General features: G+C 43.7%; 1 protein-coding gene across 1 annotated transcript; it reads left to right on the top strand.

The window, feature by feature from the left end:
- The first annotated feature begins 146,472 nt into the window (after positions 1–146,472).
- LOC122926287 (beta,beta-carotene 9',10'-oxygenase-like) lies at positions 146,473–281,991 on the top strand. The gene is made up of 12 exons (XM_044277660.1): positions 146,473–146,668; positions 159,609–159,810; positions 160,765–160,976; positions 195,911–196,026; positions 197,971–198,073; positions 244,766–244,888; positions 246,605–246,765; positions 258,088–258,255; positions 260,050–260,187; positions 261,500–261,682; positions 263,605–263,715; positions 281,872–281,991. The coding sequence occupies exons 1-12, from the start codon at positions 146,473–146,475 to the stop codon at positions 281,989–281,991; spliced, it is 1,833 nt and encodes a 610-aa protein (XP_044133595.1).
- The last annotated feature ends 6,367 nt before the right edge of the window (positions 281,992–288,358 follow it).

Genomic DNA, 288,358 nt, shown 5'->3' with positions numbered 1-288,358 from the left:
TCTATTTGCGGGCTTTGCATTTACACAATGGTGGGATTACGGAGTAAAGACACCCCTATGCTTTCTTTGGTATTGGTGGACAATACCCCCAAAAGTCAGTCAGTGATGCATGCTTTGTGCAGTATTAGGTTACCTGGTTATACCAAGATAAGGAAACTGTGTGTTGGACACCTTATTCTAGCGGGCAGGAACCTCGAGGAAACTGTTATATGTCTTGTCTTTGTTTGTCATTATATGTAATTTATGCAGCACTTTGTATTATATTGGGTACCCAGAGCTTATTCCTCACCAGCCTATCTTGCGCCGAGGACGTCTTATCTTAAAGTAACAGGGTATGTAACATCCCAGAGTATGTCACTAAAACTCTGTTCACCCTGCTACATGATGTAAATGTGTTATCATCTGGTGTAATCTGACATTACCTTTGTATTATCTGGATTTCTTATGACTGTTTTATGTAAATTGCTGTAATTATTCATGTACACCAGTAGGTGGCGGCAATATGCAGACAGTCTATAGAACAGTTTAGTATATCTAGACCGGAATAGTCCATTCCAGTCTAGGCTCCCCTGTATGAGCAGAAGTGGGATGTTCCCATGTCCTGTATCATGAGGAGGAGCAGGAAGTCTAGTGAGTGTACCAGCCACCCCTGTTGGGGTAGGTTGTGTGGATAGGAGCTCCCAGAACAAGGGATCCCAACCCTGGATCCAACCTCGGCTGAGGTTCAGGATCCATCTTCCCAGCCTGAGTCATCTGCCTCAGCTGGACGACCAGAGAAGCAGCAACCACAGAACAATAGATCTCCAGGAAGAAGACGCCATACCCTGCGAGCTGTCCTGTGAGTACATATCCCAAGTCCAGGAGAAGCCAAGTTCCTCCTCAGCTAGTCAGGCCCATACTAAGCAGAATACAGACAGAGCAGAAGACTAATACCTGCCAGATCTATAGGTGTATGTACCAGATGCAGAATAGATATAAATTCCTGCCACATATTGCCGAAACCTGCTGGGACCCAAGACTAAAGCTGTAACTTGTACGGATTTAAAGCTGCATTAAGTAAAGACGAGTTGGACGATATTTCCGGTCTGGATCTTAATTATTCCATCAGAACTCCTATTAACAACACTCAATTTGTTGCATGTGAGCCAGGATACAGGAGTCCAGCCATACCAAGGTAGGATACACCGTTGACACTGCATAGAGACATTATTCCCCCTCTGGCATTCCTCACCTGGTATCTGAGCTACACCATCTTAAAGGGCCCTGCTATAGTACCTGTGCAAGCTGCAACTGGCGTCACAAACTTATACACCTATAAACTGACCCACTGCATAGCAACCCAACTGACCCAGTATCCTGCTCATTGCATGTGCTGCCTCCTGCATGTGCTGGGGGCCATCTTGGATCAGTGCTACTGTGAAGAAAGAGGTACATTTTGTGGGGGAACGGGGGTTTTATTCATCCTCGTCATCTTCAGTGCCTCTGGGGCGCTTTATAATGCTCTCGGCTGTGGCTGCTGGAGCTAAGCTATGCTGCTTCTGCTTCTGCCCCTGCACCACCAAATTTATGATATGTGCCATGCAGGGAGCTTGTGTTATATTCCTCAAATGCAGTGCAGCCACAATGTTCCTGCCATTGTTGCTGGATACATTGCTCAGTTTTTGGCAGAAAGACATCAACCTTGAAAGTTGCTGCTTGATGCATAACAACAATTGAGTGGCTTCTCTTACTGAGGCTCATCAGGTGTAAAACTGCGTTGTGGTGCCTTAGTTTACATATTTGAAAGGAGGGAGAGGGAGTGGAAGCAACACTGTGCTCTATTGCTGTTTGGGTGAGAAGATGTCCATTGAGAAGTACATGAAGGAGGTGGATAAGTGCGTTGTGTCGGAACCATGCCGGACAGAGCCACTTGCAACATTTCTGCCACTACCACCATCGAGCTTGCCCTAGGTCTGACAGCTTTTAAGTCTTCTCTAGCGATAAGTGAAACGAGCTTCGGATCCTGGATCCGTAGTCACTTCATTTAAAGCTTCGGATTAATGCTGCACAGAGATCCGTTTCCATACAGCATTAAAATGTACAGCCTCCGATGAGGTGAAGTCAGTTATTTGCGAAGTCTAACAAGACTTTGTTGAATAACTTTGGTATTTGATTTTTTAACTGAAAAAAAAAAACAGTTTAAAACTTGGATCGAAACTTGTGTTCGGTTCAGAGTTACCAGTCGGAACCGAGGCTGCGTTCGGATCAAAGTTTTAAATATATATTTTTTCAGTTTAAAAATCAAATACCGAAGTTACTCAATGAAGTCTCGTGAGACTTTGCGAATAACTGACTTCACTTCATCAGAGGCCGTACATTTTAATTCTGTATGGAGACGAATCTACGTGCAGCCTTAATCCGAAGTTTTGAGTGAAGTGACTTTGTATCTAGGATCCAAAGCTCGCTTCATTCATCACTAGTCTACACCAAAAGCAATAGTTGTGTCAATTGCTCTCAAATTGACCACAGTGGAAGCAGATCTGCCCCTGGTATTTTTATGTTTTGGCCATACATAACCTCACTGTTTATTGCTGTCACCACCCTACTTTTCTGATGTCATCATCGCTTCCTTTTTACCCTGAACCAGTTTCCAGGTTCTGCCCAAAACACACTATCATAATCATCCCAGACACTTTTCTCCCAATGTGATACAGTACATTCAGAAAATCTTCAAACCCACTACTTTTTTCACCTTTTCTTATGTTGCGGTCCTGTGCTAAAATGCAAGTTTTTCATTCTGCACTTGATACCCCATAATGACAAAGTGAAAACAGAAAGTTCAATGCCTTTGTTAATTTATTGAAAAGAAAAACTAAAATCTTGCACTGTCATGTAAATATTCAGACCCTTTACTCAGTATTTAGTTGAAGTACCTTTAGCAGCAATTACAGCCTCCGGTCTTCTTGGGTGACATAGTCCACTGTGACACCCCTTTCCCCCAGATCGCAGATTTCTGTATGACCCCCGAGAGTCCAGAGGCATCTACAATTGATTAGTCTGTGGCAGCTTGTGGCGATAGTCCCTCTTCATTGCTGTGGACGGCTGCTGTGGTGGCAGCAGTGATTGAATGCTGGATGGCAATGGTATAGCTATAACCCATATAGTCAGTGACAGACAAGGCTGCATAGGGATATTGTCCATAGGCAGATGTGGTGTAATGGGCGTAGGCCTGGGTAGCTGCATTATAATCAATATATGGAGATAATTGGGTCTGTATTGGTGTTGGAATGATTGCATTTGGCTGGCCGAGGGAGGGTGGGTAGATATATTGTGGTATCAGCACGCTAGGTCTCTGGATGAAGGCTGGGTGTAACTGCGGGGCTCCCATTGTTAAACCACCTTGGAGGTTCCTGGGCTTGGCTCCAATATAAGCGAGGTTCACATTTGGTTTGCGGCTACCATTCAACAGCTTCTCTGTCTCCCAGAGTCACCTGGGCAACTGGAACTTCAGGTTTCTTTCCTCTAGGAAACACAATCTTTGCTGTCTGTCCTGGGATTATTTTATCCAAGGTGACCGACTGGGGTTCTACAAGAGTGATGAAGGCTTCAGCTGGTTGTCCATTTACCTGTACCGGAACTATCTGATTTTTTATTTTTTTCACCGTCCAGTGCATTCATATCACCACATGAGTCCCCCATGCTCTGTAGTCTATTTTCTGCTACTGAATTTTCTGCTACTGAACATATCCTCAACCGGCTGTCCATCCCTTCCTGACAATGGGGTGGGGTGAGCCACTGTAGCTCTTGTGATAGGTGTTTCCAGGGCTGGTCTCTGGGCAAGCTGCTTGCAGATGCCCTAGGGAAGCCACATTTATAGCAGTTTCTTGAGCCAGCAGGGCCATTGAAGATGATTTACAAGAAGAGTAGATCTAATTTGGATTTAAGACGGCTCACTCACTGTAAACACAGCTAGGTGCCTCTGTCTACACTGGGGGTCACGTGAGAGTATTAAGTACAAAGCAATTTTAATAACTCGATGAAGATGAAATATAAAATTCAACAGTGCATATAAAAATGTAAAAAAAAAACGAAAATGCTAATAAATTTAAAATTAAAATCAATAGTCAATAAAAAAAATCCAAGGAAGTTATAGCTATATATAAGGCATATCAGGCATGAGTATATGTCTTGGACATAAAAGCAGTTATTGGTGCAATTGCTATTCCTGTTAAACAGTAATTCCTATTTCCTGATAAAGTCTTCCACAAATATTAGTATGATGATTGGTCCGTAGCGGTTAGTATTTGCAGCATACGGTTTATTCCCAATATAATGTAGCTGGTTAATGTGTAGTAAGGGAATCAGCTAAGATGCAATTCATTTGGTTAGTACTGCAATAGTCAGCCCGCAGTTGTCAACAGATAACATGATTTACAAAAAGCCTGTAGAAGTTGGGTGGGAGATTTCTGGGTGGAGCGGTCATTTATCTTGGCTGGTGTTATAGTGGTTTGTACAGGGCTTCTCTGAGTTGTAAATTGACTTTCCACATACCTATCTGCAAAACAAGCTGTCTCCTCTAATGTATTCCTATCCATCACCCACTCCCTAGTTTTTACTGGACACCTTTCCAAGAACTTCTCTTTCAGAATTAGCTGGTGGGGATCCTTAAAAGTCTCTGCCCCACAGGTCCACTGGTCCAGGGCATGGGACAACGTGTTGCTAAATTCCAAATAGATGTCATGGGTCACTTTTAGTAGGTTACGGAAACTCAGTCTATCATTTTCCGGGGTGATGGCATAATGTGCTAACAATGCCTCCTTGAACTCAGCATAGTCCAACTGCTGTTCCACCGAAAGGGCATCAAAGGTAGAATTTGCTCTACCTGTAAGTTACCAAGCCAATAAATGTGTCCAGTTCTCTTCTGCAATATGGTGAGACTTGCACATGATCTCAACGGTTTCCAGATATGCATCAGTGTCCTCCCTGAAAAGTGGGAAATGCAGCTGATATTTTGAGAATGTCCCAGAGAATTCCCTGGTGCTGGGCTCTGTCGGCTGTGTCCCATCATGCCACCTCTTCATAGATGAGTTGTATTAGCTCCATCCTCTGACTGGTGCTTAAAGGGGTTGTCTCACTTCAGCAAATAGCATTTATTATTTAGAAAAAGTTAATACAAGGCACTTACTAATGTATTTTGATTGTCCATATTGTTTCCATTGTTTCCATGGTTACGACCACCCTGCAATCCATCAGCGGTGCTGTGCTTGCACACTATAGGAAAAAGCACCAGCCTATGTGCTCTCCCATGTTCCCGGCCATCAGATATGCAGGAGCATGTTGTAAGAGCCCAATTTCCAGTATCGCTGGCAAATCTAGTGGACGAGAAGCTGATTCACACAACCTCAAATAACTAACTACTTCCCCAAGTCACAGAGATATACAGAAACCCACACACACCTACCCCTCCCCTGTCTGTACTATCACTAGCAGAGAGTGGGGATGTAGGAAGAGATCTATGGAGACCACACCTGGAGTACTGGATTCCATTCTGGAGACCAGACCTACCTTACAGTTACATAGTTAATACGGTTGAAAAAAGACATAATTCCATCAAGTTCAACCAAAACTGTTGAAATAGAAAACTGGCGTAGTTGCCCATAGCAACCAATCAGATTCCACCTTTTCCAGCCCTCCTTTGGAAAAAGAAAGGTGGAATCTGATTGTCTGCTATGGGCAGCGAAACGATCAGTTTTGATAAATCTCCCCATTGACAAACTAGAATTGGTTCAGACAGGCTACAAAAATGGTGGAGAGTGTTAAGCATAAGGGTTCATGCACACAAATGTATTTTTTGCATATGTTCCCTTTTCTTTTTTTAAGGGATCGCAAAAAAACTGAAATTACCTTGTGTGCATTCCGTATCCCGATGTCCACATGGCCGTTCTGCAAAAAAAAAAAATAGAACATGTCCTATTACTTATGCGAAGATGTCGGGCGGCACTGGGTTACGATGTGGGTGCTCGGTCAGCGGGTGTCATCCCAGACAAGTCGGTGAAGAGAAAACCGGCACTCCAATGAATTGCTGAATGATTCTTTTTATTGGTCACTCATGAATACAGTGACGCGCGTTTCGGCATGTACATGTGCCTTTGTCAAACAGTGAGTGTACCGCTGATTGCAAAGAAACAAATGACCAAGGATTTAAATAGCCCGCCCCGAGTCACATGACCTAAGCGTCACATCACCAGGGAAACAGTGGGCGGTAACAAAACAAGTGAAAAAAATACATAGTAACTATGCGAATTCTTTAGTTCCTCTCCGAAGTCGGGTTATGGAAATTTCTTAGTTGCACTGCGAAAAGTTATAAATATGCATAATAAGCCAAGAGAAGATAAGCCAAGAAAATGATCCTGAAAAATGATATGCGCAAAAAGAAAAATAATCAGAAAAAGCTTTTCACAGCATAATTTCGATTTAACCCCTTGGGTTTTAATGTCTGCAAACGGTGAATCCAATATGCCTCTCGTTTGAGTAGCATTTTGGCTCTATTTCCCCCACGTCTGGGTAATATAACCTCTTCAATTATTTGGAAACGGAGTTGCGAGACATTATGTCCCAGCTGGTTGTAAAGGGTATGGGATGGGTAACAATACATTTTTGTTGCTTATAGTGGACTAGTGCTTGCCAAAGCGGTCTTTCATGCGCATAGTAGTTTCCCCTACGTAGCAAAGACCGCAAGGGCATTTCAATAAATACACAACAAATGTACTATTACAAATAAAGTGTCCTTTTGCTGGGATCTGCTGACCGGTATGTGGGTGTGAGATATGTGGTCCTTTAATAACACTGGAACAGTGAATACAATTGAGACAGGGAAAGGTGCCTTTTTTTACTGAAGAAAAAGTCATTTGCTTCAGGCTCCTTTTATTCGTGCCAATGTCTGCTCTTATGACCCTGTCTCTTATATTACCTGCCCCTTTATGATTAACATTAGAAGATTTTGGAATTCTACTACCTGCGGGTAGGATTTTGTGACTATGCTCCAGTGTTTATTAATAATGGACCTCACACAATTAATCCACGGGTGGTATCTCACAATGAGGGGAAGTCTATTCTGTCGGGATTTCATATTGCCTGTAGAAGATGTTTCACTTTTTATTCTTTGCTGCTGTAACAATTCTTCTCTGTCTGAACTTATCAGTCATCTCATCTAAACGATCACTGCGAATGGATGGATCACTCACAATTCTATTGACCCTTTGAAATTGGGAAAAGGGTAGGAATTTTTTTTATGGCAGGTGGATGGTTGCTTTCATATCTAAGCAGACTACTACGGTCCGTGCTCTTGGTGTAAAGATCCGTCATACATTTGCCACCCGCACCCTTGATGACCCAGGTATCTAAAAAGGATATTTTATCATGATCCCAATGTAGGGTAAACGTCAGTTCAGATCGTACTCCATTGATGTGGGCAGTAAAATCTAATAGGGTCTCAATGCCGCCCCGCCATACGCAAAACACATAATCGATGAAACGCTTCCAAAAGATGCAATTTTGCTGATAAACCAAACTAGGACTATATGGTCCTGTTCAAACTGCACCACATAGCAATTTGTGTATGGCGGTGCGGCATTGGACCCCATTGCGGTCCCGCACCGCTGTTGGTAATACGTGTCCTGAAAAATAAAATAATTACGTTCCAGGACAATGGTCAGGAGGGCAAGAAAAAAATCCTTTTGACCTTGTGAGTATTCACTGTTATCTAACAGGGCTTTAACAGTAGATAAGCCCCTGGTGTGCGTGATTGAGGTGTACAAACTGCACACATCAAAGGTCACTTTGATACAGCCCTTATCAATGTGTACTTGACTGAGTTCTTCTAAGAAGTGCTGTGTATCCCTGAGGTAAGATGGAGCTTTCTGTGTGAGTCGGGTCAGAACTTTTTTCCAGTAATATAGCGGGTGGAGAGAGTATGGAGTCGGATGCAGCAACTATGGGCCGCCCAGGTGGGCGTTCCATAGATTTGTGTACCTTAGGCAAGGTATAAAGCACAGGAGTAATAGGATATTGTTTTATTAAAAACTCACCAAGTTTCTTATCTATAATGGCTTTCTCCTGGCTTTCCTGTACAGGTCCTTCTAAAAAAATTAGCATATTGTGATAAAGTTCATTATTTTCTGTAATGTACTGATAAACATTAGACTTTCATATATTTTAGATTCATTACACACAACTGAAGTAGTTCAAGCCTTTTATTGTTTTAATATTGATGATTTTGGCATACAGCTCATGAAAACCCAAAATTCCTATCTAAAAAAATTAGCATACTTCATCCGACCAATAAAAGAAAAGTGTTTTTAATACAAAAAAAGTCAACCTTCAAATAATTATGTTCAGTTATGCACTCAATACTTGGTCGGGAATCCTTTTGCAGAAATGACTGCTTCAATGCGGCGTGGCATGGAGGCAATCAGCCTGTGGCACTGCTGAGGTGTTATGGAGGCCCAGGATGCTTCGATAGCGGCCTTAAGCTCATCCAGAGTGTTGGGTCTTGCATCTCTCAACTTTCTTTTCCCAATATCCCACATATTCTCTATGGGGTTCAGGTCATTAGAGTTGGCAGGCCAATTGAGCACAGTAATACCATGGTCAGTAAACCATTTACCAGTGGTTTTGGCACTGTGAGCAGGTGCCAGGTCGTGCTGAAAAATGAAATCTTCATCTCCATGAAGCTTTTCAGCAGATGGATGCATGAAGTGCTCCAAAATCTCCTGATAGCTAGCTGCATTGACCCTGTCCTTGATAAAACACAGTGGACCAACACCAGCAGCTGACATGGAACCCCAGACCATCACTGACAGTGGGTACTTGACACTGGACTTCAGGCATTTTGGCATTTCCCTCTCCCCAGTCTTCCTCCAGACTCTGGCACCTTGATTTCCTAATGACATGCAAAATTTGCTTTCATCCGAAAAAAGTACTTTGGACCACTGAGCAACAGTCCAGTGCTGCTTCTCTGTAGCCCAGGTCAGGCGCTTCTGCCGCTGTTTCTGGTTCAAAAGTGGCTTGACCTGGGGAATGCGGCACCTGTAGCCCATTTCCTGCACACGCCTGTACACGGTGGCTCTGGATGTTTCTACTCCAGACTCAGTCCACTGCTTCCGCAGGTCCCCCAAGGTCTGGAATCGGTCCTTCTCCACAATCTTCCTCAGGGTCCGGTCACCTCTTCTCGTTGTGCAGTGTTTTCTGCCACACTTTTTCCTTCCCACAGACTTCCCACTGAGGGGCCTTAATACAGCACTCTGGGAACAGCCTATTCGTTCAGAAATTTCTTTCTGTGTCTTACCCTCTTGCTTGAGGGTGTCAATGATGGCCTTCTGGACAGCAGTCAGGTCGGCAGTCTTACCCATGATTGCGGTTTTGAGTAATGAACCAGGCTGGGAGTTTTTAAAAGCCTCAGGAATCTTTTGCAGGTGTTTAGAGTTAATCAGTTGATTCAGATGATTAGGTTAATAGCTCGTTTAGAGAACTTTTTCATGATATGCTAATTTTTTTAGATAGGAATTTTGGGTTTTCATGAGCTGTATGCCAAAATCATCAATATTAAAACAATAAAAGGCTTGAACTACTTCAGTTGTGTGTAATGAATCTAAAATATATGAAAATCTAATGTTTATCAGTACATTACAGAAAATAATGAACTTTATCACAATATGCTAATTTTTTTAGAAGGACTTGTATAAGAATCTGCAATTCATGTTTTATGTCAAAAACTGGATCCCGCGATAAAACCTCATATGTGTTACCATCTGATGACTGACCTAGGATTTCACTCACATAGTACTCCTTATCTAAAACCACCAGGGCTCCCCCCTTGTCAGCAGGTTTAAAGATAAGGGTATGGTCATCCAATAAACAATTAATTGTTTGTCTTTCTAATGCAGAGAGGTTATGATGTAGATGAAAATGGCCTCCTTTAAATTGCAACAATAATCTCTCTATAACCCTTTTGACTAAGCTAATGTAAGTTTCGACAGGATGTTCAGTTTTAGGGGGCATATAATGACTTTTTAATGGCAGACCAAATTGTTGTAACGCTAACAAATCATCAGTCCCCTCAGAGAGATTAATGTCCTGTGATGAGGACTCTGCACTCTTCAGCAATTTTTTGGAGTGCCGGTTTTCTCTTCATGTCCTATTATTGTTTGCATTATGAACAAGGATATACCTGTTCTATTATGGGGGCGGACGTTCCATTCCACAAAATGGCTGGTATTCGTGTTTTCCAAATACACAATTCATGGTGCAGATTTGTGTGCAGAAAATCCACACCAAAACCACACAAAAAATACATAAATCCACACTTTTCTTGCAGTTTTGGTATTTATTTATTTTTCTTGCAGATTTTCTGTTTATATTAACAACCCCATTGAAGTCTAGGGGGAATCCACTGTATAGAAGGTGCACAATCGCACAAACAATTGACATGTTGTAAATTTCAAAATTTGCACAGCAGGTCAATTTCCGTACCTGAGATTTTTCTCATACACTGATGGTACTGTAATACGCTGACGTGGGGGAAAAATCTTGCATATTGTGCAATGTGTGCAGGTGGACTTAAGGTTCTTCTACACATACCGATGTGTCAGCAATTTTTGGGAACTAACCAGACATATAATTACTTTATAATCAGAAGAGATAAGAGCTGCGTTTACATGCAGCAATCAGCTTCGCTGTATGCGGACAATCGATCACTACAGTGATCACTTGTCCACATTGAAAATCATTGTTCCTGGGAAGTTGTTTATATATCCGGATCTGCTGCACAGAAACATTGGGGGACATTTATTAAGATGGCTTTTTACGCCGATAGTTGTCCCCCCTGCACTGCCTTAGTATACGGCTAATTAATGTTAAAGCATGCACCTCGTCATAAATTAGGTGCATGTATGGTAGTCCATGTACCTGTCTGAAAAAAGTATGCAAGCCCCAGGCTACCTGTCTACTTTTTCGCCAGTTTCCAGGTTAAAAAAAGGCAAATTTGCCTGGGCCGGAATTCCAGCCCCGGCAAGGCCACCAAAATGCATGGGTGTTAAAATTGTTGCATAAATGCCCTTTGCGACTATTTTTATACAAGATTACTTTAAAGGGGTTCTCCGGAAGTTAAGAAAATGAAAATACTTCAATATTATTTTATTATAAATACATTCCTAAATACCTTTTATTAGTTATAATGGCTCGTTTTGTCTGGGGAGCAATCATTAGGAGAAAGAAAATGGCCGCTGTCCTATTAGTTCACACAAAACCTGTCCTAAGCAGGACAAGTTACTCCAGAGCACTGAGCTAAAGAGCTGCCTCATCCTCCTCTCCTACATGTCAGGGATTATGATGATCAATACAATTTAATATGATCTTTAACTGAATCTATGTAGGAATGTAGATCATGAGTAGACGTGAAGTACAGAGAGGAGCGTGGGCATGTGAATAATGAGCATCATTAAGACCCTTTGGTTTCACTGTATTCAGCGTGAAAATCCACTGCGCTTCCTTTCTGAGGAGGAGTGTATCTACATCTCCCCCCCGAGTGGTTGTCGCACATGTTCTATCCCCTGAAATTTGAAACAGTCTGTTGTCATGGGGTGATTGACTGCCAAAGTGTTTTTAACGTACTTTAGTTAGGCAGTAAACAGTATTCACTTAGTATGTCCATCTACTATCATACTATAGTTAATCAGTCTTATTCGTTTCTATATGTGATGGCGGGTTTCCTCTCAGGGGACATTACCTCTGATACGTGGTTGGGGAATCCCAAAGGAGTCTTTTCGGAACAGGAACTTCCAACCCAGACCTATACAGTCGTGGCCAAAAGTTTTGAGAATGACATAAACATTGGAAATTGGAAAAGTTGCTGCTTAAGTTTTTATAATAGCAATTTGCATATACTCCAGAATGTTATGAAGAGTGATCAGATGAATTGCATAGTCCTTCTTTGCCATGAAAATTAACTTAATCCCCCCAAAAAAAACTTCCACTGCATTTCATTGCTGTCATTAAAGGACCTGCTGAGATCATTTCAGTAATCGTCTTGTTAACTCAGGTGAGAATCTTGACGAGCACAAGGCTGGAGATCATTATGTCAGGCTGATTGGGTTAAAATGGCAGACTTGACCTGTTAAAAGGAGGGTGATGCTTGAAATCATTGTTCTTCCATTTTTAACAATGGTGACCTGCAAAGAAACGTGTGCATACATCATTGCGTTGCATAAAATGGCTTCACAGGCAAGGATATTGTGGCTACTAAGATTGCACCTCAATCAACAATTTATAGGATCATCAAGAACGTCAAGGAAAGAGGTTCAATTCTTTTTAAGAAGGCTTTAGGGGGTCCAAGAAAGTCCAGCAAGCGACAGGATCATCTCCTAAAGAGGATTCAGCTGCGGGATCAGAGTGCCACCAGTGCAGAGCTTGCTCAGGAATGGCAGCAGGCAGGTGTGAGTGCATCTGCACGCACAGTGAGATGAAGACTTTTGGAAGATGGCCTGATGTCAAGAAGGGCAGCAAAGAAGCCACTTCTCTCCAAAAAAAATCAGGGACAGATTGATCTTCTGCAGAAATGATGGTGAATGGACTGCTGAGGACTGGGGCAAAGTCATATTCTCCGATGAAGCCTCTTTCCGATTGTTTGGGGCATCAGGAAAAAGGCTTGTCTGGAGAAGAAAAGGTGGGCGCTACCATCAGTCCTGTGTCATGCCAACAGTAAAGCATCCTGAGACCATTCATGTGTGGGGTTGCTTCTCATCCAAGGGAGTGGGCTCACTCACAATTTTGCCCAAAAACACAGCCATGAATAAAGAATGGTACCAAAACACCCTCCAACAGCAACTTCTTCCAACAATCCAACAACAGTTTGGTGAAGAACAATGCATTTTCCAGCACGATGGAACACCATGCCATGAGGCAAAAGTGATAACTAAGTGGCTCGGGGACCAAAACGTTGAAATTTTGGGTCCATGGTCTAGAAACTCCCCAGATCTTAATCCCATTGAGAACTTGTGGTCAATCCTCAAGAGGCGGGTGGACAAACAAAAACCCACTAATTCTGACAAACTCCAAGAAGTGATTATGAAAAAATAGGTTGCTATCAGTCAGGAATTGGCCCAGAAGTTGATTGAGAGCATGCCCAGTCGAATTGCAAAGGTCCTGAAAAAGAAGGGCCAACACTGCAAATACTGACTCTTTGCATAAATGTCATGTAATTGTCGATAAAAGCCTTTGAAACGTATGAAGTGCGTGTAATTATATTTCACTACATCACAGAAACAACTGAAACAAAGATCTAAAAGCAGTTTAGCAGCAAACTTTGTGAAAACTAATATTTGTGTCATTCTCAAAACTTTTGGCCACGACTGTACGTATCATAGGGACCTATGACACGGCACACAAGGAGATACGTGCGTTTTTGACTGAACACTGGGAGATTTTAAAAACTGACCCGGATGTTGGGCATCTAGTAGGAGGATATCCTATGATAACATACCGTCGTGGTGGGAATATAAAGGATAAGGTAGTCCATAGTGCTTTCAACTCCCCTACAAATGAAACCTGGTTAGCGGCGAATATACCAAATGGCACATATAAATGTGGGAATTGCATAGCCTGCAAAGTTATTTTGAATGGTGCACACTTTACTAGCTCAACCACAGGACATAGATTCAACATCAAATCCTTTATTAATTGTAAGACAGTAGGGGTGGTGTACCTCGCGACCTGCATTTGTGGATTACAATATGTAGGGAAAACGAAGCGCGAGTTTAGGAGACGCATAGGGGAGCACTTACTGAAGATCAGAAGTTATGGTGATACCCCTATTGCGCAACATGTGGCAGCCAATCACCCCATGACAACAGACTATTTCAAATTTTAGGGGATAGAACACGTGCGACCACCACTCAGGGGGGGAGATGTAGATACACTCCTTCTCAGAAAGGAAGCGCAGTGGATTTTCACGCTGAATACAGTGAAACCCCCTTTGGGGTTAATGATGCTATTTCATTTGCATGTTTTATTCAATGAATAGCATTGCCCTTCACTATACAGTATAGTTTATATATTCTCTGCCTTCCTGTCCATTTGATATGGTCGTTCCCTCTGTTTGTCTTCCCTACCTGTGATCTCCCTCTACCTGTCAGACATAGAGACCTCCCACGAGACAGGATCCAATCGCATCCATTATGTTTCTAGCAGGAGTGGCAGTGACTAACATTTCTGTTTAATATTGGTCACTATCTATGGCAGGTATGGTATCACCTGTTCCGATTCATAGACATAAGGTTTATCCGAATTTGGAGATATCTTATGGGCCTCATGTCCCCGTTTAGATTATAACCCTAGCATTCATCACTAATATACTTACTCCCCACTGCCATAGCGAAGGATGACGACAGGAGGAGGCATGGCCGACAAGAGCGGTTGTGCATGGATTGGCTGCCTGTCAGAAGTTAGTGATGACGGCAGTAGGAGGCGTGGCCGGTGGGAGCGGTCGGACGCCTATTGGATGCCTGTCAGAGGCTTGGCAGTGAGAGGGGAGGAGACATCTCCATTTAATCAGCGCATACCTCGCGCGCGGTACGGCCACTACAGTGCAGGGAGGCTCGTTGTTTTCTGCACGCAGGCCATCAGAGGCGCACAGCGTTATAGTCAGCAATTAGATCCAAGTGTGTTGGCGTGATTATTGCGCACCCACCATCAGGGTCGCAGTGCATAGTGTTGGTCATGCACTTAGATCAATGCCCCTGATGAATTACCGACAGTAGTCGTAAGGGAAACGCGTCGAGGATTAGACTGCAGTATAGATTTGGTACATGCAGGCTGACTCTCTTCCCCTTACTGAGCCCCAATAGGGAATACTCCTTCTATATTTTGGTCCTATATAACAATAAGGTACGTACTGTCTATAGGGTCTGCAGCCCTGAGGGACTAGTGCAGATACACTTCTAGGACTGCAATAGGAGTTTTCCTTTGCTTTTCATACTCCTACACACATAAGGAGTTCTTGTGGTAGGGTCTACTTAGGAACCAGCATATTTATTGGTCTGAATTAGTTCCAGTTCACCCTATCAGCCTATAATTGTGGAGATAACTTTTTAATAAAATGAAATAAAGTGTTTTTAACGTACTTTAGTTAGGCAGTAAACATTAAAACCATGTCTGATAGAATAGCCGTAAGTAGTGTGTAGTAGTGAAAGTATGAATGAGTCAGACCAGGAGGCTTCATTGGTCAACACACACACAATGTGACAGTACCACGTGTTATTTTCTATCAATGGAGTGAGGTTAGGTGAGAGTAGATGTATGCTCTGCCCGATTGGTTGATCGATACCAGCAGAGAAATACTGGTGTTTAGTGTTTGTAAGTAGGGTTGAGCGAACTGTAAAGTTCGGGTTCGTACTGAACTTTGTTTTTTTTGACCCCGGACCCGAACCCGAACTTTTCAGTAAAGGTTCGGGTTCAGTGTTCAGCAATTTAATGGCGCTTTTTGAAAGACTGCAGAGCAGCCAATCAACAAGCTTTTAACTTGTGTGCCCTTAGAAGCCACACTGCACGTCACTCTGCTCTGATTAGTGTAGGGATAGGATGCTGCTGCTGTGAGGGAGAGAATAGGAAAGAATCTTTAATCTGAAGTGCTTGTTTACTCTTTAATTATATTCTCGGTTTACAAAAAAACACCCATTTTCGGCAAGACCCTACATCTGTGGCCTTTGCAGCATTTGCCATTGTTAAATACAAGCTTGAAATACTGCAATCATTTTCTGGGTTTAAAAAAAGCACCCATTTTTGACAGTACCCTCCATCTGGGGCCTATGCAGCATTTGTCATCTGTCAGTGTGAAATACAAGCGTTAGATACTGCTGTCATATTCTGTTATTATAAAAACACCCATTTTGGGCAAAATCCTAATTTTGCAGCGTTTGCTGAATCTGTCATTGTTAAATACAAGCTTGAAAGACTGCAATAATTTTCTGGGTTTAAAAAAGCACCCCTTTATGGCAATACTCTACATCTGGGTCCTATGCAGCATTTGTCAGTGTGAAATGTAAGCTTGAAATAATGCAATCATTTTCTAGGTTTTAAAAAACACCCTTTTTGGTCAAAATACTAAATTTTACAGCCCTTGCTGCATCAGCACATGTGAAATACAAGCATTAGATACTGCTGTCATATTCTGTTATAAAAAAAAAAACACCAACTGCGGACAAAATCCAAATTTTGTGGCGTTTGCTGCATCTGTCATTGTTAAATACAAGCTTGAAAGACTGCAATAATTTTTTGGGTTTAAAAAAGCACCCCTTTTTGGCAATACTCTTCATCTGGGGCCTATGCAGCATTTGTCAGTGTGAAATTTAAGCTTCAAATACTGCAATAACTTTCTAGGTTTTAAAAATCACCCTTTTTGAGCAAAATACTAAATTTTACAGCCCTTGCTGCATCTGTCAGTGTGAAATACAAGCGTTAGATACTGCTGTTATCTTCTGTTAAAAACACCCATTTTGGCAAAAATACTAAATTTGTGGCCTTTGCTGCATCTGTCAGTGTGAAATACACACGTTAGATACTGCTGTTATATTCTGTTAAAAAAAAACACCCATTTTGGGAAAAATACAAAATTTGCGGCCTTTGCTGCATCTGTCATTCTGAAATACACGAGTTAGATACTGCTGTTATATTGTGTTATTAAAAAAAAACACCCATTTTGGTAAAAATACTAAATTTGCGGCCTTTGCTGCATCTGTCAGTGTGAAATCCACTTGTTAGATACTGCTGTTATATTCTGTTAGTAAAAAAACACCCATTTTGGGCACGATCCTAAATTTGCATAGAATGAGGAGAGCGTCAAATAAGGGACGTGGCCCCAGTTGTGGTGCTGCTGGTGGAGCTCCTGTTGCAGGGAGAGGACGTGGTCGATCTGTGCCAGCTACATGCACAAGTGAAACGCCTTTCTCAGGTGCGAGTAGGCGACAGAACCTTCAGCAGTATTTGGTCGGGCCTAATGCTGCTCTATGAATGGTGAGGCCAGAACAAGTACAGGCGATAGTAGATTGGGTTGCTGACAGTGCCTCCAGTTCCTTCACATTGTCTCCCACCCAGTCTCCTGCTGAAAGATCAGAGTTGGCACTTGCAGCCGATGTCCATCAGTCTTTCACCTCACCCCCTTGCAAATCAGCCAAGCAGTCTGAGCCCCAAGTCATGCAGCAGTCACTTCTGCTTTTTGATGACTCTGCTAGCAGGGTTTCCCAGGGCCATCCACATAGCCCTACCCGAGAAGTGGAAGAGATTGAGTGCACCGATGCCCAATCACTTATGTTTCAAGATGAGTACATAGGAGGACCACCGCAGCACGTCTCTGATAATGGCCATCACTGGTGCGTGGCTGGGGGGATGCAGAGGACACAGACGATTCACCTCCCACAGAGGACAGCTTGTCGTTGCCTCTGGGCAGCCTGGCTCACATAAGTGATTACATGCTGCAGTGTCTCTGCAACGACCGCTGAGTTGTCCACATTCTAACTTGTGCTGATTACTGGGTGGCCATGCTGCTGGATCCCCATTACAAGGACAACGTACTGTCCTTAATTCCGTCACTGGAGTGTGATCGTAAGATGCGCGAGTACAAGCGCACGCTGGTAGATGCACTGCTGGTGGCATTCCTACCTGACAGCGGGGGCACAGTGGAAGCACAAGGCGAACACAGAGGAGGAGGAAGAGGTTGCCAACGCAGCTGGGGCACCACCAGCACCTCAGAAGGCAGGGTTAGTATGGCCAAAATGTGGAAAAGCTTTGTCAGTACACCACAACAACCAGCACCACCTGCTGATATGGAACGTCTTAGCAGGAGGCAGCATTTCACCAACATGGTGGAGCAGTATGTGTGCACACCCCTACACGTACTGAATGATGGGTCTGCCCCCTTCAACTTCTGGATCTCCAAATTGGGCACATGGCCTGAGCTTGCCCTTTATGCCTTGGAAGTGCTGGCCTGCCCTGCAGCCAGTGTATTATCTGAACGTGTGTTTAGCACGGCAGGGGCGTTATCACAGACAAGCGGAGCCATCTGTCCATAGCCAATGTGAACAAATTCACGTTCATTAAAATGAACCAAGCATGGATCCCACAGGACTTGTCCGTATCTTGTGCAGAATATACATGTATACCGGCCTTACCCAGCCATTGTTATACTACAGCGCAATTGCTCATTGTTATATTTTTGATATTTCCCACTCTTTTGGGGTGTACCCCAGTTTAAAAAAATAAAAATAAAATTAAAACCAAAAACCAGTGTTGGCTACCTGGTCCTCCTCCACCGCCACTTCCACTTCCACCGCTACGTCAACCGCCTCCTCAACCTCCTACTCCATATGGACCTCTACCTCATACATCAAGATTTTTTTTTTTTATTTGTACGTATTTTATTTTATGTAATTTCACTAATTTGTCTGTTACATTTTTGGGTGAAATTCACTAATTTTTGGCTGTGATATACCCCTGCTCTACCTAGTATACAGGTTAATAAGTTTCACTAATTTTTCTGTTACATAGTTGGGTGACAGTCACCAATTTTTGGCTGTGATATACCCCTGCTCTACCTAGTAGACAGGTTAATAAATTTCACAAATTTTTCTGTTACATTCTTGAGTGACATTTTACCATTTTTGCTGTGAATAAACCCCTGCTCTCCATAGGTGACAGGGATTAAATTTCTAAAATTTGTCTTTAATTGGCCCTTTTATTTGATCCTTCTGCTTTAATAACTTGTCCCACATTTCCGCTCGATCACATTGCAGCCATTGACCTCCCTTGGATGTGGTCTCCCTTTCTGACGCTCTCTCTCCGGCGTGGAACCCTGATTCGCTGCTAACCGTAATCAACATGGTAGGCGCAGAAAAGAACATCGAAAGTTGGAGGGGGTTATAACAGGTTATATTTCCCAATGTTTTGGGGTGTACCCTAATTTAAACAAAAAATAAAAAAATAAAACCAAAAAGCAGTGTAGACTACCTCCTCATCCTCCACTGCCGCTTCCACCTACACCGCCACATCCACAGCCTCCTCAACCCCCTACTCCATATGGACCTCGTCCTCCAAGATCAAGATTCTTATTTTTATTTTTACGTATTTTATTTTATTTTAAGTCCTTTCCCTATCCACATTTGTTTGCAGAGCACTTGCCTTGCTCTTAACCACATTTTGCTGCTATTTGCAGCCCTCTAGCCCATTCCATGACTTTTTAAGAGCTATTTTAGTGCTCCAAAGTTCGGGTCCCCATTGACTTCAATGGGGTTCAGGTTCGGGGTCTAGTTCAGGTCCCAAACGTTAACTTTTTTGTGAAGTTCGGCCGAACCGTTGAACCCGAACATCCAGGTGTCCGCTGAACTCTATTTGTAAGTTTTTAAGTTACGAAGCGATGTGTATGCTCCTCCTTATTAGAATAGTTGCCTTATTGTGAAGAAATACCTTAGGTAAAAAAACTTGATTGCGGTGATTTATTATATGTGATAGAATATGGTTATAATACAGGCAAAGTTTTATTAGTATTTATTGCGGACATTCATTATATGCAACAGAATGTTTTTAGAATGAAAAATGTTTCTTAAACGCTTTTAAAATGTTTATAAAGTATTATGATATGGGTGTTTTGTACTGAAGGGGGTGGGAGGAGTATGTCTTTTATCATCCCTGACCCATATAAAAAGAACGCCCAAGTGTGGGTGTAACATTCGCTCTTGATGAAGCTATCCTAACGAAACCTGGGTCGGGCGGTTCTGTGAACACAGACGATTTTATGTTTGCTCACTCAAATGCCTGTTGATCTTATACTTTTGTGAGTATAATCAAACCTGTTGATATATGGAAAATTGGTGGACTTTTACTATGTGCTCCAACCTCTAATATCCACAGAAGGGTGGTTCCTGGGGCAAGAACTATCTTCTGTTGAAACTCAGGTGTTTGGCTGCATTGAAAAGAACTGCCATAGCCCCACCATCTCTTCCCACACAGCCTATGTGAGGCAGCGTGACCCCTTGGTTGAAATAACTGTTGTCTGATGTGAATAGAACCCACTTCACACGGAGGCCACTAGAAGATGTAAAACGCAGTGGTGAACTATTTATATACAGTACAGACCAAAAGTTTGGACACACCTTCTCATTCAAAGAGTTTTCTTAAATTTTCAAGACTATGAAAATTGTAGATTCACACTGAAGGCATCAAAACTATGAATTAACACATGTGGAATTATATACATAACAAAAAAGTGTGAAACAACTGAAAATATGTCATATTCTAGGTTCTTCAAAGTAGCCACCTTTTGCTTTGATTACTGCTTTGCACACTCTTGGCATTCTCTTGATGAGCTTCAAAGGGTAGTCACCTGAAATGGTTTTCACTTCACAGGTGTGCCCTGTCAGGTTTAATAAGTGGGATTTCTTACCTTATAAATGAGGTTGGGACCATCAGTGGCGTTGTGGAGAAGTCAGGTGGATACACAGCTGATAGTCCTACTGAATAGACTGTTAGAATTTGTATTATGGCAATAAAAAAGCATCTAAGTATAGAAAAACGAGTGGCCATCATTACTTTAAGAAATGAAGGTCAGTCAGTCCGAAAAATTGGGAAAACTTTGAAAGTGTCCCCAAGTGCAGTCACAAAAACCATCAAGTGCTACAAAGAAACTGGCTCACATGCGGACCGCCCCAGGAAAGGAAGACCAAGAGTCACCTCTGCTGCGGAGGATAAGCTAATCCGAGTCACCAGCCTCAGAAATCGCAGGTTAACAGCAGCTCAGATTAGAGACCAGGTCAATGCCACACAGAGTTCTAGCAGCAGACACATCTCTAGAACAACTGTTAAGAGGAAACTGTGTGAATCAGGCCTTCATGGTAGAATATCTGCTAGGAAACCACTGCTAAGGACAGGCAGCAAGCAGAAGAGACTTGTTTGGGCTAAAGAACACAAGGAATGGACATTAGACCAGTGGAAATCTGTGCTTTGGTCTGATGAGTCCAAATTTGAGATCTTTGGTTCCAACCACCGTGTCTTTGTGCGACGCAGAAAAGGTGAACAGATGGACTCTACATGCTTGGTTCCCACCGTGAAGCATGGAGGAGGAGGTGTGATGGTGTGGGGGTGCTTTGTTGGTGACACTGTTGGGGATTTATTCAAAATTGAAGGCATACTGAACCAGCATGTCTACCACAGCATCTTGCAGCGGCATGCTATTCCACCCGGTTTGCGTTTAGTTGGACCATCATTTATTTTTCAACAGGACAATGACCCCAAACACACCTCCAGGCTGTGTAAGGGCTATTTGACCATTAAGGAGAGTGATGGGATGCTGCGCCAGATGACCTGGCCTCAACAGTCACCGGACCTGAACCCAATCGAGATGGTTTGGGGTGAGCTGGACCGCAGAGTGAAGGCAAAAGGGCCAACAAGTGCTAAGCATCTCTGGGAACTCCTTCAAGACTGTTGGAAGACCATTTCAGGTGACTGCCTCTTGAAGCTCATCAAGAGAATGCCAAGAGTGTGCAAAGCAGTAATCAAAGCAAAAGGTGGCTACTCTGAAGAACCTAGAATATGACATATTTTCAGTTGTTTCACACTTTTTTGTTATGAATATAATTCCACATGTGTTAATTCATAGTTTTGATGCCTTCAGTGTGAATCTACAATTTTCATAGTCATGAAAATAAAGAAAACTCTTTGAATGAGAAGGTGTGTCCAAACTTTTGGTCTGTACTGTACATCTATATATATATATATATATATATATATATATATATATACTGTATACACATATACCCAGACATACAGTACCTGTGGCAATGCATGGCCACAACCTGGGAGAATACACACCTATCCCCACATATACTGGCCACACAGGGCCAACATACAGTATGTATGCCCCAGTTATTGCATACATCGGTATATATATTTATATAATATGCCCCAGGTTTATATATATATATATATATATATACAGACGTGGACAAAATTGTTGGTACCCTTTGGTCAATGAAAGAAAAAGTCACAATGGTCACAGAAATAACTTTAATCTGACAAAAGTAATAATAAATTAAAATTCTATAAATGTTAACCAATGAAAGTCAGACATTGTTTTTCAACCATGCTTCAACAGAATTATGTAAAAAAATAAACTCATGAAACAGGCATGGACAAAAATGATGGTACCCCTAACTTAATATTTTGTTGCGCAACCTTTTGAGGCAATCACTGCAATCAAACGCTTCCTGTAACTGTCAATGAGACATCTGCACCTCTCAGCAGGTATTTTGGCCCACTCCTCATGAGCAAACTGCTCCAGTTGTGTCCGGTTTGAAGGGTGCCTTTTCCAGACTGCATGTTTCAGCTCCTTCCAAAGATGCTCAATAGGATTGAGGTCAGGGCTCATAGAAGGCCACTTTAGAATAGTCCAATTTTTTCCTCTTAGCCATTCTTGGGTGTTTTTAGCGGTGTGTTTTGGGTCATTGTCCTGTTGCAAGACCCATGACCTGCGACTGAGACCAAGCTTTCTGACACTGGCTAGTACATTTCTCTCTAGAATTCCTTGATAGTCTTGAGATTTCATTGTACCCTGCACAGATTCAAGACACCCTGTGCCAGACGCAGCAAAGCAGCCCCAGAACATAACAGAGCCTCCTCCATGTTTCACAGTAGGGACAGTGTTCTTTTCTTGATATGCTTCATTTTTTCGTCTGTGAACATACAGCTGATGTGCCTTGGCAAAAACTTCGATTTTTGTCTCATCTGTCCACAGGACATTCTCCCAGAAGCTTTGTGGCTTGTCAACATGTAGTTTGGCATATTCCAGTCTTGCTTTTTTATGATTCGTTTTCAACAATGGTGTCCTCCTTGGTCGTCTCCCATGTAGTCCACTTTGGCTCAAACAACGACGGATGGTGCGATCTGACACTGATGTTCCTTGAGCATGAAGTTCACCTTGAATCTCTTTAGAAGTCTTTCTAGGCTCTTTTGTTACCATTCGGATTATCCGTCTCTTAGATTTGTCATCAATTTTCCTCCTGCGGCCACGTCCAGGGAGGTTGGCTACAGTCCCATGGATCTTAAACTTATGAATAATATGTGCAACTGTACTCACAGGAACATCTAGTTGCTTGGAGATGGTCTTATAGCCTTTACCTTTAACATGCTTGTCTATAATTTTCTTTCTGATCTCTTGAGACAGCTCTTTCCTTTGCTTCCTCTGGTCCATGTCGAGTGTGGTACACACCATATCACCAAACAACACAGTGATTACCTGGAGCCATATATATAGGCCCAATGGCTGATTACAAGGTTGTAGACACCTGTGATGCTAATTAGTGGACACACCTTGAATTAACATGTCCCTTTGGTCACATTATGTTCTGTGTTTTCTAGGGGTACCATCATTTTTGTCCATGCCTGTTTCATGAGTTTATTTTTTTACATAATTCTGTTGAAGCATGGTTGAAAAACAATGTCTGACTTTCATTGGTTAACATTTATAGAATTTTAATTTATTATTACTTTTGTCAGATTAAAGTTATTTCTGTGACCATTGTGACTTTTTCTTTCATTGACCAAAGGGTACCAACAATTTTGTCCACGTCTGTATATATGGATGTGACCCAAGCAGCCATATAGATATATATTTATAATGCGGCCAGCATATTCCCCCTAGTCACGGGTGCCCCCCCTCTAGTATGTGCATGCAGGAGGGAGAGCCCGACAACTGGACAATTATGTCCAGTTTTGGCCACTTCAAAGGACAAAGGATCAATAAAGATCCTCTGCCCTTTGATAACATCTCCGGTAGCGCCGGAGATATTATGCATAACAAGGACAGGGGAACAAAGAGCTCCCCCGCCCCTGTGTGTCGGTTACCTACGGCGCTGTAATTAGAGGTGTGTGCGATATCTTCACAGGCGGGAGGTTCAAAGAATGCCCTGCCTGGAATCGCGCTCCAGGATGTGCGGGCTGCTGCGGTAACGTCATATCACCGCGCCAGCCCACATGGACTGGGCTGAACGCGGGAAGACGGGAGCGAGCGCGGCCGGGTGTAAATACCCCGGCCGTGCGGCGCTCAAGAACAGAACCCCTACCCGCCTCCCAAAAGCAGAGCGCTGTGCTGTGCTCAGGAGGCTACCCCCAGCACCCCCTACAAGAGTAGAGCACAGGCAGCCATGCGCTGGGCTGCGCTAAAAGAGACAGAACCCCTACACCCCCTGATCATAAGCCGAAGAAGAGAGCGCAGGCAGTGATTGTGCTGCTCTCAGTATAGTTGAGCGGGAATCAACCCCTGGCCAACAAGCATTCTTGGCTGAGTATCATTACCCCTATACCACCAACGATTAACTGCATTATCCCCTGTAACCGCTGCATTAACCTCTGCTTTATCCCTATACCACCATCTTAACCCCATCCCTGCATTAACCCCTGCTTTCCTTACCTTGCTCCCCTCCCTGCTGCCCCAGCCAACAGTCCCCTGTACCCCTGCAGCCCCAGCCTTAACCCCTGATGCTGCATTACCACCCTTGGGTTAACCCTCGCCCTGCAGTTATGCAGCATCCCACTACGTGTGTGTGGGCACTGCTTAAAAGTACTTTTTGATCTTAACAATTGCATTGTACAGTATGGTATAACTTTGCATTTATGTATCTGCAAAATCCCTGTTAACAGGCCTATTAGGTGTAATTTATACATCCCACCACTAGATGGGGGTCCTATATACAGGGAGTGCAGAATTATTAGGCAAATGAGTATTTTGACCACATCATCCTCTTTATGCATGTTGTCTTACTCCAAGCTGTATAGGCTCGAAAGCCTACTACCAATTAAGCATATTAGGTGATGTGCATCTCTGTAATGAGAAGGGGTGTGGTCTAATGACATCAACACCCTATATCAGGTGTGCATAATTATTAGGCAACTTCCTTTCCTTTGGCAAAATGGGTCAAAAGAAGGACTTGACAGGCTCAGAAAAGTCAAAAATAGTGAGATATCTTGCAGAGGGATGCAGCACTCTTAAAATTGCAAAGCTTCTGAAGCATGATCATCGAACAATCAAGTGTTTCATTCAAAATAGTCAACAGGGTCGCAAGAAGCGTGTGGAAAACCAAGGCGCAAAATTACTGCCCATGAACTGAGAAAAGTCAAGCGTGCAGCTGCCAAGATGACACTTGCCACCAGTTTGGCCATATTTCAGAGCTGCAACATCACTGGAGTGCCCAAAAGCACAAGGTGTGCAATACTCAGAGACATGGCCAAGGTAAGAAAGGCTGAAAGACGACCACCACTGAACAAGACACACAAGCTGAAACGTCAAGACTGGGCCAAGAAATATGTCAAGACTGATTTTTCTAAGGTTTTATGGACTGATGAAATGAGAGTGAGTCTTGATGGGCCAGATGGATGGGCTCGTGGCTGGATTGGTAAAGGGCAGAGAGCTCCAGTCCGACTCAGACGCCAGCAAGGTGGAGGTGGAGTACTGGTTTGGGCTGGTATCATCAAAGATGAGCTTGTGGGGCCTTTTCGGGTTGAGGATGGAGTCAAGTTCAACTCCCAGTCCTACTGCCAGTTTCTGGAAGACACCTTCTTCAAGCAGTGGTACAGGAAGAAGTCTGCATCCTTCAAGAAAAACATGATTTTCATGCAGGACAATGCTCCATCACACGCGTCCAAGTACTCCACAGCGTGGCTGGCAAGAAAGGGTATAAAAGAAGAAAATCTAATGACATGGCCTCCTTGTTCACCTGATCTGAACCCCATTGAGAACCTGTGGTCCATCATCAAATGTGAGATTTACAAGGAGGGAAAACAGTACACCTCTCTGAACAGTGTCTGGGAGGCTGTGGTTGCTGCTGCACGCAATGTTGATGGTGAACAGATCAAAACACTGACAGAATCCATGGATGGCAGGCTTTTGAGTGTCCTTGCAAAGAAAGGTGGCTATATTGGTCACTGATTTGTTTTGTTTTTGAATGTCAGAAATGTATATTTGTGAATGTTGAGATGTTATATTGGTTTCACTGGTAAAAATAAGTAATTGAAATGGGTATATATTAGTTTTTTGTTAAGTTGCCTAATAATTATGCACAGTAATAGTCACCTGCACACACAGATATCCCCCTAAAATAGCTAAAACTAAAAACAAACTAAAAACTACTTCCAAAAATATTCAGCTTTGATATTAATGAGTTTTTTGGGTTCATTGAGAACATGGTTGTTGTTCAATAATAAAATTAATCCTCAAAAATACAACTTGCCTAATAATTCTGCACTCCCTGTATACCCAGGTCAGGCCTAGTGAGACAGATTAGGCAGATTAAGAGTGGAGTTCAGTTGAGACCAGAGGTCAGTGTTGAGATCAGTGAGTAGATTGACACTGAGAGAGTGAAAAGGTGCAGATCCAGCACTTCAGCTCTAAAGAGAATTTTTAGTCCAGAAAGGGACAAGAGAAAAGGACAAATTCTAATTCATCCAAAGGATAAAAGCTGTAAACCAGGCAGAAAGGACCTTTGGGATTTTCAGGTGAAGGATACCCTAGCCTCCGGCAACCTCACCAAAAATTCCACTGACATTGAAGTAACCCACTGCTCTAAAAGCACGAAACCTAAACAGCCTAAAACAGTGGATTTGCAGAATTAACTCTGTACCATCTAGAGACTGCATATTTGTACTGCTGCAACCAAAAGACATCCAAAGTAAAAGTTGTGAGTTGCATCTTGCCACTGTCTACCTCATTATTACTAACTATGGTTGTACCACCATTAACGGTACTGGCGTTACGACAAAAACCATCAAGGGACTCAGCCGCAACAAGCACCCTAAGCACCCCTAACATCAAGGGCACCTCAACCACCATCTTGGCTGATGCTTCCTACCACAGAGCGTGCCCCGGAGGATTTCGTGCCGTCCACCTCAACACTGTGCTGCCAGCCCTGGGAGGCTTTCTGCTAACCATGAGTAAACTGATGAACTGTGTGTTATATTATTCGGCCCCTCATCGGTCCACCGTGCATTTCACGTGTTGCCCCTGCTACTGTCTGGCTGCAGTTATCCCTAGCTGCTGCAGTTACCCTGTTAACCCCTTGCTGGACTCATCCTGCCCAGCAGAGCCCTGTCCAGCAGAGTCCCTGGATCCCAGTACTCTGCCTTCATTACCCCCACTGATTTACTCCAGGAATTTACCTCTTCACTGCTCCCTGCACCCCTGCAGCAGTAACCCGTAGGGACAGTGTGTAGATAGGTTGTACTGAAATATACTTGTGTGAGTGTAATGTATAGATAGTGTGTGGGGTGTAATTGGGAATTGAATTGTGTAGTGTAGTTAGGTTTGTATTGGTTTATTATAGTGATATTACTGTACTGTGGTGTGTGTGTCTATAAGTATATATACTTATAACCATTGATCTATAAATATATATAGATATAGTGTATAATTATACTGTATACTTGTATTGTGTAATAAATATTTCTTTATTCATAACATACAGTGTATAGTGTTTTAGTGACCACCATAGTATAGTAGTAGTAAGTTGTAGTTTAGTACAGTGTAGTGTAAAGACAACAGACGAAGTTCATCAGAACAAGCCTGTCCAGACTAACAGAGATTTTCCCCTGACTTTGGAAAAAAGAACTGTTGTGAAGAGTGCGTCCCTGAGGATAGAACAATTCAGGAGATGGGAGCACAATGGCAGTGTAGACAGACCTGGGCCATGCAGGGCAAACATTAGATGTTTTGCATGTGGTGGCTTAGGTCATATAGCGAGACACTGCAACGCAAATAGGAACATAACACACAGGACAGGAAACCAAGTCACGTTTTTCAGGTGTGGGAACAAAGGACACATTGCAAGGAATTGCCCTTGTGCAAGTAATTGAAATGTGTCCAACAGTAGTATCCAGCTAACAAATTGTGCAGTGGGTTCTAGTCAGATTGGCCATAAAGGGGTTACCTCTCAGCGGCATTCACCTCACCAGGTGCTGAGGGGTCAGAATGGCCAAGCTAGGCTAGGCAACATTTGACACCCCTGTACTATTTGTTACACTATTTGTTCCCCGTGTATGTCCATGTAATGTGTTTTTGTTATCTGTTTTTTCTTGATGTTGATGGTGGTAGTCCTCGTCTATGAATGTGTTCCACCCTGCTGATTTTTGTAGTTTACATTCCTTGCTATGAGTCCAGATGCTGCTGTTTTTGATTTATTCTTCTGTCCCCTTTTGAGTAAAATTGTGTTATACTGTGGATCGAGAAAGTTGTTGGTTAGCGGACGGGTGACATTGGAACATGGTTATGTGGGATGTCACGATGTGCAACCAAGGTCTCTGATCGATACAGGTAACACTGTTTTGCTCGAGGTTTTCGGTAGGGCTGTGCTATACTGGGGACTGGGGCAGACAGACAACATTGGTGTAATGTTGTGCTGCGCACTTAACTCTAGTCCGATCAGGTAACACAGCTCTGATTGGGATTGGACACAGAGTTATTGGCAGCAGAGTGTGGACTGTGTTTTTGTATTATAGAGTCCTGAAGAGCCAGGGCATGACTCATGCCATGGATTCTGCTGGCTTCCACAAGACAGGATGACAGGGGGCAATCAGCCTGAGTACACATGAGTAAGACAGGGATACCGTGCCATCAATTACAAGATGGTGCTTCAGCCACAGCTCCCCTCGGATATCCTAAGTTTTTAGGGTAGCCATCCTTATCTGTTGGTACAGATGGATGTGAAGCAGAGGACGTGAGTCTCTGAAGGTAGGGTGTTCAGACACCAGTGTTAGGATAACGAGGGGCGAGGGGTCCTGTTAGATGAAGGCCAAACCAATACCTTTCTCTACTCATGGGTCAAAGGTATTGGTGCTGGTGTAGGACAATTAACTGCACCGTGAAGGGAGAAATCCCCCAGAAGTGCCGGGTATTTTCTTCTGTCATAGGTATGTTAACTATGGAGCAGTGGAAAAACCCATATGGTGCAACAGAAGAGACTAGCTATCCGCCCTGACACTCTTGTGAGGCTCCAGAGGATCCTACTGGATTTTGGCAGTCAAGCGACCCTTGTTCAGAGGTCTTCAAGAGATGGAGAACTGTGCCACAATCCAGAGGGAGCATTATCTCAGGCTCTGGAGAAAGACTTGGAGATGTTCGGGTGGAAGAGCTTATTCAGCTACAATCTCTTGACTCACCCAGTGAAAGTTCTTCTGGTTCTGGTCATCATCATCTACATGGGACTGCTTATCGGAAGGTCAAGGGACTTATTGACCAAGCACACCAGAACCAGACAGAACTTTACAGAACTAAACAGAGAAGGAGGCTCGGGACATAACTCCAACATAGTCCTGTAGCCAGATATCATATGGACACACTTTGTTTCCCATTAGGGTTCAGGACGTATAACCTATACCATCCTGAAACCCCATAGTACTGTGTAGTCATACAGATTATTTGTATGTTTGTCAATTGTGTACCCATAGACACTCTAGATACAAATGTGTGACAGCCTATTCTCAGGGAAACTCGCCAAACGCACTGCAGTGAATTACAATTTGGCTGTACACATTTGAATCCTATAGTCGGTTTCCCATTGACACATGGGTCTGTGACCTACCTGTGTCTTTGGAGGTGTAGAGAGATATGCCAGGTTGCATGAGTCTCTATGGGTATACACACTAAATCTAGTTTGGCAGTGTTGGGAGGGATGTGACCTGTTTTTGTGTGAATGGGGAAGAGTAGATTCCCTAGGGGCAGGCCCCTCCTTTACCAAGTTATTTGCAACCTTAACCTCAAGAATGGTGAAGTTTGTAAGGGTTGCACTGAATGTCAGATAGGGCGGTGCTCTTTCCCGCAGTTAGAATTTAGGTACTATGACATCGCCTCTTACTCAGAAATTCTGACCTGCCTTGTAAAGACCTACGTATCTGTCCATGGGAGAACCTCTTCAATGACAGATTCTTCAATCAAGATGAGAGGAGAAGTGTCGGATGGAAGTTGTGCCTATGATCGGCACTGACGGAAAGTCAGTTTGAGGGTGAGGCCATTCCAGAGTATAAGGAGTGGCTGACACTGGAAGATCGTTACTAACAGAAAGAAAGAAGGCCAGCCCACGGTTGCTACATGGATCGACCTAGACACTGTGAGGGTGAAGACATTCCAGAGTCAGGAAAATACTACATTGGGAGTGGCTGATCCCTGAAGATCGACACTGAAAGACCGCAGACCAAGAAAGTAACAGAGAAGAAGACGGTGTATTCTGTGGATGGAGACGTCTGGTTATGTTGAAGGGCAGGTCGGAGGTGTTGGTCACGATGGGTGATGTCTAGGTACCTAAGGGTCAGTTTATACTTCAGTCCTTCCTGAACTGTCACCAACAGTGAGTGGGGTTGAGGGGGCAAATATATCCCAACCATTCCTCAAGCTTAAGCTTTATTGTCGTGTACTCGACAACAGGGGGATTGTAGAGGGAAGTGGTATATTGCAAATATACAGACGTGGACAAAATTGTTGGTACCCTTTGGTCAATGAAAGAAAAAGTCACAATGGTCACAGAAATAACTTTAATCTGACAAAAGTAATAATAAATTAAAATTCTATAAATGTTAACCAATGAAAGTCAGACATTGTTTTTCAACCATGCTTCAACAGAATTATGTAAAAAAATAAACTCATGAAACAGGCATGGACAAAAATGATGGTACCCCTAACTTAATATTTTGTTGCGCAACCTTTTGAGGCAATCACTGCAATCAAACGCTTCCTGTAACTGTCAATGAGACATCTGCACCTCTCAGCAGGTATTTTGGCCCACTCCTCATGAGCAAACTGCTCCAGTTGTGTCCGGTTTGAAGGGTGCCTTTTCCAGACTGCATGTTTCAGCTCCTTCCAAAGATGCTCAATAGGATTGAGGTCAGGGCTCATAGAAGGCCACTTTAGAATAGTCCAATTTTTTCCTCTTAGCCATTCTTGGGTGTTTTTAGCGGTGTGTTTTGGGTCATTGTCCTGTTGCAAGACCCATGACCTGCGACTGAGACCAAGCTTTCTGACACTGGCTAGTACATTTCTCTCTAGAATTCCTTGATAGTCTTGAGATTTCATTGTACCCTGCACAGATTCAAGACACCCTGTGCCAGACGCAGCAAAGCAGCCCCAGAACATAACAGAGCCTCCTCCATGTTTCACAGTAGGGACAGTGTTCTTTTCTTGATATGCTTCATTTTTTCGTCTGTGAACATACAGCTGATGTGCCTTGGCAAAAACTTCGATTTTTGTCTCATCTGTCCACAGGACATTCTCCCAGAAGCTTTGTGGCTTGTCAACATGTAGTTTGGCATATTCCAGTCTTGCTTTTTTATGATTCGTTTTCAACAATGGTGTCCTCCTTGGTCGTCTCCCATGTAGTCCACTTTGGCTCAAACAACGACGGATGGTGCGATCTGACACTGATGTTCCTTGAGCATGAAGTTCACCTTGAATCTCTTTAGAAGTCTTTCTAGGCTCTTTTGTTACCATTCGGATTATCCGTCTCTTAGATTTGTCATCAATTTTCCTCCTGCGGCCACGTCCAGGGAGGTTGGCTACAGTCCCATGGATCTTAAACTTATGAATAATATGTGCAACTGTACTCACAGGAACATCTAGTTGCTTGGAGATGGTCTTATAGCCTTTACCTTTAACATGCTTGTCTATAATTTTCTTTCTGATCTCTTGAGACAGCTCTTTCCTTTGCTTCCTCTGGTCCATGTCGAGTGTGGTACACACCATATCACCAAACAACACAGTGATTACCTGGAGCCATATATATAGGCCCAATGGCTGATTACAAGGTTGTAGACACCTGTGATGCTAATTAGTGGACACACCTTGAATTAACATGTCCCTTTGGTCACATTATGTTCTGTGTTTTCTAGGGGTACCATCATTTTTGTCCATGCCTGTTTCATGAGTTTATTTTTTTACATAATTCTGTTGAAGCATGGTTGAAAAACAATGTCTGACTTTCATTGGTTAACATTTATAGAATTTTAATTTATTATTACTTTTGTCAGATTAAAGTTATTTCTGTGACCATTGTGACTTTTTCTTTCATTGACCAAAGGGTACCAACAATTTTGTCCACGTCTGTATGTATATATCTTTTAATATATACATATATATTGGCCCTGCATGGCCAGTATGGGCCCAGGTATATGTGTGTGTATATATGGAGATGTGTGTATGCCCCTTATATTGCACACATCTGTATGTGTGTGTATGGGCTTATATTAGGGGATGTCTATATGTGGATGTATGTATGCCCCTTATATTACATTTACATATATATATATATATATATATATATATCTATATATATATATATATATATATATATACTTATTTAGACCTAAATGCGGCCAGAGAAGATGACCCCAATCGCGGTGCCCCCCAAGCCTAATCCTCCTACATTCCTGCGAGGGGAGTGACACTAGATGGCTGGACAATTATGTCCAGCTCTGGGTCGCTTCAAAAGGCAAGGGATCATTTAGGATCTTCTTGCCTTTTGGCAAAACATCTCCAGCAGGGCTGGACATGCCCCCACCTTCCTCCATACTACCCCTGTGGCCCCAGCCTTCCCCATTAACCCCTGCCCTGACTGAACTGCCCCTGCCTTGGACCCCTACAGCAGTGTGTTAACCCCTGCTCAATACCTGTACCAGCCCTGACCCTGTGTTAACCCACCAATCTTGAGTTAACCCTTGCTTTATTACACTAACCTGTAACCCACGGCTACATCCCTGTCTATATCCATGGCCTGCAAGTATTAACCCTTGCAGTGCCACCATTTGTGTTTTACCCCTTGTACCCCATAGGGACAGTGAGTAGCCAGGCGGGTTGGTTTCTGGTATTAATATGTGTGTGAGTGTAATATATAGATAGTGTGTGGGGTGGAATTGGGGATTGAATTGTGTAGTGTAGTTAGGTTTGTGTTTTGCTTATTGTAGTGCTATTACTGTACTGTGGTGTGTGCGTCAATATGTATATATTTGTAACCATTGATCTATAAATATATATAGATATAGCATAATAGACTGTATTTGTATTGTGTGATAAATATTTCTTTATTCATAACATACAGTGTATTGTGTTTTTAGTGACCGCCGTAGTATAGTAGTAGTAATTTGCATGTAGTTTAGTTCAGTGTAGTGTATCGGCAACAGAGGTAGCTAGTTAATAAGTCAATTAATTAGTTAGCGAATTAATTTATATTTAAGGTATAAATAGGAGGAATCATCAATAGACGACTCACGCCTATTTATGAATATTAATTATTGGTCTTACCCAAAATATCAATAATTAATATTTCCCTTAACACCTTCAAAAATTTTATGTACAGGAAATATTGTCAACGACTTATTTGGAGAAAGAATTTTAGTTGCTGATGTCTCAAAGATAACAAAAAAATGTATTCTTTGCCCAAAGAACTCTGATGTTGATAGCATAAATGAAGAGGTGCTAAACATTTTGGAAGGAGATTCTGTGACATTCCCTAGCTCAAACTCAATTGATGACTCAACTGAGGAAGATATGCAGGACTATCCTATAGAGTTTCTTAATGAGCTAACTCCAACAGGAATGCTGAGGCATAACCTGAACCTTAAAAAGGGAGCAATAATTATGCTCCTTAGAAATATAAACACTAAAAGAGGATTGTGCAATGGAACCTGCCTCTTTGTTAAAGACTTGAAAAGAAACCTCATTATTGCTCAAGTAATAACAGGTTCAGCTGAAGGGGACATGGTCTTTATTCCACGTATTGATTTAGCTCCATCCTCTACTAATTTGCCATTTACCTTAAGAAGGCGACAATTTCCAGTTGCATCAGCCTTTGCCATGACAATTAATAAAGCTCAAGGGCAAACCTTAGAAAAAGTTTGCATTTACTTGCCAGAACCAGTATTCTGCCACGGTCAGTTATATGTTGCATTATCTAGAGTTAGAACTTTTTCAGATGTGGTTGTAAAGGTCGTAGATGGTCCTGAACAAGGAAAACTGTTGCCAAATTCAGATAGAATATTTACAAGAAATGTTGTGTATAAAGAAATTTTATATAATTTTTTTTTCAAAATGTAAAAAAATACAAAATGTTTCCTGAATATCTGCTTCAGGTATTGTATATTGCAGATTGTTATATACGTTTCCATTTTATTTTTATCATTAATTTACTTTTGACTTCTTTCCAAAATATTTTTGAAAAAATAAAAAATAAAACAAGAAATACAATGTGGTTAAATTATCTTTTATTTTAAAAAATTTTTATTGTATATTTTTATTTCATTTTTTATGACAATTTAACAATATAAAAATCCGGATTCCTTAATACCAAGACAGTCAGCATAATAAAATACATTATTCAAAAGCAATTATAGCGATAATACATAATCTACTTTGTTCCCAATTCAGTGTTACATCACATTTAATCCGGATTATTTATCGCCTACATTAAATACATCCCCCCAACCCCCCTCCTCTTGGTGGTCGTCTCGGTACACATCGCTGATGACGATTACTCGCATCTCTCTCCCACTCCCGCCCCATCTCCCCCTAGGCAATGACGTCACTCATCCACTGCCATCTACATCTCAAACCTCTCAATCCAAATCAATACATTTTTCCACTCCATGATGTAAGGCGCTCTTTTTGAGCCCCACTCTCTCGCTATGATCACTCTTGCCACCATAAGTCCTCTTATCCATACCTTTTTTTTTCTTTTTCTCCCTAATTAATAATGGCATGCTACCTAAGACAGCCACTTCCTAATTGCTTGGGAGAGATATTGAGGACTCTACACTTAACAAACAGAAAACCTCTCTCCAATAGGATTGCACACTTGGGTAGCTCCATATCATGTGCATATAGTCAGCGGACTCTTCTCTGCATCTCCGACAGTTTGATTCTCTCTCTTTATAAATCTTGCTTAGCAATATGGGAGTCATATATATTCTATGGATAATATTAAAATGAATTAACCTAAAGTTGCTTGAAATCGTTGTCTTGTTTATATTTTTATATATATATTCCCCCAATCTATTGAGTTTAATCCTATATCCTTTGCCCATTTTCCCTCACTCCTAAATTTTACTATTTTCCCCCAAACCCTTCCTTATCATCTTATAGACTTGAGAAATAGTCACCCTGATTATCATGTGTTGTGGCAGAAATCTGTGAATTCGTGCTTTGTCATTATAAAATATTCCCTATTTTGTGTAGCTTCAAATCCGTGTTTCACTTGATGGTATTGATATTGACTCATCAAGTCTAAGTTCATGCCAGCACATAAGTCTGTTAGTGATCCTATTTCCCCATTCTTAACTAACTGTGATATGTAAATTATACCGTGTTTTTCCCAGTATTTGTGTTCAGTGATTGATTGAAATTCTCTGATATTGCTGTTACACCTCAAAGGTGAAAAATGTGAAGCGTTCAGAATTCCTAGTATTCCTTTTGTTTTACCCCAAACCAAGTCAACCATTCAGCATATTGGGCTTTTCTTCCCTTTATTTTTAATAAATCTAGTCTCCAATATGCTAAATATGTTGTATTTTGGGCCATTAAAGCCCCTTACTAGATATTCATCTATTTTATTCCCCCCTGACTTTATCCATTGAATTTGGGAGGCTAAATAGTATCCCTGAAAAAAGGGGACCGATAGCCCTCCATCCTCTTCCGCTAACCAGCCATTCCAGATGGTTGAAGAAACAATCCTCTATCCAAACTGGACAGGCTGCCAAAATGTACAAAATCTGGGGAAGTAACACCATCTTTATTAGTGCAATTCTATCTGCCTGTCGTATCGATAACTTCTGCCAAACACCAATTTTGTTCTTACATCTAGTCAACAAGGGAGAAACATTCAGTCTTGTAAAGACTTGCACTCAACTTTAGCCCCAAATATTCCAAAGATTCTGTAGATTTTAATACCCTGATCCCTAGGGAGTTCAGTGGGATTACCTGATCGAGCGGTAGCAGTACTGATTTAGCCCAGTTAATTTTATATCCCGAAATGTCACTAAATTTATTTATTAGTTCCATAAGATAGGACAGCTGGGATGTTGGATTCTCCAAAAAGATTAGGATGTCATCTTCATACATACTTACCTTATCTAAGGTCCCCTTTATGCCGAAGCCGCTGATCCTTTCATCCGATCTAATTCTAGCGGCCAACGGTCCTATAAATATAGCAAACAATAAAGGAGAAAGGGGGCATCCCTGTCTAGTTCCTCTGCACAGCTCTATTTGTTAAGACCATACTCCATTAATATTAATTCTCGCTTTGGGATGATTGTATAGAATCTGGACCCACTTAATAAAGTATTTGCCCAGGTTCATTTTATACATTACTTGCCATAAGTATTCCCACTCCACCCTGCCAAACGCCTTCTCAGTGTCTAAAGACAGGATGGAGCGGGAGCCTATCCCCTCCTCAACCTGCGTGTTCAGAAAAGCTCTACGAATACTAGACTGTACAAGTCTCCTGGGTATAAACCCCGTCTGATCTGGATGGATTAACCTACTGATCTGGTTAAATTATCAAACCATTTAATATAGACTGTTCCTACTAATGTTTATGGACTACTGTTCTAGTGCCTGTTATTGTAACGGGCTTAATGTCTAGTTTTAGAAATAAATCTGATTCGTTTCCATGAAGCCCGAGGAAATTCGGATTCACAGCAAATCTAGTTTTCCCTAAACTTCGGATCGAATTCCACTTCGGTTGCTTCGATTCGCTCAACACTAGTCACAGGCGCTAATATAAAGTGCCATCATTACCTGTCTCCACAGTTAGCTACAATGTTCTATAGATGGCTAAATAGACCCAGTATCATTCAACAACCAATTGCATTCTACCTTATGTCTGCTGAGGGAGCGCCATCCAGTCCGGCCTGTTCTGCGCTAAGAAACCCATGATGCATCTCATCACATTACTCACCACAACCATGTCAGATGTACTGTCCCGTGAACCAGTTGCTAAGGATACCACGCTATTACATCTACTCTCTATCTCTCTCTATGTACTCTGAGTTGTCCTTTTTCAGGAGGAAATCGGACAGCACACGCCAGCCGCCTGCAGTAAAGAATAGGTCCTTACTTGCTTAATAAATCCTGCGCCACCGATCCGGTTCTCCTGGCAGAGAGTTTATCTGGTTTACGCAGCTGCAGCAGTAATATCAGATAGACATGTGATCACTGCAGCCAATCACTAGCCTCTTTGGTGCACTACTGAGACTAGTGATTGGCTGCAGCGGTCACATTTTGTCGACAAGATGTCACCGCTGCAGCTGGGTAAACAGAGCCCCGCCAGGAGAACCAGGGCAGCAGTGTGGGAGCTGTTAAGGCGCACACGCCGCAGAATGTTTAGCAGAAATTTTTCGCAACTGAAAATCAGTTCCAGTCATCTGAATAGAATTTGCAGAAATCCATGTGCTTGCTGACCCATTCAGATGAATGGGACTGATTTTTAGTCTGCAGAAAAATCATCAGTCCACATAGGCACCCTTAGGTAAGTAACTTTTATTGCAATTGGATATGTGTAGTTCAGTTTCCACCTGAATCCGGACAACCCCTTTAAACTTTAGGGCCCCTTGCAGGTCCTTACATGTATGTTACATTGGATATATTTCTACTATGTTGATTCATTTGTGCCTTTTTTTATGCTTCATAATGCTATTTATTTTATGTGTATAGGCAGCTTTAGTCTACAGAAAACTGCCAATTTACAATCACAATGTGGTCCCCACTACAATATATTAATATAAAAAATAATTATAGCAAATTTGATACAATCAAAAGATTTATGTGACCGGTGCATTAAGTTGAAAGACAGATATAGACATAGAGCTAAACTTGCAGCTTTCTCCATTCTGCATGTGATATCTCAGATGTAACATTATACAGTTAGTCTACCTACACTTACGCCTATAACTTCAGGTATACGATAAATTCTTCTCTGCTTCAGATGGTATAGCATTGCTCATGTGTAGAAATGCCTGGCTTACAGGGTAATGAGGTCACGTGACGTACATTGCTGCCTCCCCAGGCATTTATAATGAAGTGCTCTGCAACCTCAGAGCTGTTCACAGAGCCAAGCCTGCCAGCCTCAGCAACTCATCAACCGAGAGGATTCTGCTGATGTCCAAGAATCAAATCAGTTTTCAGTACGTTGCATCCTCTGAATAACAACCAGAAGGCCTCGGGATCTCAGTCTAAAGTCAACACAGCTCCTCCTCATCAATGGATTCCATCCTCTCTGCCCTGTACAATATACCAGGTATGTTCAGATATCACTGGAGGAGGCAGCAGTTTCTCTGTGGAGGCACCCTGACAGATGGAAGCACAGTTATAATTCTGTTCTGCCGGACAAATTGCTGCTATCTCATCAGTCTTGGTAATTCCCATAGCAGAGTTATATTTTAAACTTACTGGCTACTATACTTGTAGGTTTACCTGCAGTATCTTTGCAAAACCACAAGAAGAAAATATTAATATGCCAGTGTGTTTTGGTACCGAATAACCAACTCAGCTCTCCTACATCTTACAAATTCTAGACAAGTGCTTCCCCTGTTCCTATTTCTGCATAATATCCTTACTATATTTTATACATTGTATGTTTTCGTTTAAAATTTAATGTAACGGTAGCTTCAGATTCTTAGTGATATGTCAGCTGATATCTTATTTCTATGTACATACAGGTGAAACTCGAAAAATTAGAATATCGTGCAAAAGTCCATTTATTTCAGTAATGCAACTTAAAAGGAATTGCATTAATGCAGCTTAAAATTAGAATTTTGTGAAAAGGTTCAATATTCTAGGCTCAAAGTGTCGCACTCTAGTCAGCTAATTAATCCATACCCCCTGAGCAAATGGTACCTCAAAATTGAGACTTTGGGGTTTCATAAGCTGTAAGCCATAATCATCCAAATTATAACAAATAAAGGCTTGAAATATCTCGCTTTGCCTGTAATGAGTCTCATATGTTAGTTTCACCTTTTAAGTTGCATTACTGAAATAAATGAACTTTGCGCAATATTCTAATTTTTCGAGTTTCACCTGTATGTGTATCAGATAGTCATGTAAATATATATATATATAAAATCACTCATTAGTGTAAATTATAAGATTAGAAGTCACTGAGAAGACAGGGTTCTCAGTGAGTCAGGGTTGAGAAGCTTAAATTGACGCACACTTCTCGGGGTGTCGTCAAGTCAGGAGCGCTCATACAGAGCACAGGTATCACATAGATATATACTAATGCACTTGTGAGAAAATATCATGAAAAAAAAATCAAAAGAAAATAAGCTATTTAATCATATTACACTAGCTCCATTTATCTGGTTCAATGTGAGTGCTTTTAACTCAAATACTGATAAGATGAATATTGATGATTTCTTGCATATATTTGTAAATAAATAGAATAAACAGAAGTCACTGAGAAGATCCGTTACTGTATAAAAGCCCACAGTTGCAGGTTGAGTGCATTTAGGGCTCAGCTACACGGCGACATTTGTTGCGGAACATTTTTGGTATTGATAGTCAATGTTGTCACTGTGACATTTGACAGTAGCATCGCAGCATGTCTCGGTGCGACACCATTGACTATCAATATAAAAAATGTTGCACAACACTGCTGCAACAGAAATGTGCGACAAATGTTGTTGTGTATCCATGCCCTAATACAAGTCAAGAATCTCTGAGCGGAGCCCGATCTATTATAATTTATAGTAGTACTTGGAGTGGAGCGAAGTTTTCAAAAATTTGATTCGGATGCTTCGCCTTATTCTTCCCAAGAAATTTGCTTCATTACGAATTAGTTTGTCATGAAGCGTGTTAAATCAGCTATATCCTGGACAGCAGGGAGAGTGTATCTCGGTGTACATCACTGTGCAGTGCAGCAACATGCATAGCTAGTCCTTTCTGGTAGTGAAACAGTTACTGTGCATCAGTATAACAGGCATCACTATTAGACTCAGTTCACACTTCATTTATTTGGTCAGTTATGGTACAGATCTTTTCATGATACCTTATCTGATTATGGCTCACCATACAGTAACTGCTGGAATTAACTGACCAAACTAAAGTGTGAACTCAGCCTTACAGGTCAATGTTAGCGTCAGGTGTAATGTACTTAATCGTGCAGTGGCCCAAGATTCTACTATAAAGTGAAAAAATGGTCTCATTTTACACCATCTGGTGATTCCACATAGATTGCTAGATAACCTGCTCTCTTAGCCAATGAACCAAGTAGTGGCGTCATGACAGAGTGGAGAGGGTGTCACCTGTAAGTTTTTTTATTTTTCCCTTCTTCTGATCTGTCACAAGAACAACCCCCAAAAAACAGATTGTTTCTTTAGAGCATCCGCCTTCACACGGTCAGTATTTGGTCAGAAATGTATCAGTATTGGTAAAGCAAAAACAGGAGTGGGTCCAAAACAGAGATGACACGTGATGGGAATATTTGCATGTCTTCTGTGTTTTGGACCCACTCCTGCTTTTGGCTTCCAAATCATGAGGAAATCCTGATGCAAAATACTGAACGTGTGATAGAAGCCTCATCCCTAAAGGGGTTGGTCACCATATGTATAAAAAACAATAAAGTGCCCCAGACAATAACTGAAGCCAAGAGGTATTTGTATCATGAGAGATATACTGTGTATATATAATTTTTCTACTGCATTCGGCATAGCATGCTCACATTGATGAGAGGCTGTGTGGGCGGAGCAGCTGCAAAGTGAAAGTAAAAATCCCAGCATGCATCACAGCAAATCATCTCCAGGGGAGCAGTCACATGACATCTCTGCCTACTTGTGATGCCATAGTGACAACAGCATCTCAGGTGTCATCTCATCAGTCCACCAGTCAAATAACTACATAGAGAAATCAACATAATGATAGCAATCCTACATTCCCAGCATTGAATAAAGGTTACTGCTTATATCTCTCTATATCTACTGTGCTAAGAGGTGTTTATATCTCACCCAGATACCTCAGCTGGGTGAGAGCTGAAATCCAGAAAGCTGCAGTGGTTTCAGCAAAGTGTAGTTTTCTGAGACAGGTTTGTTTAGATTCTGTTCTGGGTTTCTGCTGTTTTAAAAAGACCCAGGGCTAATGTCTGTGATTGACCATAATGTCGATCACAGACAGATGCCATGGTCTTTTGTAACCACAGCATCTGAGGTGGCTTTCCCCAAGAGTGCTGCACCACATATAGTGGTCCGCAATGCACAGGTACCAGCCGAATGCAGGCAGTTTGCTGATGTGGACCCATTCACTTCAATGGGTCTGCAATCCGCAAGATACGTTCCGCACCACAAAAAGATAGAACACGTTGCAGAAGCAAGGAGAGAAATCATTTGGAAGCACTTCGTACTGCTTCCGTGGGCTTCTGATCCGTACGTCCGCTCCATACCACTCTGTTCCTTGCAGATTGCAGACCCATTCAATGGGATGTTTGCTGTCTGCAATACAGGAACAGTGCACACACGCTTGTGTGTATGAGCCCTTAGGACCTTTTTACATGGGCGAGTTTTCCGCGCGGGTGCAATGCGGGAGGTGAACGCATTGCACCTGCACTGAATCCGGACCCATTCACTTCAATGGGGCTGTGCAGATGAGCGGTGATTTTGACGCATTACTTGTGCATTGCATAAAAATCGCAGCATGTTCTATATTCTGCGTTTTTCACGCAACGCAGGACCCATAGAAATGAATGGGGCTGTGTGAAAATCGCAAGCATCCGTAAGCAAGTGTGGATTCGGTGTGATTTTCACGCATGGTTGGTAGGAGATGATAGGAATAAGCAACCCCAGACCCCATTAAAGTAAATTCACTGTATTATTTTCCCTTATAACATGGGTATAAAGGAAAAGAATAGCATTCTTAATACAGAATGCTTAGTAAAATGTCAATTGAGGGGCTAAAAAATAAAAAAGAATTAACTCACCTTATCCACTTCATCGTCTTCTTTCTTCTTCTTTCAGGACCTGCAAAAGGACCTTTGATGACGTAATCGCGCTCTCCACATGGTGAGCGTGGTGAAGTCAGTGCAGGTCCTGCTGAATGAAGATAGAAGGATCTGGGTACCACATTCAGTTTTTTCATCACGCGCGTGCAAAACGCATTGCACCCGCACGATAAAAACTGAACAAGGCAATCGCAGTCAAAACTGACTGCAATTGCATGCGCACTCGCACGCGTTTCCCACAATGCACACGCAATGCACCCGGAGCAAATCTCGGACGCCCGTTTGAAAGAGGCCTTAGACTGCAAATGCTAATTCACAGCAGTCTATAGGAGAAGCATTCTAAAGATCGCATGTTCAGATCCCTTAGGAGGGTTTTTAAATAAGAAGGGCTTTTTAAAATATTAAAATTAAAATCATCTCTCTTTCTCCAAAATAAAGCTAAAAATAAATCTAAAGTAAAAATATAAATTATTTTTTACACCGCCACGTTAAAAAAAGCTATCATTATTAAAATATGTATCCCATAAGGTAGACGGTATAACTGAAAAAAAAAATCTAAATGGCCAATTTAAAATAAAAATAAAAAAAAGTGATCAAAAACCCACTCACCCACACACTCCAAAGTGGTATAAATAATAAAACTACAGCTCACAACGAAAAAAAATTAGCCCTCAGTCATCACCGTAGACAGAACTCTAAAACAGAAATAGGGATCAGAATATGGAGATGCAAAGAAAAGAATATTTTTTTTTGAAATTATCTTTTTTTAGTAATTAAAGAAAAAAATTGCAAATGTGGTATCACTGTAATTACACTGTGGCAGGTTTATTTATTTTTTACATTACACCCCATCTGGATTTTACAGCTTTACACCACAGCAAATTCAAAAGTAGATGGTGCCAATAAAAAATACTATTTGTCACGCAAAAAAACAAGCCCTCATACAGCTATTTGAATGGAAAATTATAAAAGTTATGGCTCCGGGAAGGCCAAAAGTAAAAATTGGAAAATGGCCTAGTCCTAAAGGGGTAAAGGGGCTGTCCTTCCATATATATTCATGATCATCAAGATAGGTCATCATATCTGATCGGCAGGGGTCCGGCACGCGGCACCCCGCCAATCAGCTGTATAAAGAGGTGGTGTTGCTTCCTGGTCATTACGCTATGCGTTGTCTCCTCTGCTAATTACAAGCACTGGCTCCATTCACCTGAAAAGAGTGAGTACTTTTATTACACTGCACTTGCGAGACGACAAGCAGCGTAATGAAGAGGAAGCAGCGCTCGCATAGAGCACTGCCTCCTCTTCATCCAGCTGATTGGCGGGGATACCAGTTGTCAGGCCCCCACCAATCAGATACTGACGACCTATCCAGAGAATATGTCATCAATAGATCTGGATGGTCCCTTTAACCCTTTCAGGACCAAGCCATTTTTCACCTTTCTGCCAGGCCATTTCTAGCAAATCTGACATGTGTCACTTTCTGTGGTAATAACTTTAAAATGCTTTTACTTATCCAGGCCATTATGAGACTGTTTTCTCATCACATAGTGTACATCATGATAGTGGTAAAATGGAGTCAAAATATTTCATTTTTATTTGTAAAAAAAATAATACCAAAGTTACCAAAAATTTGGAAAAATGTTCAAATTTACATGTCTCTACTTTTATAATAGATAACAAGGGAAAAGAAAAAGAGCCAAAGAAGAGTACCAAAGAAGTAATAATGAATAAATATTTTTATTGTATCAAAAACATGATTAAAAACACACATACAAATGATACCATGGACAGGGTAGAGGGAGCGGGGGAAAGGAAAAAGCGCCTACCCTGGATGAACACACAGGTCACACTATATATAGTACAAAATTAGTAAGAAAGTGAGAAAGATATACGGGGTACAATGACCAACTCATGGACCAGATGTAGCAAAAGATATATGAAAATAGATGTAAGGCAAGTGAAAGGTCAGTAAGACAACCGGCTACAGCTGTAGTGCATAGTATGCTGACCAAAAAAGTAGTACAAGAGTTGTATAGGATCAGCAAAGCAGTAAGATGAGCCCAGTGAGAAATCTCAGCATCGGCAGCACATAGCCGCAGGAGGGAGACTATGACCTAAAAATTACCTAAGGTGGAACAAGTGTGGACAAAGTAGCCAGGATGGCGCCATCCTGGTTTCTTTGTCCACAGTTGGTCCACCTTATGTAAGTTTTACTATATATACAGGGAGTGCAGAATTATTAGGCAAGTTGTATTTTTGAGGATTAATTTTATTATTGAACAACAACCATGTTCTCAATGAACCCAAAAAACTCATTAATATCAAAGCTGAATATTTTTGGAAGTAGTTTTTAGTTTGTTTTTAGTTTTAGCTATTTTAGGGGGATATCTGTGTGTGCAGGTGACTATTACTGTGCATAATTATTAGGCAACTTAACAAAAAACAAATATATACCCATTTCAATTATTTCTTTTTACTACTGAAACCAATATAACATCTCAACATTTACAAATATACATTTCTGACATTCAAAAACAAAACAAAAACAAATCAGTGACCAATATAGCCACCTTTCTTTGCAAGGACACTCAAAAGCCTGTCATCCATGGATTCTGTCAGTGTTTTGATCTGTTCACCATCAACATTGCGTGCAGCAGCAACCACAGCCTCCCAGACACTGTTCAGAGAGGTGTACTGTTTTCCCTCCTTGTAAATCTCACATTTGATGATGGACCACAGGTTCTCAATGGGGTTCAGATCAGGTGAACAAGGAGGCCATGTCATTAGATTTTCTTCTTTTACACCCTTTCTTGCCAGCCACGCTGTGGAGTACTTGGACGCGTGTGATGGAGCATTGTCCTGCATGAAAATCATGTTTTTCTTGAAGGATGCAGACTTCTTCCTGTACCACTGCTTGAAGAAGGTGTCTTCCAGAAACTGGCAGTAGGACTGGGAGTTGAGCTTGACTCCATCCTCAACCCGAAAAGGCCCCACAAGCTCATCTTTGATGATACTAGCCCAAACCAGTACTCCACTTCCACCTTGCTGGCGTCTGAGTCGGACTGGAGCTCTCTGCCCTTTACCAATCCAGCCACGGGCCCATCCATCTGGCCCATCAAGACTCACTCTCATTTCATCAGTCCATAAAACCTTAGAAAAATCAGTCTTGAGATATTTCTTGGGCCAGTCTTGACGTTTCAGCTTGTGTGTCTTGTTCAGTGGTGGTCGTCTTTCAGCCTTTCTTACCTTGGCCATGTCTCTGAGTATTGCACACCTTGTGCTTTTGGGCACTCCAGTGATGTTGCAGCTCTGAAATATGGCCAAACTGGTGGCAAGTGGCATCTTGGCAGCTGCACGCTTGACTTTTCTCAGTTCATGGGCAGTTATTTTGCGCCTTGGTTTTTCCACACGCTTCTTGCGACCCTGTTGACTATTTTGAATGAAACGCTTGATTGTTCGATGATCACGCTTCAGAAGCTTGAGAGTGCTGCATCCCTCTGCAAGATATCTCACTATTTTTGACTTTTCTGAGCCTGTCAAGTCCTTCTTTTGACCCATTTTGCCAAAGGAAAGGAAGTTGCCTAATAACTATGCACACCTGATATAGGGTGTTGATGTCATTAGACCACACCCCTTCTCATTACAGAGATGCACATCACCTAATATGCTTAATTGGTAGTAGGCTTTCGAGCCTATACAGCTTGGAGTAAGACAACATGCATAAAGAGGATGATGTGGTCAAAATACTCATTTGCCTAATAATTCTGCACTCCCTGTAGTGTGACCTGTGTGTTCATCCAGGGTGGCGCTTTTTCCTTTCCCCCGCTCCCTCTACCCTGTCCATGGTATCATTTGTATGTGTGTTTTTAATCATGTTTTTGATACAATAAAAATATTTATTCATTATTACTTCTTTGGTACTCTGAGCTCTTTTTCTTTTCCCTTGTTATTATACTCGGAGCTTGTACCGAGTCACTTCCTTTCGGGTACCCCATTACAGTTATATTGTGTAGGCACTGTCCTCTATTTGCCTGTGAGATACCCGGGGTCCTCTCTTTTTTCTTCTGACTAATTTTATAATAGATAGTAATAACTCCAAAAATAGTTATATAGCTATATAATATATAATTTTTCTTAAAATTTCCCAAAAACATTTTTTAAGGTCCAGTTCAGTTTTGAAGTCCCTTTGTGAGGCTTACATAGTAACATAGTACATAAGGCCGAAAAAAGACATTTGTCCATCCAATTCGGCATGTCATCCTGCAAGTTGATCCAGAGGAAGGCAAAAAAGCAAACAAAAAAACCCCACTGTGGTAGAAGCCAATTTCCCCCACTTTAGGGGAATAAAAAATTCCTTCCTGCCAATCAGGCAATCAGAATAACTCCCTGGATCAACGACCCCCTCTCTAGTAGCTATAGCCTGTAATACAGTCCTAATCAAAAGTTTAAGACCACTTGGAAAATTGCAAAAATTCATATTTAGCATGGCTGGATCTTAGCAAGGTTCCAAGTAGAGCTTCAACATGCAACAAGAAGAAATGTGAGTGAGAAAACAAATTTTGAGCATTCAATTTAATGAAAGCGAATAAACTGAAACAGGCTGTTTTTCAGCTGATCAAAAGTTTAGGACCACACCTCCAAAAAAAAACTAAACCCCCCCTCCCCCAAAACAGAAATCCAACTTCCAAACATGAACTCAGTAATGAGTAGCTCCGCCGTTATTGTTTATTACTTCAAAAATTTGTTTCGGCATGCTTGATGCAAGTGTTTTCATGAGGTGAGTGGGAACATTTCTCCAAGTGGTTAAGACGGCCGAACGAAGGCCATCTTACTGTCTGGAACTGTTGTCCATTTTTGTAAACTTCCCTTGCCATCCATCCCCAAAGGTTCTCTGGATTTAGATCAGGGGAACACGCAGGATGGGCCAAAAGAGTTATGTTATTCTCCTGGAAGAAGTCCCTTGTCCTGCGGGCATTGTGTACTGTAGCGTTGTCCTGTTGAAAAACCCAGTTGTTACCATACAGACGAGGGCCCTCAGTCATGAGGAATGCTCTCTGCAACATCTGGACATAGCCAGTGGCCGTTTGACGCCCCTGCACTTCCTGGACCTCCATTGTTCCACTAAAGGAAAAAGCACCCTAGACCATTATGGCGCCCCTCCACTGTGGCGCGTAGAAAACATCTCAGGTGGGATCTGTTTGTCATGCCAGTAACGTTGGAAACCATCAGGACCATCAAGGTTAAAAAAAATTCTCATCAGAGAATAAAACTTTCTTCCACCTTTGAATGTCCCATGTTTGGTGCTCTCTTGCAAAGTCCAAACGAGCAGTTCTGTGGTGTTCAAGGAGATGAGGTCTTTGAAGACGTTTTTTGTTTTTGAAGCCCTTCAGTCTCGAATGGTTATTGGGCTGCAGTCAGCACCAGTAAGGGCCTTAATTTGTGTCGAGGATCGTCCAGTGTCTTGACGGACAGCCATTGGATCCTCCGGCTCAGTGCTGATGAAATTTTTTGGGGTCTTCCACTTGACTTTTTTGTTCCATAACCCTCAGGATCATTTAAGAAATTCAAAATGACTGTCTTACTGCGTCCCACCTCAGCAGTGATGGCGCGCTGTGAGAGACCCTGCTTATGCAGTTCAACAACCCGACCACGTTCAAAAGGGAGTTTTGTTGCATTTGCCTTCACAACGTGTGACTACCTGACAGAAAATGACAATGAATCCACATCATTGCACAGATTTGGCCTTTTAAAGGCATGTGGTCCTAAAATTTTGATCAGCTGAAAAACAGCCTGTTTCAGTTTATTTGTTATTTTCAATTAATTGAATGCTCAAAAAATGTTTTGCCTCACTCATTTCTTCTTGTCGCATGTTGAAGCTCTACTTGGAACCTTGTTAAGATCCAACAATGTAAAATACGATTTTTTGCCATTTTTCAAGTGGTCTTTAACGTTTGATCAGGACTGTATTATTACACTCCAGAAACACATCCAGGCCCCTCTTGAATTCCTTTATTGTACTCACCATCACCACCTCCTCAGGCAGAGAGTTCCATAGTCTCACTGCTCTTACTGTAAAGAATCCTCTTCTATGTTTGTGTACAAACCTTCTTTCCTCCAGACGCAGAGGATGTCCCCTCGTCACAGTCACAGTCCTGGGGATAAATAGATGATGGGATAGATCTCTGTACTGACCCCTGATATATTTATACATAGTAATTAGATCTCCCCTCAGTCGTCTTTTTTCTAAAGTGAATAACCCTAATTTTGATAATCTTTCAGGGTACTGTAGGTGCCCCATTCCAGTTATTACTTTAGTTGCCCTCCTCTGGACCTTCTCCAGCTCTGCTATGTCTGCCTTGTTTACAGGAGCCCAGAACTGTACACAGTACTCCATGTGTGGTGTGACTAGCGATTTGTAAAGTGGTAGGACTATGTTATTACGGGCATCTATGCCCCTTTTGATGCAACCCATTATCTTATTGGCCTTGGCAGCAGCTGCCTGACACTGGATTTGGCAGCTTAGTTTGCTGTTTATTAAAATTGCTAGATCCTTTTCCATGTCAGTGTTACCGATTGTTTTACCATTTAGTATGTACGGGTGACTTGCATTATTCCTTCCCATGTGCATAACCTTACATTTGTCAGTGTTAAACCTCGTCTGTCACTTATCTCCCCAAGCCTCCAATCTATCCAGTTCCCTCTGTAGTAGTATATTGTCCTCTTCAGTGTTAATTACTTTACACAGTTTAGTGTCATCTGTGAAATTGATACTTTACTATGCAAGCCTTCTACAAGATCATTAATAAATATATTGAAGAGAATAGGGCCCAATACCGACCCCTGAGGTACCCCACTAGTGACAGTGACCCAGTCTGAGTGTGTACCGTTAATAACCACCCTCTGTTTTCTATCATTGAGCCAGTTACACACCCACATACAGACGTTTTCTCCCAGTCCGAGCATTCTCATTTTATATACTAACCTTTTATGTGGTACAGTGTCAAATGCTTTGGAGAAGTCCAGATATATGACATTCATTGATTTGCCACTGTCAAGTCTAGAACTTACCTCCTCATAGAAGCTGATTAAATTTGTTTGGCATGACCGATCCCTCATGAAGCCATTCTGATATGGCGTTTTTTGCTTATTTCCGTTGAGATGTTCAAACAGTTTACCCACAACAAATGTTAAACTTACCGGCCTATAGTTTCCAGGCTCTGTTTTTGGACCCTTTTTGAATATTGGCACCACATTTGCCATGCGCCAATCCTGTGGGACATTCCCTTACATAATAGAAACCACGCAAAAATGACCCCATTTTAGAAACTACAACCCTCAAGGTATTCAAAACTGAGTTTACAAACTTTGTTAACCCTTTAGATGCTCCACAAGAATTAAAGGAAAATGGAGATGAAATTTCAGAATTTCACTTTTTTGGCAGATTTTCCATTTGAATCCATTTTTTCCCAGTAACAAAGCAAGAGTTAACAGCCAAACAAAACTCAATATTTATTGCCCTGATTCTGTAGTTTACAGAAACACCCCATATGTGGTTGTAAACTGCTGTACGGGCACACGGCAGGGCGCAGTAGGAAAGGAACGCCATATGTTTTTTGGAAGGCAGATTTCACTGGGATAATTTTAGGCTGCCGTGTCACATTTGAAGACCCCCTGATGCACCCCTAGAGTAGAAACTCCAGAAAAGTGACCCCATTTTGGAAACTACGGGATAAGGTGGCAGTTTTGTTGGTACTATTTTAGGGTAGATATGATTTTTGGTTGCTCTATATTACACTTTTTGTGATGCAAGGTAACAAAAAATAGCTGTTTTGGCACCTTTTTTGAGTGTGGGGGCTGAAGGCGGGGAGTGATGTGTTTTACAAGACTGTATGCTGGAGGGGCTGAAGGCAGATGGCAAAGAGAGGGAGTGTGATATTATTTACATAGGACTGGATTTTGGAGGGGCTGAAGGCGGGGAGTGATGTATTTTACATAAAACTGTATGCTGGAGGGGCTGAAGGCAGGGAAGTGATGTGTCTTTCATGGGGCTGTATGCTGGAGGGGCTGAAGGCAGGGAAGTGATGGGTCTTACATGGGACTGTATGCTGGAGGGGCTGAAGGCAGGAGAGTGATGTATCTTACATGGGACTGTATGCTGGAGGAGATGAAGGCAGGGGAAAGGTTGTATCTTACATGGGACTTTATGCTGGAGGGGCTGAAGGGGGGCATAATTATTACTATAATACTACAGAGGGGGCCATTATAATATTGATAATAATAATACAGAGGAGGAAATAATATTATTATTATTATTATTATTATTATTATTATTATTAATACAGAGGGGCCAGTATATATTATAATTATACAGAGGGCATTGTAGTTATGGGCACTACAGGGGAGGGGAGGTTGTTATCTGGGGATGATAGTAAAGTGAGAAATCCCCCAAAATTTCTGTGAAGCTCTACAGAGACAAGACGTGGCTGAAAGAAGTGATCATGACGGTCCTATCTCCGAATGAAGGCGCTAAGGAAAGAGTCTACATCACAGTAGATGTCACTGGATGTAACAGGTATGGTGCTGTATTCTCCTGTATATTTCATAGGAATGTATGTTATGTGGATATAGAATTCGGCCAACACTGCCAAACCCTGGCCCCTACTTCAGGTCACACTGTGTGTGTTCTGAATTCTGGGGCCTCATACCCATCTACTACATTATCTGTACTCGGAGAGTTATCACCGTGTTATCTATGGTGTTATGTAGGACTGCAGGTGACATCTACTGTATTATTTGTTTAAAAAATGGGGCGTGGTCACAGGTTGAGGGGCACAATACTTGGCTTGGCCCGGGTGCTGGCAAACCACGGTTTTACATAATAAAGCTTTTTTAAATTTTTTATTTTTTTTTTAGTGTCTCCATATTCTGAAAGCAATAGCATATATTTTTTTTCTTGAACAAGTGTCTTATGTAGGGGCTCATTTTTTTCGGTATGAGATGACGGTTTGATAGGTACTACATTAGGGTGTGTGTATAACTTTTTGATCGCTTGGTATTACACTTTTTGTTATGTAAGGTGACCAAAAAATGGCTTTTTTCACACTTATATATTTTTTTATGATGTTCACCTGAGGGATTAGGTCATGTGATAGTTTTATACAGCAGGTTCTTATGGTCACGGTGATTCCTAATATGTATACTTTTTTTATTTATTTAAGTTTTACACAATAACAGCATTTTTTTAATAAAAAAAAATCATGTTTTAGTGTCTCCATATTCTGAGAGACATATTTATATTTTTTGAGTGATTGTCTTAGGTAGGATCAAATTTTTTGCGGTTTGATTGGTATGCTTTTGGGGTGCATATGACTTTTTGATCGCTTGCTATTACACCTATTGTGATGTAAGGTGACAAAAAATTGCTTTTTTTGGCGGTGTTCACCTGAGGGGTTAGATCATGTGATATTTTTATAGAGCCGGTCCATACGGATGCGGTGATACCTGATATATATACTTTTCATTTTTTTCCCCTTTTTTTTTTTTACTTTAAATTTGGGAAAAGGATGCTTTTTTTTAACTTGATACTTTTAATTTTTTTGTAAAACTTTACTTTTTTAACTTTTTTTTTCACTTTACTTTTTTGTCCCACTCTGGGACTTCAACTTTTGGGGGGTCTGATCCCCTTTACAATGCATGACAATACTTCTGTATTATAATGCATTGGCTGTAAGTGTATTACCAGTGTAATACAGGGGGCTGGATCTCACAGGCTGTAACGAAAGGCAGCCACGATGCATAAGGAAGGCATCAGGCTGCCTTTACTGCCATCGGGTCACAGTCACAGCAGCGCGGGGACCCGATGGTGAGACCGCACATGTCTGAAGCCCGCATGTGCCGCTGTCAGATCCATGCAGGGATTAATGCGGGGGTCGTTAAGGGGTTAAACACACACACAATATATAAACACACACACACAACATATATATATTGTAAGGGGTTACCCTATCAGGCAGGGCTGCGATGACAGATTCTCATGCAGACCGCAGGGTTAAAGCCCAAATGTTGCTTTACTTATAACACTCCGGCAATACAGGCCCCCCAGTTATAATTTAACTGGGTAAGGTGAAGGTCCAGCACCACAAAACATAAACCAAACCAAAATAAACACCTGCCCGTCTGGGCTCTGGCTAATACAGTGAAGTTCCTAACTCACCTATTAAACACAGGTCACACAGAGAATTCGGCTTCTCTAGCCAGCAGCGCAGCCATCTTCCCAGACTTTCTCCAGGCATTCCTCTCCCCTTACTGACAGCCTGGGCTGTGCTTTATTTCCCCTTGACGATCCCAGCTGGCTTCAGCTGGGGATCCCTCAAGCTAGGGGAAAACCTGTCCCGGAATGGGGTGGACTGGGGAGGTCCCTCTACCAATCCTACCTTCTCCCAGTCCAATAAAATCCAGCCCATAAACTTAACAAAACTGTCTCAGCAACCTACACATTGCTGAGACCATTTTAACCTTCTGGATTTTATTTACCTGACCCAGTTGAGGAAGCTGGGTGGGATATACACCCCTTTCAGGACTTTAACCATACACATTTCTGTTCACCTTACCACATATCCCCCCTCTCTTCTCCAGACCGGAAGTCTGGATATTTTTAGCCAACAAGCAGTGTATCCTGGACAAAGCATCTGCGTTCCCCTGTAATTTCCCCGGCCTATGTTCAACCTTGAAATTAAAATTTTGCAGGGAGAGAAACCACCTGGTCACTCTTGTGTTTTTCTCCCTGTTTTGTTTCATCCAAGTTAAAGGAGCGTGATCTGTTACCAACAGAAATTTCCTACCCAGCAGGTAGTATTTAAGTGACTCCAGAGCCCATTTAATGGCTAGACACTCTCGTTCCACTATGGCATAATTTTTTTCTGCCGGGGTCAACTTCCAACTTAGGTACATCACTGGGTGCTCCTCCACATTTATCACATGTGACAGGACCGCTCCCAAGCCTGTCTCAGATACATCAGTCTGGACCAGAAACTATTTTCTGAAATCCGGGGAAATGAGCACTGGCTGTTGACAGAGAGCGGACTTTAGCATTTGAAAGACCTTTTCTGCCTCTGGCATCCACTTCACCATTACTGACTTAGGGCCTTTTGTTAAGTCAGTGACTGGTGCTGCCATCGAGGCAAAATTCGGTATAAATCGGTGGTAGTACCCTGCAATGCCAAGGAAGGCCCTGACTTGTTAAGGACCTAGGCCAGTCTTGTATCGCATATACTTTACTGATCTGGGGTTTAACCATTCCTTTACCAATAATGTAGCCCAGATATTTTGCTTCCTCCAGACCCACTGCACATTTCTCAGGGTTTATGGTTAGGCCAGCATCACTAATGGAGTCTTTAACGGCCTGTACCTTCCAGTGGTGACTTCTCCAATCAGATGAAAAAAATGACCACATCATCAAGGTAAGCGGCCGCATAGTCACGATGTGGCTTCAAGATTAGGTCCATTAACCTCTGAAATGTAGCAGGGGCTCCATGTAACCCGAACGGCATCACTGTGTACTGGAACAGCCCCTCTGGAGTGGAGAATGCCGTCTTTTCTTTTGCATCATCTGATAATGGTATCTGCCAATACCCTTTTGTAAGGTTGAGGGTCGTGATGTACCTTGCTTTCCCAAGCCTCTCAATTAGTTCATCTACTCTGGGCATGGGGTACACATCGAATTTTGACACCTCATTTAGCTTCCGGAAATCATTACAAAAGTCCCATTAGGCTTCGGGATTAAGACAAATAGGGCTTGACCACTCACTGGTAGATTCCTCAATGACCCCTAACTCAAGAATGCGCCTGACCTCAGAGGATACCGCTTTTCTGCATGCTTCTGGTATCCTGGAGGGCTTTAGATTCACCTTACTGTGGGGCTCAGTTCTCACAGAATGTTTTATTAGGTGGGTACGGCCCGGTAGGTCAGAAAACCTTACTCTATTTTTCTGTAGAAACTCTTTTACTTCTTGTTTCTGGGGTACTGACAATGCCTCACTAATTGGTGGTGACAACTCCTTACTCATGGTCTGTGCGGCCACCAATGACTCCCGATCTTTCCATGGCTTGATCAGATTTACGTGGTAAATCTGGTATGGTCTTCTCCTTCCTGGTTGGTGCACTTATAGTTCACCTTGCCCACTTTTTCCACAACCTCGTAGGGACCCTGCCACTTTGCCAGAAACTTACTTTCTACTGTGGAAACTAGCAGGATTAAAGTCCCTTACCTTGGCAGACCTGTTATAGATTCTGCTTTTGAGCCTCCTTAGCTCTTTGCAGATGTTCTTTAACAATGGGCATCACTATCCTGTCTTGCATGTCAGCCACATGTTCGATGACGCTCTTATAGGGATTAGCCTCAGCCTCCCAGGTTTCTTTAGCTACATCGAGTAAACCCCTCGGGTGACGGCCATATAGTAACTCAAATGGTGAGAACCCTGTAGAATCCTGAGGCACCTCCCTAACAGAGAATATAAGGTATGGTAGGAGGCAGTCCCAGTCCCGACCATCCTTTTCTACCAATTTTTTTTTAACATCTGTTTCAGCGTCTTGTTAAACCTCTCAACCAACCCATCTGTCTGTGGGTGGTACACCGAGGTACGTATCTGGGTGATTTTGAACAACTCTTTCATGACCTTCGACATAAAGGGGGTACCCTGGTCAGTGAGAATTTCTTTAGGGATCCCCGTGTGGGAGAACATGAAAAATAATTCTCGGGCAATATTTTTGGACGCCATGTTTCGCAAGAGTATCGCTTCCGGTTATCGTGTGGCAAAGTCCAACACAACCAAGATATACTGGTGCCCCCTAGCTGACTTAACAATGGGACCCACCAAGTCCATGGCAATTCTTTCAAAAGGTACCTCAAAGATGGGAAGAGGCACCAAGGGACTCCGGAAATGTGAGGTCAGGGCACTTATCTGGCAGGTTGGGCAGGACTCGCAGTATATTTCCACTTCCTTGTATACTCCAGGCCAGAAAAATATTTTTTAGTACCCTCTCCTGTGTTTTGCTAACACCCAAATGACCCCCAAGTACGTGGTTATGTGCGAGATCTAGTACCATACGTCTATAGGCTTTTGGCACCAGAAGCTGCTCCACAATTTCATTGTTGCATTTATTAACTCAATGCAGAAAGTTTCCATTCATGGCAAAATGCAGACATTTTTGGTCAGCTTCTGGTACTTGTGGTACACCATCTATCACAGTAACATTTCCATGAGCACTCATGAGTGGGGTCTCTCAATTGCTCTGTACCAAAGTTACCCCGAGACACCCCTAAGTCCAACACATTTCCCCAGTTGGGGAAGCTTCATCTTCTCCAGCTAACACCTGCAATGGAAAAGTGTCATTATCAGGTATGTCACATAACCCCACATTTTCATCAGACATTTCAGTTAACATGACATCTTAATTTTGCACCTTATCGGCACCATTGTTTTCAATAGTCTCTTCCTTTAAACCATTGGATTCAATGGACCCCTTATAGCAATGATTATTTAAAGGAGAAGGCACAGATTCTGCAGGGATGTTTCTCTTATCCCACAACTTCCTAAACAAGGGGAAGTCCCAGCCCAATATCATATCATGCATAAGTCTTTTTACGACCCCGACTTCATAGGATACAGTCGCAGATGGAGTCTCCAGCTTAACGCAAGCCACCGGGTATGATTTTGCATCCCCATGGATGCACAGCACATTTACTCTTTTGTCCAGCACATAATTCCCAGCCACGAAGCTGGCATGCACTAAGGTGACCAGACTACCGGAGTCCAACAGAGCCCTGACAGAGCAGTCATTTATCACCAGGGTACACATCTGCGGCTCAGTCTCTAGTCCTGGGGAGGCCGCACACTGTCATAGAAACATAGAAACATAGAAACATAGAATGTGTCGGCAGATAAGAACCATTTGGCCCATCTAGTCTGCCCAATATATCTGAATCCTATGAATAGTCCCTGGCCCTATCTTATATGAAGGATAGCCTTATGCCTATCCCATGCATGCTTAAACTCCTTCACTGTATTTGCAGCTACCACTTCTGCAGGAAGGCTATTCCATGCATCCACTACTCTCTCAGTAAAGTAATACTTCCTGATATTACTTTTAAACCTTTGCCCCTCTAATTTAAAACTGTGTCCTCTTGTGGTAGTTTTTCTTCTTTTAAATATGCTCTCCTCCTTTACCGAGTTGATTCCCTTTATGTATTTAAAAGTTTCTATCATATCCCCTATGTCTCTTCTTTCTTCCAAGCTATACATATTAAGGTCCTTTAACCTTTCCTGGTAAGTTTTATCCTGCAATCCATGTACTAGTTTAGTAGCTCTTCTCTGAACTCTCTCTAGAGTATCTATATCCTTCTGGAGATATGGCCTCCAGTACTGCGCACAATACTCCAAGTGAGGTCTCACCAGTGTTCTGTACAGCGGCATAAGCACTTCACTCTTTCTACTGCTTATACCTCTCCCTATATATCCAAGCATTCTGCTGGCATTTCGTGCTGCTCTATTACATTGTCTTCCCACCTTTAAGTCTTCTGAAATAATTACTCCTAAATCCCTTTCCTCAGATACTGAGGTCAGGACTGTGTCAAATATTCTATATTCTGCCCTTGGGTTTTTACGCCCCAGGTGCATTATCTTGCACTTATCCACATTAAATTTCAGTTGCCAGAGTTCTGACCATTCGTCTAGTTTTCCTAAATCCTTTTCCATTTGGCGTTTCCCTCCAGGAACATCAACCCTGTTACATATCTTTGTGTCATCAGCAAAAAGACAAACCTTACCATCGAGGCCTTTTGCAATATTAAACAAAATTGGTCCCAGTACAGATCCCTGTGGAACCCCACTGGTAACATGACCTTGTTTTGAATGTTCTCCATTGACTACAACCCTCTGTTGTCTGTCACTCAGCCACTGCCTAATCCACTCAACAATATGGGAGTCCATGCTCAATGACTGCAGTTTATTGATAAGTCTTCTGTGTGGGACAGTGTCAAAAGCCTTACTAAAATCTAGATATGCGATGTCTACTGCACCTCCACCGTCTATTATTTTAGTTACCCAGTCAAAAAAAACTATAAGATTTGTTTGACATGATCTCCCTGAAGTAAACCCATGTTGTTTTTCATCTTGCAATCCATGGGATTTTAGATGTTCCACAATCCTATCCTTTAATAGGGTTTCCATTAATTTGCCTACTATTGATGTCAGACTCACTGGTCTATAGTTGCTCGATTCCTCCCTACTACCCTTCTTGTAAATGGGCACGACATTTGACAATTTCCAATCTTCCGGGACGACTCCTGTTACTAATGATTGGTTAAATAAATCTGTTAACGGTTTTGCCAGCTCACCACTAAGCTCTTTTAATAATTTTGGGTGTATCTCATCAGGCCCCTGTGACTTATTTGTCTTCACTTTAGACAGCAAACTTAGAACATCTTCCTCTGTAAAGACACATGCATCAAACGATTTATTAGTCATCCTTTCTAGTGGAGGTCCTTCTCCTTCTTTTTCTTTTGTAAAAACTGAACAGAAGTATTCATTAAGGCAGTCGGCTAGCCCTTTATTCTCTTCTACATACCTTCCGTCCTTTGTTTTTAATTTAGTTATTCCTTGTTTTAATTTCCTTTTTTCATTTATATATCTGAAGAATGTCTTATCCCCTTTTTTCATAGACTGAGCTAGTTTTTCTTCTGCCTGCGCTTTAGAAGTTCTTATAACTTGCTTGGCCTCTTTCTGCCTAATCTTGTAGATTTCCTTATCTTCATTGCTCTGTTTTTTTTTATAATTACAAAATGCTATCTTTTTATTTTTAATGATTTGGGCCACTTTTGATGAGTACCACAGTGGTCTCTTCCTTTTTTTGCTTTTACTGACAAGTCTAATGCAATTTTCTGTTGCCTTCAATAATGCACCTTTTTAGTAGTCCCATTTCTCCTGGACTCCATGTAATCCGTTCCAGTCTGATAAGGACTCATTTATGACTAATTTCATTTTTGAAAAGTCAGTTTTTCTAAAATCTAAAACTTTTGTTTTTGTGTGGTGGCAATAGGCATCAATGTGTCCCCACTCACGACACCTCCAGCACTGGGGGTCCCGGGTCTTCTAGGTGGAATACCACCCCTCAGGCCCACTTTACGTCAACTACGTCGAGCTCACGAGATGCGGTATGGTCCCTGTTTACCAAGATGTGACGTTACGCCCTCCTGGAGGAGCATGTAAGGTCAGCTTGGTACAGTTTACACAGACACCTCCTGTCCACGCAGGCACAGAGAGACAACAAGCTTGTTTGATATAGGCCCAATCCGCTAACGAGATTATAGCTTATAACTAGGCCGAAACACGGACGTGGGGATTTGTGATCGAGATACAAGACAGCACAATATTAAATGATATATTTAATCGCCTTAAGGGCACACTAGATATAACACTATTCACAAGAAATATATACAGTTGTCTGAGGTTACAAATATGGTAATATGGTACACACAGGATTACACAGAGTACAAGTCAGTTACCGGGTAGATGAATGTTCCTTTGGGTTAGGATGTTGTAATAGTCCTTGGCTGCGGTCACGTGGGGGCAGTGATGTCAGCAGTTTCCAGGTTTCTCCAAACACATGGCACGATGTGACCCCCTTTCAGAAAAAGACACGCCCGCTTGCTGGCACAAGCCTTTTAACCTGTAGCTGGTCCTTCCCCTCCCAGCCTTTGGGAGGGGTCCTCCCCTCCTCTGCTGGACTGGCAGCAAATGACCCACAAAACCCTTTAGGGTTCATAGCTCCAGGCCAGGAGGTCACAGGGAGATGGTTCTGGGACCAACGGATCCGCCTGGGTTCCGGCTACCAGTAGAGTCCAAGTATGGTACCGTTATTGGGTTTCTGTATTGGAGATGTATATCTCCCTTCCCCGGCATCCTACCACCAAACTAAGACCATGGGCATGTTCATCGTGGCCATCGGGACACAAATATGTATCCGGTTTGCGCCCGGTAATTTATAATTACTTATAAATCGCCAGTTCTATGCTGTCTGATAGATTTGATTGAACTGGGGAATGGCTTAGACCCCCCTGCAGGGAGGTTTTCCTGCAGGATCCATGCTGTCTGAATGGGGTGTGAAATAGTAAACAAAGGTGGCCTGCAAGAAGTTCCCTGCCATATGATTGGGGCTTTGAAGCAGGGCCCTCCTGTGGAGTTCACTACCTCTGCGATCTGACAGCTGGTATGGGAACATGGCTGACCTGAAATAATAATTCATATCCCTCACATATATACACACACACACAATATATACATACAATTCTTAAAAAATATACATACTTTTTTCATTTTTATATATATAATATATATATATATATATAGTTTATATAAACATATATGTATATACTGTAAATATATAACACACATGTGCTGTATGTTTATCTATATATATATATATATATATATATATACTGTATATATATATATATATATATATACTGTATATATTGTAAGGGATCGTCTCTTATATAGGGTTATTCTCACAAGAATAGTCTTCAGGACACCAGGTTTCATGTCCAAACAGTGCATTTATTGTGCCTCAGCAAACCAAACATAAATAATACAAAATAAACACCTGCTCGGCTGAACTCTAACTAAACATGAAGTTCCTGACTCACCTAAGTCACAGTTCACACCCTGTGAACCCATGCGGCTTTGTCAGCCAATGTCCCACGGCCTTCTGGCTGTACAGAGTCCAGTACGCCCACTGTCTCCAGTTCAGTGTTTATTGTGGGGAATTGGGACTTAGTAGTCCGCCTGACTATAGCCCTGCGACCCTCCCAGGCGTCGCGTCGTCACCCAACTCCAGTCTATCTCCCAGCCTTGGGGTCCCTCAGCCTTGCCCAGCTGAGACCACACAGACAGAGCCTCCAGGCCTCTGTCCACATGTAACACAGTTCCCCCTTGCTGACACTCTGGGAGGTGCTTTCTGTCAGGCTGACTACATCCAGCTGGTCTCACCTGTGGTGGAATAGGGGCGTGGACCGCACTATCCACCCCTTCCTTGCCTCTAACCTGCGTGAGACCTGTCACTATCTCACAATATATATATATAACAGGTGAAACTCGAAAAATGTAAATATCGTGCAAAGTTGATTTATTTCAGTAATGCAACTGATATATGAGATAGACTCATCACATGCAAAGCGAGATATTTCAAGCCTTTATTTGTTATAATTTGGATGATTATGGCTTACAGCTTATGAAACCCCAAAGTCTCAATTTTGAGGTACCCTTTGCTCAGGGGGTATGGATTAATTAGCTGACTGGGATATTGAACCTTTTCACAAAATTCTAATTTTAAGCTGCATTAATGCAATTCCTTTTAATTTGCATTACTGAAATAAATGGACTTTTGCACGATATTCATATTTTTCAAGTTTCACCTGTATATTTAGAGTGGGATGCTAAAGTTTGGGCAACCTTGTTAATCGTCATTATTTTCCTGTATAAATCGTTGGTTGTTACGATAAAAAATGTCAGTTAAATATATCATATAGGAGACACACACAGTGATATTTGACAAGTGAAATGAAGTTTATTGGATTTACAGAAAGTTTGCTATAATTGTTTAAACAAAATTAGGCAGGTGCATACATTTGGGCACTGTTGTCATTTTATTGATTCCAAAACCTTTAGAACTAATTATTGGAACTCAAATTGGCTTGGTAAGCTCAGTGACCCCTGACCTACATACACAGGCGAATCTAATTATGAGAAAGAGTATTTAAGGGGGTCAATTGTAAGTTCCCCTCCTCTTTTAATTTTCTCTGAAGAGTAGCAACATGGGGGTCTCAAAACAACTCTCAAATGACCTGAAGACAAAGATTGTTACCCATCATGGTTTAGGGGAAGGATACAGAAAGCTGTCTCAGAGATTTCAGCTGTCTGTTTCCACAGTTAGGAACATATTGAGGAAATGGAAGACCACAGGCTCAGTTCAAGTTAAGGCTCGAAGTGGCAGACCAAGAAAAATCTCGAATAGACAGAAGCGACGAATGGTGAGAACAGTCAGAGTCAACCCACAGACTGGCACCAAAGACCTACAACATCATCTTGCTGCAGATGGAGTCACTGTGCATCGTTCAACCATTTGGCGCACTTTACACAAGGAGATGCTGTATGCGAGAGTAATGCAGAGGAAGCCTTTTCTCCGCCCACAGCACAAAAAGTGCCGCTTGAGGTGGGCTAAAGCACATTTGGACAAGCCAGATTCATTTTGGAATAAGGTGCTGTGGACGGATGAAACTAAAATGGAGTTATTTGGCCATAACAAGGGGCATTATGCATGGAGGAAAAAGAACACAACTTTCCAAGAAAAACACCTGCTACCTACAGTAAAATATGGTGGTGGTTCCATTATGCTGTGGGGCTGTGTGACCAGTACAGGGACTGGGAATCTTGTCAAAGTTGAGGGACGCATGGATTCCACTCAATATCAGCAGATTCTGGAGACCAATGTCCAGGAATCAGTGACAAAGCTGAAGCTGCGCCGGGGCTGGATCTTTCAACAAGACAACGACCCTAAACACTGCTCAAAATCCACTAAGGCATTTATGCAGAGGAACAAGTACAACGTTCTGGAATGGCCATCTCAGTCCTCAGACCTAAATATAATTGAAAATCTGTGGTGTGACTTAGAGAGCTGTCCATGCTCGGAAGCCATCAAACCTGAATGAACTAAAGATCTTTTGTAAAGAAAAATGGTCCAAAATACCTTCAGCCAGAATCCAGACTCTCATTGGAACCTACAGGAAGCATTTAGAGGCTGTAATTTCTGCAAAAGGAGGATCTAATAAATATTGATTTCATTTCTTTTTTGTGGTGCCCAAATTTATGCACCTGCCTAATTTTGTTTAAACAATTATAGCACACTTTCTGTAAATCCAATAAACTTCATTTCACTTCTCAAATATCACTGTGTGTGTCTCATATATGATATATTTAACTGACATTTTTTATCGTAACAACCAACGATTTATACAGAACAATCATGACGATTAACAAGGTTGCCCAAACTTTTGCATCCCACTATATATATGTATATATATATATATATATAGATAGCAAAACAAAAAAAGTAAAGAGCAGCACACAAACCGCAAATAGAGGTGCAAATTCAAAAGACCGGCGACCAAGGTCTTGCTAGTTATCTTGAGAAAAGAGAAGGCAGCACTCCAAAAATTCATGAAAAAAACGGGTGGTTTATTATCCCATGTGACAGCAGCGTTTCAGCTCTCTCTATGGAGCCTTTGTCAAGCCATAGTGACATGTGCAAACAACTGTGCTCTTATAGCATACATGATTAAATTAGGTGAATACATAATTATCTCTCAATATAATACAAATAAGTGCCAAAATACAATATATAAAAAAATTATCCAATTAAATCTCCATGATCTTACATAAAAAGTGAAAAGTGTACAATAATTAATAAAAAATACATTCTATGCAATAAATTTAGTATATCCAACATAATTGAAATAAATCAAGCACCAGGTGCACATAATCCAGTGATTAAAAAGATAAAAACAAATAACATGATCTCACATAGAGCCAGACACTGCAGAACCTGGTCGGCGTTATGAAAATCACACTGCGCAGGCGCCAATTACTCATACTACCGCGAGAGGTGTAATTCACCTTGCTAACATAGGAGACCACAAGAAAACATGGCCGAATAAGCAGAAAAGTTAACTCATGCCCATACATGATGCGGACGCCTCTACACATCACCTGACCGCAGTACATGATCGCCGCAAACATTATCCATAGCATCCTCATATAGAGCGATGGGCTAAATACAGAGAGTGGGTAAACACTCTCCCATTCTCAAACACACTTACCTATAGCGCCCTCATGAGGCACTAGCAGCTAAGCTTCCATAAATATCCAGCTCAGTATAAACGGGGGTCAGTATAAAGAGCCAGGGGGCCCAGTGTCCTCCCAGGGTCCTCCCAGGGACCAACCTAACAGAGGGCACAGCGCCCTATTAGGATAAGGTTATACAGGTATCACCTTTGTGCAACCCCGATCCCCCATCCAATTCCTGGACAGTACGACCCTAATATTAATGAGAGGCATCCAACATCAGGGGGCATGAATTATAACCATAGAGTGGTCAGATTCAATATCAATCACCCCATGTCGAAAAGATGGCATGCGGGGGATCAAAACAATTGCGGGGGATTAAACAATTAAATAATAAATCCATTATAAAATGTAGTATCTCATGTTATTACATGTACACTTTAACTAAACAGTAGCCTGTCTAGTCCTGCGGTCTTGTAGCTTCCACGGAGACCATTCATCAGAATCAATTCTTGAACAATAACCTGTGTAAAAACACAAAAGGATGACATATTAAAATTAGCACATGTGCATCTCCTCACAAGAGAATAGAGAAAGAAACTGAGAACTTCAGGGAAGCACAGACATCCTCCTTCTCCACTAGCTGCTGATTTCTTTCAGACTTTGAGTGCACCATTGATGGGAGCAGACTGTACATGCTCTGCTCTTACAGGTGAGGGAGAAGTGCACAGGCGCAGATAGACTGCACAGATCATCTGGCATGGAAAAGCTTGTTGTGAAGCTCCTCCATATCGCGTGCAGCTATGGACGGATTCGGCTGCAGGGCAGAGTGGGCTCAGGGGGCGTGGCTTCATATAATAGAAAGAACAGGCAGATCTGCTTAATGACATATATTAGGAAATTAACTTTTACTCTGCCTCCCACACAGTAGTAGCAAATACTTGCAGAGTGGCCAACCCCTTTAATGGCCATTTGTGTCTGACATCGGTTTTATTCAGATGGAAAAGAATCTTGGAATTCTATTGTCTACCCCAAAAAAAAGATCTAGGGAAAGTGGCACAATAAAAATACAATTGTAATTCCTCCAGGCCCCAAATGAGAAAGGGTCTAATATCTCCTGAAAAGGCATCTGCAAAGGAGAGAGGAGAAAATTGATTCAAGCCTGACATTTTTACCCCTGTGCCACTATAAAAAAAACAGAATCCTGTAAAAAAACACATGCGTGAAAGATTCACCACTGAAGGAAACCAAATTATGTTTCCTTCCAAGTCGGAAACATAGAAAATAGTATACCATGTCAACTGAGAAAAAAATTGTAGGTGAGGGCCTGCAGGTGAGAAGACCGTATCAAACATTGGAGGTGAGGGCATGAAGGTGCGCAAACCCCATCCAAAATTGCATTGAGGGCCTACAGCTGAGCAGACGTATGAAACATTGGAGGTGAGGGCCTACAGCTGAGCAGACCGTATGAAACATTGTAGGTGAGGGCCTACAGGTGAGCGAACCCCATAAAACATTGTAGGTGAGGGCCTACAGCTGAGCAGACCGTATGAAACATTGGAGGTGAGGGCCTGAAGGTAAGAAAACCCCATAAAACATTGTAGTGAGGGCCTACAGCTGAGCAGACATATGAAACATTGGAGGTGAGGGCCTACAGCTGAGCAGACCGTATGAAACATTGTAGTGAGGGCCTACAGGTGAGCGAACCCCATAAAACATTGTAGGTAAGGACCTACAGCTGAGCAGACCGTATGAAACATTGTAGTGAGGGCCTACAGCTGAGCAGACCATATGAAACATTGGAGGTGAGGGCCTACAGGTGAGCGAACCCCATAAAACATTATAGGTGAGGGCCTACAGCTGAGCAGACCGTATGAAACATTGTAGTGAGGGCCTACAGCTGAGCAGACCATATGAAACATTGGAGGTGAGGGCCTGAAGGTAAGCAAACCCCATAAAACATTGTAGTGAGGGCCTACAGCTGAGCAGACGTATGAAACATTGGAGATGAGGCCCTACAGCTGAGCAGACCGTATGAAATATTGGAGGTGAGGGCCTACAGATGAGCAGACCGTATGAAACATTGTAGTGAGGGCCTACAGCTGAGCAGACCATATGAAACATTGGAGGTGAGGGCATGAAGGTAAGCAAACCCCATAAACATTGTAGTGAGGGCCTACAGCTTAGCAGACCGTATGGAACATTGGAGGTGAGGGCCTGAAGGTAAGCAAACCCCATAAAACATTGTAGTGAGGGCCTACAGCTGAGCAGACGTATGAAACATTGGAGGTGAGGGCCTACAGTTGAGCAGACCATATGAAACATTGGAGGTGAGGGCCTGAAGGTGAGCAAACCCAATATAACATTGTGGGTGAGGGCCTACAGCTGAGCAGACCATATGAAACATTGGAGGTGAGGGCCTACAGGTTAGCAAACCCCATAAAACATTGTAGTGAGGGCCTACAGCTGAGCAGACATATAAAACATTGGAGGTAAGGGCCTACAGCTGAGCAGACTGTATGAAACATTGGAAGTGAGGGCCTACAGGTGAGCGAACCCCATAAAACATTGTAGGTGAGGGCCTATAGCTGAGCAGACCGTATGAAACATTGCAGTGAGGGCCTACAGCTGAGCAGACCGTATGAAACATTGGAGGTGAGGGCCTACAGGTGAGCGAACCCCATAAAACATTGTAGGTGAGGGCCTACAGCTGAGCAGACTGTATGAAACATTGGAGGTGAGGGTCTACAGTTGAGCAGACCGTATGAAACATTGGAGGTGAGGGCCGGAAGGTGAGCAAACCCAATAAAACGTAGGTGAGGGCCTATAGCTGAGCAGACCGTATGAAACAGTGGAAGTGAGTGTCTACAGGTTAGCGAACCCCATAAAACATTGTAGTGAGGGCCTACAGCTTAGCAGACATATGAAACATTAGAGGTAATGGCCTACAGCTGAGCAGACCGTATGAAACATTGGAGATGAGGGCCTGAAGGTAAGCAAACCCCATAAAACATTGTAGTGAGGGCCTACAGCTGAACAGACCATATGAAACATTGTAGTGAGGGCCTACAGCTGAGCAGACCGTATGAAACATTGGAGGTGAGGGCCTGAAGGTAAGCAAACCCCATAAAACACTGAAGTGAGGGCCTACAGGTGAGCAGACCATATGAAACATTGTAGTGAGGGCCTGAGGGTGAGTGAACCACATAAAACATTGTAGTGAGGGCCTACAGGTGAGCGAACCCCATAAAACATTGTAGTGAGGGCCTACAGCTGAGCAGACATATGTAATGTTGGAGGTGAGGGCCTACAGCTGAGCAAACCCTATAAAACACTGAAGTGAAGGCCTACAGCTGAGAAGACATATGTAATGTTGGAGGTGAGGGCCTACAGCTGAGCAAACCCTATAAAACACTGAAGTGAAGGCCTACAGCTGAGCAGACCATATGAAACATTGGAGGTGAGGGCCTGAAGGTAAGCAAACCCCATAAAACATTGTAGTGAGGGCCTACAGCTGAGCAGACCGTATGAAACATTGTAGTGAGGGCATGAAGGTGTGCAAACCCAATAAAAGATTGTATTGAGGGCCTACAGCTGAGCAAACGTATAAAACATTGGAAGTGAGGGCCTACAGGTTAGCGAACCCCATAAAACATTGTAGGTGAGGGTCTATAGCTGAGCAGACTGTATGAAACATTGCAGTGGGGGCCTACAGCTGAGCAGACCATATGAAACATTGGAGGTGAGGGCCTGAAGGTAAGCAAACCCCATAAAACATTGTAGTGAGGGCCTACAGCTGAGCAGAACGTATGAAACATTGGAGGTGAGGGCCTGAAGGTAAGCAAACCCCATAAAACATTGTAGTGAGGGCCTACAGATGAGCAGACCATATGAAACATTGTAGTGAGGGCCGGAGGGTGAGCGAACCTCATAAAACATTGTAGTGAGGGCCTACACGTGAGCGAACCTCATAAAACATTGTAGGTGAGGGCCTACAGCTGAGCAGACCATAGGAAACATTGTAGTGAGGGCCAACAGGTGAGCAGACCGTATGAAATATTGGAGTGAGGACTTATAGGTGAGCAGACCATATGAAACATTGGAGTGAGGGCCTACAGGTGAGCAGACCGTATGAAACATTGGAGTGAGGGCCTACAGGTGAAAAGGGTGCATCTTAATCTTGAGGATTGAGTACATTGTAAAGCATACATTTCAATTGCGTGTTTGTTTCTCATTAGCTCAGCATTCCTCTGGTGGAGTGGAGAAGTCAGGGGCAATCCAGGCCTTGTTCATTTTTATCTGAGTCAACCTGTCAGCATTGCCAGTGGACAAGCGGATACGCTTATCTGTTATGATGCCACCAGCAGCACTAAATACACGTTCAGACAAAACACGGGCGGCAGGGCAGGCCAACACCTCCAAGGCGTAGAGCGCAAGTTCGTGCCACGTGTCCAGCTTGGACACCCAGTAGTTGTAAGGCACTGAGGGATCATTTAGGATGCTGACACGGTCTGCTAAGTATTCTTTCACTATTTTCCAAAACTTTGCCCTCCTTGTACCACTAGGCCGTGCTTCAGGGTGAGGTTGCTGGAGGGGTGTCATGAAAGTGTCCCATGCCTTGGAGAGTGTTGTCCTGTCTTTGTTGGAACTGCTGTGTGTTTCCATTTTCTCCCTTCCCCGGTTGCCTAAGGAAGTATGGACTCTGCCTTCAGCGTTTTCAGATGGAAAATTCCGGAGCAATCTCTCAACAAGTACCTTCTGGCATTGTAGCATTTTACTCGTTCTCTCCACCACAGGAATGAGAGATGAGAAGTTTTCTTTGTAGCGGGGGTCGAGAAGGGTGAACACCCAGTAATCCGTGTTATCTAAAATGCGTATAACGCGAGGGTCACAGGTAAGGCAGCCTAACATGAATTCAGCCATGTGTGCCAGAGTACCAACAGTTAACATGTCAACATCAGGATGACTGTCCATCTCCTCTTCCTCCTCCTCCTCCTCTTCGGCCCAGCCACGCTGAACAGATGGAATTAAAGTTCCATGGGTACTAGCCTCAGTAGCAGAGGCAACAGTCTCCATCTCTTCCTCCTCCTCCTCCTCCTCTTCACGGTCCAATTTGTGCTGAGAAGACGAACTGTGGGTGGTCTGGTTATCACCCTGTGAGATGTCCTCCCCCAGTTCCTTGTCTGACACATTCAGAGTGCCTGTGGATTTTTTCCAATGAGCTTTTTTTCCTATACGGATGAACGGGCATGAGAGATCGTGTCCAATGTGACCGCTAATGTGAATTTTCTAAAGATACCTCCTACTGAATTTCGAGGGAGAGAGCTGGAGAAGGAACTAAGGAGATTAACCTCCTGGGAACTGCATTTTTCTACCTTGGCTGAATATTGCCGCTTACAACGTATTCCACGTGGACTGAGGGTTCACCTACGACCCACCTTCTTCTGCGATAATATTGAATATTGCACTCATTTTGCCAATATCCTTAATAAATGCTCTACGGACCTTATGGTGTTATCCATTGAATACCTCACGGAGGCTATAGCTACTAGCAAACAAAAAATAGCGTCCATTGAATCACAACTAAAGGACGCATTACCCGTAGATGAATTAACCAATTTGAAATCTAAAGTTGAAAAGATTTGTACCAACCTGAGGAAGGACATCGAAGGCACTAAACGCCAGAAGTTCATCAGGGATTCGGAGGATTACCAGAATAAACGCATCTACAAATGTCAGGATTTGTCAGGTACTGCAACTCCACTGTTTACCCGCCCACAAGGCTGTACAGGTTCCATGTCTTCTGGGTCTGGCAGCGACTCCACAACCGGAACATCTCGGTCAACTTTTTTAGGAGGACGACGAAAAAGACCCCCACCAAGAAGAATACCAGACGAGCAGGACGTCATTATCGGCGGCAGTGATGCTCCGAGGACAACGCGCTCTCAGGTACAGGCACAAGTCAAACTTTAGTCTTTAATATTTCTTCCAAAAGCCTGAGTCCATTACAACTTTGAGTGCTTGAAAAGGGCTTGTCCTTCTGTCCGACCGCTCCACTAGATAGCTTTGAACTTGACATGTACTGTCAGCATTTTTTTTCGCAATATCAGGCTTAAAGCACACTTTTCAAATCCTGATAAAAGTGGTCATGTGAATGTTAACGTAAATGATTATTCCCTTACTCTGAAGGACTTTGGTTTAAGGTTGAAAAGTAACTTTCAACAGCCAAAATCTTACCACCCTGTCGAAACATTTGTTGCTTTAGTTCAACGCGATATTTCGCAAACATTGCAGGACTTGAGACAAGGTGGGTGTCATCTAATTGACGTTACAGGATGATGTCACCTTCGATGTGTGTTCCCTATACACCTCTATTATCCACTCTAAAGGTATACGGGCTGTAGAGTGGCTATTATCTTCCTCCTCCTATACTGTACGTGAAAAAACTTTCTTCTTGAGTCTATTAGAAATTATTTTGCATGAAAATTATTTTCTTTTTCAGGACACATATTATAAACAGCGCTGTGGGACCGCGATGGGTTAGAATGCCGCACCGCCGTACGCAAACACATACATGTCATGGTTTGAAGATAAATACATTTATCATAATGAATTGTTTAAGTCTTATTGTATCTTTTGGTGAAGATTCGTCGATGATGTGTTTGTTTATGGCGAGGCGGCATTCTGACCCTTCTTGCTTTTGCGGATTATTTGAATTCTGTGTGGAGTGAACTCCAGTTCACCCTGCATTATGACTATAAGGGGATTAGTTTCTTGGACACTGTTGTCAATAAAGGGAGAGATGGAGCGTTAGCAACTGATTTATACATCAAAAGCACTGATAGAAACTCTCTTCTCCATTATTCGAGTAACCACCCTCCTACGGTTAAAAAAGCATTGCCCCATTCCCAGTTTCAGAGGATCCGCAGAATTGTTTCTGATGCCGGGGTCGAGGAAACCCGCCTTAATGAGATGAGCGACAGGTTAAAATATCGCGGTTATCCCACTTCACTTCTTAATCAGGAGAGGAATAAGGCTACTGTTGTATGTGATAAAACTATAAAAAAAAACACGTATTCTGTTTGTATCCAAATTTCACCCTTGGGTGCATAAATGTAGATTAATTTTTAATCGACATTGGAATATTCTATCTAGGGCATACCCCTCTGTGGAGGAATTTCAAAGTCGCCCTCTTATTTGTTACAAGCGCAATAAGAATATATGCGACATGGTGGTACGGGCTGATATAGGCAGCATTCATACTGAAAAACGACAAAGCACCTTATCCACACCAAAAAAGGGCACTTTCCCTTGTTTGGGATGTATACACTGCTCAAGTGTAATTAAAGGTGAATATTTCTCACATCCGCACACAGGAAAGCAATTTCCTATTAAAGGATTTTATACATGTAACAGTAATTTCATTGTGTATCTATTGAAGTGTCCGTGTGGTCTCCTATATATAGGAGAGACCTCTATGCGGATGAAGGATCGCTTCTCTAAGCATAAATCGACTACACGAAAAAAGAATCTGCTTCTACCAATCCCGTACCACTTTGATCGCTGCAATAATAACATTTCCCAGCTGCGCTTTCAGATCATCGAGCATGTGTCGCAACCTTGCAGAGGTCGTGACAGGGTTAAGATGTTAAAGAAGCGCAAATCCTATTGGATTCATACTCTACAAACACTGGAGCCCAAGGGTTTGAACCGGGAGTACGATCTTAATAGTTTCCTGTAATCTCCAGGCTCGAATACATATTGTATACATATAATCTGTTATAATTGCTTCTCTGTATATAGCATGTACCATTTGCTGAAATTTAATAACTTTTTTCTTTGTTTATTTTCAGAAAACTTTAAGAAATCCCAGCGGCACCACTACATCTTGAATTCTCTTCTAGTTCTGCTACATTGTTACAAAGAAATACTTAGCATTTGATTACTATTATTATTATTATTATGGTGATTGTTGCGGCTGGGATTTTCTCTTCAGTTGTTTTCTGGTTCTCCATTTTTTCTGTCTTGTTTATTCTATCACCATGGTTACGTGATGTCACTTCCGCCTTGGCGGTCTATTTAAATTCCGTGTGTTCACTATGTTTGTATGCCACATCCATACGTTTGAGAAAGGCTCCTGATGTGAGCCGAAACGCGTCACAGATTATTGTATGTGACAAATAAAGACATAATCTTTTGTGTTGAAGACTACAGTGTGTGCCGGTCTTTCTTCATTATTCATGTGAGATTGTTATCTCGGACGCGTGCACCACGCCATTTCATCAGAGTGCCGACTGATCATTACTTTATTAACATTCAGGGCGTCGTCCTTAATTGTGAGCAGCGATCGTTTGAGTAAACACAGCAGTGGGATGGTTACGCTGATAATAGCGTTATCGCCACAAACCATCTGTGTGGATTCTTCAAAGTTTTTTAAAATCTCACATAGGTCTGACATCAATGCCCACTCTTTGCTTGTGAATAGTGGCAGTTGACTTGAAAGGCAACGACCATGTTGCAGCTGGTATTCCACAACTGCCCTCTGCTGCTCACAAAGCCTGGACGACATATAGAACGTAGAGTTCCAGCGCTTGCTCACGTGGCACAACAGTTGGTGAGCTGAAAGCCGCAAGCGCTGCTGCAGCGTTGACAGGCCGGCTGAAGCTGTGGACAACTTGCGGAAATGGGCACGCGGCACGCCTTCACTAGTAGCTCTGGCAAATTGGGGTATGTTTTGATAAACCGCTGAACCACTAAGTTTAAGACGTGGGCTAGGCATGGGATGTGTGTCAGGTTGCCAAGCTCCAAAGCCAAGTTACGGCCATTGTCAAACACAACCATGCTTGGTTGTAGGTTGAGTGGAGAGAGCCACAGCTCGGTGTGTTCCCTTATACCCTTCCAAAGCTCTGCACCAGTATGCTGTTTGTCCCCTAAGCAGATCAACTTCAGCACGGCCTGTTGACGCTTACCCACAGCAGTGCTACCCTGTTCCAGCTAGCGACTGATGGCTGCTGGAGGTGGAAGTGGAGGAGGATGAGGCAGAATAGGAGGAGAAGTGGGGGTTGGAGCCAGTAACATAGCTGCTTGTGGAGACCCTGGTGGACGTAGGGCCCGCAATCCTGGACGTGGGTAGCACCTGTGCCATCCCAGGGTACGACTCGCTCCCAGCCTCCACCACATTCACCTAGTGTGTGGTCAGGAAAATGTAGCGTCCCTGGCCACCAGCACTTGTCCATGTGGTTAAGTGGACCTTCCCAGTAACTGCGTTGTTCAGGGCACAGGTGATGTTCTGGGACACATGCTGGTGTAAGGCGGGCATGGCACACCGTGAAAAATAGTGGAGGCTGGGGACTGCATACTGAGGGGCCGCAGCTGACATCAGGCTGCGGAAGGCCTCAGTGTCCACAAGCCTATATGCCAACATTTCAAGGGCCAGTCATTTTGAAAGTTGGCAATTAAGTTCTATGGCCTGTGGGTGGGTGGGTGGGTATTTCCGCTTGCGTTCATATGACTGTGGTATGGACATTTGGACGCTGTACTGGGACAGGGAAGTGGATGTTGTTGCTGCTGGTTCATTCAAAGGTCCAGGTGCAGGGTGAGAGGCCTCCGGGCCTGCGTCTTGGACAGGGGATTGGACAGCACGTAACACAGGGGAAGAGGAGGCAGTGGTGTGACCCGCAGACCCAGATTGTGGACCCAGGCGTTCTGCCCACTTAGTAGGGTGCTTGGATGCCATGTGGCGGATCATGCCGGTGGTGGTGAGGTTGCTAATGTTCATGCCTCGGCTCATTTTGGTACGGCACAGGTTGCAAACTACCACTCTTTTGTCCTCTGCACTTTCCTAAAAAAAAGCGCCATTCTGCGGAACACCTACCCCTTGCTAAGGTTGATTTATGCATGGGGTGATCGGTGCAACGGTTGCGGGCCTGTTTGGTGTGGGCTGACTTCTCCCTTTTGCAACCCCACTGCCTCTTCCAGCCTGCGGATCCCTCCCCCTCTGTACTGATGTCATCGCTCGGCTTTTCACCATCCCATGTTGGGTCAATGACCTCATCATCCAACACCTCCTCTTCCACTTCCTCACTCTGATCATCCTCCTGTCTTGACCTAACCACAACCTCAGTGATTGACAACTGTGTCTCATCATCATGCACCTCGTGAACTAATGATTGACTTTCACCACCGTCATCTTCTTGAGTCTGTGAAGGCTCAAGAGGTTGGGAATCAGGGCACAATATCTCAGGTCCCTCTTAAAGCATGCTGGCCACGAGGGCCAAATCTAATAGTGGAGCTGAAAAGAGCTCCTGGGAATATCCGAGTATGGGATCACTCATTTAGCAGGCCTCTCCATGGTGGGAGGAAGGATGATCTGAGCGAGGAGTTGGCTGAGCAGACTCTTGGCTACAGAGACTGGACTTGGTGGAAGAGAGGGTGGTGCTTATCCGACTGGAAGCATTGTCAGCAAGCCAACCGACCAACTGTTCACACTGGTCTGACTTGGACAGTGTTGTTGTGCGCCGCCTAGCTAAGTTGGACATGAAGCTGGTACGGTTTTATGAAAAAAAAAATTTGGGGTGCACTGGCAGCAGGCACAGTTTCATTGCGCCCAGTGCCACAACCTCTCCCTGAACCATCAGCCTAACGCCCACTTCCCCGTCCCTTAGTGCTGGCCTTCTTCATATTTATGGATTTTTTAATGGTTGTGACGCAGTTTTTTTTTTACTGTCCACAAAAGACAGTTTTAAGATACAGGGCAGTATATGACACAGAACAGCACAGATTTTGGACAGTATTTTAGTCACAAATTATTGTAATCTGCAGTACAGACACTGTTTTATAATGTTTATATTTATGACTATATTATTCCCAATATATGTGCCTGAAGCGCACAGACGGTACAGAAATGCAATGCACTGCGATTAGCGTTTTAAACCGCAGACAAGAAAACTGGGTGCTGATTTAGTGAAATGTGTATATATACGGATTTTCAATTTCTCCAAATATATTGGATTGAAGCACTCAGACGGTATAGAAATGCAATGCGCTGTGATAAACGGTTTCTGCCGCAGATAAGAAAACTGTGTGCAGATTCCTTGAAATTTGTATATACAGTGCTGCCCATAATTATTCATACCCCTGGCAAATTTTGACTTAAAGTTACTTTTATTCAACCAGCAAGTAATTTTTTGATGGGAAATGACATAGGTGTCTCCCAAAAGATAATAAGACAATGTACAAGAGGCATTATTGTGGGGAAAAAAAAACATTTCTCAGCTTTTATTTACATTTGAGCAAAAAGTGTCCAGTCCAAAATTATTCATACCCTTCTCAATAATCAATAGAAAAGCATTTATTGGCTATTACAGCAATCAAACGCTTCCTATGATTGCAGACCAGCTTTTTGCATGTCTCCACAGGTATTTTTGCCCATTCATCTTTAGCAATAAGCTCCAAATCTTTCAGGTTGGAGGGTCTTCTTGCCATCACCCTGATCTTTAGCTCCCTCCACAGATTCTCAATTGGATTCAAGTCTGGACTCTGGCTGGGCCACTCCAAAACGTTAATGTTGTTGTCTGCTAACCATTTCTTCACCACTTTTGCTGTGTGTTTTAGGTCATTGTCATGCTGAAATGTCCACTGGTGAAAAGGGCAAGTTTCTCTGCAGACTGCCTGATGTTGTTGAGAATCCTCATCTGTTGCTCTTTTTTCATGGTGCCGTTTACTGTGATTAGGTTCCCTGGTTCATTGGCTGAAAAAGACCCCCAAAGCATTAGGTTCCCACCACCATGTTTGACAGTGGGGATGGTGTTCTTTGGGTTGAAAGCTTCTCCTTTTTTACGCCAAATGAAGGAAACATCATTGTGACCAAACAATTCAATTTTTGTTTCATCTGACCATAACACAGAAGACCAGAAGTCTTCTTCTTTGTCCAGATGAGCTTTTGCAAAGGCCAAGCGAGCTTTTGTGTGCCTTATCTGGAGAAGTGGCGTCCTCCTTGGCCTGCATTGTGCAGTGTCCGTTGGATTGTCTGCCTTGAGACATTGCCACCAGCAGAGCCCAGATTCACCAGGATGGCCTTGGTGGTGATCCTTGGATTCTTTTTTTACCTCTCTAACTATCCTCCTGGCCAGCACAGGTGTCACTTTTGGCTTCTGACCACGTCCTCTGAGATTTTCCACAGTGCGGAACATCTTGTATTTTTTGCTCAAATGTAAATAAAAGCGGAGAATTTTTTTTTTTTCCACAATAATACCTCTTGTACATCTTAAAGGGGTTATCCGAGTTAATAAAAAAAAAAAAAAACACTTAAAATCCATCAGGATATACATATAATTTGGTTAGGCTAGATTTCATCAAGTTAAAACCCATACTTACACCTTTTCATGGTTGTGTCATTGCTGTGTTTTCATGCTGAAGTACATGCTGAGGGGGCGTGTAACAACAAAGCCTGAGCTCTGCCTCATGAATATTTCTGGGCGTGAACAACCTGACCTTTCCTTCACCCTGCTCTGCACTTTACAAAAAAAAATAAAAAATACACACTTGTCATGCGGATGGACGGATCCCTCTGTCAGTCTTTTTCACAGTATTTCCGGTTTGTGCATGTGCAGACCGGAAGGACGGATCCGCAAGGCAGCTCCAACGTCGGAGCTGCGTGCCTGCTGGATCCGCCGATCAGTGTGACAACTGACAGCATTTGTAGACGGATCCAGTTGCGGATCCGTCTAGAAATGCATTGCAATAACGGATCCGTCTATCCGCTTGCCATGCAGATGGATGGATCCCTCTGTCAGTCTTTTTCACAGTATTCCCGGTTTGTGCATGTGCAGACCGGAAGGACGGATCCGTCCTTCAGTTGTTTTGCAATGCCGGATCCGCAAGGCAGCTCCGTTGTCGGAGCTGCGTGCCTGCTGGATCCGCCGATCAGGCTACTTCCACACTTGCGTTCGGGGTTCCACTTGTGGGTTCCGTTTGAAGGATATCACAAGCGGCCCCGAACGGATCCGTAGAGCCCCAATGCATGATCCGCTCAGAATGCATCAGGATGGCTGGTCTCCGTTCCACTCAGCAGGTGGACATCCAAACGCAGCTTGCAGCGTTCGGGTGTCCGCCTGGCCGTGCGGAGCCAAACGGATCCGTCCAGGCTTACAATGTAAGTCAATGGGGACGGATCCGTTTGAAGTTGACACAATGGTGCAATTTCAAACGGATCCGTCCCCCATTGACTTTCAATGTAAAGTCTGGACGGATCCGTCTGACTAACTTTTACACTTTCTTTCTGAACTATAATGCAAACGGATCCGTTCTGAACGGATCCCAATGTTTGCATTATAGGAGCGGATCCGTCTGTGCAGACATCAGACGGATCCGCTCCGAATGCAAGTGTGAATGTAGCCTCAGTGTGACAACTGACAGCATTTGTAGACGGATCCGTCTAGAAATGCATTGCAATAACGGATCCGCCTATCCGCTTGTCATGCGGATGGACGGATCCCTCTGTCAGTCTTTTTCACAGTATTCCCGGTTTGTGCATGCGCAGACCGGAAGGATGGATCCGTCTATCTGCTTGTCATGCGGATGGATCCCTCTGTCAGTCTTTTTCACAGTATTCCCGGTTTGTGCATGCGCAGACCGGAAGGACAGATCCGTCTATCTGCTTGTCATGCGGATGGACGGATCCCTCTGTCAGTCTTTTTCACAGTATTCCCGGTTTGTGCATGCGCAGACCGGAAGGATGGATCCGTCTATCTGCTTGTCATGCGGATGGACGGATCCCTCTGTCAGTCTTTTTCACAGTTTTCATGGTCTGCTCATGCGCAGACCGGAAGGACGGATCCGTCCTTTAGTTGTTTTGCAATGCTGGATCCGCAAGGCAGCTCCGTCGTCAGAGCTGCGTGCCTGCTGGATCCGCCGATCAGTGTGACAACGGACAGCATTTGTAGACGGATCCAGGTGCGGATCCGTCTAAAAATGAATTGCAATAACGGATCCGTCCAGCGGCACTTGCAAATAGCGGCAGGGCGGATCCGACAGGGTGAACAGCCTGTCGGATACGTCCTGCCGCTAGTGTGAAAATACCATTAGCATTATCTGTATCTAAGCAATATCTATATTATTCAAATATATATTCAATATGGATATTGCTTAGATAAATACATATATTGGTGGCAGATAAGGATTTTATATAGATGAATACAGATGATGATGATAATAATGATGGCCAATAATTTATTTATATTTCACAGGGGGTGTTCAATGTGTACTAGTGGGGGAGTGGGGGACCAGGGCTGTAATAACGATCCCCAGATGCAGAGGGGAACGTTTACAAAATGCCACCTCTAGCCCCAGTAAATGCAGGAGGGACAAACAGTCAAACATACCCTTCTGCCTGAGAAGAGATCGCCTCGGCTCTGGTATGTACTGCACATGAGCGATCGCATAGCAGAGCCGAGGCAGTGAGGAGAGCTGGAGGGGGGAGGGCACCGGAGCTCTGACGTCTCGTTTACACAGCCTGGACACTCCCTCAAGCATGGAGATCTGTAAACGAGACGTCATCAGCAGAGCAGAGCCGAGGCAGTGAGGAGAGCTGGAGGGGGGAGGGCACCAGAGCTCTGACGTCTCGTTTACACAGCCTGGACACTCCCTCAAGCATGGAGATCTGTAAACGAGACGTCATCAGCAGAGCAGAGCCGAGGCAGTGAGGAGAGCTGGAGGGGGGAGGGCACCAGAGCTCTGACGTCTCGTTTACACAGCCTGGACACTCCCCCAAGCATGGAGATCTGTAAACGAGACGTCATCAGCAGAGCAGAGCCGAGGCAGTGAGGAGAGCTGGAGGGGGGAGGGCACCGGAGCTCTGACGTCTCGTTTACACAGCCTGGACACTCCCTCAAGCATGGAGATCTGTAAACGAGACGTCATCAGCAGAGCAGAGCCGAGGCAGTGAGGAGAGCTGGAGGGGGGAGGGCACCGGAGCTCTGACGTCTCGTTTACACAGCCTGGACACTCCCTCAAGCAGGGAGATCTGTAAACGAGACGTCATCAGCAGAGCAGAGCCGAGGCAGTGAGGAGAGCTGGAGGGGGGAGGGCACCGGAGCTCTGACGTCTCGTTTACACAGCCTGGACACTCCCCCAAGCAGGGAGAGCTGTAAACGAGACGTCATCAGCAGAGCAGAGCCGAGGCAGTGAGGAGAGCTGGAGGGGGGAGGGCACCGGAGCTCTGACGTCTCGTTTACACAGCCTGGACACTCCCTCAAGCATGGAGATCTGTAAACGAGACGTCAGAGCCAGAGCAGGCTTGCTGACGTCGGGGGTCACATGACCCAGAACTGAACTGGACAAATGGTGATAGCTTATGAAAGTGACTTTAATAAACTTTCAATTGACAACAATAAAAGCAATTAGAATAGATTTATTTAAGTCGGATAACCCCTTTAATATCTTTTGGGAGACACCTATGTCATTTCCTGTCAAAAAATTACTTGCTGGTTGATTAAAAGTTACTTTAAGTCAAAATTTGCCAGGGGTATGAATAATTATGGGCAGCACTGTATAGTGATTTTCACTTTTTCCCAATATATGGGATTGAACACTCAGATGGTATAGAAAGGCAATGTGCTGCGATAAACGGTTTCTGCCGCAGACAAGAAAACTGTGTGCAGATTCAGTGAAATTTGTATATATATTGATTTTCACTTTTTCCCAATATATGGGACACCTTCTATTATGATAGCCAATGAAGCGATTTTTTTTGTAAATTGGAAAAGAAAAAAAAAAAAGGTGCAAATCTGCACTTTAAATTTCTGCCAACACACACAGTAGTCCTTAAAGGACTTTTGGGTCTTTGAAATGTCTTTAAAATTAGTAATTTGCAATCAAATTCTCTCTACACTCTCTGTCCCTTCCTAACAGCAGCTCTCCCTGACTCGCAATGAACCGAACCTGCATGACCGGGTGCTATATAGCACCCGATGAAGTGTTCCGGCCAGCCAATCACTGTATTGCCAGTAGAAAACATGGCTAATGGCATTACAGTGATGGCAATACTTACCAGCATGTTTATTAGCTGCTTAGAAGGCGCCAAACGTGCGGGAGGAGACTTGAGCATGGCGCACTATTACAGACGTGATGAAAGACATGCACAGCCCTCATTGATGCAACGCCGACAGAATGTTCTTCCTGTTATTGTTGACCATGGTTTCAATCTTCAGTTGGCGAGGAGACAGCCAGGATTCGATTTCTTGGTTGGTGACATGGACCAGTTCCTCCTTGGTGTGACTCTGTTTGCCCAGGCTGGCCAGGTGCAGAACAGTGTGACACTGCCAGGCTCTGCCTAGGTGGTCTGCTGGAGGACCACTCCGAACTGAGCCTATAGTGGAGGCTAAAGACAAGGTGGAGGACAAGAAGGCAGAGAAGCACATTGGTGCTAGAATCACAGCATGAGAACACGGAGGTGGCATTGCCATCATCTGGTCAAGCTGCTGGTGTGCCTGGGCAGGAACCACATTTACCCAGTGGGCTGTAGAGGAAATATATTGGCCTTGACAATAGTTACAGCTCCATACATCGGCTCTGCCATTAACTGTACCAGACACCGACAGTCTCAAGGACTGGCCCACCATTTAATTTTTTTAAGTTAGAAATCGCTTGATCTAGAGAAAGGGGGGACCTTTTTTTACTGTAAACTTAAAACACTCTTTTTTTTTATGTCAATATTCATGTACCGTATACCACCACGACAGGAGATACAGTACATCACAACTTGAGTCGTTGAAGATTGGTACACCATTGAAAGCGACTTGAGCATCATAATTGGCCATGGCACAATGGAAGAAGGTGTCTTTTACATCATGTGAATGGTTTGGTCTGTGTGGGTTGCTGATTTGGGGAAGAGATGGCACCAGGTCTTAAGATGGTAACCTGGCAGAGGCAGTGTCAGTGGCGTACACACAATCTATGGGGCCCCGGTGCGAAACTGATCCATGGGGCCCCTCCCCTCTCCCCCCCAACCTGCCTCCACCCCATCCACCCCCACTACCTCCCCTACCACTGGTGTAACTATAGTATTATGAGCCACAGTGCAAACATTTTTACAAAGAATCAGCAGATTTTCTTACTAAGGCTCTTTCCATGCGGCTAATCTGCTGCGTGAATGAGTGCCAAGCCCCATTCTGGACAGCAAAGACACAGAGCAGTAACATGATTGACTGTGATCTTTTTACTACATGGCTAATTAAGGCCCTAGACACACTCCAACTTTTTGCAGAAGGCATGGTCATCCTAGGTACAGACCTAAATGTCACACTTGACCCAACTGTTGACTCCTCCACATCCAAATCTCGCATACCCTCCAAAGAGATTGGGAGACTCCAAACTACATGAGCTGCGATTGGCGACATAGAAGTGTTTTGCGGCGGGTGACGGAGCGCATCGAGTCCCCGCGTGTCAGAAAGCAGCCCGATGCCGTGCAGAGGCTGTCCAATGCCTTGCACAGCATTGGGACCTGCGTTCTACGGGTGCCCAGTAGATCCATCCTCAGGCCGGGTCTCCTAGGCAACCTGTTTGTGTACTACTCACTGTAGTACACGAACAGGCAATGCATTACAATACAGATGTATTGTATTGCATTAGAGAGGGGATCAGATCCCCAAAAGATTAAGTCCCAGAGTGGGACAGAAATAAAGTTAAAAAAAAAAGCAAGTTAGAAAAAATAAAAAAAACGCCCCTTTCCCCTGATTTTATAATAAAAAAAACTGAAAAAACACACATATTGGGTATCGCCGTGTCCGTAACGACTGGCTCTATAAATATATCACATGATCCATCCCATCTGATAGACACCATACTAAATTAAAACTGTGTCAAAAAAGCCATTTTTGTCACCTTACATCACTAAAAGTGTAAAAGGCGTATGCCCCCAAAAATTGTACCAATCTAACCATCACCTCATCCCGCAAAAAATTTGCCCCTACATAGGACAATCACCCCAAAAAACAAAAAAAACTATGATCTAACTTGCCAGATGAACATTGTAAATAAAAATAAAATAAAAACAGTGCCAAAACAGCTATTTTTTTGTTACCTTGCCTCACAAAAAGTGTAATATAGAGCAACCAAAAATCATCTGTACCCTAAAATAGTACCAACAAAACTGCCACCTTACCCCTCAGTTTCCAAAATGGGGTAACTTTTTTGTAGTTTCTACTCTTCAAATGTGATATGGCAAGTTAAAATTATCCCAGTGAAGTCTGCCCTCCAAAAACCATATGGTGTTCCTTTCCTTCTGCACCCTGCCGTGTGCCCGTACAGCAGTTTATTACCACATATGGGGTGTTTCTGTATACTAAATAATCAGGGCAATAAATATTGAGTTTAGTTTGGCTATTAATCCTGGTTTTGTTAGTGGAAAAAAATGATTAAAATGGAATATCTGCCAAAAAAAGGTGAAATTCTGAAATGTCCTATCCATTTTCAATTAATTATTGTGGAACACCTAAAAGGTTAACAAAGTTTGTAAATTCAGTTTTGAATACCTTAAGGGGTGTAGTTTCTAAAATGGGGTCACTTTTCTGGAGTTTCTACTCTAGGGGTGCATCAGGGTGGCTTCAAATGGGACATGGTGTCAAAAAAACAGTCCATCAAAATCTGCCTTCTAAAAACCATATAGCGTTCCTTTCCTTCTGCGCCCTGCCATGTGGCCATACAGCAGTTTTTGACCACATATGGGGTGTTTCTGTAAACTAAAGAATCAGGGCAATAAATATTGAGCTAACCTTTGCTTTATTAGCTGAAAAAAATTATTCAAATGGAATATCTGCAAAAAAAGTGAAATTCAGAAATTTCATCTCCATTTTCCATTAATTCTTGTGGAACACCTAAAGGGTTAACAACGTTTGTAAAATCAGTTTTTAATACCTTGAGGGGTGTAGTTTCTAAAATGGGGTCATTGTTTGGTGGTTTCTATTATGTAAGTCTCACAAAGTGACTTCAGACCTGAACTGGTACTTAAAAAGTGGGTTTTGGAAATGTTCTGAAAAATTTCAAGATTTGCTTTTAAACTTATAAGCCTTCTAACGTCCCCAAAAAATAAAATTGCATTTACAAAATGATCCAAACATGAAGTAGACATATAGGAAATGTAAAGTAATAACTATTATATGATGTATCACTATCTGTTTTAAAAGCAGAGAAATAGAAATTTGGAAAGTCACAATTTTTCAATTTTTATTTTACATTTGGTATTTTTATAAATAAAAATTATATATTTTGATTCAAATTTACCCCTGTCATGAAGTACAATATGTGACGAGAAAACAATCTCATAATGGCCTGGATAAGTAAAAGCGTTTTAAAGTTATCACCACATAAAGTGACACGTCAGATTTGCAAAAAACAGTCTAGTCCTTAAGGTGTGAAAAATGACCCGGTCCTTAACCTCCCTGGCGGTATGATTATGTCAGGAATTTTGTTCCAAAAGCGGTACCATTTTTTTGCATGGAAATTTGGTGTTATGTATTGTAGGCCTGCAATTCTTAGTAATTACTTACTTAAACCTGACCAAAGAAGACTCTAGTAGACCTCTCAGATGTGATAAAGTTCAAAAAAATAAAATCATGAGTTATAATCTAATAAATAATATAATTTTATTCAGTAATGTAATTAATAATGAAATTTGTCAAACAAAAGAAAATTCAGTAAACATCCTGGGTGTGGTAAATTTTGAAGCATGGGACTGCACATAGACCAACGTCACAATCAGGGCAATGGAACCTGGTTTCCTTTCGGATTTTTTTTCCATTTCCATCTCGCTTTGAGCAGCAAACTACACACATCCTTGTAGGTGCTGCCTTTTTTGCGCTTGGCGGGATGTAATCCATAAAGTGACGACCAGTCAGCCTCTCTGGGTTTACAACGTCAACAGCGCGACGTCCAGATCTGTTCACGGCCACTGATGGCGTTTGGTAGTTCACAAAAATCTGCTCCGCCACCTTCCAGATGAAGTCAGAGTGAACAAGAGGCTTGTCACTCTTTCCTTTGTACAGTATATAGGCATTCCACAGACATTGTTCCAGGAGATGCCTGAATTTTTTTTTGTAGTATTTTTTTTGTTGCTTCCGCATAGCTGGATAGAATGTCATCGCCTGATCGGCTCTATCGACTCCTCCCATGGTGTTATTATAGTCGATCACAAGTTGTGGCTTTATGACATCTTTCCCACCTCTTGTGTGGACCGTGGTAGTGGAGGTGTTATGTACTGTACTCATTAGGCACACGTCTTTTTTGTCACGCCAACGCATTGCCATCATCTTTCCTTTCTGCCAGGCCACCATTTCTCCTGTTTTCAGTTTTTTCTTGGAAAACATACATGGCAGGCCACGTCGGTTGGCCCTAACGGTTCCATATCCGTCAGTCTTGTTTTTTAGTAGAAACTCGTACAGCTCAGGCGACGTGTAAAAGTTGTCTGTTGTAACACAATACCCCTGATTGAGCAATGGTTCAAGCAGTGAAAGGACTGATGACGTTGCCATCCCATAGCCGCTGTACCTGGGGTTGAATTGTGTTCCTTTGCCGGTGTATATGATGGAATTCCATATATAGCCAGTTGTAGACTCGCAGAGCATATAGGATTTTATTCCAAACCGCGCTCTCTTGGATGCGATGTATTGAATCCAGCTGAGGCGTCCTTTGTAAGCCATCAGACTTTCATCAATGCTGATGTCTCTGTCTGGCACATAGGCCTGCTGGAAATTGGTTATGATCATTTGGAATACTTCCCAGATCTTCTTCAGTTTTGGCGCTGGATGTGTGGCTTCGTCAAATTCCTCATTGTTGGTGAAGTGTAAATTCTTCATTATGAGGGAAAATCGGTACTCGGACATGATGGTGCCAAAAAATGGGGTTGCCAGCAATTTATTGGTAGTCCAGTACCATTTCTGCAGGGGTTTCCCCACCACCCCCTGAAGAAGTATTAGCCCCAGAAATTTCCATATGTCCTCCTTACTCACTGGTTCCCATTTTCTGGTTCTGGAAAACTTGCTGTGCAGAGTAGTGGATTGCTGCTCTTTGTAGCGGTTTGTCTCCGTGACAATCTTTTCAATGACGTCATCAGTCAGAAATAATTTTAGGTACGCCAAAGGATCATTGTGATCAACGTCTACCTTCATCCCAGGCGATCCTGTAAACGGGAATCTTGGCGGTGGTACTGCATGCATACCGCAATCAATAGGGCACTAAGAGCGCACCTCACTGAGCTCAAGTGCAGATTCGTCGCTGTCGCCACTTCTCTGGTCAGGTTCAGAGTCGGATGATGAATCTTTCCACGAATCGCTATCGCTGTCGCTCAATTCTGCGAGGGGCTCTGTGTCGCTGTCGCTGTCACTTATCTGATCCAAACCCGCTTTGGTGATGCTAAAGTGACGCTTTGATGCCATGGTAAAAAATATATTTTTTTTATATATTTTTTTTTTGCTTAGAAAAAACAGCCAGGGCAGTCAGGGCAGTGTAGAATGATCAGATCAAATCTGTCAAACTGAGGTGATATTGTAATCTGTACATGCAATATTGTCAACTAGCGCTACACCACATCAATTCGCAGCGGTATATTAGCAGTCCCGTAGCCTGCTAAATAAAGGAGTGTACAGACCAGCTGTACAAAACACAAATATATCTATATAAAGTAATGCAACACCGCGCGCTATATTACAATTGATACCACAAAGCTACACAAAACGCCTTCCTACTTATCACGTAATAGCCGACCGCTACAAACATATGTCTATGTCTCGGTCCTACCTTCACCTAGACGTGTCTGCTGCGGTACAGTGTTCTGTGCTGGTCCACGTTTCTATTCTGGATCTGGTGCAGAACAGGAGGAATGGATCCAGGGGAGGATGGCTGTAGCATTGGTTTTTAATATTTAGGTATTAGGAAATTCGCCCCGGCCGGTGGCAGAATATACCCGTTACCTGTTGAATTGAACGCTCACGTCTGAGCTGGTGACGTCACCCCGGGTGAGCTACGGGTAGCAGTGGAAGTCAATCCTACGCGTTTCAAGTGCAGCGGCACTCTTCCTCAGGGAATATTACATCCACTGCCTTAGTTCTACTCATTTATAGTCCATGCTGTCCATCCTTCTCTCCTGTCTCCATAATTACTATTCAAAACCAAATAGTTCAATCTCTGAGTTCAAGCCCTTTGGCAACATTGTATCTAGGTTAAATATCCATTCTGTTTCTTTTTTTGATTGCTTCTTTATATAGTCTCCACCCCGGGCATCCAGTTCTACCTTTTCTATGCCCAGGAAAGACATACCTTCTAATTGTCCTCCATGTTGTTCCGTAAAGTGTCTAGATAAGGGATGTCCTATAGATTTTTTCTTGATATTATTCATATGCTCACTGATACGTTTTTTTAATTTTCTTTTAGTACGTCCAATGTATAACTTATTACAGGGGCATTTGATGGCATAAATTACCCCTTCTGTATTGCAGGAAATATGGCCACTTATCTTCTGTTCAAAACTGCCCTCATGGTTTTTTATATGTTGTATTTTAACTGTATTCTTTGCTGTATTTCTGCAAGGGGCACATCTTTTACAGGGAAAAAATCCTTGTGGGAGGTTTCCTTTTGCATACGTCTTTTTTCCCAATATTCCTGCACCTTTACTAGTAGAAGCGATCTTACTACCTATATTGGTTGCCTTTTTATATATGAAGACTGGTCTTGCTGGTATAAGATTACCTATAATTTTGTCTTCTTTCAATATATCCCAATATTTGTTTACGATTTTTTTGAGAATATGGGTTTGTGCATTGTATGGGATTATGATTGGAGGTATTTTTTCCTTCATTTCTATTTCCTTCTGTTTTTCTTCTTCATTTTTCTTTGTTATTAATTTTTCTCTTTCTATCATTTTTATTTCTTTTATCTGAGCTTCTACTATATCCACATTATATCCCTTTGCTGTAAACTTTTTTCCTAGAACTTCTGCCTCTTTCTCGTATTCTTTAGTTTCAGTGCAGTTTCTTCTTAGGCGAAGGAATTGACTCCTGGGGATATTATCTAACCATCTGGGCAGATGACAACTTTCTCTGTTAATATAACTGTTTGAGTCTGTAGGTTTTGAATAGGTCTTTGTGCTAATATGGTCCCCCGTAACATAAATAGTGAGGTCTAAAAAATTTATTTCATAATTACTGTGCGTCAAAGTAAAATCCAAATAAAATTCATTTTTATTAATATCCTCTAAAAATAATTTAAGTGCATTTTCCCCTTTATCCCAAATAAAAATCACGTCATCAATGAAACGCCGCCAGAGGACGAGGCCCGCCCGGAGCTCGCCGTTGGGGTGTATGTAATCCGCCTCCCACCGTCCAACATATAAATTAGCGAACCCCGGTGCGAACCTCGTCCCCATTGCGGCCCCCCATATCTGTAAATAAAATTCCTCCTTATATTTAAAATAATTCTTTTCCAATATAAATAAAATGCATTCCCCTATGTATTCTATTTGGGCGCTGTTTAATTCCCCTTTTTGGTATAAAAAATGTTTCGCCGCTGCGCATCCTTTTTGATTCTCAATAATAGAGTATAAAGATTTTACATCTAACGTACCCATTATATATCCTTCTTTCCATTCTATATCTTTTAGGATCTGCAATACATGATTAGTGTCTTTTAAAAATGATGGTAGTGCTTGTGCGCACGGTTGTAAAAACTGATCTATATATTTAGACAGTGTACTGGTCAGACATTCAATCCCGGACACAATGGGTCTGCCTGGGGGTCTCTGTATGTCTTTATGGATTTTGGGGTTTTGATAAAAAATAGCTGTTTTTGGATTTTTTATATCTATATAAATACTTTCATTTTTGTTTAGGATACCTTTCATCTTACCTTCTTGTACTAATTGTTTTAGATCTTTTTTGTAATCTTCTGTGGGGTCCTTTTTAAGGCATTTATATGTTTTCTGGTCACCCAAGATGTTTAAAACTTCTTTGTCATAGTCATCATTATTTAGTATTACGATGCTGCCCCCTTTATCTGCGGGGCGGATAGTTATTTCATTATTTTGTTGCATATTCCGTATTGCATCTCTTTCTGCCTTAGTTGTATTACCCATATAAGTTTTTTTATATTTATTGACATCTTTAGCCTTTCTTATTTCTCTAGTAACTAGATTTGAAAAGGTATTTATTGGTATGGAGTATTCATTCAATGGATCAAATCTAGATTTTACTTTCAAGTTTGTATGTATATAGGTGTTTTCATTGACATCTTCATTGTATCTATTTATTATATTCTTTTTCTCTTTTTTCTTGTAGTATCTTTTCAAGGCTAATTTCCTCATGAATTTCCTTATTCCCAGAAAGGCTTCAAATTTATTGAAATAGGTAGTAGGAGCAAATTTTAGCCCTTTTCTTAAAATGTCATTCTCTGCTTTTGTCAAGATATGCTTACTCAGATTATATATTTTCTGTCCTAAATTTTCACTACTGTTATCTTCCTTTATTTTTCCCACTACTATTTGTTTACTTTTTTTCTTTTTGTTACGTTTTCCCCCTCTACATCCTCTTTTTGTATATCTTTTTTGTATATCCTGAAAAAATCCTGTTGTGTTGGCTTTTTTGCCATTTTTTTACTACTACTATTATTTTTCCTCATACTTCTTGTTTTATTATTATAGTCTGTTACTCGTTTTTCTTTTGGTCTCACAGCCATTTCTATTTCACTATTAGTTTCCCGTTCTCCCTGGTCTATATTGCTGCTATCTTCCAAATTTGTGTTATTATGTCTTTCCTCTCTGTTTTCTCCAAGCGATCTCAGATTATTTTCAGATGACTGTTCATTATTTATTTTTATTTCTATATTTTCTCTCTGCTCATTTTCTAAAGGCTCAAATCTGTTTTCTGTTTGTATTGAAAATATTTCACTATTAGTATATTCTATTCTAGAATTATTTTCTTTATGTTCTATATTTCTCCCCTTTCTTACCTCCGGGGTGTAGTGGCTACTTTCCTCCTCCGCATGAATTGTAAAGGTAGATGGCAGCTCTTCTACTTCCTCTTCTTCTGTTTTCTCTGCTTCGATGCTGCATTCATCTACTGTCTGGAACGTGTTACTCTGGCTCTCCTTATCATCTATTTGATATGGTATGTAGTCTCTATTAAACTTCCTTCTTTTTTTCTCTCTAATTTCATCTTCTCTAGTGTGGATACGCCTCTTAATGTTATCTACTAACCCTGCAATATCGGGGTCATCTTTCCACGGGCGCAGGTCTTCAAATAGCTGTTTTATAGTATCATTTGTATTCATTAATCTTTGTTTCCTTTTCCTAATTATAAATTCTATTGTCTGCCGTGCAAAGTCATGTAGCATTTGTTTCCATTCTTCCATTATGTTATAATCTCCCATATCTCCTGATAATGTTTTTTCAATTTTTAAACCTTTTGGAATTATATCGGATTCTAGATATTTTTCCAGGGATACAATTTCCCATAGATCTCTCATTTCCAATAACAGCATGTTTTCTAGTTGTTTCAAAATATTTTTAATATACAAAAGTTTTTTGTTTTTAGTCGGTGTCATGTTGCGTTTTGAGACCTCTATTCCAAATAGCAGTTGTACTTTCTGTATGCGCTCTTTTCTGTCCCACCATAAGCTTGCCATCTCTTTATTAGTTGGTTTTATTTGATGTAATGTAATGTAGATATTTAGGTATTAGGTATAGGGTGATATTGGGTATTATTGGGAACCTGTATACTATGTTGTGTAGCAGCTAATAGTTGTATCGGGTTATTCACTAATCAGTACATGCAATATTGTCAACTAGCGCTACACCACATCAATTCGCAGCGGTATATTAGCAGTCCCGTAGCCTGCTAAATAAAGGAGTGTACAGACCAGCTGTACAAAACACAAATATATCTATATAAAGTAATGCAACACCGCGCGCTATATTACAATTGATACCACAAAGCTACACAAAACGCCTTCCTACTTATCACGTAATAGCCGACCGCTACAAACATATGTCTATGTCTCGGTCCTACCTTCACCTAGACGTGTCTGCTGCGGTACAGTGTTCTGTGCTGGTCCACGTTTCTATTCTGGATCTGGTGCAGAACAGGAGGAATGGATCCAGGGGAGGATGGCTGTAGCATTGGTTTTTAATATTTAGGTATTAGGAAATTCGCCCCGGCCGGTGGCAGAATATACCCGTTACCTGTTGAATTGAACGCTCAAGGCAGTGGATGTAATATTCCCTGAGGAAGAGTGCCGCTGCACTTGAAACGCGTAGGATTGACTTCCACTGCTACCCGTAGCTCACCCGGGGTGACGTCACCAGCTCAGACGTGAGCGTTCAATTCAACAGGTAACGGGTATATTCTGCCACCGGCCGGGGCGAATTTCCTAATACCTAAATATTAAAAACCAATGCTACAGCCATCCTCCCCTGGATCCATTCCTCCTGTTCTGCACCAGATCCAGAATAGAAACGTGGACCAGCACAGAACACTGTACCGCAGCAGACACGTCTAGGTGAAGGTAGGACCGAGACATAGACATATGTTTGTAGCGGTCGGCTATTACGTGATATTGTAATCTGACAGGATTGTATCACCTAACTTTATGTGTGTGTGTTTGACTTTTATATACAATGTATTTTTTTTGAATCTCCCGCCCAGTTCCGCCTCTGTGACGCGCTGCGGCTCACAGAGGCGGAACCAGGAAGAGAGATGAGACATCCGCCGGGGCTCTCACCGGCGATCACAGCGGGGAACATCGCCGGATCGCCGGGATTAGGTAAGGACACCCGTGGTTCCCTCTGCAATCTACCCCGAGCGTGACTCGGGGTTACCGCTTCTGGCAACGAAAATGAACCCCGAGTCACGCTCGGGAATACCGTCAGGGAGGTTAAAGGGACACTGACAGGTCCAATTAGCATATTTAGGTATATATATTTCAGTACAGGTCTTATAAAGTCTATTAAAATCATCTAAGTATCCCCCCTGTCCACCTTATAAATACCGAAATATAAAGTTATATAACCTACTTGTCCGGTCACCAATCTGCCCAAGGGGCGGCGTTTCATCTCAAAATGCGCCCAGCCAGCCGCTCCCAACTGCCGTTCTGAAGCCCCGCCCAGCTCATCAATATTCACTTCGCTGGGCGGCGGCTACAACTCTCCCGACTCAAGATCCTGCGCATGGCCCATTCAATCCTCTGGGCACGTCCTCCGTCCAATCTTCAGCGCATGCGCCCGGCCGGGGTCACATCGCGCCTGCGTACAGAGCGCTGCAGCCCCTGCTTTATGAGCATGCGCCGGGCACTTGAGCCGCCGCCCAGCGAAGTGAATATTGATGAGCTGGGCGGGGCTTCAGAACGGCAGTTGGGAGCTGCTGGCTGGGCGCATTTTGAGATGAAACGCCGCCCCTTGGGCAGATTGGTGACCGGACAAGCAGGTTATAAAACTTTATATTTCGGTATTTATAAGGTGGACAGGGGGGATACTTAGATGATTTTAATAGACTTTATAAGACCTGTACTGACATATATATAACTAAATATGCTAATTGGGCCTTTCAGTGTCCCTTTAAGGGGTGAAACACAAACTATATGCCCACGGAGATAAAGGAGGGAAGCTATTGTCCTCCTTGATCAAGAAATCAAGAGAAAATACCTACATATATAGGATAAAAGAGAGTCAGGGACAAACCCACACCCAGACAGCTGACATAGCCAAAGCTTTTCACTCATACTACTTGGAACTCTACAATCTCCAGACTAACCCAACCCCATTTCTCACAACAAATATCCAGAACTTCTTGGGTGCTTTGAACCTTTCCACTATCTCTGAAACTAAGCGGTTAGCCTCTTGGCCCCAGTCACAATAACTGAACTGAAAGCTATTCTAAGCAGCTTTCCTTCTGGGAAAAGCCCTGGACCGGATGGCCTTCCGCTTCTCTACTACAGAAAGTTTGAGGATATGTTGACACAGCACCTAGTCTCACTCTGCAACTTTCTACTTCAGGAGGGCAGGTTGTATCCTCAAACGCAAGAGGCGCACATCACACTGATACACAAAACTGGAAAAGACATGCAGTCATGTGGAAATTATCGCCCCATTTCACTACTAAATCTAGATTTGAAAGTATGGGCTAAACTGATAGCCATTCGTAATAGTCCCCTTCTCACACGACTCATCGGCAGTGAGCAAGCAGGGTTTGTCAAAGGTAAAGAAGGTAGGGATAACTCATGCAAATTGCTACATGCCATACATATAGCGCACAAGTGTAAATTACCGCTGGCATTGTTGGGAATAGATGCGGAAAAACCATTTGACCGAGTGAATTGGACTTTCATGGAAGCCACACTGCGTAAGTTTAACTTTCCCCCTGAATTTTTCACAGCTATTCTAACGCTTTATGCACAACTGTCAGCCCAAATAAAAATAAACGGTACACTATCCCCTTCATTCAAAATTACAAATCTGACGAGGCAGGGTTTCCCCCTATCCCCTGCCTCTTAATTTTGATGGTCGAAACCCTCCTTCAGAACATTAGACAAAACCCTTCCATCAATGGTTTCACTATAGGTCACCTGCAAATCAAATGTGTAGCTTTTGCAGACGACTTATTATTCTTGCTCTCAAACCCAACCTCAGATCTTCCACTCCTTACAAAAATACTGGGCAAATATGGCCTTTTGTCAAATTTTTAAGTAAACGTGTTAACTATACAACCTAAATTTCTCCCCACTTTTGTTAGAGATCAAAACGCTCCTACATGACAATGATTTCCCCTTTATCTCATGGATGGTACATCATACCGAAAATAATATATACGCTCTCAATGATACTGACTCACTTACCAGTAGGCTTCTTTAGTTCCATCAGGTCCCTCTTCTCCAAATTCATATGGAAAGGACACAGACCCAGACTGCTATATACTCTGCTTATGAAAAAATGAGAGGGCGGAGGCATGGGTCTACCAGATATAGCATTATACTATGAAGCCATACACCTCAATAGATGGCTAGAACTATTAAAACCCAGTAAGCAACTGGCTTTAGACACCATAGCACAATACTCCTTGGGCTCCTCACTAATAAAAACCCTCTGGTGGCCGGTGGAGAGAGATCTCAGACGCACTGATTTTGACCCACTCCTGAAAGACACATGTAAGGTCTGGCTATCCCTAAAAACACTTTAGCACCGCTTCCTTCTTTACTCCTTCCCTCAAACCTGCTACCCAGAGCCATCTCTAATATCGACTCGCCATATTCAGAGTTTTGGGAGAAGCTCAAAAACACCACTATCGCTGAGCTTTTCCCCTCAAACCAGATACCATCACAGAAGGAGTTACATGACATATTGCAAACCACATCAATAAACACTCTACATTCAGCGCATTTCCAGAGAGTAGCAGAGAGATTCATTCAGTCATTCTCCTTCAACAGACCACTTACTGCTTCCAAAACTATATTATCCACGGGTCATCCAACCCAAAGAAAAATAGGAAAACTATACTACCTACTTCAATCTCCTCCAACTCTTTCCAGACCCACTTTCATTACCTCCTGGGAGAGGGAGCTAAATATAACCCTCAAATACGAAGAAGTAAAGGCAATCCTGAAAGCGTCACATGGTTTCCCCACGTGTGTAAGACTTCAGGAGAACCACTATGAGTTGCTGACACGATGGTATAGAACCCCGCAGTTTCTTTTTGCACATAACCTATCCCAATACAGGAACGACTGGCGATGCGAGGCACAGGTTGGCTCCCTAGCCCACATTTGGTTTAACTACCCGCGCATTGCCACTTTCTGGAGCCAGGTCGAGCAGACCATCAAGAAAATATGTTCACCTTCCTTTACTCTCAAAATAGAACAAATTACTATAGCAAGACCAAGTGAGTTCTATTTGCCGGCACAAAATAATCTGGCCACTCATTTGATAGCAGCTGCTAAATCTCTTATCCCTCTGCATTAGATTAAGTAAAGACCCACCTACACATCAAGAATCGGTACAGAAGGTCAATAAAAATTGCCCATTTTTAAGAGATCTAACAGAACCAGAGATAGGTACCAAAAGGTCTGGTCCCCTTGGCTCCGGAATCAGGTGCAGAGTTTCCAAGATGCGAAAGTCACACATGCCTTAACTCATCTATGTTCTCACTAGCTACTTCTAAGAATTGGGAAAAATATTGCATTTCATCACATTATAACCCCCCACCCTCTCCTTCCCCTCCCAAACCCACCTCATTATATACCTATAGACCTTCTCTCTTGTTTACGTTACTAGATTAATATGTTCATGATGCTATGTTAATATGACAATAATTTGCACTGTCACACGAATATGTACTAGACCTAACTAATGTATCTATACAATGACAAATGTGCTCTCTCTTTTTTTTTTTGGGTGAAGACTGTTTGAGATATTGTTGTACACTATCCATAAAAAAAAACAAAAAAAAATATAAAAAAATAATAAGTATATTATAGTGCATTTGTATTGTGCAGCAGTTGTGTGCGGTTCTGCTGCGATACCGCAGCTATATAGGAGGGACAAACACTATTGGAATAACTAATTGCAACTGGTGTGATATACCTGTTGCCCTCCAATAAACTGATTTAGGGGTGTGATATACCTATAATATACTTTCTAACATCAAAAGTATATTATAGTGCATTTGTATTGTGCAGCAGTTGTGTGTGGTTCTGCTGTGATACCACAGGTATATAGAGGGACAAGCGTTATTGGAACATCTATTTGCAATATACCTGTTGCCCCAACAACAACAAAAAAACTGATTGAGGAGTGCGATATACCTGCTTCCACAAAATACAGATTAAGGGGTTTGATATACCTGCTTCTACAAAATACTGATTGAGGGGTGCAATATATTTTCTTCAACCAAATATTGATTATGGGGTTCTATATACCTGTTTCTACAAAATACTGATTGAGGGGCCAGATATACCTGCTTCTACAAAATACTGATTAAGGGGTTCTATATACCCGCTTCCACAAAATACTGATTGAGGGGTGCGATATAACAGCTTCCACAAAATATTGATTGAGGCCTGCGATACACCGGCTTCTAGAAAATACTGACTAAGGGGTGCGATATACCTGCTTCCACAAAATACTGATTAAGGGGTGCGATATACCTGCCTCCACAAAATACTGATTGAGGGGTGCAATATATATGCTTCCACAAAATACTGATTAAGGGGTTTGATATACCTTCTTCCACAAAATTCTGATTGAGGGGTGCGATATACATGCTTCTACAAAATACAGATTAAAGGGTTTGATATTTATTTATTTTATGCACTTATATAGCGCTATTATATTCTGCAGCGCTTTTCAGACATTATCATCCAACTGTCCCCAATGGGGCTCACAATCTAAGGTCCCTATCAGTATGTCTTTGGAGTGTGGGAGGAAACTGGATTACCCGGAAAAAACACACGCAAACACTGAGAAACATACAAATTTCATGCAGATGTTATCCTTGGTTGGATTCAAACCTAGGACCCCAGCGCTGCAAGGCACCAATGATAACCACTGAGCCACCGTGCTACCTGTTTCCACAAAATACTGATTGAGGGGTGGGATATACCTGCTTCTACAAAATACTGATTAAGGGGTTCTATATACCTGCTTCCACAAAATACTGATTGAGGAGTGTGATATACCTGCTTCCACCAAATATTGATTGAGGCCTGCAATACACTGGCTTCTACAAAATACTGATTGAGGGGTGCGATACACCTGCTTCCACAAAATACTGATTGAGGAGTGCGATATACCTGCTTCCACCAAATATTGATTTAGGGGTGTGATATACCTGCTTCTACAAAATACTGATTAAGGGGTTATACATATCTACTTTCACAAAATACTGATTGAGGGGTGTGATATACCTGCTTCCACAAATTACTGATTAAGGGGTTTGATATACCTGCTTCCACAAAATACAGATCGAGGGTTGTGATATACCTGTTTCCATCAAATATTAATTCAGGTGTTCTATATACCTGTTTTCACAAAATACTGATTGAAAAGTGCGATATACCTGCTTCTAAAAAATACTGATTAAGGGGTTCTATATACCTGCTTCCACAAAATACTGATTGAGGGGTGCGATATACCTGCTTCCACAAAATACTGATTGAGGGGTGCGATATACCTGTTTCCACCAAATATTGATTCAGGTGTTCTATATACCTGTTTTCACAAAATACTGATTGAAAAGTGCGATATACCTGCTTCTACAAAATACTGATTAAGGGGTTCTATATACCTGCTTCCACAAAATACTGATTGAGGGGTTCGATATACCAGCTTCCACAAAATATTGATTGAGACCTGCAATACACCGGCTTCTACAAAATACTGACTATGGGGTGCGATATACCTGCTTCCACAAAATACTGATTAACGGGTGCGATATACCTGCTTCCACAAAATACTGATTGAGGTGTGCGATATACATGCTTTAATGAAGTACTGATTAAGGGGTTGGATATTTATTTATTTTATTAACTTATATAGCGCTATTATATTCTGCAGCGCTTTTCAGACATTATCATCCTACTGTCCCCAATGGGGCTCACAATCTAAGGTCCCTATCAGTATGTCTTTGGAGTGTGGGGGGAAACCGAAGTACCCGGAGGAAACCCATGTGAACACGGAGAAAACATAAAAACTCCATGCAGAGGTTATCCTTGGTAGGATTGGAACCTAGGACCCCAGCGCTGCACGGCACCAATGCTAACCACTGAGCCACCGTGCTACCTGTTTCCACAAAATACTGATTGAGGGGTGGGACATACCTGCTTCTACCAAATATCGATTAAGGGGTTCTATACACCTACTTCCACAAAATACTGATTTAGGGGTGCGATATACCTGCTTCCACAAATTACTGATTAAGGGGTTTGATATACCTGCTTCCACAAAATACAGATTGAGGGGTGCAATATACCTGTTTCCACCAAATGTTGATTCAGGTGTTCTATATACCTGTTTTCACAAAATACTGATTGAAAAGTGCGATATACCTGCTTCTACAAAATACTGATTAAGGGGTTCTATATACCTGCTTCCACAAAATACTGATTGAGGGGTGCAATATATTTTCTTCCACCAAATATTCATTATGGGGTTCTATATACCTGTTTCTACAAAATACTGATTGAGGGGCTCGATATACCTGCTTCTACAAAATACTGATTAAGGGGTTCTATATACCCGCTTCCACAAAATACTGATTGAGGGGTGCGATATACCTGCTTCCACCAAATATTGATTGAGGCCTACGAAACACCGGCTTCCACAAAATACTGATTGAAGGGTGCAATAAATCTGCTCTCACCAGTCTCTAATCTTCCCTTCATCTCTAAACTCCTGGAGCGTCTGGTCTACTCTCGCCTTACCCGCTATCTCTCTGATCAATCTCTCCTCGATCTACTACAATCTGGTTTCCGCCCCCAGCATTCGACAGAAACTGCCCTCACCAAAGTGACAAATTACCTCCTGACAGCAAAATGCAACGGTAACTACTCTCTGCTCATTCTCCTTGACCTCTCTGCAGCTTTTGACACTGTAGACCACCATCTCCTGCTCGCCATGCTCCAATCCATCGACCTAAAGGACACCGCCCTCTCCTGGTGTTCTTCCTATTTCTCTAGTCACTCCTTCAATGTATCATTCACTGGCTCCACTTCCTTACCTCTCCCCCTCGCTGTTGGAGTTCCTTGGGGTTCAGTCCTAGGCCATCTCCCCTTCTCCCTGTACACAGCACCAATTGGACAGACCATCAGCAGATTTGGTTTCCAGTACCATCTCTATGCTGATGACACACAACTATACACTTCATCCCCTGATATCACACCTGCTGTATTACAGAACACCAGCCACTGTCTCTCTGCCCTCTCTAACATTATGTCCTCTCTCTATCTGAAACTTAATCTTTCAAAAACTGAACTTCTTGTGTTCTCTCCATCTACTAACCTACCTAAACCTGATGTCTGCCTCTCGGTGTGCAACACCGTCATTACTCCTAGGCAGCACACCGCTGTCTCGGGTTGACTTTTGACACTGATCTTTCTTTCACCCCCTATATTCAATCTCTTTCCCGCTCATGCCGCCTGCACCTCAAAAACATCTCTAGTATCCACCCCTTTCTCACTATGGAAACAACAAAAACTCTCATTGTTGCCCTGATCCACTCCCGCCTTGATTACTGAAACTTACAATTAATTGGCCTCCCCCTCACCAGACTCTCCCCTCTCCAATCTTTTCTTAATGCAGCAGCCAGGGTCACCTATCTGTCCAACCGCTACTCTGATGCCTCCGCCCTGTGTCAGTCATTGCACTGGCTACCCATACACTATAGAATTCAAACTGTTCGTCCTCACCCACAAAGCCCTCCACAGTGCTGCACCACCCTACATCTCTTCCCTCATCTCTGTCTACCATCCTACCCGTGCTCTCCGTTCAGCCTATGACTTAAGACTGACTTCCACAAAAATCCGAACCTCTCTCTCCTGGCTCCAAGATTTCTCACAAGCTGCACCAGTTCTCTGGAATGCCCTACCCCAAGAAATCAGGCCTAATCACAACATGCACAGTTTTAAGCTTTAGATAAAAACACATATTTTCAGGGTGGCCTATCACCTCCCTTTATCTAACCTCCCCATAGCCCATTTATCATTCCCTGAAGCTGAGCCTCCACTGCACTCAGAAATACTTTGTATATTGGCTGCTGACTGACTCATGTGGCTTTATATTTGCTCCCCTATTCTCCCTATTCTCCCAAGATTGCTCCCCTATTCTCCCTATTCTTCTCTTGTTGTAGTAATCGATTTGTCTGTTGCTATGGTATTTATGTTTGTACATGAACCCCTGAATTGTAAGGCGCTGCGGAATATGTTGGCGCTATATAAATAAAGATTATTATTATTAGTTATTATATTGATTGAGGCCTGCGATACAATATTGATTCAGGTGTTCTATATACCTGTTTACCACAAAATACTGATTAGAGGGTGCGATATACCTGCTTTTACAAAATACTGATTAAGGGGTTCTATATACCTGTTTCCACAAAATACAGATTGAGGGGTGCGATATACCTGCTTCCACCAAATATTGATTCAGGTGTTCTATATACCTGTTTCCACAAAATACTGATTGAAGGGTGCGATATACCTGCTTTTTACAAAATACAGATTGAGGGGTTCTATATACCTGCTTCCACAAAATACTGATTGAGGGGTGCGATATACTTTCTTCCACAAATACTGATTAAGGGGTTTGATATTTATTTATTTTATGCACTTATATAGCGTTATTACATTCCTCAGCGCTTTACAGACATTATCATCCAACTGTCCCCAATGGGGCTCACAATCTAATGTCCCTATCAGTATGTCTTTGGAGTGTGGAAGGAAACCGGAGTACCCGGAGGAAACCCACGCAAACACGGGGAAAACATACAAATTCCATGCAGATGTTATCCTACGTCGGATTTGAACCTAGGACCCCAGCGCTGCAAGGCACCAGTGCTAGCCACCTGTTTCCACAAAATACTAATTGAGGGGTGGGATATACCTGCTTCTAAAAAATACTTATTAAGGGGTTCTATATACCTGCTTCCACAAAATACTGATTAAGGAGTGTGATATACCTGCTTCCACCAAATATTGATTGAGGCCTGTGATACACCGGCTTCCACAAAATACTGATTGGCGGTGCGATATACCTACTTCTACAAAATACTGATTATGGGGTTCTATATACCCGCTTCCACAAAATACTGACGACGTTTCGATGGACGTCTCGTTTCAGTGCCCACAAGAGACAAAGAGGAGGAGAGTTCAGAGGGCGAGACGGAGCAGCAGATAGGGAGGAGAAGGAGGAGAAGCAGGAAGAACTTGCAGTGAACAGGAGGCAAAAAGCAGACTGCAAATGTATCTGGAGCGAGCCATCCATCATGCAACATTCACATGTTGCGCTCCCAGGATGCCGACACATGGCTCCGCAGTGTGGGCTTTTTTTAACGTGTCAGTTGCTGACAATAGTGTTGCCATCTGCAGCCTGTGCTGTCAACGCATAAGTCACGGTAAGCCCAACACTCATCTAGGGACGACTGCCTTAAGGAGGCACCTGGCCTCCCATCACAGAGCCCAGTGGGAGCAATGCCGTCAGAACCCACAAAGCCACACTCCCGGCGCTCCAAGTCCTTCCTCTTCTCCTCCTATTTGTCCTCCACCTTCCACCATGCCATCGTCGTGTTCATCTGGCAGAAGGCAGGCTTCCGTGGCCTAAATGTTCGAGCGTAAAAAGTTGATGACGCCTGATAACCCTCTCGCCCAACGACTGATCGCTGGCTTGTCGGAACTGCTAGCCCGCCAACTACTGCCTTATAAACTGGTGGACTCGGAGGCCTTTAGAAAATTTGTGGCCATTGGCACACCACAATGGAAGGTCCCGGGAAGTAAATATTTCTCCCAGAAGGGCATCCCAGAGCTATATGGCCACGTTCAGCGGCAATTGAATATATCTCTGGCACACAGTGTCGGTGCCAAGATACATCTGACCACAGACACGTGGTCTAGCAAACACGGGCAGGAAAGGTACATAACTTTTACTGGCCACTGGGTGAACCTTCTGACGGCCGTCAAGCATGTAACCCGTGGCACACGTGTGGATTTGGTGTTACCGCCACGGATTGCATAAAGCCCTGCCTCTTCTCCTCCTCCTACTCCATCTCCTCCTCAGCTAACTCCTCCCTTTTCCACTGCTACCACCTCTTCCGCTGCACCCCCCAAGCTCCCCAGAACCTATTTGACATGCCAGGTGAGATGTTGTCATGCTTTGCTGTGGCTGTTGTGCCTGGAAGCCAAGAGCCACACCGGTCCTGCACTGCTTTTAGCTCTGCGGTCACAGGCCGATCAGTGGCTAACCCCGCTCAATTTGACAGTTGGAAAAGTGGTGTGTGACAATGGTGGCAATCTGCTGAGCGCACTGAAACAGGGCAAAATGAGACACGTGCCGTGCATGGCACACGTCCTGAACTTAGTCGTGCAGCGATTTGTTACCAAATACCCCAGGGTCCAGGACGTCCTGCGGTGGCAGGCCAGGAAAATCTCTGGCCATTTTAGAAGATCTTATACGGCCATGGCTTGCTTTGCTGAAGTTCAGCGGTGACACCACCTGCCCGTCAAACGTCTGATTTGTGACAGCCCGACGCGCTGGAACCCCACCTTGTATATGCTTGATAGAGTGCTCCAGCAGCAACGTGCCGTTAACGACTACCTGTACGAACTCTGTAGCAGGACAGGTTCTGGGGAGCTTGGTTTCTTTTAACCGCACCAGTGGCTGCTCATGCGCGATGCATGCAGACTTCTGCCGCCATTTGATGAGATCACCAAACTGGTCAGTCGCAGCCAGGGCGCCATCAGTGACATCGTACCTTACGCCTTCTTTCTGGAGCGTGCATTGAGTCGTGTCATTAATCAAGTCGTCGAGGAGGAGGAGCTGGAAGATGAGGAAGTCGCAATGCTGAATGAATTCCCAGAGGGGCCTACTCCATCTGAGACAAGTCCACAGGATTCTGAAGAAAAGTCAGAGGAGGATGGTGGCTGGGGGGGAGGAGGAGCAAGAAGAGCAGGCTTTGAGGGGGACTTAAACTTTTCGGGGATCCCTGGTGTTGTCCGTGGTTCGGGGGAGGAGACCGAGCATGACATTCTCCTAGGTGATGAGCAGGAGCAAGGGCGCTCCACCGCTTCCAATTTAGTGCAAATGGGGGCCTTCATGCTCCAGTGCTTGAAGAGGGATAAAAAGCATAAAGGGTAATGATCAGTACTGGGTGGCAACATACTTAGACCCCCGATACAAGCACAAAATGGTGGACATGTTACCAGCATCACAGAGGGCTGTCAGAAAGCAGCATTTCCAAGCCGTGCTGCAAACGATGCTGCATTCTGCTGTTGCGGGCGCTGGCAGAGGAGATTCCACCCACAGAGAAACAGGTGCGGGTACCAATCCTACCAAGCCTGCAAAAAGAGGGTGGTTTAAAGATGTGTTGGTCACTTTGGATATGAAATCATTCTTGCAGCCAACCCATCGTGAGCCGCCCTCTGGATCCTGCCTCAGGGAACGCCTAGACCAGTGATGGCGAACCTATGGCATGGGTGCCAGAGGTGGCACTCAGAGCCCTCTCTGTGAGCACCCACACCCTGGAAAAAGTCTATGGTGTACCAATATGTCTAAGACTTCTCCTGTCAGTCATCGGTGCAGGGCGCACTATGAACAGCACAGGCAGCAAATGTAATGTAGGCAGGCTATTGTACATAAATGATAAAGTACATGGAAGATATTCTATATTGGACTGTAGTATTCAAGGCAAATTGCTGTGTTGGCACTTTGCGATAAATAAGTGCAGTTTGGGCACTCAGTCTGTAAAAGGTTCGCCATCACTGGCCTAGACCATCAGGTTAACGGCCGATGTGGACGCTCTGAGAAGCGAGGAACCCCTGGATTACTGGGTGTGCAGGCTTGACCTGTGGACAGAGCAGGCACAATTTGCCATGGAACTCTTGGCTTGCCCCTTGAGTGTCCTGTTCGAAAGGATGTTCAGCGCAGCAGGGGGGATCGTGACCGATAAGCGTACTCGCCTAGTTCACGACAGTGTGGACTACCTCACATTTCAAAAAATGAATGAGGCATGGATTTCAGAGAAATTCAACACCTGTGACGACCACGTGTAATTGAATTTCCTCATGCCAGCCCACACATATCCGCCACCACACAGAACAAAGAATGGTCCTTGTCTTATGTATATACAGCAGCATAAAAGGCCTTTTCTGCCAGGTGAATGCCTAATTTCTAGGGCCTGTACTCCACTGGCCTACAGTAAAATTGTTATTCAGTAACTGCCTAATGTACCTCCAGCCACATAATCACTTGTTGTTTTCTGTCAGGTGAATGCCTAATTTTTGGGGCCTGCGCTCCACTTCCCTACAGTAAAATTGTTATTCAGTGACTGCCTAATGTACCTCCAGCCACATAATCACTTGTTCTTTTCTGTCCGGTGAATGCCTAATGTTTGAGGCCTGCACTCCACTGGCCTGCAGTAAAATTGTTATCCTCTGACCGTCTAATAAACCTCCAGATACATAATCACTTGTTCTTTTCTGTCCGGTGAATGCCTAATGTTTGGTACCTGTACTCCACTGGCCTACAGTAAAATTGTTATCCACTGAAAGTCTAATATACCTCCAGCCACATAATCACTTGTTCTTTTCTGTCAGCTGAATGCCTAATTTTTGGGGCCTGTACTGCACTAGCCTACAGTAAAATTGTTATTCAGTGACCGCCTAATGTACCTCCAGCCACATAATTACTTGTTCTTTTCTGTCAGGTGAATGCCTAATTTTTGGGGCCTGTACTGGCCTACAATAAAATTGTTATCCAATGACCGTCTAATATACCTCCAGCCTCATAATCACTTGTTCTTTTCTGTCAGGTGAATGCCTAATTTTTGGGGCCTGTACTCCACTGGTCTACAGTAAAATTGTTATTCAGTGACTGCCTAATGTACCTCCAGCCATATAATCACTTGTTCTTTTCTGTCCGGTGAATGCCTAATTTTTGGGGCCTGTACTGGCCTACAATCAAATTGTTATCCAATGACCGTCTAATATTTCTATACACACAAATGCATTGGGAACACTACACATTATATTCCAAATCAAAACATGAAGACAAATATATAAAATTTGTGTTGTTCCATAAAAAAATTTGAAAAAAGTGAATATTAGACTGTAAAAAAAATTGCAGTTTGTATTCTTCTTTACAAACTCAAACATTCACTATATAAACTGAAAAATGTTTGAAGATTTTGCTTTCCTTTGAATCACTTAACTAATATTTAGTTGTATAACCACTGTTTCTGAGAACTTCTGTACATCTGTGTTGCATGGAGTCAACCAACTTCTGGCCCCTGTGAACAGGTATTTCAGCCCAGGATGATTGGACTACATTCCACAGTTCTTCTCTATTTCTTGGTTTTGCCTCAGAAACTGCATTTTTGATGTCATCCCACAAGTTTTCTATTGGATTAAGATACGGGGATTGGGCTGGCCACTCCATAACGTCAATCTTGTTGCTCTGGAACCACGATGTTGCATGTTTACTGGTGTGTTTGGGGTCGTTGTCTTGTTGGAACACCGATTTCAAGGGCATTTCCTCTTCAGCATAAGGCAGCATGACCTCTTCAAGTCTTCTGATGTATTCAAACTGAACCATGATCCCTGGTATGCAATAAATAGGCCCAACACCTTAGTATGAGAAACATCCCCATATCATGATGCTTGTGCAACCATGTTTTACTGTCTTTACAGTGTACTGTGGCTTGAATTCAGTGTTTGGGGGTCATCTGACAAACTGTCTCCGGCTACTAAACCCAAAAAGAACAATCTTACTTTCATCAGTCCACAAAATGTCTCTTTAGGCCAGTCAATGTGCTCTTTAGCAAATTGTAACCCTGCTAAAGAGCACAGTGACGTCAACACAAACTTACTGCTGACATGCTCTCCACTCTGTCGGGGGGCTCTACTTGTATAAGCGTTTAATAGAACAGGTTCTGTAGACATCTATGTGGAATCAGCTGCTGACGGTGTAAAAGGAGTGCACTTCTTGATGTTAACATTGACCTGTAAGGCTGAGTTCACACTTGAGTTATTTGGTCAGTTTTGGTCCTGTGACTGCCCAAATAAGTGAAGTGTGCAGTGATTCTAAGAGCAACGCCTGTCATCTTCATGTCAAACTGACTCACAGTATTGAAGAAAAAGGAAAGTTCAGCAGCTCTCACCTGCCCCTCCTTCAGCTGTGAGCACGGAAGACCCGTGTCAGGTAACGGGCAGCAAATGCGAAAAGAGGTTGAAAGAAATCCAGCTCCACTTGAAAAAGGAATGTCAATTTATTTTTGCTTGTGGTAAAAACTCATCCATGAATTACATAGCAGTCTTGTCTACGCGTTTCGGGCTACCAGAGACAATTCCAGCCCTTCCTCATGACACCATGACATCATGAGGAAGGGCTGGAATTGTCTCTGGTAGCCCAAAACGCGTAGACAAGACTGCTATGTAATTCATGGATGAGTTTTTACCACAAGCAAAAATAAATTTACATTCCTTTATCCAAGTGGACCTGGATTTCTTTCAACCTCTTTTCACATGACTCACAGTATTGTTTCACTACCACAGCAGACTCTCTATGCATGTTACTGCAAGGCACAGTGTTCTACACCACTATAAAGGCCCTCTGCAGCCAGGAATTAGCCGTTCTTTAACGCGATTTGCCACGAATAAATATTTATCTTAGAGCCACTAGAGATTATCGAATTTCTCAAAATTTTGATTCAGCCGATAAATATTAGTGGGATGACACTGTAGATGCTGCAGACATCTGGTGTCCTCTTCAAAGGGCCTGAGTATGATACAGGTATCTCTTATTTGCAGCCACTGCCTGCCTGACTTTGAAACAACACATGCTCCCTGCTGAGGAGGTCAAGTGCATGTCACAATCATTCATAGTTTTATGCTGCTGGTGTGTTATTTCACCCAAAAGCAGTGCTGCTATTGCTGCTGACTACTTTGCCCAGTTGGAGCTAGCGGGAAGGCAATCAGGAGGATGTTTGCCGCTTGATGCTCTTTAGCAAGTTATCAGCTATGTGACTACTCTAGACCAGGCCAATCGGCTCTACTATTGCATGGTAACACTTAATTTTACACATATAATAGGAAGGAGGGGGAGTGGGAGCAATGCTTGCCTGCAACTGTTGGGTAAAGGAGGATGTCCACAGAGGAGAATGTGGAGGAGGCAGATAAGCACCTGGTGTGGGAACCAGACTGATACAAATGTGGAGGTCAATAAGACCTGGGCTGGCCTTGTTGCTTCAGTGCTGCCTTGCCACTGCTGTAAAAAACATTCACTCAATGGGCCATGAAAGACATATACTGTCCCTGCTCGTAACAGCTGCTCCAGGTGTCTGAAAGGATTTGGACCTTTCTGGACCTCTACGACAACCTTGGTTTGACACACTGATGTGAAGTGTGTATGTGAGATATTATAACAATTCTGTACATCATAGAGAAGACAACATGGAGTCACATTTGCCTTTAATCCCCTCTTAGAACCAAATTTCTTAGATAATATGGTTCTTACCCTTGCCCTTTTCCCTGTATACCGCCAGATATTTTCTATATCCTTCATGTGAGTTGTCTTCAGGATTTGGCAGCAGAGTCTCATAAAATGACATATTTGATACTCCTTTCATTATCAGTTTCCGTACACATGGTATGATACATGTTGCAACTATTGCTATTACTATAATAATTATCAGGATAATAATTCCCAACTGTACAAGTGCCTGTTTCCAGTTAGTGAACCAGCCAAAATACTGATCCCAAGGGTTATCGATACCTGAGTTTCTTTTGAGCTCGATTGATAAATCCTTGAGTTTCTTTATTGCCAGTGTGACCTTACCATTAGGGCCGGTGTTGTTGGGTATGAACGTGCAGCATGATGAGGGGTCCGTCAATACCTTACAGACACCACCTCTTTCTGCAAGTATCATATCGAGTACCATGCGGTTTTGAAATGTCATAATGGAATCTGCCTGTAACTGTTCTTATACACCCTGTAACGCATCCCTGGTGTAGTTTACAAACCTTTGTTGATTATAGTAGATATAGTTGATCCAGATCTACATTTTTGATGATTGTTATGTGGGGAATTATGGATTCAAATCCTGCTGCCACCTGACCTTTGGCCTTGAATTCATCAGGGACCCCTCTTGGGACCCCGATTGCATCAATATACACGTGTGGGTCGAAGCTACCTTTTGGGAGGGCATGACGGTTGCGTATATGTGTGTGGGTGTCTTTTTCATTTTCAGTGAAGATGTGTATGTTCATGATGGCTTTAGCAAGGGCACATTCACCTTACCAGGAACCCTCTAGTCTAGATCTTATCTTTCTATCCCCACAGATCCAATATACATTTCCAATCAAGTATACTTGATTCTGTGTGAGGGAGGTATCTGTTTCACTGTAAGTTGCACAGTATCCTTCAGTGAAATTACCCAGGGATCTTCCTTGACCTCCCCCTCTATGTCAGGTATAGTTACCAGGATAGATATGTATACCTGCACCAGGGCAGGGAGGTTTTATGAGGAGTGGGTATTTTTGCTTCCATTCTTCACATGCAGACTGGTTACTAGATAAATTTGAGAATAATTGCAAAAAACATTCCTCAACACTAGAGGGCAATATTAACCCCTTAAGGACACAGCCTTATTACACCTTAGGACCAGGCCATTTTTTGCAAATCTGACCAGTGTCACTTTAAGTGCTGATAACTTTAAAACGCTTTGACTTATCCAGGCCGTTCTGAGATTGTTTTTTCGTCACATATTGTACTTCATGACACTGGTAAAATGAAGTAAAAAAAATTTTTTTTTTGCACCAAAAAATACCTAATTTAACAAAAATTTGGAAACTTTTACAAATTTCACAGTTTCAGTTTCTCTACTTCTGTAATACATAGTAATACCCCCAAAAATTGTGATGACTTTACATTCCCCATATGTCTACTTCATGTTTTAATTATTTTGGGAATGATATTTTATTTTTTGGGGATGTTACAAGGCTTAGAAGTTTAGAAGCAAATCTTGAAATTTTTCAGAAATTTACAAAAACCCAATTTTTAGGGACCACTACAGCTCTGAAGTCACTTTGCGAGGCTTACATAATAGAAACCACCCAAAAATGACCCCATTCTATAAACTACACCCCTCAAGGTATTCAAAACTGATTTTACAAACTTCGTTAACCCTTTAGGTGTTGCACAAGAGTTATTGGCAAATGGGGAGGAAATTTGAGAATTTCCTTTTTTTGCCTAATTTTCAATTTTAACCCATTTTTTCCACTAACAAAGCAAGGGTTAACAGCCAAACAAGACTGTATCTTTATTGCCCTGACTCTGCCGTTTACCGAAACACCCCATATGTGGCCGTAAACTACTGTACGGCCACACAGCGGGGCGTAGAGTGAAAGGTGCGCCATATGGTTTTTGGAAGGCAGGTTTTGCTGGACTGGTTTTTTGACACCATGTCCCATTTGAAGCCCCCTGATGCAACCCTAGAGTAGAAACTCCATAAAAGTGACACCATCTAAGAAACTACACCCCTCAAGGTATTCAAAACTGATTTTACAAACTTTGTTAACCCTTTAGGTGTTGCACAAGAGTTATTGGCAAATGGGGATGAAATTTACGAATTTCCTTTTTTTGCCTAATTTTCCATTTTAACCCATTTTTTCCACTAACAAAGCAAGGGTTAACAGCCAAACAAGACTGTATCTTTATTGCCCTGACTCTGCCGTTTACAGAAACACCCCATATGTGTCCGTAAACTACTGTACGGCCACACAGCGGGGCGTAGGGTAAAAGGTGCACCATATGGTTTTTGGAAGGCAGGTTTTGCTGGACTGGTTTTTTGACACCATGTCCCATTTGAAGCCCCCCTGATGCAACCCTAGAGTAGAAACTCCATAAAAGTGACCCCATCTAAGAAACTTCACCCCTCAATGTATTTAAAACTGATTTTACAAAGTTTGTTAACCCTTTAGATGTTGCACAATATTTAATGGAAAATAGAGATACAATTTCAAAATTTCACTTTTTTGGCAGATTTTTCATTTTAATATTTTTTTTCCAGTTACAAAGCAAGGGTTAACAGCCAAACAAAACTCATTATTTATGGCCCCGATTCTGTAGTTTACAGAAACACCCCATATGTGGTTGTAAACTGCTGTACGGGCACACGACAGGGCACAGAAGGAAAGGAATGCCATACGGTTTTTGGAAGGCAGATTTTGCTGGACTGTTTTTTTTTACACCATGTCCCATTTGAAGCCCCCCTGATGCGCCCCTAGAGTAGAAACTCCAAAAAAGTGACCCCATTTTAGAAACTACGGGATAGGGTGGCAGTTTTTTTGGTACTAGTTTAGGGTACATATGATTTTTGGTTGCTCTATATTACACTTTTTGTGCGGCAAGGTAACAAGAAATTGCTTTTTTGGCACCGTTTTTTTTTGTTATTTACAACATTCATCTGACAGGTTGGATCATGTGGTAATTTTATAGAGCAGGTTGTCACGGACGCGGCGATACCTAATATGTATACAATTTTTTTTATTTATGTAAGTTTTACACAATGAATTAATTTTTAAAACAAAAAAAAGTTTTTGTGTCTCCATAGTCTAAGAGACATAGTTTTTTCAGTTTTTGGGCGATTATCTTAAGTAGGGTCTCATTTTTGGCGGTATGAGATTACGGTTTTATTGGCACTATTTTAGGGTGCATATGACTTTTTGATCGCTTGCTATTACACTTTTTGTGACGTAAGATGACAAAAAATTGCTTTTTTTACACCGTTTTTTTTTTTACGGTGGTCACCTGAGGGGTTAGGTCATGTGATATTTTTATAGAGCCGGTCGATACGGACGCGGCGATACCTAATATGTATACTTTTTTTTATTTATGTAAGTTTTACGCAATGATTTCATTTTTGAAACAAAAAAATCATGTTTTAGTGTTTCCATAGTCTAAGAGCCATAGTTTTTACAGTTTTGGGGCGATTATCTTGGGTAGGGTATGATTTTTGCAGGATGAGATGATAGTTTGATTGTTACAATTTTGGCGTACATACAACTTTTTTGATCACTTTTATTACCTTTTTTGGGAAGTAAGGTGGGCAAAATTTCAATTTCATCATAGTTTTTTATTTTTTATTTTTATGGCGTTCACCGTTTGGGTAAAGTAACATGACCGTTTTATAGATCAGGTCGTTACGGACACGGCGATTCCAAACGTGTAGGGAATTTTATTTTTTTCATTTTTAATCAGTGATAAATGTGTTTTTTGATTTTTACTTTATCTTCACTTTTTTCACTTTCTTTTTGACCCAGACCCACTTGGTTCTTGAAGATCCAGTGGGTCTGATGTCTGTATAATACAGTACAGAACAATATATATTGTACTGTACTGTATTTTACACTTTGTCTGAACAGATCTATGCCTTTTAGCACAGATCTGTTCAGCACCATGGACAGCAGGACGCCTGAGAAGGCGTCCTGTTGCCATGGGAACCTTCCCCGTCTGCTCAGTAGTGGTCAGAACTGCGCAGACGGGGAAGGGTAAGGACAGGGCTTCGGGGGGCTGCCTGGGAGCTCTCTCCCTCTCCAAAGGCACAGCAGCCCCCTGATGGGAGAGGGAGGGAGCTCCCTGCGCTGTTAACCTTTTCCTGTATGGAAAGGGTTAAACAGCTGACATCGCAGCACAGATGTCAGCCGTTTCTACCAGGGTGCCAGCAATGTGACACCCTGGTATACCCACTGTCCACCAACGATTATTCAAGGGGAGGCGGGCGCCGCACCGCCCGCCTCCCGCACCACCCGCAACCCTCCCCCTGCACCTCCCACCGGGCAAAAATCACTCAGGGGTGCAGGGGGGGGGGATACAGATATATTTTCGGGGGATATGAACTGCAGAAATCGCAGCAAACTGCAGGTCTGAATTGACCTGCGGTTTGCCGCGATCGCCGACATGGGGGGGTCACGGGACCCCCCCGCGCATTTAGCCTAGGTGCCTGCTCAATGATTTGAGCAGGCATCGGGTTCCGATCACTGTCAGCCGCACGGCAGTGATCGGAAATACACAGGGCACACATGTACGCCCTGTGTCCTTAAGTACCAGGGCACAAGGGCGTACCTGTACGCCCTATGTCCTTAAGGGGTTAAGGGCACATTACCTAGGTGAGGCTTAGCGGTCCCACATATATAACAATTACTATTATTTACTGAAGCTGCACTGTACTTCATCCATTCTAACCATAGGTTGGCATCAGAGAACCCAGTTTCTGCTGCAAGAGCCTCCTCATATGTTGGGTCAGATATTGCTCTCATATTGTTAAAAGTTGCCGCATCTCGTGGAAGGACTGCACTTCATTATGCTGCATAAACAGAAGGAGTAAGTTGCAACGTGAGGTACTGGAGGAATTGTACCAAAAGGTAGTGATTCCACCTTTCTGAGTTATAGCAACTTCAGCTTTGTTATCCTCTGGCAGAGTCATTAGGATCGTCAGTAATCCCACAGTCCAAGTGGACCATCTGTGCCATCTTCCAGAATTGAGGGAGTGCATCCTGGTGGAGGTCAGAGCTGTCTGCTCCCGTTAGTACCTCACTTTGTCCTTTTTCAAGGTCAGGGCTGTCTGCTCCCGTTAGTACCTTACTTTGTCCTTTTTCAAGGTCAGGACTGTCTGTCCCCGTTATCACCTCCTTTTGGGGTGCCTCCTTTACCAGTTTCATTAATTTTTACCAGTTTCTTTAATTTCCTAATCAGCACAATATCTCCCACTTGGAATGGGTGAGTTGGTTCCTGTGGAAGACAAGGAGACTTACAAGCAACTTTTTTTCTCAATTTCACTTAGGTAGGGCTTTAATCAATCTGGTTACATTGGTGTTTGGGTTGTTCCTCAAACATGTGATACACCTTCCCACATAATCTGACACTAACTGTTTAATGCCTGTAATATAGAAATTCTGTGCTAGCAGCATGTGTGTTGTTTGAATGCTGTTGTGTCCTACTCCATGAAAATGTGCAATGAACAGAGGGGAGCTGTGCTGTGGTATGCATGTTTCCCTCTTTTTGCAGAATAATCCTGTCCTAGGATTCTTCTGCAAGATTGGATAACACCAATCGGCCATTTCATCGTCAGTAGCTGAAGAAAGGAGATCCACACGCATCTGAGTTAACTCAAGTGAAGGAGGTACTAATTTCACCATTTGCAATGTGGCCGGGGCCATCAGTGCAGCCTTCTTGGCCTCTGCGTCTGCCAGGGCATTGCCTTGGGACACATGATCTTTACCACCAGTATGCACCCTGCAGTGGACAATTGCAATCTGTCAGGGAAATATTATGGCTTCTAAAAGTTGTATGACAAGTTTGTGAATGTGAGAGGTGCTTACCATCAGCTGCAATGAATCGTCTCCTTTGCCAGATGACCCCGTGGTCCCAGACCACTTCATGTGCATACCTGCTGTCAGTGTAAATGGTGACTGGCTTGCCTTCATGTAGTATGCATGCTCTCGTGAGTGCAATTCTGCTGCTTGTGCAGATTGGTATGTGATGGGTCTGGCTTTCAGGACAACATGTGTGTCATGTTGTATGGCGTGTATACAATCATGTGCCTCTGTCAAGTGATCCTCAGGTCCTTTAAGTCCCAATAGTGCATTCAAGATAGGTGCTGGACCTGAGGTGTGTGTTGCGTATTTGATTTGGAGGGAGGAATTGCTGAGGAGTAGAATCTCACATCGAGATAGTCTCTGTGCGGACATGTGCTGTGTGTGTATGCCTTTGAGAAGGCCTAACTACATCATGTGTGGTGTACAGGATAGTCTCATGTCCCATTGTGAGTGGCGTTGCAAGGTCAACCATCAGAGCACAGGCTGCAAGAGATCTCAGACAGGCCGGCATTCCTTGGACGGATGCCAGAACCACCTTTGAGAAAAAAGCACAAGGATGTAACTTGCCTCCGTGATACTGTGTCAGCACACCCACCATGGTTTTACAATTTTGTCGAGCATATACGTGGAATGTGAGTTTGTAGTCAGGGAGGCCCAAACCCAGACTTGTCATTAAAGAACATTTCAAATAATCAAATGCATTAAACATTTCCTCAGACCACCTGATGAGATCTGGCATGTCTGCCAGAGTGGCTTGTCTCATTAAATTGTCATAGTAGAAGCAATCAGGAATCCATTGTCTGCAGTAGTTTATCATACCAAGGAAAGATAACATTTCTTTCTTGGAGTGTGCGGGGTGACCAGGCCCGCAATCAGACTGGACTCTTTCTGTGCTGATTCTCCTTTCTCCCTTTGTGAGAACAAAGCCCAAGTATTCAACTTGCTTTTTACATCATTGCATTTTCTTGCGTGACACCTTGTGTCCACATTCAGACAACCATTTCAACAAAGATAAATCATCTGTTACATTGGCCTCCACTGACATACTACACAATAACAAATAATCCATGTATTGCAAGAACACAGAACCCTGTGGCTTGGAGGACAATGCTGTACACTACAGGCGAATCAGCATATCCTTGGTGCATCCTGCACCAGGTGAGTTAACGTCCCTCAAAGGAAAAAGCAAAAAGGGAGTCTGGTCTCCTTCTCAACCGGAATAGAGAAGAAAGCATTTTTTAAGTCTATCACACTGAAACAGACAGCATCTGCAGTAAATGGCTGACAGCAACTGAGAAATGTGTCGGCTGTCTCTGTTTACTCACGGTTTTGGCTCCTGAACTTTTGTAACTATGTGTGGGGGTTTGCATCTTCCTGATCTCAAAGCATCCCGCTACTTCCTTCTCATATAACGGTTTCTCAAAGTCTTGTATTTTGTCTGAGGTCCATGAGAAAACGCGCTGCTTTACAATCAACATAAGATTAGGCTGTCACTATTTGCAGCCTTGCAGTCCCTGGTTGGGAGGGGGAAACTCGCACTTAGATTTTCCTCCACCCACAGTAAGAAAATACATCAAATGACAGAGTGATAATATTACAGTGAGATATGTTCTTACACTTACCACCAGAACAATCACTCTCACACCAACAGATTAATCTTTACACTTAACACTGCATCTTACACTCTAAATATAGGAACGCGTCAAACCAAGGTAGGCCAGTCTCCCTGAGGCTGTTAAAGTAAATAGATCTCCCGGAGAATCTATGGTGTGTCCCTGACACAAAACAACTTACGGAATGGATCCTAAAATCCTATGATGTGTCCCTGACACAAAACAAATCTCCCTGAGATTTCTTTCCGTGCGTGGCACTCCAAGTGCCGGCCTTATTCATGAAAGTACTCCAAGTACTTATTATAAACTCCCGGAGTTTATTTTTAAGGCTTAACAATGTATCCCGGATACATAATAAAAACTCACGGGTAGAGATGTGGCCAGTTCCCTCGGACCGGGCAGTGGACAAAAGGGATGTCTCTCTTACCGGACACGAGGATGGCCTTCTCTAACCCGGACGGAGCCCCCAAACTGAAAGGATTCGGACCTTTCTGGACCTCTACGACAACCTTGGTTTGAGACACTGACGTCAGGAGAGATGTTTCTCAGTTGGCAATAATAGACACACACACAGGGAGTCACTGAGAAACACTCTAATTTTATTATGCCATTGCTTGGCCTCATATAGGCAGCAGAAAAGTTTGCACAACAACAGCGTTAAACCAATCATAAAATGATAAACATTGACGCCCATACAGATATTACCGGAACATCCCTTTTATGGGTATGTAATACGTCACATATAACAATGTACGCAGTTGTGCCAAATGACCCTGAGTGAATTAGAACATTTGAGAACATTTGAGACAGATAAGTGAACCTAACTCACAGTGGGGGGGGGGGGGGGGGGGATGTGAAGTGCGTAGGTGAGATATTATAACAATTCTGTACATCATAGAGAAGACAACATGGAGTCACATTTGCCTTCAGTGTCCACGGTGGCTTGCACTCTGCCACACAGCAACAATTGCAAGGAGCGGCCCACATTCTCCGCCGTACAAATCAGGGATGGCTTATTGGGAGAAATAATGATGGCTAGGTATCTTCCAGTGAGGCTAAGCACACACCATTAGCTCCCTGAAGGCAGCAGACGCAACTATATGGTACGGCAGCAATTGCACCGCCAGCAACTTGGTCAAGTGGGAGTTAAGCTTATACACCAGCACACCAAACTTTTATTGGTACATTTTACATATGATATAATAAAATTGGGGCTTCAACCCCTGTAAATCTCTCAAGGCTATAAGGGAGTCCCTAGTGAGTGTGAATGCAATTGAAATTATGTTACATCTCCATCCACAGTCCATGCTATTCCACTGTACCTGCAATATATAAGGAACACCATCATCAAATAACAACACTGTCAGTGTCTTTTTTTCTTTCCCCACCACTGTCCGTATCCACAGTGTGTTCCTATGATCCAGTTGACCTGGCACCTCACGTCAGCTAGATGACTACTAAAAACTGCCAAAAGACAAAAACTCTCACTGAAGTATAAAAAGCTCTACTGTGTTAGTCAGACAAACTACTTATTAAATCAACAGTCCTGCTCAACGCGTTTCCTTATCAAGGTTTAGAGGTATAATGATAAATCATCAGGATTATTAGGCAATTAGGCTGCAGCTGATACTTAACCAGCAGCAGCCTAAATCTTATAGTGCTTGCCACCTGTATTCATAGGTGGTCACTTAGGTACATGAGCTGCAATGTGGCCCTTTACATTGTTGGCAGTGGACGAGAAAGAGAAAGAAAGAGATAGAAACTGATGGTGTGCGGTCAGCTATTGCATCTGGCACTGTACCAGCTGTGAACAACCACTCTGTCACTGGATAATTATGAAAGAAGGCCCATTTATTGGGGGTCATCAGCGGAGAGCAAACCAGGGACATAGACACATCCAAGCACATGCCACCTGGTGACGCCTTGGCACTAGTCTACTAGTATAACCCATAATGGGAGCGCAAAATCACACTAACGGTAAAGAGGGGGAATTACAAAGTGGCTAGAGCAATACTCTATCAAGTAAGAGCACAGTGAACAGGAGCAGGGGACCCACTTCCAAAGTATATAGTGGTTAATATTGCACACATCGTAACCATGAGCTTTATATCAATCAAAAGTACATAACATTACATTCCTCTTAGCCCATATGTCCAGGCCTAAATATAATATGAAAGAGCATTAAGATGATCGTCTCCAAGTCCATAGAGAATATGGATTAGTAGGGAATAATGATCCCAGGGTCAAATGAAGGATAATATGGCCTACATGAATGCAGTATTTATTAGGAGGAAGAACACTTAGGCCTAGTTCACACAATAGTTTTTTTTGCGAGTGTACGGGCCTTTTTTTGTGTTCCATATACGGTCCGTATACGGAACAATTCATTTCAATGGTTCTGCATTAAAAAACGGAATGTGTTCCATAAGCATTCCGTTTCCATATTTCCGTTCCGTACAAATATAGAGCTTGTCCTATATTTGGCCGTAAATCACGGGTTGTGGCTACATTAAAGTCAATGGGTCCGCAAAAAAAACGGAATGCATACGGAAATGCATCCGTATGTCTTCCGTATCCGTTCAGTTTTTTGTTGAACCATCTATTGAAAATGTTATGCCCAGCCCAATTTGTTCTATGTAATTACTGTATACTGTATATGCCATATGGAAAAATGGAACGGAAAAACTGAGCCGAAACGGAAACAAGACGGAAACAAAAAACGGAACAACGGATCCGTGAAAAACGGACCGCAAAAAGCCATACGTTCGTGTGAACTAGGCCTTAGTTGGATATACTGGGTAAGATATAATTAATTACAGATCCCTCACCTGATATATTCTCTAAATATTGAGATGGTATATGAACTATACCTATGATCATCTAGGCCTTGTAACTGATGTAAAACAAGACAGGATAGTCAGGTATCCCAGGAATATTCAAAAGTCACAAGGTAAGTGTGATAAAAAGAATAAACCATCAAACTTCAGATAATCTGTTATGCAAACCAGTCAGGAAGCAAAGGTTGTGGATATTTCTCCACAGATCAAAAATGGAGAAACGCCTAACAAGAATAATACAGACTATTTCTCTTACAGATTTGTACAGTAATTCCCCCTCTTTACCTTGAGTGTGCTTTTGCTCTCCCATTAGGGGTTATACAGTAGACTAGTGCCAATGTGTCAACAGGGGCATGTGCTTGGATGCACTTACGCCCCCGGTTTGTTCATCGATGATCATGCCCTCAGTGGACGGGCTCTTTCTTATAAATATCCTGCGACGGAGCAGTTGTTCATGGCCGTCACAGCGCCGAATGCTTACGATGTCATGCAAAACTTTGGGCAAGTTGAAGATGAAATGATCTCCAAAAGGCATAAAGTTAAAGAGAATGTGTCATCTGTAAATTACCAATTTTTTTAATCAGGTTTTTATGGTTAACATATTTTTTAAGAATTTTTGATGATATTTTTTTAATTTCCAGGTCAACATCTATTTAAACAAAAACCATAAAAATCCTGCAGTTTTCCCACTGGCCACTAAGCCTAATAATAGGTGCCACTTCTTGGTCTGTACAGATCACTTTACTGCAGTTATATATTATTCTAAACCTGCGTGTAATGTTAAGGAGATAAGACAGGATCCACCATTGACAATAGGTGATTGTCAAAGGTTATCTATTCTTTGCTTGTACAATGACCTGCACACGTCACAGAGCATGCTAAGGAAACTCTCCTATAGAAGCCAATGAATTCCCCTCCTGACCATGGTGTCTATGACCCATGTGGCTGCTGTAAAGAAATTTTTAAAATGTTGTGTAAACATACAGCTCAGACAAGTATGATGTCTGAGATGGCGGGTAACAGACGTGCGCGCAGAGTGGAGGGAAGAGGAGTACCCTTCCACTAGGGCAGGGATGGTCAACCTGAGGCTCTCCAGATGTTGCAAAACTACAACTCCTAGCATGCCCAGACTGCCTACAGCAGGGCATGGTGGGAATTGTAGTTTTACAACAGCTGGAGATCCACAGGTTGGCCATGCCTGCACTTGGGAGAGGGAGGAGTGGTGACCCCTAGCTCGCCTGGCACTAGCACCTGACTGCCCTGACGTCCCTAGACGGGCTGCTAACCCCTACGCCCATCACGTTCCTCATCCCTGGCTTACCCTGAAATAAGCCCTAGGTAGTAAGTAGGGCGGTGGAAGCACTAGTCCTCACCACTGACACCCAGGGTAACAACAGGGAAAGGACAAACAACACAAACACCACAAACAATCCCCGAAGAGAGACAACAACAGAAGTGAAACGGAGATCCAACAGCTACAGTTGTCCACCTGAGGTCAGAATAGACGATCTGGAAGGAAGATCTATATCTGGCAAACAGGGAAGCAGAAAGGGAGAATATATAGTAGCTGGGAGTGGCTAACAGGGAGTGGAAAACAGCTGAAAGGAAAAGCTACAGATTCCTAAATGGCACAAAAAGGATCGGAAACCTAAGGGTACTTTCACACTTGCGTTGTGAGGATCCGGCAGGCAGTTCCACTTCCGGAACTGCCTGCCGGATCCGGAAATCCGTATGTAAACGGATATCATTTGTAGACAGATCCGGATCTGTCTGACAAATGCATTTAAATTTCGGATCTCCGTTGTCATCCAGAAAAACGGATCCGGTATTTATTTATTTTTTGCATTTTTAAATGTCTGCGCATTAATAGATTTCAATGGAAATTAATGCCGGATCCGGCATTCCGGCAAGTGTTCCGGAATTTTGGCCAGAGAAAATACTGCAGCATGCTGCAGTATTTTCTCCGGCCAAAAACAGTAAGAGGGACTGAACTGAAGACATCCTGATGCATCCTGAACGGAATGCTTTCCATTCAGAATGCATTAGAAAAAAACTGAAGCGTTTTTTTCCGGTATTGAGCAACTGTGACGGAACTCAATACCGGAAAAAAATAAAGCTAGTGTGAAAATACCCTAAGCAGGAAAACCTGGACCGGAATCTATTCTCACCATTAGATCATGGAGCGATCTCTTGAGAAAACGAGCGCGTAGCCACCTGCTGCAACCTTCTGACACCAGGCACAACAGGGTCAGTGATAGGTCGTGATACCCTCGTGACAGCATCTGTAATCAGAAAATAAATAAATATTAGAGAAAAAGGATAACTGGCAGATAACTTTTTTGGTGTCACATTTCCTTTTCAACATTTCAAACAGTATCAGTGTATTATTTTGGTTTTGTACCATTTTAGAGTGAATAAAGGGTAGGGGTACTTTAAGTATAAGAAACTAAGGAGATTTGAGAGCTCACATAATTTTAAGGTCTCAGACCTTAACCCCTTAAGGACTCAGCCCTATTTCACCTTAAGGACTAGGCCATTTTTTGCAAGTCTGACCAGTGTCATTTTAAGTGCTGATAACTTTAAAAAGCTTTGACTTATCCAGGCCATTCTGAGACAGTTTTTTTTGTCACATATTGTACTTCATGACACTGGTAAAATGAAGTTAAAACAAAATTAATTTATTTATAAAAAAATACCAAATTTGGCAAAAAAAAAAGTTTCAATTTCTCTACTTCTATAATACATAGTAATACGTTCAAAAATAGTTATTACTTTACATTCCCCATATATCTACTTCATGTTTGGATGATTTTTGGAATGATATTTTATATTTTGGGGATGTTACAAGACTTAGAAGTTTAGAAGCAAATCTTGAAATTTTTCAGAAATTTTCAAAAACCCAATTTTTAGGGACCAGTTCAGGTCTGGAGTCACTTTGCGAGGCTTACATAATAGAAACCACCCAAAAATGACCCCATTCTATAAACTACACCCCTCAAGGTATTCAAAACTGATTTTACAAACATCGTTAACCCTTTAGGTGTTCCACAAGAATTTATGGAAAATAGAGATACAATTTAAAAATTTCACTTTTTTGGCAGATTTTCCATTTTAATAATTTTTTTCCAGTTACAAAGCAAGGGTTAACAGCCAAACCAAACTCAATATTTATGGCCCTGATTCTGTAGTTTACAGAAACACCCCATATGTGGTCGTAAACCGCTGTACGGGCACACGACACCATGTCCCATTTGAAGACCCCTGATGCACCGCTAGAGTAGAAACACCCAAAAAGTTACCCCATTTTAGAAACTACGGGATAGGTTGGCAGTTTTGTTGGTACTAGTTTAGGGTACAATTATCCAAAGAAAAACCGGCACTTCACTTCTTGTTCGAAATGATGTTGCTTAATTGAAGCATAGAGGAGACACAGCACTAGAGCAGCGACACGTGTGAAGTGCCGGTCTTTTCTTTGGATATTTGATGCGGGTTATTCTCACCCTGGACGCGAGCACCACGATTCATGAGGAGGAGTGCCGACTGTTTAAATTTCCATTGTATCTAGTTTAGGGTACATATGATTTTGGGTTGCTCTATATTACACTTTTTGTGAGGCAAGGTAACAAGAAATAGCTGTTTTGGCACTGTTTTTATTTTTTGTTATTTACAACATTCGTCTGACAGGTTAGATCATGTGATATTTTTATAGACCAGGTTGTCACGGACGCTGCGATACCTAATATGTGTACTTATTTTTTATTTATGTAAGAAGCAAAACAAATCATGTTTTAGTGTTTCCATTGTCTGAGAGCCATAATTTTTTTAGTTTTTGGGAGATTACCTTGGGTAGGGTATGATTTTTGCGGGATGAGATGACGGTTTTATTGGCACTATTTTGGGGTACGTGTGACTTTTTGATCGCTTGCTATTACATTTTTTGTGATGTAAGGTGACAAAAAATTGCTTTTTTTACACCGTTTTTATTTTTATTTTTTTACGGTATTATCCTGAGGGGTTAGGTCATGTAATATTTTTATAGAGCAAGTTATTACGGATGCTGCGATACCTAATATGTATACTTTATTTTTATTTATATAAGTTTTACACAATGATTTCATTTTTGAAGCAAAAAAAAAAATGTTTTAGTGTTTCCATAGTCTGAGAGACATTCTTTTTTTTTATTTTTGGGCGATTACCTTGGGTAGGGTATGATTTTTGCGGGATAAGATGATGGTTTTATTGGCACTATTTTGGGGTGCGTGTGACTTTTTGATCGCTTGCTAGTACACTTTTTGTGATGTAAGGTGACAAAAAATGGTTTATTTAGCACAGTGTTTATTTTAATGTTTTTACAGTGTTCATCTGAGGGGTTAGGTCATGTGATATTTTTATAGAGCCGGTCGATGGACGCGGCGATACCTAATATGTATATACTTTTTTTTTTATGTAGGTTTTACACAATAACAGCTTTTTTAAAACAATAAAAATTATGTTTTAGTGTCTCCATATTCTGAGCCATAGTTTATTTTTATTATTTGGGCGATTGTCTCTGGTAGGGGCTCATCTTTTGCAGGATGAGGTGACGGTTAGATTGGTACTATTTTGGTGGGCAAACGCCTTTTTGATCGCTTGCTGTTGTACTTTTTGACAAAAAAATTGTTTATTTAGCCCTTTTTTTTTTACAATGTTCATCTGAGGGGTTAGGTCATGTGATATGTTTATAGAGCCGGTCGATACGGACACGGCGATACCTAATATGTATACTTTTTTCCCCCCCTATTTTTTACCAATTGTTTTTAACTTTATTTGGGGAAAATTACGTTTTTGTTTATTTTTACTTAAAACTTTTAATTTTTGGGGGGAAAAACTTTATTTTTTCAACTTTTTTTCATTTTATTTTTTTGTCCCACTTTGGGACTTGAACTTTTGGGGGTCTAATCCCCTTTACAATGCATTCCAATACTTCTGTATTGGAATGCATTGGCTGTATGAGTAATACAGTGTGTATTACTCATACAGCTTCCTGCCTGTGAGATCCAGGGGATCGCGCTGCCTTTCATGCCATCAGATCCCCCCTACCCCGTGGGGACCCGGTGGCACCACCGCCGCCGCACCAGGTAAAAGCTGCAAACCGCAGGTCTAAATTGACCTGCGGTTTGCGGCGATCGCCGTTGCGGGGGGTCACATGACCCCCCCGGCGTTGTGACAGGATGCCTGCTGAATGATTTCAGTGGACACCCTGTCCCGATTACCTGCGATACCTAATATGTGTACTTATTTTTTATTTATGTAAGAAGCAAGATGACGGTTTTATTGGCACTATTTTGGGGTACGTGTGACTTTTTGCTATTACTTGCTGTCCCGATTAACTCCCGCCGCGCCGCAATGTAGTTTTAAAGTTAGGACATACCGGTACGTCCTGGGTCCTTAAGGACTCGGCAAACATGGCGTACCGGTACGTCCTAAGTCCTTAAGGGTTTAAAGGGAACCTGTCACCAGGATTTTATGTATAGAGCTGAGGACATTGGTTGCTAGATGGCCACTAGCACATCTGCACTATCCAGTCCCCATAGCTCTGTGTGCTTTTATTGTGTAAAAAAAAACTGATTTGATACATGTGCAAATTAACCTGAGATGAGTCCATGAGTCCTGTCCCTGAGATATGTCCAGCGTGAAGGATCCCAGCACAGCCCCGCATACTCAGAATCTCCTCCTTGCTCCCCGACGTCAGAAAGCTAGAGCGCCGTAATCTAGCAATGAGCGAGCTAGTTCGTTCCCTGAGGCTGATGCCAGCACAGGGAAGGAACACTATGACAACACTGCGCATGCCCTACCTTAGCTTGCATGCGAGATTACGGCGCTCTAGCTTTCTGATGTCAGGGAGCAAGGAGGAGATTCTGAAGATGCGGGGCGGTGCTGGGCTCCTTCACGCTGGACTTATCTCAGGGACAGGACTCATCTCAGGTTAATTTGCATATGTATCAAATATTTTTTTTTTACACAATAAAAGCACACAGAGCTAAGGGGATTGGGTATTGCGGATGTGCTAGCGGCCATCTAGCAACGCATGTCTTCAGCTCTATACACAAAATCCCGGTGACAGGTTCCCTTTAAATAGCCTGTTAGGGTTAAGGCTTGTTCACAATCATCATTAGGAAAGGCCAGGTGATGTGAAAATAGTGAAAAAATTTAAATAGTTGAGGCCCACAAAGCAGAAAAAGGCTATAAAAAGATATCAAATCATTTTCAGGTCGCCATTTCCTCAGTTCCAAATGTAATAAAAAAAATGGCAGTTAACAGGAATAGTGTATGAAAAGATCTGGAAGACCAGGAAAAATTTCAGAGATAGCTACAGGTAGGATTGCTATATAGGCAAATAGCGACTTTGGAGTTATGGTACTGTCACGGGGAGCCGGCGGCGCGCTCTCCCTTTGCAGCGCTGCCGGCACCCCACGCAGTTAGAGGAGCGAGGACGCGGTTGGCGTCCTCGTCTCCATGGTGAACAGGGGTGGGGAGGACCCGGCCGCCCACGCCTCCTCAGCGTGGCCGGCGTCCTCCGTCCCCTAGACAACGAGCAACAGGGTATCAATGGGAATGAATTGGCGCTCAGCTGTGTGGTGTGCAATGAGAGTCACGTGGCGCTGTCCACATCACGTGACTCACCTGTAGGGGCTATTTAACCCCTTAAGGACTTAGGGCGTATCGGCACGCCCTGTTTCCCGAGTCCTTAAGGACTCAGGGCGTACCGATACGTCCTAAGTTTAAATTTACATTGCGGCGCAGCAGGGGTTAATTGTGACAGGATGCCGGCTGAAATCATTCAGCGGGCATCCTGTCACAACGCCGGGGGGGGTCCCGTGACCCCCCGTATCGGCGATCGCCACAAACCGCAGGTCAATTCAGACCTGCGGTTTGCGGCTTTACATGCGGTTTGCATCGGCGATCGGGCGTGGCCATCGGGTCCCCATGCGGCTGTGGAGGGGACCCGATGGCATTGAAGGCAGAGCGATGTCTAAGGAAGGCATCGCGCTGCCTTCCGGTGAAGAGCCTGTGAGATCCAGCCCCCTGGATCTCACAGGCCCCAGAAGCTGTATGAGTAATACTCACTGTATTACTCATACAGCCAATGCATTCCAATACAGAAGTATTGGAATGCATTGTAAAGGAATATACCCCCCAAAGTTCAAGTCCCAAAGTGGGACAAAAAATAAAGTGAAAAAAAAGTTGAAAAAATAAAGTTTTCACCCCCAAAAAATTTAAATTTTCAAGTAAAAATAAACAAAAACATTTTCCGCAAATAAAGTTAAAATAAAATGGTAAAAAATAGGGGGGGGGGGAGAAAAGTATACATATTTGGTATCGCCGCGTCCGTATCGACCGGCTCTATAAACATATCACATGACCCAACCCCTCAGATGAACACGTAAAAAATAAAAACTGTGCTAAATAAAATAAAAAATTGTCGCCTTACATCACAAAAAAACAGCAAGCGATCAAAAAGGCATTTGCCCACCAAAATAGCACCAATCTAATAGTCACCTCATCCTGAAAAAAATGAGCCCCTACCTGAGACAATCGCCCAAAAAATAAAAAAAACTATGGCTCAGAATATGGAGACACTAAAACATCATTTTTTTTGTTTTAAAAAAGATGTTATTGTGTAAAACTTACATCAATTTAAAAAAGTATACATATTTGGTATCGCCGCATTCATATCGACCGGCTCTATAAAAATATTACATGACCTAACCCCTCAGATGAACACCGTAAAAAATAAAAACTGTGCTAAATAAACCATTTTTTTTACCTTACATCACAAAAAGTGTAATAGCAAGCGATCAAAAAGTCATATGCACCCCAAAATAGTGCCAATTAAACCGTCATCTCATCCCGCAAAAATTTAGACCCTAGCTAAGATAATCGCCCAAAAACTGAAAAAATTATGTCTCTCAGACTATGGAAACACTAAAACATGATTTTTTTTTCTTCAAAAATGAAATCATTGTGTAAAACTTACATAAATAAAAATAAGTATACATATTAGGTATCGCCGCGTCCGTATCGACCAGCTCTATAAAAATATCACATGACCTAACCCCTCAGATGAACATCGTAAAAAATGTAAAATAAAAACTGTGCTAAATAAACCATTTTTTGTCACCTTACATCACAAAAAGTGTAATAGCAAGCGACTAAAAAGTCACACGCACACCAAAATAGTGCCAATAAAACCGTCATCTCATCCCGCAAAAATCATACCCTACGCAAGGTAATCGCCAAAAAACTGAAAAAAATTATGGCTCTCAAACTATGGAAACACTAAAACATGATTTTTTTTGCTTCAAAAAAGAAATCATTGTGTAAAATTACATAAATAAAAAAAAGTATGCATATTAGGTATCGCCGCATCCGTGACAACCTGGTCTATAAAAATACCACATGATCTAACCAGTCAGATGAATGTTGTAAATAACAAAAAAGAAAAACGATGCCAAAACAGCTATTTCTTGTTACCTTGCCTCACATAAAGTGTAATATAGAGCAACCAAAAATAATATGTACCCTAAACTAGTACCAACAGAACTGCCACCCTATCCCGTAGTTTCTAAAATGGGGCCACTTTTTTGGAGTTTCTTCTCTAGGGGTGCATCAGGGGGACTTCAACTGGGACATGGTGTCAAAAAAAAACAGTCCAGCAAAATCTGCCTTCCAAAAACCGTATGGCATTCCTTTCCTTCTGTGCCCTGCTGTGTGCCGGTACAGCTGTTTACGACCACATATGGGGTGTTTCTGTAAACTACAGAATCAGGGCCATAAATATTGAGTTTTGTTTGCTTTGTAACTGGAAAAAAATTATTAAAAAGGAAAATCTGCCAAAAAAGTTAAATTTTGAAATTGTATCTCTATTTTCCATTAATTCTTGTGGAACACCTAAAGGGTTAACGACGTTTGTAAAATCAGTTTTGAATACCTTTAGGGGTGTAGTTTCTTAGATGTCGTCACTTTTATGGAGTTTCTACTCTGGGGTGCAGCAGGGGGCTTCAAATGGGTGTAAAAAAAAAAAACAGTCCAGCAAAATCTGCCTTCCAAAAACCTTATGGCATTCCTTTCCTTCTGCTCCCTGCCGTGTGCCCGTACAGCGGTTTACGACCACATATGGGGTGTTTCTGTAAACTACAGAATCAGGGCCATAAATATTGAGTTTGGTTTGGCTGTTAACCCTTCCTTTGTAACTGTGAATTATTATTAAAATGGGAAATCTGCCAAAAAGTGAAATTTTGAAATTGTATCTCTATTTTCCATTAATTCTTGTGGGAAACCTAAAGGGTTAACAAAGTTTGTAAAATCAGTTTTGAATACCTTGAGGGTGTGGTTTATAGAATGGGGTTATTTTTGGGTTGTTTCTATTATGTAAGCCTCGCAAAGTGACTTCAGACCTGAACTGGTCCCTAAAAATTAGATTTTTGAAAATTTCTGAAAAATCTCAAGATTTGCTTCTAAACTTCTAAGCCTTGTAACATCCCCAAAAAATAAAATATCATTCCAAAATGATCCAAACATGAATTTATTTATAAATAAAAATGAATTATTTTTACTTCATTTTACCAGTGTCATGAAGTACAATATGTGACGAAAAAACTATCTCAGAACGGCCTGGATAAGTCAAAGCGTGTTAAAGTTATCAGCACTTAAAGTGACACTGGTCAGATTTGCAAAAAATGGCCAAGTCCTTAAGGTGAAATAGGGCTGAGTCCTTAAGGGGTTAAACAGGAAGCCTGTTGGCCACAGGTTGCCTGTGATTGGTCTTGCTACCCTCACCAGCATTTCGTCATATTGTGTACTCTGTGTGATTTGACCTCTGCTCTGTTTTTGACCTCGACCATGCGACCTCCCTGGATTTGACGTGACCTCTTGGCTTCTGACTTTGGATTGTATTGACCTTGTTGTTGTGTTTTTTCCTGTGTACCTGCGTGACCTCCTGGCTTTGACCTTTTTCTTCTTGACTCTGTTCACGGTTTTCCTCTTATCTACTTTAGTCCTCTGCACGTATATAAGCTAGGGACCGCCGCCAAGTTGTACGCCATAAGTTAGGACGGGTCGTGCAGGTAGGTAGAGATAGAGGTGCGGGTGGAATTCAGGGCTGCACTCTTCCCTCCCTTCCATGACAGGTACATTGTTCTTCTCTTCAGCGACACCTGTACAAATATGGCTTTCATGGAAGAGGCATCATAAGGAAGGTCTCCTGCATCCTCACCACAAAATTCTACAACAGAACTTTGAAAAAGAACATCTAAATAAGCCTGATATGTTTTGAAAACAAGTCCTGTGGACCGATGAGGAGAATACAGCACCACATACCTCTTACATCCAGTGACATCTCCTGTCATGTAGACCTTCTCTTTCCTCTTCTCCTCCATTTGACCCAGACCACCATGGCAAATTCTTTCAGCCACATCTCGTCTCTACAGTAACACAGACACGTTAGATTTCTCAATTTTTCAATCAACCTCCTCATCCTGCAGTCCCCACAGTGTCATCATGCTGCCACCCCCAATACTGTGCTTGTTTTGCTCCCCAATGTCCAAGGTACTATACTGCTGAAAAAATTGTGACCCTAATAGACATAATTAGAGTCATTTATCAAACTGGTGTAAATTTATTTATGGTGTAAAGTAGAACTGGATTTCCAAAAGAGCTGTCAAATATGAAAGGTGGAATCTGATTGGCTGCTATGGGCAACTAAGCCAGTTCTGCTTTACACCAGTTTGATAAGTTACCCCAAATGTTCCTATAGTGTCCACAGCAGCTATAATGTCCCCTGCAGTGCCCCCAGTAATAATACCACCCTCTATTGTTCTCCAGGCAATAATCCCTGTATAGTGTCCCCATAATAGAATTGCCCCTACAGTGCCTCCCCAATAGCAACACCCCCATATAGCAATTTCCACCACACTGCCCCATATAGTAATCCCCCATAGTAATTTCCCCCAAAATGCCCCCATATAGTAGTTTGCCCCACACAGTAATTTCCCCTACATAGTAATTTCCCCCACACTGCCCCTACATAGTAATTTCCCCCACACTGCCCCAACATAGTAATTTCCCCCACACTGCCCCCACATAGCAATTTCCACCACACTGCCCCCACATAGTAATTTCCCCCACACTGCCCCCACATAGTAATTTGCCCCCACATAGCAATTTCCCCACAATGCCCCCACACAATAGTTTCCCCCACATAGTAATTTGCCCCACATATCAATTTCCCCACACTGTCCCCACATAGCAATTTCCCCACACTGTCCCCACATATAAATTACCCCACTGTCCCCACATAGAAGTAATTGCACACTGTCCCCACATAGCAATTTCCCCACACTGTCCCCACATAGCAATTTCCCCACACTGTCCCCACATAGCAATTTCCCCACACTGTCCCCACATAGCAATTTCCCCACACTGTCCCCACATAGCAATTTCCCCACACTGTCCCCACATAGCAATTTCCCCACACTGTCTCCACATAGCAATTTCCCCACACTGTCCCTACATAGCAATTTCCCCACACTGTCCCCACATAGCAATTTCCCCACACTGTCCCCACATAGCAATTTCCCCACACTGTCCCCACATAGCAATTTCCCCACACTGTCCCCACATAGCAATTTCCTCACACTGTCCCCACATAGAAATTACCCCACACTGTCCCCACATAGCAATTACCCCACACTGTCCCCACATAGCAATTTTACTACACTGTCCCCATATAGCAATTACCCCACACTGTCCCCACATAGAAATTACCCAACTCTGTCCCCACATAGAAATTACCCCACACTGTCCCCACATACAAAATACACCACACTGTGCCCACATAGAAATTTCCCCACACTGTCCCCACATAGAAATTACCCCACACTGTCCCCACATAGCAATTACCCCACACTGTCCCCACATAGCAATTACCCTACTGTCCCCACATAGAAATTACCCCACACTGTCCCCACATAGCAATTACCCCATACTGTCCCAACATAGCAATTTCCCCCACACTGTCCCCATATAGTAATTTCCCCCACACTACCCCTACATAGTCATTTGCCCCCACACTGCCCCATATAGTAATTTGCCCCCAAACTGCCCCGTATAGTAATTTGCCCCCACCCTGCCCCGTATAGTAATTTGCCCCCACCCTGCCCCGTATAGTAATTTGCCCCCACCCTGCCCCGTATAGTAATTTGCCCCCACATAGTAGTCCCTCCCATAATAATTTGCCCCCACACTGCCCCTGATAGTAATTTGCCCCCTCATAGTATTCCCTCCCATAATAATTTGGCCCCACAGCCCCCACATTCTCCCCCTCCCCATGTCTCTTATGATGTCCTACTGTTTGTCCCCCACATGTCCCCTAAAGTAGGCACATGAAAAAAAAATAAAAAAAATAAAAAAAAATTAAAAGCTAAATACTCACCTAGGCTATGTCCAGGGCCAGGCGCTTGCTCGCAGAGGAAGGCGGGATGAGGCAGTGCTGCGTCCCGGCACAGGTGCGCGATGATGCCTGGCCCGGGATTTCACTACCGCATAGGCTTCAGGCCTATGCGGCCTGAAGCCTATGGCGGTGATCGGCGACGGGACAGCGAGCTATGCACTCCCGTGCCCCGCTGCAGTATGTGGGCGTTCGGGTTGGCGTTGGGCCCCCCAGCGGTGCTGGGCCCGGGGCTGTCGACCCGAACGTCCCTATTGTAATCCGCCACTGCAGATAAAGACTGATTTGTAGAAACGCAGGAGTACTTGTTCATTTCTAAATTAATTATTTTATAATAAATCTCATGCTAACTACATTTGAAAGTTATGTTTCTGTAATGGGGAGCTGGCGACGCGCTTCCCTTCTGCAGCGCCGCCGGCATCCCACTAGTGAAGAGGAGCGAGGACGCGGCAGGCGTCCTCATCTCCATAGCAACCAGAGGGCTGGGAGGACCAGGCCGCACATGCTTCCTCGGCATGACCGGCGTGCTCCATCCCCTAGACAACGAGCACGTGAGGAACTTAGCGCCGATATTGATGAGTCGGCGCTCAGCTGTTCTGAGTTGCGGGGGACGGGTCATGTGACGCTGGCCACGTCACATGACCCATCAGGTGGACCTATTTAAACAGGTAACCTGCTGGCCACAGGTTGCCTGTGATTGGTCTTGCTACCCTCACCAGCATTGTGTAAATCGTGTACTCTGTGTGTTTTGACCTTGGCACTGTGTTTGACCTTGACCTTGTGACCTCCTTGGATTTGACGTGACCTCTTGGCTTCTGACTCCAGATTGTGTTTTGTCCTTGTTTCTGTTTTGCTCCTTGTGTACCTGCGTGGCCTCCTGGCTTTGACTGACTTGCCTGACTCTGTTACTGTATACCTCTTACCTTGTTAGGCCCATGCACGTATCTAAGCGAGTGATGTATTGCCGCCAAGTTGTACGCCGTTGGTTAGGACGGGCCGTGCAAGTAGGCAGGTACAGAGGTGGGGTGGAGTTTAGGGCAGTACTTATCCCCCCTCTGTAGTGACAGTTTCTCTATTATTACTTTATTTGATCAGTTAATCTCCTGACTTGCCCAGTGGGCAATAAATAGAACCTATCAAAAATGTCTTAACTAAGAGCAGTAGATATATACTGTTCTAGCTTCTGGGTTTATGAAAGAATCAACAACCTCCAGATAAATTTTCCCATGAATTAATTTAGAAGACTTTCAGACATAGTTAGATTTTGCAATTAAACCTTCACACAACAAATGCAAATCCTCCTTTATTAAAGGGGTTGCCACATTTTGTTAGATTATTGACCTGTCTGCAGGAGAGGTCATCAATATCAGATTGTATGAGCACTATGTTCTCTTCTATGTTTACCTGCTCACCGTCTACATTGCAGCGGCGTTCTCTTCAAACAGCTAATCGGCGAGAATGCTGGCAGTCAGCCCCCCGCTGATCTGATATTGATGACCTATCCTGAGGATAGGTCATCAGTATAACAAAAGCTGAAAACCCCTTTAAGTGTGTCTCATGCAATATCACTATTTATGGTAGGTGTGTTTCAATTTAATGAAATATTGGTAGTCTCTTTAGATAACCGGTTATATACCACAAAAAAATGTGATCTCTTTCTAGTACACAGAAATAAATTGAAAAAAGATGCTAAATTATGGGATAAGGTTTAATAATCATTTCAAAAAAAACCTTCTCCCTCAGATACACCGTGTAACTAAGGATGGACAAATCTATTCGTAACTAACTAGATTAATTATGAATTTTTAAAAAATTCATCCATTAAACAAAAAACGTTTCTTATTTGCTTCGGACAAATATTGGTGGGAAAAAACACGAAGAAGGATGCTTACATGACACTGGAAAGAAGTTGGCGGATGGGCTTGCTCTGATTGGCTAACAGACTGACAGACAACCTGGATCAGCCAATCAGGGGGGCAGCAGGCAAGGAGATGCCTGTGCAGAACAAGCAGAATACCTTTCTGCATTGTACTTGCAACCTGGAAGGATGATGTGCTGTGGCTCTGTCTTCTAAAAGAATCTTCAGGCATAAGCCACTGATATACTATGATAGGGACAACATACTGTAAGAAGATTATAGGGAGAGAATAAGAGATATATTTAGGAATTTTGGGTATATTAAGGAGTTTAATCAAGGAAAGAGAGTGAGTGAAAAAGAATTGGTCACTATCAGGTGTATAGACTGGCAGGCCCCTGTCAGTTTAGCTTCTGACAAGCAGTTCTATATTCTCTAGATTCCTGCACAATCATTTTTTTTTTTTTTTTTTTTTTGGGGGTCGGGTTCTTTCTACTCTTCTTACAAATAATATTCTTGCAAGCACTCGGGAATTGCCTCCTTTTCTTTTTCTAGAAATCAGTTTCTATTTACAGTTTGCAATGGGGTATTTCAGTGCGTCATAGCTTTCCATTAATCCTTGATTCTGTAATTGGGGTAAAATTCTGGCCTGATACTACTGATTTTGTGGTGTTCACATTATTTTATACATAAGTAATTCCATTAATCCAAGATTCTCTAAATGGGGTAAAATTTCAGCCTGATACTACTGATTTTGGGGTGTTCACAGTGTTTTTCACATGAGTAATTTCATTTATCCTTGATTCTGTAATTGATGTGTTTACTTTTTTTTTAAAAGTAATTCCATTAATCCTCGATTCTGGGCTGAAATTACGGCCTGATACTACAGATTTTTGGGTGTTCACATAAGTAATTCCATTAATCCTTGATTATGTAATTGGGGTGATAAAACACAAACTTTTTAAAATGTATTTGGTCTTATACCTTGTGTTATAGATAATGAATTAATTAGGCCCTGATTCTGTAATTGGGGTGAAATTGCAGTCTGATACTACTGATTTCGGGGTGTTGTTTTTCACATAAGTAATTCCAATAATCCTCGATTCAGTAATTGGGGTGAAATTGCATTCTAATACTATTAGAATGCTATTTTACACTTATAGTTACTGTTACAGTACAGTATGTTTGACAGAAAGGTGCCAGGGCCTTCCTATGAAATGGGCAGTGGCAAAAATGTTTCTGGAGCTGGCAGAAGTAGCAGCTGAAGGTGGGGGGGGGGGGGGGGTGGTAGCAACAGTCGCAGCAACAGGCCAGAGCTGTCAGTGTCATCCAGCGGTTGTGTTTTGACCAGCAACCCAGCTGTCCTTGAATGGTTGACTCAGTCTTCAACATCATCTCAACTGACATCAGACACCCACATCCAGGAGTCAGTGGGTTCCTCTGACACCATGGTTAGTTGGCATGGTCCAGGAACAAGCTCTGTGCCCCCACCTGTCCTGAACCAGCCTATTTCTTTTTCTGAAACTTCTTCTTGAGAATTATTGTAAGCTGCCGGTTCTGTTTCACTTTTCAGCGAGGATGAGCTTATTGAGGACAGTCAGCAGCTACTGCCCAGCCCAGATTTGGAGAAGAGATCCGCTGCTTCCTCCTGTAGGTAGGCAAGTAGCAATGATGAGAGTGGCGTGGGAGCAGGTGTTGCAAGCGATGAAGGATGCAGCCATGAGACTGGTGAGGGTGTCATGCAGACAATAGTGGATGATGATGTAGACAATCGCACGTGGAAGCCAGGTATAGAGGGTTTCATCATCATCAGGGGGTAGCAGCTTGAGTCAGCAGGGTGGCAGCAGTGCGAGATCTGGAGCCAAATGTGCCCAGAGTAGACCCTCTGCTACTCAGGAGCCTACCTGTCTGGAAAAAAACTTGTGGTGCATGGGTTCATAGAGGCAGCGGCAGACAGTCAGCACACAGTGGTGGGAAAAATATTTGTTTTGGGAATTTTTCATTAGGTCGCCAGAGGACATCAGCGTGGCCATGTGTAGAATCTGTGGGCAGAAGGTGAAGCATGGCCAGGATGCTAATGTTGGCACTACGACCGTGTCTTAACACATCGAGTGTCACCATAAAGTAGCCTGGAAAAACAGTGGCGCTAATGTTGTGGTACAGCCTGAGGCATTTCCCAGTGGCCCGCAATCCTTTTCCAGCAGTCAAGGCTCCAACACCTCTGCAGAAGGGAGCTGTCTTTCCTTCCCATCATCTACTGGTCCTGATGCTCCTCCTCCTCATCATCATCATTCATTTCACCAGCAATGCAAAACGAAAACATTATGCATGCACTCATCCAACGACACAGAAGCTAAAATTGCTCCTGGCCAAATTGCTGGTACTACAGTCCCTCCCTTTTCATGCGGTGGATGCTGCACCTTTCAGAGAACTGATGGCTAGCCAAGGTGGAGAGTCCCAAGCCGTCATTACTTCTCTAAAAAGGCTGTACCAGTCCTGAACACGTATGTTGAGCAGAAGGTGGGCTATTCATTGAGCCTGTTGGTGTCTGCTAAGGTTCACAGCAGCGCCGACGTGTGGACTTGTAACCATGGTCAAGGACAACATATGTCCTTTATGGCCCCCTAGGTAAATGTGGTTCCTGCCCAGCTACACCAGCAACTTGGCCAGGTGACGACAATGCCTCCTCCGCATTCTGAAGCTGTGGGTCCTGCACCAATGTCCTCCTCTGCCTCCTCATCCTCAGTCTCCACTGCAGGCACAATTTGTGCTCCTACATAACCACACCAGCTTAAGATCAGAACCATGGTCACCGATAACAGGAAGAACATTCTGTCGGCGTTGCATCAAGGAGGGCTGACCCATGCGACCTGCATGGCGCATGTCTTTAATCTGGTTGTAAAATGGTTTCTGAAGTCTTCCACCCAACTGCAAGACATCTTGAAAATGGCCAGGAAACTATACATGCACTTCAGCCACTCTAACACTGCAAAACAGACCCTCCTTGAGCTGCAATGGCAAAATAGCATTCCCCAACATCGCCTGATATGCACCCATTGGAACTTCACCCTCCACCGACTATGAGCAGAGGAAGACCGTGAAAAATTTCTTGATGACGCAGTTGGACAGGAGTACTCCGCTGTGTTACTTCAACGTTAGTCAGTGGCAGCTCATGCATGACACCTGCTGTTTGCTCAGGCCCTTTGAGGAGACCACTTTGTTAGTCGCCAGGACTACAGAATGAATGCTGTCATTCCACTCCTTCATGTCCAGCAACTGATTAATCTGGCTGGCCAATGGACAGGAGATGTGGCGACTACATCTCACGGTCACCAGAGCCCTGTAGGGGCAGAACTGGCGGAGGAAGAAGAGGAGGACATTCAGGCACAAGCAATGTATACATAAATGGGTGGTTTCTCTGCACAAAAGGCAGGAGGAGCTGGAGGGTGATGAGGAAGACCAGGCCGATGACCCTGACAGACTGTGGAAGTATGCAGTGGAGATAGAGGCAGGGAGTCCCACCAAGTCCCTTACACAAATGACCAGATGCATGCTAAGTTGCTTGCGTAATGACAGCTGTATTATCACTATTCAGCAGAGGGATAACTACTGACTCTCCACGATGTTGGACCCTCACTACAGGTAAAAAATGGGGGGCATTTCTTCCACCTCCTGAGACCCGGGCACCCGTCTGTTGGACATACTGTACAGTAACTGTAAGTGTAAAATAGCAGTAGTTTTAAACCGCTTTTTCAATCCAATTACAGAATCAAGGCCTAATGGAATTACTTATGTATAAAACAAGTTGGGAAAACAAGGAAAAGAAAAATGTCCGACTCACAGTCAATTTCCATACACTTTACTAAATCATTTCATACACATTTATTATAAAAATATAAAACCAATATCCCCATATATAAACTCATTAAAAACACATTGTCAGTCCCTTTAGATGTTTAAATGTGGAGCTCTCGCATAAAACATTTGATTAATATAAAATATGGCCTTGTGAACCTTATAGTTCTTTGGCTCAATAGAACTAGTACACACTTGATTGTAACTTTATTTATATAGATGTCTTGATATCCACAATGTTTGATAATCTAGCACTTATGCTGGTACTTATAGTACTACTGAATTATAAATAAAATGTCCTGCTATAAATAGATGTTCAATAATCTTAGTGCTCCTGCACTTATGCTAGGACTTGTAATGCTATTAGATTATGGGTGATTACGTCCCGCTGTGGATAGATGTCCAGTAGTACAGCGCTCCTGCACCTAATCTGGGACATGTAATACTAACAGGTTATGCATGGAATGTCCCGCGATGTCTCAGTTTGTCCACTCAGTTGGTTATATTGTATATTGGTTCTACATTAGTGGTGGTTAATTTACTCACGGAACCCACAGTGTATTGCTGTGTCGTGTCGGCTGTATGCTTCTCTGTATGCCGGCTGTGGGTTCCATGAGTAACCTGCCCCTGAACTGTGACCTTCACAGCACTCCGCTGCCTTAACAGTGTCATCCACAGCGCCCTGCCCCTTTAAATCTGACCTATAGCAGTGAAGAAAAATGGCTGGGTTGTTATGAAAACCTGGTGTTAAAACTGTATGTATGTGGAGACTAAGGGCCTGCGAGCTTCTATTGGCTGATAAGGGTCATGTCACCAGGCTTCTATTGGCTGATAAGGGTCATGTCACCAGGCTTCTATTGGCTAATGCATTTTTGGGGAATATCTTAGGAACGGTACATGCTAGAGAGCTGAGACGCGGTCTAAAACCTACCCGGACACCTGATGTACCTATGTGCCAATTACACCCAAATTAAAGAATTAAAGCCTAATGGAATTACTTATGTATAAAACAATGCAAACACCCCAAAATCTGTAGTATTTGACCACTAGTTTGCCCCAATTACAGAATCAATTTGGAATTACTTATCTATAACACAAGGTGTAAAACCAAATATGTAAAAAAATAGAGCGCTATTTCACCCCAATTACAGAATCAAGGCCTAATTGAATTACTTATCTATAACACAAGGTGTAAAACCAAGTACATGAAAAAACTGTGTGCTATATCATCCCAATTACAGAATCAAGGCCTAATGGAATTACTTATTTGTGAAACAACGTGAACCCCCCAAAAACAGTAATATTAGAACGCTCTTTTACCCCAATTACAGAATCAAGGCCTAATGGAATTACTTATCTGTAAAACAAGGTCTTAAACCAAATACGTGAAAAATAGAGAACTATTTCACCCCAATTACAGAATCAAGGCCTAATGGAATTACTTATGTATAAAACAATGTGAACACCCCAAAAGCAGTAGTATTAGAACGCTATGTCACCCCAATTACAGAATCAAGGTGTTATAGGATTATGTATGCATAATCCATTGTGCATACCACAATAGTAGTATTAGCCAACTTTTTCACTCAATTTAGTGCATCAATGTGTAATAGAATTGCTTGTCTGTTAAGCAAGGGGGGACACTGTTCAATTAGCCCCTGCACTCTCCCTATAGTGTTAATAAAGTCTCCCTATGTTCTCCTTACACTGTCCCTGTGCTGCCCCTGAACTCTTACAAGCTAAAATTTTACAAATAAAGGCTTTCTTAATCACTGTCCCTAGCACCTGTCACGCCTCTCCCTGCACTAAGCTCACAGTAAAATGGTGGAGACCGGGCAGGATGAGGCTTCTTATAGGGTTGTGACATCACAGGGGCTGGCTAGTGATTCCTCATTTCCAAGCTTCTTACTTCACTTTGTAACTTGTGCAGCAGCCATTTTAGAAAAAATCTGATTAGTTATCCGGAAGCTGGAGGGAATTTGGATTCGTGACAAAACAAATTTTTCCTGAAATTCAGATCAAATTCCACATTCAATTCAATCATCACTAATTATTTCCAGAATACTTGAGGTTTTGAATATCTCAGAAGCAGTTTCAGTTCCATCATATCATCATTGCTATTCATCGTCAAGCCACATACCTATGCGTCTGCTGCCAGTTGCCTCTTCCCAAGGAAGTTAGTGTTTCCTGGTCTCTTTCCTCGGGTCTCTCCTTCCTATCTTTCTTGTTCATCCACCTTATGAGTATTGCTCTGGTCCTTTATACCCTATGAAGTGTATGGATCTCTTACCGTTTGGACAGCCCGCTCTGTGATCCAAATATATTTTGGCCTTCCCAACCCCTCATGTATGTACATGTTTTTCAGTGATTTGAAATTTTTTTGTGGATTCAGGAGATGCCAGGGATTTGCCCATCCCATATCTGCAAATACATTTGCAAATAGGGTGGATTTTCTAGAGAGTAGTGATAAACGAATTAGTTCATCCAAATCAAATTAATTTAAAAATCTTAAGTTAACAGCAGGGGGCTGGCCACACTGCCCAAGAGACTCTGAGCAGCCGTGCAGTCACAGAGACTCGGCTGCTATTGTTGGAGCAGTGCAGATGGCAAATGTGCATGCGCCGCTCATGTCTGAGTACACCCTTAAATGCAGTGGCACATGCACAGTTGGCATCTGTGATGTTCAGATAGCAGCAGCAGAGCCTATGTGCTACTTGGTGCAAAGGCACTGGCATTAAATTGACAGGGCAAGGGAAAATATCTGACCCTGTCAATGAAGGGAGCGTTAGATATCTCTTGGTGAGTGGAGCCAGCCCCTCACTGGTCAAGTAGGCAGATTTTTTTTGAGAGTTCGTAACAATCAATTTGCTCATCACTACTAGAGAGTATTACTAAAACCGGAGTACTAATTTATTTCTAAATTAATTATTTAATTAAAAAAATCTTATGCTAATTAAATTGAAGTTCTGTTTCTCTACTGTGTTTCTCAGCAGTTTGATCAGTTAATCTTATGATGTGGCCACTGGGTGATAATTAGAACCTGTCACAAATCTCTTATTGAAGTAAGAAAAGTAAATACATACTGTTCTACCTTCAGGGTCCACAAAAGAATCTATAACCTCCAGAATACTTTTCCCATGAATGAATACTGAAACTTTCAGGCAAAGTTTGAGAAGAAAGAGCTATCTGATTTCACAATCAAACCTTTACACAAAAAATGCAAATCTTAATTTATTAAGAGTGTCACCTGCACTACTACTATTACTGGTAGATCTGTTTCAGTCAGGGGCATAACTATAGGGGGTGCAGAGGTAGCAGTCGCTGGCGGGCCCTGGAGCCTGAGGGGGCCCAAAGACCCTTTTGCTGCATAGGAAGACACCAGTATTACAGAAAGTGCATGCAGGTCAAATTACACCTCTGGCTACAGCGAAGGGGTTAGGTCAAAAATTTGGCTTGGGGTGGTGCCGTTTCAATTTTTGCCTCAGCACGAAGGTTATGTGTTTCTTTGCCCCTGGCCACAAAGCACTGTGGGAAGGGCGGCCCAAGCTGGACTCTTGCATCAGGATCCATGAGCATTTAGCTACGCCCCTGGCCTAGTTCACACTTCAGTGTTTGGTGATTGATTTCAATGAGTGATTAGGAACCAGGTGCGGGTCAATCTTTCCATTATAACTTATCTCTTGGATGGCTCCACTTCTAGTTTTGGCTCACAATTACTGGTGGAAATCACTGACAGAATCACTAAAGTGTGAATTAGGCCTTAATGTTTTAACTGAATATCGAGTCAGTCCTAGACTTCCTATGCATACTGAAAATAAGGTATTTTCATGATGTTATTTGGAGCTTGGTTGGATGCAACATAGCAGAAGGGATATTTTTTTTTTTTTTTGTGCTCTTATAGAACAATACTCTTTTTTTCCCTGTATCTGGGTAAAATAATATGATATAATATAATAATAATTTTTACAATATACAAGTCCTCGCATTACATAACACTGTAATGTGAAGTAAACATTTTGCCAAAGTAGGGCTTGGTCTGATGCCCTGTGATTGTGATTTAAATGGCACCTATGGACAAATTCAAAACAAAAATTAAGAAATCCTGGAATTCAAAATTTTGCGTTAGGCTACTTTAACATCTGTGTCTTCTTTTCCGGTTTTGAGATCCGGCAGAGGATCTCAAAACCACAGGAAAACACGTCAGTTTGAATAATACAAATGGCTGTATCTGGTATGAATGGATCCGATTGTAGTATATCAAAAATGAACATGCCAGCATCAAATGCCATTGTAAGTCAATGGCGCCGGATCTGTTTCTTTTGTGTAAAAAAACAACTGGATATATATGCACATATACGTGATGACTATTCCTTCTGCCATTCAGCGGTGCAGTTATATATTCTGAAGCCCCTTTTTGGCAAGTATTAGTGGCAAAAATATATATATATTATTTTCCATTCAGCAGTGCAGTTATATGTTCTAAACGCCCTTTTTGGCCTGTATTAGTGGCAAAAAAATATATATTATTTGCCGTTCAGCAGTGCAGTGATATGTTCTAAAGCCTTTTGTGGTGTGTATAAGTGGAAAAAAATAAGGGCCAATTTGCCATTCAGTGGTGCAGTCATATGTTCTAAAGCCCTTTTTGCGTGTATTAGTGGCACAAAAAAGAATTTGCCGTTGTGTTGTGAAGTGAGAAAATTACAGCCCTTTTTGGAGTGTATTAGTGGCAAAAATATATATATATTATTTGCCGTTCAGTGGTGCAGTTATATGTTCTAACGCCCTTTTTGGCGTGTATTGGTGGCAAAAAAAATGTATTTGCTGTTCAGTGGTGCAGTTATATATTCGAAAGACTTTTGTGGCGTGTATAAATGGAAAAAAAATAAGTGCCTATTTGCCGTTCAGCGGTGCAGTTATATGTTCTAAAGCCCTTTTTGGCATGTATTAGTGGCACAAAAAAAAGTATTTGCCATTGTGTGGTAAAGTGAAAAAATTACAGCGCTTTTTGGTGTGTCAAAATAACATATATATTTGCCATTCAGGGGTGCAGTTATATGTTCTAAAGCCCTTTTTGGCGTGTGTTAGTTGCAAAATATATATGTTTTAAAGCCTTTTTTGGGGTGTATTAGTGGAAAAAAGGGGCTTATTATTTTGGGGTGTTTTAATTTCCTTTTTATTGATGTCAGACAGAAGTGCCAGGCCCTGCACAGGGGAGTGGCAGAGGCCTAAAGGTTTCTGGCGCAGGCACAGGTCACAGCAGAGTAAGGGGGCGTGGCAGCAGGAGTCGCAGCAAGAAACCTGAGCTCCCAGTGTCATCTAACGGTTGTGTCTTGACCTGCAACTCAGTGGTTCTTGAATGGTTGACTCGGTCATCCACTTCATCCCAAGTGACATCAGATACCCCCAGCCAAGAGTCAGTGAGTTCGTCAAACACAACTCTTAGTTGGCATGGCCCGGGAGCAGGCCCTGTGCCCTCACCTGTCCTCAACCTGCCTCTGTCCTTTTCTGTTCCCTCAGCCAGAGAAGTATTATATGCTGTAGGCTCAGCTCCACTATACAGCAAGGATGAGCTACTAGAGGACAGTCAGCAGCTACTGGCCAGCCAAGATGTGAAGGAGACATCCACCACTTCCTCCAGTAGGCGGGCAAGTAGTGATAAGGAGAGTGGCGTGGTAGCTGGTGCTTTAGGGGCTTCATCATCATCGGGAGAAGAGGGTGGCAGCTTGCCCATGAGGAAGCATGGCCAGGGTGCCAATGTTAGCACCACAGACTTGCGTTAACATATGCAGCGTCACCATAAAGTGGCCTGGGAGAACTCTGGCTCCGATTTGGTGGTCCAACCTGCCACAGCAACCACTATATCACCCAGTGGCACGCACCCGATTTCAGGCAATCAATGCTCCACCACTTCAGCCGAAGGGAGTTGTCTGTCCTTCCCATCATCTGCTGGTGCTGATGCTCCTGCTCCTCGTCAGTCATTCCGTCAGCAATCGATCACCAAGCGATTGCCAAGAGACAACAGTATGCGTGCTACCCTGTGGACTTCTCCTGATGCTGCCGCCACCTCCACACTCTGTCATTGTGCCACTATGATGCCTCCTGATGCTGCTGCTGCCACCTCCACACTGTCATTGTGCCACCCTGTGACCTGTGATCCTGTCTATGTAACAACCTGCATGACATGGTCCCTATTTTGCATCAGAATTGGCTTATGATTTGGTAGCTAAAAGCAGGAGTGGGTATAAAACACAGAAAACATGCAAATATTCAATTCACGTGTCATCTCTGTTTTGGATCCACTCCAGTTTTTTTTTAGCTTTAGCAATACTGATGGATTACTGACCAAATGAAGAAGGCGGATGCTCCAGAGACAGGATCCATTTTTTGGGGGTTATTGTTCTGACGGATCAGAGGAAGGGCAAAACATTCAGTCATGTCAACACAAACTTACTGCTATGTGTAATCAGTGAATTGGTGTAAAAGGAGTGCACTCTTTCACGCCATAGTAGGATCTTGGGCCTCTACACGGTTCTTTATACCTGGCGCTAACATCACTAACAAGTGTGCAGTGATTCTAAGAGTGACGCCTGTCATCTACATGTCATACTGACTCACAGTATTGTTTCACTACCACAGCAGACTCCCTATGCGTGTTACTGGAAGGCACAGTGTTCTACACCACAATAAAGGCTCTCTGCAGCCAGGAAATAGACCTTTTTTAACGTGATTCATCACAAATAAATTCTGATCAAGACGATTTTTTCAGAAAATTCGGCGAAGCGGCAGAATTACATTTTTTAGAAATTCACTCATCTCTACTGATGATATAACAACATTTTAAAAGGAATATTACAAAGAGTGAAAAAAATTGATGTCCTATCCATGGAATAAGCCATCAGTAATTGATCGACGGGGGTTGCAAGTTCAAGTCCCCTGGTGAGACTTAGTGATGTCCTATCCATGGAATAAGCCATCAGTAATTGATCGACGGGGGTTGCAAGTTCAAGTCCCCTGGTGAGACTTAGTAAAAAATAAAATAAAAAAAGTAATAAAAAATATAATGCTCGGAATTTATCATTTGAGGTGGATTTGGTATCATTTTTTTCTGTCCTTTCTTTGTGAGGTTGTACCAAATTTCTAAAAAATGGTGCACCGTAATAATATATTGGGAACAAGTGCAATGTGGTGTACAGTATGCCTATGTCTGTAAAAGTAAAACGCTGCCTGGCTTGGCGATGCAATTTTCTAAAAATTTGACATAAAAGTGTTCTGATCTGAAATCCTGACTGCTTTTCACTCCACTTCAGAAAGTAGAAAGGCTCATCAAATGTTGCAAAAATATGCACCAATTGTCATATGCGGGCATCACTTGTGCCATTTTTATGCCACAAACCTGGTGTAACGGCTATGGCGCCTGCACAGATCCTGAGCAGGCGCCATCTTTAAAGACCCTGCCATACATGTACAGTCGTGGCCAAAAGTTTTGAGAATTACACAAATATTAGTTTTCACAAAGTTTGCTGCTAAACTGCTTTTAGATCTTTGTTTTAGTTGTTCCTGTGATGTAGTGAAATATAATTACACGCACTTCATATGTTTCAAAGGCTTTTATCGACAATTACATGACATTTATGCAAAGAGTCAGTATTTGCAGTGTTGGCCCTTCTTTTTCAGGACCTCTGCAATTCGACTGGGCATGCTTTCAATCAACTTCTGGGCCAATTCCTTACTGATAGCAACCCATTCTTTCATAATCACTTCTTGGAGTTTGTCAGAATTAGTGGGTTTTTGTTTGTCCACCCGCCTCTTGAGGATTGACCACAAGTTCTCAATGGGATTAAGATCTGGGGAGTTTCCAGGCCATGGACCCAAAATGTCAACGTTTTGGTCTCCGAGCTACTTAGTTATCACTTTTGCCTTATGGCACGGTGCTCCATCGTGCTAGAAAATGCATTGTTGATCACCAAACTGTTGTTGTATTGTTGGAAGAAGTTGCTGTTGGAGGGTGTTTTGGTACCATTTTTTTTATTCATGGCTGTGTTTTTGGGCAAAATTGTGAGTGAGCCCACTCCCTTGGATGAGAAGAAACCCCACATATGAATGGTCTAAGGACGCTTAACTGTTGGCATGACACAGGACTGATGGTAGCGCTCACCTTTTCTTCTCCGGACAAGCCTTTTTCCTGATGCCCCAAACAATCGGAAAGAGACTTCATCGGAGAATATGACTTTGCCCCAGTCCTCAGCAGTCCATTCACCATATTTTCCGCAGAAGATCAATCTGTCCCTGATGTTTTTTTTGGAGAAAAGGGGCTTTTTGGCTGCCCTTCTTGACACAGGCCATCTTCCAAAAGTCTTCGCATCACTGTGCGTGCAAATGCGCTCACACCTCCCTATCACCACCAGACATCTGAGAAGCTCTGACAGACGTTCTTCAGAACCTCCTGCTTGAGGTTATTTTGTTTTGCTTTCGTTTTGTCATCTCGTTTCCCTCTCTCAGCTGTCATCTAGTTGCACTGATTGCATCCCTTTAAATCCCCTCCCATACTGCATCAATTTGCGGTTTATGCAACTTCCTGGAGTGTGTACATGCTGGATGCTACTACTGATGCTTCTACAAATAAGTTTGTTCATTTATTTGTGTTTTCCTGTTTGCTTGATCCTAGGTGACCCTGAGTCCCTCCGTATTAAGTGTAGGGAGACGGTGGTTGTGTCCCCTCACTATTATAGGGTGTTCAAGTGTCATACAGTCGAGGCACGAGGGCATGCAATTTTCTATCATAGAGATCTTTGCATGGGCTGAGAAGACAGGTAGAGTTTCAGGGCTTAAATAGGGGTCACCCTTTTGTTCCTTAGTTTCCGATCAAGCCAGTCAGATCCTTATTTGTAACTTCTTGTTTTCTGTTACACCAGCCGTGACACTGCCTGATGCCATTCCTGAGCAAGCTCTGCACTGGTGGCACTCCGATCCCGCAGCTGAATCCACTTTAGGAGACGATCCTGGCGCTTGCTGGACTTTCTTGGACACCCTAAAGCCTTCTTAACAAGAATTCAACCTCTTTCCTTGAAGTTCTTGATGATCCTATAAATTGTTGATTGAGGTGCAATCTTAGTAGCCACAATATCCTTGCCTGCGAAGCCATTTTTATGCAACGCAATGATGGCTGCACACGTTTCTTTGCAGGTCACCATGGTTAACAAAGGAAGAACAATGATTTCAAGCATCACCCTCCTTTTAACAGGTAAAGTCTGCCACTTATAACCCAATCAGCTTGACATAATGATCTCCAGCCTTGTGCTCGTCAACATTCTCACCTGAGTTAACAAGACGATTACTGAAATTATCTCAGCAGGTCCTTTAATGACAGCAATGAAATGCAGTGGAAAGTTTTTTTGGGGATTAAGTTAATTTTCATGGCAAAGAAGGACTATGCAATTCATCTGATCACTCGTCATAACAATCTGGAATATATGCAAATTGCTATTATAAAAACTTAAGCAGCAACTTTTCCAATTTCCAATATTTATGTAATTCTCAAAACTTTTGGCCACGACTGTATAGTGGATGTTAGGAAGGTGTTGGAACATCAAACTTGTGGGAATCGCAGCAGAATTGGCACCCAAGGAATGCAATCATTAATCTGTTTTGCAGAATCTAATTATTTTATTTTTTCATACTTTTATTTATCTTGTTATAAAGTGTAGCAGTTTAAATTTTTGTAGAAGAACTTGTAGATGCTGATAACAGTTTCAATTTTATAAGTACACTATTTGAAACCTACTGCCATGAACATGTCACAGGTTCAGACCTTAGACAGAATATTTGTGACCCTGACCGGTAGAATCACATGGACATAGTTGTAACAGGAAAATATCAGCTTCACTAATCTCAAGTAGAGAAACAAGCTTGGCAGTTACAATGTTCTCACAAGAGGTAACTGTCTTAATGGTTACAGTCTCGTGTTGGGTAGCTAGCATATGGTTATTACATTCTTTCAATAAGGACACAGTATTAGGCTTCATGGACACAAAGTTATTTTGTTTCCGTGTCCGTTCCATTTTTTGCGGATAGGATGGGGACCCATTCATTTCAATGGGTCTTCAAAAACCGCAGACAGCACAACATGTGCTATCCACATCCGTATGTCCATTCCATAGCCCTGCAAAAAAAAAATATATAACATGTCCTATTCTTGTCCGTTTTGCAGACAAGAATAGGTATTGTTACAATACGGACATCATACATTTTTGCGGACCGCAAAACACGTTCGGTCGTGTGCATGTAGCCTTAGTCAGAGACAGAAGGTAAAACAGGTAAACTGTCTCTTTAAGTGGCAACAAACCCTGTCTTTAACCTGTTCCGTACACATGATGTAACGGTACGTCATGTGTAGTTCTGATCACTGCAGCCAGGCAGGCGGTGATCGGAACAAGATGCCTGATTAAATCATTGAGCAGGCACCCGGGGACAATGCGCGGGGGGATCCTGTGACCCCCCCCCCCCCCCGTGTCAGCGATCGCCGCAAACCGCAGGTCAATTCAGACCTGCGGTTTGTGGCTTTTACATGTTGCGGCGGCGGTGCCATCGGTTCCCCGTGCGGCTGTAGTGGGGACCCAATGGCATGGAAGGCAGCGCAATGCCTTCCTTAGGCATTGGCGCTGCCTTCCTGTGATGAGCCTGTGAGATCCAGCCCCCTGGATCTCACAGGCCGGAAGCTGTATGAGTAATACACACTGTATTACTCATACAGCCAATGCATTCCAATACAGAAGTATTGGAATGCATTGTAAAGGGGATTAGACCCCCAAAAGTTGAAGTCCCAAAGTGGGACAAAAACTAAAGTGAAAAAAAGTTTAAAAAATTAAGTTTTCCCCCCAAAAAATTAAAAGTTTCAAGCAAAAAAAAAAACACTTCATTTTCCCAAAATAAAGTAAAAAAAAAATTGGTAAAATTTTGGGAAAAAGACATATTAGGTATCGTCGCGTCCGTATCGACCAGCTCTATAAACATATCACATGACCTAACCCCTCAGATGAACACCATAAAAAATAAAAATTGTGCTAAATAAACCATTTTTTTTGTCACCTTACATCACAAAAAGTACAACAGCAAACGATCAAAAAGGTGTATGCCCACCAAAATAGTACCAATCTGACTTCCAGTTCCGGCGCCTGTATGCGAGCAGCAGAGAGAGACAGCTCCGGAATCCCTGACCAAAATATGGGTCATATTTCCAAGATACTCTTTTATCAGGAGCAATATACTGCTCCATCCGAGTACCAAGGTCCTGAGGCGGTGAATGGACCGCTTTGTTATCGCTATGGGCAAGAAAATAAAGACCAAGACCCCAGCTGATATTCCCGCTGATCGAGCCAGAGATGATGAGATGGCGCCTGACGCTCCTTCACCTCGTGCTGAGGAAGATAAAAGCGCACCCTCCACAATGCTATCACAAGAGGTGGAATCGACTACAAACTACTGGCGATTGACGTTGCATCACAGCTGGCTAATGATTTACAAGCCACGCTAGCAGCATCAGTGAAAACTTCCACGCAGCAAATACATGAGGCGCTGCAAAAGCAAGACACGCGCGTGGCAGAGATAGAAAATAGGGTGCATACCCTGGAACTTTATTCTGAGGAATGTATCAGGCAAATTTGCGGTCTTATACAAGAAAACAGAAAACTGTGGGATCGAGTGGAGGATCTTGAAAATCGGTCCTGCAGGAACAGTCTGCGGATCGTCGGCTTGTCGGAGGAGATCCCTGTAAAAGACTTGCATAGCATATGTGAACAAGCATTACCTAAGCTATTATATCTAAATGGCCCATGCAAAGTTGAGCGTGCTCACAGACTGGGTCCGGATCTGAAAAATCTAACTTCAGGCACTGATAACAGCAGCACAAGATTTAATCGCAAACCAAGACAGGTGATAGTGAAGTACCTTGATTTCCAAGACAAGACAAATATCCTGCGTAACTTCAAGAAATGCACTGAACCTGTGGAGCTGAGAAATTCGAGGATTATAATATTTGGAGACTACTCTGCAGAAGTCACTAAAAGAAGAAGGGCCTTCTCAGTCATTTGCTCTGAACTTTACCAAAGGCATACCCGATTCGCGCTCCTGTATCTAGCTCTGCTAAAGGTCTTCAAAAGGGATGGATCATCGCAAACCTTTTCAACTCCGGAAGAGGCTGCTGACATTTTGCAGATACCATTGGATACCACAGAACGAGCTCCGGAAAAGAGAGCAAGAGAGAAAGATGGAGAATTAGATCGCCCCCTGAGCCCGAAGAGGTACAACAGAAGAACAATCTGGAAAGTCAGCATAACACAAAAGCTGCCAAGGGATCCAGATGAAGAATCAATGGACTTGAGTATACCTTTTCTTATCTAATATCAAGTCTAGCTCAGGGAGTCTGGTTTTCTCAAGGACTCAATAAGGGGAGATAATGTGATTTGCGGAAATGCTTTCTAGATAGCCATGTTTAGAAAATGTGATTTGTTGATAGCCATGTTTCTTATAATAGGTCAGGGACCGAGTTTAGGGATTGTACTTCAGGGAAGGAATTATGTGTAAGAATGCACATAGGCAGGAAAAAAGTGAAGTCAGCTTAAAGTATATTATTGGAGGGAGGAGAAGGAAGATTCTACCTTATTTACGGATAAGGAAATGTTGCTTAGTTGCTGTTAGCATTATTTTTGAAATGTTGTGGGGTTTACTGAGGACTGTGGGATTGTTCTTATCTGGAAGTGTACTGCTGTGTCCTGCATTCATCTTTTCCATGAGGAGGTCCCATGATGCGCATTGTGTCCTGGAATGTTAAGGGTTTACGTTCCCCAGCTAAACGTAACATGATACTCAAATACCTGCATCGACTCAAACCGGATATCGCTATGTTGCAGGAGACTCACTTAACTGAAGGGGACTTTTTCCGCATGGAAAAGATGTGGGTTGGGAAAGTGGTTGGGTCGCCCTCGATAGCTAGGAAGGCAGGTACGCTGATTCTGATAAGTAAACATTTGGATCAAAAAAATACTTCACCATGAGACAGATAATAAGGGAAGATTTCAAAAGCTGAAAATACAATCTCCTTTAGGGGATATATGTTTAGTAAATGTGTACGGTCCAAATGGGGAAAATGGGTCCTTTTTCAAAGAGCTCAGTGTCTCGATGGGAAAAGATCCCTCAACACAATTTATTGTGGGAGGAGATATGAATGCCGGTGTAGACAGTGGGGAAGATAGACGGGTTTCACCCGGGAAAGTTATATCACAAAGGAATAGGGACTCAGTTTTAGCTGCATTTATACATGATAATAACCTGGTAGACCTTTGGAGACTAGAAAATCCGGAGGGAAGAGAGTACACGTTCTATTCTTTACCAAACAATTCATGGTCCAGAATTGATCATATCTTTGTGTCAACTTCTATCGAGCGCATAGCCCACCATTCCAAAATCTTAGACATTGCAATTTCCGTTCATGCTCCAGTACAGATAGACATAAAAGAACAGATACAGAGAGGATCTGACTTCATCTGGCGATTCCCTTCTTTCCTTTCAGAGAATGAAAATTTTAGAGATTTGTTAAAGGGATGGATTATAGAATACTTACAGGATAACGCAGAACATAGAGACAATCCCTCCTTACTTTGGGAAACAGCAAAGGCAGTTTTAAGGGGCAAAATTATATCTTATGTGCACTCACTAAAAAACAAGACTAGGGCAAAACTAGATGAAGCAACTCTGTCATTACGGAAGGCATATGTAACATTCTTGGCCTCTCCCACAAGCGATAATAGATTAATTTGGAGGGTAGCAAAGAAAGACTTCGAACTTTGGTTCGTAAGGTGGGAAGATATGTACAGATCCCAAAAAGAGTGTAGGTTATTCAAATTCGGAAATAAGTCAGGGAGAATCCTAGCGAGATTGGCTAAAGGTGCCAGAGGACCCATTCAATTACTGTCATTGAAAGATTCTCAGGGACACCTTCAAAAAGATCCCAGAAAGGTGGTAGAGATATTCAGAGAGTTTTTTATCAGAAGTTTTACATAAAGATCCTGAGGCCCATCACCCCCTACTACTTTTCTTGACAAGACCTCTCCTCCAGGTGTGAAGGCAGAACAACTAGCTTCACTTAACCAGTCTATTACGACTGAGGAAGTGATGTCAACTATACGAACACTGAAATCAGGGAAGGCCCCGGGACCAGACGGTTTCTCGGGAGAATTCTTTAAAATTCTTAGAGAAGAAATATTACAGATACTGGTAGATAACTACAATAGAATACTGGACGGCCAAAATCTGAAAGAAACAAGCAATTTAGCACATATCAAATTAATACCCAAATCAGGAAAAGACCCCTTTCTTCCCGCCTCCTACCGTCCTATATCTCTTATAAATGTGGATGTAAAAATACTTTCCAAAATAATGGTGGATAGGTTGGCCAATATTTTGCCATCGCTGATTGGAGCATCCCAGGTGGGTTTTGTGAAGGGACGATCGTCTGTGTTTAATATTCGCAGGGTTCTAGCTGTACTGGATCATGTTAACAGGAAAGCAAATGCTTCAACATTACCAACTTTGTTAACAATTGATGCTGAGAAAGCATTCGATAATATAAATTGGAACTGGTTGGGAAATGTAATGGAGAGAATGCGGATTACAGGGGTTTTTAGGAGATATGTCAACGCTTTATATAAATCCCCTAAGGCGCAAATTGCAATACCAGGATTTTTGTCCACCTCTTTTTCACTTTTAAAAGGGACTAGACAAGGGTGCCCCTTGTCTCCTCTACTATTCAATATAGCGATTGAACCATTAGCTAGATTACTGGAGTCCACAGAAATATTCGAAGGTATCCGAATAGGTAAGCAGGAGATTAAACTCTCATTATTCGCAGATGACATCATAATGTTCTTATCAAATCCACAAAAGGATATTAAGAAGATCTTGATGTCATGAAGGAATTTGGCTCCTTCTCAGGCTTCAAAGTGAACTGAAGGTAAATGCGAGCTGATGACTATACGGACGGGAAACCACAGGAGAGATTTAGTCCTGAGAGATTGTCCGGTATCTTTAGTCCCAAGCCATATCTTGTACCTAGGGATAAAAATTGATTGCATACACCTCACTCTCTATACACCCTCAATTATCCACCATTATTTACACAAATAAAGCTGGAACTGAAGAGATGGCAAAATTTGCCGCTGTCAGTGATGGGCAAATGTCATTTAATCAAGATGATTAGTTTCCAAAACTATTATACCCTATGCAGACTATGCCAATTTTACTTCAGCATGCGGATGTTGTTTGTCTAAATAGGGCCTTTACTAATTTTATTTGGTCCGGGGAAGAAAAAAAAACACGTATAGCTTTAAAATCATTATGGGCCCATATAAATAAAGGATGGTTAAGATTTCCTGATGTGAGGAGTTACAACTTGGCATGTCTTTTCAGACATTGTAGAGATTGGCTGAATTGGACATCACATTACTCTTAATTGTAGTCTGGAGAGAGAGTTAGCGGGAGGATGGGATCTTGGATCTCTACTCCACTCCAGGTTGGGTTCTTTACATCCGAATATAAAAAACTCAATAGTGATCAGGGACACGGTGGTCACCTGGAAGGAGATCAGGAAGTTGTTCAGCCTTTCATTTTTAGCATCTAAACACATGCCTTTGTGGAATCATCCAGATTTCAATTTAGGCAAAACAAACAAGCTGTTTCATCCCTGGAAGTTGCTAGGTATCCACAAAATGTTGCATATTATTCATGAGGCAGAACCTAGATATCTATTGCTAGGGGAACTACAAAATAAATATTGGCTTCCTAGGGAGCAATTTCTACAATATTACCAAGTTAAGATTTTTTGTGGGTCTAGATTGAGGGACTTGCAGGATGAATACATTTCCAATCCCTTTGACATTTTGCTGAAACAAAGAGAAAATAAAGTATCACTTTCTGACATCTACAAAACCCTGAGAGAAAAGGGCGAAAATAGATTGTCCACTAAAAGATTACAGGGATGGAAGCCACTCTTGGGCTCTAGTGAATGGATTGATAAGATCATGGGGGCATGGGAAAGAGTGAGGAGAGCAGTCCCGTGTGAAAAATTGAGGGAATCCTACTTTAAACTGCTGCACAGGGCAATTTATGCCTTTAACATCTCATTCAAAAATAGCCTACCTGACAGGATAACAGAATGCCCTAAATGCCATTTATCCAAAGCAGGATTGGACCATTGTATCTGGGAATGTCCACAAGTAGATATATTCTGGAATGAAACTCTTGCCTGGATAAAGAGAGTATGGCAGTTAGACCTACCACTAGAACCTCTGGTAATTCTGTTTCACGATTTCCCAGACAATTTGGTAGTACCCAGGTTGGTAGATGGTGCTTTACTGGTGGCACTCAGATGTCTTGTGGTTACAACCGAAAGCTCCCTCAATCGCAGAAGTTCAAGTACAAATTAGATACTTCATATTGATGGATCAATTAGAAACAGAAAAACAAAAGTCGTGTAAAACGTCATTTTTTTTTGATAAGTGGAAGGTTTATATTAGTAAGCAGCTATCAGAAGCTGAAATCCAGAAAATTATGAAAAATTTTCAGTACACGGAATGATACCTGCTTACTGACTTAAAAGGGAAGTTGGGTAACTTGAAAGTAACTCAGTCATCCTGAAAGAGATTCTTTAGCAGTTTTCAGAAACTGAGCAGTGTTATCTTGGACGAGTACACATCCAGAAGGGAGGGGGGGGGCGGGGGAATGGGGGGCAAAGTTATTATGTATTGGACAGAAACTACTGTTATATGAAGCAGAATATGTTACTCTTCTTCTGTACAAGAATAATTCAAAAACATGTAACTATGTTGATTCTTCTTTTGTACTTAAGTGCAGTGAAAAAAAAAAGCTTTGCTTTTAAGATGCATTTCTCAGAAAATAAATAAAATGTTCTTTAAAAAAAAAAAAAATAGTACCAATCTAACCGTCACCTCATTCCGCAAAAAATTAGCTCCTACCTAAGACAATCGCCCAAAAAAATAAAAAAAAATATGGCTAAGAATATGGAGACTCTAAAACATAATTTGTTTTTGTTTTAAAAAAGCTGTTATTGTGTAAAACTTTAGTAAATTCAAAAAAAGCATACATATTAAGTATCACCATGTCCGTAATAACCTGCTCTATAAAAATATCACATGACTTAACCCCTCAGATGAACACCGTAAAAAAAAAATGGTGTAAAAAAAGCCTTTTTTTTGTCACCTTACATCACAAAAAGTGTAATTGCAAGCAATCAAAGTCATATGCACCCCAAAATAGTGCCAATCAAACCTTCATCTCATCCCGCAAAAAATTAGACCCTACGTAAGATAATCGCCCAAAAACTGAAACTACGGCTCTCAGAATATGGAGACACTAGAACATGATTTTTTTTGTTTTAAAAATAAAAAAAAGGTGTAAAACAAAAAAGAAATTATACATATTAGTCCCTAATAACCTGCTCTATAAAAATACCACATGATCTAACCTATCAGATGAATGTTGTAAATAACAAAAAATAAAAATGGTGCCAAAACAGCTATTTCTTGTTACCTTGCCTCACAAAAAGTGTAATATAGAGCAACCAAAAATCATATGTATCCTAAGCTAGTACAAACAAAACTGCCACCCTATCCCGTAGTTTCTAAAATGGGGTCACTTTTTTGGAGTTTCTACTCTAGGGGTGCATCGGGGGGCTTCAAATGGGACATGGTGTCAAAAAAACAGTCCAACAAAATCTGCCTTCCAAAAACCATATGGCATTCCTTTCCTTCTGTGCCCTGCCGTGTGCCCGTATAGCAGTTTACAACCACATATGGGATGTTTCTATAAACTACAGAATCAGGGCCATAAATATTTTTTGTTTTGTTTGGCTGTTAACCCTTGCTTTGTAACTGGAAAAAAATTATTAAAATGGAAATTTGCCCAAAAAGTTAAATTTTGAAATTGTATCTCTACTTTCCATTAATTCTTGTGGAACACCTAAAGGGTTAAAAAAAGTTTGTAAAATCAGTTTTGGACACCTTGAGGGGTGTAGTTTCTAGAATGGGTCATTTTTGGGTGGTTTCTCACAAAGTGACTTCAGACCTGAACGGTCCTTGTAACATCCCTCAAAATTAAAATGTAATTCCCAAAATGATCCTAACATGAATTAGACATATGGGGAATGTAAAGTAATAACTATTTTTGTAAGTATTACTATGTAGTATAGAAGTAGAGAAATTGAAACTCACAAATTTGCACATTTTTTTAAAATTTTGGCAAATTTGGTATTTTTTTATAAATAGAAAATTAACTTTTTTTTTACTCCATTTTACCAGTGTCATGAAGTACAATATGTGACGAAAAAACTATCTCAGAATGGCCTGGATAAGTCAAAGTGTTTTAAAGTTATCACCACATAAAGTGACACTGGTCAGATTTGCAAAAAATGGCCTAGTCCTTAAGGTGAAAATGGTTTAAGTCTCCCTCTGCTTGGTGGCAATGAAGGTGGCTTTTTTGCTTCACAGGCTGCAGTAATTCTCCATGTGGCACAATCTGCAAGGAGGTCTCTTCGGGTAGCGTTATCTCTGTTCCTTGCACCACACTGTGCATTGTCTATTAGCACTTATGATATCATTCATCAAAACTAGAGTTAAACGAAGCGATCTTCTGATGCTCAATCCGAAGTCACTTCGTTCAAAACTTTGGAATAATACTGTACGGAGATTCGTCTCTATAAAGTATTAGAATGTATGGGCTCCAATGAGCCGAAGTAAGTTATTCACGATGGAGAACATTACTTCAGCTTTGGTTCCAAGGTACTAGTTGGAACAGAAGCCGAGATGGGTTTCAAGTTTTAAAGTGGTTTTCCACTTTAAAAATCTATTACTGAAGTTATTCAACGAAGTCAAGCGCGACTGGGTCCACATCCGTTCTGCAATTTTGCAGAACAGGTGCTGATTCATTCATTTTCAATGGGGCCGGAATGTCCTGTCCACATTTGCGGATCCGCCAAAAAATAGAACATGTCATATTCTAAATCGCATTTTCTATGAGCGTGCCGGCGATGTGCGGTCCACAAAATGCAGAACGCACATTGCCAGTGTCTGTGTTTTGCGGATCCGCAAACACATATGGACGTGTGAATGGACCCTTATTCCGAAGTTTAATCAATGCGACTTTGGATTAAACATCCAAAGCTCGCTTCGCTCAACTCCAATCACAACAAACACACTGACAGCTTATACTGCGACAGGCTGGCTGATCCTTGTTGTCCAGATGGGGATTCTGCACAGTTGCTCCAGGGTGAAAAAGCTAGGAAGTACAGGTCAACTAGCCTTGCTTTAGGCTACCTGGCACAAACGTACTTGTCCGAGCTCCAGCGGCGAGATCTCCAGCTTTGACGCGACCTCGCTGGGAGAGATGCACTGCTAAGCCACGCCCCCTAGTGACATGACAGCATCCTTAGCAGTGAGCAGTTGGTGTTTGTCTGTCTCTGCACCATAGTAGCATAGGGACTGTCAACCAGTTCGGGTCTTGTTACCTAGGGCTTGAACTGCAATTAGGTAGGGAAAGCGGGTTGAGTTCCAGGTCAGGGCTCACTGTTTGTATCTGCCCCGATCTACAAGCATTACAGTACCTCTCTCTACTGTGGTGCTTAGCTGCTCTGTGACCGTGCCTATGCCCTCAGGTGGTGTGGCAATTGACAACATTCACCTAACTCTATCTAGCTAAATGCAGGGTTAAGCTATGTAATTTTTCATAATTATGGGAGCCATAAAAATACATATGTAGAAAGCCTTTGCTTTAGACTACCTTAGCCATCTCTCCTATTTCAGGAGTCTCTTAAAGGGGTTCTACGGGAATTAAGAAAATGAAAATCCTAAATATTACTTTATTATAAATATATTACCAAAAATATTTCACTAGTTATAATGGCTCGTTTTGTCTGGGGAGCAATCATTAGGGGAAATAAAATGTCCGCTGTCCTATTAGTACACACAAAACCTGTCCTAATCACATAGCAGGATACAGCCACATCCCCACCTCCTCTCTGTAATTCATGTCTCCTCATCAACTTCATTCCTACAGAGATTCAGCTGAACTTCTTATCAGCTGTATTCAGGATCATAATCCATTAGAAGCAGAGCAGAGAGGAGGATGAGGCAGCTCTTTACCTCAGTGCTCTGAAGTAACTTGTCCTCCTTTATTTACACTAAATGAATATTTACGTATTATCATTTTCATAATTCCTGGAGAACCCCTTTAAAGAATACAGAAGTTAGGTTTTCAGGATTATCTCAGGAGATCTGACAAATTTATGTCTTTACATAGGGGTTCATAAACTATGAACTGGCTTAGTTTACAATAGCAACCAATCCGATTACACCTTTCATTTTAGATAGCTTCCTTGAAAAATGAAGGAAGTCAGTTCTACTTTAGACCAGTTTGATACATGACCCCCTTGGTTTCTATGGTTGTGGGCACAATTCCTCTTGCATGACCTGATGCTAATTGTTTTTTTTCCACTTAAACAACCATAAGCTTAAATCGATCTTCTATAAATATAATCTGTTTATTTTAACCCCTTAACGCCATGTAAGGGGTTACGCTGATCGGACGGATGCAGGAGCCAGGGGTCCGGCAGTCACTGATAGCCGGACCCCTGCTGTATGCGCCAGCATCGTTGAAATCACTGATGCACTAACCCTTGCACTGCTGTGGTAAGCGATGACTGTGGCACGTGTGGGCTTCACACGTGTGCGGGTTGTCCATCGGGTCCTCGTGCTGCTGTGACGGAGACCCCGATGGCAGGGAAGGCAGCCTGATGCCTTCCTTAGGCATCGTGGCTGCCTTCCGGGAGAGCCTGTGAGATTCAGCCCCCTGGTTCTCACAGGCAAGCAGGATGAAGTGTATTACAGTGTGTAATACACTTATAGCCAATGCATTACAATAAAGAAGTATTGTAATGCATTGTAAAGGGGATCAGACCCCCAGAATTTGTGAGGGAAAAAAAGAAGTAAAAAAAAAAACGTTACAAATTAAGTTTTTCTAAAAATTTAAAGTTTCAAGTAAAATTAAAATAAAAAAATGCTTTCCTTTTCCCAAAAGAACGTTAAAAAAATTGTAAAAAATAGAAAAAAAGGAAAGTAGACATATTAAATATCGCAGCGTACGTATCGACCGTCTCTGTAAAAATATCACATGACCTAACCTTTGTTCTAATAAAAAAACAACAACAACATTTTTTTGTCATCTTACATCACTAAAGTTGCAACACAAACCTAAGTCAATTGCCCAAAAAATAAAAATAAATATGGCTTTCAGACTATGGAGACACTAAAACATGATTTTTTGGGTTTAAAAAGCGCTTTTATTGTGTTAAATGTACCCCTCAGGTGAACACCTAAAAAAAAAAAAAGGGTCAAAAAAGCCATTTATTGTCACCTTACATCACAAAAAGTGCCATAGCAAGCGATCAAAAAGCCATATGCACCCCTAAATAGTGCCAATCAAACCATCATCTCATCCCACATACCTACCTAAAACAATCGCCCCCCAAAAAATAAAAAATATGGCTCTCAGACAATGGTGACACTAAAACATGATTTTTTTTTGTTTAAAAAATATCATTGTGTAAAAATTAAATAAATGAAAAAGTATACATATTAGGCATCGCCGCGTCTATAAGAACCTGCTGTATAAACATATCACATGACCTAACCCCTCAAAAAGAAGTGTGTAAAAAAAGGCATTTTTTGTCACCTTACATCATAAAAAGTGTAATACCAAGCATTCAAAAAGTCATACAGACCCAAAAATAGTACCAAACAGTCATCTCATATCGAAAAAAATGAGCCCCTACATAAGACAGTCACCCCCCAAAAAAAAATAAAAAATTTGTCTTTCAGAATATGGAGACACTAAAAAAATAATTGTTTTCATTTTTTTTGTCATATTTGGTATTGTTAAATCCGAAACAACCTGCTCTATAAAAATACCATGTGGGTCTTCAAATGTGACATGGCAGCTTAAAATTATCCCAGTGAAATCTGCCTTCCAAAAACCATATGGCGTTCCTTTCCTTCTGCACAATGCCGTGTGCCTGTACAGCAGTTTAAGAGCACATATGATGTGTTTCTGTAAACTAAAGAATCAGGGCAATAAATATTGAGTTTTGTTTGGCTGTTAACCTTTGCTTTGTTACTGGAAAAAATTGATTCTTGTGGAACACCTAAAGGGTTAACAAAGTTTTTTAAATCGGTTTTGAATACCTTGAGGGGTGTAGTTTCTAAAATGTGGTGGTTTCTATTATGTAAGCCTCACAAAGTGACTCCAGACCTGAACTAGTCCTTAAAAAGTGGGCTTTAGGCCTCTTTCACACGGGCGTCAGTTTTGCACTCCCGCGCGAGTGCAAAACATTGTCATGCGTTGCACTCGCGTGAGAAAAATCGCGCATGTTTGGTACCCAAACCCGAACTTCTTCATAGAAGTTCGGGCTTGGGATTGATGTTCTGAAGATTGTATTATTTTCCCTTATAACATGGTTATAAGGGAAAATAATAGCATTCTGAATACAGAATGCATAGTAAACTAGCGCTAGAGGGGTTAAAAAAAAAAAAAAAAAAAATTTAACTCACCTTAGTCCACTTGATCACGAACCCCGGCATCTCCTTGTGTCTCCTCTGCGCTGAACAGGACCTGGGGTGAGCTGCTCCATTAAATACAGGTTAAGGACCTTCGATGACGTCACTCCGGTCATCACATGGTATGTCACATGATCTTTTACCATGGTGATTAACCATGGTAAAAGACCATGTGATGACCGGAGTGACGTCATCGAAGGTCCTTAACCGGTATTTAATGGAGCAGCTCACCCCAGGTCCTGTTCAGCGCAGAGGAGACACAAGGAGATGCGAGCTTCGCGATCAAGTGGACTAAGGTGAGTTAAATTTTTTTTTATTTTTTTTTAACCCCTCTAGCGCTGGTTTACTATGCATTCTGTATTCAGAATGCTATTATTTTCCCTTATAACCATGTTATAAGGGAAAATAATAATGATCGGGTCTCCATCCCGATCGTCTCCTAGCAACCGTGCGTGCAAATCGCACGGCATCCGTACTTGCTTGCGGATGCCATCCGATTTTCACACACCCCATTCACTTCTATGGGGCCTGCGTCACGTCAAATATAGAGCATGCTGCGATTTCAACTGAACGCACAAGTGATGCGTTAAAAACAACGCTCATGTGCACAGCCCCATAGAAATGAATGGGTCAGGATTTAGTGCGGGTGACATACGTTCGCCGCACGGATCGCACCCGCACGGAAAACTCGCCCGTGTGAAAGGGGCCTTAGAAATTTTCTGAACAATTTCAAGATTTACTTCTAAACTTCTAAGCTAGAATGACATTCACAAAATGATCCAAACATGAAGTAGACATATGAGGAATGTAAAGTCATAATTATTTTTGGAGTTATTACTATCTATTATAAAAGTAGAGAAATTTCAATTTGCTAAATTTTCAAATTTTGGGGTAAATTAGTTTTTTTTTTATAAATAAAAATACATTTTTTGGACTCAATTTACCCACAATCATGAAGTACAACATGTTAGTGACGAGAAAACAATCTCAGAATTGCTTGGATAAGTAAAAGCGTTTTAAAGTTATTACCATGGCTTGGTCCTGAAAGGGTTAATAGCTGGCTGATTCTTTTGTGTGTGAATTAATTTGTCTTGATATTTAATATCCAACAATGAGAAGGATTACACAGCCAACACATTGCACAATATCACAAGTGAATAAAACCTAATGAAAAATCTGAATAACTGCCAGGGTTGATCTGGACAAGGTAATGTGTAGATATTGCACACCTGTCAAATAATGAGCTGGGCTGGCGGTCTTGTGTTTTACTACTACCTATGTGATACCATGTATAGGCAGTAGAATAGGGGAGTGCAGCGAGAAAGAGGTTCAGGATAAGTGGATTATTATAATGCATTCTATCACATCCCCATTGCCATCCACAGTACACCTACTTGTGATAATAGTGATACAGTGCAAATACTGTAAATCAATAATGCCCTCATAGACAAATTATAACTAGGGATGAGCGAATGTCATATTTTGAAATTCGTTTTCGGTCCGTGTTGTGGTATTTACTGAATTGAGTTATGGATTCCGTTACCACGGACCATAATGCAATTCCATGATGAAATGCCTTTAGAGGCATTCCGTTATAATAGAAGTCTATGGCCAGCATAACGGATCCGTCCTGTCCTGCATAACGTAAACCGGAAGGATCCATTATGCAGGTCATAGACTTCTATTATGATGGAATAAGTAACGGAATGCCTCTAAAGGCATTCCGTCATAGAATTGCGTTATGGTCCGTGGTGACGGAATCCATAACGCAATTTAGTAAATACCAGAACACGAACCGAAAATTAATTTCAAAATATGAATTTTGCTCATCCCTAATTATAACCTTCCGATTTGTGTCTCAGACAATAACTGGAGTCAGTGTGCTGACATCTACAGTATAACCAGATCTGTAATGTGTCTCAAGATGCTTGGTTAATGACCAGACTCATTTTGCACTTGCTTATGTAACTTGGAATTGCCTCACAATGGGCATAATTGGTTGTCCTGGTATCATACCAATGCTACCTCCTCACATGTCTCCTTGATGTGTCAGAAGGTTTGTGGAACAACCTTTGGTACCAATTAACCTGTAAGATCTGCATTTTCATCTAAGCGGCAACAAATATATGTACAGATAGTACAGTGGGCAGTGTCTGATTAACCTATAGGTACAAATCATTAGGCCACACCAAAAAGGGTTTTCTCAAGGATTTGTAGAGGAAGGATTCCTGTTCCAGATCATGTTATTGAGTGGCTCCCACTTTGTTTGATCGGGCCTATCCATACATTACATGGCTGGCTACCATGTTATACTGAATTTCTGCTCCAGTGGCCGCTGGAGTTTAGAGAATTGGGACTAGGTTATTACCCTTTGCCTTCGGCTTCTTGCACGCGGCCGTTGTTTGCCCGTTCAGTACATTGGGTATCCCAATGCATGGGGACTATCCGTAATGGCTGCCGTGGCAGATCCAGACCCATTCAACTTGAATGGGTCTGTGATCCGTCCGCACCACAAAACAAAAAGAACATGTCCTTCAGTGGCACGGCCGAGTGCATGAGGCCTTACTGGTTCATTTGAATATGGGGTATAAAGAAACTGTTAAGGTTCCTTTACACGGGACAATTTAGCGGACGATTCTCTGCCTTCCCGGCAAGCGCTTGCTTGTCAGTGAAGGAGACTGCATTTACATGCAGTGATCTCCCCAGTATGGGAAGGAGTGATCACTAATGCCATTCCTCATCCCCATACATAATCATTGTTTGCCGGCAGCGGAGTGCTGTTTGGATGGCATGATCTGGTGCCGTCAAACTGTAATTTAGGTGATTGCATGAAAGATGCGAGGCTTGTTCAATTTGCCATGACTATTTTGTCTGGTCGTACTCTGCTCTAATATTACTAGGGATACATCAGTGAAGCCAATAAAAAGTTCATGCAACAGGATAGAAAGATTGAACTGGTTCAGATATATCGTGTTTGCACTGTGTACAAGTTGATGCAGAAACCCAATGACCTGATGAAGTTAAAATGGATCTCCGGTTTTGAGGTGCTTACAATAAAATACTTTGTTACTGCATAAATAGCATTTTCCTAATATCATGAAGAATAGCTCCTATCGAGAAGCCAGTTGCAGTGAGGAACATCTAGATATTAGATGGATATATTTTTGATAACATTTTGAAAATATTTGGGCTGAGGTTCATTCACATAATCTAAGAGCAGCCATTGGGAGAAACCTAATTCATGTTTCATTTCTTGTCTTCAGTTCTAAAGAATTTTTTTAATCAAGAGAAAAATCAGTTGTGCATGTGCCCTGAAGAAGAGAAGGAATACATAGGACCACTGTTTCAGACAGTAGAAGAGACTCCGCAGCCCATCTCCACTAGGATTACTGGGAGAGTCCCCGGATGGATCACAGGCAGTCTATACCGCAATGGACCTGGCAGATTTGATTTCGGAAACAACAAGTGAGAGTTAATAGTTTATATACTTTGTAATGATATAAGCTAATGTCTGTCTATCTATCTAGAATCATTAATTAGGAAATTATGAACGTGTGTTAGATGCAGAGCACCCAAAATTATTGTTTTGCTGTATTGAAATCCGGTAAACGGTCTCAATACTGGAAAAAAAAACTCATCAGTTTTGTCCTAATGCATTCTGAATGGAAAGCAATCAGTTCAGTATGCATCAGGGTGTCTTCCGTTCCGTCTCTTGTAGGTATTTGACCGGACAAAATACTGTAGCTTGCTGCGGTATATTTTCCGGCCAAAGTCTCGGAACACTACCACACTTGCCGGATCTGGCATAAATTTCCATAGAGATGTATTATTGACGGATCCGGTACCAAGTGTTCTTGAAATTTCCGCATTGCCAGATCCGGTTTTCCGGTCTGTGCATGCGCCGGGACAAAGGAGGTGCTAGTTTCGCCTTTGACAGACCAGGAAAAAAATTACATCCGTTTACATATGGTTTGCCAGATCCGGCAGGCTGTTCCGTTGACGAAACTGCCTGCCGGATCCTCACAAGGCTAGTGTGAAAGTACCCTTAGTCAAAATTCTGCTGGATGCCTCTTAATAAATATTGCACTTTTTTGTCCTGTCCATGCAACCCAAAATTGAAATCTATTCTAGCTATGGACTGGATGGCTAATTTATGTAAATTCCTGAAGCAAATAATGATAAACCCTTGAAAGCCCCACAACCTTTCATGAACTCCGCTCAAGTTTTTGAAATTCGCTACTTAGGAACCACACAGTTGGATTTGGTTTAAAAGTAGGCATGAGGGAGGTATATGGTGTGGCTCACAACAGTGTGGTCAAATCTGCATTAATTCTTTACTTCTGAGTGACAATGTACGTGGAGTGAGAGAAGAGCAGTAGCTGATTTGTTGCTGATTTGAGTTCACATATTTTTTGGCAGATTTAACCATTGGTTCGATGGGATGGCCCTTATGCACAAATTCACAATTGAGAATGGAAATGTAACTTACATGAGCAAGTTTCTTCAAAGTGATTCCTACAAGTCAAATGAACTTGAAAACAGGATTGTGATCTCTGAATTTGGTACGGTGGCCATGCCTGATCCCTGTAAGAGCTTGTTTCAGCGCTTTGTCTCAATGTTTGAACTACCAAGTAAGTAACTTAAATAGACACCTACCTGACATAATATTGAGCTGCCAGAGACAATTTTATATAAGACAGTGTTATTACAGTTTAGGACTATGTAGTTTTGTGCTAAAAGGGTTTTCCATGATCTTTAAACAGATCTGTGCCTAATCGTAGGGGGTCCAACACCCGGGACCCCTGCCGATTTGCTGTTTGAGAAGGCATTGGCTCTTCTGTAAGCGCCATGTGCCTACCACGCATAGCTCCACACATTTTATAGCGACTGTGCTTGGTATCGCGCTCAGCCCCATTCACTTCTATGGGGCTAAGCTGCGTCTAGGCCATGTGACCGATGAACGTGTCATCCCTGGCCTAGTTAAATGTGCGAGAAGGCCGCAACATTAACAGGAGCGCCGCTGCCTTCTCAAACAACTGATCAACAGCGGTTCCATACATCAGGCCCCTACTGAGGATTGGTCATCAGTATTAAAATCTCGGAAACCCCCTTTAAGTCAGCAGACTTCGATAAAGAGGATTTGTTGTGAGTACAACCCTTGTCCACATAATATTAGGGAATATTTATGTCATAGACATGGACCCCCCAAACAGAGCCTGATTTATAAGCCTAAACAGAGCTTGTCTGTAAGAGTGGCTCACTTTTCCCAAGTTTTACATGGTTGACCATTCAATACAATGACAAACATGTCTCTTTACACTTTCATAGGGCTGCTGAAAAGATGGTGCTGTATAAGCAAGTAAAATAAATAACTAATTAATTGTGTTCATCCTCATCAGATAGGGTGATCAAGAGAGCGGTAAAATATTCCCCGGTCATCATGGGCAAATGTGTCCTAAAAGGGAAACCTTTTGCCCATATGTCAAAAAAACGAATGAATCCTGTTGATAACAAAGAATATCAGATACGACAATTTATTAACTGTCAAACAAAAGGCATTGTGTATATAGCACAATGTCCCTGTAATAAGATCTATGTAGGAAAGACAAGACAAGAGTTTAGACGTCAGCTATACCAGCATTTAAGTAGCATTAATACCAAAGTCGACGCAACAATATCTAGACATATCAGACAATTCCATGGTGGAGATCCCAAATGTTTGTCCTTTTGGGGTGTCTGCAAGAAGACACTTGGTGTCAGGAGGGGCGATCTGGATGTCCTCCTGTTGCAGGAAGAGACTAAATGGATTTATCGCCTTGATAGTCTTAGCCTTAAGGGGCTGAATGAAGGGTTCACATTTTCATCTTTCTTATAGGCCAGTGAGGAGACAGTTTAGAATTATGTAATCAGATATGTATTCAGTTAGGTTCAAGTACAATAATAAAGTGAGCCATATGTAGTGAGTAGAGTTGAGCGAACACCTGGATGTTCGGGTTCGAGAAGTTCGGCCGAACATCCCGGAAATGTTCGGGTTCGGGATCCGAACCCGATCCGAACTTCGTCCCGAACCCGAACCCCATTGAAGTCAATGGGGACCCGAACTTTTCGGCACTAAAAAGGCTGTAAAACAGCCCAGGAAAGAGCTAGAGGGCTGCAAAAGGCAGCAACATGTAGGTAAATCCCCTGCAAACAAATGTGGATAGGGAAATGAATTAAAATAAAAATTAAATAAATAAAAATTAACCAAAATCAATTGGAGAGAGGTTCCATAGCAGAGAATCTGGCTTCCCGTCACCCACCACTGGAACAGTCCATTCTCAGATATTTAGGCCCCGGCACCCAGGCAGAGGAGAGAGGTCCCGTAACAGAGAATCTGTCTTCATGTCAGCAGAGAATTAGTCTGCATGTCATAGCAGAGAATGAGGCTTCACGTCAGCCACCACTGCAACAGTCCATTGGCATATATTTAGGCCCAGCACCCAGGCAGAGGAGGGAGGTCCCGTAACAGAGAATCTGTCTTCATGACAGCAGAGAATCAGTCTGCATGTCATAGCAGAGAATGAGGCTTCACGTCACCCACCACTGCAACAGTCCATTGGCATATATTTAGGCCTAGCACACAGGCAGAGCAGAGAGGTCCCGTAACAGACGATCTGGCTTCATGTCAGCAGAGAATCAGTCTGCATGTCATAGCAGAGAATGAGGCTTCACGTCAGCCACCACTGCAACAGTCCATTGGCATATATTTAGGCCCAGCACCCAGGCAGAGGAGGGAGGTCCCGTAACAGAGAATCTGTCTTCATGTCAGCAGAGAATTAGTCTGCATGTCATAGCAGAGAATGAGGCTTCACGTCAGCCACCACTGCAACAGTCCATTGGCATATATTTAGGCCCAGCACACACACAGGCAGAGGAGAGAGGTCCCGTAACAGAGAATCTGTCTTCATGTCAGCAGAGAATCAGTCTGCATGTCATAGCAGAGAATCAGGCTTCACGTCACCCACCACTGCAACAGTCCATTGGCATATATTTAGGCCTAGCACACAGGCAGAGCAGAGAGGTCCCGTAACAGACGATCTGGCTTCATGTCAGCAGAGAATCAGTCTGCATGTCATAGCAGAGAATGAGGCTTCACGTCAGCCACCACTGCAACAGTCCATTGGCATATATTTAGGCCCAGCACCCAGGCAGAGGAGGGAGGTCCCGTAACAGAGAATCTGTCTTCATGTCAGCAGAGAATTAGTCTGCATGTCATAGCAGAGAATCAGGCTTCACGTCACCCACCACTGCAACAGTCCATTGGCATATATTCAGGCCCAGCACCCAGGCAGAGGAGGGAGGTCCCGTAACAGAGAATCTGTCTTCATGTCAGCAGAGAATTAGTCTGCATGTCATAGCAGAGAATGAGGCTTCACGTCAGCCACCACTGCAACAGTCCATTGGCATATATTTAGGCCCAGCACACACACAGGCAGAGGAGAGAGGTCCCGTAACAGAGAATCAGTCTTCATGTCAGCAGAGAATTAGTCTGCATGTCATAGCAGAGAATGAGGCTTCACGTCAGCCACCACTGCAACAGTCCATTGGCATATATTTAGGCCCAGCACACACACAGGCAGAGGAGAGAGGTCCCGTAACAGAGAATCTGTCTTCATGTCAGCAGAGAATTAGTCTGCATGTCATAGCAGAGAATCAGGCTTCACGTCACCCACCACTGCAACAGTCCATTGGCATATATTCAGGCCCAGCACCCAGGCAGAGGAGGGAGGTCCCGTAACAGAGAATCTGTCTTCATGTCAGCAGAGAATTAGTCTGCATGTCATAGCAGAGAATGAGGCTTCACGTCAGCCACCACTGCAACAGTCCATTGGCATATATTTAGGCCCAGCACACACACAGGCAGAGGAGAGAGGTCCCGTAACAGAGAATCTGTCTTCATGTCAGCAGAGAATTAGTCTGCATGTCATAGCAGAGAATCAGGCTTCACGTCACCCACCACTGCAACAGTCCATTGGCATATATTTAGGCCCAGCACCCAGGCAGAGGAGGGAGGTCCCGTAACAGAGAATCTGTCTTCATGTCAGCAGAGAATTAGTCTGCATGTCATAGCAGAGAATGAGGCTTCACGTCAGCCACCACTGCAACAGTCCATTGGCATATATTTAGGCCCAGCACACACACAGGCAGAGGAGAGAGGTCCCGTAACAGAGAATCTGGCTTCATGTCAGCAGAGAATCAGTCTGCATGTCATAGCAGAGAATCAGGCTTCACGTCAGCCACCACTGCAACAGTCCATTGTCATAAATTTAGGCCCAGCACCCAGGCAGAGGAGAGAGGTCCCGTAACAGAGAATCTGGCTTCATGTCAGCAGAGAATCAGTCTTCATATCATAGCAGAGAATCAGGCTTCACGTCACCCACCACTGTAAGAGTCAATTTTCATAAATTTAGGCCCAGAACCCAGGCAGAGGAGAAAGGTCCCGTAACAGACAATCTGGCTTCATGTCAGCAGAGAATCAGTCTTCATATCATAGCAGAGAATCAGGCTTCACGTCACCCACCACTGCAACAGTCCATTGGCATATATTTAGGCCTAGCACACAGGCAGAGCAGAGAGGTCCCGTAACAGACAATCTGGCTTCATGACAGCAGAGAATCAGTCTGCATGTCATAGCAGAGAATCAGGCTTCACGTCAGCCACCACTGCAACAGTCCATTGGCATAAATTTAGGCCCAGCACCCAGGCAGAGGAGAGAGGTCCCGTAACAGACAATCTGGCTTCATGTCAGCAGAGAATTAGTCTGCATGTCATAGCAGAGAATCAGGCTTCATGTCAGCCACCACTGCAACAGTCCATTGGCATATATTTAGGCCTAGCACACAGGCAGAGGAGAGGTTCATTCGACTTTGGGTAGCATCGCAATATAATGGTAAAATGAAAATAAAAATAGGATTGAATGAGGAAGTGCCCTGGAGTCCAATAATATATGGTTATGGGGAGGTAGTTAATGTCTAATCTGGACAAGGGACGGACAGGTCCTGTGGGATCCATGCCTGGTTCATTTTTATGAACGTCAGCTTGTCCACATTGGCTGTAGACAGGCGGCTGCGTTTGTCTGTAATGACGCCCCCTGCCGTGCTGAATACACGTTCAGACAAAACGCTGGCTGCCGGGCAGGCCAGCACCTCCAAGGCATAAAAGGCTAGCTCTGGCCACGTGGACAATTTAGAGACCCAGAAGTTGAATGGGGCCGAACCATCAGTCAGTACGTGGAGGGGTGTGCACACGTACTGTTCCACCATGTTAGTGAAATGTTGCCTCCTGCTAACACGTTGCGTATCAGGTGGTGGTGCAGTTAGCTGTGGCGTGTTGACAAAAGTTTTCCACATCTCTGCCATGCTAACCCTGCCCTCAGAGGAGCTGGCCGTGACACAGCTGCCTTGGCGACCTCTTGCTCCTCCTCTGCCTTGGCCTTGGGCTTCCACTTGTTCCCCTGTGACATTTGGGAATGCTCTCAGTAGCGCGTCTACCAACGTGCGCTTGTACTCGCGCATCTTCCTATCACGCTCCAGTGCAGGAAGTAAGGTGGGCACATTGTCTTTGTAGCGTGGATCCAGCAGGGTGGCAACCCAGTAGTCCGCACAGGTTAAAATGTGGGCAACTCTGCTGTCGTTGCGCAGGCACTGCAGCATGTAGTCGCTCATGTGTGCCAGGCTGCCCAGGGGTAAGGACAAGCTGTCCTCTGTGGGAGGCGTATCGTCATCGTCCTGCCTTTCCCCCCAGCCACGCACCAGTGATGGACCCGAGCTGCGTTGGGTGCCACCCCGCTGTGACCATGCTTCATCCTCATCCTCCTCCACCTCCTCCTCATCCTCGTCCTCCTCGTCCTCCAGTAGTGGGCCCTGGCTGGCCACATTTGTACCTGGCCTCTGCTGTTGCCAAAAACCTCCCTCTGAGTCACTTCGAAGAGACTGGCCTGAAAGTGCTAAAAATGACCCCTCTTCCTCCTCCTCCTCCTCCTCCTCCTGGGCCACCTCCTCTTCCATCATCGCCCTAAGTGTTTTCTCAAGGAGACATAGAAGTGGTATTGTAACGCTGATAACGGTGTCATCGCCACTGGCCATGTTGGTGGAGTACTCGAAACAGCGCAACAGGGCACACAGGTCTCGCATGGAGGCCCAGTCATTGGTGGTGAAGTGGTGCTGTTCTGTAGTGCGACTGACCCGTGCGTGCTGCAGCTGAAACTCCACTATGGCCTGCTGCTGCTCGCACAGTCTGTCCAGCATGTGCAAGGTGGAGTTCCACCTGGTGGGCACGTCGCATATGAGGCGGTGAGCGGGAAGGCCGAAGTTACGCTGTAGCGCAGACAGGCGAGCAGCAGCAGGATGTGAACGCCGGAAGCGCGAACAGACGGCCCGCACTTTATGCAGCAGCTCTGACATGTCGGGGTAGTTGTGAATGAACTTCTGCACCACCAAATTCAGCACATGCGCCAAGCAAGGGATGTGCGTCAAATTGGCTAGTCCCAGAGCTGCAACGAGATTTCGCCCATTATCACACACCACCAGGCCGGGCTTGAGGCTCACCGGCAGCAACCACTCGTCGGTCTGTTGTTCTATACCCCGCCACAACTCCTGTGCGGTGTGGGGCCTGTCCCCCAAACATATGAGTTTCAGAATGGCCTGCTGACGTTTACCCCGGGCTGTGCTGAAGTTGGTGGTGAAGGTGTGTGGCTGACTGGATGAGCAGGTGGAAGAAGAGGAGGAGGAAGCCGAGAAGGAGGAGGTGGCAACAGGAGGCAAAGAATGTTGCCCTGCGATCCTTGGCGGCGGAAGGACGTGCGCCAAACAGCTCTCCGCCTGGGGCCCAGCTGCCACTACATTTACCCAGTGTGCAGTTAGGGAGATATAGCGTCCCTGGCCGTGCTTACTGGTCCACGTATCTGTGGTTAGGTGGACCTTGCTACAGATGGCGTTGCGCAGTGCACACTTGATTTTATCGGATACTTGGTTGTGCAGGGAAGGCACGGCTCTCTTGGAGAAGTAGTGCCGGCTGGGAACAACATACTGTGGGACAGCAAGCGACATGAGCTGTTTGAAGCTGTCTGTGTCCACCAGCCTAAATGACAGCATTTCATAGGCCAGTAGTTTAGAAATGCTGGCATTCAGGGCCAGGGATCGAGGGTGGCTAGGTGGGAATTTACGCTTTCTATCAAATGTTTGTGAGATGGAGAGCTGAACGCTGGCGTGTGACATGGTTGAGACGCTTGGTGACGGAGGTGGTGGTGGTGGTGTTGGTGGTACATCCCCTGTTTGCTGGGCGGCAGGTGCCAACGTTCCTCCAGAGGCGGAGGAAGAGGCTGAGGCGGCAGCAGCAGAATAGGCCGAGGCGGCAGCAGCAGAAGAGGTAGCAGGGGGAGCCTGAGTGACTTCCTTGGTTTTAAGGTGTTTACTCCACTGCAGTTCATGCTTTGCATGCAGGTGCCTGGTCATGCAGGTTGTGCTCAGGTTCAGAACGTTAATGCCTCGCTTCAGGCTCTGATGGCACAGCGTGCAAACCACTCGGGTCTTGTCGTCAGCACATTGTTTGAAGAAGTGCCATGCCAGGGAACTCCTTGAAGCTGCCTTTGGGGTGCTCGGTCCCAGATGGCGGCGGTCAGTAGCAGGCGGAGTCTCTTGGCGGCGGGTGTTCTGCTTTTGCCCACTGCTCCCTCTTTTGCTACGCTGTTGGCTCGGTCTCACCACTGCCTCTTCCTCCGAACTGTGAAAGTCAGTGGCACGACCTTCATTCCATGTGGGGTCTAGGACCTCATCGTCCCCTGCATCGTCTTCCACCCAGTCTTGATCCCTGACCTCCTGTTCAGTCTGCACACTGCAGAAAGACGCAGCAGTTGGCACCTGTGTTTCGTCATCATCAGAGACATGCTGAGGTGGTATTCCCATGTCCTCATCATCAGGAAACATAAGTGGTTGTGCGTCAGTGCATTCTATGTCTTTCACCGCTGGGGAAGGGCTAGGTGGATGCCCTTGGGAAACCCTGCCAGCGGAGTCTTCAAACAGCATAAGAGACTGCTGCATAACTTGAGGCTGAGACAGTTTCCCTGGTATGCATGGGGGTGATGTGACAGACTGATGGGGTTGGTTTTTAGGCGCCATCTGTGCGCTTTCTGCAGAAGACTGGGTGGGAGATAATGTGAACGTGCTGGATCCACTGTCGGCCACCCAATTGACTAATGCCTGTACCTGCTCAGGCCTTACCATCCTTAGAACGGCATTGGGCCCCACCATATATCGCTGTAAATTCTGGCGGCTACTGGGACCTGAGGTAGTTGGTACACTAGGACGTGTGGATGTGGCAGAACGGCCACGTCCTCTCCCAGCACCAGAGGGTCCACTAACACCACCACGACCATGTCCACGTCCGCGTCCCTTACTAGATGTTTTTCTCATTGTTATGGTTCACCACAACAACAAATATATTATTTGGCCCAATGTATTGTATTCAAATTCAGCGGGATATAAATTTGAGGCCTAGTATTTAGGCGCTGGGTGACCGGTATGGATTTAGTGACAGAATTAGACTTGGAAATGCACAGAAGCGTGTGTGTGAAGTTATTCTGAATGACCCTATGTGCACCTTGAATATTATATACCCTTTTAGGGATAGATTTCAAATAGCTCTGATATAGCAGAAACCACTAAATTATGAAATTGCTAAATTGGGAATTGTATTTCAACCCAGAACAAAAAATGTGCTTTGACGGACACTAAATATCTTGCCCAGCAACAACAGTACAGCGGTAACGAGAGATTTAGCGGGATATAAATTTGAGGCCTAGTATTTAGGCGCTGGGTGACAGGTATGGGTTTAGTGACAGAATTAGACTTGGAAATACACAGTAGCGGGTGTGTGTGAAGTTATTCTGAATGACCCAATGTGCACCTTGAATATTATATACCCTTTTAGGGATAGATTTCAAATAGCTCTGATATAGCAGAAACCACTAAATTATGAAATTGCTAAATTGGGAATTGTACTTCAACCCAGAACAAAAAATGTGCTTTGACGGACACTAAATAACTTTCCCAGCTACAACAGGACAGCGGTAACGAGAGATTTAGCGGGATATAAATTTGAGGCCTAGTATTTAGGCGCTTGGTGACCGGTATGGATTTAGTGACAGAATTAGACTTGGAAATGCACAGAAGCGTGTGTGTGAAGTTATTCTGAATGACCCTATGTGCACCTTGAATATTATATACCCTTTTAGGGATAGATTTCAAATAGCTCTGATATAGCAGAAACCACTAAATTATGAAATTGCTAAATTGGGAATTGTATTTCAACCCAGAACAAGAAATGTGCTTGAACGGACACTAAATAACTCGCCCAGCTACAGCACTAAGGACAGATTTAGCGGGATATAAATTTGAGGCCTAGTATTTAGGCGCTGGGTGACAGGTATGGGTTTAGTGCCAGAATTAGACTTGGAAATACACAGTAGCGGGTGTGTGTGAAGTTATTCTGAATGACCCAATGTGCACCTTGAATATTATATACCCTTTTAGGGATAGATTTCAAATAGCTCTGATATAGCAGAAACCACTAAATTATGAAATTGCTAAATTGGGAATTGTATTTCAACCCAGAACAAGAAATGTGCTTGAACGGACACTAAATAACTCGCCCAGCTACAGCACTAGGGACAGATTTAGCTGGATATAAATTTGAGGCCTAGTATTTAGGCGCTGCGTGACAGGTATGGGTTTAGTGACAGAATTAGACTTGGAAATACACAGTAGCGGGTGTGTGTGAAGTTATTCTGAATGACCCAATGTGCACCTTGAATATTATATACCCTTTTAGGGATAGATTTCAAATAGCTCTGATATAGCAGAAACCACTAAATTATGAAATTGCTAAATTGGGAATTGTATTTCAACCCAGAACAAGAAATGTGCTTGAACGGACACTAAATAACTCGCCCAGCTACAGCACTAGGGACAGATTTAGCTGGATATAAATTTGAGGCCTAGTATTTAGGCGCTGGGTGACCGGTATGGATTTAGTGACAGAATTAGACTGGGATATGGCCAAAAAATAAACAGACTATTGCTGGTTAAATGCACTTGGTGTGACAGCTTCACCCTGATGTAGGCTTTAGCCAAAAAACAACCACACCATTGAGGGTTAAATGCACTTGGTGACAGGCGCAGCTTGCCCCTGATTTAGTATATGGCCAAAAAATGAACAGACTATTGCTGGTTAAATGCACTTGGTGTGACAGCTTCACCCTGATGTAGGCTTTAGCCAAAAAACAACCACACCATTGAGGGTTAAATGCACTTGGTGACAGGCGCAGCTTGCCCCTGATTTAGTATATGGCCAAAAAATGAACAGACTATTGCTGGTTAAATGCACTTGGTGTGACAGCTTCACCCTGATGTAGGCTTTAGCCAAAAAACAACCACACCATTGAGGGTTAAATGCACTTGGTGACAGGCGCAGCTTGCCCCTGATTTAGTATATGGCCAAAAAATGAACAGACTATTGCTGGTTAAATGCACTTGGTGTGACAGCTTCACCCTGATGTAGGCTTTAGCCAAAAAACAACCACACCATTGAGGGTTAAATGCACTTGGTGACAGGCGCAGCTTGCCCCTGATTTTGTATATGGCCAAAAAATGAACAGACTATTGCTGGTTAAATGCACTTGGTGTGACAGCTTCACCCTGATGTAGGCTTTAGCCAAAAAACAACCACACCATTGAGGGTTAAATGCACTTGGTCGCAGCTTGTGCTGGCGCACCACAAGACACAAAATGGCCGCCGATCACCCCAGAAAAATGTGACTGACAAACGGTCTGTGCAGCCTAAAAACAGTGAGCAATTGAGGATCAGCAGCTCAATGATCCACAGCTGCAGATCGATCAGTTAATCAAGTCCTTTGGAGGAGTTAATCTGCCTAATCTCGCCCTACTGTCGCAGCCGCAACCTCTCCCTACGCTAATCAGAGCAGAGTGACGGGCGGCGCTATGTGACTCCAGCTTAAATAGAGGCTGGGTCACATGGTGCTCTGGCCAATCACAGCCATGCCAATAGTAGGCATGGCTGTGATGGCCTCTTGGGGCAAGTAGTATGACGCTTGTTGATTGGCTGCTTTGCAGCCTTTCAAAAAGCGCCAAGAAAGCGTCACAAAAGCGCGAAGAAAGCGACGAACACCGAACCCGAACCCGGACTTTTACGAAAATGTCCGGGTTCGGGTCCGTGTCACGGACACCCCAAAATTCGGTACGAACCCGAACTATACAGTTCGAGTTCGCTCATCCCTAGTAGTGAGTATATTTTAGATGATTCCCATTCACGGTTCATACTGACGGGAGGGTATCTATGGGTTCTGATAGGCTTTAGAATGCATGGTGAAAAAGCATACATCCAGCCTCACCACTGACAAAAACATGGTTGTATATCATAATATAAAAAATATTAGCAACAATGCAGTTGGCTAAGTGGGTGACATAGATGTAGTTTCAAAACGTTACAATTGTTAGCATCCACTTAAAGAGGACCTTTCACTAGAATAAAAAATCTAAACTAAGCATACAGACATGGAGAGCAGCGCCCAGGGATCTCCCTGGGCGCCGCTCCGTTCTCCCGGTATAGGCTCCGGTATCTTCATATGTTCGGCTCAACTGGGTGGAGCCTGACGGCGTCTCCTTCTCCCAGGCTGTAGTGCTGGCCAATCGCAGCACTCAGCTCATAGCCTGAGAGGTTTCTCTCAGGCTATGAGTTGAGCGCTGCGATTGGCCAGCGCTACAGCCTGGGAGAAGGAGACACCCAGGAGAACTAGAGCAGGCTCCACCCAGTTGAGCCGAACATATGAAGATACCAGAGCCTATACCGGGAGAACGGAGCTGCGCCCAAGTAAGACAGTTAGTGCAGGGAGATCCCTGGGTGCCGCTCTCCATGTCTGTATACTTAGTTTAGATTGTTTATTCTAGAGAAAGGTCTTCTTTGATATGCAGCTTTGATGTCATGCACAGCTAATTGTATAGGCAGCAGAATGTGCAGCCTTTGTGCTATGGCTATCCCCACGCCAAGGGACATTGTATGTCTGTCAGGCACAGTATGTGTGGGCAGACAAATATACATATACTTTCTAGCTGGTGCGCTGATTCGAGGTGCGCATCAGCCCGGCCACTGATCACGTGGTCTTTCCTCTGTCCCACTAGGCACGCACTAAGTGTGTGCGCAACTGCTGGCTGCGCAGATCATGCGCTATAGCCAGTCAATATCTTTCATTAGCTACAAGTTGGATCACGTGATCAGGACACTCCCCCTGCCTCGCTGAGATTCGTCCAGGGGTTTGGGAGGGGAGGGTGCTTGTGGAAACTGATTGGCTTTTCCCAGCGTCTTTGGTTCTCTCCCACTAATGTGAATGGATGTGACATCTGACAATCAAGTAATCTGGTGTTTTATACCCTGCATTTGGCTGACGTCCTCAACTCTGCCCAACCCCTGATGAAGCCAGGTTACTGGCGAAACATGTCGGGAGGCAGATGCAGCTTTTAAATGTGTGTTTGTCCACTCCAATGTAGTCAGCAAGCTGAAAACGTCATCTAGGCAATCAGTAATCACAATCTGCACTAGCCAGTGAGCCAACTGTCAAATAGTCAGCTAGTTTAGCCAGCGAACATGTATTTCAGCCAGTACACCAGCTAGTAAGCCAAATGCAGTATTGCCAGTCAGTCAGTTTAGGTAGTGGCTCTATAAGGGTATGTGTGCGGTGTGACGGTGTGTGAATGAATCCGTGTCTGACAGCTATTGACATAGTGTTAGATAATGTCTCAACGCAGTGAGAGCATTTGTAGGTCAGTGAAGTAACTGGAAATCCTACAACTGGTAGCTCCCAAAATAAGGGCACACTTATTCTGCCATGCACCTTTAGCATAGAAATGTCAGTGACTCGATCGAATGCTTTTTCCGCGTCTGTACTAAGTAACACTAGTAGAATATTTTTAGAGGATGCGTATTTTATGGCGTTTATGAGCCTTACTGAATTTCTGGGTCTTATGTTTTGTAATACTTCTGTTGTATCCTCAAATACAATTAAAAGACTTATTCCAATAAAAAATAAAATGAAATGAAATGTCAGTGACAGTAGGTAAATAACTAAGTATCTGACAACTACTGACACAGCGTCAGATAAGTTCTCAACGTTGTGAGAGGATGTGTACATCAGTGAAGTAACTTGATTACAACCTATCAATAGGTAGCTCTTAAAATAAAGGCACACAGACCCAGCCGGGCATATCTAGGGCATGTGAATGTCAGTGAATTAATTGATGTTCAATCACAGGTCTGACAGCTACTGATAAAGTGTCAGATCAAAATACATACCTTTTTTCTGCGGCATTACTAAGCCGGTGATTAGTAATATAAACGGACTCGCTGGTAATTAAATGCTGGGTGTTAAGGAGTGAGAGGACATTGTGTACACGGATGTCTCCTGAACAGGTGGTGGAGATGTGCACAAAGGAGGGGCAAACAAAGTTTTTAACCTGTGTGTTGGCTCACAGACGTTTTGATTGCACAAATAAAAGTGAAGTTTTAATTGATTTACTACCTGGGTCAAGTTAGGTTATGAGCTGCTTAGGCTTTGGAATATTTTTTAAAAGGGAAACAACAAACAATTCCTTTCTTAGGCTACATGCACACGACCGTATGTGTTTTGTGATCCGCAAAAAAAACAGATGACGTTCCGTATAGCATCAGTTTTTTTTTTGCGGATCGTTTTTTTTTTGCGGACCCATTGTAATAATGCCTATCCTTGTCCACAAACTAGAAAAAAATAGGACATGCACTATTTTTTTTGCGGAGCAACGGAACGGACATACTGATGCGGACAGCACATGGTGTGCTGTCCATGTTTTTTGCGGACCCATTGAAATGAATGGGTCCGCATCCTATCCGCCAAAAAAATGGATCGGACACGGAAATAAAATACAGTCGTGTGCATGAGGCCTTATCCTGAATAATCAAACTGCTGCTTTTCAGTAAAGAAGCCCTTTTCTTCACACTTGAGATTGCGCTTTTTCCCTCTAGCCAGAGAAGTTCATCTTCTTGTCTTTAGAGCTGTTTATGGTATTTTAGTATAAACCATTTATATATTTCTGCAAGTTGACCATATTCTCTCTTTTAACCTCTTAAGGACACAGGGCGTGGCGGGCGTGATCAGAACAAGGTGCCTGCTCAAATCATTGAGCAGGCAACTTGAGTCACTGCCGAGGGGGGTCTCGTGACCCCCACGTTTCTGCAATCGCTTCGAATTAACCCCTTCTATGCCGCTACTGTGCATAGAAGGGGTTTGTGTTTGAGGGAGCGCATCGAGTCCCCGCGCTGCTGTGGCGGGGACTTGATGTCTCAGAAGGCAGCCCGATGCCATGCAGAGGCTGCCCAATGCCTTGCACGGCATCAGGTCCTGCCTTCTACGGGAGCCGAGGAGATCCAGCCTAAGGCTGGGTCTCCCAGGCAACCTGTTTGTGTACTACTCACTGTAGTACACAAACAGGCAATGCATTACAATACAAATGTATTGTAATGCATTGCAGAGGGGATCAGACCCCCAAAGGTGAACATCAGAAATAAAGTAAAGAAAAAAAAAGTTTAAATAAAATTTATAAAGTAAAAGAGAGAAAAAAAACGCAGCTTTCCCCTTATTTTATAAAAAAAAAACAGAAAAAGAAAAAAACACGCATATTAGGTATCGCCACATCCGTAATGACCGGCTCTATAAATATATCACATGATCCACCCTGTCCGATAAATACCATAAAAAAACTATATAAAAACGGTGTAAAAAAAGCAATTTTTGTCACCTTACATCACAAAATGTGCAACGCCAAGTGATCAAAATGCCCCCCAAAATAGTACCAATCTAACCGTCGCCTCATCCTGCAAAAAATGAGCCCCTACCTAAGCCAATCGCCCAAAAAAAAAAGATATGGCTATAGAGACACTAAAACATAATTTTTTTTGTTTAAAAAATGCTGGTATTGTGTAAAACTTAAGTAAATAAAAAAAAAAGTATACATATAAGGTATCGCCGCGTTCGTAAGAACCTGCTCTATAAAAATATCACATGATCTAACCCCTCAGGTGAACACTGTAAAAAAAAAAAAAAAGTGTAAAAAAAAATCATTTTTTGTCACCTTACATCACAAAAAGTGTAATAGCAAGCAATCAAAAAGTCATACGCACCCCAAAATAGTGTCAATCAAACCGTCATCTCATCCCGCAAAAATCATACCCTACCCAAGATAATCGCCCAAAAACTGAAAAAAACTATGGCTCTCAAACTATGGAGACACAAAAACATGATTTTTTTTGTTTCAAAAATGAAATCATTGTGTAAAACTTACCTAATATGTCTACTTTTTTTTTATTTATGTAAGTTTTACATAATGATTTCATTTTTTAAAACAAAAAAAAGTCATGTTTTAGTGTCTCCATAGTCTGAGAGCCATAGTTTTTTTCAGTTTTTGGGCGATTATCTTGGGTAGGGTATGATTTTTGTGGGATGAGATAATGGTTTGATTGACACTATTTTGGGGTGCGTATGACTTTTTGATTGCTTGCTATTACACTTTTTGTGATGTAAGGACAAAAAATGTTTTTTTTACACTTTTTTTTTCACCTGAGGGGTTAGGTCATGTGATATTTGTATAGAGCAGGTTCTTACGGACGCAGGGATACCTTATATGTATACTTTTTTTATTTATTTATGTATCTCTGCGTCTGTAATAACCTGCTCTATAAAAATATTACATGACCTAACCCCTCAGGTGAATACCGTAAAAAAATAAAAAACGCTATAAAAAAAGCAATTTTTTGTCACGTTACATCACAAAAAGTGTAATAGCAAGCAATCAAAAAGTCATACCCACCCCAAAATGGGGCCAATCAAACCGTCATCTCATTGCTTTCAGAATGTGGAGACACTAAAGAATAATATATATTTTTTTTAAATGCTTTGTTATGTAAAGCTGAAACAAATAACCAAAAAAAGTAGTCACATTTGGTATTGTCGCGTCTGTGACAACCTGCTCTATAAAAATGCCACATGATCTAAAAAAACGGTGCCAAAACAGCTATTTCTTGTTACCTTGCCTCACAAAAAGTGTAATATAGAGCAACTAAAAATCATATGTACCCTAAAATAGTACCAACAAAACTGCCACCCTATCCCGTTGTTTCCAAAATGGGGTCACTTTTTTGGAGTTTCTACTCTAGGGGTGCATCAGGGGGGCTTCATATGGGACATGGTGTCAAAAAACCAGTCCAGCAAAAACTGCCTTCCAAAAACCGTATGGCATTCCTTTCCTTCTGCGCCCTGCTGTGTGACTGTACAGCAGTTTACGACCATGTATGGGGTGTTTCTGTAAACTACAGAATCAGGGCCATAAATATTGAGTTTTGTTTGGCTGTTAACCCTTGCTTTGTAACTGGAAAAAATGGATGCAAATGAAAAATTTGCCAAAAATGTGACATTTTGAAATGTTATCTCTATTTTCCATTAATTTTTGTGGAACACCTAAGGGGGGTGTAGTTTGTAAAATGGGGTAATTTTTGGGTGGTTTCTATTATGTAAGATTTGCTTCTAAACTTCTAAGCCTTGTAACATCCCCAAAAAAAATATGGCATTCCCAAAATGATCCAAACATGAAGTAGACATATGGGGAATATAAAGTAATAACTATTTTTTTGAGGTATTACTATCTATTATAAAAGTAGAGAAATTGAAATTTGCTAATGTTTCCAAATTTTTGGTAAATTTTGTATTTTTTTATAAGATTTGCAAAAAATGGCCTGGTCCTTAAGGTGAAATATGGCCGTGTCCTTAAGGGGTTAAAGACTAAATAGTTCCCTCTTTTTTGCAAAAAAGTTTATTAAAAACATTCTGCCGGTTGGTGCCTATTTGTCTTATGCAGACCTACCATATGTGTCTCCATGGATATAGACTACAAAAGAACCCCTGTGTAGTCTGCTCTTGCAGACCTGATAAAATGTAACAAATGTACATCTCTATATAGGCTCTAAACAAATGTTCTGCCCCGTGCATGAGTTTGTTTTAATTATTTAATCAGTTTACAAATAAAAGTAGACATGTCAATTACACTGTACTCAACTCAACCTTATTAGATTACTATGCACATGTAATGCATGTCCTGCTGTAAACATGGAATCATGGGAACAGAAGAGGAAATTAAGTTTTGTATGGATCAATTCAATATGCAAGCATTAACTGGAAGCACATGAGAACTAGACACCAAGCAGCACTGTTATAGCCGATGGCACAGTGAAAATATGTAGAGGTTTCTTGCCAAAGAAAACTTTGTCCTTATATGCCCTCAGATGAGATGCCAAGTGTATGTTGTTGTTCAACTGGTTTACCAATTCTGCCAGGTCTGTGCAGCATGATATCTTCAAAGTTATTTTCTCACACGACGCACACAATCCTTGCATCATACAGTTAAAAGCACTCAAGATATATATATATATACTAATTTGAGTTTTTCTCCTCAAATTTAGAATATAGGTGCTTAAAATGTGTATAGAGGACTTCAGGGGTGGGTCATTATGCATTGCCCCCTTTTACAGAGGCCCCTGCTTCTGCCCGGTTATGTCCGCTGGCCTCCTTACCCACAAAAGTCACATGTGCACATGATCCTACTACGCCTGTGTCTCATGGGAGCTACACTGGGAGTCAAAGTTTCCACAACTTGTCTGTCAGGGGATCTGTCAGCCATATTGCAGCCTACTATTGGAACAGCAGCCAGGTCCTGCTGAGCCTCTGCATTATCTGAAAGCACTTACCTCTTGTGCTAAGCCCTTCGACCCCTGGGAATGCAGATCAAGAGCTCTGGTGAGAGTGACATGCCCTTGGCAGCCATCTTCTACTGCTGGTTGCAGATGGGCCCTAGTTTCTTAAAGGGAGAGTGCCCAGAGCTGGCTGTCCTCATCTGCAAGCCCCACAGATTATATCCACCATCCTCAGTGCCTTTGACTAAGAAACATCTGGAGGTCTCTGTGAGACACAGCTGCTGCAGCCAACTCTCCCAGAGGCTCTAGATTGCACTGTTCACTGCTGACCATGGCACCGTATGCTGGGCGGTATATTGGACAGTCCTCTGATTGGAGTGATCACAGTTAAGTAAAACCCTTGCTTCTCAGATACACGTAAGGGCGAGTTCACATCTGTGTTGGAAATTCTGTTCAGGGCCCTTCTGGCAGATTCCATTAAGAAGAACGGATAAAAAAGTCTTGCAGGCAGGACTTTTATGTCAGGTACAAAAACAGGATTCTGAACGGCAACTGAACAGTCAATTGTTTCTTTTCAGCTCTGTGTGGGTCTGTTATGTGGCCTATCTGGCTCTTTCGTTATTTCCATTGTTCTACTCCTCTAATGGAGCAGAAACACGGAAAGTGTTGCAGTGATGTGAATACAGGTTCCTTTTTCACTTTTCCTTTTCTGCACTTGGTCATGCACATACCAAAACTGCTCTGTCAGAGACTTGCTGGGCAGCGCTGCCAACTAGTGGCTAGGCTGGATATTTCTAGCAGTAACATTCTTAAACAATGTGTCCCATTATTGACCTAAGGCATTGATGGCAAACCATTTATAGGCAGTGCCCAAACTGCAACCCAAATCCCACTTATTTTTTACAAAGTGCCAACAAAGCAATTTAACCTGAATACTACCGTCCAATCTAGTATATCTTCCATGTACTTTATCATGTAGCTATAATATCCTTCCTACATTCAATGCGCTGCCTGTGCTGTTCATGGAGTTCCCTGTGCTGATGAATGGCAGGGAAAGTCTAAGGCATATTGTTACACCTTAGACTTTTTCCAGGGAACAGTTCCCCACAGAGAGGACTCTGAGTGCTGCCTCTAGCACCCGTGCCATAGGTTTACCACCACTGACCTAAGGCCTTATTGACAGTCTTTGATTGATGGAAACCAGGTTCAGGTCTAAACACAGAACAGGTGCAGATCTTTCCCTTAAACCATATCTCTGTGGAGGCTCCACTCCTGGTTTGGGCTTGCAATCACTGATGGAAATCATTGACCAAAACACTGACTTGTGAATAAAGCCTAACAACCAGACTAAGGGGGTCATTTACTAACCAGAAATACATCTATATTAGGCAGATTTCTGGCGCAGATTTCGGTGCAAAGATTATTTGCACCGCAATCTGCGACTTTTCCCCACTCACGGCAGGCTTTTATGCATGTTTTATGCGTAGAAAATGGTCTAAATCTACGCCAGCAAGGGAGCTGGCACAGATGTTTAAGAGGCGGTGGATCCAACAAAGTTATGTAACGTCGGCGGATCACTGCCAGCTCAGTGTCTTAGTAAGACTGGCTTCGAAAACCCAGTCATAATAAGTGTGCTTCTCTGCCTGCTGCAGCCAAATGTCTTTGATGTTTACTGGCAGCATGTGCATGTTGCACATGACATATAAAATGATGAGCCACATACTATGGCACGCAGTATAATGTAGCTCCAAGACTCAATTTCCCTGGGGTACATTCATATCCAGCAGACTCAACCTGCAATGGCACCATCTACCTTTGCTCTATTCCCTCTTAGAATGCACAAATTTTTACTCAATCACTTATGTGATATGGCTAACACAGGAAAAGCAGCTAAGACGCCTAACTCACCACAAACTGGATTGTCACCCCAGTTATTGGCTAGTAAGCATGGGACATTCGTACATCCTCTCCATCCAGAATCCAAGTCCTGCACAACTAATTCAATCTGAGTTGGATGCTATCCACAAGTTACCTACTCCCATCACGTGTTGTATTCTCAGTGGAAAGGTCCATGACAGTGGTGCAAGAGGTCTCCAGACTGCTCATGTTATTACTGGATAAACAGAATGCTATCAGGGTGCTGTGCTGGAAATAATGATATATAGAAACTTAAGGTTTTGGGGGGCGGGAACGCTGTCTCTCAGTTTAAATGAGAAAAAAAGATTTAAGTTTTGCAGCAGCTGTATTATTAGGCACTGTGCCGCAGCCCCTCACTCCCTCAAACTGCTTTCCCTGATAAAAGTTCTACACAATTATTTATTTCCCTAAACTGTTCCTGTTACACTAGAAGAGATGCCTGCTTGTGATTCTGTATACTGTCTAACATCGTTTTCTGTCATACATCATTCATCCTCATTAACAGCTCAACACAGAATGACGTTCTACACAGGCATTTCCCTCCCTGCTGCCCCACTTTTTGGCTGATCCAGGCTGTCCTACAGCCTATGAGCCACAAGAACTCCCCCCTACTTCCTCCCAGGGTCGTGTGAGCATCCTTCTTCTTACTCCTTCATGGTTTTGCCCGCCAACATGTGCAGTAAAATGGCACTGCGCGCCTTTTTACTGGATTTGTACGACGTGAGCAAAAAAGCTTTAAATTCTTTCAGCAGACAAATTTATGTGAATTTTGTAACAAACCCGGTTCATTAATTGATTTGATCATCCATATACTGTATATATCTCTAAGATGTACACTAGAGATGAGCGAATTTCATATTTTGAAATTCGTTCACGCGTCGTTTGGTGGTAAAAGGTGAATTGCGTTATGGATTCCGTTACCACGGACCATAATGCAATTACATGACGGAATGCAAAACGGAATGCCTTTAGATGCATTCGGGTATTCATTCCGTCATAAATAGAAGTCTATGGGCTGCAAAACGGATCCGTCCGGTTTCCGTTATGCAGGGAGATCGGTTTTGCAGCCCATAGACTTCAATTTTGACGGAATGAATAACGAAATGCCTCTAAAAGGTATTCAGTTATGCATTCAGTCATAGAATTGCGTTGTGGTCCATGGTAAAGGAATCCATAACGCAATTTACCTTTTACCACCAAACGAAGTTTGAACGAATTTCATAGGCGGAAATTCACTCATCTCTAATGTACATCTCCATTGTGCATTCCCACAAGCAGACATCGAACATTATCTTTGGTTCTGTGAGATCATTTAGCCTTTCTGGACCAGGATCTGCAACTTTAGTAAAACGCACTTTAGCAAATCTGTACTCTTCAACGTACTTTGGGGTCTGTTTGGCTAGGTGGATCCTAAACAATATCCTTGCAATCCAGGGACCAGGCAGTTACTCCACATGATCGCTCTCGCAGCATGTAAGACAATTCTTCAAACATAGATAGACCCACAGGTCCCCGCCAAAGGAACTATGTCTACAAAAACTCAAATTTCTATTTAAGATAGACTGGATTCAGGAGACCACTCAGACAGAGTTAAAGGGAGCTCCAAAGTGCTGCTACCATTAAAAAAAACATTTTATTTCAAACAAAAAATATTTTTAAAATATAGGCATTGATGGTACTGGATTGCTAGACAGAGGGAGAGAGCTGCAGCTGCTATGCCTGTGGTGGGCTTACCAACTGTGCAAAATCCAGAGTTGCGCCTGCATTTACACAACAGTATCCGATAAGAGTTCACATTACTTGGTGTGTGGTTGTTTGGTAATGGAGGGTTCCACTTGGGGCGCCTTTGCTTCTTTTCCAGATTCAACCTGATCTAGATCTCCATAACTATTGGTTGTTCAATGTGGGTTCAGTTACATTTTGTTTGTTACTGTATTTCATTGTTTCTCGGAAAACTTTACATACCATAAAAAAGAAGTCTTAAACAAGACCCTGAATGTTGTTAAATAAAAATAATGCTATACTTAACACGGAGTATATAGATTTGCTGCAGTGGTTACATCCCATATACCTGCACATCACTGATTCAGTCTGTAAACGAGCAGTGGCAGGACTGGATAGGTGGTACAGAGAATGGCACTGATGAAAAAGGTAAGTATAGCATCTTTTTGTATAGCATCATTAGGGGACTTGTTCAAGATTTTTAATTATCTTGGATAACCCCTTTAAGAAGTTTTTTTAAGTGTAGTATAGCTATATAACTATTTTGACTGTCCACACTACATAATAATAGATATAAGGTGACCCCCTACCCCCATCTAAACTATACCTTGAAGGGGTTATCCAATCCTATAAAATGTCCCCCCATATGTCGGGCCCCCCACACTGAATATATGCAATGCTAGGGAGGCTCGTCCCTGTTACCGCCTGCCATTGGCTGCTCCCCCCCCCCCCCCCCCCGACACAGGATGTTTTCATCCGCGCACGGGGAGAAGCAGCAGCAGCGGGATGCAGGGACCAGGAGTGGCGCATGGAGCGGGGACCCAGGTAAGTATATTCAGTGTGGGGGACCTGGCATATTGGGGGGGGGCTTTTTATAGGATTGGATAACCCATTTAAAAAGGTTCGCTAACCATTTAAAAACTTTTTAAAAGCCCTGAATCCATTTTTCCAATGCCAGCAGTACAGTGGAATTCGTACACCAGTATAGCTCTGACATGTCTGTGATGTACCAGTGTACAAACTACAAAGCGCGATAGACTTCAGGTGCCTATTTGTTTTTAAAGGAGTAAAATCCATAAATGCAGAATACTAGAAAATGTATTTCAGGGCATTTAGAACATGTTTAAATAAACTTGACTCATGGGTCCCCTCTCCACCCTTTCCCCCTCCTTCCAATAGTTGTTTTGTAATTATCTTTAGGTAATGAGACAGGGTTGCCAGGTGATCAATGTCCCTAGATGCTGGCCAGGTCTCTCACGTCTTCATGTCTCTGCTCCATTGTTTAGCCATAGTGCATTCTCATTTAACTCCTCCATATACGACCCATTTTGATGTTGTGTACAGGCTCATCAAATATTTGTTCCCATTTCACAGACAGATATTTTGTTACTTAGTTTTTTGTTTGATGTTGTAACTAAATATATGAAGGAAATTATAAAGAAAAACAGAGAGAAAAAAAAAGAACAAGAAACCCAGACTGCTTGTGCAAAACATGTGAAATCAAAAACTGCTACCAGCCTTCCAAAACTAGTATGAAACTACAGCTACCCCTCGGTATACACCAGAGCGCACTGCAAGGCAAACTAGTAGCAGACCTTCCAGAATGAACAGAGACTCCATACAAAGAGGTGTTAGTAAGCAGGGTCAAAACCCAGGAGAGAGACATGATGAATGCAGTACACAAGAGGCTAATCCAGAGACAAGCTAAGGTCGGTTACCAGTAGTTAAAAGCAGGAACAGCATCCAAAGGCATTATTCAAAAACAGGCCAGAAGTTAGATTATCAGAAAAGACTGTAGTGACAGTGAGAGCCCTGAATACAAACACAATCACTGGCAAGTTACCCAAGAAATTGCCGTCTTAATTCCCCCACTTAGGCCTAGAATTGGGCACAGAATCAGTAGCCTGATTGATTCATCTGCCAGTCACACTGGCAGGTACACTTGCCGGAACTAGTTAGGTCAGCATGCTAACCCTTTCAGCACCATCCTGCATGGTGATTTGGCAGTGAGAGCTCCTGACACATTGTGTGACATTTGATAAATTTGTCACAATCAAATCAAACTGAATTACAATTGACCTAAAAAAAAAACCACCATGATAGATTTCTCCCAATATCCTTGAATACGTGTAAACTTACCTTTCTTCTCTCAAAGGAGTAATCCAACAAATTCATTTCTTTTTTTTTTTACATATTTGGAGTACTTTCTTCACTTCCTGTGGGTGGGCAGTAGCTGATAGAGCACCTACATCTTCTAGGATGCATCGTAATTTCCTCTCGCCTACCCTTTCCTCCCGTGCACATAAAACTGTCCCTGGCATACAGCCTCATAGATACATACAGTATTTAATGCCACAACAATTTCCTTCTTCTAGAGAGAGAAGTAGCCATATATTTTTTATAAATTTAGAAGTAGAGATGAATGAAAGGTGTCTGAACCGCTTCACAATGAGATCAAGCCAGTACTGAGGGGACAGAAAAGATGTTGGGAAGTTACTACTAATCAAGTAAGGCTACTTTCACACTCGCGTTTTGGGCAGATCCGTCGTGGATCTGCAAAAATGGATCCGGTACAATAATACAACTGCATGCATCCGTCATGAACGGATCCGTTTGTATTATCTGTAACATAGCCAAGACGGATCCGTCATGAACTCTATTGAAAGTCAATAGGAGACGGATCAGTTTTCTATTGTGCCAGATTGTGTCAGGGATCCGTTTGGATCAGACTGTACCTCCATTTTTGGTGCATTTTCTGTGCCTAGAGCTTCTGGTGCTTGCACCAGTGTACTTGACCTCAGTGGGTCAGCTGCCAACTACACTGGGACTATCCCAAGACGTAGCTTTCTGGTTGCTCCTCTACAGTGAAGTCCAGATTCCTGTACAAGGGGTAAAGTATGAATACTAGGGGAGCGCTGAAATAAACCCCTTAGGGTTTAGCCCAAAGCCAAGTCATTGGGTCCACACTCACTGATCCGTAACACAGTGTTTCCGATTTTTCCATCTGGATTGAATGCATTTTTCATGCACATAAAGAAAAACTGAAGAATACAAATCTACATCTCCTAGCAACCATCAGTGAAAAATGCATTGCATCCATATGCCTTAAGTTTTTCATGCAAGCCCCATCCACTTCTCTGGAGTCAAAACTATGAAAAATGCACAAAAATTATGTGCGTTTTCCTGAACGCAAAGATGATGCATAAAAAACAACGCTCATGTACACAGACCCATTGAAATGAATGACTCAGGATTCAGTCCGGATTCTACAGTGTGTGTTCACTACACACATTGCATTGTCTGAAATTAGCCTAAAACCTATCAGATCCAGGGAAAAGATCCCCCTGTACATCTAATAGCTCGCTCTACTAGATTCATGTTGGTTTTCTTGGGCTGAGAAGGCCTGCGCACCTATTGATCAGAAATGCAGAACAGTCACTTGAACGAGTCTTTATATATTCTCGAAACACTACCGTTTGGATTTTCATCACAGCAATGATCTGTTATTTGGAATAAGTGTCCTTCACAAAGTTGTCCTGCCCTAATCTATTTATTTAGCATTCTCCTGTGCTGGTGCTGTCAGGGAGGTGCCGAGGAAACATTAGGATTTTGTTTATTGGTTTGTGTAATAAAACTGAACTTTGGGATGTACAAGGCCCACTTTGACCTGTATTTAAAGACTGTTCTTTCTTCCCTGTCTTGTTTCCTGATAATACTTTTTTCTCCTCTACTACATGCTCTTCCTGCTTCTCTTCAGGCTGTTTTGATGGTTTTGTTTTTTTTGGCAGCCGCTTTTGATTATGCATTCTCCTGTGCTGGTTTTGTCCTGGAAGTGTAAAGAAAACATTTGAATTTTTTTTATTGGTCCAAATAAAAAAATGTAACTTTGGCCCACATTGACTTGCCTTTGAAGACTGTTCTATGTTTTCGGTGATCTTTCCTGCTATTTTCTTTTTCCCTATACTACGTGCTCTTCCTGCTTCTCTTCCAGCTGTTTTAAACTTTTTCTTTCTTTTTTTTGGCAGCCACTCTTGATTATGCATTCTGCTGTGCTGGTTCTGTCTTGGACGTATAGAGAGAAAATTAGGATTATTTTTATTGGTCCATCTAATAAAATTGAACTTTGGGATGCACAAGGCCCACTTTGACTTACCTTCAAAGACTGTTCTTTCTTCCCTGTCTTGTTTCCTGACACATACTTTTTCTCCTCCACTATGTGCCCTTTCTGCATCTTTTGCTGCCATTTTGAATGTTTCATCCTTTTGGCAGCTGCTCTTCATTTTTCATTAGCTTTTCTTTATTTAACAGTCCATTCCTTATCTTTACTTGAAACGTCCACTTGTTCACTTAGATTCTGCATATATCCAATCACAAGCAAGTGATTTAGCTTGTCCAGCTAATACAGTTTCTCTTTGTTGTGTAATGGACCCAATATAACTTGACTTAACACCCATGTCTGTCACCATGTTGCATCACTGTTACCAATTTGTCAACTGTCATGAGATAGCTGACTGCAAACAGTTCTCTCTACATTTCTCTTTGTCTACATTAACCACTATATCACTTTACAATCTTTCAATGGGGGTAAGTTTTGTAGAAGACGTTTGTAGCATCTGTCCATTTTCAAGGATGTTTGGCATTCAATCTTTTGCTAATATTGTATCCCTCTTTTTCAAGACATTGTTTTTTCCACTTTTTTTTCTCTCCTCCGCTACCTGCTCTTCCCGCTACTCTTCCAGATTTTTTTCCTCTTTTTGGAAGCCACTTCAGACTTTGCATTTGCCTTTCTTGATTTAACAGTCTATTCTTCATCTTTACTTGAAACATTCCAACATAAGAAAAAGGCTACCAATTTGGTAACATAGCTGCGTGTTTCTTAGAAATCTACCACTCCAGTATAGAATCACACACACAGTACATCCTTAGTAAATATAATCAAGACTTTATTAGTATATAATATACAATAAATTTAGCACTTGCACTTTATATTAGTTGCGGTGGTCAGACGTACACCATTGAGCGTATTGATTTATATAACTGGGGATAACTGAGTCCACTTATGGTATGATATGGTGGTATTACAGCCCCAGTGTGCTTCTGGTTTGTTTTTGTATGCCGCTATTGATCTTAATATTAGATTTTTTTTATTGTATATTATGTACTAATAAAGTCTTGATTATATTTACTCTGTGTGATTCTACATTGGAGTGGTAGTTTACTTGAAACATATATCAAATCATATGCAAGTGATTTTGCTTGTCCAGGTAATGCAGCTGCTCTTTGCCACGTAACGGCCCCATTTATAACGTAACTTACCACCCATGTCTGTCACTGTGTTGCATTACTGTTACCAACTTATAACCTGACTGCAAACAGTTCCTTCTACATTTCTCTTCATGTCTACTAATTCATGATTTTGTGCTCTTTCACTGGAGGCAAGTTTTGTGGAAGAAATTTCTAGCTTCTGTCCTGTTTCAAGGTTTGGCATGCAATCTTTTTCTGATATTTTTTTTCTTCTTTTTAAAGACTATTCTTTCTTCCCAGTCTTCTTTCCTGCTAAATTTTGTTTTCTTTTTTTCTCCTCCACTATGTGCTCTTGCTGCTTTTTTCTCTTTTTTGCAGCCGCCCTTGATTTTGCATTAGTATTTTCATTGGTAAATTATATATTTACTATCTCGCCAAAATAAGCCCCAATCAGTAATATCAATAGTTTGCTGGGGTTATTGCACTTTCTTTATGTGATTCAACATGGTGTTTTCTGTCTGATTAGAAACATTTTCTTCTTCAGTTTCAACTTGAAAACAACATTGTGATGAACACTTTCCTTTACATTTAATATCTTGATAATGGATAAAAAAAAAAAAAAAAGATTCCTCAATGGTTGATACAGACGTAGCAGAATTAACAGTCAGTCATAACGTGTTAATTAGATGTGATAACTCACCAAGTGTGACTGTTAATCGTTAATTTCTAACGATAATTTGTTTTCCCTTAGTCCTAACATCACACACAGATGGGGTTAACTGCCCCTGTGGACTGGTAGGACCGGCGGAATTTTAATGAGCCCAAGAACCAATAAACGATCTTCAGCTCCCTGAAAGGGAGGAGATCACCCCCCAGCCCACCGTGTTTTTAACAAGCATAATGTATTTAGGGTGGGATATTTGTGTGCTGCTGTTAGGACTAAGGGAAAACAAATTATCGTTAGAAATTAACGATTCCCTTACGTCCTCAACAGCAGCACAGATGGGGAGATAGCAAGAAGAATCCCCTAGGGAGGGTCCTCATGCCTGGCAGAACTAAGAACAGTCTGCCCAAAAGCCGAAAACTCTGCCATCCTAGCATCTATCCTATAATGGGAGATGAAGGTTGACTCAGAGCTCCAGGAGGCCGCCTTACAGATCAACTCTAAGGGGAGGAGTCTTCTCTCCGCAACCGAGGTGGAGACCGCCCTAGTAGAATGGGCCCTCACAAACTCGGGAGGATCTAAGGATTGGGAGACGAAAGCTTCCATAATGGCCTCCTTGATCCAGCGACTAATGGTGGCTTTAGACGCTTTACGGCCTTTAGACTTACCGGCAAACAGGATAAGAAGATTCTCATCTATCCTGAACTCACTAGATCTATCCACATAGATCTGGAGGCATCTTGAAATATCCAGCGGGTCTCTAGCTGGAGTATCAGAGGAGGAGGCTGTAAACAAAACTGGTAAAGATATTACCTGATTGATGTTCTGGAAAGTAGGCACCTTAGGCCTGAAGTAAGGTAAAAACTTCAGGAGTACTCTATCCTGTAGAAAAATAATGTACGGGTGATTTGCGGAGAAAGCCTGCAATTCAGAAACTCTTTTGGCTGAAGCTATAGCCAGAAGAAAGACCATCTTTAAAGTCAGAAATTTAAAATTTACCTCCTCCAAGGGCTCGAAGGGGGGAGATGCTAGCCCCCTGAGCACTACTGAAAGATCCCACTGGGGGATAGGTTTCAGTATAGTAGGCTTTAGTCTTTCAGCTCCCTTCAGGAAGCGTTTGATGAGTGGGTCCCGAGAATGTGGCCTGTTGAGATAGGCCGAGATGGCATAAACCTGTACCTTCAAGGTAGCTGGAGATAGGCCTCTATCTAATCCATCCTGAAGAAATTGAAGTATCGCAGGAAGGGGCGGATCTGCAGACGCCACCTGTCTGGAATCACACCATGCCTCGAAGATTCTCATGATCCTGGAGTAGGCCTTCTTTGTAGACTCTGCTCGGGAATGCGACAAAGTTCTCAGGACCGACTCGGAAAGCCCTTCTATATTGGGAAGGGACTGATCAACCTCCAGGCTGTCAGGTTGAACCTGTGCAGATCTGGGCAGAGGTGAGTGTCCCACGACACCAGGGTCTGCTCCGGGGGGAGTCTCCAGTATTGTCCCCGACTCATCTGAATGAGCTGGGTAAACCAGGATCTTCTGGGCCAAAACGGTATGATGGCTATTACCGAGGCCTGATCCTGACGGATTTTCATCAATACCCTCGGTATCATGGAAAAGGGAGGGAAGATGTAAGCCAGCCTGAACCTCCACGGTATTGACAGAGCATCTATCGCCAGGGGGTTGTCTTCCCTGTAGAGGGAACAGAACCTCATCACCTTGGCGTTGAACCTGGTTGCCATGAGATCCATTTCTGGCATACCCCATCTGTGAACTAGCTGCCTGAAGATCTCCGGATGCAGAGACCACTCCATGGTCGGTAATCCTCGACTTAAGCGGTCCGCTATCATATTGAGGGAGCCTCGAATATGAACGGCAGATAGATGGGAAAGGTTCAGCTCTGCCCACCGAAGAACTACCCCGATCTCTGACAGAAAGGGCAATGATCTTGTGCCTCCCTGTTTGTTTATATAGAGGACTGCAGTCATATTGTCTGACTGGACTTTCACTGCTTTGCCCCGGATCTGAGGCGCAAAGTGAAGGAGGGCTAGCCGGATAGCTCGCATCTCGCGAAGATTGGAGGAAAGATGCCGCTCCAGAGGAGACCAAGATCCCTGAATTGGGGATCCGTCCAGGTGAGCGCCCCAGCCTACAAGGGACGCGTCTGTAGTCAATATGACTTCCCTGGTTGGGTCATAGACTTCCCTGCTGGTAGCTGAAACCACCATCTGAGGGAATTTCGGGTTTGACCGGACAGGGAGCACAGGGAATCTAGCCCCGCAGGGCTGCCGTTCCATAGGTGTAAGACCTCCGACTGAAGAGGACGGAGGTGCCATAACGCCCAAGGGACCACATCCGCAGCCGCTGACATGAGCCCCAGCATTTTCATGAGAGTCCGGATAGAGACTCGAAGAGGGACATAAAGGACCTTTGCCAGGTCCTGAATCCATGCTCTCCTTTCTGGAGTCAACCGGAGGGACATCTCCACAGAGTCGACCACGAATCCTAAGTAATGGATTGAAGTCGATGGGCTCACATTCGACTTCTGCCAGTTGATAATCCAGCCTAGGCAGAAGAGAAAGGAGACTGCGACCTGAAGATGGTGGGTAAGGATCGGAACTGAAGAGGCTATGAAAAGCCAATCGTCCAGATAAGGAATAATAGTCAGTCCTTGGAGTCTCAAAGCTGCCACCACCGAAACCACCACCTTGGTGAAGATGAGGGGGGCAGAAGAGATTCCGAAGGGAAGCACGGCGAACTGAAAGTGCCTGCAAACCCCTGAGATCTGGACCGCGATCCTGAGGAGTTTCCGGGAAGCGGAATGGATCGGAATGTGAAGGTACGCATCCTTGAGGTCCAGAGTAGCCATGACGTCCCCAGGATTGAGGATATGGCTGACTGACCTTATGGTTTCCATGCGAAACCTTGTTTTCCTTATAAATCGATTGAGGAATCTCAAATCGATGATCATCCGGAGATCTCCTGTCTTCTTGGGAACCAGGAACACTGGTGAATAAATCCCTAGGCCCCTCTCCCCTGCCGGTACCTCCTCCAGGGCTCCCTTGGAAATATAGTCCTGAATGTAAGATTCTAGGACCACCTGTTTGGCAGACCCGAAGCTTCGTGTGGCGATGAATCTCTCTGGGGGGAGAGAGATAAGATCTACCCGGTACCCGGCGGAAACTATGTCCTGGACCCAGGGGTCTGCAATCAACCGGCTCCAAGAGTCTTTGAAGTGGGTAAGACGGCCCCCCACGGGAATCTGGGGGAGGGGTACGGGAAAATCTAGAGGAGACACTGCAGGGGCAGCAGGGCTTATCCAAGAGCCTCGAGGAGGCCCATAGTTAGGAGGGTTTTGCCTCCCTGGTGGGTTTGCGGGGGCGTCTCGGATATTTACGAGACGGCCCCCCCAATCTCTGCGCCTAGACTGCTGCCCAGAACGACCCCCGCCCTTCTTTTCCCGTCTGGGGCGTCCCCGAAAGGGCTGCTGAGGGAGGCTCTTCCCTTTTTTATCGGAGAGCCCCTCCATTATTTTGTCCAATTCGGACCCGAATAACCTATCTGGTTCGAAGGGGAGCCCACAAAGGTTAAACTTGGATGCGTTATCCGCGATCCACGGTTTCAGCCAGAGTGGTCTGCGGGCAGCTGAAACTAGGGCCATAGTTTTGGCGGCCAGCTTTAGCTGCATCTGTGAGGAATCAACTAAAAAGTCCATAGCCAGGTTGGCTGACTTGAAGGCTGCCAGGATGTCGTCTCTTGATACGCTCTGGTTCACATCCGTCTGGATTTGATTAAGCCTAGAGCGTAGATAGGTGGCTACCTCAGTGGCCGCAATGGAAGTAGATGCGGAGGCAGCGGCCGCCGCGTAACCCCTCCTAAGGGTGCACTCTGCCCTCCGGTCTAGAGGGTCCTGCAGGCTAGACCCGTCGTCTGCAGGGACTAGAGTGCGCCGGGACAACTTGGCTATAGCCATGTCCACCTTGGGAACGGAACCCCACGATTCCACCAAGGGTTTAGCCATCGGGTACATGAGTCTGAATTTTCTGGTAAGCACTGGACCCTTCTCAGGCTTTTTCCACTCTGTGCGCATCACAGAGAGGAGGGTCTCATCCGCTCTAAAGACACGCTGTGTCCGACCGGCGGGATCGGAGGACTCCCCCATGTCAACATCCTGGTCCCCCGACCTAATGGACTTGAGTAACTTCTGCGTCTTTTCTGGAGGAAAAAAGCAAGAAGTAGATTCTTCTTCCTCAGAAGAAGAAGACCCCACTGAACAGGGGGTAGGTCTTTCGACCGGTGCGACCACCTCCATGGGAGTCTGAGAGGGACCTGGTAGCCTCTCATTAAGTAGCTGAACTACTCCCTTGATGGAATCATCCACGTATGTCTTGGTCCATTGGAACATCTCCTGCATCGTGGGTTCCGTGGATGCCGTGCGACAACTCTCACATCTGGAGTAAGGACAGCTGTCAACTAGGGGTGTGTTACATTCGTAACATGCCAAATGCTTCCTCTTGGCCCCAGCCTTCCGCTGATCCTCCTTAGGGGAAGCCATAGTCTGTAATGGAAGAAACAAAACAGGTCATAACACCTACAACATCAGGAGGTGGAGAAAACCAGACCTTAAGGGGGCCCACCAGCACTAGAAGAAATAGAGCTGAAAGAAGAGGAAGTACAAAACCCAAGCAAAGCAATACTGCAGGAATATCACAAAGCACAGGAGAGCTCTGGAGCTAACTTGTGAAAGCAACGCAACCAGAGCACTGACTGATGGGCTCTGGGCGCTTAAAAGGAGGAAACCCCGCCCAATGGGCGGGTTCCTGAAACGAGATCAGCACCACTCCCTTTTTTTTTTTTTGTATATGTGCTGCCAAAGCAAGCACTCAGAAAAACCAGAGCCTATACTGGCTCTACCTAAACGAAAAATTGTCTCCCCAGACTAATCCTAAGTCCGGGATATCATTCTAGGGAGCCAGTTTAAAGAAAGGTGAGTTTTATACATCACTGCATCGCTTCGGAAAACCGGAAGTGACGTAGCGCACCTAGGGCACGTCACTTCCGGAAAAATGGCGGCGCCCATAGCGCCGCACACATGCGGTAACGGAGGAACGGAGCACCGTCTACAGATGATGAAAGAAGAGGGGAGGGGACGCCCCCCTCCCCAACGGTACCCCAGACCGAAATCGCCATGATCAGGCCTAAAATAAAGGCACTGAGATCCATAGAAAGCGAGCTAAGCTTTAAGGAGGGAAAAAAGAACCCCTTAGCAATCTTCAGCTCCCAGAGAGGGAGCGACACGCCAGTCCACCTGTCCAGAGGACAGAAAAAAACACGGTGGGCTGGGGGGTGATCTCCTCCCTTTCAGGGAGCTGAAGATAGTTTATTGGTTCTTGGGCTCATTAAAATTCCGCCTGTCCTACCAGTCCACAGGGGCAGTTAACCCCATCTGTGCTGCTGTTGAGGACGTAAGGGAACTCTGTTATATATGTACCTTTTATGATTATCTGAAAAGATGATCACACAATTGCATACATTCTTGGGCCTCTCCTTCAGACATCTTTTAATACAGCATCTAAAGAGTACTTAAACACCAAAGTACCTAGAAATAGTGCAGAAACCAAACTTGTCATTTTACTTCATTCTTCACTGCCTCCAAGAGAACCTCAGCCTTAGAAAACAACTTCAGATATCTTTCCTGACTGCTGCTAACTGCCTCTGGAGAACTAAAATTGTCTCCACAATGACACAGTCCTCATAAAGTCCATCCATATCAATGCCTTTCAGAAACCTTGGACTCCTTCAGAAAATTCTCCAAATGGCATTGGACTTATAGGACTCAGTTTAGATATTTGGCTATGAAAGCTTTTTGCAGAGAACTCATATCTGTGATTTAAGTATTTATTTGCCCTTTCTTAAAAAAACTAAATCAGCTTCACATTTTCTAGCTAGATCTGGAACAAGCTGTTTCAGCCTGCTGTTCACAGCAAATCCAAAAAAGTGACCCTAAATATTCTCTCAAGTTTGCCATTCAGATCTGTCATTATCTTGTACACTGGGGTGACGCAGTAGGATTTGGCCTCCAGTGCTTCAGAGCATGGATGAGGAACAGAAAATAGGCATCTCTGCAGAACCTTAGGACATTCCTCCTCATCTAAACTCTGGAAATAACTTGTAAAGGGTTTCCCTTTCAGAAGAATTTGTTCTATAGATGGAAGTAGTGACAGCCACTTTGTCACACCATGGTGCAAAAGATTACATTCATCAATTCAAGAAATTCACAGAATTCCTTCAGCTGTGCTGTCCAACTAGCTGAGATGCTGAAATGACTATACAGCTTGAGCAGAACATTTTCAACATGCTCTGTATACTATCATTACTCTTGTTTTATTGTTATGACATTTTCCATTGTAATAAGTATTCATAATTTTCTGAATTTAAGAAATGTACCTTGCAAAAACCTTTAATAAACAAATAATTTACTCAAAATCCAATTTTCTGCATACTTAAATGCATTGTGGATTATGTGAGCAATACAGTTTGATGCAACAATGCCCTTATGAGACTGTTTCAGTTTTTGAAACACCTTTGTGATTTCCATAGTTCACACTGGCATTGTCTGCTGTGTAAGAAGACTTTTTGTTTGCAACTATTATAGTGCTGACTGCAGTGAGCTGCAGAGTCTAATGAATCCATCACGATATGTTTTGGACTTGTTAGTGTTGGTACTAGGCAGTGGCGGTTGTGGTCCAGAACAGGATGCTCAGCAAGGGATGACTAATCCAGAGAAAAAAATAAATGGCAAAAAATCCAAGGATCTAAGGGGACTAGGAAAACATGGCTGCTTTTTCCCAGACGATATATCATAAAAGCAGCCCAGCAATCCATAAGTTTGTTCTATTTTTCAAAGTAATCACCAATTTATTACTCATGACTAGTGTTGATTGCGAAAATTCTAATCGCGAATAGTCTAGATTTTTTGAGAATTCGCGAAGATGTAGAATATAGTGATATATATTTGTAATCGCAAATATTCTAGATTTTTTTTTCATCAGTAACCTCCCTTCTTGTTTGTGGGCCAATGAGAAGGCTGCAATGTCTTTGTCTGAGCTTAGCAACATCCCTAGCAACCAATAGGATAGCTGCCTACCCCTTACTATATAAGAACCCCCCCAGCAGCCATTTTCTGCAGTGTTTTGCAGATCTGAGAGAGACACCAGTGTCATTGCTGTGCTCTGTGCTTTCATCTGGATCCTATTCCTTATCCAATTACATTAGTTAGTTAGCTCATATATATAATACAGATAGTTAGTGGGAGATAGTCAGTGTAGGTTAGATAGTGATATAGTGTAGCTGACAGGTTCTGCTGTCCATACATACCTGCTACAGACATAGTGCTGTGATGTCACAACAATACTTAGTGCACCAATCAGTAATATCTACTCAGACCTGATAAAATGTGAAGTTGCACGTATTGCGCCGAAGTTGCATCATTAGTGCCGATTTGAGCAATCACGAAAATAATAATGAGAACACAAATTCTAGAATGTGAGAATTTATTGCGAATATTATGTGAAAAATATCGCGAAAACAAATATTGGCTATGCCGCTCATCACTACTCACGACCACGAGGTACTTTAAAGTGCTTTCAATTCTTAATTCAGTCCTCAGACTTCAATCCATAATTAATAGTATAGCATTTAGAAAACATTGACTTTTCCTTACTTCCCTTACTCAAGCGTAATTATGGGAGGTAACATGCATATAAAAACATTATATCTTAATATGTCATTCATGAATATTCATTACATATAAACCCAACATGATTGAAAAAGAAAACAGCAATTAAAAACATTAAAACCTTCATACCTTCGGATGATAGAAATACTTTAAAGTTGTACATTTCACTCTGTCCCTTTGGTGTGATTTTAGTGTCCATTTTCGTAATCCAATATGTTTCTTGCTGTAAGGGGGCTCATTCACGTCGCGGCCTGCTATTGGCTGCTCCCCCCATACCCAAATGTTTTGATCCGAGCGACGGGGAGATACAGCAGCGGAGGCCGTGAAGGGATCTGGAGCGACGTGGGTGCCGGGGAGCCTGGGAATTGGGGGGATATTTTATAATTTGTATAACCCCTTTAATATCAGTGTGTTTGTATGGGCGTGTTTAGTGTATTGTATTGATTATTTCTTTACTCTAGAACCAACTGACAATGGGAATATTCACTTTGTGAAATACAAGAAGGATTTTTATGCCAGCACAGAGACAAACTTGATTCGGAAGGTGGATCCAGCAACATTAGAAACAACAGAGAAGGTAATTTGTCTTTATTCTACATATTTGATATTACTGTACATGTTTAAAGGAGCTGGGCAGTGGATAAGCAATGGAGACCTATCCCCAGGACAAATCATTATTAGATCAGGAGAGGTCTAACTCCAGACCCCCCCCGCTGATCAACAGTTTGAAGAGGTAGTGGCACTCGCGAGTACCATGCATGTCGTCTCGCTTGTGGAGGCATTACAGTGTGATTATAACTGCTCATCCCATTCAAGTGGATGGAATGAGCAGCCACCTTTGGCGAGAGGCCAGCCAGGTAATTCTGACATGGGAGCAGCACTCTAAAGAACTCTGTTGCCCCTTGAAACAGCTGATTGGCAGGGGTGCCAGGAGCTAGACCCCTTCCGATCTCATATTGATGATCTATTGTGAGGACATGTCATCAATATTTGACCACTGCACAACCCCTTTAACATCTATCAGCCAATGTACTAGATATATACCCCAAAAGACTTTCATCTGTAACTGCAGAAAAGGTGGCTCCACAAAGTTTTGACTTTCATTGAAATTGATAACCTGAGCTAAGGATAGAAAAAACAATAAAGACCAAAGGTGGCAAATTGGTAAAAAGTGGAAAACAGTGTCCACCCAATGGAACCAAAAGGACACCCGTATATGTGACTCGGTACTAGCTTCCGAGTGAAACAAGCGAGAAAACAAGGAAACGGAGCTCATGGTACAGTGTATAAAAATATTTAATTTATTATGACATGATTAAAATATAAAGCAATAAATGATATGCCGTAAAAAAGTGAAAAGAAGCAGAGAAAAGAAGGCCAACCTGGGATAGCACATGTGTCAAATGTAAAACATGATGATCAATGAAATAGGTTGTATATGGTACAGTGACCAGCCATTGACCAAAAGTAAAACATAGGTATCGGTTGAGTCAACAATCAAAAAGATACCTACAGGGCAAAATGAACAGGGATTGCATACAAGTGCAGCATAAACCAAATAGAGGCAGACCCCAAAATTAGCCAGGTATCAAGTGACCTGAATCTAATACCGTATAGGTAAAAAAGGAGGCAGAGACTCACCAGAAAAGACCATGTGCTATATCACCCAGGATGGCGTTACCCCAACGCGCGTTTCGCGTGCCTTCGCCCGGAGGCAAATAATATTTATAATAAATTATGTCATAATAAATTATATATTTTTATACACGGTACCATGAGCTCCGTTTCCTTGTTTTCTCGCTAAGCTAAGGATAGTCCATCAATATCATCACACTGCACAACCACTTTAACCTATTTGTAATTTTCAAAGACTACAGCTGACCCCTCACACATGCTTGAACCTTCAACATGTGACATTTCATCCTCCGCATGGATTCTTTCTCAAACAGGAAACTTATGTCTGCATGCAACATACTGTATAGGTGCACAACAAAGTATAGTGACCTATCAATGGAAAATGACACCCTTTTAAATAGATGAATGTCCAGAAGGTACAGTATATATCATATACAATAGATAACTTTGAGAAAATTGATATTAACCAAGATAATGACATTTACATGGATAAAAACACTACAATCGCTTACATAAAACATTCTCGCTAAGGGTTAAAAGGAATCGGTCACCAGTTTTATAGTGCCCAATCTGAGGCTGCTATTAGTGTCACATTACTGCTCCTCAGAGTTTGTATGGATATATGTAGGCTACTTATGTGCACAAGCCCTTTCTTAGGCCATACACAGATTCATCTATAAACTAATGCTATATACAGTATCTGTTTCGTAGCAGTACTTATCTGCAGTAAGTAGAGATACAGTACTATGCTTCCTGTGGAACAAACATGAAGTAAAAGTATCCAAAACTCAACAGTCATCTTAAAGGAGCCTACCTTGTCACGTTCCCTTTTAAGTTTTCGGAAGATGATAAAACCCTTCTTTATCTTGATAACATCTCCTTGCAGGTTGACTGGAGTAAATATATTGCTGTGAATGGAGCAACTGCTCATCCCCATTATGACCCTGATGGGACTGCATACAACATGGGCAACTCCTATGGCAAGCAAGGTAGGGGTGTTAATAGGTGGCCTTTATATTTGGTCAAATGGAAATATCAATGGGTAAACAACTAAAACAATTGCAATTTCCAATAATTTTGTATAATTTTTTAATAAATAAATAACTTTTTTTACCATAAGAATACTTGTTCTATTGACCAAAGTGATACTGTATGTGACATAGCACTTTCATTTTGCACGATAGGTAAGGTATTAATGCGCTGTGACGATCTCATGATATGTTCACCAACGTGTCTTTAGGGTATAATGGGCCCAAAGTATTCCACAAGAGTATCCTCTTGTTTTGACGACAGTTTGTTTTTGACTTTTTTTTTACAAGAAAAGTCAGTGGACTATACATTCAGTGTACTGTATACTTTTGAAGATTTTCCCAGCTCACGTACCAAATGCCACTTAAGGAAAAGGTGGGAATAGACTCTGTCATCCATTTATAACACATTCAGTACATTTATACTTCTACCTTCTCCAAACAAACAGTTGTTAAAAGTTATATTGCTCAAATGTCCTCAATTATATACATGGCACCGGGCAGGCGCAGTACACTACCCGCTATAGTACACTATTCCCCGGTCCGGCAGTAATGTGAGCAGGTGAGAGTGATGTCAGAGGGATACAGGGCTGACTGCAGGATAAACAGGGGAGGAGTTAGCCACGAGTAATGCCGGGGGGCCTGGCACTTCCATAAAAGACAACGCCCCTGGGTACTTGTGATTCTTTATTTGAATATACTTCAAACTTCGTTTTTGATGCTTGTCAAACTCTCAAAAGCTAAACAAAGGTACCATAAGTGTCATGTATATATGTCCCACAGAGAAGTATGAGCAGTTTAAAATGTGTCTAGTTGGTGACAGACTCCCTCTTAGGACAGAACTTCTCAATCACAGTGGTATACGGAGGTGGTATATAAATGGAGATCAGCAAATACACCTGTCGTATACCATACAATCAAGACAAATAAAGCATCAATCCTAGATGTTTTCACTACAAAAGAAATGGACCTATGTACCAGTATACTAACCCCCTCAGACAGAATTAGAGAAGGTATAATGAAAAGTATGACTCATCAACGATCTGTGGAACAATTGTGCCCAAATGGGAATTTGGTATCTGATATTACTGTGGGGGAAAGCTTGGGATCTAGTGATCACCAGTTAGTGTGGTTTACTAAGTACAGTGACTGAGTCACACCACACAAAAAAAAAAAAATTTAGATTTTAGAAAAACTGACTTCTCTAAAATTAGATTAGTGGTATACGAGTCACTATCAGATTGGAACAGTTTCAATGGAGTCCAGGAGAAATGGGACTACTTAAAAGTGGCACTATTGAAAGCAACAGATAATTGAATTAGGCTTGTCAGTAAAACAAAAAAGAAAGAGACCACTGTGGTACTCAGCAGAAGTGGCAAAAAACACATTAAAAACAAAAAGATAGCATTTAGTAATTGTAAAAAAAAACTAAACGAGGATGACAGGGAAATGTATAAAATTAGGCAGAGAAAGGCCAAGCAAGTTATAAGAGCTTCTAAAGCACAGGCATAAGAGAAATTATCACAGGTCAGTGAAAAAAAGATAATAAGACATTCTTCAGATACATAAATGAAAAAAGGAAACTAAAAGAAGGAATTACCAAATTAAACACAAAAGGAGGAAGGTATATGGAAGAAGATAAAGAACTAGCTGACTGGCTCAATAAATACTTCTCTTCAGTTTTTACAAAGGAAAATGAAGGGAGGAACACTAATGAATCTTTTGATGCATGTGTCTTTACAGAGTAAGAGGTTCTAAGTCAGCTGTCTAAAATTAATACAAATAAGTCACAGGGGCCTGATGGGATACACCCAAAGCTATTAAAAGAGCTTACCGGTGTACTAGCAAAACCATTAACAGATTTATTTAACCAATCACTGGTAACAGGAGTCATCCCAAAAGATTGGAAATTAGCAAATGTTGTGCCCATTCACAAAAAAGGTAGTAGGGAGGAATCGAGCAACTATAGGCCAGTAAGCCTGACATCAATAGTGGGGAAATTTATGGAAACCATACTTAAGGAGAGGATTGTGGAACATCTAAAATCCCATGGATTGAAAGATGAAAAACAGCATGGGTTTACGTCAAGGAGATCATGTCAAACTAATCTTATTGATTTTTTTGATTGGGTGACTAAAATAATAGATGGAGGAGGTGCAGTAGACATTGCTTATCTAGACTTTAGTAAGTCTTTTGATACTGTCCCACATAGAAGGCTTATCAACAAATTGCAGTCTTTGTGCTTGGACTCCTATATTGTTGAATGGATTAGGCAGTGGCTGTGGGACAGACAACAGAGGCTTGCAGTCAATGGAGTATATTCAGACCATGGTCTTGTTACCAGTGTGGTACCTCAGGGATCTGTTCTGAGACCCATATTGTTTAATATCTTTATCAGTGAAATTTCAGATGGCATCGATAGTAAGGTGTGTCTTTTTGCTGATAACACATAGATTTGTTACAGGGTTGATGTTCCTGGAGGGATACACCAAATGGAAAAGGATTTAGGAAAACTAGAGGAATGGTCAAAAATCTGGCAACTAAAATTTTATGTTGATAAGTGCAAGATAATGCACCTGGGGAGCAAAAACCCAAGAGCTGAATACAAAATCAGTGATACAGTCCTAACCTCAGTATCTGAGGAAGGGGATTTAGAGGTCATTATTTCAGAAGACTTAAAGGTAGGCAGACAATGTCATAGAGCAGCAGGAAATGCTAGCAGAATGCTTGGGTGTATAGGGAGAGGCATTGCTAGTAGAAAGAGGGAGGTGCTCATGCTGCTCTACAGAGCACTAGTGAGACCTAATTTGGAGTAATGTGCGCAGTACTGGAGACCACATCTCCAGAAGGATATTAATACTTTGGAGAGAGTTCAGAGAAGAGCTACTAAACTGGTATATGGATTGCAGGATAAAACTTACCAGGAAAGATTAAAGGACCTATACATGTATAGCCTGGAAGAAAGACGAGACAGAGGGGATATGATTAGAGTTGAGCGGACACCTGGATGTTCGGGTTCGGCCGAACTTGAAAAAAAAGTTCAGGTTCAGGACCCGAACTTGACCCCGAACACGAATCCCCATTGAAGTCAATGGGGACCCGAACTTTTGGGCACTAAAATGGCTCTAAAATAGTCCTGGAAAGGTCTAGAGGGCTGCAAAAGGCATCAAATGTGCTTAAGAGCATGACAACTGTTCTGCAAACAAATGTGGATAAGGAAATGACTTTAAATAACATAAAAATTAAAAATAACAATCTGGATCTAGGAGTAGGAGGTTGAGGAGGCGGTGGATGGGTGGATGTGGCGGTGTAGGTTGACGTGGCGGTGTAGGTGGAAGCGGCGGTGAAGGAGGAATAGGTAGCCAACACTGATTTGTGTTATTTTTTTATTTTTAAATTGGGGTGTCCCCCAAAATATTGGGACATATAACAAACTAAAACAAAGAATAGGTGCACTTGAGTACAAGAATGGATGGTTGAGGCTGGTATAAATGTCTATTCTGCACAAGGTACGGACAAGTCCTGTGGGATCCATGCCTGGTTCATTTTAATAAACGTAAGCTTGTCCACATTGGCTGCGGCCTGTGATAATGCTCTCTGCCGTGCTAAACACACGTTCACACTATACACTGGCTGCAGGGCAGGTCAGCACCTCCAAGGCTGACAAAGCTTTTCCACATTTTGGCCATGCTAACCCTGCCTTCTCAGGTGCTGGTGGTGCCCCAGCTGCGTTGGCGACCTCTTCCTCCTCCTCTGCCTTCGCCTTGTGCTTCCACTGTGCCCCCGCTGTCAGGTGGGAATGCTATCATCAGCGTGCGCTTGTAGTCGCGCATCTTCCGATCAGTAACAGATGTTTTCACTAAATTTAGTTCCCTGTCAGCAATGCAGAACAGGGGTTCATTCACGGCAAAAGGGGGTTCATGTCACCCAGCAATAGAACAGAGGATTTTGAGAGATTTAGGCCCCTGTCACCCAGGCACAGCAGGGGTTCATTCACGGCAAAAGGGGGTTCATGTCACCCAGCAATACAACAGACGATTTTGAGAGATTTAGGCCCCTGTCACCCAGGCACAGCAGGGGTTTGTATACGCCAAAAATGGTAAAATGTCACCTGACAATTGAAAATAAGAATTTTTTTAATTTAGGGCACTAAAATTGGCACTTTTTTGAATTTTTAAAATGGCTCTAAAATAGTCCTTGAAAAGGCTAGAGGGATGTAAAAGGCAGTAAAATGTGCTTAAAAGCATGGCAACTGCTCTGCAAACAAATATGGATAGGGAAATAACTTTAAATGAAATAAAATAACTAAAAATTACAAATTATTAACCTGCAAGAAGGAGGTGGATATAGAGTCAGAGGTCGAGGAGGCCGTGAATGTGGTGTTGTAGGTGGAGGCAGCAATGGTGGAGGAGGAGGTAGCCAACAATGTTTTTTTTATTGGGGTAGGTAGCCCCCAAAATATTGGGACAAATAAAAAATAAATAAAACAAAGAATCATTACAGAATATAGTATAGTTGTGCACACCTCATCTGGAATAATACAACTTTCGCATGTAAAATATAATTATTCATATTTAATCGGGTAATGACAATGTATATAGTCTTAAAACATTCAGGGATAAGCCAAAGACAAGTGCATTAATACATTTCTCAAATAATCCCATATATTAGGTACCTCTAACTGTACAAAGGCGACAACAACAGAGGGACTATTGGGCGAGATACCCAAAGGCAGGTCTTAGAAAGCCAATTGGTGCTTCAAATAGTCCCCGTGTAGCCGTTATTCTCTGGTCACCTAAAGGATATGTTATATTCGATCAATATGTGGATTGTATGGGGATTACAACATAGAGGGAGTGCAGAATTATTAGGTAAGTTGTATTTTTGAGGATTAATTTTATTATTGAACAACAACCATGTTCTCAATGAACCCAAAAAACTCATTAATATCAAAGCTGAATATTTTGGGAAGTAGTTTTTAGTTTGTTTTTAGTTTTAGCTATTTTAGGGGAATATCTGTGTGTGCAGGTGACTATTACTGTACATAATTATTAGGCAACTTAACAAAAAACAAATATATACCCATTTCAATTATTTATTTTTACCAGTGAAACCAATATAACATCTCAACATTCACAAATATACATTTCTGACATTCAAAAACAAAACAAAAACAAATCAGTGACCAATATAGCCACCTTTCTTTGCAAGGACACTCAAAAGCCTGCCATCCATGGATTCTGTCAGTGTTTTGATCTGTTCACCATCAACATTGCGTGCAGCAGCAACCACAGCCTCCCAGACACTGTTCAGAGAGGTGTACTGTTTTCCCTCCTTGTAAATCTCACATTTGATGATGGACCACAGGTTCTCAATGGGGTTCAGATCAGGTGAACAAGGAGGCCATGTCATTAGATTTTCTTCTTTTATACCCTTTCTTGCCAGCCACGTTGTGGAGTACTTGGACGCGTGTGATGGAGCATTGTCCTGCATGAAAATCATGTTTTTCTTACCTTGCAGACTTCTTCCTGTACCACTGCTTGAAGAAGGTGTCTTCCAGAAACTGGCAGTAGGACTGGGAGTTGAGCTTGACTCCATCCTCAACCCAAAAAGGCCCCACAAGCTCATCTTTGATGATACCAGCCCAAACCAGTACTCCAACTCCACCTTGCTGGCGTCTGAGTCGGACTGGAACTCTCTGCCCTTTACCAATCCATCCATCTAGCCCATCAAGACTCACTCTCATTTCATCAGTCCATAAAACCTTAGAAAAATCAGTCTTGAGATATTTCTTGGCCCAGTCTTGACGTTTCAGCTTGTGTGTCTTGTTCAGTGGTGGTCGTCTTTCAGCCTTTCTTACCTTGGTCATGTCTCTGAGTATTGCACACCTTGTGCTTTTGGGCACTCCAGTGATGTTGCAGCTCTGAAATATGGCCAAACTGGTGGCAAGTGGCATCTTGGCAGCTGCACGCTTGACTTTTCTCAGTTCATGGGCAGTTATTTTGCGCCTTGGTTTTTCCACACGCTTCTTGCGACCCTGTTGACTATTTTGAATGAAACGCTTGATTGTTCGATGATCACGCTTCAGAAGCTTTGCAATTTTAAGAGTGCTGCATCCCTCTGCAAGATATCTCACTATTTTTGACTTTTCTGAGCCTGTCAAGTCCTTCTTTTGACCCATTTTGCCAAAGGAAAGGAAGTTGCCTAATAATTATGCACACCTGATATAGGGTGTTGATGTCATTAGACCACACCCCTTCTCATTACAGAGATGCACATCACCTAATATGCTTAATTGGTAGTAGGCTTTCGAGCCTATACTGCTTGGAGTAAGACAACATGCATAAAGAGGATGATGTGGTCAAAATACTCATTTGCCTAATAATTCTGCACGTAGTGTACAGGTGTAATCAATTCTATTCATCTGTGTGATAATACAACCAATTAGAAACTATCTAAAAATGTCCGCAATGGGACTATATACATTTCTGGATATAAAAACAAGTGATCAATTCATATAGTGAATCCTAAAAAAGAACCAAGAAAATCATATAGTGAATTCACAATTAAAATATATATATATATATATATGCCGTGAACCATGAGTGCACCTTTAAAATTGGATGAATAGGTTAAATCCACCTGTAAGAAAACCATGTATATCCACATATATATCCACGTTCAATTTTATAGTGTTTCCACGTATACACTCACCTAAAGAATTATTAGGAACACCAGTTCTATTTCTCATTAATGCGATTATCTAGTCAACCAATCACATGGCAGTTGCTTCAATGCATGTAGGGTTGTGGTCCTGGTCAAGACAATCTCCTGAACTCCAAACTGAATGTCAGAATGGGAAAGAAAGGTGATTTAACCCCTTAAGGACCGAGGACGTACCGGTACGTCCTGACTTAAAATCTGAATTCCGGCGCCGCGGGGGTTAATCGAAACGGGATTTCGGCTGAAATCATTCAGCCGGCATCCCGTAACAACGCAGGGGGGGGGTCATTGGACCCCCCCGTATCGGCGATCGCAGAAAACCGCAGGTCAATTCAGACCTGCGGTTTTCTGCGTTTCCGGTCCATTCGGGTGTCCTGTGACCCGATGAACCGGAAAAAGACTGCGATCGGTGGCGTAATTTTACACCACCAATCGCAGTCCGAGGATTTGCAGAGGCGGAGCTGGCCCTGGTGCTGAACGCCGCTGTCCAGGGTGCTGATTGGTGCAGGGGAGAGAGGCGCGAGATTCAAACTTCCTGCGCTCCTCTCTCCCCTCCTCTTCCTGTCCAGCACCCTGACCGTGCAGCATCGTCCAGCACCAGCTCCTGTGTCCCCCTAAATCGGCATCCATCACCCTCCTGCACCCATCGCCACCCAGGTAGGTTAGGGTCAGTGAGGGAGAGGCACCTTTAGGCAGGGATAGAAGGGAAAAGTTAGAAGAAAAAAAAAAAAAAAAAAAAAACATTTATTCCAAACTTTTTTTTTTCAACTTTCAGACCCCAGACCCCCCCCCTTGCCCCCCCCGCACCCCCCCCACCACCAGCCCCCCCACCACCACCAGCCCCCCCCCCCTTCCACCCACCAACCCCCTCCCCCCACCACCAGACCCTTCCCCCACCACCACTTTTTTTTTTTTCTGCGTGCGCTGACTGGCCGGCACTTTTTAGCGTCCGTCCACTGTTAGCGCATCGCCCGCCCCACCACCCCACCGACTGCTGATCAGCGTTGAACCGCTGATCAGCAAGTTTGAACTTTTTTTTTTTTTTTTTTTCTAACACTTGCCCATTTTTTTTGCCTGGACTTTTTAGTACGTGAACACCCGTGCCCCCACACACACGCACATAGAATAAAGGTTTACACGCACGCACATACACACGCACACACCCATGGCCCGCCGGGTGTTCTCGGCCGAGGAGGCATATGCCCAGATTGCCTCCGACTCTGAGAGCCCCAGTGAGGATGAGGATGACCCCACGTTCCTTTTGTCATCCGCATCCTCCTCATCATCATCGGATGACGATGAGCCACCAAGGCAGCGGAGACGCCGCCAGGGGCCACACATGCTAGGGATCCTGTGGCCCACCCTAGTACGAGCCGCCCTGGGGTTCGTACTGGTTTCCCGGCCCACCAAATAAGTTCACCGGAGCCCCCTGCCGATGAACTTAGCTGGTGTCCCCCAGTGGACTTTGAGCCTGAGATTCCGGATTTCGCTGGCAATCCTGGAATCCAGATTCCCACAGTGGGGTTTACTGAAATAGACTTTTTTAGTTTTTTTTTCAGTAACCCACTGGTGAATTTGATGGTGGAGCAGACGAATCTGTACGCCCAACAGTTCGTCGCTCAAAACCCAGGCTCAGTTTTGGCTAGACCCGGTGGCTGGACGCCGGTCAGTGCAGCCGAGATGAGGACATTTTGGGGCCTCGTGCTGCATATGGGTCTAGTCCAAAAACCCAGTGTCAGGCAATACTGGAGTGGGGACGTCCTGTACCAGACCCCACTGTACAGTATGGTCATGACACGTCACCGGTTTGAGGCCATCCGGAAATGTCTGCATTATTCCGATAATGCAGCATGTCCACCCCGAGGTGATCCTGCCTATGACCGGCTGTACAAGATACGGCCGGTCATCGATCACTTTGGGGCCACATTTCAGCAGGCCTACGTACCTGGAAGGGAGGTCGCGGTTGATGAGTCTCTCGTTGCGTTCAAGGGGAGACTCAGTTTCCGCCAATACATTCCCACAAAGCGGGCGAGGTATGGCGTGAAGCTATACAAAATTTGTGAGAGTACCTCAGGGTACACTTACAAATTTCGTGTGTACGAGGGGCGAGATTCCCGGATTCAACCACCAGAATGTCCCCCCACTCTGGGTGTTACCGGGAAACTCGTGTGGGACCTTATGTACCCACTGCTGGATAAGGGTTACCACTTGTACGTGGACAACTTTTATACCAGCATTCCCTTGTTCAGGTCCCTTGCCGCCAGATCCACGTTCGCTTGTGGGACCGTGCGGAAAAATCAACGCGGCCTCCCTGCCTACCCCCTCCAGGTACCTATCCCCAGGGGTGAGACCCGTGCACTTACCAGTGGAAACCTGTTGCTGGTCAGGTATAAGGACAAGAGGGATGTCCTTATGCTGTCCACAATCCACGGTAACAGCACCACCCCAGTCCCTGTGCGAGGTACCGCGGCAACGGTCCTCAAGCCCGATTGTATCGTCGACTACAATCGGTATATGGGAGGAGTTGATCTCTCTGATCAAGTCCTCACGCCATATAACGCCATGCGCAAAACCCGGGCATGGTACAAAAAAGTTGCGGTCTACATGGTGCAGGTTGCCATGTACAACTCTTTTGTACTATCCCGAAGCGCTGGCAGCACAGGGACATTCCTCCAATTCTATGAGGCAGTCCTCAAAGACCTGATCTTTTCGGACCGGGAAAGAGCAGGCCGGAGTACCTCGGGAACTGGAGGCGCCCGGATCGTCCCTGGCCAACACTTTCCAGGTGTGGTCCCCCATACTGGAAAGAAGGGACGAACCCAAAAAAAGTGCAGAGTGTGTCACAAGAGGGGGATACGGAAGGACACCACAACTCAATGTGACACGTGCCCCGATCATCCGGGCCTCTGCATTATCGATTGCTTCAGGGAGTATCACACTTCCATGGAGTACTAAATTTTTATAATCCCCAACAGTTCACTAGAGAACATAAAACACTATGGCTCTCAGACTTTGGAGACACGAAAACAATTTTTCTTTCCCCAAAAAATATTAGTTTTAGTGCAGGCATCCTCAAACTGCGGCCCTCCAGATGTTGTAAAACTATAACTCCCAGCATGCCCAGACAACCTACAGCCATCATCAGGGCATGGTGGGAATTGTAGTTTTACAACATCTGGAGGGCCGCAGTTTTAGGATGCCTGCTTAGTGTCTCCAAAGTCTGAGAGCCATACATATTGGGCATCGTCGCGTGCGTAAAAGTCGTCGCTATAAAAATAACTTTTTACCAAACGCCTCGGATGAACGGTGTTAAAAATATAAATTAAAAACGGTGCCAAAACACCTATTTTTGGGCAAAATTTAAATTTAAATCCATTTTGCCGGTAATAAAGCAAGGGTTAACAGCCAAACAAAACTAAACATTTATTGCCCCAATTCTGTAGTTTGCAGAAACACCCCATATGTGGTCGTAAATGGCTATATAGCCGCACGGCAGGGCATAGAACGAAGGGAACTCCATACGGTTTCTGGAAGGCAGATTTTGATGGACAGTTTTTTTTTTTTACACCATGTCCCATTAGAAGCCCCCCCTGATGTAGCCTAGACTAGAAACTCCAAAAAAGTGACCCCATCTAAGAAACTACACCCCTCAAGGTATTCAAAAATTACTTTACAAACTATGTTAACCCTTTAGGTGTTCCACAAAACTAAATAGCGAATGTAGAAACAATTTTAGAATTACATTTTTTTGTTACATTGCCTCAAAAAAGAGTAATATAGAGCAACCAAAAATCTAATTTACCCCAAAAATTTTCCCAAAACAACAACCACCTTATCCCGTAGTTTCCTAGATGGGGTCACTTTTATGGAGTTTCTACTCTAGGGGTGCATCAGGGGGCTTGAAAGGGTACATGGTGTAAATAAACCAGTCCAGCAAAATCTGCCTTCCAAAAACCGTATGGCGTTCCCCTTCTTCTATGTCCTGCCGTTTAGCCAAACAGTAGTTTACGACCACATATGGGGTGTTTCTGCAAACTACAGAATCAGGGCAACCCATTTTGAGTTTTGTTTGGCAGTTAACCCTTGTTTTACTCCTGGAAAAAACTGATTATATTGGAAAATTTTCCAAAAAATAGAAATTTCTAAATTGTTTCTCCATCTGCCATTAACTCTTGTGGAACAGCTAAAGGGTTAACAAAGTTTGTAAACCCAGTTTTGAATACCTTGAGGGGTGTACTTTCTTAGATGGAGTCACTTTTTTGAAATTTCTATTCTAGGGGTGCAACAGGGGGCTTCAAATGGGACATGGTATAAACAAAACCAGTCCTGCAAAATCTGCCTTCCAAAACCCATATGGTGTTCCCCTCCTTCTATGTGCTACCGTTCGGCCAAACAGTAGTTTACGACCACATATGGGGTGTTTCTGTAAACTACAGAATCAGGGCAACCCATTTTGAGTGTTGTTTGGCAGTTAACCCTTGTTTTACTCCTGGAAAAAATTGATTATATTGGAAAATTTTCCAAAAAATAGAAATTTCAAAATTGTTTCTCCATCTGCCATTAACTCTTGTGGAACACCTAAAGGGTTAACAAAGTTTGTAAACCCAGTTTTGAATACCTTGAGGGGTGTACTTTCTTAGATGGAGTCACTTTTTTGAAATTTCTATTCTAGGGGTGCAACAGGGGGCTTCAAATGGGACATGGTATAAACAAAACCAGTCCTGCAAAATCTGCCTTCCAAAACCCATATGGTGTTCCCCTCCTTCTATGTGCTACCGTTCGGCCAAACAGTAGTTTACGACCACATATGGGGTGTTTCTGCAAACTACAGAATCAGGGCAACCCATTTTGAGTGTTGTTTGGCAGTTAACCCTTGTTTTACTCCTGGAAAAAATTGATTATATTGGAAAATTTTCCAAAAAATAGAAATTTCAAAATTATTAACCCTTTAGGTCTTCCACAAGAGTTGATGGCAGATGGAGAAACAAAGTTTGAAAAAACAGTTTTGAATACCTTGAGGGGTGTAGTTTCTAGAATGGGGTCATTTTTGGGAGGTTTCTATTATCTAAGCCTCACAATATGACTGCAAACCTGAACTGGTCCATAAAAAGTGGGATTTTGAAGATTTCTCAAAAATTTCAAAATTTGCTTCTAAACTTCTAAGCCTTGTAACATCCCCAAAAAATAAAATATCATTCCCAAAATGCTACAAACATGAAGTAGACATATGGGGAATGTAAAGTCATCACAATTTTTGGGGGTATTACTATGTATTACAGAAGTAGAGAAACTGAAACTTTGAAATTTGCTAATTTTTCAAAATATTTGGTAAAAATTTTATTTTTTTATGCAAAAAAATTAACTTTTTTGACCCAATTTTAGCAGTGTCATGAAGTACAATATGTGACGAAAAAACAATCTCAGAACGGCCTGGGTAAGTCGAAGCGTTTTAAAGTTATGAGCACTTAAAGTGACACTGGTCAGGTTTGCAAAAAATGGCCTGGTCCTGAAGGTGAAAATGAGCCTGGTCCTTAAGGGGTTAAGCAATTTTGAGCGTGGCATAGTTGTTGGTGCCAGACGGGCCGTTCTGAGTATTTCACAATCTGCTCAGTTACTGGGATTTTCACGCACAAACATTTCTAGGGTCTACAAAGAATGGTGTGAAAAGGGAAAAACATCCAGTATGCGGCAGTCCTGTGGGCAAAAATGCCTTGTTGATGCTAGAGGTCAGAGGAGAATGGGCCGACTGATTCAAGCTGATAGAAGAGAAACGTTGACTGAAATAACCACTCGTTACAACCGAGGTATGCAGCAAAGCATTTGTGAAGCCACAACACGCACAACCTTGAGGCGGGTGGGCTACAACAGCAGAAGACCCCCCCGGGTACCACTCATCTCCACTACAAATAGGAAAAAGAGGCTACAATTTTCACAAGCTCACCAAAATTGGACTGTTGAAGACTGGAAAAATGTTGCCTGGTCTGATGAGTCTCGATTTCTGTTGAGACATTCAAATGGTAGAGTCCGAATTTGGCGTAAACAGAATGAGAACATGTATCCATCATGCCTTGTTACCACGGTGCAGGCTGGTGGTCTAATGGTGTGGGGGATGTTTGCTGGGCACACTTTAGGCCCCTTAGTGCCAATTGGCCATCGTTTAAATGCCACTGGCTACCTGAGCATTGTTTCTGACCATGTCCATCCCTTCATGACCACCATGTACCCATCCTCGGATGGCTACTTCCAGCAGGATAATGCACCATGTCACAAAGCTCGAATCTTTCCAAATTGGTTTCTTGAACATGACAATGAGTTCACTGTACTAAAATGGCCCCCACAGTCACCAGATCTCAACCCAATAGAGCATCTTTGGGATGTGGTGGAACGGGAGCTTCGTGCCCTGGATGTGCATCCCTCAAATCTCCATTAACTGCAAGATGCTATCCTATCAATATGGGCCAACATTTCTAAAGAATGCTATCAGCACCTTGTTGAATCAATGCCACGTAGAATTAAGGCAGTTCTGAAGGCAAAAGGGGGGGTCCAACACCGTATTAGTATGGTGTTCCTAATAATTCTTTAGGTGAGTGTATATAGAGAGTTCCACCTGTAAGGTAAAAAGGGGAATAAAAGGAGAGGGAGGTTTATACTGAAGGGTTCATGTATATGGATCCTTTATCCTCAGCAGGGTCGCATTAACAAGAATGTATAAAAGAAGTGTAAAATGTTTACACTAAAGGGTTAATCCACTAGAACCGTCAATAGCTGTTGCAATGGATAGTTTCAGGCAGTTCCTACCATGCAACAAAGTGTCACCACAATATTAAAGGAAACCTGTCACCGGGATTTTGTGTATAGAGCTGAGGACATGGGCTGCTAGATGGCCGCTAGCACTTCCGCAATACCCAGTCCCCATAGCTCTGTGTGCTTTTATTGTGTAAAAAAAATGATTTGATACATATGCAAATTAACTTGAGATGAGTCCTGTCCCTGACTCATCTCACATACAGGACTCATCTCAGGTTAATTTGCATATGTATTAAATCGTTTTTTTTACACAATAAAAGCACTCAGAGCTATGGGGACTGGATATTGCAGATGTGCTAGCGGCCATCTAGCAACCCATGTCCTCAGCTCTATACACAAAATCCCGGTGACAGGTTCCCTTTAAAACCAACAATAAAGAATCATTGCACTTGACTTGAGTACAAGAATGTATGTTTGATGGTGGTATAAATGTATATTCTGCACAAGGTACAGACAAGTCTTGTGGGATCCAAGCCTGGTTCATTTTAATGAATGTGAGCTTGTCCACGTTGGCTGTGGACAGGTGGCTGCGTCTGTCTGTAATGACGCCTCCTGCCGTGCTAAATACACGTTCAGAGAGTACACTGGCTGCAGGGCAGGCCAGCACCTCCAAGGCATACAGGGCAAGCTCTGGCCAAGTGGACAATTTGGAGACCCAGAAGTTGAATGGGGCAGAACCATCAGTCAATACGTGTAGGCGTGTGCACAGGTACTGTTCCACCATGTTGTTCAAATGCTGCCTCCTGCTAACACGCTCCATATCAGCAGTTGGGGCTGGTTGTTGCGGCGAGGTGACAAAGCTTTTCCACATGTCGGCCATGCTAACCCTGCCTTCTGAGGTGCTGGCGCTGACATAGCTGCGTTGGCGACCTCTTCCTCTTCCCCTGCCTTCGCCTTGTGCTTCCACTTGTCCCCCGGCGTCAGTCGGGAATGCTCTCAGGACCGCGTCTACCAGCGTGCGCCTGTAGTCGCGCATCTTCCGATCACGCTCCAGTGAGGGAATTAAGGACGGCACATTGTCTTTGTAACGGGGATCCAGCAAAAAGGCCACCCAGTAGTCAGCACACGTTAAAATGTGGGCAACTCTGCAGTCGTTGCGCAGGCACTGCAGCATGTAGTCGCTCATGTGTGCCAGGCTGCCCAGAGGCAACGAAAAGCTGTCCTCTGTGGGAGGAGTATCGTCTGCGTCCTCCGTATCCCCCTAGCCACGCACCAGTGATGGGCCTGAGCTGCGTTGGATACCACCCCGCTGTGAACTTGCTTCATCCCCATCCTCCTGCTCATCCTCCAGTAGTGGGCCCTGGCTGGCCAAATTTGTACCTGGCCTCTGCTGTTGCAAAAATCATCTTTCTGAGCCACTTCTAAAAGACTGGCCTGAAAATGTTAGAGATGACCCCTCTTCCTCCTTCTCGTCCTGGGCCACATCCTCTTCCATCATCACCCTAAGTGTTTTCTCAAGGAGACATAGAAGAGGTATTGTAACGCTGATAACGGCGTCATGGCCACTGGCCATGTTGGTGGAGCACTCGAAACAGCGCAACAGGGCACACAGGTCTGGCATGGAGGCCCAGTCATTGGTGGTGAAGTGGTGCTGTTCCGCAGTGCGACTCACCCATGCGTGCTGCAGCTGAAACTCTGAGTGGGAAGGCCGAAGTTACGCTGTAGAGCAGACAGCCGAGCGACGGCAGGATGAGAATGCCGGAAGCACACACAGACAGCCCGCACTTTATGCAGCAGCTCTGACATGTCGGGGTAGTTGTGAATGAATTTCTGCACCACCAAATTCAGCACATGCGCCAGGCAAGGGATGTGCGTCAAACCGGCTAGCCCCAGAGCTGCAACGAGATTTCGCCCATTATCGCACACCACCAGGCCGGGCTTGAGGCCCACTGGCAGCAACCACTCGTCGGTCTGTTGTTCTATACCCCACCACAACTCCTGCGCGGTGTGGGGCCTGTCCCCCAGACACATCAGTTTCAGAATGGCCTGCTGACGTTTACCCCTGGCTGTGCTGAAGTTGGTGGTGAAGGTCTGTTGCTGACCGGATGAGGTGGTAGAAGAGGAGGAGGAAGCAGAGTAGGAAGAGGAGGCAAAGAATGATGCCCTGTGATCCTTGGCGGCGGAAGGACGTGCGCCAAACAGCTCTCCGCCTGGGGCCCAGCCGCCACTACATTTACCCAGTGTGCAGTTAGGGAGATATAGCGTCCCTGGCCATGCTTACTGGTCCACGTATCTGTGGTTAGGTGGACCTTGCCACAGATGGTGTTGCGCAGTGCACACTTGATTTTATCCGATACTTGGTTGTGCAGGGAGGGCACGGCTCTCCTGGAGAAGTAGTGGCGGCTGGGAACGACGTACTGTGGGACAGCAAGTGACGAGCTGTTTTAAGCTGTCTGTCCCCACCAGCCTGAATGACAGCATTTCAAAGGCCAGCACTTTAGAAATTCTGGCATTCAGGGCCAGGGATCGAGGGTGGCTAGGTGGGAATTTACAGTTTCTCTGAAAGGTTTGTGAGATGGAGAGCTGAATGCTTCCCTGTGACATGGTGGAGATGCTTGGTGACAGAGGTGGTGTTGTTGGTGGCACATCCTCTGTTGGGCGGCAGGTGCCAACGTTCCTCCAGAGGCGGAGGAAGCAGCAGAAGAGGGAGCGGGAGGGGCCTGAGCCCTTTCTTGGTTTTGAAGGTGCTTACTCCACTGCAGCCCGTGTCTCGCATGTAGATGCCTGGTCATGCAGGTTGTGCTAAGGTCCAGAACGTTAATGCCTCACTTCAGGCTGTGATGGCACAGCGTGCAAACCACTCTGGTCTTGTCGTCAGCACATTGTGTGAAGAAGTGCCATGCCAGGGAGCTCCTTGAAGCTGCCTTTGGTGTGCCTGGTCCCTGTTGACGGTGGCCAGTAGCAGGCGAACTGTTTTGGCGACGGCTGCTCTGCTTGTGCACCCTGCTCACGCTTTTGCTACGCTGTTGGCTCGGTCTCACCACTTCCTCTGAACTCTGAATGTCAGTGGCACGACCTTCATTCCATGTGGGGTCTAGGACCTCATCGTCCCCTGCATCGTCTTCCACCCAGTCTTCCTCCCTGACCTCCTTTTCGGTCTGCACACTGCAGAAAGACGCTGCAGTTGGCACCTGTGTTTCGTCATCAGAGACGTGCTGAGGTGGTATTCCCATGTCCTCATCATCAGGAAACAAGTGGTTGTGCGTCAGTGCATTTTATGTCTTCCACCGCTGGGGAAGGGCTAGGTGGATGCCCTTGGGAAACCCTGCCAGCAGAGTCTTTAAACAGCATAAGAGACTGCTCCATGACTTGAGGCTCAGACAGGTTCCCCGATATGCACGGGGGCGATGTGACAGACTGATGGGCATGGGTTTCAGGCGCCAACTGTGCGCTTTCTGCAGAAGACTGGGTGGGAGATAATGTGAACGTGCTGGATCCACTGTCGGCCACCCAATTGACTAGCGCCTGTACTTGCTCAGACCTTACCATCCTTAGAACAACATTAGGCCCGACCAAATATTGCTGTAGATTCTGGCGGCTACTGGGACCTGAGGTAGTAGGTTCAGTAGGATGTGTAGCTGTGGCAGAACGGCCACGTCCTCTCCCTGCACCAGAGGCTCCACCAAGACCACGACCATGACCGCGTCCCTTATTAGATGTTTGCCTCATAGTTAGCGTAGTTAACATAAGTATGTTAAAAATAATTAACCGCTAATATAAACCCTGATGTAGGGTATTGCACTCTTTTTTTTTTTTTTTTTTACTCTCTATGACAGCGGTATTTGTGGCCTAAATGTGACAGTCACCTATGCAAGTGTAATCCCAGATGTGCAGTATATCAGAGGGATTTTTCACCACAGTATCCTATAAGCCTTGTTTGTGGCATAAATGTGACAGTCACTTATGCACGTCTAATCCTAGATGTGCAGTATATCAGAGGGTTTTTTGACCCTAACCAAAAAGCTGTATTTCTGTCCTAAATGTGACAGTCACTTATGCTTGTCTAATCCCAGATGTGCAGTATATCAGAGGGTTTTTTCACCCCAGTATGCCAAAGCTGTATTTCTGGACTTGCAGATAGTGCACCAGCTCAGGCTATCGTTGCATAAAATGGCTGCCGATCATGTATTGATATTGACTAACTGAAGAAAAAAAAAAAGTTAGTTTTCAGCAGTAGTTGGCTCAGGGCAGGCTTAAAAAAATTGTGCACTGCACCCACAAAACACTTTTGCTGTAGATCGCTGAGTACAAAAAACAGTTCTTGATAAGATTTTCTCCCTGATCTCTCCCTCACAGCAGCTGCAGCCTCTCCCTACACTAATCTGAGCAGAGTGGGCGGAGCTACGTGACTCCAGCTTAAAGGATAACTGTCACACTTAAACCCTAATTTCAATTTTCATATATGTAGTTACTAATAACATGATATTCCAGAATCAGTTACTATTAGACTGACTTACCCCATATTTAATAAGATTCAGCCCTTAGCAACCAGTCTGCATAAAACTGCAATTTCACTATTCAGTTAAGATGGCCGCCACTGCCCTCACCCTGAGGCTAATCCCGCCTGCCCTCACTAGCCAGTAACAATAGCCCCCCAAAAGTGTCAGTAACCACAGCCCTCCCCCCTAAAGGGTTAATTTCCTGCAGCACAAATGGGTCATCTTACCACATGTTGCTTTCATTTATAAACTGAGCACATGGCAGATCTCCCTTCCCTGGTCTGCGCTGCTTCGGGCTCTGCATTGTCCAAGTCTGCTGAGTGAGGGAGCGTCTGCCAAGCGCAGGGACAGGGAGAAGTGCACACAGCCCAGGCACTGTTATCAGCTGCTGGGGAGGACCTGGCGTTAATAATTTACACACAGTCCCTGGCTGTCAGTAATCTGACCCTGCACGCTGGTCCTCCTCCTTCAACACAGAGGAGGACCTGCATAGCAACTGATTTTAAGCACAGGTAAAAATAGGCAGTAGAGGGAACAACAATGTGGAATTAAGGGGTAATTGAATACACAGTGAAAAGTTGAAATAGGGCCACCAAGGAAATATTAATCACCACAATCCAATACTCAAAAAAAATAAAAAGATGACAGTTATACTTTAAATAGAGGCTGGGTCACATGCTTCAGTTGGCCAATCACAGCCATGCCAATAGTAGGCATGGCTGTGATGGCCTTTTGGGGGCAAGTAGTATGACGCTTGTTGATTGGCTGCTGTGCAGCCTTTCAAAAAGCGTCATAAAAATCGCTGAACACCGAACCCAAACTTTTATGTAAATGTCCAGGTTCGGGTCCAGGTGCCGAAAACCCTACAGTTCGGTACAAACCCGAACTTTACAGTTCGGGTTCGCTCAACTCTAGATATGATAAAAACTTTTAAATACATAAAGGGAATCAACAAGGTAAAAGAGGAGAGAATATTTAAAATAAGAAAAACTGCTACAAGAGGACATAGTTTTAAATTAGAGGGGCAAAGGTTTAAAAGTAATATCAGGAAGTATTACTTTACTGAGAGAGTAGTGGATGCATGGAATAGCCTTCCTGCAGAAGTGGTAGCTGCAAATACAGTGAAGGAGTTTAAGCATGCATGGGATAGGCATAAGGCCATCCTTCATATAAGATAGGGCCAGGGGCTATCCATAGTATTCAGTATATTGGGCAGACTAGATGGGCCAAATGGTTCTTATCTGCCGACACATTCTATGTTTCTGTTTCTATCCGCTGTAATATCCGCTTCTTGCAAACAGATTATTGTAGGAAGGATGCAGGCGTAGATAATTCATAATGGCAAATTTTTTCATCGGATCACCCAGACCGTGCACATTAACCACCTCAGCCCCCCTAGCTTAAACCCCCTTAATGACCAGACCACTTTTTACAATTCTGCACTACACTACTTTCACGGTTTATTGCTCGGTCATACAACTTACCACCCAAATTAATTTTACCTCCTTTTCTTCTCACTAATAGAGCTTTCATTTTGTGTTATTTCATTGCTGCTGACATTTTTACTTTTTTTGATATTAATCAAAATTGACCGAAATTTTTGCCAATAAATGAAATTTTTCACTTTCTGTTGTAAAATTTTTCAAATAAAATTACATTTCTATATAAATTTTTCTCTAAATTTATTGGTCTACATGTCTTTGATTTAAAAAAAAATGCAATAAGTGTATATTTATTGGTTTGGGTAAAAGTTATAGCGTTTACAAACTATGGTGCAAAAAAACTTAATTTATGCACTTTTACTTTCTGAGCACCTGTCATGTTTCCTGAGGTTCTGCAATGCCCAGACAGTACAAACACCCCACAAATGACCCCATTTCGGAAAGTAGACACCCTAAGGTATTCGCTGATGGGCATAGTGAGTTCATGGAAGTTTTTATTTTTTGTCACAAGTTAGCGGAAATTGAATATTATTTTTTTCTTACAAAGTCTCCTATTCCACTAACTGTGACACACTTGTGACAAAAAATAAAATTTTAGATGAACTCACCATACCCCTCACGGAATACCTTGGGGTGTCTTCTTTCTAAAATGGGGTCACTTGTAAGGTATTTATACTGCCCCTACATTTTAGGGGCCCTAAAGCGTGAGAAGTAGTTTGGAATCCAAATGCGTAAAAATGCCCTGTGAAATCCTAAAAGTACTCATTGGAATTTGGGCCCCTTTGCGCACCTAGGCCGCAAAAGTGTCACACATGTGGTATCGCCGTACTCAGAAGTAGGGCAATGTGTATTGGGGTGTATTTTTACATATACCCATACTTTGTGTGAGAAATATCTCTGTAAAAGACTTTTCCCATTTTTTTAATACAAAGTTGTCATTTTACAGAGATATTTCTCTCACCCAGCATGGGTATATGTAAAACTACACCCCAAAACACATTGCCGTACTTCTCCTAAGTACGGCGATACCACATGTGTGACACTTTTTTTGCAGCCTAGGTGCACAAAGGGGCCCAAATTCCAATGAGTATCTTTAGGATTTCACAGGGCATTTTTTACGCATTTGGATTCCAAACTACTCCTCACGCTTTAGGGCCCCTAAAATGCCAGGGCAGTATAAATACCCCACGAGTGACCCCATTTTGGAAAGAAGACACCCCAAGGTATTCCGTGAGGGGCATGGCGAGTTCCTAGAATATTTTTTTTTTTTTTTGCACAAGTTAGCGGAAAATGATTTTTTCTTTTTTTTTCTTACAAAGTCTCATATTCCACTAACTTGTGACAAAAAATAAAATTTTACATGAACTCGCCATGCCCCTCACGAAATACCTGGGGGTGTCTTCTTTCCAAAATGGGGTCACTTCTGGGGTATTTATACTGCCCTGGCATTTTAGGGGACCTAAAGCGTGAGAAGTAGTTTGGAATCCAAATGCGTAAAAAATGCCCTGTGAAATCGTAAAGGCACTCATTGGAATTTGGGCCCCTTTGCGCACCTAGACTGCACAAAAGTGTCACACATGTGGTATCGCCGTACTCAAAAGGAGTAGGGCAATGTGTTTTGGGGTGTATTTTTACATATACCCAAGCTGGGTGAGATAAATATCTGTAAAAGACAACTTTTCCCATTTTTTTATACAAAGTTGTCATTTTACAGAGATATTTCTCTCACCCAGCATGGGTATATGTAAAAAGACACCCCAAAACACATTGCCTTACTTCTCCTGAGTACGGCACTACCACATGTGTGACACTTTTTTACTGCAGAGGAGAAATCTCGTCTTGCAGCGCCGCATACACCGACTTTTGTGTAATTTGACAGCAGTGCAATGCTTCTGTCAGAATGCACATCAGTGCTGCAGCTGGTTGATTGGTTGGTCCACCTAGAAGGTAAAAAAAAACTATAAAAAAAAACAAAAAAACAGGCAGCAACGAAATAAATTTATTATTATTAACTTTATATAACATTTGAAACAGAAAAATTAACTTTTATAAACTTTATTGAACTTTTGGAACATTAACTTTTTTGCTTACCTGTGATTTTTTATTTATTTCTTTTTTTACCTTTATAGGTATAGTGTGATACTATACTAAGTCCGGAAACACTTCCCTAAGCATAGGGCAGGGTGGTGTCATGGAACCATGAACCAGACGTACAACAAGAGATAAGTGGAAATAAGAAGGCTTTATTGAAAATCAAGCTGTAAGGCAAAAGTCCAAACGGATGGCTAAACCGAAGCAGGGTCTTGCGAAGCCAGAGGTCAGGAACCAAAAGGGTAGTCAGACGAAGCCTGGATCAGGAGCCAGCAGGGTAGTCAGACGAAGCCTGGATCAGGAACCAGCAGGGTAGTCAGACGAAGCCTGGATCAGGAACCAGCAGGGTAGTCAGACGAAGCCAGGATCAGGAACCAGAAGCAGCAGCAGTCTTAGAAGCATGTGAACACAGGAGGACCAAGCAAGGAACTGAAGCCACAGACCTCCTATATATATGAGCTAGGCATCCAGCTCCTCCCAGTGGGAAGGAGAAGCCGCAGGGTGGGAGGCTACAAGAAACCCAGAAACCAAGATGGCCGCCAGCACATGTCAAACGAAGGAGAACAGCAAGAAGGTAAGACCATGACAGTACCTCCCCCTCAAGGGCCCCTCCTCCGCGGAGTAAAGAACGGTTTCTGAGGGAAGCGTGCGTGGAAGGCTCGGAGCAAGGCAGGAGCATGGACATCTGCGGAGGGAACCCAGGAACGCTCCTCTGGACCATAACCACGCCAATGGACCAAAAACTGCACCCGACCGCGGACCAGGCGCGAGTCCAGGATATTGCTCACCTCATACTCCTCACGATTGCCCACTTGGACCGGACGAGGCCGAGGAACCGAGGAAATGAAACGATTACACACCAGTGGCTTCAACAGGGAGACATGAAACACGTTGGAGATCCGCATGCCAGGAGGAAGCGCAAGGGCATAGGCTACCGGGTTTACCCTGCGAAGCACTCGGAAGGGACCAACAAAGCGAGGCGCCAGCTTGGGAGTGGGCACTCGAAGGTTGAGGTTGCGGGTGGACAACCATACGCGGTCTCCGACCTGGTAGGAAGGAGCGGGCGCACGTCTGCGATCAGCCTGGAGTCTCTGGCGCTGCGCAGAGACCTCAAGGGACCTCTGGATCTGTACCCAAGAAGCACGTAGGACGGAAAGGTGATCCTCCACAGCCGGAATATCCTGGGGAGCGAATACCTCCGGTAACACGGCAGGTTGGAACCCATAATTGGCCATGAAGGGAGACGTCCCAGAGGAAGAGTTCACCGCCGTGTTCCTGGCAAACTCAGCCCAAGGCAGGAGGTCAACCCAATTGTCTTGGTGATCGGTAACATAGCAATGAAGGAATTGCTCCAAGGCCTGATTGGATCGTTCTGCGGCCCCATTGGACTGAGGGTGGTAGGCCGAGGAGAAAGAGAGATGAATCCCCAACTGGGAGCAAAAGGCGCGCCAGAACCTGGACACAAACTGACTCCCCCGATCCGACACAATCTCCCTGGGCAAACCGTGCAACCGGAAGACCTCCCTGGCAAAAATCGTGGCCAACTCTTGTGCAGAGGGTAACTTCTTGAGAGGAACACAGTGGCACATTTTGGAAAACCGATCCACTATCATGAGAATGACCGTATGGCCTCGGGATGCAGGGAGGTCCACAATGAAATCCATCCCCAGGTGTGACCATGGACGCTCCCCGGTGGCTATGGGTTGCAAAAGGCCCAACGGAAGGTGCAGAGGGGACTTACTCTGGGCACAAACGGAGCATGCCGCTACATATGCGGCGATGTCGGAACGTAGAGAAGGCCACCAGAACAGACGTGAAACAGCCCAGGACAGCTGATTCTTTCCAGGATGCCCCGCGGCCTTGGAGTTATGGTAGGTTCGCAACAACCGAGTGCGCAACTCCTCAGGCACAAAACATCTGCCGTTGGGTCTCCCAGAGGGAGCACCAGATTGAGCCGCCAAAATCTGCTCACCCAGGGGAGAGGTCAGGCTGGTGCGAATGACGGCCAGGATCTGATTCGGAGGTATGACCGAAGTCGGAATCGACTCCTCCCCGGACAGCTCGGAGTACTGCCGTGATAAGGCATCCGCTCTGATGTTCTTGGAACCGGGTAGGTAGGAGACCACGTAATTAAAACGTGACAAGAACAGAGCCCATCTGGCCTGATGTGGTGTCAATCTCTTGGCCTCAGAGAGGTAGGTCAGATTCTTGTGGTCCGTCAGGATGAGAACCGGAACCACCGAGCCCTCGAGCAAGTGCCTCCATTCTTTAAGGGCCTGCACGATGGCCAATAACTCCCTGTCACCAATCTGATAGTTGCACTCCGCGGACGACAGTTTCCGGGAGTAAAACCCACAAGGAAGCAGAGGACCCTCTGGTGTTCTACGCTGCGACAGAAGGCCGCCTACTCCCGTCTCAGACGCGTCCACCTCGAGGACAAAAGGCAACCCAGGGTTGGGATGCGACAGAATCGGAGCCGACACAAAGGCGGACTTTAGAGCCTCAAAAGCTCGGATGGCCTCGGGATGCCAGACCTGGGGATTACTGCCCTTCCTGGTCAGATCCGTGAGAGGCTTGGCTAGCATGGAAAAGTCCCTGATGAACTTCCGATAATAATTGGCGAAGCCCAAAAAGCGCTGCAGGGCACGAAGACTACTGGGCTGGGGCCACTGTAAGACAGCCGAAACCTTCTCAGGATCCATGGAGAACCCCTCAGCGGAAATGATGTAACCTAAGAAGGTTACCTGGGATCGGTGAAATTTGCATTTCTCAAGCTTACCGAACAGCTTGTTCTCTCGTAACCGTTGCAACACTCGTCTGACATCCAGAATGTGGGCCTCCATGGATTCAGAATATACCAAGATGTCATCCAAATAGACCACCACACACTGCTGCAACAGGTCACGGAAAACATCGTTGATGAACTCCTGGAAGACTGCGGGCGCATTGCACAACCCAAAGGGCATAACCAAGGATTCATAATGACCGGTCCTGGTGTTAAACGCGGTCTTCCACTCATCACCCGCCCTGATCCTTACCAGGTTATATGCCGCCCTCAGGTCGAGTTTGGTAAAGACCGTGGCCCCTTTGAGGCGATCGAACAGCTCGGAAATCAAGGGTATCGGGTAAGCGTTCTTGATCGTGATGCGATTGAGACCCCTGTAATCGATGCAAGGCCTCAACTCACCGCCCTTCTTTTTCACAAAGAAAAATCCAGCCCCTGCCGGGGACGAGGATTTGCGAATGTGTCCGCGTGAAAGCGCCTCCCTCACGTACTCCTCCATGGCCTCATTCTCCGCTACCGACAGTGGATAGACCTTGCCACGAGGAGGAACGGCACCAGATTGTAACTCTATGGCACAATCGTATGGGCGGTGCGGAGGTAGGGCAACCGCACGCACCTTATCGAATACATCCCGGTACTCCTCGTATTCAGGAGGCAACAGAGAGTCCGAGGAAGTACACAGCAACTTGACAGGCCCATGGATGCAACTAGCCCCACACTGCGGTGACCACGAGAGGATCTCGGCCGATCTCCAATCGAAAGTCGGATTATGCTTCTGGAGCCAGGGGTACCCCAAGACCACCGAGTAGTGTGGAGACGAAATAACCTGGAGACAGACCGACTCTCTGTGAACGGCACCAATGGCCATCCCCACTGGAAGGGTCTCATGAGTCACGTGTGGCGGCAGAAGGGGTCTGCCGTCTATCGCCTCAAGAGCCAGTGGGGAACCTCGAGGCTGCAGAGGAATGGAATTGGCGGCAGCGAACACACTATCAATGAACAAACCACCAGCACCAGAGTCCACCAACGCCTGGGTCGTCACCGAGCCCCCGACCCAGGAGAGGACAACAGTAATCAGTGGTTTGTCAACACGGGAAACCAGGGACGAGGAGACTCCACCCAAGATCTGCCCCCGACAGGATCTCAGGTGCGAGCGTTTCCCGGACGGTTCGGGCATGCCAACCGAAAATGCCCACCGAGACCACAGTACATGCATCGGCCCTCGCGTCTCCGGAGTACCCTCTCCCCCTCGGACAGGCGAGCAAACCCCAGCTGCATGGGTTCACCCCCAGACAAGTCATCCCCAGGAGGCGTGGGAGGAGAGGGAGGCACGGGTGGGACAGCAAACGTAGGCGCCAATCTGTTAGAAGACCTCCGCAGGCTCTCCTTAAAGGAAGGTCTCTCCCTGAGTCTGGTGTCAATCAAAATCAGGAAAGAAATAAGAGACTCGAGCTCCACTGGTAGGTCCTTAGCTGCAACCTCATCCTTCAAGGCATCTGAGAGACCATGAGAGAAAGCAGCGACCAGAGCCTCATTATTCCAGCCCACCTCTGCTGCCAGGGTACGAAACTCAATGGCGTATTCAGCTACGGATCGTGAACCCTGTCTGATTAACATAAGGAGCTTCGCAGCAGAGGCAGCACGAGCCGGCACATCGAATACCTTCCGAAGAGAAGCAACAAAACCGGAAAACTCGGCAACCACCGGATTGTTGTTCTCCCATAAAGGGCTGGCCCAGGCCAAGGCCTTGTCCGAGAGCAGCGAGATCAAGAAGCCCACCTTTGATCTCTCAGTAGGAAAGGCATGTGGCAGCAACTCGAAATAAATGCCCACCTGGTTAAGGAAACCTCGGCACTGAGTTGGCTCTCCCCCAAAGCGCTGTGGAAGGGGGGCAGAACCGGTCATACCCCGAAACACCGCAGGCGCAGCAACAGGTGTCGGGGTAGACTCTGGCGCAACAACCGGAGCGGCAGTAGGAGCGGGCCCAGGAGCGACAACCGACCCTTCGGCAACGGAAGCTAAATGAGCCGTGCGTTCAAGCAGGGTTTGCAACGCCACAGCGAACCGATCCAACAGGTGATCCTGCTGATCAAGTCTGGCAACCAGCGTAGGTAGCGAGGATGGCCCTGTACCGTCAGAATTCATGGCTTGGTCCTAATGTCATGGAACCATGAACCAGACGTACAACAAGAGATAAGTGGAAATAAGAAGGCTTTATTGAAAATCAAGCTGTAAGGCAAAAGTCCAAACGGATGGCTAAACCGAAGCAGGGTCTTGCGAAGCCAGAGGTCAGGAACCAGAAGGGTAGTCAGACGAAGCCTGGATCAGGAGCCAGCAGGGTAGTCAGACGAAGCCTGGATCAGGAACCAGCAGGGTAGTCAGACGAAGCCAGGATCAGGAACCAGAAGCAGCAGCAGTCTTAGAAGCATGTGAACACAGGAGGACCAAGCAAGGAACTGAAGCCACAGACCTCCTATATATATGAGCTAGGCATCCAGCTCCTCCCAGTGGGAAGGAGAAGCCGCAGGGTGGGAGGCTACAAGAAACCCAGAAACCAAGATGGCCGCCAGCACATGTCAAACGAAGGAGAACAGCAAGAAGGTAAGACCATGACAGGTGGTCAGGGCAGTCAGGACAGAAATAGCGGATGTCACGCCTTATTCCACTCCTGCTACAGACACATCTTTTTCGGGGTGACGCTTGGTTTGAGGTACCAGCAACGACATTGGGGAAATGTCTCTCGTATAGACGGCTCACTACACTGGTGGTTGGGGCCACGGAACCTCATGGATACAGGAGGTTCTCGATGATCTCTTCCTGAAATTTGAGGAAGGATCCTGTTCTCCCAGCCTTAGTGTAGAGAACAAAACTATTATACATAGCCAATTGAATTAGGTATACAGACACCTTCTTATACCAGCGTCTGGTCCTGCAGGAGAGTAAATAAGGAGCCAACATCTGATCATTGAAGTCCACCCCTCCCATGAGCAAATTATAGTCGTGGACCAAGAGGGGCTTTTCAATGACACTGGTTGCCCGTTCAATTTGGATTGTCGTGTCTGCGTGAATGGAGGAGAGCATGTAAACATCACGCTTGTCTCTCCATTTCACTCCAAGCAGTTCTTCGTTACACAAGGCAGCCGTCTCCCCCCTTGCAAGACCGGTGGTAACGAGCTGTTGGGAGAAGCCCCGGCGACTAGGTCACGCGGTGCCACAGCAGCTAATACGTTCTAGAAACAAATGCCTGAAGAGGGGCACACTTGTGTAGAAATTGTCCACATAAAGGTGGTACCCCTTGCCAAATAAGGGTGACACCAAGTCCCAGACTGTCTTCCCACTGCTCCCCAGGTAGTCAGGGCAACTGACCGGCTCCAGGATCTGATCTTTACCCTCATAGACAAGAAATTTGTGCGTATAGCCTGTGGCCCTTTCACAGAGCTAATACAATTTGACCCCATACCGGGCGCGCTTGCTTGGGATGTATTGTTTGAAGCCAAGGCGCCTGGTAAAATGTATCAGGAACTCGTCTATGCAGATGTTTTGCTCAGGGGTATGCAAGTCTGCAAATTTGGTGTTAAAGTGGTCTATGAGGGGCTGAATTTTGTGGAGCCGGTCAAAAGCTGGGTGGCCTCTGGGACGAGAGGTGCTGTTATCACTAAAGTGGTCTCAAATGGTCTCAAATAGTGTCCTGAACATGGCAGCAGAGAACATGGGCATGTGATAAATTGGGTTCGTGGACCAATATGACAGCAAGTCATGCATTTTTGTCAGGCCCATGTTGAGGAGAAGGCCCAGAAAAGTCTTAAATTGGGAAACTTGGACGGGTTTCCACCGGAAAGACTGGGCATAAAAGCTTCCCGGGTTGGTGGCTATAAATTGAGTGGCATACCGGTTTGTTTCTGCAACGACTAAGTCAAAGAGCTCCGCAGTGAAGAACAGCTCAAAAAACCCCAGTGCCGATCCGATCTGAGCTGTCTCAACCCGAACTCCAGACTGGGCGGTGAAAGGGGGAACTACTGGTGCGGCTGAAGATGGGGGCTACCAATCAGGGTTTGCCAGCACCTCAGGGACTCTAGGGGCTCTACGGGCCTGTCTGTATGGTAGCTGCGATGGGGGAACTACTGCAAGTGCCACCGTACCAGCTTCAACTGCCCTTCTGGTGCTCGCCACTTAACCATGTTCTACGGCAGTGCTGGTACTAGGTCCAGGATGGGCTGCGCTGCTGGTGTATGCCTCACCACGTAATTCGACAGCGCCAGCCCCACTCTGCTGCCCTTGAAGCAGATCCTGCGCAACCTGTGGTCTAGCAACACGGGGCCGGGTACGCCTGGTGGTATCAGGGACCTCAACCTCATCGTCTGAACTTTGGGTCAGACTGCCACTGCTTTCTACAGGTTCGTATTCTGACCCGCTGGATTCGTCAGATGAGGGTTCCCATTCCTCATCCGACTGGGTCAGAAGCCTGTAGGCCTCTTCAGAAGAATACCCCTTACTTGCCATTTGGTCAACTAAATTTAGGGGGTATTCCCTGAGACTACCAAAGAAAAAAGCAAGCCTGTCTTACAAATGGGAGGCTAGCGAAGTACAGGAAGCCGCTGCGATTGATAAAAAATATCAAAACTGATTATTTTTTTATCACCACAGCGCTTGTGTAGTGATTGTGCAGTGATAAAAATAAAATAAAAAATGTTGTCACTGCGGCGGGGAAGGAGTGGGTGAACGCTCAGGCCATCGGGCAAACACTGCGTTTTGGGTGGAGGGCGAGCTAAGGTGACACTAATACTATTATAGATCTGACTGTGATCAGTTCTGATCACTTACATATACTATAAAGTACCAATGCTGATTAGCGATTCGCTGCGTTACGCTAATCAGCGAATCAGTGACTGCGGTGCGGTGGGCTGGGCGCTAACTGAAACTAACTACCTACCAAAGGGGCCTAAACTAACCTAAACCTAACAGTCAATACTGGTGAAAAAAAAAAAAGTGACAGTTTACACTGATCACTTTTTTCCCTTTCACTAGTGATTGACAGGGGTGATCAAGGGGTTAATTGGGGTGATGGGGGGTGATCTGGGGCTAAATGTGTTGTGCTTGGTGTACTCACTGTGATCTGTGCTCTCTGCTGGCACAAACCGACGAAAAGGACCCAGCAGAGAGGACAGAAGCCATTTAACACATTATATTTATAAATATGTCTTATATGGCTTGTGATTAGTTTTTATAAAAGTCACCAACCTGCCAGCGCTGATCATTGGCTGGCAGGTTGGTGACCAAATCCTTCTGCGACTTTTCCCGACCCGCACTGCGCATGTGCGGGCCGGATATGCGCGTCATCTCGCGTCTCGCGAGATGACGCATGGATGCGTCTAGGAAGAATAACCCGGCCGCCTGCAGGACGCATCCCTGCGTTAGGCGGTCGGGAGGAGGTTAAACATGTTAGTCATGGTCTTACACAGGTATTATGGGGAACCCGGCACAGAGATAGACCACAAGTAATAGAGCATAGACTCACAGATTCAGAGGATCGCATTGAGGTTAAGTATGAAAAAATTCCTGCAAACCAAAGCATAAACAGAGAACATGTCACCAGTCCTCCATGAAAGTCACACAAAATTAGCTTCAGTTGCTGGAGGTGATATTTTCCCACAAAGAAGAAAATACATAAAAATCTGTAGGCATTGAAGAAATCATGGGACCCCATAGCAAAACTCAGTCCCTGCACAAACATAAAATACTGTTTATGTAACTAATAATGGTTATTGCGGTTTCTGCTTTCTGATGCAAAAATTTAAATGGTACCAGCATTTCTAGCACCAAATACGTCTTACATCCAGTCATGTCTCCTCTGATGTAGATGTCCTCTTTCCTCATCTTCTGCATTCGTTCCAGACCACTATGACAAATTATTTCAGCTGCGTCTTGTCCCTGTAAAGTTTGACACACAGGCATCTTAGATTTCTCACTTTTTAATCATCCTTTCCCTACTGTTGTTCTGACATTGTAATCCTGCTATCCCCAATAGTATGCCTGCTGTGCTCCCCAATGCCCCCATATAGTACACTGTATTACAGTACCATACTGATACAGTAGTCCTACTATAGTAATAGCGCTCCTAGACTGCCCCAATAGTAATAGTGTTCTCTACAGTATCCACAGTAGCAGTCTGATTAATAGTAATGCCCTCCCTGTTATACTAAAATAAAAATGCCACCAAAGTACCACCAATAGCCAGTGTAGAACCCCTAGAAGAAATACAAAAAAGCATAATTCCCCCAGCAGTACCAAGTCCCCTCTATAAAGCAACCCTTTAGAGGTCACAGTAGTAATAAGACCAATCTGTAAGGCACTCCTATGGAGCCCACAGTAGTAATAAAGCCCCACTACATATAATGCACCCCCTGTAGTGCCTTGACAGAGTCCACCATCACCGCAGAGCTGTGGGGCACTCCTTGATGACTGAGGTACACTACGACTGTAGCGTTGTCTGACTGAACCAGTCAGTGGAGTAGAGACAGAAGATAGATGGCACGGAATTCCAAGAAGTTGATCAGCAGTTTGGATTACGACACTGACCATGTTCCTTGGACTGTCCGAGATGGGAAGACTCCCTTCCACCCATGGAGACTGGCATCAGTGGTGATGACTATCTACCAAATAGGGAGGAAGGATTTCCCAGAGGTCACCACCGGAGAGGAGATCCACCATGTGAGGGCTGGGTGGACTCTGGGAGGAAGAAAGATGGAAAGGTCCACGGTAGACTGATTCTGATTCTAGCTCACCAAATTGCAAGCTGGATGAGGTAGGTTTGAAACTGGGCAAATGAAAGGCCTCGATGGAGGAGACCATTGCTCCCAAGATCCATGTGCAGAGACGGATCGATGGGTGCTTCATTTTAAAGGGCTTCTGTCACCCCACTATTTTTTTTTTTTTTTTTTGGGCTAGTGAAATTAGTTATATTGCGATATATGACAATATAATTGTGTTACTTACTTTGATCCAGCAGTTTCTGCAAAAAACGAAGTTTTAACATATGTAAATTCGGTCTCTACCAGCAAGTAGGGCGGCTACTTGCTGGTAGCTGCTGCAGAAATCCGCCCCCTCGTCGTGTTGATTGACAGAGCCAGCCGGGATCTCCTCCTCCGGCCAGCCCTGTCGGCATTTCAAAAATCGCGCGCCTGTGTTGATTCGGCGCAGGCGCTCTGAGATGAGGAGGCTCGTCTCCTCAGCACTCCCTCAGTGCGCCTGCGCCGATGACATCACCGAAATAGAAGACGTCATCGGCGCAGGCGCACTGAGGGAGTGCTGAGGAGACGAGCCTCCTCATCTCAGAGCGCCTGCGCCGAATCAACACAGGCGCGCGATTTTTGAAATGCCGACAGGGCTGGCCGGAGGAGGAGATCCCGGCTGGCTCTGTCAATCAACACGACGAGGGGGCGGATTTCTGCAGCAGCTACCAGCAAGTAGCCGCCCTACTTGCTGGTAGAGACCGAATTTACATATGTTAAAACTTCGTTTTTTGCAGAAACTGCTGGATCAAAGTAAGTAACACAATTATATTGTCATATATCGCAATATAACTAATTTCACTAGCCCAAAAAAAAAAAAAACACTTTAGTGGGGTGACAGAAGCCCTTTAAGAAGGAGCTTGATGGAATGAAATCCATTTTTCCTGGGGGAGGAGAACTTTGGCCATTGCGATGATGAAGTCCATGGCAAGAAAACTAATTTGCCTGGGATATAAAGATGATTCCTGTAAATTCACCATCCAGCCAAAGTGTATAAAGGTTATGTGCAGACTATACCTGTGCTGAGAAAAAGATGGATCCCTGGTGAGAATGTCGTCCAGATAGCTGACTATAGCTATGCGTCTGGAGCAAACGGGGGGCAAGAACCTTCGTGAACACCCATGGAGCTGTTGCCAAACTAAAAGGTAAAAGTAAAATGTGGCCTTGGAGAATATTTCGTCCAACCTGGAGCCAAACAGATGAGAATCTGGAAAAGTCTTTACCTGCAAATGCGGACTTAGTAAAAGGCTCCAGGCAATTCCTTTATTCCTCATAATATCCATAATCCATTCTCTGACATACTGAAACTTCAAAATTACAACCTGTGGATAATTAGACTTTTTTGTCTCCCAAATATTGTATGTATATGGCCAAGTTGCACTCCCCTAGGGTCAGACACCAATTCAGGAACTGCACAATTTATGATATTGCTCTGCCTAGATCTGTTTTCTAGATCAGATGCAGGTTGAGCATCTCCCAGCATGCCCTAATAGTTGTAGGCTGTCCAGGCATACTGGGAGGTGTAGTTTTGCAAAACATGGAGGGCCACAGGGTGGGCATCCCTGTTCTAGATCTTCAGTTCTGCCCTCCAAATGAACCAACAGCTTATTGCACAACACCTTGCAATAATCTCTAGAGTATGCAGAGGGATCTACAGCTGCAATGGTAATTCTCTGAAGGCCGTTGTACTGTAGTTTTTGTTCGGGATCCATATTTAACTGTTCCTGCAGCCTTCTAGAAAAACATAATTTCCTTCTCCTGGAAAGGAGGACCAGACCGGAGGATCAGACCGGATTTCGAACTGGGGGCAGATTTAAGATCATGCAGGATCACTAGAATTCTGAGTGGAAGTATGTTCAGTCTTGAACCCCACGAGAGAAATATCTTTATCTATTTCCTGTTCTAAATCTTGCATTATTCCAAAATTTTGTATCATATGATGTTTTTAAGAATGCTGACATATCCACTTTTCTATAGACTGCTTCCATCTGCTCATCTCCTCCCATTCTACCATGTCAGGTTTATAATGGTGCGATCTAAAGTCTGCAACTGTTCTCCTTAAATTTTCCTTGTTTTAGTAATACCAGAAATGGGGTTCCCTATGTCTGCTGAGTAGGGATGAGCGAACTCGAACTGTATAGTTCGGGTTCGTACCGAATTTTGGGGTGTCCGTGACACGGACCCGAACCCGGACATTTTCGTAAAAGTCCGGGTTCGGGTTCGGTGTTCGTCGCTTTCTTCGCGCTTTTGTGACGCTTTCTTGGCGCTTTTTGAAAGGCTGCAAAGCAGCCAATCAACAAGCGTCATACTACTTGCCCCAAGAGGCCATCACAGCCATGCCTACTATTGGCATGGCTGTGATTGGCCAGAGCACCATGTGACCCAGCCTCTATTTAAGCTGGAGTCACATAGCGCCGCCCGTCACTCTGCTCTGATTAGCGTAGGGAGAGGTTGCGGCTGCGACAGTAGGGCGAGATTAGGCAGATTAACTCCTCCAAAGGACTTGATTAACTGATCGATCTGCAGCTGTGGATCATTGAGCTGCTGATCCTCAATTGCTCACTGTTTTTAGGCTGCCCAGACCGTTTGTCAGTCACATTTTTCTGGGGTGATCGGCGGCCATTTTGTGTCTTGTGGTGCGCCAGCACAAGCTGCGACCAAGTGCATTTAACCCTCAATGGTGTGGTTGTTTTTTGGCTAAAGCCTACATCAGGGTGAAGCTGTCACACCAAGTGCATTTAACCAGCAATAGTCTGTTCATTTTTTGGCCATATACAAAATCAGGGGCAAGCTGCGCCTGTCACCAAGTGCATTTAACCCTCAATGGTGTGGTTGTTTTTTGGCTAAAGCCTACATCAGGGTGAAGCTGTCACACCAAGTGCATTTAACCAGCAATAGTCTGTTCATTTTTTGGCCATATACTAAATCAGGGGCAAGCTGCGCCTGTCACCAAGTGCATTTAACCCTCAATGGTGTGGTTGTTTTTTGGCCAAAGCCTACATCAGGGTGAAGCTGTCACACCAAGTGCATTTAACCAGCAATAGTCTGTTTATTTTTTGGCCATATCCCAGTCTAATTCTGTCACTAAATCCATACCGGTCACCCAGCGCCTAAATACTAGGCCTCAAATTTATATCCCGCTAAATCTGTCCTTAGTGCTGTAGCTGGGCGAGTTATTTAGTGTCCGTTCAAGCACATTTCTTGTTCTGGGTTGAAATACAATTCCCAATTTAGCAATTTCATAATTTAGTGGTTTCTGCTATATCAGAGCTATTTGAAATCTATCCCTAAAAGGGTATATAATATTCAAGGTGCACATTGGGTCATTCAGAATAACTTCACACACACCCGCTACTGTGTATTTCCAAGTCTAATTCTGTCACTAAACCCATACCTGTCACCCAGCGCCTAAATACTAGGCCTCAAATTTATATCCCGCTAAATCTGTCCCTAGTGCTGTAGCTGGGCGAGTTATTTAGTGTCCGTTCAAGCACATTTCTTGTTCTGGGTTGAAATACAATTCCCAATTTAGCAATTTCATAATTTAGTGGTTTCTGCTATATCAGAGCTATTTGAAATCTATCCCTAAAAGGGTATATAATATTCAAGGTGCACATTGGGTCATTCAGAATAACTTCACACACACCCGCTACTGTGTATTTCCAAGTCTAATTCTGGCACTAAACCCATACCTGTCACCCAGCGCCTAAATACTAGGCCTCAAATTTATATCCCGCTAAATCTGTCCTTAGTGCTGTAGCTGGGCGAGTTATTTAGTGTCCGTTCAAGCACATTTCTTGTTCTGGGTTGAAATACAATTCCCAATTTAGCAATTTCATAATTTAGTGGTTTCTGCTATATCAGAGCTATTTGAAATCTATCCCTAAAAGGGTATATAATATTCAAGGTGCACATTGGGTCATTCAGAATAACTTCACACACACCCGCTACTGTGTATTTCCAAGTCTAATTCTGTCACTAAACCCATACCTGTCACCCAGCGCCTAAATACTAGGCCTCAAATTTATATCCCGCTAAATCTGTCCCTAGTGCTGTAGCTGGGCGAGTTATTTAGTGTCCGTTCAAGCACATTTCTTGTTCTGGGTTGAAATACAATTCCCAATTTAGCAATTTCATAATTTAGTGGTTTCTGCTATATCAGAGCTATTTGAAATCTATCCCTAAAAGGGTATATAATATTCAAGGTGCACATTGGGTCATTCAGAATAACTTCACACACACCCGCTACTGTGTATTTCCAAGTCTAATTCTGGCACTAAACCCATACCTGTCACCCAGCGCCTAAATACTAGGCCTCAAATTTATATCCAGCTAAATCTGTCCCTAGTGCTGTAGCTGGGCGAGTTATTTAGTGTCCGTTCAAGCACATTTCTTGTTCTGGGTTGAAATACAATTCCCAATTTAGCAATTTCATAATTTAGTGGTTTCTGCTATATCAGAGCTATTTGAAATCTATCCCTAAAAGGGTATATAATATTCAAGGTGCACATTGGGTCATTCAGAATAACTTCACACACACCCGCTACTGTGTATTTCCAAGTCTAATTCTGGCACTAAACCCATACCTGTCACCCAGCGCCTAAATACTAGGCCTCAAATTTATATCCCGCTAAATCTGTCCTTAGTGCTGTAGCTGGGCGAGTTATTTAGTGTCCGTTCAAGCACATTTCTTGTTCTGGGTTGAAATACAATTCCCAATTTAGCAATTTCATAATTTAGTGGTTTCTGCTATATCAGAGCTATTTGAAATCTATCCCTAAAAGGGTATATAATATTCAAGGTGCACATTGGGTCATTCAGAATAACTTCACACACACCCGCTACTGTGTATTTCCAAGTCTAATTCTGTCACTAAACCCATACCTGTCACCCAGCGCCTAAATACTAGGCCTCAAATTTATATCCCGCTAAATCTGTCCCTAGTGCTGTAGCTGGGCGAGTTATTTAGTGTCCGTTCAAGCACATTTCTTGTTCTGGGTTGAAATACAATTCCCAATTTAGCAATTTCATAATTTAGTGGTTTCTGCTATATCAGAGCTATTTGAAATCTATCCCTAAAAGGGTATATAATATTCAAGGTGCACATTGGGTCATTCAGAATAACTTCACACACACCCGCTACTGTGTATTTCCAAGTCTAATTCTGGCACTAAACCCATACCTGTCACCCAGCGCCTAAATACTAGGCCTCAAATTTATATCCCGCTAAATCTGTCCCTAGTGCTGTAGCTGGGCGAGTTATTTAGTGTCCGTTCAAGCACATTTCTTGTTCTGGGTTGAAATACAATTCCCAATTTAGCAATTTCATAATTTAGTGGTTTCTGCTATATCAGAGCTATTTGAAATCTATCCCTAAAAGGGTATATAATATTCAAGGTGCACATAGGGTCATTCAGAATAACTTCACACACACACGCTACTGTGCATTTCCAAATCTAATTCTGTCACTAAACCCATACCTGTCACCCAGCGCCTAAATACTAGGCCTCAAATTTATATCCCGCTAAATCTCTCGTTACTGCTGTCCTGTTGTGGCTGGGAAAGTTATTTAGTGTCCGTCAAAGCACATTTTTTGTTCTGGGTTGAAATACAATTCCCAATTTAGCAATTTCATAATTTAGTCGTTTCTGCTATATCAGAGCTATTTGAAATCTATCCCTAAAAGGGTAGATCATATTGAAGGTGCACATAGGGTCATTCAGAATAACTTCACACACACGCTTCTGTGCATTTCCAAGTCTAATTCTGTCACTAAATCCATACCGGTCACCCAGCGCCTAAATACTAGGCCTCAAATTTATATCCCGCTGAATTTGAATACAATACATTGGGCCAAATAATATATTTGTTGTTGTGGTGAACCATAACAATGAGAAAAACATCTAGTAAGGGACGCGGACGTGGACATGGTCGTGGTGGTGTTAGTGGACCCTCTGGTGCTGGGAGAGGACGTGGCCGTTCTGCCACATCCACACGTCCTAGTGTACCAACTACCTCAGGTCCCAGTAGCCGCCAGAATTTACAGCGATATATGGTGGGGCCCAATGCCGTTCTAAGGATGGTAAGGCCTGAGCAGGTACAGGCATTAGTCAATTGGGTGGCCGACAGTGGATCCAGCACGTTCACATTATCTCCCACCCAGTCTTCTGCAGAAAGCGCACAGATGGCGCCTGAAAACCAACCCCATCAGTCTGTCACATCACCCCCATGCATACCAGGGAAACTGTCTCAGCCTCAAGTTATGCAGCAGTCTCTTATGCTGTTTGAAGACTCCGCTGGCAGGGTTTCCCAAGGGCATCCACCTAGCCCTTCCCCAGCGGTGAAAGACATAGAATGCACTGACGCACAACCACTTATGTTTCCTGATGATGAGGACATGGGAATACCACCTCAGCATGTCTCTGATGATGACGAAACACAGGTGCCAACTGCTGCGTCTTTCTGCAGTGTGCAGACTGAACAGGAGGTCAGGGATCAAGACTGGGTGGAAGACGATGCAGGGGACGATGAGGTCCTAGACCCCACATGGAATGAAGGTCGTGCCACTGACTTTCACAGTTCGGAGGAAGAGGCAGTGGTGAGACCGAGCCAACAGCGTAGCAAAAGAGGGAGCAGTGGGCAAAAGCAGAACACCCGCCGCCAAGAGACTCCGCCTGCTACTGACCGCCGCCATCTGGGACCGAGCACCCCAAAGGCAGCTTCAAGGAGTTCCCTGGCATGGCACTTCTTCAAACAATGTGCTGACGACAAGACCCGAGTGGTTTGCACGCTGTGCCATCAGAGCCTGAAGCGAGGCATTAACGTTCTGAACCTGAGCACAACCTGCATGACCAGGCACCTGCATGCAAAGCATGAACTGCAGTGGAGTAAACACCTTAAAACCAAGGAAGTCACTCAGGCTCCCCCTGCTACCTCTTCTGCTGCTGCCGCCTCGGCCTATTCTGCTGCTGCCGCCTCGGCCTCTTCCTCCGCCTCTGGAGGAACGTTGGCACCTGCCGCCCAGCAAACAGGGGATGTACCACCAACACCACCACCACCACCTCCGTCACCAAGCGTCTCAACCATGTCACACGCCAGCGTTCAGCTCTCCATCTCACAAACATTTGATAGAAAGCGTAAATTCCCACCTAGCCACCCTCGATCCCTGGCCCTGAATGCCAGCATTTCTAAACTACTGGCCTATGAAATGCTGTCATTTAGGCTGGTGGACACAGACAGCTTCAAACAGCTCATGTCGCTTGCTGTCCCACAGTATGTTGTTCCCAGCCGGCACTACTTCTCCAAGAGAGCCGTGCCTTCCCTGCACAACCAAGTATCCGATAAAATCAAGTGTGCACTGCGCAACGCCATCTGTGGCAAGGTCCACCTAACCACAGATACGTGGACCAGTAAGCACGGCCAGGGACGCTATATCTCCCTAACTGCACACTGGGTAAATGTAGTGGCAGCTGGGCCCCAGGCGGAGAGCTGTTTGGCGCACGTCCTTCCGCCGCCAAGGATCGCAGGGCAACATTCTTTGCCTCCTGTTGCCACCTCCTCCTTCTCGGCTTCCTCCTCCTCTTCTTCCACCTGCTCATCCAGTCAGCCACACACCTTCACCACCAACTTCAGCACAGCCCGGGGTAAACGTCAGCAGGCCATTCTGAAACTCATATGTTTGGGGGACAGGCCCCACACCGCACAGGAGTTGTGGCGGGGTATAGAACAACAGACCGACGAGTGGTTGCTGCCGGTGAGCCTCAAGCCCGGCCTGGTGGTGTGTGATAATGGGCGAAATCTCGTTGCAGCTCTGGGACTAGCCAATTTGACGCACATCCCTTGCTTGGCGCATGTGCTGAATTTGGTGGTGCAGAAGTTCATTCACAACTACCCCGACATGTCAGAGCTGCTGCATAAAGTGCGGGCCGTCTGTTCGCGCTTCCGGCGTTCACATCCTGCTGCTGCTCGCCTGTCTGCGCTACAGCGTAACTTCGGCCTTCCCGCTCACCGCCTCATATGCGACGTGCCCACCAGGTGGAACTCCACCTTGCACATGCTGGACAGACTGTGCGAGCAGCAGCAGGCCATAGTGGAGTTTCAGCTGCAGCACGCACGGGTCAGTCGCACTACAGAACAGCACCACTTCACCACCAATGACTGGGCCTCCATGCGAGACCTGTGTGCCCTGTTGCGCTGTTTCGAGTACTCCACCAACATGGCCAGTGGCGATGACACCGTTATCAGCGTTACAATACCACTTCTATGTCTCCTTGAGAAAACACTTAGGGCGATGATGGAAGAGGAGGTGGCCCAGGAGGAGGAGGAGGAGGAGGAGGAAGAGGGGTCATTTTTAGCACTTTCAGGCCAGTCTCTTCGAAGTGACTCAGAGGGAGGTTTTTGGCAACAGCAGAGGCCAGGTACAAATGTGGCCAGCCAGGGCCCACTACTGGAGGACGAGGAGGACGAGGATGAGGAGGAGGTGGAGGAGGATGAGGATGAAGCATGGTCACAGCGGGGTGGCACCCAACGCAGCTCGGGTCCATCACTGGTGCGTGGCTGGGGGGAAAGGCAGGACGATGACGATACGCCTCCCACAGAGGACAGCTTGTCCTTACCCCTGGGCAGCCTGGCACACATGAGCGACTACATGCTGCAGTGCCTGCGCAACGACAGCAGAGTTGCCCACATTTTAACCTGTGCGGACTACTGGGTTGCCACCCTGCTGGATCCACGCTACAAAGACAATGTGCCCACCTTACTTCCTGCACTGGAGCGTGATAGGAAGATGCGCGAGTACAAGCGCACGTTGGTAGACGCGCTACTGAGAGCATTCCCAAATGTCACAGGGGAACAAGTGGAAGCCCAAGGCCAAGGCAGAGGAGGAGCAAGAGGTCGCCAAGGCAGCTGTGTCACGGCCAGCTCCTCTGAGGGCAGGGTTAGCATGGCAGAGATGTGGAAAACTTTTGTCAACACGCCACAGCTAACTGCACCACCACCTGATACGCAACGTGTTAGCAGGAGGCAACATTTCACTAACATGGTGGAACAGTACGTGTGCACACCCCTCCACGTACTGACTGATGGTTCGGCCCCATTCAACTTCTGGGTCTCTAAATTGTCCACGTGGCCAGAGCTAGCCTTTTATGCCTTGGAGGTGCTGGCCTGCCCGGCAGCCAGCGTTTTGTCTGAACGTGTATTCAGCACGGCAGGGGGCGTCATTACAGACAAACGCAGCCGCCTGTCTACAGCCAATGTGGACAAGCTGACGTTCATAAAAATGAACCAGGCATGGATCCCACAGGACCTGTCCGTCCCTTGTCCAGATTAGACATTAACTACCTCCCCATAACCATATATTATTGGACTCCAGGGCACTTCCTCATTCAATCCTATTTTTATTTTCATTTTACCATTATATTGCGAGGCTACCCAAAGTTGAATGAACCTCTCCTCTGCCTGTGTGCTAGGCCTAAATATATGCCAATGGACTGTTGCAGTGGTGGCTGACATGAAGCCTGATTCTCTGCTATGACATGCAGACTAATTCTCTGCTGACATGAAGCCAGATTGTCTGTTACGGGACCTCTCTCCTCTGCCTGGGTGCTGGGCCTAAATTTATGACAATGGACTGTTGCAGTGGTGGCTGACGTGAAGCCTGATTCTCTGCTATGACATGCAGACTGATTCTCTGCTGACATGAAGCCAGATTGTCTGTTACGGGACCTCTCTGCTCTGCCTGTGTGCTAGGCCTAAATATATGCCAATGGACTGTTGCAGTGGTGGCTGACGTGAAGCCTCATTCTCTGCTATGACATGCAGACTGATTCTCTGCTGACATGAAGCCAGATTGTCTGTTACGGGACCTCTCTGCTCTGCCTGTGTGCTAGGCCTAAATATATGCCAATGGACTGTTGCAGTGGTGGCTGACGTGAAGCCTCATTCTCTGCTATGACATGCAGACTGATTCTCTGCTGACATGAAGCCAGATTGTCTGTTACGGGACCTCTCTGCTCTGCCTGTGTGCTAGGCCTAAATATATGCCAATGGACTGTTGCAGTGGTGGCTGACGTGAAGCCTCATTCTCTGCTATGACATGCAGACTGATTCTCTGCTGACATGAAGCCAGATTGTCTGTTACGGGACCTCTCTGCTCTGCCTGTGTGCTAGGCCTAAATATATGCCAATGGACTGTTGCAGTGGTGGCTGACGTGAAGCCTGATTCTCTGCTATGACATGCAGACTGATTCTCTGCTGACATGAAGCCAGATTGTCTGTTACGGGACCTCTCTGCTCTGCCTGTGTGCTAGGCCTAAATATATGCCAATGGACTGTTGCAGTGGTGGGTGACGTGAAGCCTCATTCTCTGCTATGACATGCAGACTGATTCTCTGCTGACATGAAGACAGATTCTCTGTTACGGGACCTCTCTCCTCTGCCTGGGTGCTGGGCCTAAATATATGCCAATGGACTGTTGCAGTGGTGGCTGACGTGAAGCCTGATTCTCTGCTATGACATGCAGACTAATTCTCTGCTGACATGAAGCCAGATTGTCTGTTACGGGACCTCTCTCCTCTGCCTGGGTGCTGGGCCTAAATTATGACAATGGACTGTTGCAGTGGTGGCTGACGTGAAGCCTCATTCTCTGCTATGACATGCAGACTGATTCTCTGCTGACATGAAGCCAGATTGTCTGTTACGGGACCTCTCTGCTCTGCCTGTGTGCTAGGCCTAAATATATGCCAATGGACTGTTGCAGTGGTGGCTGACGTGAAGCCTCATTCTCTGCTATGACATGCAGACTGATTCTCTGCTGACATGAAGCCAGATTGTCTGTTACGGGACCTCTCTGCTCTGCCTGTGTGCTAGGCCTAAATATATGCCAATGGACTGTTGCAGTGGTGGGTGACGTGAAGCCTCATTCTCTGCTATGACATGCAGACTGATTCTCTGCTGACATGAAGCCAGATCGTCTGTTACGGGACCTCTCTGCTCTGCCTGTGTGCTAGGCCTAAATATATGCCAATGGACTGTTGCAGTGGTGGGTGACGTGAAGCCTGATTCTCTGCTATGACATGCAGACTGATTCTCTGCTGACATGAAGCCAGATTGTCTGTTACGGGACCTCTCTGCTCTGCCTGTGTGCTAGGCCTAAATATATGCCAATGGACTGTTGCAGTGGTGGGTGACGTGAAGCCTCATTCTCTGCTATGACATGCAGACTGATTCTCTGCTGACATGAAGCCAGATTCTCTGTTACTGGACCTCTCTCCTCTGCCTGTGTGTGCTGGGCCTAAATATATGCCAATGGACTGTTGCAGTGGTGGCTGACGTGAAGCCTCATTCTCTGCTATGACATGCAGACTGATTCTCTGCTGACATGAAGCCAGATTGTCTGTTACGGGACCTCTCTCCTCTGCCTGGGTGCTGGGTAGTGTTGAGAGCGAATATTCGAAAAGCAAATTTTTTTCGCGAATATCGCAACTTCGCGATTTCGCGAATATTTCGAATATAGTGCTATATATTCGTAAAAACGAATATTCGTTTTTTGTTTTCCCCCCCCCCCCCCCCACAAAATTACAGTACACATATAATTGATTGTTTCCCAAAGGTCCAACAGCTCAGATCTTACTCACATTGCCTAGAAAGTGATTGAGGCGCGAATCTTCGTAAGGCGATTTTATTAGCGCACATGCGAATATCGGCACGTCCCAGAACAGAGGCAAAGGGCTTTGCATTCATACATTAGTGAATTGAGTTGCGAATCTTCGTAAGGCGATTTTATTAGCGCACATGCGAATATCTACACTTGTCCCAGAACAGAGGCAAAGGGCTTTGCATTCATACATTAGTGATTGAATTGAGCTGCGAATCTTCGTAAGGCGATTTTATTAACGCAAATGCAAATATCTACACTTGTCCCCAGAACAGAGAGGCAAAGGCCTGTGCATTCATATAGTATAGCACCATATTCGCGAATACGTAGAACTTCGTAAAATTCGATTTACGAATATTCGTATTTTTTATTTTACTTTCCACCTTACAGATTACATTGATCTGTACTCTGTCAACTACTGTCATCACCCCCCACTGTATCTCGATTGATTCCCAAAAGTCTCACATTCCCTAGAAAGTGATTGAGGTGCGAATCTTCGTAAGGCGATTTTATTAGCGCACATGCGAATATCTACACTTGTCCCAGAACAGAGGCAAAGGGCATTGCATTCATACATTAGTGATTGAATTGAGTTGCGAATCTTCGTAAGGCGATTTCATTAGCGCACATGTGAATTTTGCATAGCATATGTATTATGCGATGCGAAAATTCGAATTATCGCATATGCGAAATAATAACGAATTTGAATAATCGCGAATATTTTACGAATATTCTTTCGAATATTCACAAAATTTCGCGAATTCGAATATGGGACATGCCGCTCAACACTAGTGCTGGGCCTAAATTTATGACAATGGACTGTTGCAGTGGTGGCTGACGTGAAGCCTCATTCTCTGCTATGACATGCAGACTGATTCTCTGCTGACATGAAGCCAGATTCTCTGTTACGGGACCTCTCTCCTCTGCCTGTGTGTGTGCTGGGCCTAAATATATGCCAATGGACTGTTGCAGTGGTGGCTGACGTGAAGCCTCATTCTCTGCTATGACATGCAGACTGATTCTCTGCTGACATGAAGCCAGATTCTCTGTTACGGGACCTCTCTCCTCTGCCTGTGTGTGTGCTGGGCCTAAATATATGCCAATGGACTGTTGCAGTGGTGGCTGACGTGAAGCCTCATTCTCTGCTATGACATGCAGACTAATTCTCTGCTGACATGAAGACAGATTCTCTGTTACGGGACCTCTCTCCTCTGCCTGGGTGCCGGGGCCTAAATATCTGAGAATGGACTGTTCCAGTGGTGGGTGACGGGAAGCCAGATTCTCTGCTATGGAACCTCTCTCCAATTGATTTTGGTTAATTTTTATTTATTTAATTTTTATTTTAATTCATTTCCCTATCCACATTTGTTTGCAGGGGATTTACCTACATGTTGCTGCCTTTTGCAGCCCTCTAGCTCTTTCCTGGGCTGTTTTACAGCCTTTTTAGTGCCGAAAAGTTCGGGTCCCCATTGACTTCAATGGGGTTCGGGTTCGGGACGAAGTTCGGATCGGGTTCGGATCCCGAACCCGAACATTTCCGGGATGTTCGGCCGAACTTCTCGAACCCGAACATCCAGGTGTTCGCTCAACTCTACTGCTGAGCTGTAGCTGCATCATATGTGGCAGTTTTTCTACAGAGGAAGGATAAAAGCTTATTCTATTTCCCAAATGGCTACTTTTTATCTAATTTAGTTGTTTTCCTCTGGAAAGCAGTGTAAATAATTCAGCAAAAAAAAAAAAAAAAACTCCAACCAACTCTATTTCCACTACAAAGACTGATTTCTGGTCTGATGTCAACCACTGCAATAGTTAGATATTCACACTTGAGTCACGGCTAGGGACCATGTGTGCTCCTGGGACCACAACAGTAGCATGAGTTTTCCAGCTTCTCTTGTCAGACGATTTACAGTCACCCCCCCCCCCCCCCCTTCCTTATTTTCTTAGCCTTTATCAACTCGGCTTAATTTAGTATCCAGTCCTTGTAGATTTTCTCACAAAGAAGCCTATTCTTTTCTTAGGCTACTTTCACACTAGCATTTTTGCTGGATCCGGTAGGGATCAGAAAAACCGCTTCCATTACTGATAATACAACCATCTGCATCTGTTATGAATGGATCCAGTTGTATTATCATTAACATTGCCAAGACGGATCCGTCATGAACTCCATTGAAAGTCAATGGGGGACGGATCCGTTTTCTATGGTGTCAGAAAACAGATCCGTCCCCATAGACATGTATTGTGGGTCATGACTGATCAGTTTTGCTCCGCATCCCAGGATGGAAAGCAAACCGTAGCGCTCTCCAATATGACAACAGAACGGAATGCATTTTAGAGCATTCCGTTCTGTTCAGTTACGTTTTGTCCTCGTTGACATTTTTTCGGACCCTATGGCGGATCTCAATACCGGAAAATGTTAACGCTAGTGTGAAAGTAGCCTTAGTGACAGGTTCTGAGGTAGGGAAAGGAGTGCTCACAAGAGGTGTCTCAAGCTGGCTTCCTTTGAGAACATAGCTTTTTTGTCTTCAGTACTTTTCTCAGTATTTAGAAATGTTTCTTCTTACATGCGAGCGCCTTCCCAGGTATTGGAATTTCAGCAGACTGTTTGAGAGGTAGCCCTCCTTGCGGTGTCTCTATCCAAGTCACAGCACTAATATGTCATTAATATAGCTTAAAATGCCGCAGTCTGCTGCAGTGCATTCACTTCAATGGTTCACAGACATGACATACTCATATATTATTTATGTTTATGACAACAGCAGAACGGTGTATAATTACAAAGATTGATGTGCATTATCGCTGCAGAAGTGGTGAAAACATCTGATGAATTCCTCCACCCTCACCATGTATGTAAGGGCAGAATAGTACAGGGACAGAAAACATTATGGTGCCATTTGGCTAAGATGATCAATCAAAGAATACAAGGGATGCACTCCCACCGCCGTCTTCACATATGCAGATACGTAGCAGATCTCTACCAATCACTGCTGAGAGGTCCCAGGGGAGTCTGGAGGAATGCTTCCCTGGTGAATACACCAGACTCATAATTGTGTGTCCAGTGTTATCTCTGATAGCTCCTGTTAGCCGAATGGCATAGTATTTTAAGAGGAGAGCATACCTGCCCCCATAATATGCTCCCCTTACATAGGATAGCATAGTCTCTTGAGAGATCTTCTCATTCTTTCTAATAACTTTCTAGGTGCAAAGTTCCACCTTCTTTTCAATAAGTCCTGCACCCTTTTTGAGCAAGTCAGATAAAAGTGTAGAAACCCAAGCTGTGCTAAATTGCACGAATATTCGCCACTTTAGACAGATTCTGGACTGTTGTGTCCTCTATTTTTGGCTGCTCAGTGCTTGTAAATCACTGCAGAAAATGCACCAAAATGATACGCAACTGACAATACTAGCCAATTCCTCAGGCCAATGTGAAAAGCTGAGAACTTTGCCAATATCTTCCAGTCAGGAACATATCGGAGCCCCTCATGCACCACGTCCCGGTGTCTCAGCGCGCATGGGGTCCTACCACTAACCTGCCCGTGGTGTGTGAACAGGGTCTGAACAGTGCAATTACCTCACAGCCAGGCTCTCACAGGCCTCCATAGTGGTGTCACCAATGCTCTGTGAGGTAGAATAAAGCTGTGAGCCGCCCCCACAACAGACCATGTGACACAGAAGCCGCACCCACAACAGACCATGTGACACAGAAGCTGGCAGGTGCAAAAGAACGTTACCACCACAATAAAGTGGCAGATTCCATACACATAAAGACAAAAACTCACTGAAAAAAGTGGCCTAAATGGGTGGAAATGCTCAGTGCTTGTGGATCTCCATTCCCCTTGGTTGCTGCGCTGGTGCACACGTCCTGGGGCAGGGTTGAAGCAACACAGATGACTTTTATTAAAAATGACCTTCTCTTTATGATTTGCAGGAACATTTTACAACATTATTAAGGTACCTTACCAAGAGGATGAAGATGAACTGCACGGCGCCAAGGTTATTTGTTCCATACCAGCAAGTAGCAGCTTGAATCCCTCATATTACCATAGTTTTGGTGAGTGCTTTACCAGTCTAGTTGTACGGTATAGTACAAGGCTTGTACAGTATAGTCCAAATGTATGGTATAGTACAAGCTTGTACGGTATAGTCCAATTGTACGGTATAGTCCAAGGCTTGATGACTATTGTAGATCTAAATGAAGCAGATATCAATTTGCAAAATTCACTGTGATTCTGCAACTTATTATCTGAAGTGTTACATGTAAGTGCATGTCTGCCCAAATTCTCTCCATACACACCAAATCCTTTTTTTACTTAAAGGGATTCTATCATCAAGATTTTCGATATGGAGCTGTTCATATCATCCTCTCAGTCTCCATTATGTAATAAAAAATATACTAGTTTTACCCCCACCTGTCCTTTCATTTTTGATAAAAATTGGTTTTATTAATATGCTAATTACCTTACTAACGTGCCCAAGGGGCTTTCCCTCCGGCCGTTTGTGCCCAGCTGCGGCCCTTATCTCGTAGCCCAGCGCCGCCCCATTGCTAATTAAGCACTACTCACATGCGCCCTAAAACAGCAAAGTGCGCAGACAGCTGGTGCATGCGCGCTTTGTTCGCTGAGGCTGCTGCCAGGACACCGCGGGGGCGCTGACCAGTGGATTTAGGGCGCATGTGCGAGATTACGGCGCACCATCAGCAAAAAAAACTGAATGTACTCTGTATGCATTCCATTTCCGTATTTCCGTTCTGTTGAAAGATAGGACATGTTCTATTATTGCCCGAAATGCATCCGTATGTCTTCTGTATCCGTTCTGTTTTTGCGGAACCTTCTATTGAAAATTTTATGCCCAGCCCAATTTTTTCTTTGTAATTACTGTATATGCCATACGGGAAAACGGAACAGGAACACATCATAAACAAAAAACGAAATAACGGACCGCAAAACACTGAAAATGCCATACGGTCGTGTGAAAAAGGCCTTATTACGGATAAATATTATAAGTAATACATGTCTACAGCTCAATATACTGATAGGAACTCATTACCAGCATTTCTGTGAGCTGTAAAATGATGATAACTACAGCAAAAATGATCTAGTCAAGTACCACCAGCCTCAAAAAAATCACGGACACATCTATTTTTTTTTTTACGGACACAGGAAAAATTTGGCCTATTTTTACAGACGGTTTGGAAATTTCTGGACGGTTTGCAACCCTGGTCTGTGACTACTTTATTGTATTTCACAACATGCATGGTGGCTATCCAGATGGTTGCTAGACATTGTAAGGCTAGATCACACAGAAAAATCCACAGCAGAAAAATCAGTAGCTGAAGACAGGGTGTTTTGGTTGTGGTTTTCAAAAACTTGTAAAAACTCTAAAAATGCCATCAAATTACAAAACCATAACAAGCAAATTGCTATCAGCTACTGATTCAGTAATGGATTCTGCCATGTGAACCTAGCCTGATGTCTATGGAAAACCACCATCAAATCTGCTTGAAAGAAGTAACATGCCACTTCTCATGCGTTGTTCACATCACCTGCTGAAACCCCCACATATGGTTGAGTATGGGGTATGCGCTTGGTCGAGCTTTTTTACTTTGAAGCCAAAGCAGCTTACACAATGGAAAATGCCCTTTCTCTGCTGCTGAATCGGTGGCAGATTCTGCCTGTGTGAACATAGCCTGATGGACCATAACTAGCAAAAGAAGAAGAATGAATATGGATTCTACAAATGTATATCTTTCTTCTGTTTTTTTTCTCAGGAATGACAGAAAACTACATTGTATTTATAGAACAACCACTCAGGATCAATGTGAGGAAAATTCTGACATCTAATATAACAGGGTCTTCAATATCCAACTGCTTAGTATGGGATCCCAGATCTGACACTGTTTTTCATGTGGCAAATAAACACACAGAGGAGGTAAGTCTGCTTCTGACATTTTCTGATCAGATCTGTTGATACTGATCTGCCAGGTCTGACCCACCGTTCTGTTCCACCAGAAACTGATTGACTACTTTTTTGGCACAGAAGGTGTGGCCTGGAAACATAGGGCCCGAGTACCAGAACTGGAACTGATTTAAATATATTGCTACATCTGTCCCAATGTGTGAACAAGACCTAACCATGTAGTGTTTCCTGGCAGTGAAAAAAATAGGACCTGTCCTATTTTTTTCACGGCCAACGGTTCACGGACCCATTCAAGTCAATGGGTCCGTGAAAAATCACGGATGCACACAAGATTGTCATCCGTGATCCGTGTCTGTTTTTTCCTATCATTTGAATGGCAAACTTGACTTAGATTGTTTTTTTCATGTCCGTGGATCCTCCAAAAAACAAGTAAGACCCACGGACAAAAAAACTGTCACGGATCACGGACCTACGGACCCCGTTTTTGCGGACCTTAAAAAAAAAACGGTTGTGTGCATGAGGCCTAACAGTAGCTAGGAATCCGCATCTAATCAGCATTTTTTGCGTATCATGCACACGACCATTTGTCTCAATGGGGTAAGTTCGTAAATCCGTTCTGCTCCCCCCCCCCCCCAAAAAAAAAATTGAACATGTCCTATTCTTGTCCATTTTCCGGAGAAGGACAGGGCATTCATGCAGGAGAAAAAAAAAATGGCGGCAGGCTCTCTGTCAGTATCCGTGTTTTTGCAAATTTGTGGAGAGCAAAAGCGGATACAGTCGTGTGCATGAGGCTTAATGGTGTAGCTAAAATCCTCTCCATGGGTACTATCCTACATGCAAAGCTAGAAGGCCAAGGAGAGATTGGACCTAACCTAGCTGCATCTTGTTTTGCTGACAAGAACAAAGCAAAAAAATATATATATATAAATCTCTTCCAAATGCCTAAACAATAGCAAGAGAATCAATTTTGATGCCCATAAAAGAAAAAAATATTATTGTTTTTTTGGCCTTTTAAGCAGAGAGGTGAACATTCCAGCCAGAAAACAAAGGGAACCCAGGAAAAATTGTGGTAACCTGCTCCCCATGCAACATCACTGTGAAATAGCACTATTTCTGTCCATTATGACTTGTATCTGGCATTTTAAGCAGTTTTCCACTGTGCGTGCTGGTGAGTGGAGACTAGCTACCATATTTTTCGCCCTATAAGACGCACCGGCCCATAAGACGCACCTAGTTTTTTTAGGAGAAAAATAAGAAAACATTTTTTTTTTACCAAAAGGTGTGCTTTAGGTGGGTTTTGAACTAATGGTGGTCTGTGCATGACACTACTATGGGGGATCTGTGGATGGCACTGTTATGGGGGGTGATCTGTGGATGGCACTGTTATGGGGGGTGATCTGTGGATGGCACTGTTATGGGGGTGATCTGTGGATGGCACTGTTATGGGGGGTGATCTGTGGATGGCACTGTTATGGGGGGTGATCTGTGGATGGCACTGTTATGGGGGGTGATCTGTGGATGGCACTGTTATGGGGGGTGATCTGTGGATGGCACTGTTATGGGGGGTGATCTGTGGATGGCACTGTTATGGGGGGGTAATCTGTGGATGGCACTGTTATGGGGGGGTAATCTGTGGATGGCACTGTTATGGGGGGGGGGGTAATCTGTGGATGGCACTGCTATAGATGTGTCACCCACAGATCCCCCACCCCATAACACTGCCATCCACATATCCCCCACCCCATAATAGTGGCATCCACAGATGCCATAATATATGGGAGCTAAACCTGTGGGAGGGGCCGGTGGCATGCAAATGCGGTGGGGCCGGTGCGGTCACTGTACTCCAGCCCCACCGCTCACTCACTGCTTTATTGCCTAAACATTTTATAATAATAGCTTTCATTGAAGTTCCAATACCCAGCCCCATCTGTACTACTTACTAAATGTCCTGTAGCAGGCAGAGCAGGGCGGGAGGCCGGCTGTAACTCACTGACGTCACGTGCCTGCGCCGCCTACTTTATGAATGAAGTAGGCGGCGCAGGTACGTAATGTCAGTGAGTTACGGCCGGCCGCCTGCCCTGCTCTGCTTGCTACAGGACATTTAGTAAGTAGTACAGATGGGGCTGGGGATCGGAACTTCAATGAAAGCTATTATTATAAAATAGGGCTAGAATGAGGTGGCTCCACCGTCTGACTTAGTGGTAGCGGTGCTCTTGCTGTGCTTCACCCAGGCTTAGAATGTAAATTGAAATAATAGTAGCAGGAACTCGCTATTACAGCTGGATACACGTATATTTTATTAGGATAATATATTATAAATAAAATGTCAATAAAAATTTATAAAATCGAATAGCTATACGTCCTCAGCTAGTTGACTAAATTAGCTGGATATATTGTATATGCTTTGATGGAGCAGCTCAGTAAAATTGATGGTCAACTGTCACTGTTTGTGGGTTTGTTGGTTTGATGCAATTAATAACAAGTTCCAACGTAGCAGTTATTTAAACAGAACAGTTCTGGATGTAATATTCATAATTCCATTGTTGCAGAAAAGCTCCCCATGCTGAGTATGCCAGATATGGTAATCAAATGATTAGTTATAAACACCGTAATGCAGACAATGGCCCCTGATTCAATCTTCATATACTGCAAACGAATATCTCCAGAACAATTTTACACCTTTTGTCTATTAGAGTAACTCACGTTTTCTGGGGGTGATGTCATCTCGAGGATGTTCCTTGGACGCGGCGTCCCTCGTGGTCTATGGCACTGCTCTTACCTCCGATTCTGACCTCCCCTTTATGGAGTTCTCTATATAGATGCTTTCTTCCTTCGGTGATGTTCCATTTCGTAGAAGGAGCTGGGTTCTGCGCTGTGTATAATCTCGTAAGTCAGCGTTCCTCGAGGTTCCCGGCGGCGTGTACTTCCGGGTATGATGACGTACCTCTCCACGTGACTTCAGCCTCTGGTCATGTGACATAGGAGCTCCGTGGACCAAATGCTGGTTCAATAGTAACTGCTTTAGGAATCCTTTCTTTCAGGTCTTGCGTGATCACTTTAGAAGATGGACCCTTTCTTTCCCCAAACACGTTTCGGGACACAAAGTCCCTTCATCAGTGAGTAAGGGTCTTCCTCCAGATCCCTGCTTTTTATAGGGAATTATGGGTTGATGTCATGATGTTAACCCTAAAATCCAGAACCTGGACTACATGGACATGGATAAAGATAGAGCCGGACTGGGGGAGCAGCCTTGGGGGAGACGACCATGACGGGGGGCTGGTTTGAGGGAGCCCCTGGGTAGCTGTTGGCTAGTTCAAGTAATGGGGCGGCGCGGAGCAAGGGGTTAAAAGGGCGAGGGTCTGGGGAGAAGGAGGCCATTTTATGGAAAATTGGAGCTGCACACACCTGTAATCACTGGCGCACTCTGGTACTTACTATGGATGTGGATTCCCTCTTGGTGGATCTCAGGCCGGCAGCAGCTGCTCGGGGACCCGGCTGGCTCCAGGAACAGGTCCAGCAGCTGCTCAGAGGGGCGGCTGAGGCACCCGCTCCGCCTCAGCCATCGGCACCCGGGCTGCGGCGGTCCCGGCCGCCGGCGCGCCTCAGCCCAGACATGGCCTCCCCTCGAGCTCAGCGCCGTAGACGGAGCCCTGCTCCCCAGGACCCTTCACGCCTGCAGGCGCCTGGTGCCGCTCCTTCCCGGGCGCCCAGACGTTGGAGGAATCCGGCAAGTAGGTGGAGCCCTCGTGCAGGCCTCAGCAGGCCTCTTCAGCAGCGCATCAGCGCCACCTTGTGGTCAGGACCAGGAACGGCGGGCACTCACCAGGATCCGGATGTGGATGAGGTCCCTCAGCTTAAGCAGTATTCCGGAGGGCACAGGGCTTCTCCTGACCACGGCAGCAGGCCCTCGTCGGTCAGGCAAGTCGAGGAAGAAAGTGTCGCCGCGGACGTTGTATCCAGGGAAGAACCGGGAGTTTACGTCCCTGGCCCCAGCCCGGCCAGGGGACATCCTTGGGAGCTCGCTGTGCCAGGACCATCTCAGAGGACCGAGCGTCGGGATTCAGGACCATCGGCTGATGGGGTCACAGCACTCAGGCAGCCAGGTGAGGCTCCATGGGGACCTTTATGTCAGTTAGTGTCTGGGGGGGCTGGGGGGGTCTCAGTCGTATTTGAGTAAGGGGCTGGGCCAGTTCTCGGGGGGTTTGGTGGGGTAGTTAGCAAATTTGGGGGTGGCTGGGAATTCCGCGTTGCCGTTGGGGGGTCTGGGTGGTGCCATCGTCGGGTCGGTAGCATCAGGGCCATTGCCGGCGTGGGGGTGGTCGCGGCGGGGGGGGGGGGGGCGCCGGCTTCGGGTACACCCACGGTGGTTTCATGTGGTGCTTCAACGTCGGTATAGGCGCAGGTAGGCGGGTCCGAAGGGTGAAGTCTATGTTTGTTTTGAGGGCCCGTTGGGGGCACATTTGAGGCAGGAGCTTAGGGAGTGCATTTGGAAAGGGGAGTATGTGGATATATTTTCCCTACTCCCTTTGGATAGGTTCAATTTGGATAGGGCGTGAAAGGATGAGGGAAAGAGGGAGGACAAGGAGAAGCGTAGGCACCGACTGATACCGCGGACGTTCCCTAACTGGTTGCAGGCGTTTGCAATATTGGCCAGTGTGATAGGGGAGAAAGCGCCGGAGTGCTGCTCCGCGCTTTTTTGTTACCTGGATGCCATTGGAGAAGCTTACCGTGTGTATGGGGGTATGGCCTGGCTGCGTTACGACGAGCAGTTTAGGCAGCGGAAGGCGGTACGTCCTAGTATAAAATGGGACCACAAGGATATCGCTTTGTGGCTGAAAGTGACTGTTCGGTCTGGGCAGCCCTTTCGGAGCGAATCGGGTGCGGGGGGGCAATCCGGGTTCGCGGCAGCATATGCAAAGGGGTTGTGTTTATTATTTAATGAAGGGGGGTGTAAATTTGGAGCCAAGTGCAAATTTAAGCACGAATGTTCCACCTGTGGCGGGTCCCACGGAGCCGCGCGCTGTTTTAGAGGGGCCAAACAGAAGGGGGGCGAGAGTTTTGGAAAAAGGGGGAGACGCCGGTGCGTCTGCAAGAGATGGACCGGTTTCTCGCTAGATATCCGGATAGGAGTTAGAAAAGGAGGTTGGACTGGGAAGGATGGCTGGCCCGTTTTTGGAACCACCTTTGCAGAACTTGCGTGTGTCGCCTCTGGGGGTGGTCCCAAAGAAGGAGGCGAATTAGTTTCGCCTGATTCAACACCTATCCTTTCCGAAGGGATCGTCGGTCAACGACGGTATTGACCCGACACTGTGCTCAGTAGTCTATACCTCGTTTGATGCGGCAGTGAAGTGGGTTAGGAAGTTCGGGAGGGGGGCATTGATGGCGAAAACGGATATCGAGTCAGCATTTAGACTGTTGCCGGTGCATCCAGAGAGCCTGCACTTGTTGGGATGTTTTTGGGAGGGTAAGTTTTTTGTTGATCGTTGTTTGCCAATGGGGTGTTCGTTGTCGTGTGCGTATTTTGAGAAGTTCAGTTCTTTTCTAGAATGGGCGGTAGTGGATTCCTCCGGTTGTGAATCAATTATTTACTATCTGGACGATTTTTTTATGTATTGCCCCCCCGGGATCCACGGTGTGCTCTTTACTGTTGCACACAATGGAGGCGTTGTTTAATTACTTCGGGGTTCCCTTAGCGGTAGGGAAGACGGTGGGGCCGACCACGGAATTGAGCTTCCTGGGCATAGTGATTGATTCAGTGAAATGTATCATGGAATGTAGGCTGCCCTTAGACAAGGTTGAGGATCTAAAAAAGGAAGTCGACAGGGTGCGGCGACTGCAGAAAATTCAATTGCGGAGCCTACAGTCACTCCTGGGGAAGCTGAATTTCGCCTGTAGGATTATCCCCATGGGTAGAGTGTTTAGTAGGCGTTTGGCGGCGGCAACGGCGGGGGGTGGTGGCGCCGCACCATTTTATTAGACTGGGGAGAGAGCTTAGGGCGGATTTGCAAATTTGGGCATCGTTTTTGGAGCGTTATAATGGCAGGGGTCTGTTTATGGGTGAAGCTGTTGACTCCTTTGATTTTGACCTTTTCTCTGACGCGGCGGGGAGAGGTGGTTTCGGGGACTATTGTGGGGGGCAGTGGTGCGCGGGGGGTTGGCCGGACACCTGGGTGGAGAGAGGCTGGGTCAAGAATTTTGCGTTGCTGGAGATGTTCCCCATTGTTGTGGCAGTAATATTGTGGGGGGAGGAGTTTAGGAACAAGAAGGTCCGTTTCCACTGTGACAACTTGGGGGTGGTGCAAGCAATTAACGGGTTGTCAGCTTCTTCACCGTTAGTCGTGCGTCTATTGCAGAGGCTAGTGTTGGAGTGTTTGTCACTCAATGCTTGGGTGGTAGCAGTGCACGTACCAGGGGTTGATAACTGTATTGCTGATTCTCTCTCTCATTCACAGTGGTAGCGTTTCCGCCAGCTGGCCCCGGGGGCAGAGGAACGTGGGCTGGACTGCCCGAGTTGTCTGTGGGAACTCCTGGAGACACCGTAGTGGGTCTCATACGGGCTTCGCTCGCACCCGGTACGTGGGAGACATACGATAGGGCATGGCGATGCTGGGAGGACTGGAAGACCAGGTTGGCCGTTGTGACGGATGACTGCGAGATTCCCTTGCTATTGTTCATTGGGCATTGTAGAGAGGAGGGGTGGTCTATCTCTAGGATTAATAGTTGTGTTTCGGGTCTGGCTTTCGGTTTTCGTCTTAGGAACCTGCCGGACGTTACCAAGTCTTTTATGGTGGTGAGGGCTTTAAAGGGTTGGCGGCATTCTCAGTCGGGGCAGGATGACCATAGGCCGGTGTCTTTTGCGTTGCTGCTGAGGTTGGGGGAACAACTGGTCGACGTCTGTGCCTCGTCGTGGGAGTTGCGTTTGTTTCGGTTGGCTTTTTCGCTAGCTTTTTTCGGGGCATTGCGTTTGGGCTAGTTGGTTTCTCCGTTGGTTAAGAGACAGGGTGGTTTGTTCAGGGATGACGTGGACCTTTTTCAGGACAGGGTGGAATTTCGTATTAGGTGATCAAAAACTGATGGGGAAGGGAGAGGTCGGAAGGTTGTTCTGTTTGCGGTCCCGGGTTGCGCAATGTGTCCGGTGGATTGTTTGAGGGAGTACGGGGTTGCGGTGTCAGGGACGAATTCCCCTCTCTTAGTGCATGCGGACGGGTCTTTCCTTTCCCGCTTCCAATTCCCAGCGGTCTTTAGGCGGTGTCTAGGGCAGCTGGGCATAGCGCTTGAAGGTTACTCTAGCCACTCTTTTAGAATTGGGGCAGCGACAGAGGCGGCAAGACGTGGGCTGGGGCAGGACGTGATAATGCGGATAGGGAGGTGGGAATCGATTCGTTTTAGATCATATATACGCCTAGATCATTTGTGATATTGCTTTGTATTTTGTCTCATCCCGTGCGGTATGTTTTTGATCTTATTATTTCAATACAGATTCGGACCCAGCGCTAATATGGATAATGGGTCACTCGTATGTTTTCTGGGGAGCCATCCAGGCAGCGGTTCGGCCGGATGGACAACAGTTGGGGATTGACCGGTCGGTAGCGGTGGTAAGATGGTTGGGGCATAGGGGAATGGTGTGGGGGGGGGGTGTTACCTGAGGTCCACAAGTTTGTTAGGTTGGATAGGGCGCCGAATGTGTTGGTGTTGCACGTGGGGGGCAACGATTTGGGGGTGCGGCCGTTGCGGGAACTAGTGAAGGATATTAAGTTCGACCTACTCCGGTTGTGGGCACTGTTCCCGGGTCTAATTTCAGTTTGGTCGGACATTGTTCCCCGCAAAGTGTGGAGGGGAGCACGGTCGGTGGAAGGGATAAATAAGGTTAGGATAAAAGCCAACCGGGCCATTGGGCGGTTCATGGCAAGGAATGGGGCAGTGGTTGTGAGGCATACTGAACTGGAGAAAGGGGTCGGGGCTTTTTGGCGGTATGACGGTGTTCACTTGAACGCAGTGGGGATTGACATGTGGTGTCTGGCGATACAGGAGGGCGTTGAGACAGCTTTGCGGATGTGGAGGGACGCACAGGCTTAAGGTGTCAAGCATGTGCGTTCGTGGCGGTGGGAGGTCCTTGAAGTTGGAGAGATTCAGGTGACGAGGATGGGAGGGCTCCACGGCTGGGGCTGGACTCATTTGGGCGAGCAGTCTGTGGTGCCTCCGAGCTGGGGCTTAACGGCTGGGGGCAAGTCGGCTTAAAAAGATACTGACAAAAGATGGTTTGGGGCTTCCAGGACCTCCCCCGTGTTACTCAGGGATAGGAATAAGTTGGTTATATCTTATGGTTATGTTTTGTGGGAAATAAAAGGTTATTTATTCATGTATGTGTTTTCAATAAACGGCTGCTGTGGACGATATAATCCAACTTGGTGTCCGTGTCTTATTGGGGTTCTGACAAGGCCAGTTTAGAGGGATAGGGCTGGTGGTAGGGGAGTCAAGGGTTAGTAAGTGACTGATCAAGAGGGGCGAGCGGGGAATAACCAATACCCGTCATGTATATAAAACAATTGCAATCAGCTCTGTAAGTTAAGCTAAACATAATTACAGGTATTAAAATGGTTAACAATATATAATAAAAATCTTTTTTTACATATATAATAATCATTTGTATCAATGTTAATTTATTAAAATCATTAAAATACTCCCCAATGTTATATGGGTTACAACTCATTTGTAATAACTGATTGTACAATAAAATAGGGTCAGTATGTCCAAATTGTAGGGGAGGATCAGATGATATTGGGAGTGGGGGCCTTCCGCAGAGAGGGAACCGGGCAATTCAGTATGCTGCGTTTTCCCATCGACGGGAGGCGCCCACCCCTTTCACTGTTCCTCATAAAATGCCGAAAAGTTCCAATTCTGTGTTTAGGCCCTTTGGTGCTATGGAGTCGAATTTGAATATTCTCCATGACTAAAAGCGGGACATTCTGCAAATATGATTACCTCCCCTCCAATTGTTTTCTATCTTCTCTATTGCTGCATATCTACGGCCAGAAGGATCCTGATTATGGGTAGTCCTAAAGTGGTTTGAAACTATGTTTGATGTAGCCTTTCCTTATATTAGAAATATGCTCTGAGATGCGGGTTTTAAGTGCTCTTTTTATCTGCCCAACATACTGTTTTTGGCATGGGCACTTTAAAACATATAATACACTGGTAATGCTAAACGTCAAAAATTATTTTATAGGATGAGTGTGGGAGTTTACAGTAGATACTATTTCAGTGGTCTTCCTTGGAAATGATGTAGTCATACAATTTGAGCACTTCCCGCATATAAAAAAACCTACTATGTCTACCCATTCTTGGATACTGGTAGTTTTCTTTTCATTTATTCTAATGGATGGTGCCACCTTTAGGCCCAAGTTGGGAGCCTTAGAGAAGGTTATTTTAGGTATTAATGGAACAAGTGGACCTATTACTTTGTCTCTTTGTATGTGGTGCCAGTGGTTCTGAATAATTTTTGGAATTTTTCTATATTCCGTATTGTACGGCAGAACTATCCTCATTTGGTTTTCTTCCAATGTTTTTTTCTTTTCGTTCTGGTTTATTTACAAAGAAGGTTTTTCTATCTAAAGTTCTTTCCTTATCCAATGATTGCTCCAATAATTTTATTGGGTATTCTTTATTCACAAAGGATTGTTTCATTTTATCTGTTTCTTCCTCAAACATCTCTTCATCGGTGCAGTTTCTCTTTATTCTATAAAATTGACCCTGCGGAATGTTTGAAAGCCATTTAGGTAGATGGCAGCTCGTAAATAATATATAGCCATTTTTGGCTGTGGCTTTCTGATAAGTATTACATGTTAATTTATCCTTCGTCTTAGTAATTTGTATATCTAGAAACTCAATTGCACCTGAACTGATATTTGAGGTGAATTTCAGATGATAGGGATTGTTGTTAATTTCTTCTAGAAAGTATCAGAGCTCTTGTTCACCACTTTTCCATACAAAATAACAAAATATACAAAAATAATATCATCAATATAACATTGCCATAGTACCAGGTCGGTCCCCAGTCTAGGCGCAATGGTGTTGCCTTCCCAGTACGCCATAAATAAATTAGCATAGCTGGGGGCGAACCTGGTACCCATGGCCGTTCCACATGTCTGCAGGTTATTTCAATTTATTATTATAAAATGTTTAGGCATTAAGGAAGTGAGTGAGCGGCGGGGCCGGAGTACAGTGACCGCATTGGCCCCGCCGCATTTGCATGACACCGGCCCCTCCTCCCTCCAGCTGATACATCGCAGTCTGCGCTGCTGCAGCATCGCAGACTGCAATGTAAAATGACAGCATTCGCCCCATAAGACGCAGGGGCATTTTCCCCCCACTTTTTGGGGGCGAAAAATACGGTACCATTCACTGCAAAAAAATGATAATCTACTTCCAAACCTTCTCTAATTCAGTGAGAAGCAGCCTCAAAATCATGGAGGACATTACAGAGATGTACTGACCTGTATGATTGTGAAAAGAGCAGTTGAGCTGAGATATAAACTTCCTCTTTAGCTGCAGCAGTCTTTCTTGCTGTGCCTGGCTCTTAGTTCCTGCGTACTTTCCCCTGCCCTCTCCATAGACTTGTATTGACGTGTAATTTAATAATTATGTGAGCTGCTCCCATCCTAGACAGATTTCAAAGAGAAAAGCATTTAGCAAATTACGAAGAGAAAAGCATTTAGCAAATTGGAGGGGGCGGACTAAAGCTGATAACATGAAAACTAGACATTTCTCTCTAAGATATATTACAAAGTTTCTTAAGTTCGCTTGTACTATTGATTTAAGTCAGTGATCATTTACTAGTTCCTTATGAAAAAGATTTGGCTTGGCTTATATTCTTAGTTATGCTACAAGGCCTTTTAAAGGGTTGGGCATTGACTAATAGGGTAGATTCCACCAATAAATGGCTCTAGAGCAGGGGTGCACAACCTGCGGCCTGGTCGCCACATGCGGCCCTTGATAACATTTTGTGTGGCCCCAAACCATCATTGTTTCAGTCTGACAATGTGGCCCACAACCAGAAAACGTGCACCCCTGCTCGAAAGACAGTTTTCCTTCTTCCCGGACCAACTTGGCACTTTCCTCAAGGAGAAACATTATTCCGTAGCAGACCCTAAGATGTTCTTCCTCACTTCTAGACCATTTACGCCCAGTTTATATTTAGCTGCACAGTAGCAGCTTTACGTAGCAGTGAAATTAATAACTTATTATTTTTTAATTTTGTATTAATATTTTAAGTACATATGTATATACCCGCTACATCATTATGTTCTGATATCATGTTACTTTCCTCCTATCCAGCTTCACTCTGTGACATTCCACACTCAAGCAGTTGCCAGCTTCCACCAAATCAATGCATATGAAGATCAGGACTGCATTGTGCTCGATCTCATTTGTCATGATGATGGAGTAGTTTTTCATCTGCTTAGCTTGCAAAATCTATGTAAATCTGGGAAAGATTTGAATGAGGTATTTTATTACTGAGCAGCCTTATGTTATTAAAATGATCAAAGACAAGTGTGACACATATGCAATAGCAGAGTACACAAAAAGAAAATGCAATAGCAAGGGGCATACTGTATAAATATAGTACTACAATATAAATGTAGCAGGAGACTATATATATATATATATATATATATATATATACATACACACTATATAACATGGAAGAATATTAACAAGTCATGTAGGCAATTCCTTTTCAGGATTGCATTGTTCTCATTAGCTAAAAATCATATTTACAGTTGGCCTTTATTAAAAATATTGAGCCATTCTGTCACACAGAGTTAACAGTTTTTCTACATGTGTGACTGGTACTTTGTGCAGGTCATCTAATAAATCTTATCTCTAAACTACTAAGGAGGTCATAAACACTTATTGAAGCCACATTCTTATCAGTGAGATAAGGATTGAGCTTTAATGAGTGTTTATAAGATCAGAGAACAGAGATAATGAGTCCATCTGCTCCACAGATGACTGAAAAAAATGAAAATCCACAGGCAGCTAGTAGAGCATCTCAGCTACAGAAAAAGGGATTACATATTTTTAGTAAAGACCAATAGAAAAAATGGTTTTAGCTCAAAGTACAATGCAATAATAAAATAAAATGCCCCCAAAAGGTGTACAAAGGGAACCTGTCACCTGCACTATGCTGCCCTCATTGGCCACTGGTCTCATCTCCCTCGCAGTGCAGGGTACAGACTGCCATGAGAAGTGACAGACTGCTGAAATCAGCAGGTCTCCCACTGTACTATGCTCATTGAGATAGCATAGTGCAGCTGACAGGTTCCCTTTAAAGAGGTTGTCTCACGAAGATAACCCCTTTTTAAAGAGAAGCCATCGCAGCTGATAACATTTCCCCTACAATCTTCCATGAAAAACACATGGGGGTGCACCATTTCCACCAGAGTTGGTCACTTCACAGAGTAGCTCTCTATTTTGGCACATAGAGAGGGGTCCCAGGCAGGTGACCAACATCCATAAAATGTATATATCTAACCTAATAGGGCCTATGGACAGGGGTTAATGGCGATAGACAACCACAGTTGTCATTTTTCAAATAAAATATAACATTAAAGGGGTTTTTCAGGGGTTAAATATTGATGATCTATCATCTTAATTGCACAACAGAATCAGATCAGTTGGGGTCCGACTCTCGGCACTGATCATCTGTTTGAAGGGGCCACTGTGCTAGAAAGAGTCCTGTGATTTCTTCACAGTGTACCAAGCACAGCTTGTAAAGTGGCTGTGTTTGGTATTGCAGCTCAGTCCTATTCACTTATAAGGGGTATTCCCATAAGATTGAGGATAACTATTAGATCAGTGGGAGTTCTAGCGCTGGTACCCCCACTGATCATGAGGAGAATAGGGGCCTTGTACCCCCTGCAGCCCCCAGAAATAAACAGAGCAGCAGGTCGGACGTCTATCGATCTAATAGTTATCTCCTATCCAATAGATGTAACCGGAATACCCCTTTAAATGGGGGCCATATGACCAATGGACATGACATTACAGGTGAGGAAGAGGCTACAGATCTGTATTGAGAAACACAACCCTTTCAAACAACTGATCGAGGGGTGCCAGGAGTCAGACCCCACACCGATCTGATATTGTTGATCTATTCTGAAGACGAGTAATCAATAGTTAAGTCCTGTAAGTCCCCTTTAATTGGTTAGTTTTATGAAGGGTGGTAAGGATTGTTTTTCATGGCACTTTTATGTAATGATATGAAGAATCTATGGTCTTTTTCCATTTCATCAGGCATATCACTTACTTCCAAAGTCTCTTCCACGCCGATTTGTACTTCCTCTGGTTATAAACTCTGACACTCCACATGACACCATCATCAACCCTCTCTGCTATACTACGGCCACCATTGAGAAAAGAGCTAATGGGAAGGTACTTTTGCTTGTACATTTTTTTTCTAATTTATTATAGAGATTGTGTGAGATTAGAAAACATGGCTGCTTTCTACAAGAAACAGTGCCACTTTTAACTATAGGTTACATGTGGAACTGCATCACAGGCCGTTCCATTCAAATGGATAAAAAATAAATAAAAAATAAATAAATAAAAAATCACATCCATCAGCCTACATGACTAAATTTGCTTTCCAGATAAAAACCTATCATTTAAAAAAAAAGGTGAAATAAAATGTTCCCCGAGGGTCTAGTATGCCCTTATGAGGTCACAAAGTGTACAATAATTTTATTTATTTTTTTAAATGCCACCATACTCTGCACTGCAACTTCTAGTCCTATCCCCAGCAACCATAACTCATACATCATATATATCAAAAAGACCATTATGGAAAGAGAAAATAATAATAATGAACATTTTAGTCGCACATTGTGCTATTAACAAAAAAATTTAATAATGTGAAAAATTATTTTCCCTTTATTACATTTTGACTTTTTTATGTCACAGAAAAAAGGTGCAAAAATTATTTACATAACCGAATTGGAAAAAAATAAAGTTATGGCTTTCAAAGATGCATGTGCTAATAAAATGGAAAATGTGCCTGGTCAGGAAGGGGGATAAATAGCCCAGTGTTGAACTGGTGAAAGAGAGGGGAAGAGAACTGGGTTTGAAAGCTCCGCACCCTGAGCTTCTTCATGGGAGTTTATAAAAATGAATTCAGAGGGAGTATGGTTTACTGCTGCTGAAAGTCCGCTAGATGTCTTCCTGATTTGCATAAATTTGACCCCTTAAAAAGAAGCGACTGCGAAGCAGTATTGGGGCTTCAGGAGCCATTGTGGTCTTTATTTTCTGATTTGTCATATTTGCACTGTGTGTCCTTATATTTTGCTACCTGTTTTGACAGGTTTTCTGTTAAACACTGCCACAGGCATGGTGTACCAGGCCTCTTACTATGGCAGGCCTGGGAGCCTTCACAACACCCCAGGCTGACAAAGTAACCGATCAGAACCCCATGATATCGCCCCCCCATTTCTGTCTAACTCCTAAGATACTGCGGTCCTTATTGACTGTGGCATCTGAGGGGTTAAAGGATTGAGATCAGAGTTTTCTCTGATCCAGGTCATTGCTGGTGGGTGTCAGCTGTATTACACAGATGGCACCTGCCTTGTATGGACCCCTTCATACATCCCTTAGTTGCAGTTACATTATTTTGCCTTTAGAGGTTAATATTATCTTTAGCTAGCCGATTGTGAGGTTTGCTATATACACTAATTGTGTTACATTTTGCTAGCTGTGGTGTACGCCTGAAAACCTGTATGATCACACAATTAAGGACATCGGAGGCCTCGATTTTCCTGCAATCAACTATTCCCAATACAACACTAAGAAATATCGCTATTTTTATGGGTGTGGGTTCCAACATTTTATAGGAAGTAGTCTTGTAAAAATGGATGTTGAAACCAAGAAGTTCATGGTGAGTGATGTCTTGTTTTTAACTTGTCAAAAAAAAAAAAATCTGATTATGGCATTTATACACCACAAATAGGTGTGGTATGTCCTATTTCCACTTACAAGGTGGTTCCTGAATCAACCATCTACATAGAAAACATTTCCAACATTGAGGATAGGACTCAATGGCACGGATGGCGTCATGCAGCTAAGCCATGTCTACCTGTGGTATCCAATTGGTTAACCAGTTTCACTGCAAAAATCATGGGGCCATTGGCTACCACATGCAGCTATGGCTTGACTGCATGTGGTCAGCCATCACATTGCTTCCATAATAGATATTCTGTACATCACATTTCGTCAGATCTTAAAGGGGCTTTTAGCAAATGGTTCAAGCCATAATGAAAAGTTACAGTTTTCCAATATTGAATAAAGATCTCTTCTTGCAGTCATTTAATGGGAACTTTTACTGTTTACAGTAGTTAGAGTGTAAATAACTTAGCTGGTTATAGGAAGTGTAAGACTGATGACAGCCCAATTATATGACCAGGACACATCATATGACCTGGACACATTGTCCTTTGCAAGTTTCCATTGAATGCCTGGAAACAGAAATCTTGAAGTGGTACAGAAATATTTGGTAATTCAGCCAAAAGGTAGTCAATTCATTCTAGCCCTAAAAAGTGTGTTCTCTCCTGGACTTCTTGGTGTTTTGAACATTTCTAGGTGTAATATCAAACTTGTGAGGCTTCTACTACACGCACAGCCCCCTCACTGAGTTCATGCTGCAATCTTCATTTGTTAATTTCCTAACCCTTTAATATTCAGTTTGCAGCCTGCTCCTAGTTTCAGATTTTTCCTTATGTGGATGTGTTCCTCCCAGCAATCCATGCTGGATGTGAGGTATGTGTGTTCAGGATGCTGATGTCTTCACTTGCTCTCATGTATCAGCATTCCTTCATTGCTGGACTGACTTCTTTCTCCTGTGCTGACAGTCACTGATGCCGAGGAGTGTTTGATTCCTCCTTCCTGCACTTGCATACAGCTTTATTGATTTTTCCCTCTGTAAACTGTGCATACTTTCCTCCATATCTCCAGCCTGTATGAGATATCCTTCTCAAATGCCTTCCCCCTCTCAATAATCTGATCTGCAATATACAACCTCCTCATCCTCCCTGCTGTGTTCTTTAACCCTGATAAAAGGACGGAAGAACAGATGGGCCCTTTTCACACAGGCGAGATTTCCGCGCGGGTGCAATGCTTGAGGTGAACGCATTGCACCAGCACTGAATCTGGACCCATTCATTTCTATGGGCTGTGCACATGAGCGGTGATTTCCACGCATCACTTGTGCATTGCGTGAAAATCGCAGCATGCTCTATTTTGTGCGTTCTTTACAACGCAGGCCCCATAGAAGTGAATGGGGATGCGTGAAAATCGCAAGCATCCGCAAGCAAGTGCACATGCGGTGCAATTTTCAAGCATGATTGCTAGGAGACGATCGGGATGGGGACCTGATCTTCATTATTTTCCCTTATAACATGGTTATAAGGGAAAATAATAGCATTCTTAATACAGAATGCTTAGTACAATAGGGATGGAGGGGTAAAAAAAAAGTTTAAAATAATTTAACTCACCTTAATCCACTTGTTCATGCAGCCGGCATCTCTTCTGCCTTCATCTGTGAGGAAAAGGATCTGTGGTGATGTCACTGCGCTCATCACATGGTCCGTCACATGATCCATTACCCCTGTGAAACCAGCCATAGAGAAGTCAAAAACAGGAGCAGTGCTCTGATGGAATTAAATCAGATACTGCAGCGCCACCTGCTGGGTAAAGGACTTATAAACATTCTGTAGAAGCAAAATGGTAGGACATTTTTAATGAACAATAAATTAAACAGTACTATTTATCCCTCTAATTTCTGTGAATATGGTTGGTTTAAAGGTTTGGCAGGAAGATGGCTTCTACCCCTCAGAGCCAGTGTTTGTTCCCAGGCCACAACCATGTGATGAAGATGATGGTGTGATCCTCTCTGTTGTAGTCTCACCACAACAGGTAGGCATTTACCTGGTAAATTAATTTCGGCAATCATATGGTAAAAATATATACACACTGTATGTACAGTGTCCCAATGCTTAACCCCTTAGTGACCACCAAAACGCCTTTTTACGGAAGTCACTAAGGGGCTTTAGGATAGGTTTGAGACTCTTTATGCAGCGGGGAGAGGGTGCTCGGCTCTCAAGAGAGCCACGCTCCTGCTCTAACAGCCCAGTCTGACGGGAGTGCAAATGTGGGCTGTTTAACCCCTTATATGCCACGGGCAATGGTGCCCGTGGCATGTAAGCGGTGTCTCCCATCAGCACCCCACAAATGCGATCGTGGCGTGCTGATGTGTGGGAAAGGCTGGCTGGGGTCTCGTATAGGCCCCACATCAGCCATGAGTGTAGGGGTAAAGTAAACATTCTGACATGACAGTTGTTTCATATAATTTTTTTAGAACTGGGCAGTGAAAACAAAAACTTTTTTTTTTTTGCAAAAATATGCATCTTTAGTAAAAAAAAATATATATTTTCACAATAAACATAAGACACAAATCACCCCTCAGTTTGTTAATTGAGATCGTGTTTGGTCACATGGCACATACACCCTTCAAGGAATTCATCTAGGGATGCAGTAAGCATTTTGAACAGGTGTTTAATATTTTGATTTTTTAGCTAAACTACATATTTGTTTAAAAAGCTTGCCTCATCTGAGACATTGAATATTCCACAAATGTCAGATAGGCACAGTCCTCACCTCTGGGAACCACACCTATCCCATGAACAGGGCGACCTTCCGTTCTCTTTTATGGAAGTTCTGAAGGCAGCCTAGCACCAGCTCAGCTATTTCCAGAACTCCTACAGAGATGAATGAAGAGGTGGCCGTGAATGTTATCTCAAGGATATGCCACCAATGTCAGATAGATGCGGGTACTAGAGGTGGGACCCACACCTATCTTTAGAACAGGGTGCCCAAAGCAAAGGAGATTGCATGCACTTTGCACTCTCCATCCACCTTTATGGGTATTTCCAAAATACCCAAGCATGCTTGCTTGGATATTTTTCAGAACTTCCATTGAAATAAACGGAGAGCATGCCGCACATGCGCTGTGTACTCTCCTTCACTTCGGGGGCCCCATTCTAGACATAGGTGAGGGTTCTATTTCTGGGACCCGCACCATATCATTAATGACACCCATTAATGACATATCCTAAAGATATGCCACTAATGTCTCAGATGACACAACCCTTTTAAGAAATATAAGAGGAAAAGCACCCCATAATTTGTTAAGTAATTCTAAGTAATAGAAATGCTCCATAGGTGGTTGTGTATTGTGGTTTGGGCACATAACAGGACATTCAAAGAAAGGAGCGCAATTTGACTTTTCAGGTACGTCACGCGCCTGCGCCGCCCGGCCTCCTGCTTGCAATGGGAGTTTAGTAAGTGCTAGATGCTGGATTTCAGAGAATTTCTATACTTTAATATTGCCTATACGTTAGATATGATTACTACAGTGAGCGGGGCCCAGTGTAATAGAATACAGTGACTGCACCGGGCCCCGCTGCCATTACAGCACCAGATGCCGGCCCCCAGCCCCTCCTTCTTCCTCGCTGATACACAGCCGACTGAGCTGTGCAGCATCGCAGCGGCGGATCAGTGTAAATGGCCGCATTCACCCCATAAGACGCAGTATCATTTCCTCTTTTGAGGAAAAAAGTATGTCTTATAGGGTGAAAAATACGATATATAATATGTTTTTTTAGCCATAATATATTTAGGGTACTTTCTCACTTGCGGCAGAGTAGCCGGAACTGCCTGCAGGATCAGATAATCCGGACGCAAACGGATGGCATTTGTCAGTCGGATACGGATCCGCATTGAAATACCGGATCCGTCCCTCTGGTGTCATCCGGAAAAATGGATCCGGTATATATTTTTTTGCATTTTTAAAAGGTCTGCGCATGTGCAGACCGGAAAGCCGGATCCGTTCTGCCGGAACACAACGCCGGATCCGGCACTAATACACTTCAATGTAAATTAATGCTGGCATTCCGGCAAGTGTTCTGTATTTTTGGCCGGAGAGAACTGCAGCATCCTGCGGTATTTTCTCCATCCAAAAAATGTAAGAGGGAACTGATGCATCCTGAACGGATTGCTCTCCATTCAGAATGCATTAGGATAAAACTGATCAGTTTTTTACCGGTATTGAGCTCCTGTGATGGAACTCAATACCGGAAAACAAAACTGCTAGTGTGAAAAGTACCTTTACACATATTATTATACATTTAGAATATATAATATATGTAAATATATGTAAATATATTATGGCTAAAAAAATCTGTAGTAGTTTCCCACATATTATGCATTTATATATATCAGAAGTATGATAAAGATAGAGATATATAGATATAGATATAGAGATATAGAGAGAGATAGAGATATAAAGAGATAGAGAGAGAGAGAGAGAGAGAGATAGAGAAACGGACAGCACTTCCCATAGAAAAAATCGTGATTTATTCAGCCACAGTGAGGCAACGTTTTGGCTCAAACACAGAGCCTTTGTCAAGCATAAAACATAAGTGTAACACAAGGTATATATAAGCAAACATGATTAGGGGGTGGAGCAATCAATGAACATGATCATTACAGTAAAAATTTTTTATAAAAAGTGAATATAATGTGATGTGACACGGTACAATGTATAACAGTAATAGTGCCGCACATGATTGTATCTAAGTTACAAAAAATTTATAATGATACAGTACAAACAATGAATAAACTCAGTAAGTGACACCAATATACATCAGCTGGTGTGTATCATCATAATTACATTAGAATAAAAGCAGGAGGGGCAAAGGATAAGACTAGTAACATACCACATAGAACCATTGTATATCCACATGCGGTCAATGGCCAAACTTGGCGTCAATCACCTACCAATGCGCAGGCGCCAGGTTGCGTCTCAATAGTACGATGTCACGCCGTGCCCGAGGTAGACGTCCCGCACATCACCTCTCCATTCGGATGCAGCGAGACCGGAAGTGACTGCCAGTGTTCCAACGCGCATGCCCACATGAGGCCATGTCCGGAAGCGCCATGTTGGATGCTGGCAAAGTAACCCAAAGTTGTGCTATTCTTATAATAACGGCTCGCAGGAAGCAAAAAAAGGAAGTGGACACTCCTGTTCAAGGGGGTACAACATCCTAATAATGGGCATGCAGTGTAAGCCCGATCGGCACTGCCGTGTCAATCGTGCACTCAAGCGGCGCCCCATACACGGCTCCTGACACAGCCAAAGACAGGGTTCTCCTGACAGCTATGGGATATATTCTACAACTTATAAAAATATCTATCAAGGCTCAAACTGGGCTATAGCACAAACAAATGGAAAAAGACATAACATAATACTGGACAGGCATGGGATAACGATGTTCATCCATATAGTATGCTAATATCTTCTCCATGTTGCTCCCCTTTTTTGTATCAAGAATTCTATAAGAGAAAGAGAATAGGATCATGAGTAAGATCTGATATGAACACCTATGTATAACATCCATCACCACTACAGGACTAAGACAGAACAGAAAATACAAAAAGGACATTAAGGGGCCAACCAGCCCCTTACGAATAGACCCCTAAATTATAATCTATATTCAGACCATAAAGTCTCAAAGTATTTAATTTATGTATCCAAAACAATTCCTTCTTTTTTTAATAGCAAGATTCTATTACCTCCACGTCTGGGTAAAGGAAGATCATCAATAATCCAACATTTTAATTGTTTCTCAGAATGATTCTTATCTACGAAGTGTTTGGGAATGGGCAAATCCTGATGTTTCTTCCTGATAGTGGATCAGTGATTGTTTTGAGATCAGTGGATGTCACACCTACATATAACAGTTTGCAGGGGCAACTTAAAACATAAATCACAAAGTTAGAATTGCATGTGAGGTAAAAAGAGATGGGATACCTCACACCCGTCATCGGATGTATAAAAGTCTTGCCCTTGCAAATATGTTTGCAATTGACACAGCTTAGACATGGAAACATCCCATGCTCCGCTGTGCCAATGTGCCCTGCACTAATCCAGGGCCAGCACCAATGTCAGCTCTCACCAACTGGTCACGCAAATTCCTGGATCTCTGATAGGAAAATAAAGGGGGGATCTAAATTCAGGAATTTGTTTCAGACAGTCTCCCAAAATGCCCCAATGTTTCCTAATAACACGATTGATCTCACTACTGTGCTCAGTGTGTCGCAAAATAAAAAGGAATCCTATTATGGGGACCCTTTTTCTCTTTTCTCTCCAATGTATCCCGTCTGTCGATATCTTGGACCTTATCAATTTGGGACTGCAATAGCTTAAGAGTAGAGTTGAGCGGACACCTGGATGTTCGGGTTCGAGAAGTTCGGCCGAACTTCCCGAAAATGTTCGAGTTCGGGATCTGAACCCGATCCGAACCCGATCCGAACTTCGTCCCGAACCCGAACCCCATTGAAGTCAATGGGGACCCGAACTTTTCAGCACTAAAAAGGCTGTAAAACAGCCCAGGAAAGGGCTAGAGGGCTGCAAAAGGCAGCAACATGTAGGTAAATCCCCTGCAAACAAATTTGGATAGGGAAATGAATTAAAATAAAAATTAAATAAATAAAAATTAACCAAAATCAATTGGACAGAGGTCCCATAGCAGAGAATCTGGCTTCACGTCACCCACCACCGGAACAGTCCATTCTCAGATATTTAGGCCCCGGCACCAAGGCAGAGGAGAGAGGTCCCGTAACAGAGAATCTGTCTTCATGTCAGCAGAGAATCAGTCTGCATGTCATAGCAGAGAATCAGGCTTCACGTCAGCCACCACTGCAACAGTCCATTGGCATAAATTTAGGCCCAGCACCCAGGCAGAGGAGAGAGGTCCCGTAACAGACAATCTGGCTTCATGTCAGCAGAGAATTAGTCTGCATGTCATAGCAGAGAATCAGGCTTCACGTCAGCCACCACTGCAACAGTCCATTGTCATAAATTTAGGCCCAGCACCCAGGCAGAGGAGAGAGGTCCCGTAACAGACAATCTGGCTTCATGTCAGCAGAGAATCAGTCTGCATGTCATAGCAGAGAATGAGGCTTCACGTCAGCCATCACTGCAACAGTCCATTGGCATATATTTAGGCCCAGCCACCCAGGCAGAGGAGAGAGGTCCCGTAACAGAGGATCTGGCTTCATGTCAGCAGAGAATCAGTCTGCATGTCATAGCAGAAAATCAGGCTTCACGTCAGCCACCACTGCAACAGTCCATTGTCAGATATTTAGGCCCAGCACCCAGGCAGAGGATAGAGGTCCCGTAACAGAGGATCTGGCTTCATGTCAGCAGAGAATCAGTCTGCATGTCATAGCAGAAAATCAGGCTTCACGTCACCCAGCACTGTAAGAGTCCATTTTCATAAATTTAGGCCCAGCACCGAGGCAGAGGAGAGAGGTCCCGTAACAGAGGATCTGGCTTCATGTCAGCAGAGAATCAGTCTGCATGTCATAGCAGAGAATGAGGCTTCAGGTCAGCCACCACTGCAACAGTCCATTGGTATATATTTAGGCCCAGCACACAGGCAGAGGAGAGAGGTCCCGTAACAGAGGATCTGGCTTCATGTCAGCAGAGAATCAGTCTGCATGTCATAGCAGAAAATCAGGCTTCACATCAGCCACCACTGCAACAGTCCATTGTCAGATATTTAGGCCCAGCACCCAGGCAGAGGAGAGAGGTCCCGTAACAGAGGATCTGGCTTCATGTCAGCAGAGAATCAGTCTGCATGTCATAGCAGAAAATCAGGCTTCACGTCAGCCACCACTGCAACAGTCCATTGTCAGATATTTAGGCCCAGCACCCAGGCAGAGGAGAGAGGTCCCGTAACAGAGGTTCTGGCTTCATGTCAGCAGAGAATCAGTCTGCATGTCATAGCAGAAAATCAGGCTTCACGTCAGCCACCACTGCAACAGTCCATTGTCAGATATTTAGGCCCAGCACCCAGGCAGAGGAGAGAGGTCCCGTAACAGAGGATCTGTCTTCATGTCAGCAGAGAATCAGTCTGCATGTCATAGCAGAAAATCAGGCTTCACGTCAGCCACCACTGCAACAGTCCATTGTCAGATATTTAGGCCCAGCACCCAGGCAGAGGAGAGAGGTCCCGTAACAGAGGTTCTGGCTTCATGTCAGCAGAGAATCAGTCTGCATGTCATAGCAGAAAATCAGGCTTCACGTCAGCCACCACTGCAACAGTCCATTGTCAGATATTTAGGCCCAGCACCCAGGCAGAGGAGAGAGGTCCCGTAACAGAGGATCTGGCTTCATGTCAGCAGAGAATCAGTCTGCATGTCATAGCAGAAAATCAGGCTTCACGTCAGCCACCACTGCAACAGTCCATTGTCAGATATTTAGGCCCAGCACCCAGGCAGAGGAGAGAGGTCCCGTAACAGAGGATCTGGCTTCATGTCAGCAGAGAATTAGTCTGCATGTCATAGCAGAGAATCAGGCTTCACGTCACCCAACATTGGAACAGTCCATTGGCATATATTTAGGCCCCGGCACCCAGACAGAGGAGAGGTTCATTCAACTTTGGGTAGCCTCGCAATATAATGGTAAAATGAAAATAAAAATAGGATTGAATGAGGAAGTGCCCTGGAGTCCAATAATATATGGTTATGGGGAGGTAGTTAATGTCTAATCTGGACAAGGGACGGACAGGTCCTGTGGGATCCATGCCTGGTTCATTTTTATGAACGTCAGCTTGTCCACATTGGCTGTAGACAGGCGGCTGCGTTTGTCTGTAATGACGCCCCCTGCCGTGCTGAATACACGTACAGACAAAACGCTGGCCGCCGGGCAGGCCAGCACCTCCAAGGCATAAAAGGCTAGCTCTGGCCACGTGGACAATTTAGAGACCCAGAAGTTGAATGGGGCCGAACCATCAGTCAGTACGTGGAGGGGTGTGCACACGTACTGTTCCACCATGTTAGTGAAATGTTGCCTCCTGCTAACACGTTGCGTATCAGGTGGTGGTGCAGTTAGCTGTGGCGTGTTGACAAAAGTTTTCCACATCTCTGCCATGCTAACCCTGCCCTCAGAGGAGCTGGACGTGACACAGCTGCCTTGGCGACCTCTTGCTCCTCCTCTGCCTTGGCCTTGGGCTTCCACTTGTTCCCCTGTGACATTTGGGAATGCTCTCAGTAGCGCGTCTACCAACGTGCGCTTGTACTCGCGCATCTTCCTATCACGCTCCAGTGCAGGAAGTAAGGTGGGCACATTGTCTTTGTAGCGTGGATCCAGCAGGGTGGCAACCCAGTAGTCCGCACAGGTTAAAATGTGGGCAACTCTGCTGTCATTGCGCAGGCACTGCAGCATGTAGTCGCTCATGTGTGCCAGGCTGCCCAGGGGTAAGGACAAGCTGTCCTCTGTGGGAGGCGTATCGTCATCGTCCTGCCTTTCCCCCCAGCCACGCACCAGTGATGGACCCGAGCTGCGTTGGGTGCCACCCCGCTGTGACCATGCTTCAAACTCATCCTCCTCATCCTCGTCCTCCTCGTCCTCCAGTAGTGGGCCCTGGCTGGCCACATTTGTACCTGGCCTCTGCTGTTGCCAAAAACCTCCCTCTGAGTCACTTAGAAGAGACTGGCCTGAAAGTGCTAAAAATGACCCCTCTTCCTCCTCCTCCTCCTCCTCCTGGGCCACCTCCTCTTCCATCATCGCCCTAAGTGTTTTCTCAAGGAGACATAGAAGTGGTATTGTAACGCTGATAACGGCATCATCGCCACTGGCCATATTGGTGGAGTACTCGAAACAGCGCAACAGGGCACACAGGTCTCGCATGGAGGCCCAGTCATTGGTGGTGAAGTGGTGCTGTTCTGTAGTGCGACTGACCCGTGCGTGCTGCAGCTGAAACTCCACTATGGCCTGCTGCTGCTCGCACAGTCTGTCCAGCATGTGCAAGGTGGAGTTCCACCTGGTGGGCACGTCGCATATGAGGCGGTGAGCGGGAAGGCCGAAGTTACACTGTAGCGCAGACAGGCGAGCAGCAGCAGGATGTGAACGCCGGAAGCGCGAACAGACGGCCCGCACTTTATGCAGCAGCTCTGACATGTCGGGGTAGTTGTGAATGAACTTCTGCACCACCAAATTCAGCACATGCGCCAAGCAAGGGATGTGCGTCAAATTGGCTAGTCCCAGAGCTGCAACGAGATTTCGCCCATTATCACACACCACCAGGCCGGGCTTGAGGCTCACCGGCAGCAACCACTCGTCGGTCTGTTGTTCTATACCCCGCCACAACTCCTGTGCGGTGTGGGGCCTGTCCCCCAAACATATGAGTTTCAGAATGGCCTGCTGACGTTTACCCCGGGCTGTGCTGAAGTTGGTGGTGAAGGTGTGTGGCTGACTGGATGAGCAGGTGGAAGAAGAGGAGGAGGAAGCCGAGAAGGAGGAGGTGGCAACAGGAGGCAAAGAATGTTGCCCTGAGATCCTTGGCGGCGGAAGGACGTGCGCTAAACAGCTCTCCGCCTGGGGCCCAGCTGCCACTACATTTACCCAGTGTGCAGTTAGGGAGATATAGCGTCCCTGGCCGTGCTTACTGGTCCACGTATCTGTGGTTAGGTGGACCTTGCTACAGATGGCGTTGCGCAGTGCACACTTGATTTTATCGGATACTTGGTTGTGCAGGGAAGGCACGGCTCTCTTGGAGAAGTAGTGGCGGCTGGGAACAACATACTGTGGGACAGCAAGCGACATGAGCTGTTTGAAGCTGTCTGTGTCCACCAGCCTAAATGACAGCATTTCATAGGCCAGTAGTTTAGAAATGCTGGCATTCAGGGCCAGGGATCGAGGGTGGCTAGGTGGGAATTTACGCTTTCTCTCAAATGTTTGTGAGATGGAGAGCTGAACGCTGCCGTGTGACATGGTTGAGACGCTTGGTGACGGAGGTGGTGGTGGTGTTGGTGGTACATCCCCTGTTTGCTGGGCGGCAGGTGCCAACGTTCCTCCAGAGGCGGAGGAAGAGGCCGAGGCGGCAGCAGCAGAAGAGGCCGAGGCGGTAGCAGCAGAAGAGGTAGCAGGGGGAGCCTGAGTGACTTCCTTGGTTTTAAGGTGTTTACTCCACTGCAGTTCATGCTTTGCATGCAGGTGCCTGGTCATGCAGGTTGTGCTCAGGTTCAGAACGTTAATGCCTCGCTTCAGGCTCTGATGGCACAGCGTGCAAACCACTCGGGTCTTGTCGTCAGCACATTGTTTGAAGAAGTGCCATGCCAGGGAACTCCTTGAAGCTGCCTTTGGGGTGCTCGGTCCCAGATGGCGGCGGTCAGTAGCAGGCGGAGTCTCTTGGCGGCAGGTGTTCTGCTTTTGCCCACTGCTCCCTCTTTTGCTACGCTGTTGGCTCGGTCTCACCACTGCCTCTTCCTCCGAACTGTGAAAGTCAGTGGCACGACCTTCATTCCATGTGGGGTCTAGGACCTCATCGTCCCCTGCATCGTCTTCCACCCAGTCTTGATCCCTGACCTCCTGTTCAGTCTGCACACTGTAGAAAGACGCAGCAGTTGGCACCTGTGTTTCGTCATCATCAGAGACATGCTGAGGTGGTATTCCCATGTCCTCATCATCAGGAAACATAAGTGGTTGTGCGTCAGTGCAGTCTATGTCTTCCACCGCTGGGGAAGGGCTAGGTGGATGCCCTTGGGAAACCCTGCCAGCAGAGTCTTCAAACAGCATAAGAGACTGCTGCATAACTTGAGGCTCAGACAGTTTCCCTGATATGCATGGGGGTGATGTGACAGACTGATGGGGTTGGTTTTCAGGCACCATCTGTGCGCTTTCTGCAGAAGACTGGGTGGGAGATAATGTGAACGTGCTGGATCCACTGTCGGCCACCCAATTGACTAATGCCTGTACCTGCTCAGGCCTTACCATCCTTAGAACGGCATTGGGCCCCACCATATATCGCTGTAAATTCTGGCGGCTACTGGGACCTGAGGTAGTTGGTACACTAGGACGTGTGGATGTGGCAGAACGGCCACGTCCTCTCCCAGCACCAGAGGGTCCACTAACACCACCACGACCATGTCCACGTCCGCGTCCCTTACTAGATGTTTTCCTCATTGTTATGGTTCACCACAACAACAAAAATATTATTTGGCCCAATGTATTGTATTCAAATTCAGCTGAATATAAATTTGAGGCCTAGTATTTAGGCGCTGGGTGACCGGTATGGATTTACTGACAGAATTAGACTTGGAAATGCACAGTAGCGTGTGTGTGAAGTTATTCTGAATGACCCTATGTGCACCTTGAATATTATATACCCTTTTAGGGATAGATTTCAAATAGCTCTGATATAGCAGAAACCACTAAATTATGAAATTGCTAAATTGGGAATTGTATTTCAACCCAGAACAAAAAATGTGCTTTGACAGACACTAAATAACTTTCCCAGCCACAACAGTACAGCGGTAACGACAGATTTAGCGGGATATAAATTTGAGGCCTAGTATTTAGGCGCTGGGTGACCGGTATGGATTTACTAACAGAATTAGACTGGGATATGGCCAAAAAATAACCACACTATTGCTGGTTAAATGCACTTGGTGTGACAGCTTGACCAACCACACTACTGAGGGTTAAATGCACTTGGTGACGGGCGCAGCTTGCCCCTGATGTAGTATATGGCCAAAAAATTAACAGACTATTGCTGGTTAAATGCACTTGGTGTGACAGCTTGACCAACCACACTACTGAGGGTTAAATGCACTTGGTGACGGGCGCAGCTTGCCCCTGATGTAGTTTATGGTAAAAAAATAAACAGACTATTGCTGGTTAAATGCACTTGGTGTGACAGCTTCACCCTGATGTAGGCTTTAGCCAAAAAACAACCACACCATTGAGGGTTAAATGCACTTGGTGACAGGCGCAGCTTGCCCCTGATGTAGTATATGGCCAAAAAATAAACAGACTATTGCTGGTTAAATGCACTTGGTGTGACAGCTTCACCCTGATGTAGGCTTTAGCCAAAAAACAACCACACCATTGAGGGTTAAATGCACTTGGTCGCAGCTTGTGCTGGCGCACCACAAGACGCAAAATGGCCGCCAATCACCCCAGAAAAAAGTGACTGACAAACGGTCTGGGCAGCCTAAAAACAGTGAGCAATTGAATTTCAGCAGCTCAATGATGCACAGCTGCAGATCGATCGATTAATCAAGTCCTTTGGAGGAGTTAATCTGCCTAATCTCGCCCTACTGTCGCAGCCGCAACCTCTCCCTACGCTAATCAGAGCAGAGTGACGGGCGGCGCTATGTGACTCCAGCTTAAATAGAGGCTGGGTCACATGGTGCTCTGGCCAATCACAGCCATGCCAATAGTAGGCATGGCTGTGACGGCCTCTTGGGGCAAGTAGTATGACGCTTGTTGATTGGCTGCTTTGCAGCCTTTCAAAAAGTGCCAAGAAAGCGTCACAAAAGCACCAAGAAAGCGACGAACACCGAACCCGAACCCGGACTTTTACGAAAATGTCCGGGTTCGGGTCCGTGTCACGGACACCCCAAAATTCGGTACGAACCTGAACTATACAGTTCGAGTTCGCTTATCCCTACTTAAGAGGATAACCCCTCTGTTTAAACTTGTCAACCATAACCTCAAGTGTATCATCAAAAACATCGGGGTTAGAGACAATTCTTTTGGCCCTCAAAAATTAAGACAAAGGAAGATGCTTCACCATATTATGTGGATGACCACTCTCAAAGTGCAGGAGGGTATTCTTATCAGTCGGTATAGTGAATAGATATGTATGTAATTGTCCCTCATGGTATCTGACAGTGGTGTCTAAGAATTGGATCTCAGTGTCCTAATGTACAAGGGTAAATTGTAACTCCTTGTTAACACTTTTAAGATAACACTTGAAATCCAGCAATTCGGAGCAGTCACCAGTCCAAATGAGGAAGATGTTGTCTATATCTCCACCACCTCAGTATCTTACTGCGGTGGTGGGACACATGGACGACATCTTCCTCAAAACATCTCATGAATATGTTGGCATAAGTGGGGGCCACATTGGACCCCATAGCCACACCCCTTATTTGTTTGTAAAATACATCCTGAAAAAGAAAATTATTCTGCCTCAGAATGATAGGAGCTCAACAACAAAATCACATGTTTCTGCAGTTAGGGATGACAAATCCAACATACGTCTAACCGCCCTGACACCAATTTCATGGTCGATCGAAGTATATAATAATGTCACATCAAAAGATGCTAGAATTATAGAATGTGTGTCAGCAAGGTCGACATCCTCCAATTTACATTAAAAAAAAACTGTGGTATCCTGAATATATGATTCTGCCTCACATGCATAATTGCGGAAGATTTTGTCCAAAATACAGTTTCCTTTTGTATTTTCACTTGTTTGGCTTAGCACAATTTTTTCTGCTATTTTTAGCGGTGAACTTTTTTGACTATGGATATTGAATTTCCACGTGGCTCCACCTACTCGCAGGAGGAAGCAGAACATATTATGCAGGGCGTTGGGGGAGATGCCACCTTTTTAAATACCCCATCAGTGAAGGAATTAAAGAAAAAACAGGAGTTTTTATCCAAAAAGATGGCTTCTTTGGGCCTACATATGACCATCTTGGGTGAATATTACAAGGCCCAAAGGATACCTAGAGGCATGAGATCAGATCTCCGAACTAACCTGTTTTTTAACAATTCTGTTTATTTCAAGAAACTTGAAGTTCTTTCCAACAGATATTCTCTGAACTTTATTCTTTTGAATATACAATACATACAAGAAGAATTATCCTCTACAGCTGTTGAGATGGGTGAAATCGAACGGGCACTACAGACCTCCTTGTCCCCTGAGGAATTTACTCTTTTTTCTGACAACGTATCACTGTATGTGTCCAAACTAAAGGTTAAGCTGGAAGAAGGTAAACGTTCAAAATGGACCCGGGATTTGGATGACTACAAAAGGGGCTCTATCTATTCATGGCAGTTTGAAAATGGCACCTTTAATCAGAAGGATAGAAAGAGAAAAAGTAACGCACAGATATCAGGAATGGAACAGTCTTCTTTTTTAGGGAGCAGATTTAACAACCAGCACCAAAAAGAGGCCGCACCAGACGGGGTGGCCGTAGACATCGACGAACCTCCAAAATTGCGCAACAACAAAATTCGTGTTCAGGCCGACAAATCGCAGATGCCAAAAAGGAAATAACTGTGACTAATTTGTCAAGATTCTTACATTCTGTCCATCTATTCGGCTCCATTGGTTTGATTTAGATATTGATTTGTCAGCCTTTTTCTCGCAGGATTAAGCTGAAAGCCTGGTTCCACAATAAGACACGGTCTGATACAGCTCAATTGAGTGAGCTCACATTGGGCAGACTCAATCCGTCTCTTAAGAGTAATTTCTCTCCTGTGATTAACGAGTCAGCCATTGATGCCTACATGACTGCGGTCAGGTCTGATCTATCACATTATAAAACATCATGTGATAGAAGTACATTCAAGAGCCCTAATCTCACACGGTTGGAGATTGAGGCCATTCAGGGCAGTCTTTAAAATTGATTGGACCCTGGGCAAAAATTTACTTGGGCCCCCTGGATCCCGCCTTCCCACACCTTAGCAGGCAATCACGCCCTCCACCACAACACACACACACAAAATCCACACATCTGGTAGAGTACAGTGAATGACTGTAAATACTTCCAGTTTTTTGTTAGGTTACTGGTCACATGGTGATGATGTCATTAAGGTCCTAGATCACAACGTTAAAGTACACAGACAGCTTGACATCCGGGGCAGTAGCTAGCAGGGCTCAAGAGGCAGCTGCCTTGGGCCCCCCAGGAGCAACTGGGCCCGGGGCAGCTGCCCCTTTTGCCCCTTGGTAAAGACGGCCCTGAGGCCAATGAACAACTAAGAAATGATCCCCTCCTTACTGTGATACCCGCAGATAAAGGGGGTGCGGTTGTCGTCTTGGATACCTCCAAATACATTGCGGAGATCAGACGACAACTTGATGACTCTCAGGTTTATCTAGCACTCCAGACCGACCCCAATTTTGACATTGCTAGATTAATCAACAAATGTTTACCCAACGCAGTTATGGCCGGCATCATTGACAATGATCTTGTTACATTTTGTACTGTTAGCCATCCGGTCACACCGGTGTTATATGTGCTTCCAAAAGTACATAAATCCTTGATCGACCCTCCAGGTCATCCCATTGTATCAGGCTCTGAGTCCATCTTTAGTAAAATCTCCATTTTTTTGGACAAAATCTTACGCAATTATGCATGTGCGGCAGAATCATATATTCAGGATACCACACATTTTTTATGTAAATTGGAGGATGTCGACCTTGCTGACACACATTCTATAATTCTAGCATCTTTTGATGTGACATCATTATATACTTCGATCGACCACGACCTTGGTGTCAGGGCGGTTAGACGTATGTTGGATTTGTCATCCCTGACTGCAGAAACATGTGATTTTATCATTCTGAGGCAGAATCATTTCTTTTTCAGGATGTATTTTACAAACAAATAAGGGGTGTGGCTATGGGGTCCAATGTGGACCCCACTTATGCCAACATATTCATGAGATGTTATGAGGAAGATGTCATCCATGTGTCCCACCACCGCAGTAAGATACTGAGGTGGTGGAGATATATCGACGACATCTTCCTCAACTTTGGGTTACTTTGCCAGCATCTAACATGGCGCTTCCGGACATGGCCTCATGTGGGCATGTGCGTTGGAACACTGGCAGTCACTTCCGGTCTCGCTGCATCCGAATGGAGAGGTGATGTGCGGGACGTCTACCTCAGGCACGGCGTGACATCGTACTATTGAGATGCAACCTGGCGCCTGCGCATTGGTAGGTGATAGATGCCAAGTTTGGCCATTGACCGCATGTGGATGTACGATGGTTCTATGTGGTATGTTACTAGTCTTATCCTTTGCCCCTCCTGCTTTTATTCTAATGTAATTATGATGATACACACCAGCTGATGTATATTGGTGTCACTTACTGAGTTTATTCATTGTTTGTACTGTATCATTATTAATTTTTTGTAACTTAGATACAATCATGTGCGGCACTATTACTGTTATACATTGGTATGTAGGACCTTCCTGTTGAGACACGTGTTGTCTGGTCAGGTAATCTATTGTGTCCACGTCATCCAATATGGGGTGGAGTTTGAAGAAAGTATGGTACCACTGAGGAAGGGGCAAGCTCAGACCCCGAAACGCGTTTGGTGATAAGCAGCTATAGGACCCAAAGAAGTCGTCATATTATATGACCTTATTGAAAAAATTCTTCATTTTCAAGGATTGAGCTTTTTGAGCGGAGTGATTAACCAACAGGCGCGCGCCTCATTACAAGTTGCTATAAGCGGCTCAGCTGCTATAGCCCTCGATACTTTCTTCAAACTCCGCCCCATATTGGATGACGTGACCAGACAACACGTGTCTCAACAGGAAGGTCCTACATACCAAGTTGGCGTCCTGACCGCATGAAGATAGGAATTCGGTCTAGGAGGATCAAAACCATCGTATATGACGTGTGGAAGGGTAATGTACTAAATACACGTGATAATATACATTTAATCTATCTACACATTTACCCTGATCGGACATGTTAGTCCGAACTACAAAAGACTGAATACCACACCAAAGTCCGGCTATTTACCGATAGCCTAAGGGTCACTGGCACATTACAACTACCTAATATTGCTCACCTCCGCTACATAGACTATCCATCCAACCTCCTGCGGAGTAGCACTTATTCATTTATTCTATATTGAGGACTGGAACACACTGGTCTGTCATGACTGAAATGTGAGGACAGCCATAGTAATCCTCAATTTGCAGACCATTGCCCCTCCAAGAACTCTCCAAATATACGACTGTGCATATGTATGGGTTATACTTCCTTACAGAGATATTTATTCAGCCAGTGGTCGATTTAGAGATTTATTCTAGTTTTATTTAGTATGTCAATGCATTGGCGCTTTTTATTATTGTGTTAGCCCTTAGGGTTTTATTAAATGTGAATGTAATCATTTTAATGTGAATAAATCCTTTGAATACATTTACAATATCCATTGGTTCTAGATAGTTGAGTGCCCCCTGACTATCTATCTTATCAATTTTTTCCCCACTGCGACCAAGGGTAGGCCGCAAGGGTTGTGCACCACATCCAGGTGGTATAGGAGGTTGCAGCCGCTGTACTATATACTCCCATAAATCTAATTTAATCTCTATTTCTGAAAAAGTTTGTGACAGGATTTGAACTCTGCATCATAGCCCAGAACTTTAACCACTACACTATATAGCCAGTCACTAAAACATAAAATATGAGACTTCTACTGTATAGGTTACAGTAGAAGTCTCATTTTTTTTTTTTTTTACCGTATTATTCGCCCTATAATGTGCCCTAAGTGCATCACCTTGGTTTTTGAGGAAAATAATAAAAAAAATATTTTGAACCAAAAGGTGTGCTTTTGGTGGGTTTTGAACTAATGGTGGTCTGTGGATTGTGGACTGTTATGGGGGGGATCTGTGAATGACACCGTTATGGGGGGGATCTGTGGATGACACCGTTATGGGGGGGGGGGGAATCTGTGGATGACACCGTTATAGGGGGGGGATCTGTGGATGACACCGTTATAGGGGGGGGGGGGATCTGTGGATGACACCGTTATAGGGGGGGGGATCTGTGGATGACACCGTTATAGGGGGGGGATCTGTGGATGACACCGTTATGGGGGGGGATCTGTGGATGACACCGTTATGGGGGGGGGAATCTGTAGATGACACATATATAGCATCTTATGCTACATATGTGTCATCCACAGATCCCCCCATAACACTGTCCTTGGGTAAATAGTGACCCCCCCCCCCCAATACAGGGGGTGGAGGCCGGCAACTTGTATTGGAATCGCAGTGGGTCCCGGTGCAGTCACTGAACTCTATTACACCAGGCCACGCTCACAGCAGTATTTATTAAGTGAAGTCATGGGTAAAGCTTTGTTAAGGTATAGCAATCCTCTGCAGCAGTAGTGCAAGTAGTATTCACTATGAAACTCCCGTAGCAGGCAGGGCGGCCGGCAGCGTAACGTCACTCACTCTGTCACGCGCCTGCTTCATTCATAAAGTGGGGGGAGCAGCCAGCTGACCGGCCAGCGTGCCTGCTACGGGAGATTCGTAGTGAGTACTACGTGCGCTACTGCTGAGGAGGATTGCTATACCATAACAAAGCTTTACCCATGACTTCACTTAATAAATACTGCTGTGAGCGGGCCCCACTGCGATTCCAACACAAGTTGCCTCCCTCCCTGCTGATCGGCGATGTATCAGGGCAAATTAAAAATGGCAGCATTTGCCCCATAAGATGCACTGCCATTCCCACACACACTTTTTTTGGGGGGAGGGGGGGTTGCGTCTTATAGGGCGAAAAATACAGTAACTGGCTATGCAGCTATTGTAGCTGAGTGGTTAAGTGAGTTGCTTCTAATGCAGAAGGTTGTGAGTTTGAATCCCAGCAGAAACGTTTCTGAAATACAGGCTAAATTAGATTAGACACTGGGGTGTCCCCAAGCACTGACTCCATATATAGACATAGCTATGTATGTAGTCAGAGAAGGGACTCCTAAGCCGCAGACTCACACTGAGGGATTCCCCTCACTGTACAGCGATCTTCTGCATAGAAATAGAGGCTAAATTAGATTTAAATACACTGACACGAGCGCACACGTGGTGTTCGGCCGAGCATGCTCGCTCAACACTAATAAGAAGCCTGTCAGCTCCTGGTCTGAGGGAAACGAAAATCTCTAAAAAGGTGCTACTACAGCAAGTCAGCTCTGTACAGAAAAAAGGACGCCATATTTTTAAGAAAGACCAACTTAAAATAATTTTAGCTCAAAATAAGTACAATGCAATAGTAAAAAATAAAAAAAAATTGTACAAAAGGTGTACATAACCTTTAATTATTTCACATCTGACTACAGTTACTATGCCAAACTCCATGGACTAAGGGTGGCGGGATGCATTCTGTCCCCTGCCCTGTGCACCAAAGAAAAGCTTGTCCCGCACCTACAAAGGACTCTTAATAATGTGTACCTTTTTGTTACTTCCTAGGAAAAAACTGCCTTTTTACTTATCTTAGATGCCAAAAACTTCAAAGAGATCGGCCGAGCTGAAGTTCCTGTACAAATGCCTTATGGATTCCATGGATTATTTATGCCACAACATCAATGAGCTCAATCACCGGCTGACCAATGTTTATGCAATGAATATGTATCTACTATTATTGTTTCACATCTTTAAGCTTTAATCGAGGATTCTGATTTTGCACTGATTATGTGTTCCTGCCTATAAATGAGTTTCACCTTCAGGTGTCCTCCGTGTTTAATGGGTCAGTTTTCAATAGGCCTCATGCACACAACCGTTGTTTTATTCTGTGTCCGTTGTTCTGTTTTTCATGATTTTCTGCTGACGCATTGACATGATTTTCTGCTTGGAGATATTTCTGATCACGGTCATTAAAAGGGGTTGTCTTATCTGAGACAATGGGGGGATAACACTAGGATATGCCCCCATTGTCTAATAGGTGTGGGTCCTATCTCTCACCTATCTCTTAAACTGAGCCATCCTCCCTTCATTTCTATGGGGCCACTGAAAACAGCCAAGGGCTGGCTCAGCTATTTCCGATGGGCCCATAGACATGAATGGAAGCGTTGGCCGGTCATGCACTGTGCTCTCCTATTCACTTCTATGGGGAGAGCTGTTGGTGGTGACAAGAGTCCTCCAGCCACCACTTTGTACCCCTTCGTTCTCGATATAGGTGGGATTTTTTTTCTTCACAATTTACAATACACATTATGGTAATTTAAATGGGGTCATAAAAAAATTTTTAAAAAAATTAACACCTTTGTGGACATTTTTCTAATTATTGCATTGTACCTATTTTGAGTTAAAAACATTTTTTCAATGAGTCTTTATAAACAATATGTAATCGTTTTTTCTGTACAAAGCTGAGATGCTCTAGTAGCAGCCTGTGGATTTTTTGTCTTTTCCATCATCTGGGGAGCAGACAGGCTCCTCATCTCTGCTGACATTATAAACACTAATTGCAAATGTGGCTTAACCCCTTCACGACTGGAATCTGTATATATACGTGATAGCTGCACATACCCCGTGCAGCTACCACGTATATATACGTTCTGGCAGCTCTTTAATCCAAGCGCTGCAAAGCGCTTGGATTAAAGCTTCTGCCCTGTATGCTGTCACGGACAGCATACAGTGCAGTAATGCCGGCAAGGGACCAATCAGAGTGGCCCCTTGCCGGCAATCGATCCGATTGGTTAGTCTGTGCAGACTAACTAATCGGATCGCGGTGTGAAGAAAATGCCGGTTTCAGGCTCTGATCTGCGGTCTGCAGATCAGAGCCTGAAATCGGTAATCGGTAATGTGTCCTGAAGCCCCCGTGCCCCCTTGAAGCCCCCGATCTGTGCGGTCCCCCTTCTGTGTGTGATAGCGGCGGCTCCATTCCTGAGCCGCCGCCATCAGCAGTGTGTGTCAGCTCTATGCTGACACTGCTGTAACCCCATAGATGCCGCAGTAGCGGCATCCATAGGGTTAATAGAGGGAGAGGGCTCCCTCTCTCTCAACCATCAGGGCTGCTGCGATCGCAACGCCCGATGGTTGCCATGGCAACCGGACGCTTTGCAAAGGCGTCCGGTTGCCATGGTATAGGCGTCCAGTGCTGCCACCTACAGGCATCTGATTGTATTATACTTTGCAATGCAAGAGCATTGCAAAGTATAGTACAACCATCAGCCCCACTGGATCTTCAAGATCCAAGAGGGAACTGATAAAAAAAAAAAAGTGAAAATAATAAAAGTAAAAATAAATAAATAAAAATGTAAAAAATTAATTTCCTTTTCCTATAAAAAACAAAACAAAAAAACAACACACATATTAGGTGTCACCGCGTCCGTAATGACCATCTCTATAAATATATCACATCATCAACACCGTCCAATAAACACCATAAAAAATAAAAACGTTGTAAAAAAATAAGCCATTTTTGTCACCTTACATCACAAAAAGTGCAACACCAAGCGATCAAAAAAGGCGTATATACCCCAAAATAGTACCAATCAAACCGTTACCTAATCCTGCAAAAAATTAGCCCATATTTAAGACAATCGCCCAAAAAATAAAAAGCTATGGCTCTCAAACTATGGAGACACTAAAACATCATTTTTTTGGTTTCAGAAATGCTATTATTGTGTAAAACTTAAATAAATAAGAAAAGGTATACATATTGGGTATTGCCACGTCCGTAACGATCTGCTCTATAAAACTGTCACATGACCTAACCCCTCAGATGAACGCTGTAAAAAAAAAAAAAACTGTTCCAAACAGCCAATTTTTGGCCACCTTGTTCCATAAAGTGTAATAATGAATGATCAAAAAATCCTATGTACCCAAAAATGGTACCAATAAAAACCTCAACTCTTTCTGCAAAAAATGAGCCCCTGCACAAGACGATCGGTAGAAAAATAAAAAACATATGGCGTTCAGAAAACCAATCCAGCAAAATCTGCCTTCCAAAAACCGTATAGCATTCCTTTCCTTCTACGCCCTGCCGTGTGCCCGTACAGCAGTTTACGACCATATGTGGGGTGTTTCTGTAAACCGCAGAATCAGAGTAATAAATATTGAGTTTTGTTTGGCTGTTAACCCTTAATGTGTTAAAGAAAAAAATTTAATAAAATAGAAAATCTGCTAAAAAAGTGAAATCTAGAAATTTCATCTCCATTTTCCTTTAATTCTTGTGGAACACCTAAAGGGTTAATAACGTTTGTAAAATTGGTTTTAAGTAACTTGAGGGGTGTAGTTTCCATAATGGGGTCATTTATGGGGGTATACACTATGTAAGCCCCACAAAGTGACTTCAGACCTGAACTAGTCCTTAAAAAGTGGGTTTTGGAAATTTTCATAAAAATTTTAAGAATTGCTTCTAAACTTCTAAGCCTTGTAATGTCCTAAAAAAATAAAATAAAATTTCCAAAATGATGCCAACATAAAGTAGACATGTGGGGAATGTTATGTAATAAATATTTTATGAGGTATCACTTTCTGTTTTCGAAGCAGAGAAATTGAAGTTTAGAAAATTGCAAATTTTTACAATTTTTTGGTAAATATGGGATTTTTTCATAAATAAAGGTGATATATATTGACTCAAATTTATGACTGTCATGAAGTACAATGTGTCACGAGTAGGGATGAGCGAACTCGAACTGTATAGTTCGGGTTCGTACCGAATTTTGGGGTGTCCGTGACACGGACCCGAACCCGGACATTTTCGTAAAAGTCCGGGTTCGGGTTCGGTGTTCGTCGCTTTCTTCGCGCTTTTGTGACGCTTTCTTGGCGCTTTTTGAAAGGCTGCAAAGCAGCCAATCAACAAGCGTCATACTACTTGCCCCAAGAGGCCATCACAGCCATGCCTACTATTGGCATGGCTGTGATTGGCCAGAGCACCATGTGACCCAGCCTCTATTTAAGCTGGAGTCACATAGCGCCGCCCGTCACTCTGCTCTGATTAGCGTAGGGAGAGGTTGCGGCTGCGACAGTAGGGCGAGATTAGGCAGATTAACTCCTCCAAAGGACTTGATTAACTGATCGATCTGCAGCTGTGGATCATTGAGCTGCTGATCCTCAATTGCTCACTGTTTTTAGGCTGCACAGACCGTTTGTCAGTCTCATTTTTCTGGGGTGATCGGCGGCCATTTTGTGTCTTGTGGTGCGCCAGCACAAGCTGCGACCAAGTGCATTTAACCCTCAATGGTGTGGTTGTTTTTTGGCTAAAGCCTACATCAGGGTGAAGCTGTCACACCAAGTGCATTTAACCAGCAATAGTCTGTTCATTTTTTGGCCATATACAAAATCAGGGGCAAGCTGCGCCTGTCACCAAGTGCATTTAACCCTCAATGGTGTGGTTGTTTTTTGGCTAAAGCCTACATCAGGGTGAAGCTGTCACACCAAGTGCATTTAACCAGCAATAGTCTGTTCATTTTTTGGCCATATACAAAATCAGGGGCAAGCTGCGCCTGTCACCAAGTGCATTTAACCCTCAATGGTGTGGTTGTTTTTTGGCTAAAGCCTACATCAGGGTGAAGCTGTCACACCAAGTGCATTTAACCAGCAATAGTCTGTTCATTTTTTGGCCATATACAAAATCAGGGGCAAGCTGCGCCTGTCACCAAGTGCATTTAACCCTCAATGGTGTGGTTGTTTTTTGGCTAAAGCCTACATCAGGGTGAAGCTGTCACACCAAGTGCATTTAACCAGCAATAGTCTGTTCATTTTTTGGCCATATCCCAGTCTAATTCTGTCACTAAATCCATACCGGTCACCCAGCGCCTAAATACTAGGCCTCAAATTTATATCCAGCTAAATCTGTCCCTAGTGCTGTAGCTGGGCGAGTTATTTAGTGTCCGTTCAAGCACATTTCTTGTTCTGGGTTGAAATACAATTCCCAATTTAGCAATTTCATAATTTAGTGGTTCCTGCTATATCAGAGCTCTTTGAAATCTATCCCAAAAAGGGTATATAATATTGAAGGTGCACATAGGGTCATTCAGAGTAACTTCACACACACCCGCTACTGTGTATTTCCAAGTCTAATTATGTCACTAAATCCATACCGGTGACCCAGCGCCTAAATACTAGGCCTCAAATTTAATTCCCTCTAAATCTCTCGTTACCCACCGCTGTACTGTTGTTGCTGGGCAAGATATTTAGTGTCCGTCAAAGCACATTTTTTGTTCTGGGTTGAAGTACAATTCCCAATTTAGCAATTTCATAATTTAGTGGTTTCTGCTATATCAGAGCTATTTGAAATCTATCCCAAAAAGGGTATATAATATTGAAGGTGCACATAGGGTCATTCAGAATAACTTCACACACACCCGCTACTGTGTATTTCCAAGTCTAATTCTGTCACTAAACCCATACCTGTCACCCAGCGCCTAAATACTAGGCCTCAAATTTAAATCCCTCTAAATCTCTCGTTACCGTTGTCCTGTTGTAGCTGGGAAAGTTATTTAGTGCCCGTCAAAGCACATTTTTTGTTCTGGGTTGAAGTACAATTCCCAATTTAGCAATTTCATAATTTAGTGGTTCCTGCTATATCAGAGCTATTTGAAATCTATCCCAAAAAGGGTATATAATATTGAAGGTGCACATAGGGTCATTCAGAATAACTTCACACACACCCGCTACTGTGTATTTCCAAGTCTAATTCTGTCACTAAATCCATACCGGTGACCCAGCGCCTAAATACTAGGCCTCAAATTTAATTCCCTCTAAATCTCTCGTTACCCACCGCTGTACTGTTGTTGCTGGGCAAGATATTTAGTGTCCGTCAAAGCACATTTTTTGTTCTGGGTTGAAGTACAATTCCCAATTTAGCAATTTCATAATTTAGTGGTTTCTGCTATATCAGAGCTATTTGAAATCTATCCCTAAAAGGGTATATAATATTGAAGGTGCACATAGGGTCATTCAGAATAACTTCACACACACCCGCTACTGTGTATTTCCAAGTCTAATTCTGTCACTAAACCCATACCTGTCACCCAGCGCCTAAATACTAGGCCTCAAATTTAAATCCCTCTAAATCTCTCGTTACCGTTGTCCTGTTGTAGCTGGGAAAGTTATTTAGTGCCCGTCAAAGCACATTTTTTGTTCTGGGTTGAAGTACAATTCCCAATTTAGCAATTTCATAATTTAGTGGTTCCTGCTATATCAGAGCTATTTGAAATCTATCCCAAAAAGGGTATATAATATTGAAGGTGCACATAGGGTCATTCAGAATAACTTCACACACACGCTTCTGTGCATTTCCAAGTCTAATTCTGTCACTAAATCCATACCGGTGACCCAGCGCCTAAATACTAGGCCTCAAATTTAATTCCCTCTAAATCTCTCGTTACCCACCGCTGTACTGTTGTTGCTGGGCAAGATATTTAGTGTCCGTCAAAGCACATTTTTTGTTCTGGGTTGAAGTACAATTCCCAATTTAGCAATTTCATAATTTAGTGGTTTCTGCTATATCAGAGCTATTTGAAATCTATCCCTAAAAGGGTATATAATATTGAAGGTGCACATAGGGTCATTCAGAATAACTTCACACACACCCGCTACTGTGTATTTCCAAGTCTAATTCTGTCACTAAATCCATACCGGTGACCCAGCGCCTAAATACTAGGCCTCAAATTTAATTCCCTCTAAATCTCTCGTTACCCACCGGTGTACTGTTGTTGCTGGGCAAGATATTTAGTGTCCGTCAAAGCACATTTTTTGTTCTGGGTTGAAGTACAATTCCAAATTTAGCAATTTCATAATTTAGTGGTTTCTGCTATATCAGAGCTATTTGAAATCTATCCCTAAAAGGGTATATAATATTGAAGGTGCACATAGGGTCATTCAGAATAACTTCACACACACCCGCTACTGTGTATTTCCAAGTCTAATTCTGTCACTAAACCCATACCTGTCACCCAGCGCCTAAATACTAGGCCTCAAATTTAAATCCCTCTAAATCTCTCGTTAC

Source organism: Bufo gargarizans, chromosome 2 (genome assembly GCF_014858855.1).
Source record: "Bufo gargarizans isolate SCDJY-AF-19 chromosome 2, ASM1485885v1, whole genome shotgun sequence".
NCBI lineage: Eukaryota > Metazoa > Chordata > Amphibia > Anura > Bufonidae > Bufo > Bufo gargarizans.
This window is presented reverse-complemented; position numbering and strand designations above follow the sequence as displayed.

Coding starts and splice junctions, on each gene's coding strand:
- LOC122926287 (XM_044277660.1), top strand. CDS start 146,473: ATGCGCATTGTGTCCTGGAATGTTAAGGGTTTACGTTCCCCAGCTAAA. Junction 198,074..244,765: donor CAACTCCTATGGCAAGCAAG/GTAGGGGTGTTA, acceptor TATGATTTGCAG/GAACATTTTACAACATTATT. Junction 263,716..281,871: donor TTGTAGTCTCACCACAACAG/GTAGGCATTTAC, acceptor GTTACTTCCTAG/GAAAAAACTGCCTTTTTACT.